Genomic DNA, 288,358 nt, shown 5'->3' with positions numbered 1-288,358 from the left:
GGGGAGGCAATCCTTCTCTAACTTAAGGTACCTTTTCAATATTATTTATACGCATTCAGTTACTCCTCTCCCTGAGGTGCTTATAACAATGGATGCAGAAAAGGCTTTTGATAGAGTGGAATGGGACTACCTTTTCTTCACGCTTCAAAAAATTTTGATTTGGACCCATTTTTATAAAAAGGATGAAACTATTGTATTCCTCACCAGTTACTTCAGCACATACAATTACCATCCACTCTAAACTCTTTGACCTCCATTGAGATATCAATCAGGGCTGTCCCCCACTGCTACTTTTTGCTATTGCTATTGAGCCCCTAGCAATTGTGAGGATTGAAGATCATCTGTGAAGATATACAGAGTGTTGTATAGGGTGGAGTCGAGCAGAAACTCTCCCTATATGTTGATAACCTGCTTCTTTATGTCTTGGATCCAGCCTCATCTCTCTCATTTTCTCAATTCTTGAGCGATTTGTTCATATTTCAGGTTTTAAAATAATTTGCAAAAGAGTAAAATTTTTCCTATCAACTCTATTGCAAAGAGTTGCCTTCTTTCTTCCCTCCCCTTTAAGGTCTCAGTAAACATTTTTAAATATTTAGGAGTTTTAGTTACTCAATCCCTTAGATCTTTTTAAGCTCAACTTTGACCCTTTGTTGGAATGTGCGAAGCAGGATTTAGCACGGTGGTCTAGCTTACCCTTTTATTTAGTTGGTGGTATAAATTCTGTAAAGATGAATATTTTTCCAAAATTTCTATACTTATTTCATGAATTCTATTGATTAGTCCCAACCATTTTTTTTGTTGCAATAGATCAACTAATTTCTTCCTTTATTTGGATTAAGAAAATCACCCAGAATTCGTAAAGTTTTTCTACAAATTCCCAAGCGTTTAGATAATTTGGCACTGCCAGATTTTCAGTTTTATTATTGGTCTGCTAATATCTGTAATATTTCTTTTTGGTTTCATTCAGAATCAGCTGGTTTAGAGTGGGTGCAACTGGAGGCAGCCTCCTGTCATTCCACATCTCATGTCTGCTCTGTTGTGCTCCCCTATTCCTTTCTTCAAACCATATCGTTAGACAGTCACTTAAGATCTAGAATCAACTCAAAACATACTTTTGTCTGCAATCTCTCTCTTTATACCAATGTAAACCATTTATTTCCACTTTCATTAGGAGATTCTGCCTTTCAAATCTGGAGTGCGAGAGGTACCAAAACCCTTACTAATTTATACATTGATGATATTTTTGTTTCTTTTGATTCTCTCTCTCTCTCAGAAATATGATCTGCCCCACACACACTTCTTTCGATATTTACAAATCAGAGATTTTCCATGCAAAAAAGTTGCTCAGTTTCCTTTTTTCCCCTAAATCACTGATAGATATTGTTAGAATTAAATCCTTTTGTTAGGGGGTTCATTTTCAAATTGTATTCTCTAATTTTTTCACTATACTGCCCTTTGCATTCTAACTTAACAACTCTTTGGGAGCAAGATTTTGACTTCAGAAGATAACTGGAAGTCTATTCCCTCTTGTGTAAATCCCCACTGTATGTGCAAGACATGGGTTGCTACAATTTAAAATCTTATATCTATCTATCCAAAGTGAAATTATCTAAGATTTATCCAAATTTTGATCTAACCTGTGACAAATGTCATATTGCCCCAGCCTCTCTAGTTCATATTTATTGGTCGTGTCCTAAATTGGCCTTGTTTTGTACAAAACTTTTACATCATTCTCACATATATTAAATGGCAACATTGAGCCTTCTCCTATTACAGCACTTTTTGGAGTGGAACCAAATGGCACCCTCTTACAAAAATTCAGACTGATGCACTTGCCTTTTCAACATTATTGGCTAGACGCATTATTTTATTAAATTGAAAACAGTCAGCTCTGCCTTCTTTTACTAATTGGATATATGATCTTCAGCAGAATCTTAAACTTGAGAAAATAAAGTCCAGTGTAAGAGCTCCACTGTAGCTTTTATGTGGCAACCTTTCCTAGATTATTTTGAACTACAGCTCTCTACTTTCATATAACTGACCCTAATTAAGTTGTATTAGGTTTTTTGGGGGATGCGGAGAGTTTTTTCTCTCTTTCTTCTTCCTCCTACTTCTCTTTTCCTTTCTTTTTCATTCTCTTCCAAATATGTGTATTGAATTATTGCTGTACTGTAAGCTTTTTTTGTACAGTTACTCACTATGACTGTTGTTGAAATTTTTATTTTAAAATAAAGAAATTTTAAAAAAGCAAACAAAGAAGTTACACATTAGTCGTCTTGAGTTGAGGATACTTTGCTTCTGGCACTTGCTTCCAGAACTCTCTTGTAGATTGGGATTCATGCATCATCTTTAATCCCTGGTCCTCCTCTAATTCCAACAGTTTCATTTCTAAGTAAATATTTCCATACCCAAGGGTTTGAGAATCAGGCAACCATTGTTGATCACATCAACCATGAATGGGTTTACAAGAAAAACAAGCAGGATCTCAATGTCTACAAGTCATCAATTCTCTAGCATTCAGCTTAGCTCTTGATGAGTGCATAATTATACATGTTAACCAGCTAATAATGGTTGTTTGTTATGTTTCCACGGATGTAACTGTGAAAGAAGGAATGTTGGACTTAATACGGCTAAGACAAACCACTTGTGGTATTGACATAAAGAACGCACTTGACAAAGCATTGACAGATGCCAGTGTACCAGTGAATAAACTTGTCTGTGTTAGAATGGATGGAGCACCAGCTATGGTGGAAACAAATGTCAGACTTACTGGACTCTTGTAAAGTGACTCCAAATTTCCAGAGTTTTTCTCTCTTCATTGCATTGTTCATCATAATCATTTAGAAGGCAGGTACTTCAAGTATGGACCAAAAGTCATCAAGTAGTACTTGCAGTTCATCTTTGTATTCCTCCAGTTTGTAATCTTTTACTTCAATTTCACTAAATGTGTTTAGTCTACCCTTGAAGTGGGGAAAGTACTCGAAGCTTCTTTCCATGGAGATCTCTTTGCAGCAGCTTTACCTTTATTCTTAAAGCTGAAAACTGTCTGAGTAAGGTCAGAAATAATCCTCTCCTTTTCCTGGAGAGCCAAGTTGAGAGTTTTCAGGTGTTGCATTACATCAGTAAAAAACATCCCATTCTTCATTTTCCAGTAGTGGATAGGATTTCCCTTTTTCTTTCATGAAAGCAATAATAGACTCCAATAGTTCAACAAACCTATTTAAGACATTGCTGCTTGATAACCACCTCACAATACATTAAAAACAAACATTGTTAGGTTTGTCTTCGCAATCCAGCTCTTCAATTAAATTTCTGAACTGTTGGTGCATTTTCCCAAATGAAAGGATGAAATTAACAATTTCTCGGACATTTTCATACTTGAAGTACCTGCCTTCTAAATGATTATGATGAACAATGCAATGAAGAGAGAAAAACTCTGGAAATTTGGAGTCACTTTACAAGAGTCCAGTAAGTCTGACATTTGTTTCCACCATAGCTGGTGCTCCATCCATTCTAACACAGACAAGTTTATTCACTGGTACATTGGCATCTGTCAATGCTTTGTCAAGTGCGTCCTTTAAGTCAATACCACAAGTGGTTTGCCTTAGCTGTATTAAGTTATTAAGTCCAACATTCCTTCTTTCACAGTTACATAGGTGGAAACATAACAAACAAACATTATTAGCTGGTTAACATGTATAATTATGCACTCATCAAGAGCTAAGCTGACGCTACAGAATTCTTCAGATCATTTTGCTTCTTGTTTGCAACATCAGCATGGATCTGGGAAATACATCTCTCTAGTGTGCCACAAAATTGGAATATTTGCTATTAGTCGCTGGAGTTTTGTGTTAGTTGGATCTAAATGTGCAATGACTTCAGCATTATTCTTCTTTAAAAATACCCCATCATAGAATATTGCTCATGCTAAGCATTCATACTATGATATAGCAGAACTAGCTTCAGTGTTGAGCCAGCCTCTTTACTGAAAGTTGAAAGTATAGTCTGCTGACTATTTAGGCAAGATTTTAACGTGGTTAGCTTATTTTTCTGTAATTTTAACTTGGGAGGATAGTCAGAAGAAAAGTTTTCATGATTCACTTCATGGTAACGTTTCAAGTTACTAGCTTTGTAGTGAGTGAGCCAAACATTGCAGATAAGGGACATGGGTTTTCAGCCTTTAACAGTGAAGGCAAAATCTTCCCCTCATTCTTGTTTAAAACTTCGGTTTTCTTCTTCATTCTTCCATTTCTTACAATTTGACATTGCCGTTTTCATATCCACAAAGTTTATGAAGGTTTTAAGTTCAAGTTACTCTTTGATCAAAAATCCCCCTTTCCATACACGCTTGGACTTTAAAGCTACCGGGAGCGGCTCCCACATCCGTACCACAGGCAGAAGCAGAGTTTTACTGCGATGGGGAGGAGTTGTGTCCTGGCCTGGCGTCCTGAGCATATTCAACCTATGTCTCACTGTCAGGGTCAAGGACCTGATACCAGGAGACTTCTAGTCAAAAATAGGTGAAGCTTATCACTAACCCACTTGGAGAGATCTTACCTCCTGCAAGTCGAAGCTGATCTTCTTGCGTCTCGCTGCTCATCTCCAGATCCCTCACTTACAGCAAGGGTTCAGGAGAAGGAAGTGGTGAGCAGGAGAGTCGGGGAATGGGATGTTCGGCAAGAGGTTGAGTCAGGGAGCTGCAGCAGCAAAGGGTGGATCGGGACCCAGAGAGGCCATTCCAAAATGGCGTTGCTCAGGTCACATGGCCCTACACCAGACCTTGTAAAGTCCATGTGAAGAACAGTGGCAAAAAAATAAAATTAAAAGCTCTTTATCTGAATGCAAAAAGCATTCATAACAAGATAGATGAACTAGCAACAGAAATAGAGATAAATGGGTTTGCTATAATTGAGATTAGAGAGACATGGTTGCAAGGTAAAAAGGTTGGGAAATAAATATTCCAGGATCCTTAATATTTCAAAAAGACAGGGAAAGGAGGAGGACTAACCCTGATAAAAAAAAAGGATGACATAAGGACAACAGGAAGAAAGATCAGGAAATAGAATCAGTATGGAAGGAAGTTAGTAATAACATGGATCAGAAAACACTGGTGGGAATAGTTTATAGGCCTAATAACAGTTGTCATACCATTGGACAGAGCATTAAGCAATAAATATTTGAGCTTGTAACATATGCAATATAATAATCACAGGGGACATCAATCTTCATACAGACTGGGGAAATCAAATTGTCCAAGGTAGTCTGGTGGATGAGTCTGTAGAATGCAATCGTGACAGCTTCCTAGAATGGTACATTGTGGAACCAACTTGGAATAAAGCTATTTTAGATCCACAATTGTGTAATGAGGCAGAGCTAATTAGAAGTCTCATAGTAAAAAAAGCTCTGAGAAAAAGTGATTAAAATACATATTATTCTATACTAAGCTTGAAAGCAACACAATCACATCCAAAGTAAGAATCTTAAACCTAAACAAAACAATTACATAGATATGAGCAGAGAGCTAACTGAGGATGATTGGATAAATAGACTAAAAGGTTAGGCAGTAAATATACAATGGGAAACATTTAAAGAAATGATTCAAAATTTTCAACAAAAATACGTTCTATTAAAAAACAAAAACTTGGCGTGAAAGATCCATTCACATCTTAGGGAAGTTAAGTATTGAATTAGATTAAAAGAATAGGCTTACAATATTGTGAAGAATAGCCTGAGTATTGGGCAAGTTTTAGAAACCAGTAAAGAGTGACCAAAAAGCTGATAACAAGAGAAAAATATAGAATATGAGAGTAAGTCACCAGGAGTATAAAAATGGATTGTAAAAGTTTTTACAGGTTATAGAAAAGGGGCGTGGCTAAAGTAAAGGATTCAAGGGTTATGGGTGACAGACAGGAAGGTGGAGCTAAGATCACAACCTGATCAGCCATAATCATGTTGAGTGGTGGAGCAAGCTCGAAGGGCCAAATGACCAACTTCTGCTCCTAAGTCCTATGTTCCTAAATATTGTACCCTTAGAAGCAGAGACAGGAGAACTTATAATGGGGAATGAGGAAAATGGCAGACATTGGACAAAAATTTTTTATTCGTCCTCACAGTAGAAGACACAAATTACATACCAGAAATAGATGGTAATCAATGGGCTAATAAGAGTTGGGAACTTAAAGTAATTAATATAAGCAGAGAAAAAGAATTAAAGAAATTTGAAAGAGTAAAAGACAGCAAATCCCCAGGACCTGATACCTACACTCTAAGATTCTAAGAGAGGTAGCTGCAGAGATAGCAGATGCACTGATTATGATTTTCCAAAACTACCTAGATTCTAGAATAGTCCCAGCAGATTGACAGTTAGCAAATGTAACTCCGTTATTCAAGAGAGGGAGGAGAGAGAGAAAACAGGAAACTACAAAACCAATTAGCCTGACTGGAGGAAATCTCAATGATGCACTTAGAAAATCATAGTATCATCAGACAGAGTCAGTACAGTTTTATGAAAAAGAAATTGTTTGATATTTTTACTAGAGTTTTTTGAGGATGTAACTGAAAAGGTAGATAAAGGGGAGCCAGTAGATATAGTACATAAGATTTACAAATTATATACAGCACAGAAACAGGCTTTTAGGCCCAACCAGTCCATATCAGCATTTAGGCTCCATTTGCGTCTCCTCTCATCTTTCCTCGTCTAAGTGTATCATCATAACTCTATTCGCTTCTCATTCATATGCTTGTCTAGCTTCCATTTAAATGCATTGACACCATTCACTTCAGCCACTCCCAGCATTGGTGACCTTGTCCTGCCGAGATACCGATGATACATCTGAGCCCATAAAGGTGGAAACATATGCCTAGCATATGTTGCCCAGGTCTCACTACTTTAGAGGGACGCACTAAGGACGCAGGCTTGGTAGACTTGCAGTTAGGTGTTCTCAGTCAGGTTGCTGTTGTTCCACACTCTCTTACTCAGCTTGGTCATAGCTGCAGCTTCTGCAATACACATGTTGATTTCAGCATCAAATTGTTAGAGATTTTGGAGCCCAGATATGTGAAGCTATCAACAACCTCCATCATCACATTATCAATGCTGATTGATAGTAACATGGCAACATCCTGGTCAATACACATCTCCCTGATGCTGATAGTCAAACCAAACTCTTTCCAGGTGTGGGAGAGTTGGTCCACTTACCATTGAAAGTGTTCCACGGTATGGAATGCAATTGCAACATCTTCAGCATGGAGTAACTCTTGGAGGACTTGGTGTACTTTGTCCTGGATCTTAGGCAGGTAAGACTGAACAGCTTTTTCATCAGTTCTGATATTTTAGGAGTAAGGCATTTACAAGTTGGCAAGCTGCGACTTTTTTTGTATATTCCTTCATGGGATGTGGAATTACCTGTTAATGTCTGTGCCAGCTACAAAACAGTGTGTGGTTTGCTTTGTATTTTACCAATAACGGTGTTGATGATTTTTATGTTTTTTCTCTAAACAACTTATATACCTTTGTTCTGCGGAACTTAATATCTAAGTACTCAGAGCATTAATAGCGCAATAGCAACAACAACATCAAAATATTGGCTCAGTCTGATAGATTAATAATCAACAAGCCACGTTTTAAGAAATAAACCATGCATCATGTCACAATCCCTGTACTTAAAGGAAAGGAATCCCCATGAAAAGCCAACAGAAAGAAAACCAATGAACAAGATCTTATGTTTTATGAATGTAACAAACCAACTAAATTCAACATAATTCAAACATTAAGAAGTGATGGATATTTCAAATGAAAAGGTAAATTTCACTCTAAATTGTTGAAACAAAGATATGCCTCACATAGTTAAAAGCACTTGCATTAATTCCCACACAAATGTGGTACCACTGGCAATCTCAGTCTTCATTTTGTAGGATCTCTCTCTTTCCATCAAATTGTTTCGACTGTTATGAAACAGCAGGTGTTTTTTGCCAGGCTGACCAAATCCACAAGGGAAACCTGGCCACTCTGCAATTTGTATTTATTAGGAGAAGATTTGTGCACTGAATTCAGAATTCATGAGTCCACTAACATCTTCAGAGATTTTAAAAATTAAATTAAAACATTTATTAACAAAAGAAAATAATAAAACATTTACACAAGATTACAATTACATGGTTATTTAATATTATAACAATTCCCAAAATTCCTAGTTAACCAGACTCCCAATTACTCATCCCCTTTAAGGCAACAGTCCAAAATAGATTTTAAATTTATAACGACAATCCAGCAAGGTTACCACAAGCACCCACTTGCCATTGGAATTCCAAATGCTTTTAATGCAGTAGACTTTTGCAAAGTGGCTGGAGGCTTTTCCCCAAGTCTGCTTCACACGGTGTACCTTTCAAATATTACACAGCCACCCCACATACAGCCTTTCATCCTTCTTCAAACATATTTCTTCCTCTTTAATCCGTAAATCTCATTGTTCCCACATGTCTTTGGAGTTTACTTTTCCCATAATATAAAAATCTGTTATATTGTAATTATGGCCAGTACCTGGGAACAATCAATGTAATAACCTGCCTTATTTATCTTGTTAGTTGTAAACATTCTACCATGTCTCTTTGAAAGCCAAACACCTCTCCACTTATCTTAAAATGCAAATTTAATTCACACCCTATCTGTTGACTTTACCCTAGCTCAATTATTAGCATTTCAAATGCCCTTTTTACACCTAACTCTTTTGATAATTTCAACCTTGCAGTTTATCTGTCTCTAATTTAATTGAATCAGCCACAGACAGAACCATCCACACACACACCTACTTTACAGTACCCCACAATAATATTATGAAAAGTATCATAGTTTTGTGACACGTCCATCCTTATGGAAAAATTAACCATCATAATTTTAAAAAGATGGCTTCATTTTCTCAACCAACCTTACATTACTTACTCTACTTATCTATATACTATTACATTACTAGGTGCATGCATTAACATAACAATCTATAAACATCCTTTGTATCAACAAAGATCATTTCAATCCAGTGTCCACATTTTAAATGTCCAATTTCCTTTGAACATTCAACTCCCGACAATGCATTGCAATTAGATTTTCTCATCCAGCCACATGTACAAACTGTAAATTAAACAGCTGCAGTAATAAACTCCATCTGAACAGTCTTGCATTTCAGTCTCAAAATTTGTCCAGAAATTTTAAAGGATTGCGGCCTGTGTAAACAATTGTTTCTAATGAATTACTTGCAACATAAACCTCAATGCTGCAATGGTAATCAGACCTACGGTCTCTTTTTCGATGGTTGAGCATCTTCTCTGATGTTTCGTGAAAAATATCCTATCAGTTTCTCAATTCCAGTTTCATCATCTTGTTACTTTTTAAGCATATTTACATGACATGCCCTCTGCTTCTTTCTTCTATCTGGAGTATTTATTAAATCATTTACTTCACTCAATTTCTTTTCAATCCTGTAAGGCCCACTAAACCTTGCCTTTAATGGTTCCCCAAACACTGGTAACAAAACTAATATTTCTTCCCCAGCAAAAGTATGAGCTTTGACCCTCTTACCTACTTTTGCCTTCATCCCCTGCTGTGATATCTTTAATGTTCCCCAGCCAACTCATATGCTCTGTTCAATCTTTCTCTGAAGTTTGTCACATAATCCAGCAGAATAGTTTCCAAATTCTGACTCTTTAGTTTCTCCTGAGTCAACTTAAGCTGTCCCCTTACTTCATGACCATAGAATAATTCAAAAGAACTAAGTCCTGTTGTTGCATTAGGAGCATCCCTAATAGTAAAAAACAAGAATGAAATTCCCCTATCCCAATCCTGTGGATAGCCTTGACTATAAGCCCTCATCATAGCTTTTAAAGTTTGATGCCATCCGCCAAAGCACCTTGTGATTCAGAATGATAAGCTGATGACTTAAACTGCTTTATTCCTAGGATGTTCATTACTGCCTTAATGACAGGCAGTTCATGACATGAAATTGGAACCCTGATCCGACTGTATGTCTTTTGGTCACCCATATCTTGCAAAGCATTTAGTCAACTCTTCCACAATTCTCTTTGCTGTAATATTCTGTAAAGGTATCGCTTCCAGAAACCTTGTAGACACATCCATAATTGTCAGCAAGTGCTGATTTCCACTTTTAATCTTAGAGAGGGGTCCTACACAATCAATCAGGACCCTGGTAAAAGGTTCCTCAAATGCTTGAATCAGAATTAAAGGTGCTGGTTTAATCACTGAGGTTTTCCTGTCCTCTGACATGTCTGAATTGATTTACAGAATTTGACTAGATCTTTATGCAATCCAGGCCAATAGAATTTGTATTGTATTTTTACCTGAGTTTTCCTAATTCCCAAATGTCCTGCTACTGAAATTCCATGATGTACTCTCAATGTCTCATTTCTGTACCCAGATGGTATAATATCTGATGCACTACCATCCATTTTTCATCTGCTGAAACATGAGAAAGCCTCCACTTCCTCATTAACACATTACCTTTAAGGTAATAACATTCTGGAATAAATTCTGCCTCTGCTTCTGAATAAGCTGTTTGATATAACTTGTTTATTTGTGAATCCCTCTGCTGTGACTCTCTACCAATTTAACTGTACCAAACACTTCCACCTCATTCTCTTCCTGCACAATCTTTTCAAAGACAGATCCAGCTAACTGAATGTCAGCACCTTTTCCCTGCCTTTTAGACTCCTCCACTTCCTGTTTCAACCTGTGAGTTTGTGATTTTGTTACTGCACAATCTGGAAACAATCCGGATGTTCTTTCTGCAATATATCTGATTGCTTCTCCACAGGCTATTCAACTACAGTAGGCATCACTAATAGCTATGACCCAGCTATATTATTACCTAAGGTAAACTGAACTCCTGAAATGGGCAATTTCTCCACTACTCCAACAATCACCTCAACTGTTTTCAACGTGCTTTTTAAATTTTCCACAATGGAATATGTTTAGCATCTCCATGAATTCTACTTATTACCACTCTTTCCAGCAATACACCCCTGGACAACAAATACCACTATTCCATAACATTAAGGATTGACTATCCCCTGTATCCCTTAAAATTTTAATATCTTTGCCTGCTCCACCTTGTACAAATGGAAAGACTTTCCTTTCACACACAATCTTTAACCTGCCTTTCAGCACTCCCTTGGGTAAATGTTGAACATATTCCCACCTCTTTATCTACCACTGATTATCTCTGCTTCACCTGTACTCAAACTATTGGTTTTTCGTGCTCCTGGACCCCTGAACTCATAATTCTTTTCTTATATTTCCAGAAATTTCTTGTGTCCAAACTACTGCAATAGGTTTCCCCTGTAACTTCCAACACATTGACTTTGTGTGCCCAACCTTATTACAATGAACACACCTAAGTTTTTGAGTGTCACTTCTACCCTCAGCACCTTCTGTTTTAGTCTGAAGTGAAATGTCCTGAAAATTTCCAACTGCTCCTTCTCTTCCCTGACTCCCTTCCTTCCTTTCACCTTCCAACTTTCTACCTTCCTCAGATTTAAAAGGGTGACTGAAAAAGCTTTAGACCTATGGACTAACTCATGATTATCAGCTATCTCTGCTGCTTGCCTAGCCGTTTAACCCTCTGTTTCTCCACATGAGTTATAAATACCAAAGGAATTGAATTTTTAAACTTTTCCAAAAGAATTACTTCTCTAAGATCTGCGTATGTTGCCTCTACCTTTAATGCCCATATCCACCTGTCAAAATTACATTGTTTTATCCTCTCAAATTCTGTGTCTGACCAGGTCATTTCCTTACGTTCATAATTGCTGCCTCTATGCCTCAGGAATTAACTCATATGCACTCAAAACAGCCTTTCATACTGCTTCATAATCCACCAGTACCTCTTCTGACAGCGGTATTCATAAGCTCTACCTAGCAACCTAGACTGTCGAAATAATGTCGAGATTTATTGTGGCCATTTCATCTGCTTAGCTATCTTCTCAAACAAAATAAAGAATGTCTCTACATCCCTTCCTCAAACTTTGGAAGAGCCTGCACAAACTTAAACATCTCCCTACTGGGTTTTAAGTTAAAAGTAGTCATTTCCACATCAGAACCTTTCTCAGGATCTGAAGTCTCTTTTTTAATTTACAGCTTTTTTAAGCTGATATTCTCTTTCCTTTTCTCTTTTCTTCGTTGCTAATTTCTCCATTTCCCTTTGAAATGCTTTCAATTCCAATTCTCCTTTTTATTTTGACCCTCATTCAAGCTTTTTCATTTGCAACTGAATCTTAGCCAATTCCACTGACTCACTAGCTTCAGGAGTCCTTTCTAATTTCGAATGTTGCACTATGACATCAATAACGTCCTCTTTCTTTGCCCCTGCAGTTAACCTAAACTGCAACTTATCCGCCAATTAAAACCATAATGTGTCGGAACAGAAGTAGGCCATTTGGCCCATTGAGTCTACTCCGCCATTCAATAAGATCATGGCTGATCTGATAATCCTCAACTCCGCTTTCCTGCCATTTACCCATAACCCTTCATTCCCTTACTGATTAAAAATCTGTCTCTCAGCTTTGAATATGCTTAACAACCCAGTCTCTACAGCCCACTGTGGTAAAGAATTCCACAGATTCAGTAACCTCAGAGAAGAAATTCCTCCTCATCTCTGAAATTATGGCCTCTGGTCCTAGACTCTCCCATAAGGGGAAACAACCTCTCAGCATCCACCCTGTCAAACCCCCTAAGAATCTTACATGTTTCAATAAGATCGCCTCTCATTCTTCTAAACTCCAATGAGTACACCCAACCTACTCAACCTATCCTCATAAGAAAATTGCTCCATACCCAGGAACAACTTAGTGAACCTTCTCTGGACTGCCTTCAATGTCAATATATCTTTCCTTAGATAAGGCAACCAAAACTGTTCACAGTATTCTAGGTGTGGTCTAACTAGTGCTTTGTATGGTTTTAGCATGACTTCCATATTTTTATACTCCATTCCCTTTGAAACAAAGGCCAACAATCCATTTACCTTCCCTATTACCTGGTGAACTTGTATGCTAGCTTTTTGTGGTTAATGCATGAGAACCCCCCCCAAATCCCTCTGTGCTGCAGCTTTCTGCAGTCTTTCTCCATTTAATTAATATTCAGCTCCTCTATTTTTCCTGCCAAAGTGCATAACCTCACTTTTTGCCCACATTATATTCCATTTGCCACTTAACCTATCTATATTCCTCTGTAGACTCTGTGTCATTCTCACTGCTTACCTTCCCACCTATTTTTGTGTCATCCGCAAACTTGGCAATAGTACATTCACTTCCCTCATCCAGGTCATTAATATACACTGTAAATAATTGTGGCACCAGCACTGACCCCCATGGCACTCCACTAATTCCAGGCTACCTGAAAATCCCTCCCTTATCCCAACTCTCTGTCTTCTATTAGTTAGCCAATCTTCTATCCAAGCTAATATACTACCCCCAACACCATGGGCTCTTATCTTATTAAGTAGCCTTATGTGCAGCACCTTTTGGAAAACCAAACATATAACATCTACTGGTTCCCCAGTAGATGGTCTCTCAGCTTTGAATATGCTGGTTCCCCATTATCTATCCTGCTTGTTACCTCCTCAAAGAATTCCAATAAATTTGTTAGGCATGATTTCCCCTTCATGAAGCCACACTGACTCCACTTGATCAGATTATGCATTTCTAAATGCTCTGCTATTACATCCTTTATAATAGCCTGTAACATTTTCCCAATGCCAGATGTTAAGCTAACTGGCCTATAGTCACCCATTTTTTGTCTCCCTCCCTTTTTGAATAAGGGTGTTACACTGGCAGTTTTCTAATCCTCTGGGACTTTTCTAGAATCTAAGAGTTCTTAGAAGATTACTACCAGTGCATCCACTTTCTCTGTAGCTACTTCCTTTAATATCCTAGGATGCAACCCATCAGGTCCAGGGAACTTATTGGCCTTTAGCCTTATTAGTCTCCCTAGTACTTTTTCTCTAGTGATAGTTATTGTATTTATTCCACCGCACCCCGCCCCCCCCCAACTTTTGCCCCTTGATTATTTAGTATTTTTGGAATGCTCTTAGTGTCTCCTATCATGAAGACTTTACTTAGTCAACTCCTCTGCCATTTCCTGGTTCCCCATTATTATTTCCCCAGCCTCATTCTCTAAGGGGCCTACGTTCAATTTGGCTTCTCTCTTCCTTTTCATTTTTTAAGAAGCTCTTACTGTCCATTTTTATATTGCTTGCTAGTTTACCCCCAAAGTTTATTTTCTACCTTTTTTTTGGTTATCTTTTGTTGGTTTTTAAAACTTTTCCAATCCTCTGGCTTACCACTAATCTTTGCCGCATTGTATGTTTTTTCTTTCAATTTGACTTTTTTGGTTAACCATGTTTGGTTTAATCCCTTCCTAGAATCCTTCTCCCTCACTGGGATATATCTTTGGTGTGAGTCATGAACTAATTTGTTAAACGTCTGCCATTATTCATCAACTGTCTTTTCTGCTAAACTCCTTTCCCAGTCCACTCCAGCCAACTCTGCCCTCATTGCTTTATAATTACCCTTATTAAAGTTTAGCACAGTTGTTTCTGACCCAAGTTTCTCATTCTCAAACTGAATGCTAAATTCTACCATGTTATGGTCACTGTTTCCTAGGGGATCTTTTACTCTGAGATCTTTTATTAAACCTGCCTCATTACACGTTACCAGATGCAAAATAGCCTGATCCCTGGTTGGATCCACAACATATTTTTGTGTTTGATTTTAAAAAAAAAAGGATTTAGACACGTTAGGAGAATGGGCAAAGAAGTGGCAGATGGAATACAACGTGGGGAAGTGTGAGGTCATGCACTTTGATAGGAAGAATAGAGGCATAGACTATTTTCTAAATCAGCCCTGGGATGAGTGCTGGGATAAATGACAGATCCAGAAACCCAATGCAAATTGAGCATACCTGCATATGACACCAAACTAGAATGTATAGTGGAATCACAGCAAGAAGCTGAAGTTACAAAATGAGTTGCACCAAACACGCATATGGAAACAATGACATGAAATCTAATGCAGACAGGTGTTAACACTGAAACCAGGAAGGAAACAGACAACACACATATTCCATGAATGGTATCAAAACAGCTAGTGATGAAATTGCAATATGCTCAATGATTTTGTAAGGGAATCTATATTTTTTTAAAAATTGAATTTGTATTTTGAGCCAGACCCTGCCTTGGAAAGGAGGCTAAACTGAAGATGGGGCTGAGCTGAAAGAACAAGGATAGGCAGGATGCCTGCATGGTGTGCAGCACGACCATGTGATCTGGTGCATGTCACAAATACGAGCCCACATGCTAAGATTCAGGTGGGCAGCAGTTATTGGCTCAGTGCAGCTGGGGAGCTGGGCACGGGAAAAAGCCAGTCAGCAACGAATGTTGACTCAGCGCAGCTAGGGAGTAAGGATCGTGCCAATGAATAGATGCTGGAGTGCAAGCTGGTCAACCCAGTGGGACGCAGCCTCGGTAGGAGTGATTGAGCAGCTGGGCAGCAAGCAGTCTCTGGGAAATTCAGAGTTTGAGCCTTGTTGCCTGACAGCTACTTGCAGGCAGAAGAAGTAAGAGGATCTCCAAGCTGAGTTAGAGCAACCATCGAATGGAAATTGGGGCAAAAACTTTGAAGTAGAGGAGCTGAAGTTCCTCATGAGGTAGATAGAGTTTGAAGGACTGTGTGATTCACTGTGACCAATAAAATCTGAGTGAACTGCTGAGCCAGTTCTGCTATTTAAGTGCAATTTATACTTTATATTTGTTCACTATTTGCTGTTAATTCATGTTTACCTCATGTTAATTCTACATGTTGGAGGACAGAATAGATAGTATTTAGTGTTTGCTTTTTTGACTCTTGAATAGTAAAAATTATTCTGCTTTAAGCTGTGGAATCGTCTGGCTTTATTCTTAAAGCAAATAGCTGGGATTTCACATTTTGTCTAGTATTTTTAAAAAAATACTGGTCTCTAACAAGATTGTAACAAAACTGGAGGCTCATTGCTGGATTTTGAATCCACAGATGGATGCAGGTACTGGGACTTGCTGAGGTTAAGGCGAGCAGGATCTCATGGTGAATTTCACAATACCAATTGAAAAGGATGATGGATTTATCAATTGTTACAATTTTTCTGGAGAGAGTAGATTATCCCTGAGTGATTTGCAACAATTAACCAAGGTTAGGTTAATAGCATGAGCAGAAAAGTTGAACTTAGAGTTAAAAGCAGGGCTAAAAAAGCAAAAGAAAATTAGAGGCAAGAGCACGGCATCTGAGATTGCAAGAAAAAAAGCCTAATCCACTGACACACACACAGTCACGCATTCAATCTCTCTCTCTCTCTCTCTCTCACTCACACACACACACACACACATGCACTCATTCAGTCACACACTCACACTCATTAACTGACATACTCACTCATGCAGTCACATACACACTCACATGCGCTCGCACACATACACTTACATGCATTTGCACACACACGCAATCATTCACTCTCTCGTGCGCATGCATTCACGTGCATGCACTCATTCACTCACGCGCACGCACTCATTCGCTCATGCACACACACTCATTCACTCGCACGAGCACACACTCATTCACGTGCCCACGCATGCACTCATTCACTCATGTGCGCGCACGCATTCATTCGCTCATGCACACGCACTCATTCACTCGCACGAGCACACTCTCATTCACAAGCATACGCGCACACAGTCATTCACGCAAGCGCACGCAGTCATTCACGCAAGCGCACGCAGTCATTCACGCAAGCGCACGCAGTCATTCACGCAAGCGCACGCAGTCATTCACGCAAGCGCACGCAGTCATTCACGCAAGCGCACGCAGTCATTCACGCACGCAGTCATTCACGCACGCAGTCATTCACGCACGCAGTCATTCACGCACGCACACACTCGTGTTCACGCACGCACACACTCGTGTTCACGCACGCACACACTCGTGTTCACGCACGCACACACTCGTGTTCACGCACGCACACACTCGTGTTCACGCACGCACACACTCGTGTTCACGCGGCCGCACTCATTCACGCGCACGCGGCCGCACTCATTCACGCGCACGCGGCCGCACTCATTCACGCGCACGCGGCCGCACTCATTCACGCGCACGCGGCCGCTCTCATTCACGCGCACGCGGCCGCTCTCATTCACGCGCACGCGGCCGCTCTCATTCACGCGCACGCGGCCGCTCTCATTCACGCGCACGCGGCCGCTCTCATTCACGCGCACGCGGCCGCTCTCATTCACGCGCAGGCGCACGCTCTCATTCACGCGCACGCGCACACTCTCATTCACGCGCACGCGCACACTCTCATTCACGCGCACGCGCACACTCTCATTCACGCGCACACTCATTCACACACACGCACACATGCACGCGCAGGCGCACGCACTTGTTGACGCACGCACTCATGCACGCGCAGACGCACGCACTTGTTCGCGCACGCACTCATGCACTCATTAACGTGCACGCACTCAGGCACGCGCACGCTCTCGTGCACGCACTCAGGCCCGCGCACGCTCTCATTCACGCGCCCGCGCACGCTCTCATTCACGCGCCCGCGCACGCTCTCATTCACGCGCCCGCGCACGCTCTCATTCACGCGCCCGCTCTCATTCACGCGCCCGCGCACGCTCTCATTCACGCGCCCGCGCACGCTCTCATTCACGCGCCCGCGCACGCTCTCATTCACGCGCCCGCGCACGCTCTCATTCACGCGCCCGCGCACGCTCTCATTCACGCGCCCGCGCACGCTCTCATTCACGCGCACGCTCTCATTCACGCGCCCGCTCTCATTCACGCGCCCGCGGCCGCTCTCATTCACGCGCCCGCTCTCATTCACGCGCCCGCGCCCGCTCTCATTCACGCGCCCGCGCCCGCTCTCATTCACGCGCCCGCGCCCGCTCTCATTCACGCGCCCGCGCCCGCTCTCATTCACGCGCCCGCGCACGCTCTCATTCACGCGCCCGCGCACGCTCTCATTCACGCGCCCGCGCACGCTCTCATTCACGCGCCCGCGCACGCTCTCATTCGCGCGCACGCTCTCATTCACGCGCCCGCGCACATTCTCATTCGCACGCACGCACTCATTCTCATTCGCACGCACGCACTCATTCACACGCACGCACTCATGCACGCGCAGGCGCACGCACTCGTTCACACGCACATGGACTCATTCACGCACACACGCACAAGCACTCATTCAAGCGCACTAATTCACTCATGCACACGCGCACACGCTCATTCACGCGCAGGCAGGCGCTCATTCACGTGCACGTGCACTCATTCACTAGCGCACGCGCTCTTAATGACCCTCAGGCGCACGCGCACTCATTGACTCTCAGGCGGACGCGCACTCATTGACCCGCGCGCGCTCGTTGACGCTCTCTCTCGCGCGCGCGCTCGTTGACGCTCTCTCTCGCGCGCGCGCTCGTTGACGCTCTCTCTCTCGCGCGCGCTCGTTGACGCTCTCTCTCTCGCGCGCGCTCGTTGACGCTCTCTCTCTCGCGCGCGCTCGTTGACGCTCTCTCTCTCGCGCGCGCTCGTTGACGCTCTCTCTCTCGCGCGCGCTCGTTGACGCTCTCTCTCGCGCGCGCGCTCGTTGACGCTCTCTCGCGCGCGCTCGTTGACGCTCTCTCGCGCGCGCTCGTTGACGCTCTCTCGCGCGCGCTCGTTGACGCTTTCTCGCGCGCGCTCGTTGACTCTCTCTCGCGCGCGCTCGTTGACTCTCTCGCGCGCGCTCGTTGACTCTCTCGCGCGCGCTCGTTGACTCTCTCGCGCGCGCTCGTTGACTCTCTCGCGCGCGCTCGTTGACTCTCTCGCGCGCGCTCGTTGACTCTCTCGCGCGCGCTCGTTGACTCTCTCGCGCGCGCTCTCATTCACGCGCCCGCGCGCGCTCTCATTCACGCGCCCGCGCACGCTCTCATTCACGCGCCCGCGCACGCTCTCATTCACGCGCCCGCTCTCATTCACGCGCCCGCTCTCATTCACGCGCCCGCTCTCATTCACGCGCCCGCTCTCATTCACGCGCCCGCGCACGCTCTCATTCACGCGCCCGCGCACGCTCTCATTCACGCGCCCGCGCACGCTCTCATTCACGCGCCCGCGCACGCTCTCAGTCACGCGCCCGCGCACGCTCTCATTCACGCGCCCGCGCACGCTCTCATTCACGCGCCCGCGCACGCTCTCATTCACGCGCCCGCGCACGCTCTCATTCACGCGCCCGCGCACGCTCTCATTCACGCGCCCGCGCACGCTCTCATTCACGCGCCCGCGCACGCTCTCATTCACGCGCCCGCGCACGCTCTCATTCACGCGCCCGCGCACGCTCTCATTCACATTCGCACGCACTCATTCACATTCGCACGCACGCACTCATTCACACGCACGCACTCATGCACGCGCAGGCGCACGCACTCGTTCACACGCACATGGACTCATTCACGCACACACGCACAAGCACTCATTCAAGCGCACTAATTCACTCATGCACACGCGCACACGCTCATTCACGCGCAGGCAGGCGCTCATTCACGTGCACGTGCACTCATTCACTAGCGCACGCGCTCTCAATGACCCTCAGGCGCACGCGCACTCATTGACTCTCAGGCGGACGCGCACTCATTGACCCGCGCGCGCTCGTTGACGCTCTCTCTCGCGCGCGCGCTCGTTGACGCTCTCTCTCGCGCGCGCGTTCGTTGACGCTCTCTCTCGCGCGCGCGTTCGTTGACGCTCTCTCTCGCGCGCGCGCTCGTTGACGCTCTCTCGCGCGCGCGCTCGTTGACGCTCTCTCGCGCGCGCGCTCGTTGACGCTCTCTCGCGCGCGCGCTCGTTGGCTCTCTCGCGCGCGCTCGTTGACTCTCTCTCGCGCGCTCGTTGACTCTCTCTCGCGCGCTCGTTGACTCTCTCTCGCGCGCTCGTTGACTCTCTCGCGCGCGATCGTTGGCGCTCGCGCGCGCGATCGTTGGCGCTCGCGCGCGCGATCGTTGGCGCTCGCGCGCGCGATCGTTGGCGCTCGCGCGCGCGATCGTTGACGCGCTCGCGCGCGCGCGCTCGTTGACGCGCTCGCGCGCGCGCGCTCGTTGACGCGCTCGCGCTCGTTGACGCTCTCTCTCGCGCGCGCGCGCTCGTTGACGCTCTCTCTCGCGCGCGCGCGCGCTCGTTGACGCTCTCTCTCGCGCGCGGCGCGTCGTTGACGCTCTCTCTCGCGCGCGCGCGCTCGTTGACGCTCTCTCTCTCGCGCGCGCGCTCGTTGACGCGCTCGCGCGCGCGCGCTCGTTGACGCTCTCTCTCGCGCGCGCGCGCTCGTTGACGCTCTCTCTCTCGCGCGCGCGCTCGTTGACGCTCTCTCTCGCGCGCGCGCGCTCGTTGACGCTCTCTCTCGCGCGCGCGCTCGTTGACGCTCTCTCTCGCGCGCGCGCTCGTTGACGCTCTCTCTCGCGCGCGCGCTCGTTGACGCTCTCTCTCGCGCGCGCGCTCGTTGACGCTCTCTCTCGCGCGCGCGCTCGTTGACGCTCTCTCTCGCGCGCGCGCTCGTTGACTCGCGCGCGCACTCATTGACTCGCCCGCTCATGCGCATTCATTGACTCGCGCGCGCACTCATTGACTCGCCCGCTCATGCGCACTCATTGACTCGCGCGCGCACTCATTGACTCGCCCGCTCATGCGCACTCATTGACTCGCGCGCGCACTCATTGACTCGCCCGCTCATGCGCACTCATTGACTCGCGCGCGCACTCATTGACTCGCCCGCTCATGCGCACTCATTGACTCGCGCGCGCACTCATTGACTCGCCCGCTCATGCGCACTCATGCATTTGCACTCATTCACGCATACACACACTCATTCACGGGCACACGCACAAGCACTCATTCAAGCGCACTCATTCACTCATGCAGGTGCACACGCACTCATTCACGCATGCATACTCATTCACACTCACTCATTCACTCATGCATACTCATTCACACTCACTCATTCATTCCCTCACGCACGCGCACTCATTCTTTCCCTCACGCACGCGCACTCATTCTTTCCCTCACGCACGCGCACTCATTCACTCCCTCACGCACGCGCACACATTCACTCCCTCACGCACGCGCACACATTCACTCCCTCACGCACGCGCACTCATTCACTCCCTCACGCACGCGCACTCATTCACTCCCTCACGCACGCGCACTCATTCACTCCCTCACGCACGCGCACTCATTCACTCCCTCACGCACGCGCACTCATTCACTCCCTCACGCACGCGCACTCATTCACTCCCTCACGCACGCGCACTCATTCACTCCCTCACGCACGCGCACTCATTCACTCCCTCACGCACGCGCACTCATTCACTCCCTCACGCACGCGCACTCATTCACTCCCTCACGCACGCGCACTCATTCACTCCCTCACGCACGCGCACTCATTCACTCCCTCACGCACGCGCACTCATTCACTCCCTCACGCACGCGCACTCATTCACTCCCTCACGCACGCGCACTCATTCACTCCCTCACGCACGCGCACTCATTCACTCCCTCACGCACGCGCACTCATTCACTCCCTCACGCACGCGCACTCATTCACTCCCTCACGCACGCGCACTCATTCACTCCCTCACGCACGCGCACTCATTCACTCCCTCACGCACGCGCACTCATTCACTCCCTCACGCACGCGCACTCATTCACTCCCTCACGCACGCGCACTCATTCACTCCCTCACGCACGCGCACTCATTCACTCCCTCACGCACGCGCACTCATTCACTCCCTCACGCACGCGCACTCATTCACTCCCTCACGCACGCGCACTCATTCACTCCCTCACGCACGCGCACTCATTCACTCCCTCACGCACGCGCACTCATTCACTCCCTCACGCACGCGCACTCATTCACTCCCTCACGCACGCGCACTCATTCACTCCCTCACGCACGCGCACTCATTCACTCCCTCACGCACGCGCACTCATTCACTCCCTCACGCACGCGCACTCATTCACTCCCTCACGCACGCGCACTCATTCACTCCCTCACGCACGCGCACTCATTCACTCCCTCACGCACGCGCACTCATTCACTCCCTCACGCACGCGCACTCATTCACTCCCTCACGCACGCGCACTCATTCACTCCCTCACGCACGCGCACTCATTCACTCCCTCACGCACGCGCACTCATTCACTCCCTCACGCACGCGCACTCATTCACTCCCTCACGCACGCGCACTCATTCACTCCTCACGCACGCGCACTCATTCACTCCCTCACGCACGCGCACTCATTCACTCCCTCACGCACGCGCACTCATTCACTCCTCACGCACGCGCACTCATTCACTCCCTCACGCACGCGCACTCATTCACTCCCTCACGCACGCGCACTCATTCACTCCCTCACGCACGCGCACTCATTCACTCCCTCACGCACGCGCACTCATTCACTCCCTCACGCACGCGCACTCATTCACTCCCTCACGCACGCGCACTCATTCACTCCCTCACGCACGCGCACTCATTCACTCCCTCACGCACGCGCACTCATTCACTCCCTCACGCACGCGCACTCATTCACTCCCTCACGCACGCGCACTCATTCACTCCCTCACGCACGCGCACTCATTCACTCCCTCACGCACGCGCACTCATTCACTCCCTCACGCACGCGCACTCATTCACTCCCTCACGCACGCGCACTCATTCACTCCCTCACGCACGCGCACTCATTCACTCCCTCACGCACGCGCACTCATTCACTCCCTCACGCACGCGCACTCATTCACTCCCTCACGCACGCGCACTCATTCACTCCCTCACGCACGCGCACTCATTCACTCCCTCACGCACGCGCACTCATTCACTCCCTCACGCACGCGCACTCATTCACTCCCTCACGCACGCGCACTCATTCACTCCCTCACGCACGCGCACTCATTCACTCCCTCACGCACGCGCACTCATTCACTCCCTCACGCACGCGCACTCATTCACTCCCTCACGCACGCGCACTCATTCACTCCCTCACGCACGCGCACTCATTCACTCCCTCACGCACGCGCACTCATTCACTCCCTCACGCACGCGCACTCATTCACTCCCTCACGCACGCGCACTCATTCACTCCCTCACGCACGCGCACTCATTCACTCCCTCACGCACGCGCACTCATTCACTCCCTCACGCACGCGCACTCATTCACTCCCTCACGCACGCGCACTCATTCACTCCCTCACGCACGCGCACTCATTCACTCCCTCACGCACGCGCACTCATTCACTCCCTCACGCACGCGCACTCATTCACTCCCTCACGCACGCGCACTCATTCACTCCCTCACGCACGCGCACTCATTCACTCCCTCACGCACGCGCACTCATTCACTCCCTCACGCACGCGCACTCATTCACTCCCTCACGCACGCGCACTCATTCACTCCCTCACGCACGCGCACTCATTCACTCCCTCACGCACGCGCACTCATTCACTCCCTCACGCACGCGCACTCATTCACTCCCTCACGCACGCGCACTCATTCACTCCCTCACGCACGCGCACTCATTCACTCCCTCACGCACGCGCACTCATTCACTCCCTCACGCACGCGCACTCATTCACTCCCTCACGCACGCGCACTCATTCACTCCCTCACGCACGCGCACTCATTCACTCCCTCACGCACGCGCACTCATTCACTCCCTCACGCACGCGCACTCATTCACTCCCTCACGCACGCGCACTCATTCACTCCCTCACGCACGCGCACTCATTCACTCCCTCACGCACGCGCACTCATTCACTCCCTCACGCACGCGCACTCATTCACTCCCTCACGCACGCGCACTCATTCACTCCCTCACGCACGCGCACTCATTCACTCCCTCACGCACGCGCACTCATTCACTCCCTCACGCACGCGCACTCATTCACTCCCTCACGCACGCGCACTCATTCACTCCCTCACGCACGCGCACTCATTCACTCATTCACGCACGCGCACTCATTCGCTCATTGACTCTCGCGCACACACGTTCATTCACTCTCACCTGCACGCGCACTCATTCACGCGCACTCATTCACGCGCACTCATTCACGCGCACTCATTCACGCGCACTCATTCACGCGCACTCATTCACGCGCACTCATTCACGCGCACTCATTCACGCGCACTCATTCACGCGCACTCATTCACGCGCACTCATTCACGCGCACTCATTCACGCGCACTCATTCACGCGCACTCATTCACGCGCACTCATTCACGCGCACTCACTCAATCACACGCGCACGCGCTCATTCACTCGCGCGCACACGCACTCACTCACGCGCACACGCACTCACTCACGCGCACTCACTCAATCACACGCGCACGCGCTCATTCACTCGCGCACACACGCACCCACTCACGCGCACCCACTCACGCGCACCCACTCACGCGCACCCACTCACGCGCACCCACTCACGCGCACCCACTCACGCGCACCCACTCACGCGCACCCACTCACGCGCACCCATTCACGCGCACCCATTCACGCGCACTCATTCACGCGCACGCACTCATTCACTCATTCACGCGCACGCACTCATTCACGCGTGCACGCACACGCGCTCATTCGCTCATTCACGCGCACTCATTCACTCACTCGCGCACTCATTCACTCACTCGCGCACTCATTCACTCACTCGCGCACTCATTCACTCACTCGCGCACTCATTCACTCACTCACGCGCACTCATTCACTCACTCACGCGCACTCATTCACTCACTCACGTGCACTCATTCACTCACTCACGCGCACTCATTCACTCACTCACGCGCACTCATCCACTCACTCACGCGCACTCATTCACGTGCACTCACTCATTCACGTGCACTCACTCATTCACGCGCACTCACTCATTCACGCGCACTCACTCATTCACGCGCACTCACTCATTCACTCACTTGCGCGCGCATTCACTCGCGCGCGCGCTCAATCTCGCGCGCGCGCGCTCAATCTCGCGCGCGCGCACTCACTCGCGCGCGCGCACTCACTCACTCACGCGCGCGCGCTCACTCACTCACTCGCGCGCGCGCGCACTCACTCACTCGCGCGCGCGCGCACTCACTCACTCGCGCGCGCGCGCACTCACTCACTCGCGCGCGCGCGCACTCACTCACTCGCGCGCGCGCGCACTCACTCACTCGCGCGCGCGCGCACTCACTCACGCGCGCGCGCACTCACTCACGCGCGCGCGCGCGCACTCACTCACGCGCGCGCGCACTCACTCACTCACGCGCGCGCGCACTCACTCACTCACGCGCGCGCGCACTCACTCACTCACGCGCGCGCGCACTCACTCACTCACGCGCGCGCGCACTCACTCACTCACGCGCGCGCGCACTCACTCACTCGCGCGCACTCACTCACTCACTCACGCGCGCGCGCACTCACTCACTCACGCGCGCGCGCACTCACTCACTCACGCGCGCGCGCACTCACTCACTCACGCGCGCGCGCACTCACTCACTCACGCGCGCGCGCACTCACTCACTCACGCGCGCGCGCACTCACTCAGTCACGCGCGCGCGCACTCACTCAGTCACGCGCGCGCGCACTCATTCACGCGCGCGCGCACTCATTCACGCGCGCGCGCACTCATTCACGCGCGCGCGCACTCATTCACGCGCGCGCGCATGCACGCCCTCACTCTCGCGCGCACGCACGCGCTCACTCTCGCGCGCACGCACGCGCTCACTCTCGCGCGCACGCACGCGCTCACTCTCGCGCACGCACGCGCTCACTCACTCACTCGCGCGCGCACGCGCTCACTCACTCACTCGCGCGCGCACGCGCTCACTCACTCACTCGAGCGCGCACGCGCTCACTCACTCACTCGCGCGCGCACGCGCTCACTCACTCGCGCGCGCACGCGCTCACTCACTCGCGCGCGCACGCGCTCACTCACTCACTCGCGCGCGCACGCGCTCACTCACGCGCACGCACGCGCTCACTCACGCGCACGCACGCGCTCATTCACTCGCTCACTGACGCGCGCGCGCACGCACTCATTCACTCACTCGCGCACGCACGCACGCACTCATTCACTCACTCACGCACGCACGCACTCATTCGCTCGCGCGCGCACGCACTCATTCGCTCGCGCGCGCACGCACTCATTCGCTCGCGCGCGCACGCATTCATTCGCTCGCGCGCGCACGCATTCATTCGCTCGCGCGCGCACGCATTCATTCGCTCGCGCGCGCACGCATTCATTCGCTCGCGCGCGCGCGCACTCATTCACTCGCGCGCACACACGCACTCATTCACTCGCTCACGCGCACGCACGCACTCATTCACTCACTCACTGACGCGCGCGTGCACGCCCTCATTCACTCACTCGCGCACGCACGCACGCACTCACGCACTCATTCACTCACTCACGCACGCACACCCTCATTCACTCACTCGCGCGCGCACGCACTCATTCGCTCGCGCGCGCACGCACTCATTCGCTCGCGCGCGCACGCATTCATTCGCTCGCGCGCGCACGCATTCATTCGCTCGCGCGCGCACGCATTCATTTGCTCGCGCGCGCACGCATTCATTCGCTCGCGCGCGCGCACGCACTCATTCATTCACTCACTCGCATGCGCACGCACTCATTCACTCACTCGCGTGCGCACGCACTCATTCACTCACTCGCGTGCGCACGCACTCATTCACTCACTCGCGTGCGCACGCACTCATTCACTCACTCGCGTGCGCACGCACTCATTCACTCGCGCGCGTGCGCACGCACTCATTCACTCGCGCGCGCGCGCACGCACTCATTCACTCGCTCGCGCGCGCGCGCACGCACTCATTCACTCGCTCGCGCGCGCGCGCACGCACTCATTCACTCGCTCGCGCGCGCGCGCACGCACTCATTCACTCGCTCGCGCGCGCACGCACGCACTCATTCACTCGCGCGCGCGCGCACGCACTCACACGCGCGCACGCACGCACTCATTCACTCACTCGCGCGCGCACGCACGCACTCATTCGCTCATTCACTCACTCACTCGCGCACGCACTCATTGACTCACTCGCGCACGCGCGCACGCACTCACTGACTCACTCGCGCACGCACTCACTGACTCACTCGCGCACGCGCGCGCGCACTCATTGACTCACTCGCGCGCGCGCACTCATTGACTCACTCGCGCGCGCGCACTCATTGACTCACTCGCGCGCGCGCACTCATTGACTCACTCACGCGCGCGCGCACTCATTGACTCACTCGCGCGCGCGCGCACTCATTGACTCACTCACGCGCGCGCGCACTCATTGACTCACTCACGCGCGCGCGCACTCATTGACTCACTCACGCGCGCGCGCACTCATTGACTCACTCACGCGCGCGCGCACTCATTGACTCACTCACGCGCGCGCGCACTCATTGACTCACTCACGCGCGCGCGCACTCATTGAGTCACTCACGCGCGCGCACTCATTGAGTCACTCACGCGCGCGCACTCATTGAGTCACTCACGCGCGCGCACTCATTGAGTCACTCACGCGCGCGCACTCATTGAGTCACTCACGCGCGCGCACTCATTGAGTCACTCACGCGCGCGCACTCATTGACTCATTCACGCGCGCGCGCACTCATTGACTCATTCACGCGCGCGCGCACTCATTGACTCATTCACGCGCGCGCGCACTCATTGACTCATTCACGCGCGCGCGCACTCATTGACTCATTCACGCGCGCGCGCACTCATTGACTCATTCACGCGCGCGCGCACTCATTGACTCATTCACGCGCGCGCGCACTCATTGACTCATTCACGCGCGCGCACACTCATTGACTCATTCACTCTCGCACTCAAATGCACATGCTCATACTCTCATTTACATGCACGCACACACGCACTCATTCATATGCACACACGCATGCACTCATTCACACGCACGCACACATACTCATTCACATGCACACGCACTCATTCGCTCATTCACGCACATGCACACATTCACGTGCACACGAACTCATTGACTCATTCATGCGCAAGCGCGCACACACTCATTCACGAGCATACACCCGCACGCACTCATTTACTCTCGCACTCTCACATACATGCACTCATTCACGTGCATGCACACACGCACTCATTCATGATTGGATTTAATCTATGAGGATGTTGCCTTATCGAAAATAAAACTGTTACAGAGACATCATGAATAGCTAAATCTGTCCTCCCCAACTTATTCCCACAAATAGGTTTGTGTGACTGCAATAGCTTTTCCAAATCACTTTGACACTTGTCTCGAAGGTAACTCAAAATTACATTTAAGTTTTCAAGTACCCACTCAATATCCAATTTAACTAGAGGAAAATCAATTTTAGAGTCCTGCATTTCTACATTTTTCTCATCATCCACCTTCACTAATGCCTACTTTTGATCCTCTGCCCTGTCAAAGTACTTTTTAAGCATATTTACATGACACACCCTTTGCTTCTTTCTTCTATCTGGAGTATTTACTAAATAATTTACTTCACTCAATTTCTTTTCAATCCTGTAAGGCCCACTAAACCTTGCATTTAATGAGTCATTCAGTACTGGTAATAGAACTAGAACTTCCTCTCCAGCAATAAAACTGTGAGCTTTCTTATCTGTCTTCTCTTCCATCACTTGTTGTGATATCTTTAAATGTTTCCTAGCCAGCTCACGTGCTCTGTCCAATCTTTCTCTGAGCTTTGGTACATAATCCAGGAGAGTAGTTTCTGGATTTTGACCCACCAATTTCTCATAAATCAATTTCAGTGGTCCCCTTCCCTCATGACCATAAACTAGTTCAAAATGACTAAAACCAGTCGATGCATTAGATGCGTCCCTAATAGCAAATATCAAGAATGGAATTCCCGTATCCCAATCGTGTGGATAATCCTGACAGTACTCTCTCATCATAGTTTTTAAAGTTTGATGCCATCTTTCCAAAGCTCCTTGACTCCAGATGATAAGCTGTTGACTTAAACTGTTTTATCCCCAAACAGTTCATTCTTTCCTTAAAAGGCTGTGACATAAAATTTGAATCCTGATTTGATTGTATTTCCTTAGGTAAGCCATATCTTGCAAAAAAAATTAGTTAACTCTTCCACAATTTTCTTAGTTGTAATATTTCTTTAAGGTATCGCTTAAGGAAACCTAGTAGACACATCCATTATTGTCAGTAAGTACTGATTTACACTTTTAGTCTTAGGAAGGGGTCCTACACAATCAGTCATGACCCTAGTAAAAGGTTCTTCAAATGCTGGTATTGTGATTAAAGGTGCTGGCTTAATCAATGCATATGGTTTCCCCATCACCTGACATGTGTAACATGTTCTACAAAATTTGACTACATCCCTAGGCAAACCTGGCCAATAAACGTGTTTCTGTAGTTTTACCTGTGTCTTTCTAATTCCTAGATATCCCCCCATTAAAATTTCATGTGCAATTCTCAGAATTTCATTTCTATACTCTAATGCAATAACAATCCGATGCACCGCTGTCCAGCTTTCATTTGTTGAGACATGATCCAGCCTCCGTTTTCTCAATAAAATATCACCCTTAAGGTAGTAACATTTTGGTATACATTTTGTTTGTTTCCAAGTAAGCTTTATGATATAACTGTTTTAATTGCAAACCCTTTTTCTGTAACTCAATTAATTGCCTTGCGTTAAACACTTCGGCTGAATTGTCCTCTTCTGTTTCTCTATGAACAATGTTATCAAACCCAGTGCCTGCTAATTGGATTTCAAAACCTTCATCCTGCCTTTGAACTGCCTGTCCTTCTTGTTTTTCTTGCTTCAACCTGTGTGCCTGTGATTTCACTATCTCACAATCTGGAAACAATCCAAGCTGCTCCTTCTGTAGCACCTCTGTTGTAAACACTTCTACAGGCTTCTCAACTACCATTGACATCACCTACATTTGTGATCCATCTATATCATTACCCAGAATAAATTGAACCTCTGCAATGGGCAACTTTTCCACTACTCCAACAATAACTTCACCTGTCTTCCATTTACTCCTTAAATTTATCTTCCACAAGAGAATAGATTTAACATCTCCATGAACCCCAATTATTGTCACCTGTTCCTGCAATACTCCCCCTGAACAACAGATATCACTAACCCCACAACATTAAGGATTGACTAGCCCCTGTGTCTCTTAATATTTTAACATCTTTACGTACTGCACTCTGTACACATGGAAAGACTTTCCCTTCACACACAAAGTATTTAAACATTTCTGTAATCTGCTCCTCAGAATTCTCTTGGGTAAACTGTGGACATATTCCCACTTCTTTACCTTTCACCGATTCTCCGTGTTTCACTTATGTGAAAATCATTTGCTTTTCCTGTGCCTGAACCTCAGAACCCACAGTACTTTTACTTCCAGAACTTTTCTGCACCCCAATAACTTCAACAGATTTTCCCTGCAATTTCCAATGCACTGACTTTCTGCGCACTACTTTATTACAATGAAAACACCCCAACTTTTGAATGTCACTCCTACCCTCAGCACTTTCCTTTTTATTCTGAGAAAAAACTTTCTGGGAATTTCCAGCTACTCCTTCTTTTCATTTGCTGCCTATCTTCCTTTCCCACATTCTATCTTTTTCCGATTTAAAAGGGTGATGCAAGAAAAGCTTAGCTCTATGAACTAACTCATAATCATCAGCTATCTCTGCTGCTTGTCTCCTCTGTTCCTCCACATGAGTTCTCACTACCGAAGGGATTGAATCTTTAAATTCTTTCAAAAGAATTAGTCCTCTAAGAGCTGCATATGTTGTCTCTATTTTCAATGCCCCTATCCACTGATCAAAATTATTTTATTTTACTCTTTCAAACTCAATATAAGTTGCCCAGGCTGTTTTCTCATATTCCTAAATTTCGGTCTATATCCTTCAGGAAGCAACTCATATGCACTCAAAATAGCCTTTTTTACCACATCATAATTCACTGATACTTCTTCTGAAAGCAGGTCTCAAGGATTTTTTTTATAAAACTAAATCAAACATTTATTAATAGAAGAAAAATTATAAACACATACATCTGTCTACAAAATTGCTACTATAATAACAACAAAAATCCCCTAATGAATCTGACTCTCAGTTACATACCCGTTAAGGCAACAGTAAATCTCATAGATTTGGAGAGACACCTGGCAGAGCACACCCTGGACGGTCACATTCAGAGTGAGTTTCGTTCAGTCCTTGGTCCTTGCAGACAGACTCAAGGTTTACAGTCTGGTTAGATCTTAAACATCTCTGCCTTACACACACAAACTCCTTTCTGTATATAACTAGCTTTTCCTTTAAATGTAATTTTCCTTTGTATCACTAGGATATTTTTGAACGGTTTATTCAACAACTGCGAATGTACACTTTACCTTTTAACTTCCTTACTGTTTCCCCAATTAACATCTCAAAACTACTATACATCAAAGCACCCAGACTAGCTGGCTTTAAATCACTTTCCAATGGCTGCAGAGCTATGGTTTGCTTGGGGAAGGGGAGAAGTGGCCTCAGGGGAAGGAAGAGGCTGCAGGAAGGGAGTATCCCAGGGTCTGTTGTGGGTGGGGGTGGGTGGGGGGGGTGGGGGGGGGTGCGGTGTGGATACATGCTGACCTGTGCAAGTGGCCTGAAGATGATGAGGGCTGAGGAGGCAGTCTCTAGAGGAGATGAGGTCAGATGTCCCTCGAGCTGGCAGTGAGTGAGATGCCGCTGAATGTTTGATGGGCTTGAGTGTGAGAGTTTAGAGTGATGAGATGGTTGCCTAACCCTGGAGGCTCAAATGAAATCATTCATTCATTTTCTGCACTGGATGGCTGACCTCTTGTGTGCAGCATCGACACTGACCACGACTGCCACTGTCTCCCAAGCTGGAGTGGTTGGACTAATGGGCCTCCTGGGGCAAAGCAGAGATAGAGAACATCATGGCAGGCTCCGACGGTATCCCAGAAGGTATCCAGGGAATGCATCATTAAATCCGGGGGGCTGCGGTGTTCCTGCCTTTCAGGGCCATGTCTTCTGTGCAGCAGTCTTAAGCTGGAAGCATTGAGAGGGGTGTGCGTGGCTACACTTTAGAAATGGCGCCCAGCACAAGGAAGCAGCAAGGTGATGGCATGGCGGGTGAATCAAAGGCTGCCCCAGCGAAATGGCAATTTCCTGGGAATGCATAATTAATGAGGTGGAATTGAGATGATAGGGCACAAAAACCTGCCATTTCTGCCAGCAGGTAAAACAATCCCTCACTCACACATGCACTCACTCACAGACATAGACACTCACTCACGCTCCCATACTCATTCACACACACTCTCTCACATGCATCCACACACACATGCATACACACACGCATTCACACATACATAGAAAGGTACATAGAAAATAGGAGCAGGAGTAGGCCATTCGACCCTTCGCACCTGCTCCCCATTCACTATGATCAGGGCTGATCATCCAACTCAATAGCCTGCTCCCACTTTCTTCCCATATCCTTTGACCCCTTTCGCCCCAACAGCGATATCCAACTCCTTCTTGAAAACATACAACATTTTGGCCTCAACTACTTTCTGTGGTAGCGAATTCCACAGGCTCACCACTCTCTGGGGGAAGAAATTTCTCCTCATCTCAACCTAAATGGTCTATTCCATATCCTCAGACTGTGACCCCTGGTTCTGGACTCCCCTACCATCAGGAACATCCTTCCTGCATCTACCCTGTCTAGTCCTGTTAGAATTTTGTAGGTTTCTATGAGATCCCCCTTCATTCTTCTGAACTCCAGCGAATATTATCCTAACCTATTCAATCTCTCCTCATATGTCAGTCCTGCCATCCCAGGAATCAGTCTGGTAAACCTTCACTGCATCCCCTCTATAGCAAGAACATCCAGCCTCAGATAAGGAGACCAAAACTGCACACAATATTCCAGGTGTGGTCTCACCAAGGCCCTGTATAATTGCAGCAAGACATCCCAGCTCCTATATTCAAATCCTCTGGCTATGAAGGCCAACATACATTTGTCTTCTTTACCGCCTGCTGCACCAGCGATTGGTGTACGAGGGCACCCATGTCTCGTTGCACATTCCCCTCTCTCAATTTATAGCCATTCAGATAATCTGATTTCCTGTTTTTGCTACCAAAGTGGATAAACTCACATTTACCCACATTACACTGCATCTACCATGAATTTGCCCACTCACTCAGCTTGTCCAAATCATACTGAAGCATCTCTGCATCCTCCTCACAGCTCACCCTCCCACCCAGCTTTGTGTCATCTGCAAATTTGGAGATATTAGATTTAGTTCCCTCATCCAAATCATTAATATATATTGTGAATAATTGGGGTCCCAGCACCGATCCCTGCAGTACCCCACTAGTCACTGCCTGCCATTTGGAAAAAGACCCGTCTATTCCTACTCTTTGTTTCCTGTCTGCCAACCAGTTTTCTATCCAGCTCAATACACTACCCCCAATCCCATGCACTTTAATTTTACACGCTAATCTCTTATGTGGGACTTTGTCAAAAACCTTCTGAAAGTCCAAATAAACCACATCCACTGGCTCCCCCTTATCAACTCTACTAGTTACATCCTCAAAAAATTCCAGCAGATTTGTCAAGCATGATTTCCCTTTCGTGAATCCATGCTGATTCTGTCTGATTCTGCCACTGTTTTCCAAGTGCTCAGCTATTAAATCTTTTATAATGCATTCTAGAATTTTCCCCACCACTGACATCAGGCTGATTGGTCTATAATTCCCTGTTTTTTCTCTACCTCCCTTTTTAAATAGTGGGGTTACATTAGCTACCCTCCAATCTGTAGGAACTGTTCCAGAGTATATAGAATCTCGGAAGATGACCACCAATGCATCCACTATTTCTAGGGCCACTTCCTTAAGCACTCTGGGATGTAGATTATCAGGCCCTGGGGATTTATCAGCCTTCAATTTCATCAATTTCCCCAACATTTCCCGACTAATGCTGATTTCTTTCAGTTCCTCCCTCTCACTAAACCCTGTGTTCCCCAACATTTCTCGTATGTTATTTGTGTCCTCCTTTGTGAACACAGAATCAAAGCATGTATTTAGTTGGTCAGCCATTTATTTGCTCCCATTATAAATTCCCCTGTTTCTGACTGTAAGGGACCTACATTTGTCTTCACTAATCTTTTTCTCTTAGAAACTTTTACAGTTTTTATGTTCCTTGCAAGCTTACTCTTGTACTCTATTTTCCTCTTCTTAATCAATCCCTTAGTCCTCCTTTGTGAATTTACACACACACACACTCTCTCACACACACATTCTTGCACACATACACACATTCACACACGCACACATTCACATGCACATGCACACTCACTCATTCACACTCACTCATTCACACACACTCTCATTCACACACACACTCATTCGCACGCACACTCATGCACATGCACACTCGTGCATGCGCACACGCATCTATATGCACACTCATTCACATGCACACATTCGCATACGCACACCCATTCGCACACGCACACTCGCTCATTCGCACACACACGCACTCATTCGCGTGCTCACATTCTCACACTCATTCTTATGCACACACACATTCTCACACATGCACACACTCATTCTTACACACGCACACAATCATTAACACAGGCACACACTCATTCACACAAACACTCATACGCGCACACACACGTGCACATACACGTGCACATACACGTGCACATACACTCATTCACAAACACTCATATACATTCTCACTCTCACACGCTCACTCCCACATGCTCACACGCACACACAAGCTCACCCCCACTTGTGCTCATGCTCACATGCTCACTCCCGCATGCGCCCACACGCTTACTCCCACAAGTGCGCACGCGCTCACACGCTCACTCCCACATGCGCTCACATGCTCATTCCCACACGCACGCACATGCTCGTTCCAACATGCGCTCATTCCCACACGTGCTCACATGCTCATTCCCATATGCACGCACACGCTCACACACCCATACACCCATACACACACACACGTTCACACATGGACACACACATTCACATGCGTTCACACACATTCACATGCACATGCGCTCACACTTGTTCACAGGCAGACACACAATCATTCATTCACACGCACACACACACTCATTCACACACGCGCACACACACACACATTCATTCGTTCACATGCCCGTGCGCGCACCCTCATTCGCGCGCGCGCTCATTTGTTCTCATGCGCGCGCGCACTCATTCACACTTGCGCGTGCGCACTCGTTCACATGTGCACTCGCTCTTGTTCAAGTGCGCACATGTGCGCATGCTCTCGTTCGTGCGCGCACACGCACTCGTTCATTAACGCACGCGCGCGCCCACACACTCGTTCATATGCATGCACATGCACTCGTGCGCACGCATGTGCGCCCAGACTCGTTCGTTCTCACACTCATTCGCATGTGCACATGCATACACACACGCTCAGCCCCACTTGCGCTCATGCTCACATGCTCACTCCCGCATGTGCTCATACGCTCACTCCCACACACGTGCATGTGCTCACGCGCTTACTCCCACGTGCACTCACACGCTCATTCCCTCATGCAAGCACATGCTCATTCCAACACTTGTGCACACACTCATGTGTTCATTCCCACACGCGCGAACGTGCTCACATGCTCATTCCCACATGTGCTCACATGCTCATTCCCATATGCACGCACACGCTCACACACCCATACACACACGTGCACACACACATCAGTACACCCATTCACACACACACACACACACACACACACACGTTCACATGCACCACACACACTCATTCGTCACATGCACATTCACACACGTTCACACTCATGCGCACCACACGCACACACTCATTCACATGCGCTCACGGACGCACACACTCATTCATTCACACGCACACACTCATTCATTCACACGCACGCACTCATTCATTCACACGCACACACTCATTCGTTCACATGCGCGCAAACTAATTCGTTCACACATGCGCACATACACACACAAACTCTCGTTCACGCGTATGCGCACACACACACTCATTCGCGTGCGTACACACACACTCATTCGTTCGCACGCGTGCACACACACACACACTCATTCGTTCACACATGTGCACACACCCATACGCTCGTTCATGTGCACACACTCCCATACACTCATTCACACGCGCACACACACACTCTTTCGTACGCACATGCACTCATTCACACACCCGTGCACGCACTCGTTCAAATGTGCGCACGCACTCATTCACACGTACGCACTCATCACACACACACATGCGCATACGCACACGCACACGTGTACACACATTAACATACATACACATTAACATACGCGCGTGCTCACACATTAACATACGCGCACGCGCACACATTAACATACGTGCACATACACACTCCCATTCATTGTATTTTCAAAGCTATTGTAAGGAAACCTTCAGTACGGTAAAGCTTTCATTTCTCCAATGTAGAAGTGTGAGGGAATATATATAAATATACACATTTAAAATTTAAGGTGTATTTTGGGGCAGACCCTGCCTTGGAACAGAGGCTGAACTGATGATGGGACTGAGCCCTGATTGAAGGGTGTGAAGGGACACAGATTGGCAGTGTGCCTGTGTGGTGTGCAGTGCAAAAAGGTGACCACAGGACCTGGCGTGCAGCATGAAAGCTAGCCCACATGCCAAGATTCAGGTGAGCAGCAGTTGTCAGCTCAATGCAGCTGAGGACCTGGGCCCAGGCCTGTGAATAGACGCTGCTTGGAAGAAGCAATTGAGCAGCTGGGGGACAAGCAGTCTCTGGGGAATTCTGAGGTTGAGCCTTGTTGCCTGACAACTACTTTGAGGCAGAAGCAAGAAAGCATCCAGGCTGGAGTTGAAGCTGCCATCAAATGTAAATCAGGAGCTAATTCTTTGAAGAAGTGGAGTTGACATTCCTCATGAGAAAGACAGATTTTGAAGGAATTTGTAACTCACTGTGATCACTAAAATCTGAGTGAACTGCTGAGCGAATTTGTGAGATGTATCTTGGTTATATCTGCCATTGAATGTGCAATTTACACTTCATATCCATCCACCATTTGCCTGTTAGTTCATGTTTACTTCATGTTAATTCTGCATGTCAGAGTATAGGATAGATGGTATTTAGCATTTGCTTTTTTGACGCTGGTATTGGAAAACATCTTCCATTTTAATCCATGGAATCTTGTGACTTTATTCTTTTAGCAAATAACTGGGATTTCTAATTTTGTATACTTCAAAAAAAAGGTTACTGGTCTCTACCGAGTTAGTAACAAACTGATCTTTGATCGAAGGGGTGATCATACAGAGTTATACAGTAAACAGTATTGGAAAGCTAAATATACAAGGGAAAAAAGATTAAACTGCTAGTCAAAAGGTGAGAGAAAATATCAATAGGACATTAGGCTGGGACAGTTAACCATTTAAGAGTTCTGTACACAAATGCACATAGTGTAAGAAACAAGTAAATGAGTAAAAAGGACAAATTCTGATTAAAGAAAATGATGTAGTAGCCATTATAGAGACCCAGCCACAATTTGAATATATTGGGAGCCAATACTTCAGGCTGTTTCCAGATTTTTAGACAGGGCATGGAAATTTGGAAAGGAATGGGAGTGGGAATTCTGATAAAAGTTACAATGACCACTGTGGAAAGAAAGGATTTCTGTCAGGATAAGCAGGAAACACCGTGGGTCAGTTAAGGTACAGTTAAAGGATGCAAAATTCTGCAGTTGTCTACAGACTTCTTGACAGTGTTGTTGTGATGGTTTTGGGGTGCAGGGGAACGAGTGGACATATAATTGCGGAGCTCAGGGGAAACATGTAGCAAAAATTATGCGGTTGTAATAGGAGATTTTAATTTTCACTGTTTAGAAGAAGTAGAATAGCTCCATAGCAAAGGCAATGAATTTCTTGAAGGTATTGGGACGGTTTGAGAACAACGTACAGTATTTTAGAACTGGCAAATAATTTTTTTTCATTCATGGGATGTGGGCTTCACTGGCTAGGCCAGCATTTATTGCCCATCCCTAATTGCCCTAAAGGAGTTGGTGCTGAGCCGCCTTCTTGAACCGCTGCAGCCCAAGTGGTGTAGGTACACCCACAGTGCTGTTAGGGAGGGAGTTCCAAGATTTTGACCCAGTGACAGTGAAGGAACAGTGATATATTTCCAAGTCAGGATGGTGAGTGACTTGGAGGGGACCTTCCAGGTGGTGGTGTTCCCATGTGTCTGCTGCCCTTATCCTTCTAGTTGGTAGTGATTGTTGGTTTGGAAGGTGCTGTCTAAGGAGCCTTGATGAATTCCTGCAGTACATCTTGCAGATGGTACACACTGCTGCTACCGTGCATTGGTGGTGGAGGGAGTGAATGTTTGTGGATGAGGTGCCAATCAATCTGCTTTGTCCTGGATGAAGGTCAAGCTCCTTGAGTGTTGCAGGAGCTGTGCTCTTCCAGGTAAGTGGGGAGTATTCCATCACATTCCTGATTTGTGCCTTGTAGACAGGCTGGACAGGCTGTGGGGAATCGGGGTGAGTTACTTGTCGCAGGATTCCTAGCCTCTGACCTGCTCTTGCAGCCACAGTATTTATATGGCTAGGCCAGTTCAGTTTCTGGTCAATGGTAACCCCCCAGGGTGTTGATAGTGGGAGATTCAGTGATGGTAATGTCATTGAACTTCAAGGGAGCGATAGTTAGATTCTCTCTTGTTGGAGATGGTCATTGCCTGGCACATGGGTGGCGCAAATGTTACTTGCCTCAATATTGTCCAGGCCTTGCTGCATTTGGACATGGACTGCTTCAGTATCTGAGGAGTCGCGAATGGTGCTGAACATTGTGCAATCTTCAGCGAACATCCCCACTTCTGACCTTATGATGGAAGGAAGGTCATTAATGAAGCAGCTGAAGATGGCCGGGCCGAGGACACCATCCTGAGGAACTCCTGTCATGATGTCCTAGAGCTGAGAGGACTGACCTCCAACAACCACAACCATCTTCCTTTGTGCTAGGTATGACTCCAACCAGCGGAGAGTTTTCCCCTGATTCCCACTGACACCAGTTTTGCTAGGGCTCCTTGATGCCACACTCGGTCAAATGCGACCTTGATGTCAAGGGCAGTCACTCTCACCTCATCTCGGGAGTTTAGCTCTTTTGTCTATGTTTGAACGAAGGCTGTAATGAGGTCAGGAGCTGAGTGGCCCTGGCGGAACCCAAACTGGACACTAGTGAGCAAGTTATTGCTAAGCAAGTGCCACTTGATAGCACTGTTGATGACTCCTTCCATTACTGATGATCGAGAGTAGACTGATGGGGTGGTAATTGGCCGGGTTGGATTTGTCCTGCTTGTTGTGTACAGGACATGCCTGGGCAATTTTCCATATAGCCGGGTAGATGTCAGTGTTTTAGATGTATTGGAACAGTATGGCTGAGGGTGCAGCAAGTTCTGGAGCACAAGTCTTCAGTACTATTGTCAGGGGCCCTCACCACCTGCCACAGACCTAGCCTAGCAATTATGTCCTTTAGGACTCAGCCATAGCCTTTATGGTATCCCATGCCTTCAACCATTTCTTGATATCACGTGGAGTGAATTAAATTGGCTGAAGACTGGCATCTCTGATGCTGGGGATCTCCGGAAGAGACAGAGATGGATCATCCACTGGGCACTTCTGGCTGAAGATTGTTGCAAATGCTTCAACCTTATCTTTTGCGCTGCTTTGCTGGGCTCCTTCATCATTGAGGATGGGAATATTTGTGGGGCCTCCTCCTCCAGTGAGTTGTTTAATTGTCCACTACCATTCATGGCTAGATGTGGCAGGACTGCAGATCTTTGATCCAATCCCTTAGTTGTGGGATCTCTTAGTTCTGCCTATCATTGCTGCTTGCGCTGTTTGGCATGCAAGTAGTCCTGTATTATAGCTTCACCAGGTTGACACCTGATTTTTAGGTATGCCTGCTGCTGCTCCTGGCATGCCCTCTTGCATTCTTCATTGAACCAGGGTTGATCCCCTGGCTTGATGGTAATGGTGGAGTGGGGGATATGCTGGACCATGAGGTTACAGATTGTGTTCGAGTACAATTCGTTGCTGCTGATGGCCCACAGCACCTCATGGATGCCCAGTCTTGAGTTGCTAGATCTGTTCGAAAACTATCCCATTTAGCACGGTGGTAGTTGCACACAACACGATGGAGGGTATCCTCAATGTGAAGGCAGGACTCCGTCTCCACAAGGACTGTGCAGTGGTCACTCCTACCGATAATGTCATGGACAGATGCATCTGCAGCAGGCAGGTTGGTGAGGATGAGGTCAAGTATGTTTTTCCCTCTTGTTGGTTCCCTCACCACCTGCCACAGACCTAGCCTAGCAATTATATCCTTTAGGACTCAGCCAGCTCAGTCAGTAGTGGTGCTACCGAGCCAGTCTTGGTGATGGACATTAAAGTTCCCCCACTCAGAGTACAAATCATGCCATACTGTATTTAGTGATGAGTAACAAACTATATTTGGTTAACAATCTGATGGTAAGTAAGCATCTTGCAAATAGTGACCATAATATCATTAAATTTGATCTTAGGTTTGAGAGAAAAGTCAGAAGCCAAGGTTTCAAGTTAAGACAAACTTCAAAGTCATAAATAATAAATTGACCACAATACTGGGCTGAACTATTAACAACTTGTACTTATGTCACACCATTAATAATGTGAAATGTTCCAAGGTGTTTAATTAGCAAACCTACAAACATTTTGAAATATTCAAACAAGTAATTTAAAAAAAAATGTCATTCTTGGGTATCACTGGCAATGCCAGAATTTATTGCATCCTGGAAATCTTTTTTAACAACCTTATTGAATTTTTTGAGCATGTAACAGATTGGACAATAGTAATGTAGCAGATGTAATTTATCTGGTTTTTCAAAAGGCCTTTCATAAAGTGTCCCATAATAGACTAATGAATAAGATCAGGACTATGTGGAGCACAAGTGGCAAAGTGGATTGCCAGCTAGCTTGAAGACTGAAAGTGCAGAGTGGGAATTCAGCTATTCAGAGTGGTAGAAGTTGTTCCATCAGAATAAATGCTCTGGACATTGCTATTCACAATTTACATTAGTCATTTGGACTTTGGAATCAAAAACACAGGATGGAATTTTACCCGGCGCCAGTGTCCCCACACCCACTCCGCTCTGTCAGCTTGCCGCACAAGCAGTCAGCAGGCTGTTGGATCAAGGTGAAACTTCCACTTCCATCTGGGAGGAAGTATCGCCTCCGAGAGCTGCCAGCTAATCAAATGGTCGGCAGCTCTCTGGTCCCAGCAGAGTCATCAGGAGTGGTGGTCACAGCTGGGACTGCAAACAGTCCCAGTGGTGATACTCACTGGAGCCAGCACCAAGGAGTAATGGGGGTAATTATCGAGGCCAGGGTGACAGAGCCCAGCAAGGGAGGTGGGGCATCAATTGGCCTATGTGTGGGCAGGCCACCTGACACCCTTCCCCCCAGTTGCACGTAAATTTGCAGCGGGACAGATGAGTGGGTACCAGGAATGGTGCCGTGGAATTTTGACCAATTTTATGCCCCTGTCCACCTGTTAACCTGCCCCCAGAAGCATAAAATTCAGCCCACAGTTTCTAAATTTGCAGATGACACAAAATTGGAGGGGTTGAGGGGTTAGTGAGGAGGCCTGCAATATACAACAGGAGGACATTAATGAACTTGCAGAACGAGCAAATAATTGTCGAATGAAGTTCAACACATAAAGGTAGTACATTTTGGTAGGAAGAATACGGAGATCACTTATTATTTTGAAGGTGTAACTCTAGGTGGGATAGAGGAAGAAAGGGATCTTGGAGCACAAATGCATCAATCACTAAGAGTTATGCCACAGTTTGGCAAGGCCATAATAAAAACAAATCAAGCACCAGGTTTTATTCCGAGAGGGATAGAAATGAAAAGTAGGGAAGTTATGCTAAACCTGTATCAAACCTTAGTTAGACCACACACAGCATTGCATGCAGTTTTGGTTGCCATATTATAGAAAGGAGATAGAGGCGCTGGGGAGGGTACAGAGAAGAGTTACAAGGATGATACCATAAGTATGTGGGTATACATATCAGGAAAGGATTGGCAAGCTTCATCTCTCTTTGAAAGAAAAGGCTGATGAATGATTTAATAGAGGTCTTTAAAATTTGAAAGGTTTTGACCGTGATTGCATAGAGGATGTTTCCTCTAGTGGGAAGGAGCATAACTAAAGACCAACAATAAAAAAAACTCACCAAGAAATCCAACAGGGAATTCAGAAGAAACTCTTTTCCTAAAGAGTGGAGAGAATGCAGAACTTGCTACCAGGGGAGTGGTTGAAGCAAGTAGTATACTATATAAGGGGAAGTTAGATAAGCATGTAAGGGAGAAGGAAATAGCTGGCTTCTTAGAAAAGAAAAGTTGAAAGGAGGTTCAAGTGAAAGGTAAACAATAGCATGGACTGGGTGAGCTAAATAGCCAATTTCTGTGCTGTATATCCTATGTAACACCTCATTGTTACCAGTACCTTGATGACCTATGTTTGAAAGAGTGCAAAATATTTTACTTTTTTTTTAATTCATTCACCGGATGTGGGCTTCACTGGCTGGGCCAGCATTTATTGTCCATTCCTAGTTGCCCTTGAGAAGGTGGTGGTGAGCTGCCTTCTTGAACTGCTGCAGTCCATGTGGTGTAGGTACAGCCAAGGTGCTGTTGGAGAGGGAGTTCCAGGATTTCGAACCAGCAACATTTATTTCCAAGTCAGGATGGTGAGTGACTTGGAGGGGAACCTTCAGGTGGTGGTGTTCCCATGTGTCTGCTGCCTTTGTCCTTCTAGATGGTAATGGTCATGGGTTTAGAATGTGCTGTCGAAGGAGCCTTGGTAAATTCCTGCAGTGCATCTTATAGATGGTACACACTGCTGCTACTGTGCATAGGTGGTGGAGGGAGTGAATGTTTGTGGATGTGGTGCCAATCAAGTGGGCTGCTTTGTCCTGGATGGTGTTGAGTGTTGTGGGAGCTGCACTCATCCAGGCAAGTCGGGAGTATTCCATCACACTCCTGACTTGTGCCTTGTAAATGGTGGACAGGCTTTGGGGAGTCAGGAGGTGAGTTACTTATCGCACGATTACTAGCCTTTGACCTGCCCTTGTAGCCACAGTATTTATATGGTTAGTCCAGTTCAGTTTCTGATCAATGGTACCTCCCAGGATGTTGATAGTGGGGAATTCAGTGATGGAAATCCTTGAATATTGGTGGGAACTGTGAATCCTTTCAAAATAAGTATGTGGAGGTAAAGAGGTACAGGACATAGGAATTGGAGTTGCTGTGATGTACATTATACAGGTTGGAATCTGAAATGGCTTTGAAGGTTGCTAAGGCATTTTTACAGATGGAAAATGTAACCTTGGCTGGTTTACAGAGATTAACCAAGAGTAAGCTAATGGAATTGGTGGATAAGCTGGAGTTAGAATTAGCTGATGGGGTGAAGAAAACAGACAAATAACAATCCTACTCATCGTACAAGGAAAGAATAATGCAGACAAGGACTGTAATGGAGTGAGATCAGCAACGTAAATGGTAGTTTATCTCTTTTGCTAACCCTCACTACTTTAATCATTCCTTTTGTGTCTTTTTGATATAATTGCTTTTTGCTGTCAAAAAATATTGATATGAAATGCTCTTCTCTCTACTATGACAGCCCTCACTTCATGATTTTGTCAACAGCTGTCTGTGTTATGTACCTTGTTGAAATTTATGAATATAAAAATATATTGAATGGCGGAGCAGGCTGAAGGGGCCAGATGGCGGCCTCCTGCTCCTATTTCTATGGTTGTATGTTCATATGAATGATTTTAGTAGGCCACTCATGTGAACTTCTTTCTAGTTAATTATTGTGTATAATTCAAGATTGTTTCTCTGATCAAAGCACTGCATATTCAGCTTTAACTTTTCTACTTTACCTACTGACATCTATTCCCAATGATGAATTGATGGAAAGTGATACCACTAAGAACTTACATGTTGGACAAGAGTTAAAAGCCCTCTATGATAACGACCAATCATTTTTAACAGGAAAATTACATACGGAGTGGCACAAATTGATTTCAATAAGTGAACATACAAAATTCCAAAATAACAAATAATGCTGTGAAAAATTCAAAGTCATGAAATGGAAATCCATTACCACCAACATAGTGCAGCTTTGGAGATTGGATTTTAATTTTGTACGCCTTGAACTAGCCAGCTTATTTAATTTGCATTAATCATGTTGTTATGATCCTCAGCTGAGGTTATCACTGGACAAGCCTGATCCCAGAGTGGAACCCAGCTTGATAGATCCTAACTTTGATTTGTTTGTTTGGATATCTGGAGAGGGGGTACTGAACAATGTCGCCGGAGTCAGCTAATGAACTTTTAACAAAAGCATAAAAACTTTAATAAACAAGAAAAGATGAGCTACATTGCAATACTCCTTCACCCACAACTACACCTGTACAAATATATACAGATTTGTAAGGATAACACAAGTTACAAAAGCTCTCTTATACTCTAACATACATAGGAGGTATGGTCTATGTAAGCCAATTGGTGACCGGTGGTCAGGCACACCACACACTGAACAAGTGCCAGATGTCACCCCAGACAGATGTTATGGATCTCTCCTCAACTCCCCCCAGATGCTTGTTACACAGTGAGCCAACCAGCCTCACTGAACTCCATCTTTCACACAAGGGTTTCCAATTTCAACATTCCAGGAACCCACCTTGGAATCTTCTCCCAAACCAACGCTTTCTCTCAGACCCCTTCCACAAGGGTTCACCTCCAGGGTCTCAAACTCTCCTTGTGATGGTCCTCTCCTCTGGGTCACCACATGCATTCATGTTTTCTTCCACACTCTCTCTCACCGATTAAGCTGTTCAACAGTACCCCACTACTTCATATGCCCATAGCAAAAAGTTACAGACCTTCAGTTGCCTCTTTGGACTCTTGTCTTCTCACAAGCCTTCATATTGCTTTGACTCTGCTTCCTGCAGCTTGGAGCTTTAAGCTTGAAGCTTGAACTTGGAGTCTTTCTCTGCCCCTTACTCTTAACTTCACTTAACAGGACCTTTTCCAGATTCCTGTCCTTTCTTCACTAGATCTCCTTGGGACTTTCACCTGTTCTGGATTTCTTCTTTAGCTTTGAACCTGTTATCTGTCCCTTTGCCCCAGTCTCTCTCTGGCAGCCACTTTCAACCAACTTTAGCTTGGACTGGCTATCTGCTCCTTCTAGGTTGCTTCTGCCTTGCAGCTGTCTTCAAAATCAATTGATTTCAACCAACTTCCAAGTCAAAATTGCTGTTTCTAGTTTCTCCTGTTTGTGTGCCTGTGGGAGGGACCTGCCTCTCTGGCTTCCTGTTGTTAAACAACAGCTCAGTTTTGTCTACTCTTGTTTGTTTAACATTAGCTTCAAAAGTCATAAAATTCTCTTTAGAAATGCAGGCACGTTTTAAGGTGAAACTAAAACTCAACTTGACCATTTTTTAACACACAGATACAGAAATGCAAATCAAACTTAAACATTAAAGCTAAAACTCATTCCTAACACCCACAAATACAAATATAACTTACTTACACTATTTCTATTTCCTAACCGCTTCCTTTGGGGGAAAGAAAGCTTCACAACAGTAAAGGTTTCTTTACAATGGCCTTACATCCACCTCACACAGCCTTTCATAAACCACTAACGATAGCTTATTACATACTATACAGATAAATTTACCCTTTCATTTCACAACTACACATATTGTACAATTACAAAAATGTACTTAAACAAAGTCAATAAATGTAATAAGGTTAGTGGAATTTTCACAGTAGTATTATCACATCTCAACTCCCATGTTTCTTTTTCCTCTTATCCCCATTCTTTACCTCAGCAAAGAATGTTTCATTTAAGCCTACAGTCATTTTCATTCGCTGTAGGTTTAATTCCATCCTCCAAATCATTTTCCAAACTCAAAGTGGTAAATTCTCATTTCATTTTAGCAAAGTAAAAATGGCATTTTTGTACCGTAACATATCATTTCTTCTCTGGTCAAAATCTCTTTTTGCCATTTCAAGGATGTTGGTGAGATGCTTTTTATGTTCATACAAAAGGGTTTTGTATTCCTGCTTGGTTTGATCTTTAAACTTTTTATGATATTGTTATTTCTCCAGATCCCATTTTGAACAGGTCTTCTCCACTTCTCTTTGAGCAACGTCAATTATGATCCCTCTGTGGAGTTTCATAGTGCATTCCAAACCTTCAACTAAATGACATAGCCCACAAAGTATATTATTCCTCCCCTTTACAGGTTTTGGATAGTCTTTTGCAAACTGTCCATTTGCCTGTATTCCAACTGCTGTTTTTTTGTAAATCACTTGTAAATCAGTATCTCTGGTCCTTGAACTGGAAGAGTCATTTTGCACTTTCAGTTCTTTTTGTTGGCAATTCTTGATTTCCAATTCTGCATGCAGTTTAATTGTTTTCACAATGTCCATTACTGAGGTTGATATATCAATAATTTTACTTGGATCAGTTCTTTGCTCAACTGGACCACAATTCAGCAGGGTTTTTATTCACAGGAACAACTTTGGAACTATGACACTCCATATCACACATCATCTTTTTCATCCTCTCCAGTTTGCATTGATGTTCAAAAATCTCATTACTCTTTTCCTGACCAAGTTCTAACAGTTCATCAGTTTTGGTTTTTAATTCTGCATTCAACCAATTATTCTGATTTACCAACAATTCCTTGTTTTGTTCAAGGCATTTTCCTCAATATTTCATAACTACTACTGATGCTTGAAATTCACTAAGTTTTAACTGACCTTTGTTAAATTTGCTTCTACAAGTTTATCATTCAAACATTTCAAGTTCTCAGTCAAATGTTCTACTTTCTGTGACTGATTGCTCTCACCAATTCTCTTCTTTCATTAGTAAACTTCTCCTTCATACATGAAAATACTTTCCTTCAATTCCTTGTTATCAGCAATAAGTGTTTCATCTTTGGCCATAGTAGTTTCCTGAAGTTGGGTAAGATCAACATGATCAACCGCCTGCTGTAATACAGCCATTGCCACATTACTGTTTCCGCCAGCCAAATCATTACCCGGGATAAAATCCGTCTCTTCAATAGGTGATTTAGTAATAATTCCCACCATAACAATTCCATTTACAAAGTGACTTTGTAAGTTAACTTTACACAAAGAAACAGGTTCATAAATTCCATTAATACCCCTTATCAATACTTTTTCTTTCATAAAACTACCTGGAACACAAATTGTATCATCACTCACCATCAATGATTGATCTCCCCGTTTATCTCTCAAAATTTTAATCCATTTAATCCATATTTTGTTGGAGGAGTAAGGGAACACTTCTCCCTTTGACACAAAACATCCAGATCTTCTGTTAGCCTGACTTCCTTCACCAGTAATCAAAGAATTCTCTGGACTACCTTGAACCATATCCCCCTTTCCTATATGTTCCAAGAGAACACTTTGCACCTGTACCATTGCTATAGTTTTAACAGCTATTTCCTTTTCTGACACAATTTTTCCTGAGGATTCCTTAAGTGTTCCTACTGCTGCAATAGGTCTTCTACCATTTAATTTCCAGCCATCTGCCCTAACATGTCCCACCTTGTTACAATGAAAACACTTGGGCTTTCAAATGTCACTTCCACCCTCAGCACCTTCCTTTCTGGTTCGAGGAGAAATTTCCTGAGAATTCCCAACTATTCCTTCTCTTGTCTGGCTACTTGCCTTCCTTTTACCTTTCCATCTTCTATCCTTCTCAGGTTTAGGAGGATGATGGAAAAAGGGTTAAGATTTATGGGCTAGTTCATAATCATCAGCCATCTCCGCTGCCTGTCTAGCTGATTTAACCTTCTGGTCTTCAACATGGGTTCTAACTACAAGAGGAAGTGAATCTTTAAATTCTTTCAAAACAATTATTTCCCTAAGAGCTTCATACGTCATCTCTGCCTTTAATGCTTGTATCCAATGGTCAAAGTTACTTTGCTTTAGCCTTTCAAACTCAATATAGGTCTGCCCAGGCTGCTTCCTTATATTCTGAAATTTCTGCCCATATGCCTTAGGGACTAACCCATATGTGCAAAGAATAGCCTTTTTTACTACATCATAATCTACCAATACCTCTTCAGAAAGTAAAGCATAAATCCCATGAGCCCTACCTACCAACCTATTCTATAAAAGTAATGTCCAGATTTCTATTGGAAATTTCATTTGCCTCGCTACCTTTTCAAATGAAATAAAGAATGCCTCTACATCCCTTCCTCAAATTTTGGGAGAGCTTGTACAAATTTAAACATCTTCCCACTAGGTTTTCGGTTAAATGTTCTTTAATCATCAGAACTTTCCTCAGCATCTGAAGCCTCTTTTTTTAACTTCCAGCCTTCTAAGCTGGTATTCCCTTTCTTGTTCCTTCTCTCTTTCCCGTTCCACTTTCTTTATCCTTCTCCCTCGCCTGAAATTCCAGTTCTAGCTTCCTTTCTCTCTCTTGCCTTTCCGCTTGCTCCCTTTGAAATGCCCTTCCTTTTTCTTTTGCCTCTAATTCAGATTTTTTCAGTTTGTTTGCCTGTTCAAGTTGTTTTGTTTGCAACTGAATCTTAGCTAACTCAAGTGACTCACTCCATGGAGAATGTGGTCTTTCTGTTATCCCTTCAAGTTTCAAATGCTGTGCTATCATCTCAACTATGTCTGCTTTCTTCACCCCATCAGCTAATTCTAACTCCAGCTTATCCACCAATTCCATTAGCTTACTCTGTGGTGGCCTAGGCAACTACAGGGAACCCATTTAATGCTAAAAGGGTTAATGGGGAAGTTGAATTATATGCCTAGGCCTAAGAGAAAAATACTGCAGCCTTGAGAACAATACCATCTTGTCTGACCACAGTTGTAGGATGAGCCCTGAGACATTCCATTTTGTTCTTTCTTAGGCCAATGTAATCAGGATTGTCTTAAGCATTTGTGTAAGCACAACATTTGTTGTGCTAGAATGAAAATTTACTGAAGTATGGATTGGTCAGTTAACTTATGCAAATAAGTGGATAGGTTTGTGCAAAATTTACTGATTGGCTGTAAAAATGCTTTTAACAGGTTTGTGTATATTCTGCTACAAGACTGTACAGTAGCTCTTTTGTGTGCTGTCTCCCTTGTGCACAAGTAATAAATGGGGTTTCTATGTATTAATGATGCCTTGGTGTGATTAATCTCCGACAGTTTCTTGGAGGTCCTGCCGAGATGACTAATCCCTAGGGTTGGGTCACGGAGCGCCAGCATTAGGACTTTGCGGTTCAAGGACTCCTCAATCCGTGGCAGCACGATTTGGGCTTCTGGGGTTCATTGACCCACGATTTGCCTTCGCTTGCCTGTGGCTGACTCTTAGGGTAAGTCATCTATTTAATTGTTTAGGAGATCAATTGTCGTGGTCCGGGACCGCTTTGGCCAGAATATATTCAGGGTTGGAGCCCTGGAGTTTAGTTTTAGTATATAATCGGGGTTGGAACCCCTGGAGTATAGGTTTAGTTTAGTGTATACCCGGTGTTGGAGCCCTTGGAGTTTAGGTTTAGTTTTAGTATATACTTGGGGTCGGAGCCCCTGGAGTTGGTAGTGTGGGTGCGTGTTTGCGGCTCGAGGTCCGGGACCCCTTGAGCGTGTGAGTGGACTGATTGGTGAAAGTACCTTAATAGTAGATTGGGGGTCGAGGACTCGCCAAGGACTTGCCTTTTTTAGTTATTAGGTAAAGAATGGGTAATATGGCATCAAAGAAACCCCATTTATTTGGTTCCCCCTCCAAAGGGAACCCCAAATGCTTATATGTCTGTCCATTATGGACCCAAAAGGTCCGCTACTGAATTTTCTGTAACTTAAAAAAATGAATTGATCTAAGTTACGAGAACTGTTTGTGCTGAAGAGAGAGAGAGGGTACCCCTAGGGGGTTAATGAGCAATTGACAAGCAGCAGCAGAGAAAATGTGATCTTTCGTCAGTTTGAAGGTCCCTATAGGTGGAGCCTTCAAGATCCCTTTATTCCCCCCATTGCTACTTGAAGCTTCGTTTAGAGTTAAGTTTAATATTATAGGAATATAAATACATACCCTTATATATTTGTTTGTCTGAGTGCAAGGAAGCATTTGTATGTGAGCCTTAATGTGTTTTCTTCCCTGAATTGTCTTTTGTTTGTGTAGTTGAACATTTTAGAGTCAAAAGCCCCATATTAGATTAAAGGGAAAGTTTATTCAAACATTCCAAAGTTTTTAGTATAAGGTTTGAGTTGAGATTTCTGGCAAAAATCGTAATTTGAAGGTAGTGTAAAGATAAAACAGGGCTTGCCTTTGTTTTAGATGAACCAACCCTTATACCACCCCCTTGCAGACTAGTAAAGAATAACCCTCATCATCAGCTTTCAAGCTGATTGGGATTAATACAAACGAGTTCGTATTCTAAAATTCTGAGAAAAAAAATTACTTGAAATTCAGAAGGATTCTAGGAAAACCAAAAGACATAAACACAAGGTCTAGGTGTTTCCAATGTATAAAAAGGGGTTTATTTTGAAGAGATTAATTAAATATTAAAGAAAATCTGCATCCCAACAGCACTGTAATTTGAATTTGGGACAATCTTGAGATGTAAAGTGCAGTGTAATTTAACAGGTTACTTTGAATAACGAGGATGATATCTAAGATAAAGAATGTGTCGATAAACATATGGAAATTATAACTTGGATACAAATCATTACACGTGAAAAAGAGGTTGTTTTAATTTTGATAGTGCAAATTACAGTTCTTACAAAGTTTAAAAATTTGAGGTTTGGTTCTTGATAAAGTTCTCAAAAGGGAATTTTCATTTTAAAAGGTCTGACAACAATTGGCACTAATTCAAATGCTGCAAGCTTTTGTGTTTGTAAAGTCTGTTCCCAAAATATGAAGTTAAGCTCAAGACCTTGACAAAGTGTGGCAGAAATCCAATTTTTGGCTGAGTTAATGAATCTGGGATAATTCTAAAAGAAAAGGGTCAGACACAATTTAGTGGGTTACTTTTGAGACAATAAAATGTTGTTTGAGAAGAAGATAAGGAACATGTCAATACCTGAATTCTGTTTTTAAAACTGTTATGAGAATATTTTATTTATTTTAAAGTCTTTCCAGGCAACCTTGGCAAGATAAGATGGTAGCTGTTGCATGTGTAAAATGGTATGAGGTAAGTAGGAGAATGAGTTAGGGAAAGAGGACATAATGTACAAACTGTTTTAAGGGAAATTAATTTGATAATCTGGCCATTAGCTGAGGCATTGGAACAGGGGGAAGATAAGCATAGATCTAGAGACGGAGATCCTCGTTGACAATAGAGAAACTGAACTCAAGAGAATCTTAGGATGATCATGGTCAGGGAAACAAAACACTTAGAGGTAAAACCATGTGGAACCTATAGTTCAGGAATTGAAATGCAAGGAGAAATAATACTTAACAACAATTTACCACAAGATGGGTACAGGTAAAGGGAAAGCTGGAAAAGGCTAAATAGATGTATTACTGATTATATGAATGTGCCTGTGAGCTACAAGAAATAAGACCACAGGATTAACACCGTGATGACAGGCAGAGTTAAGCGGTTTCCAGAGAGAACCATCACTGGAAGTGAAGATACTGAGCCATTGAAAGATAGGATAAGAATGTGCATTGTAGAGTTGTTTATGGAATTGAGGTCTGACATGAGACAGCAGCAGGAGAGAGTAAACTGGAAGGAGTGGGGGTGCCTACCCAGATGGATTCAGATCAGGGAACTCATTTCACAGGGAGTCATTAAAGAAGTGTGTAATCTTATGGAGATTAAACAGAAATTCCATATTCCTTACTAGCCCCCAGAGTCCAGGGATGGCGGAAAGGATGAACTGAACTTTAAAAACATCTATAGCCTAAGCAATTCAGGAGACAGGCAACAGCTGGGCCACGGTATTGCCCAGCATTCTGATGCGCCTTAGGGCTACACCAAATAGGACTACCAGGTTCACCGCATTGAATTGATAACAGGAAGGGCCATGCAATTACCTGAAGGTATTTTAGTGGGAGGAGGAGATGTAGGGCCACTGAAAGGAAAAATATGGACTATGTAAAGGAATTAAGTAAGCATTTGGATGAGTTAAGGAAGGAAGTCAGAGACCGACAGGTGATTAAAGGTATGGAAATAGGCAAATCCAAAGAGCAACAATGGATCAAGTGGGGAATAAGGTGATGGTCAAGGTGAGTTCGGAGCAAACAGGCATGGACCATACGAGGTAATTATGACAGGTGATACATGCGCACTTGTAGTTATGAGAATGGGAAGTAAATGGAGGCATTACACACAGTTAAAGATACATGACAATTGACCAAGCAGTAACCCAGAGAATGGGAGCCGATGTTAAAGTCTCCACAGATCTATGATCCTGGTCGTGGGCGTATCAGTACTGGCAACAAGGTCGGGGATCATCACTGCTCATCCCGCACCACAGGAGGAACTTTGGTACAGCATGGACAGTGCCGAATGCGACACGCAACAGGTAGTGATAAATGTAACAGTAGGAGAACAAGTGCATTCAAATTGTAGTGAGGGTTTGCTTCAGATCAGGCATGGGAGGTCCACCATTACCCAGCCACCTTCCACATCTACTTCCACAGGCCGAGTAGAGATAATTGAAGCCCCTCAAACCATACCGACTGACCCATCTTGTCTGACAATGCATCCAGGACCGACGAATGGTTTGGTACTGGTTAATCAGAAGTTTTGTATGATAATGTACACCATGAGCTGGTACCCATGGTCTTGAATGTATCCAGTGTCGTCCTGCCTCAGTGGTGCTCAACCAATACCCAAGCACTCTATACGGCTCTGACGCGCCAATTGATGACTGAAGCAGTTCAGTTCAATGGCGAGATGCGATCAGGCTTGAGAGGGAACAGCGTTAAGCACAGCCTGATAAATGATGCCACTACAATATTCAATATAGGGACATCAGTGGTTGATTCAGAGCCTGGCGGCTGTTGACCAGAAGGTCTGTGCCCTGAGCTTTAGGCTTGGGGAGATTCTGGAGTGGGGACGGGGAATCCAGGATACCCAATTAGATATGGACCAGGAGGTGACACGGTACAGCATGGACAGTGCCGAATGCGACTCGCAACAGGGAGTGATAAATGTAACGGTAGGAGAACAATCCAAAGCCTGGCTACCATGCTCAAAAGTCATGCGGGGACTATCAATAAATTAATTGAAATAGGGAAAGATATTTCAGATGAAGTGAGCAGAAATGATGTATGCAGCACCTATGGATCTTGGGCACTGGAACAAGCCCGAGAAAAATTTAAGACAGATTAGTGAAGGGGTAGTCCCTTTATAGGTAACTAATGAGCATTTATTGAATCTCTCATGACACAAGAATCATGACTTGACCAGTTGCCAGCTCAGAGGTTTGACACGCATATATAGAATGAATATTGAATGTATAGTGAATAATAATGTGCTAATAGGCATTGTATTAGTATTACCTGTCATAGCTATGTCAACATCCGGCAGGACGTTATATAGAGTAGAAAATATTGGAGCAAAGGGGGGATGAACAGAATAGCACAGCAGGTGTGGGTTGCACCTGGGTTTTTCGCCATGCCAGCTAAAATAGCTTCACAATGTCTGCTCTGTCAATGACATGATCCAGGCAAGATGCCCACAGTGACTGCTGGTACAGGTCCCCAGCCATTGGGCCCATTTGTACACCCACAAACGGACTTTATACAAATGCCTAAATGTATGGGATGTAATTATGTTTTAGTTATATTATGTTTGTTCTTGCAATGGGTGGAGGCATATCCCACCCGACGAAATGATGCTGTTATTGTTGCAAAATTGTTGTTACATGAATACATACCCAGATTTGGGACACCAGAGATTTTATCAAGTGATAACGGGCCTAATTTTACTGCTAAAGTGATAAAGGAACTGCTGAAGGCCTTACAATGCAACCATCCTTTCCTGCCCTACCACCCCCAGTCTATTAGGGCGGTGGAGAGAAAAAAGCTCAGCAAATGCCCACCATTGAAGACTGCCATCAATACCAGCCCGGGGACCTAGTCCAGGTAAAGACCTTCAGGAGAAAGAACTGTTTGGAACCTCGATGGGAGGGACCTTTCCAAGTCCTGCTCACCACCCATACGGCCGGGAAGGTTGAAGGACGACTCTTGTGGATTCATGCATCGCACGTCAAGTGGACGCTGACCTCAGGAACTTTAACTGAGCCATCAGAATGCTTACTCTGATTTGAATCCTGTCCTGCATGGTCCTTGCGGAGGCATGGACTACCAATTCTGCGGTTCAATGAATGCAGTCCGTAGCCTCGCAAGTTAATCGGACTAAATGTTGGATTTGTACTCATTTTCCTTAACCCTCCTCCTCAGAAATGCATTTTTTGGCTTTCCCCTCAGATTCCACATGGTCCCTAGGTAATACAGGGGCCCTCATTCATCAAACGAGCATTTGGAGATGGGAGCCCACCTTCGTGGTTGTTAAGGGGCCGGCCTGGCAATGCGTCAGGAGAAATTATACCAAGTGTAGTACTCGGGTGGACAAATTGCCATTGGGTTCCTGTGCCTACCTTGCTGATTATAACTACCAGGAGGGCCGATTTCGGTTCCACAACTAGTCTGGTCCTATGACCACCTTTTGGGAGTGCAAGGCCAATGAGATGGTGTGTCTTTCGCAGGTCCCGAGATCTGAGGATAGTCTCACATACTTTAACATGGGTGGGTGTGATTGCCAACGATCATACAATCTCACCTCAAAATATTCCACCTCCACTTGGACCTCTAATGGCTGCTACACTGAAGAACCTGGATCTAGCAATTACAAAAATCAGTCCGGTTGCCCCGACTTGCTGGCCCTGCGAGCATTGCAACTCAGTCAGACCTGCCGCATCTGCTCTGCCTGCCGACTACAGAACCTCCAAAGTCCTGGTGTCAAGCCAGCTATCTATTCCCTCCCTCTCCTCAGGAATCAGGACCCCACTGAGGATGAAGCCCGGCAACTAGCATACATAGAATTTGACTAAGGGTGGTGGATTGTCCTTTTAGGACAAAAGGGGGGAAGTGTGGTGGCCTAGGTAACTACAGGGAACCCATTTAGTGCTAAAAGGGTTAATGGGGAAGTTGAATTATATGCTTAGGCCTAAGAGAAAAATACTGCAGCCTTGAGAACAATACCATCTTGTCTGACCACAGTTGTAGGATGAGCCCTTAGACATTCCACTTTGTTCTTTCTCAGACCAATGTAATCAGGATTGTGATAAGCATTTGTGTAAGCACAACATCTGTTGTTCTGGGAATGAAAATTTACTGAAATATGGACTGGTCAGTTAACTTACACAAATAAGCGGATAGGTTTGTGCAAAATTTACTGATTGGCTGTAAAAATGCTTTTAACAGGTCTGCGTGTATTCTGCTACAAGACTGTACAGTAGCTCTTTTGTGTGCTGTCTCTCTTGTGCACAAGTAATAAATGGGGTTTCTACGTATTAATGATGCCTTGGTGTGATTAATCTCCAACAACTCTTGGTTAATCTCTGTAAACCAGCCAAGATTACATTTTCCATCTGTAAAAATGCCTTAGCAACCCCCAAAGCCATTTCAGATTCCAATCTGTATAATTTACATCACAGCAACTCCAATTCCTATGTCCAGTACCTATTTACCTCCGTGTATTTGTTTTAAAATGATACACAGATCCCACCAATGTTCAAGGATTTCCAATTCCACCTTATAATATTAATCCTGAACCAATTATTATTCCACTTCCAATCACCCACTCTCCGCATTTCAAATCCCACAAGAGCCCCCACTTTGTTAGGATCCCCAGCTGATGTTACGACTGGACAAGCCTGTTCCCTGAGTGGAACCCAGCTCGATAGATCTTAACTTATATTTGTCTGTTTAGATGTGTCGAGAGGGACTACTGAACAGAGTCGCCAGAGTCAGCCAATGAACTTTTAACAAAAGCATAAAACATTTATTAAACAAGAAATGATGAACTACATCACAATATTCCTTCACCCACAACTATACCTTTAAAGATATATGCAGATTTGTAAGGATAACACAAGTTACAAAAGCTATCTTATACTCTAACGTTCACAGTAAATACAGCCCATGTAAACCAATTAGCGACCAGTGGTCAGACACACCAAGTGTGAAACCAAGTGACAGATGTCATTCCAGACAGATGATCTGGATCTCTTCTCAACTCCACCCCAGGTGCTTGTTACACCATGAGTCAACCAGACTCACTGAACTCCATCTTTCACAGGGTTGACATTTCAAGTCCTCATGACCCTTCAACAGAACTATGGGTCATGAGGACTCGAAACTTCAACTCTTTTCTTCTCCACTGATGCTGCCAGACCTGCTGAGTTTTTCCAGGTAATTCTGTTTTTGTTTTGGATTTCCAGCATCCGCAGATTTTTGTTTTTATCTCCATCTTTCACACAAGGGTTTCCAATCTCCACTTTCCAAGAACGCGCCTTGGAATCTTCTTCCAAACCGACACTTGCTCTCAGATGCCTTCTGCAAGGGTTCACCCTCCAGGGTTTCAAACTCTCCTTCTGATGCTCCTCTCCCCTGGGTCCCCACATGCATTCAAGCTTTCTTCCCTGCAACCTCCCTCACCGACTAAGTTGTCAACAGTGCCCCACTGCTTCACATGCCCATAGCAAAGAGTTACAGACCTTCAGTTGCCACTTTGGACCTTCTGACTTCTCAAGCCTTTAAATTGCTTTAACTCTGCTTCCAGCAGCTTAGAGCTTTAAGCTTGGAGCCTTTCTCTGCCGCTCACTCTTAACTTCACTTAACAGGACATTTCCCAGGTTCCTGTCCTTCTCTTCACTTCTTGGCACTTTCTCCTGTTCCCCCTGGATTTGGGGACTTCCTCCTTTAGCTTGGATCAAACTTAAACATTAAAGATAAAACTCATTCCTAACACCCACAAATACCAATATAACTTACTTAAACAATCTCTATTTCCTAACAATATTAGTTCATTCAATTTCATGTTAAAAATATTGACGTAAACCTTCAAATTATACTTAGGATGATTAAAGAGAAAGAGTAGCAACACTTTTTTAAAAAAGAATCATTCACAGGATGTGTGCATCGCAGGCGAGGCCAGCATTTATTGTCCATTTCTGGTTGCCCTTGAGAAAGTGGTGAGCCATCTACTTGAATTGCTGCAGTCTGTGTGGTGTATATACTCCCACAGTGCTGTTAAGGAGGGAGTTTCAGGATTTTGGCCCAGCAGGCTGTTTGGTCCTGGATAGAATCAAACTTCTTGAATGCTGTTGGAGCTGCAGTCATCCAAGCAAATGAAGAGCATTCCTTCACACACCTAACTTGCACATTGTAGATGGTGGAATGGAAAGTCAGAGGGCAGAATCTTCCAGCCCCTCACACCGGCGGGATCTTCCAGTCCCATCGATATAATGGAGATTTCAATGGCTCGCCAGCCCCACTTTGGGGGATCCTGCCGCAGGGGTGCTGGAAAATTCTGGCCAAGAGGGGAGTTACTCATGACAGGATACCTAGCCTCTGACCTGCTTTTGTGGCCACAGTATATATGCGGTTCTTGCAGTTAAATTTCCAGTCAATAGTGACCCCGGGATATTGATCTCGGGGATTCAGCGATGGTAATTCAATTGAACGTCAAAGGAAGGAAGGTTCTGTCGAAGGGTCATGAGGACTCGAAATGTCAACTCTTTTCTCCTCCGCCGATGCTGCCAGACATGCTGAGTTTTTCCAGGTAATTCTGTTTTTGTCAAAGGAAGGGAGTTAGATATAGTGTCTTTTACAACCTCAGGACATTACTAAGTGCTTTACAGCTAATGAAGTACTTCCAAAGTGTAGTAACTCCTGTCATATGGGAAACACAGTGGCCAATTTGTGGACAGCCAATCGTTAGTCACTCACTACAAAATCAGGAGCATTGTGAATGGAAATTGCAACAACCTTATATTGCTGAGCTGGAGTTATATATTGATGCTCTCCATTGGTAATATATAACAAATACAATCAACCTGTCTAAGTACTATAGTAATACTTATCCAGACTGATAGTTCCTTCTACTGACCATGTTGACAAAACCTATTCTCCAAAAGTAAAGATTCTATGAGAATGCTTTTGATATTTTTCTTAAAGAAAGAGGCCTCAATGGTATGAATTCTTCAGCATTTATCTTCCTATTTTGGGACTCCCTATAAATTTTATGCTAAAAATTAAATAAGCACAAGGATCGCTAAAAATATAATAGAAACAGCAATTGCAACCAATCAATAGAAATAACTTTGCAAATAAGTGGAGTATAAAGTGAAAGGGCTTTATGCTGCAAAAGAATAAACGATTTCATTTGGGTGTGCTCAATGATGGGTGTCTGAAATGAGAAACTGTTCCATTTCAAAGCAATATAATTCAATTTGATAAGTACAAGAATTCCTAGAGCTGCATTTCTTGAGGAAATTAAAAGTTAATTACAGCGATAGTAAATCAGAGTTAAATTGATGTTCTATCTTTATGAATGAACAGATATCTTAAGAGAGAGAAAACTTCAGAGGTATTTAGAATGCAGTTCAGTTGCTTTGTGCAAGTTTTTTAAACCCATCTAGAAATTGGATCATAGCATTTTTTATAAAAAAAGATTGGTTTATACTCTTTCAATTGCAGTGGCCTTCCTTTACTTATCTCTTGTCATGGGTCATGAGATTCCTCCATCAAACAACATGGTCCCAAGCCTAGCTACTGGAAAATCCATTTGATTTTGCCCTCCCTGGAAGACTGGAATTTTGAGGTTGCATCCCATCTCCATGGGTTTGCATTCTTACTCACCTTTAAAAAAAGGGGGCAGCTTATATTTCATTAGAAAAGAAAAGAAAGCTTGTGCACCCTAGACTGACATCAAGCAGTTGTTTTGTTGTCATTGCAATAAAATATACCTTTATGCCATTAATAAAATTCAGTAATATTGCTAGGACTGAATTGATCACCAAAGATTCAGCATAAATGAGGCAACCTCACATTAGTTTCATTTCATACTTGCAAAAGCATACTGGTGGTGAAATTTCAATATGTAGAAAGTTCAACAGCATTGTAATGGCCAGAAAAATTGCACTCTAAGCATGCATCTAAGCATATAAACTGAGAGCTTCGTTGCAAGCTCAAAGGGTACATAGTTCTAATAGAGACATTGCAATAGAAGCAGAGTGCAATATGTCTGCTGCCAGTCTATGCCTCATGGCAAAGCTCACATGACTACAGCAAGCCAGGTACTTGATTGCATTTCAATCCCAAACATCCCCTTTTCATAACAAACAAGAGACTAATTTGCATGCACCATCATATGTAACTATGAGTTATGCAACTTACCCACTGGTCTCATGCATTAACAAACTGTTCATTATTTTTGCCTGTCTCTGCACATGCATTGCATACATAGTCGGTAAACTGTATAGGTCTCTTAATGATACATGTGTGTGTTATCATTGGATGTTCATCTGGGTGATGTTCCCTCTCAGGGGAGTGTCATTCCTGTGACACTTGTTTTTGCCTTGGTAACTGTTGTTGTTCCATTTCCATTGTTGGGGACCGGTGGACCTCTGGGAGTGATGGTCATTCTGTACTCTGTGCAGTTGGTGAAGTCCCATCTTCCTGATCAGCCACCTGCAGAGAAGGAATAGCTTTTCTAGTTTTCATATACGTCTGCAGTTGCACCATATATTTGGCCGTTCACTTCGACTGTGTACGATCAAGGTGACAACTGCCCCACACAAGTTTCCATGTGCGCTGATGCCTGATGAGAACGTTGAAAGTTTGTACCCTAACTGGCTCGCCATTGCTCAACTTTGGCAATAGTTTGGCAGTTTTCGCAAAATGAAATTTGGCTTTCTACCATTTCACCGTGATTTTTTTCACTCATGCCTGTTACTACTTCTGGCTTCAGTAGCTTTTCTGTTATCGGAAGACTAGTTTCGGTGTGGCATGACAATATTTGGACAGGACTACTTTCCATGCCTTCAGTCGGTGTGTTTCTCTACTTGAGGATTGCCTTATATACATCTGTGCTAGATTTGCTTGATTTTTTGATGATTCCTTTGGCAGTTTTCACTGCCGCCACAACCTTTCCATTCAACTGGGGATATTGTGGAGATGGTGTGTAGCACTGAATTTCCCAATCCTTTGTGAAATGGCTGAATTCTTCACTTGTGAACTGAGGGCCATTGTTGTTCATCACAATGTCTGGAATGCCATAATGACTTAAGTGTACTTTCAAGCATTCTACAACCTCACTGGTAGTTATTGAAGTCAGCTGGTCTAAATCCCAGTGGTCAGAATAGTAGTCTATGGTGATAAGATAATCAGTTCCTGCTGGAGTGAAGAGGTCTACTTCCAGCTTCATCCATGGCCTGCCTGGGATGTCATGCATTATCAGCAGCTCTCTATCTTGCTTAGCTTGGTATTCGTTATAGAGATCGCACTGGCTGATGTAGTTCTTAATTTTATTGCTCATTTTTGGCCAGCAGAGCATTTCTCTTGCCTTCCTCAGCCTTGACTAAATTCATTGAGAGTTTGCATGGATTTGCTTCAGTGTCACTTCTCCATCTCCTTAGAAATAATGACTCTATTTCCTTTGTACAAGATGCCCTCTGGAGCTACCAATTCATCTCAGTATGACTAATATGCTCTTGTGACCACAGGTGCATCCTTGATGCTCTCAGGCCACCTTTTCATTATTACTTTTTGCAGAACTTGGAGAGTTGCATCCTGTTGGGTAGTTTGCTGGATTTGAGCAAGGTGCTTGTCAGAGATTTAATGTCTCTCCTGGGTTGATACCTTCCAGAGCATGTCGAGCTGCTGCCTCATGTTGAATCTGGAAGATTTCACATTCTGTTGTAGCACCCTCAACTTTCTTCACTTGGAGTGCTGCTCTTGACAGATGTCAGCCATGTATGTCTGCTTCCCTTACGTGTGTGTCACATCCAGATTATTGCCAGAATTTTTCCGTCAGTGAGTTGGGGGCGAGGCCCGCTCACTGACATGGGATGACGTCAAGGGGAACCCCTGATGTCATCCAGCTCCATTTAAATATTCAGGAAGGCGGGGGCACAGCACGATCAACTGTCTGACCGCTGACCTGTCAATGGCCAATTGAGGCCATTGAAAGGATAATTAAGCCAATTAAAGGCCCTGCCCGTCCAACCTTAAGGCTGGCGGGCAGGCCAAGAGCCCCAGCGGGTTTCTGAGAAAACATGAAACCTCATCCACTGACGGGATGAGGTTTCATGTTTGTTTAAAAACTTTAATAAACTTTATGTGATATTTATTAACATGTCCCATCTTGTGTCACATGAGGGGGACGTGTTAATAATTTTTTTTATTTTTCTATTTTTTAAGTTTATAACACTTTCAGCGCTCTCCCTGAGCTAGCATTTAGTCTTAGGGTGATGTGCACTTTTTCGCACGCGTGCGCACTTTGACAGTTGGGGAATCCCTCCCCCCCTCACAGGAAGCACATAGTGTTTCCCGTCAGGTGGCCCACTGGTAAGGCCTTAATTGGCTTGCCCACTTAAAATGGTAGCGGGGCCCATTTCGGCAGCGGCGATCGGCTGCCCACCCGCCGTCGAGCTGATGGGGCCCGCCCGCCCTTCAAGGGCAAAATTCTGCCCTATATCTCTGTAACCAAGGTAAAATTATTTGTAAATGCTTTGGAGCAGATAGTAGTGGCTTGAGGAAAATGCTTTGAAGTGGCTTGTGGTCGGACTCCTCTATTACTTGTCTTTCCCAAGATATTGATGAAAATGCTCACAAGACAATAGGCAGGAATCTTTCTTGATCTGAGCATAGCGTAGTTCAGTTTGCATTAACATCCTGGATGCAAATATGGCTGCATTAGGTCCTTGCTGCATTAGGGTTGTACCTAAACCGGTCTCACTGGCATCACACAGCAAGGTGACTTCATCATTGACGTCATAGTCCTTCAGCACTGGTGTTGCCATCACTAGTTGTTTGATTTTTGTGAATGCTGCTTCTTGGTTCTGTTCCCCAATATCACTGCATATCCTTGGCAGTGAACTTGTGTAATGATTCAAACTCTGGTGATAAATTAGGCAAACATTTTGCTAAATGGTTCATGAATCCAACAAATCATTACACTGCTTTCACATCTGTCGGTCGCTGCATTGCTGCTACAACTCTCACCTTGTCAGGATCCAGATGAAGACTTTTTGCTGTCAGTACATGGCTTATGTGCTTGACTTCAGACATACTCAATTGCAATTGTTTCTTGTTCAGCTTCAGGTTCATCTGACGAGCTCTCTCTAGCAGTCATAGTAAATTCTGATGGTGGTCAGCAATGGCTTCTTCCATTGTGTTTCCACATCCATAGAGTGGTAGATCATCCACTATGGTTTCCACTCCAGGAAGATCACTGACTACCTCATGCTGTCTGTGTTGATACTCTTCTGGAGCCAAGGGAATGCTAAATGGCATGTGCAACTAATGAGCAGCATCTAGAATATGCTTAGAAACTGCTGCTTTAATCCAGCTTCACTTGCCAGTAACCATCCTTCACATCTAGGGTAGTAAAGATCTTTGCCTTGGCAAGTTGTGGCAAAATTCCTTCAATAGTGAAATCTCTTCAGTGCTTTATTTAGATCCTTTGGGTCTAAGCATATTCATAGCTTTCCAGATTGTTTCACTGCTACCAAGCTGCTAATTCAGTCTGCAGGAGTTGTCACTTTCTTGATTACTCCCTTCTTTTCCAGCTCTTCTATCTTGCTTTTTAGGCTGGACTTGAGGGCAACAGAACTCTTCTTGGAAGATGAATTGGTCTTACACTCCCATCCACTTCGAGATGATATTCACCAGGAAGACATCTAAACTTTGTAAACACATCTTGTACTTCTCCAGGATCTGTTCAGTGGTCAATGGTTTTGTGTGTGTGACATAATGTAAAACTCTTTTGGCATGTTTGGTGCTACCAGTCCAAGCTTTAGACTTGCTCTGGCTTAGATGAGTGGCTTTTGCTTACCGTCTCTGATCTGGAACTCTAGATCTTCAGCCTTGCTATTGCATTGGGCTCTCAGATTAATTTATCATCTTGATATGAGTATCATGCCATCATATAGCTTCAACCGTACTTTTGAGAGCTTCATTTTTGGTTTGCCTTGTTGAGCCACTTTGCACAAGTCTGTGAAGGTCAAACACTTCTTGTTCACTTGATGTTCTCCTTCTGCAATCATCATTCTAAAAGTCACATACCATTTATCACCTATAGACCTGATGGAGCCAATGTGTTTATGGGTATAGTGATTTATCAGAATAATCGGTTGTTAGCTCTCTAGTGGCCATCTTTTTTGGCTTGTTCTGCTTCTTTCTAGCCAAACGCTTGCGCGCAAAATGATTTGGCTTCTTGAAGTTAAACACTGCTTACCCTACTCTGAACGAGCCTTCTTTTTCTTTGTTTGACACCCATCACAATATTTGCAGCCTGCTCTTTGTCCGTGATCATTGTGCTCTTTCAGCCTGGAATGTCTTTTAGCATAAAGCTTGGTCTGTTCTGCCATACATATACTCGAGCTGACGTTTTACAACCTCTGTGCTTCTGTGCATGTCTATCGCTTTCTGGAGAATAAGTTTCTCCTCTTTCAGTTGGCTTGCTCTCACTGCAGGATCTCTTATGCCTAGGACAATCCTATCTTTAATGAGGTCACCTTTTAGTTTCCCAAATTCACATGGTTCTGTGTGCTGTGTTACTGCAGTCACACAATGATCAATAGACTCTTTTTCACCTTAAGTTCTAATGTTGAACACATAGTATTCATAAGTTACGTTCACTTGGGGTTCAAAGCATGCCTTGAAGGCTTTCAAAATTTCTGCAGTCTGTTTTGTCTGCTCTTCGGAGAGATTTAGGATGGAACACAATTTTGTAGCATTTTCTCACCAACAGTGTTAAAAGTGTTGCTACTCATATTGGCTTTGTTTTGTTCATTAAATCTGTTGCAATCTTATACTCGTATTGGCTCTGGTTTGTTCATTAAATCTGTTGCAATCTCATAGTTTTGCCATGGCAAGTGGGAAAACTACCAATTCTGCCGCATATCACATTTCATTTTGATAGAAGCTGGGAGAGGAAAATTAACAGCTATTTTGGCTCACCCAGTTTTTTGCTTTCCTTTTCAGTGTGTTTTTTATAGCAGCTTTCTGCGGCTCTGAACATTCCTGTGCTCCTCTTAATAGCTGTGACTTCTCTCCAGTTCTACAAAATTCAATCTCAGCTCCACTTCTGACACCACGTTACGGGCTCAAAGTGCGCATTGCTTCTAGCACTGTCTTTATTAAAACTGAATGCAACATGGATTCTCCCAGCCTGTGCCTCATGGCAGAGGTCACATGACTATGGCAAGTCAGGTAGGACCTTTAGTACATGATTGCATTTCAATCCTAAACAGTACCTGTATCCACAGATTGTGTAAAATATTACTAGAGCCAAGTGCTTTTAATAAGATAGCTGAACCTTAAGTGTGACTTCACAGAGTAAGCAGCTAGAAGTTTGGTGAGTTCATGGAAGAGGAGGTGGTGCTCCTTTCTCTTACATTTTTCTGCCTCCAGTATATGGTTCTTACTTCAGTACAAGAGAAAAAGCTGGTTGGTGAGTAACTGGTAAGTTATTCTCTTTATTCAACTTATAGCAAATAGTTTGTAAAGTAAAGACAATGGTTCCCAACCAGTGTGCTACAGCACACTGGTGTGCCATGAAGATTGCCCAAGTTTGTTGTGAAATCAGTTTCAGAATTAATAATACATACCTGTACACATACATAACACAGAAAACCAACTTGCCTTAGTCTTGAGCTTGGAGGTCAAAAGATCCAAGTCCCGATGATCCTCGGGCTTCCTGCGCAGGCGCTGGCCAGGAATGGGCTATACAGGCATGATTCGGATTCTTTACATTTGTCAGGCCCACGGCAAGGCCCAGGCACCTCACAGAGAGTAAAATGAAATAGGGCTCAAAAACCCAGATCAGGTGACCACGTATGGCACACCATCACCAGCAAATGTCCCAGAAAGAGGGAAAATGGAGAGGGACAGGGAGAGGTCCCAAAAGGAAATTTCAAATAAGGGAAGATGACAGGGGACAGGTTCCAGTGAAGTTAAGAAAAGGAGAAACAGGCTCCAATTAGAGAAAAGGCTGCTTGGGAGAAGCCCTAGTGATTGAAGAGGGCTCAAGAGGAGCCCTGAAGATCTGAAAAGGCAGCTGAAAGTTGTTAACTGTGCTGAGAGGTGTTGGAGCAAGGGTACCCCTTTGGAGTAGTAGTTTTCTGCTTGGCACATTTGAAGAACTGAAATTGTGCTTGTAAGTTGATGGTTGAGTGTACTTGGGAACCCAGGGGAACAGAATCTTGGAAGGCGAGATTGAAACCCTGCGAGGTTGGCCATCATTGTAGTCATCTGAGTTGGAACAGCGTTTGGAGATAATTCCAAGGCAAGATCTTCGAAGCTGGAGATTAGAAATGCTCGTGAGAAAGATGTTTCAATGAGATTTGTTGACTCAGAGTTACTGATGCAAAGATATACCGTACTTCAAGCACCCAAGAACGCAAAACGTAAAACAAAATCAATGCATGATTGTGTGTGTGCAGGAGTTACCTGGTGGCTGAGCTTGTAGCCAAATCAAAGAAGCCATACACCATTGTCGAAACCCTAATTCTGCTGGCATGCAAAAGTATTGCGAGAGTAATGTTGGGAGCTGATGCCGACAAAGAAATCAATAAAGTTCCTCTTTCGGATAATACGTTCAAACGGTGTACTGACAAAATGTCAGTTGATATTGGACAGGTGCTTCAAGAGAAAATAGAAATGAGTGGAAAATTTGCCCTACAGATAGATGATTCCACAGATATTAACTGACACTGCCAGCTCTTAGCCAATGTCAGGTATGTTGACAGGGATTCTATTAAAGAAAATTCCTTCTTTTGCAAAAAATTGCCCAGTCACACGACTAGAGGAAATCTTTTGTGTCACAACCACTTATCTGGAGGAAAACAATCTTAACTGGACCAAGGGCAATAACATCTGCACTGACAGAGCAGCTTCCATGATGGGAAAAGTCAAAGGATTTGCAAGTAAGGTGAAAGAACAGAATCCTGATATCAAGGTCAGCCACTGCATCCTGCACCATGAAGCCCCTGTTGCCAAAACAATGCCCTCTGAGTTAACTGCAGTATTAGACCAAAGAGTGAAAAATGAGTGTTATGTAAAATCACATCCTTTAAAATTGTGCTTATGATTTTTTGTGAAGAGATGGGAGCAGAGAGCCGAGGTTTACTTATGCACACAAATGCGATTGCTGTCTCCCACGTTTACGAGCTCTGTAGCATGCTGAGTTTTCGGCTCTGCATGAATTGCCACACAAAGATTTAATATATGATGATTCTTTATGTGGTAAGCTTGCATATCTTTCAGATACTTTTAGGCATCTGAATGAGCTGAATGTTAAAATGCATGGTAAAAATGAGAACATTCTAACTGTCACAGATAAACTTCAAGGCTTCAGATCAAAACTGGCCCTTTGGCTGGAAAAATGGCAAGTGGACAGATTGAGATGTTCATGCTGGCATCAGCAAATCCTGCTGGCAAAACCATACTCGACCTCATTGCCACACATCTTAAAACACTACAAGAGAAGTTTGAATGCTACTTCCCCTCCAGGAGTATGAAAGACTGACTGGGTAAGTGATCCATTTGGTTCATTTTCTTTTGAATCATCAAAGAAGTTGTCATTAAAAGAGCAAGAGGAATTTGCAAAGCTCAGGATAGATTGTACACTGAAACTGAAGTTTTCAGGGATGCCTCTGGACACATTTTAGTTGTTTGTGGGACAAGAATATCCATCTATTTCAGATCGTGATATAGCAGTGCTCTTACCATTTCCTACAACCTACCTGTGTGAGTTGGCATTCTCAACATTGGCTTATGTGAAAAATAAGATGGTCAGTGAAGCAAGACCTGCAGGTTGCCCCATCATCAGTTCCTCTTCAGATTAAGAGACTCTCGTCATAGAGGCAGGCCCAGGTGTCACACTAATGCTGTTGGTAAGACGCTGCTCGTGGTATTACCTTCATTTACGTGTTACTCTGATCATATAGTTTTAATTTCAATAAGTATTTTTAACGCAGAAGAAACAAATTTTGTTAATTGTGTTATGAATATGAACTTTCATATTGAGAAATGCAGGCTTAAAAAACTGAAAACAATTGAAATAGTTAATGGGGAACACTTTTAAATTGTGTACATTTTCTATAAAAAAAATTGTATGTGATGTAACTGGTGATAGGACTTTCAATGTAAACTGCTTAAATTAATGAAAATTGTATTAGATGGTGGCTTGACGTGTTTTTTGGAGGTTTTAGAGATAAAAGGTTTTTGTTAGAGGGCAGTTAAGTTGGAGAAAATAGGTGTGCTTTTGAGTCTTTTTTTAATTGAAATAAAGGTGTGCCATGACATACAAAAGGTTGGGAGCCACTGATTTAAGGTATGGCAGGACAGCTCGGTCGAGTGGCATGTGTATCCTGTGGCATGTGGGAAGTCACGGATGCAACATTTGCATGAACAAACACATCTGTAGGAAGTGTCACCAGTTGCAGAAACTTGAGCTCCGGGTTTTGGAACTTGAGCGGCGACTGCATCTGTGATGCTGAGGACTATGTGGAAAGCATCTTTAGAGAGGTGGTCACACCATAGGTTAGAAGCATGCAGGCAGAGGAGGAATGGGTGACAACCAAGCAGTCTAAGAGAAATGGTAGTGCAGGAGTCCCTTGTGTTGATCTCACTTGCTAACTGGTTTTCCATTTTGGATACTGGTAAGAATGATGATTCCTCAGAGGAGTGCAGCAAGGGCCAAGTCTGTGGCACCACGGGTATCTCAGCAACACAGCAAGGGAAAAAGAGTGGGAGAGTAATATTGATAGGGGATTCATTAGGTAGGGGAAACATACAGTTTCTGTAGCCATAGATGTGACTCCAGGGTAGTATGTGCCTCCCTGGTGCCAGGTTCAAGGATTTCATGGAGCGGCTGCAGGACATTCTTCTGGGGGGATGATGGACAGCCAGAGGTCATAGACCACATTGGTACCAACAACATAGGAAGAGGGAGGAGATCTTGAAAGCAAATTTAGGAGTATTGGAACCTGAGACCGACCTCAGATTAGAAGAAAGCAAAAGTAGTATCAATAAGTAAATTAATAAGAAAAATTAAAAGGCAGATGAAACAAATGCAAGCGTCAGATAGAATCACATGCAGAATAATGTTAGAAGACAAAGTTAAGGGCACTCTATCTGAAAACACACAACATATGCAACAAGGTAGATAATTTGAAGACATAATTAGAGGTAAATGGGTATGATTTAACTGCCATTATTGAAACGTGGGTACAGGGTGACCAAGACTGTGAACTGAATATTCAAGGATATTCGTCATTTAGGAAGGATAGGCGAAAAGAAAGTTAGCGCTGTTAATTAGGGATGAGATCAGTACATTGGGGACAGGGGATCTCAGATTGAAGGATCAAGATGTAGAATCAGTTCGTGTGCAGCAAAGAAACAGCAAGGGCAGGAAACATAGCTGGAAGTTATTTATAAGCCACCAAACTGTAGTAGTAACGATGGGCATAGTATAAATCAGGAAATTAGGGCTGCATGCAACATGGGTAATACAGTAATAATGGACAACTTCTATTTACATATAGATTAGGTAAACCTAATTAGCACTAATGCTGTGGAGGATGAATTCCTGGAGTGTGTGCAAGATGGGTTTCTAGAGCAGGACATTGAAGAACCAACTAGGGATTGGGCTATTTTAGATTTACTATCACATAATGAAAAGGGATAATTAATAATCTTGCTGTAAAGGAGCCTTTAGGAAATAGTGATCATAATATGATAGAATTTTACATTAAGTTTAAAAGTTGATATAGTTCATTTTGAAACTAGGGTCTTAAATCTGAACAAAGGAAACTATGAAGATATGAGGGAGGGGCAAGTTGGCTATGGTGGATTGGAAAAATACGCTAAAAAATTTGACGGTAGCCAGGCAATGACTTGTATTTAAAGTAGTATCACATGGTATACAACAAATATACATTTCTCTAAGATACACAAACCTAACAGGAAAGGCAAATCAACTGTGGCTAACAAAGTTAAAGATTGTATTAGATCAAAGGACATGGCTTACAAGGTTGCCAGAAAAAAATGGGAAGCCCAAGGATTGGGAACAATTTAGAATCCAGCAAAGGAGGACCAAGAAACTGATAAGGAAAGAGAAAAGTGAACATGAATGCAAGCTAGTGAGAAACAAAGATGGATTGTAAAAGCTTCTTTAGGTTATGTGAAGAGGAAAAGATTAGCAATAGCAAATGTGAGTCCATTACAGGTAGAGACAGGAAATTTTATAATGGGAAATGGCAAAGAAACTAAACAATTACTTTGCATCGGTCTTCACTGAGACAGAAAATCTTAAATACGTGGGAATCAGGGGGTTTGTGAAAAATCAGGAACTGAAAGAAATTGGTTTTAATAAAGGGATAGTACTGGAAAAATTAATTGGGTTGAAAGTTGATAAATCCCTTGGGCCTGATGAGCTATGTTGAAGGAAGTGGCTGGAGAGATAGTGGATGCATTAGCGGTTATCTTTCAAAATTTTATAAACTCTGGAATGGTTCCTGCAGACTGGAAAATAGCAAATGTAATCCCTGTATTCTCTTAGAGTTTCAAAGAATGAGAGATGACCTCATGGAAACTTACAAAAATTCTTACAGGGCGTGACAAGGTCAATGTAGATAGGATGTTTCACCTGGCTGGTGAATCTAGAACCAGAGGACACAGTCTCAGAACGAAGAGCAGGCCATTTAAGACTGAGATGAGTAATTTCTTCAGAGGGCGGTGCATCTTTGGAATTCTCTACCCCACGAGGGCTGAGAATGCTCAATCATTGAGCATGTCCAAGACAGAAATAGATAGATTTCTAGATGCTAATGACATCAAGGGATATGGGGATAGCACAGGAAAGCAGCATTGAGGTAGATCACCAGCCATTATCTAATTGAATGGCAGAGCAGGCTTAATGGGCCGAATGTTCCTATGCTCCTAATTTAAAAATATGGTTTACTGCTTTTTTACTTTTGTGCAAGGCGTTTTGCATTGAAAATCTATTTAAACAGTGATTTGATAATGTGACAGGAGCTACATGCTGGATCTAGTGATTTTAAGGACGCTTTTAATATACTTCATTGAATAAATGCTTTTGTTTTTAAAGGTTGGATTGGTACTGCATCATTTTTAAATTATAGCAAAAAACAAGGGCAATGTGTACAAATGGAAACCTCATCTTTTAGGGAACAATCTAGTTTAAAATAGCTCAAAAGAAAATAACTGCTAGAAATAATACAACAATAACAGTTAAATGTATAGGCTAATCATTACAGTCAATATGGATTTAAGATAGGTCATGCTTGTCTAATTGAATTCTTCGAGGAAACTGACAAGCATTTAAGCAAAGGAATGGAACAAATTTAATGAATATCACAAGTGCTTTTTACAAATCTAAAATGTTACGTAAAAGATTTGTTTCAAAGCATAAGGTCCATAATCTTCAAAGTATAGTGGTAGGATGAAGAGAGATGGCTGAAAGTTAGGAAGTAGAAATAGGATTAATTGGATGCTTCTTGAATTGGCAAGAATTTAGTGGCATGTCCTACATAACTGATTTGAATATTGGAACAGAAGGGAGATCATCCATCAAATTAAGTGGCATGGCAACCTCAGAAAAATGTTCGGGAAAATGCAGGACTTAGCAGTTAACGGAGTGGGTGGATGCATTATAAATGCAGTCGTTCAAGATTGATAAATGTGAAATTTTAAGTTGTGGGGAAAAAACAATCTTACAGCGTAAAATTGTCAGTGAAGCGAGAAACCAAAACATTTGTAGACACAGGCAGATCCCTGAAACAGGATTGTAGGTGAAAAACACCATACAGCCACACACCCTCACCGATTACATCAGTGCCACACATTAGTTGTCAATCTCCTTCCATCTATGATTCACATTTTGAGCTAACACAAGGAACTTCGTAGTGTAGTATATGGAACAGACTATTATTGACTAGTATGAGTGATCAGCTCAACCAGACAAAAGAGATTGGCTGACAGCTTCAAGTTCTATGTCTCTTGAACCCTTCTAAAAACTGTTGAAAAAAAAACATGCTTCTTTATCCACCATATTTTACCTACAAAGGTATGTCATGGATAAGGCTACACAACAAGTCTATTTCCAAATCCTTTGAAGAGTCTCCATGTAAACAACTGTGGCTGTTTACTCCGAAGTTTAGCTAAGGCTTCCTGCCTTAACTGTTCAATTTTTTTGAAGAATAGAATTTACCAACTATTATCTTTCCATACTATACCTGATGGATACCTCTACTTACGTTTATTACTTTTACCTTAGCCCTAAAATTATGCTTTAATAACTGATGGCTAATGTCATTAGCAGCATGCATTCCTTTACACAAGTATTTTTTGCATCAGAAGACAAGCTATGCATTCCTCTTATGACACTTCAAAACTAGCCTGTTCATTTTGGAAAATCTATTACTCTAAGATACAAAAAAGTTTGACTATTAGCCTTCAACTCCCCAACATACATTGGAATTCCACCACAACTCCATACTCGCTTCTCTCAATTTCACTCTCTGCCAAACCCCAGCATTGAGACTATCAAGTCAAACTCACTTGACATTCTTGACAATTGCAATCATGGTGCAATGTTTGTTCTTGCAGTTCCATACATTTCCAGCATTTCCCACTCTCTTTCCTGCTGACCTACTTCAGCAGGACTATCCCATGTTTGCTTGAGAGGCTTAGACTGGAACCATGGTTTCTCTTCCAATCCCACACAAGTCATCTCTATAGCACCTGAAAGTTCCATTCTTGGCCCATTTCTTTGCTATTTGTAGGCACAGGATTAGTTATCACATATAGTTAGAATGCTCAAGTTTCTCTCTCAAATAACTCCGGATTGCTAAATTGCACATCCATTATTAAACGTATGAACCAGTCTTTCTTCCAATTCCACTTCCATCAAAAGAAAACTCTGTACCCTTGCCCTTGAATCTATGCTGTTCAAATTTCGAATCCTAATGATCACCAAAGCTGCCTATTTCCATCTCTGCATCATCCACTTCAACTTTTTTACCTTACCCCACCCTTGTCTCTGAAACCAAATTCTTCCAACATACTACTCATTGGCCTCCAAAACTTCACTCCAACAATCTCTAACTTGTCCCAATTCCGCAACCGGTATCTATTTCTATTCAGCCATTGTTTGTAGCCTGGATGACATCAATTTGCCATCTTTCTCAACAAGGTTAAAAAAAAAGTATGAGAACAGACTGGCAGCTGGTATAAAAGGGAACCCAAAATTCTTCAATAACCATATAAATGAGTACTAAGAGGACAAGTGGGGCTAAATAGGGAGGAAAAAGGGTATCTATGCATGAGGTAAATAGCATGGCTGAGGTACTAAAGTGAGTACATTGCATGTCTTTACCAAGGAAGAGGATGCTGCCCAAGACCACGTGAAAGAGGAAGTAGCTGAGAAACTGGATTGGCTAAAAACTGATTTAAAAAAAAGAGGCATTAGAAAGGCTGGCTGTACTTAAAGGGGATAAGCCACCAGGACTGTATGGGATGCATCAGAGGGCATTAAGGGAAGTAGGGGATGAGATTGCAGAGGCGCTGGCCATCATTTTCCAATCTTCCTTAGACTTAATAGGTTACACCCTTGTTCAAAAAAGGGTGCAAGGATAACCCCAGTAACCACAGGCCAGTCAGTTTAATCGCAGTGGTGGTGGTAAAACTGAGACAATAATGCAAGGCAAAATTAGCAGTCACTTAGACAAGTGTGGATTAATTAAGGAAAGTCAAAATAAATTTATTAAAGGCAAATTGTTTTTAACTAGCTTTAAAAGTTAGAGTTTTTTGATGATATAACAGAGTGTTAATGTGGTGTGCATGGACTTCCAAAAGGCATTTGATCAGCAAAGTTGAAGCCCATGGAATAAAAAGGACAGGACTAGCATGGATGCAAAGTTGGCTGTGTGACAGGAAATAGAAGTGGTAATTGGTTGTTTTTCAGACTAGGGGAATATGTATAGCATGGTTCTCTAGCAGTTGGCACTAGCACCATCGTATCTTTTGACCCATGATTAAATTACTGCTTTCTTCAATGAAATGCTTTGGGATGTTTCATTACATTTAAGGTACTATATAAATGCTGGTTGAAGGCACTGTAGTTTTTAAACCTATCATGTCCTCCCTCAGCAAATGTTTCCTTTCCTTCAGATATTAACGTCATTTTCCTCATTCCCAAGATAGATTTTTGGCATAGCCACACATCAGAAAGGATTATCCCCACTGTTGAGTCTTAATAAACAATTCACCTTTTCAAAGTCTGATCATGGCCACAATATCTACATAAAACGCAGTCCAAGTCCTCTAGCACAGAATTGTTATTTAGCAACGAAAACTATATTACATGCTGAAAAGGATTTTAAAAAAAATCATCCCTGTACTTGCATCTCATTTATTTATAAGTCTCCTGCATGGATTTCATGTCTCGTGCTACTGTGATTCATATTGGCTTGTGTAGTGCCATGTTGGTGCCTCTTTCTCACACTTAAAAATTGTTAACAGGAGCTCGACAAGATGCGAGAGGGTAGTAGACTTCTTGTAGACACTTTTCAAATGCTAATTTTAATTTAGAAAAAGATTTCAGGGCTGTTAGTTTTTTTTAAACGTATATGGTTATACACCTTATTTTGAGCTGCATTAACTGACCTGAGTAAGGAAGGGAAACTAGAGGCCAAAAACAGTTTGAAAAAATTGTATTAACAATTTTGCTCCAGATTGTTGTTTTTGAAAACAAAAGCAAGTGATTTTGAGGTGTTTTGTCATTGCTGATTGGTAACTTAACAGTTCACTAAATGTAAGTGCTTTACATTTAGTCATAGGGATGCTTTTGCAAACCAACTAATTTAATAGACGATGATCATTTCAGCCAATTGTGATTTAGTTTCTCTATACCAGCATTTTTGAGGTGTGAATCACCTGGGTGTTGTGGCCATTGACACAATGCAGAAGTTCAATGAGCATCCACAAAAATTTACCATATAGGTTCTTCTTTTGTCACCAATGAATTATGCCAATTGGAAATAAATGCTAAGATAAAAGCAAAAAACTGCGGATGCTGGAAATCCAAAACAAAAATAAAATTAAAAATATTTTCCAGAGAAGCTCAACGCAAACTGGAGGAACAGCACCTCATCTTCCAACTAGGCACTTTACAGCCTTCCGACTGAATATTGAGTTCAACAATTTTAGATCATGAACTCTCTCCTCCATCCCCACCCCCTTTACGATCCCCCCCTTTTCCAATAATTTATATAGATTTTATATATCACCACCTTCAACATCTCTTTGTCTTTTTGTCGGTGACCTCATTTGGTTATCTCCACCTATCACTGGTCCTCTATCCAGCCCTACCCCCCACTCCCTTACACCAGCTTATATTTCACCTCTTTTCTATTTTTACTTAGTTCTGTTGAAGGGTCATTCGGACTCGAAACGTTAACTGCGCTCCTCTCCGCAGATGCTGCCAGACCTGCTGAGTTTTTCCACGTATTTTTGTTTTTGTTTTGGTAATAAATGCTGTTTGAGGTTAAGGCAAGGCAAAAGCTGTGACATCAAATAGATGACAGCACCATGTGAAATCCAAAACAGTTTTATTTTTGAAGAGGTGCTACATACATTTCTAGTCCAAATTGCAACTCCTCTCTCCAGTTTCCCTGCATCGTTAAACAAATTAATTGTTTACAATTACTTTAGAAAATTAAATTCTTACAATTCATTTACTTACATTTATTGTTTGCCATTAGCCTCCTCTCCATATTCTGTCTATACATGTTTAGCCTTAAATGAGCTGCAATACATATTATCTACTATAATATACTACCCTTAGTCTGAAGCCTGGCAACTAAATTAGGGCAAAGTAGGTAAGAGTACCTGCTTCTTCATATTATTAGACGTCTAATAGCACGTCATTAAAAATAGATTAGGATTTGTTCCGAATTATACTGTACACCAGATTCTGTTTTGGATCAACAAGATAGTGCCCGTGCCAGCATAACTGCATGCTTACATTAATCTACTACCATTTACCTACTGTCAACATTCTGCACCATGACATTTTGTTACTTATTAAAAGCTGATTTGTTTTATCCTAATGGATGGTCATTTTTGACACAGCTATTCCTACTACGACTCTATTTTTATCCAGTGATGTTGCCACCTTTGCATAAATCAGCAACAAGTGCAATTACAACATCCAAGCATATAACTCAAGCTATATTACTCCCCGACCAAATAACAGACTGAATATAAAATAAATAAATAACCTCGGAAACAGTTTATTGTGTTTTGAGATGATACATCAGGTGCTCATTATTTAGAGCTACAAAGGTTTAAATGAAATCTCTTCATTACAAATTGACAAAAAGGTAAAACGGATTCACAACAGCATGTACCACATGATCGGAAATGGAACTGGGTTTAATACGAATGCCAAAATTCTAATAATCTACAGCTATCATAGATTTCATACAGATAATGGATTAGGCTAAAATGCACCATAATATTTGGTTGACTTGAGGAACATTTTCCTTATTACATCACAAAATACATTTTGATATCCCAAAGAAGCAGACTTGCAAGTAGGCATTTAAACATAACTAATCTACTGCTACAAAGATCTACTTCAATAGCTTTTACCTTTTACAGGGCTTGTCCCAATCTTCAAAAGATAAAAGCAGAGATTAGAATCAGTATAACATATACACAGAAGTCCGTATTGTAAAGGCTATAAAGAATTGTTGCACATTGTAAATAATGCCTCCTGCTCCTTTTCACAACACAGGAAGTGATGCAATTTATGTAGCATATCTCTTGGTCCACTGTCTGGCTATCCTGTCATGTTCTGCTCTGTTGGTCAAATATTGGGTTGCTATGCTCCCAACTAGAGGATCCGCTGTGAAACAGAAAGAAATGAATGAATAAACCAAAGCTGAAAAAATTAAGGATATTTTATTTTTCACCAGTTTCCCCCACCCCTCCCCAACTTTCTTGCATTCCTTCATTTACCACATTTTCCCCACCTCTGCAATATATTAGCTTCCAACACTTTAACAGTAGTGTTACATAGGAAATAATGAAAAATGCTTTTTTTACCCAAAAGCAAGCCAAAGCAAAACTGTTACTAGAATTAAGACAACTCCAAAAATGCCAATTTTCAAATGGGATAATGGCATAAAAAATATTTTGTCAAACTTAAATTATGGCATTATTTTCAAATAAGCATGCCTAGGCAATTCACAATGGAAAATAGTTTTTGTTTTGCCTTCAAGGTTTTATGGTATCACCATCAACCCACAATTTTTACATGGGCTGGATTTTGTGAGCAGCAGTTAGGGATAGTGCTCACCACTGACCTTGAAAAAGCTGCCCACCATGATTTAACCGGCTCCAGAGCTTACCTCTATTTCAATGTCACTCTGGCTGGATGCCATACTAAATTCAATCACACTGAAGTCTTCTCAGAGCAGGAAGTAAAAAGCACGAAATATAATTCACATTTTAATCACTGTGCTGAAAGTCAAATAAAGATTGGAGCATACACGTGGGATTAAAGGAAGCAGAAATCTCAAATTTTAAAATAAAAACATCTTAGATTGATCATTCAATTTTTAAATGTTCTTCAAAGGAAGTGTTAACATTTGTAAAATTAGCTTTCCAGGGCCAGTGAGGTTGTTCAATAGTAATTATGACTTAATGTGTCATAAAAATCTGTTACTGCTGACTGACTAAGGCTCAATATTTTCATTTATTTTAATATCGCTAAAAGTGTACAAAAGGTTCATGCCAAATCAGTGATTCTGTGTAGATTGCACGGGTGATGGCTACAACAGCACATTTTGTGGAGGAGCAGGGTTTCACTGACAGCAATTTCTGGATTTCCTGTTTAACTGCGCATGCATAGATGCCAGAAGAAGTTGCCATTAGTTTTCCAGAGTGATGATGGTGAACACTGAAGATTTTTGTCGTCATTACAACTGCAAATTCTAGTCTGATAGTTTTTCCCTATATGGAAACATTACTAATGTTGCATAACAAATCTTATTTTTGCTGTACTAAGTTTTACGAGTTATCTGATGCATTCTTGAAAAATAATCTTCCTGTGCCTTGGTTTTTATTTTGTTCCGTTGTGTGTTTGTGTTGCTGAATAAAACAGACTGCTAAGGCCACTGATTGCATCAATTCAATGCCTAAAATTCATACTCGCCTTTCTTCCTTTCTCAAAAGTTTAATTTATGCTTGAGTACTAGCCTCTGCTTTAGGGAGCACAGAAAAGCTCTAGAAAGTATAACTGCAAGCTTCTAACAATCAATGGCCTGGCTGCCTGCTGGACAACTCATTCTTCCAATATGTCTTTAAAGCATGGCAGAATAATGCCTCTGACCCCTTGCACATAAACAAATTGAGCGTTATAATCTGTTCATTCACAGTCCCATCATGGTTTGACCACAGATTCTCATCAAGAGGAAGAGACAGACAGGCCAGTGTTTCTTGTCCTCTCAGCTGACCCGAAGCAACTCTTTCTGATTCGTATGTATATTTATAAAGAAAGTTCAATTAATGACAACAGCATAATGCAAATTTCAATTTCTTGCATGGTACTTAGACATCATACTGCATAAACTCAATCTGTCAGGTCATTCTCATGGCTTTGAACTCAAGTGCCACCATTAATTCTCACCAACAGGCTATTTCTCTTCCCAAGAATAGAGATTAATGCTTTGATTCTGCTACAAGTTTCTACAAATCTAGGAGTGTTTCAGTGTGCTCAGGATAGAAATTTTGCACTTTCATGCCATGTTCCATGCAAGTGTACAATGATATATAGATTTTGGGGCAAAAACATGAAAGCAAATGGAAAAAGGTAACTAACATTGCTAGTGGACATCATAGTGATGTATATGGGGTCCTTGAAGTTGAATGGCAATTTTGTCAAAGGTGCAGTTACACGTGACTAACATTTGAATTTAGGAAAGTATATATGATTACATAAGGCTATAAATCAAAGACGAAAGGATTATGAAGCATGGCTAATTAGCTAACTGGATCAAAAGATAATTCTATGAACACAAAACCTATAGCTGCAAACTAAAAATGTTTGACAAGGGAGTAGCCACAAGTGAAGATCTATAGGAACTCATTATGGGTTCCTTACTTATAATGCTGTTGAAAACCTTACTGCTTTGGTTCAAGACAAAACTTCTAACAGTCAGCATTGACGCCAAGCTTCTGGAAAATGGTATCTGCTAGATCGTTCTTTGAGCCTTTTATTTGAGACACAGATGTGTCTGTTGCAGCATTAACATACACACCACCTGTAAGGTTTTAAAAATTACTGATACACTAAGATATGAGTGCAGCTATAAATCTAAGCAAAATGCATAGCATTCAAAAAAATTTAGAACAAAAAAAGAGTACAATCTTATTGGAGACTCATTGACCAGCTACATTTTTGCTTTATATGCTGTCTATGCAGTTCATAATTTATGCCTATTGGCATGTCAGGAAGACTTGTGTGCAATCAGGTACACCAAAAATGGATCACACACCCCAGAACAAGTGATCCAATCTGCCCACAGGTAACTGCATGAAATAACCCACACAGTTTAGGTGATAAATCTGTGAACTGAGATTAATCAACCTTAAAGAGTCGAACAGTCAACATTATGATAGACATCCATGGAGTGCTGGCTGGTGACCCGTGTGATGCAAAAACTCCCCAGAGAATTGTCGAACAATTTTCCTGTGCTTGTTAGGGCCAGGGAAATAAGTATCTATTACCACAGCAGCTCAGGAAACAGCTTGCTTGCATACTTCTCACAAATAGTCAAACATTGAAGAGAACAAAGATGACAAACTCCATGTCCTTGGTTTGATAGTGACAATATTCTACTGAAATTTAGATAACTCATAAAAAGAACATAGCAGTCTGAAGGAATGCATATCAATAGGGGCAGGAAGACCTTAGTGATCCAAAGCAGGGTGTCTACAAACAGGACAACAAAAGCAAAAAGCTATGGATGCTGGAAAGATTTAATGCTTCCTTCAATAACCTTTCATTAGTTTTGGCAAAAGATCATTGAGCTTAAATATCAACTTTGTGTCTGTCTCCACAGATGCTACCTTATCTGCTGAGTCTTTTAAGCATTTTGTTTTCATTGCAAACCTCACTGCTTTGGTTAAAAACAAAACTTCCAACGGTCAGCATTGACGCGAAGCTTCTAGAATATGGTATCTGCTAGATTGTTCTTTGAGCAATTTTTTTGACATGTGTCTGTTGCAGCATTAAGATGCTTTAGCAGACATTTTCTGAAGGTTAAGTAGGCAATGTTCAAAATCTAGTGAAGAGCGGGGTCAGAAAAGTGTGAATTATAACCTAGTGATGCCATTGGACATGCATAATTCTATAATGCTTGTGTGGGTGAGAAGAATTTCATTTGAGAGAGTTTGGTGCTATTGGAGTTTTGGGCTTACACTAATCATATTCTTCATTAGTTGATTACAGAGCAGGGAACTGTGCACAGGAATAGTGCACAAGACGACAGAGTAGAAAAGCAACATATTTGCACCACTTGTCAGAACTTGATTTTCTGAAATGAAAAAACTAGATACTTCTGCAGCAATTGACAGCTACCTTGGGTAGAGGGGACAAGGGTGATTTGGATCAACTTCGCCAGAATGTGACCAATCAAGAGGCAATATGTAGAAGTTCAACCATGGTTTTAATGAATAGTGGAGCAGGGTCAAGGAACTATAGGGCTCCTGTTTCTTATGTGCTTGTGTTAATGCTAGACAGTTCCAAACTTCCCTTGATTCAGAGAAGGTTCCATTGGACTGGAAAATAGAAAACATAACTCCTTTATTCAAAAAGGGAGCAAGACAGAAAGCAGGAAACTGTAGGCCAGTTAGCCTAACATCTGTCATAGGGAAAATGTTAGAAGCTATTAAGATGTTATAGCAGGGCACTTAGAAAAATTCAAGGAAATCAGGCAGAGTCAACATGGTTTTGTAAAAGGGAAATCATGTTTAACCAATTTATTGGTGTTCTTTGAAGCAGTCACACATGCTGTGGATAATGGGGAACCAGTGGTTGTACTGTACTTAGATTTCCAGAAGACATTTGATGAAGTGTCACATCAAAGGTTTCTGCAGAAAGTAAAAGCTCAAGGTTTAGGGGGTAACATATTGGTATGGATAGAAGATTGGCTAGCTAACAGGAAGCAGAGAGTAGGCATAAATGGTTTTGTTTCTGGTTGGCAGGATGTGACGAGTAATGTGCCACAGGGATCAGTGCTGGGGCCTCAACTTCTTACAATTTATATAAATGACTTGGTTGCTAAATGTGATGACGCAAAGATAGGTAGGAAAGTAAATTGTGAAAAGGATGTAAGGAGGCTACAAAGTGACATTGATAGGTTAAACGAGTGGGCAAAGATCTAGCAAATGGAGTATAATGTGGGCAAATGTGAAATTGTTCATTTTGGCAGGAAGAATAAAAATTATCTAAATGGTGAGAGATTGCAGAACTCCGATTCAGAGAGATCTGTGTGTCCTTGTGCATGAATTACAAAAAGTTAATATGCAGGTAATTAGGAAAGCTAATAGAACGTTTTCCTTATTGTGAGGGGAATGGATTACGAAAGTAGGGAGGTTATGCTTCAGTTGTACAGGGCATTGTTGAGACCACATCTGGAGTAGTGTATACAGTACTGGTCTCCTTATTTAAAGGAAAATGTAAATGCGTTAGCAGTTCAGAGAAGGTTTACTTGACTAACACCAGGAATGGGCACGTTGCCTATGAGGAAAGGCTGGATAGGTTAGGCTTGTGTCTACTGGAATTTAAAAAGAGTAAGAGATGACTTAATTGAAACCTTTAAGATCCTGAGGGGTATTGACAGGGTGAATGCGGAGAGGATGTGGGAGGATTCTCTTGTGGGAGAATCTAGAACTAGGGGTCACTGTTTAAAAATAAGGGGTCGCTCATTTAAGACAGAAAGGAGGAGAAATTTTGAGGGTCTTGAGTCTTTGGAACTCTCTTCCTCCAAAGGCAGTGGGAAGCAGAGTCCTTGAATATTTTTAAGGCAGAGCTAGATAGATTCTTGATTAACAAGGGGGCGAACGGTTATCTGGGGTAGGCTGGAATGTGGGGTTGAGGGTACATTCACATCAGCCACGATCTTATTGAATGGCAGAGCAGGCTCAAAGGGCCGAGTGGCCTACTCCTGCTCCTAATTCATATGTTCCTGTATTAGATACAGGAATAATGCAGAAAGGAGGAAGTGGGTGACTACCCATCAGCACTGCAAAATGGAACAGAACTCTCAGGTGATGCGAACCTGAGTTATTGAAGATGTCGAACAGATATTTAGCATTGGAGAAATAGGAGATGGACAGGTAACAGGGTCTCAGAAGAGGATAGTGCGATGCAGCACTGTAGCATCATAGCACAAGGGACAAGCCAGGGAAGTGAGAGGCAATTAGATTACAAGAATTGGAGAGTGGATGTTCTGGGGAGTTCTATAATGAGGGATGTAGATCACCTCTTTTTTATGCTTTAATGAGCTCAGAAAATCCTGGTTGCCAGGGCAGGGGCAGGTGAGGGCAACACTGAAAGGGTGAAAAGTTTCTGGAAAGGGAGAGAGTGTAGTGAAAAGCTTGGGTCCAGTTCGAATCAATAGCAGAGATACAAATACACTTGAGGTCTTGCAGTGGAGATTTAAAATGTTTCACATTAGTTTGAAAACCATGACTACTAGGGTGGTAATTGCTAGATTGCCTCCTGCACTGTGTGCTGACTGAATTTAAGAGAAGCAGACTTTGTCAACTCATGGCTGGGTTTAAGGTGTTGGTGGCACACAGGATTCACATTCTTGAGGTAGTTGAGTGAATTCTGCAGGACAAGATGGCCTGCACCTTAACATCACAGGGTAAACAGAAGTGCAGGAGTATTAAAATTATTATGGTGGAGGAGCATGTTGTAGCTAAGTCAGGTTTGAAATTAGATAAGGAGAGCAGAATTATAAAGCTATCGGAATAGAAACAGCAGTCTTAGCTGAAACAAATTGTAAGAAAGTACCAAAGGATAAAGGGAGCAAAATAACACAGCATAGACAGAATGATCTTTTGTGATGTAAACTGCAACAGTAATTGCAACCATGAAAATTGAAAGTTGAATTCTGCAGCAACAGAAGACTCACTGATGCCAGGTGGCACTTGTTTGGAAGTCCTCCTTGTTTTGTACCATCCAGTACAGCACTCTAAAACAAGTCAATACATGGTGAGGCCCTGGTTATCATAAACCAGCAGCACCATTCTGGTAAATGGCCAACGCTTCCACAAATAACACCATCAGAGTGTTCAGCAGAGAGGGGAGGGCAGGTGGAAATGGAAGAGAAAAAAAGCAACTAGTGACAAATTGAGAAGAGAATTAGAGCATGAACAAAAACAGAAACTCTTAATTTCTCGCCTTTAATGTCCTCAAGCAGCCCAAACCACTTCACAACTAATCAACTACATTTGAAATTGTATAGAAAAATGCAACATTCAATTTTATTGCCAAGTAAGCATTAAACTATTAGGAGGAGTGGGGGAAAAAAAAATCAACATGCAAGAGAAGACCCTCAAGATATTGCAGCCAGCTAACCTTTTTAAGATCCACTGGCAGCTCGTTTCTGTACAAGATGTTCCACCACAAGTCACTGATAAAGCAGAGCCAATATTTGAATTTTAAACTTGCATTAATGGAACAAAAAAGTGTGGACAGAACATCAAATCAGAGACAATGATACTTTATACAAGGAAAAACAAAATTACCTTAAGATTGTTATGTTACCATATGTTGTTACCATTTTGTACCTTTTTATTAGTAAATATTATGGTTTAGAAACCTCGTCAACTTATATTATAATGTGGCACTGTCACATAAAAAGATAAGTTTTAAGAAAATAGTCACTTTTCTGTGACACAATAACACATTGCTGATATAGGAATGTATACAGAAGACTCATTGATGCCAGGTGGCACTTGTTTGGAAGTCCTCCTTGTTTTGTACCATCCAGTACAGCACTCTAAAACAAGTTAATACATGGTGAGGCCCTGGTTATCATAAACCAGCAGCACCATTCTGGTAAATGGCCAACGCTTCCACAAATAACACCATCAGAGTGTTCAGCAGAAAGAGAGGGAAGGGCAGGTGGAAATGGAAGAGAAAAAAAGTTGATTAGTTGTGAAGTGGTTTGGGCTGCTTGAGGACATTAAAGGCAAGAAATTAGAGTTTCTGTTTTGTTCATGCTCTAATTCTCTTCTCAATTTGTCACTGGTTGAATTTGGCCCAACGAGCCTGCTCCGCCATTCAATTGGATCATAGCTGATCATCTGTCTCAATGCTACTTTCCCACACTATCCCCTTATCCCTTGATGTCATTAGTACCCAGAAAAGTATCCATTTCTGTCTAATAACATGCTCAATTATCGAGTTTCCACAGCCCTTGTGGGGTAGAGAATTCCAAAGATTCACCACCCGAGTGAAGAAATTCCTCACCTCCATCTTAAGTGGCCTGCCCCCTAATTCTGAGGCCATGTTCCCGGGTTCTAGACTCACCAGCCAGGTAAAACATCCTATCTACATCAACCCTATCACACCCTGTAAGAATTTTCTAAGATTCAAGATTTCTCTTATTCTTTGAAACTCTAGATAGTACAGTCCCAGTTTCCTCAATCACTCCTCATAAGACAATCCCGCCATCCCAGAGATTAGTCTACTTAGCACTACTTCTATGGCAAGTATATCCTTCCTTAGGTAAGGAGACTAAAACTGTACATAATACTCCAGATGCGGTCTCAGCAAGGCTATATACAATTGCAGCATCTTTACTCCTGCAATCAAATCCCTTTGTGATAAAGGCCAACATACCATTTACCTCCTAACTGTTTGCTGCACCTGCATGCTTTTAGTGACTCATTAACAAGGACACCCAGGTTCCTTTGGACATCAACACATCCCAACCTCTCACCATTTAAGAAATACTCTTGCCTTTGTTTTTTTTCTATCTCTTTATTAACACTGATTTCATGCAGCTCCTAATTTTCATAAACCCCTTGATTCCCTAGAATTTCTGGGAGATTTTCTATATCTTTCTCTGTGAAGACAGGCAGAAAGTACTGGTTTAGTTTTTCCACCATTCCCTTCTTCTCCATTATAAATTCTCCTGTCTCTGCCTGTTATGGACCCACATTTGTCCTTGCTAATAATCTTTTCCTTTTCACACACCTAATGAAGATTTTACAGTCCACCTTTATGTTTCTTGCTAATTCAGTATCAAAACCTTGATGCCTAAAGAACAAAATGTAGTGCTTGTCACTGGTGCAGGCCAGTTCTTTGGAGAACAATCCAAAAATAATAGCCATAGCCTTGCTTTCTCCCCTCAGCCCCTTCTATTCCTCCGCTTCAAAGTTTATCCGATCCAATAAAAATGGAACGGTTTCTGCCTTAACTACTCCATGTGGCAAAGAATCCCCTATTCCAACATTAACAACTTGTATTCACATAGCACCTTTAACATCATAAAACGTCCCAAGGTGTTTAACAGGAGCTGTATCAAAAAAAACTGACATATAAGGAAAGAGGTGAGATGACTAAAATCTTAGCCAAAGAGGTAGGTTTTAAGGAGTGCCTTAAAGGAGGAGAGATGTTTAGGGATGGCATTCCAGAGTTTAGGACCTCAGCAGATGAAAGCATGGCCACCAATGGTGTAGTGTTTAAAAGTGGAGAGGCACAAGAGGGCAGAACTGGAGGACCCCAGATAACTTGAAGGTTGTAGGGCTAGGGGAGATTACAGAAATACGGAGGAGTGGGCCATGGAGGGATTTGAGAACAAAGATGACTTTTAAATGAAGCATTTCTTTTATTAATTATTTTAACAAAACCCTTATATCTGTCAAACACAATAGATTTCACAAGTCTCTACTAGCTAACTCAATTAACCTCAAAATGCATTGTCCATAAATGACATCAACTGAGTTGATCCAGTCTTAATCAGCAGTTTATCTGCTGTCCCTTCTTGTATCAGAGCATTATATCGGCTACTTCAGAATCTTTTTATAGAACAGAGAAGGTCATTCATGCCCCTCAAACCTGCTCTGTGGGAACAGAAGACTATTCAGCCCCTTGAACCCACTCTGTAGTAACATAAGTAGGCCTTTCAACAATTCGATTACATCATGGCTGTTTGTACCTCAACTCCATTTATCAGACTTTGCTCCATATACTTTGAGACACTTACCCAACAAAAATCTATCAATTTCAGTATTAAAAGTTCCAGTTCTCCATGCATCCACAGCCTTTTTGGGTGAGGGAAGAATTTCAAATTTCAACTACACTTTGCGTAAAATAAGTGCTGCACGCTTCAGTTTAGTTTCAATATATTTATTCTCTGAACTCTACTTTAACACAGTACTGTTAGGAAATTGTAGGTGTTAGGAATGAGCTTTAACTTTAAAGTTTAAGTTTGATTTGTGTCTCTATCTGTATGTTAACAAAAGGTTAAATTGAGTTTTAGTTTCACTTTAAAAGGTGCCTGCATTTCGAATGAGTGTTTTATGACTGTTGCAGCTAAGTTAAATAAACGAGTTGAGAAACTGGGCCACTAACTAGCAACAGGGGTCCAGAGAGGCAGGTCCCTCCCACAGACTCTCAGAAAAAAATAGATACAGCAGTTTGATTTGGAAGCTGTTTGAGTTCAGTTGGTTTTGAAGACAGCTGCCAGGCAGAAGCAACCCAGAAGGGGCAGATAGCTAGTTCCAAGCTAAAATTGGTTGAAAGTAGCAGCCAGAGAAAAACTAGAGCAAAGGAGACAGATAGCCAGTCCCAAGCTAAAAGAAGAGTCTCTAAATCCAGGGGAGTGGAACAGGAGAAAGTACCAAAAGACCTTCTAGTGAAAGGAAGGACAGGAACCTGAATAAGATCCTAAGTGGAATTAAGAATGGGCAGCAGAGAAAGGCTCCACGTTTCAGGAAGCAGATTTTAAAGCGAGACACCAGCAGGTCCAAAGAGGCAGCTGAAGGTCTGTAACTCTTTGCTATGGGCATGCGAAGCAGTGGTGTACTGCTGACAGCTGAGTCAGTGAGAGAGTGCATGGAGGAAAGCCTGAACGCATATAGTGACCCAGGGGAAAGGAACATCAGAAGGAGAGTTCAAAACCTTGGAGGTGAACCCTTGCAGAAGGCATTTGAGAGAAAGTGACAGTTTGGGAGAAGATTCCAAAGTGAGTTATTGGAGAGTGGAGATTGAAAGACGGAGTTCAGTGAGACTAGATGGCTCACAGTGTGACAGGTGTCTGGGGGGAACCGAAGGAGAGATCCATAGCATCTGTCTGGGATGGCATCTGTCACATGGCTCCAGTGTGTGGTGTGTCTGACCACAAGGTCGCCTTACTGTGTACTTACGGTGGACATTAGAGTACAAGATAGCTTTTGTTATCCTTACAAATCTGTAAAGGTATAGTTGTGGGTGAAGGAGTATTCTAATCTCGTTCATCTTTTGTTTAATAAATGTTTTATGCTTCGTTAAAAGTTCATTAGCTGACTCCAGTGACTGTTCAGTAGCCCCTCTCCACGTATCTAAACAAACAAATAAAAGTTAGGAGCTATAAAGCTGGGTTCCACCCTGGGATCGGGCTTGTCCAGGGTGATCTCAGCTGGGATCATAACAGTACCTTTAAGACTGAGCAGTCAGCCAGTCAGTTCCTCGAACCTGTTCCACCAATGAGATCATTGCTGAAAAACCCTCAATACATTTGGCTAACAAAAATTCTAACAATCAACCTCATCTAAAAAACATTAAACTGGCATCTGCAGTTTTTTGAAGGAGAGAATTCTACATTTCTCCAACTCTTTGCATGAATTTTTCCCAACTTCTCTCCTTAATGGCCTGGTGCTGATTTTAAGCTTTTGCCCCTTTGTCCTATGCACACCCACCAGCAGAAAATGCTTCTCTCTTATCTACCCTATCAATTTCTTTCAAAATCCTCAAAAGCCTCAAATCAAACCATCTATCATCTATATTCCAGGAAATACAAGCCTAGCTTGTCTCTCCTACTTTTTAACCTTTGGATCCCAGGTAACATTCTGGTGAATCTTTGCTGTACTCTGTCCAAGGCACAATGCCCAGGACTGTACAGTGATCCAGATTTCATCCAACTGGGTCTTTAAACAGCTGTAAATGAAACTTCCATCCTTTTATATTCTAACCTTCTAGTTATAAGGGCTAACATTCAATTAGAAACTTTTTTCACTCCTTGTCCATCATATTTGAACATGAATATTGCTGAGGAGAGCCATGCTGCCAAAGCTTTTCATCTTGCAGTCATCAGGACATAAGTAAAAACACCAAATGATAACAATTTATACTACAGTAAAGGGAGCTGACTGGTTGGCAAGTCAACTGATTGGCCGAGGCATTCCCATGGAGAAAGCAATGCGAAACTATAGACAGCTCAAGCTCCATGGTAATTCAAAAAAATGCACAAGGCTTGGACATATTCTTTTTGTTCGTAGAGAACGGGTTCCTGCGTTATGTCATTTCCAACAAGCATAAATGAGCCATGTTACGAGCTTGGCTGATTATTTTAAATTGGTCGTTAGTGTAGCCATTAGCACGCCCAGGATTGTCAGCAAGTACTGCCAAATTGTGGAATCACATTTAACAGTAAAATGTTTTGTTTTGGGTCTGCAAGTGCAGGCTGGTTGAATAAGGTCTGTACTCAGCCTATTACAACCAACCAAAGGAACATGCTGTTTGATTTGATCAGCCAATCGCTAGAACATATGGCCTACAAACCTGGCATCACACCAGAACAGAAATTCATACACAACATTGCTCAATTGTGTCCAGAAGGAAATCCTTCTGGACTGATGGCAGCATCCCGTTAGTGGAAAATACCATTTGTGTAGCCACTCCACAGTAGCAGCATGAAATGGCTTCCTTAATGTCTGGTGTTGCTGTGAGGCCTCAGAGCCAACCCTGACATACAAATCTGCAATGATATAAAAGCAAAATACTGCAGATGCTGGAAATCTGAAATAATAGAAAACGCTGGAAAAACTCAGATCTACCAGCGTCAGTGGAGAGAGAAAGAGTTAATGTTTCAAGTTCAATATGACTCTTCTTCAGAACACAAATACATCTACAAGTTTGCAAACCTGACAAGGGGATCGAAGTAGTAATTCTAAACAAGTGCGATTATGTTGACAAAACACACATCACTCTCAATGACAGTTCAAAATTTGTATCAGTGGATCTGCCATCAAGCATGATGCACAACCTTGCTCAAAAGCAAGCTACAAAAAGTTTGTTCGACTTGTGCAAGAGTAACAAACTGCCTTGCAATGTATATGATGGGATACATCCTCATGGTTTCGTGCATGATGGGCTGCTGAAGGCAAACAAAAGTTTGCCTATTTTACCTATGACCGGTTCTACACAGCATAAATTGGCCAAATACTAGACTGAGCTACCATAGCCAGTTCTTAGCGAGTTTTCTCACACATAGTGAAGGATTCCTAGTCTTCGGTGAAGACGATATGTGACCTATGTATTAATAGCAATGCCTCATCTACGTGCTTGTTTGACATTGCAAGCTTATTTACGAACATGTCACTGACATTCAACATTTGTACACATCACCATGTCACAGTAATATAGATGCATTACCATTTTCTGAATATCTATCCATTGAGCTTATGAACTCAGCAATTCGCACAGTTAAGTTCAGTTTTAATGCCCAAATGGATGGTGTAGCTATGAGAGCCCTTCTAGGTCCAACACTCAACATTTTCATTGGTTTATACAAGAAACACAATTTTGATTAAATGAGCCCTATCCTTCTAGCCCTTGCATATTTCTGATACGTAGATATGCTCGCAATTTTTGAATCTGCAGTTGCATGTAAGGATTTCCTTACACACCTTAAAACACTTTAACCTTTGCTCAAATTAACTTTTAAACAAGGGCGTGTTGGACTGAGAAGAGAGAGGCTTCAGCAAGGAGCGCACTGGACTGCAAAGAGCGGGGCTTCAGCGAGGAGTGCACTAGATTGCAAAAAGCGAGGCTTCAGCAAGAAGCAGCGGCAGAGACACGCACCTGCTTGAAATCTGTGGAAGGAAGCAGCTTAAGCTACCAGCGCACTGCTTAGGAACTAGAGATAGTTTAAGTACGTTATATTTGTATTTGTGGCTGTTAGAAACAAGTTTTAACTTTAATTTCAAGTTTGATTTGTGTTTCTGTATGTGTGTCAATAAAGGGGAAAAGATGCCTGCATTTCAATTCCGTTTTACGACTCTTGAAGGGGAGTTAAAACATAGATAGAATAAAAAACTGGGCTGTTGCCTAGCAACAGGAAGCCTATATAGGAACAGAGAAACCAAAAGCTGTTTGAGTTCAGTTGGCAATTATGCTTTTTGGTTGAAAGGAGTTGCCAGCAGAAGCAGAGGAGAGGGACAGATAGCAAGGCCCACACCATAGTTGGAAACATGAGCTAGAAAAAGCTGGACAGGAGGGAGCTGCAGGAAGTTTTCCCCAAAGAACAGAAGGAGGAGGCTCCTGAGAAGACTTTCTAGTCAAAGGAAAAGAACAGGAATCTGGAAAAGGTCCTGTTAAGTGAAGTTAAGAGTGAGGAGCAGAAAAGGCACCAAGCTTAAAAGGAGAAAGCTGCAGGATGCAGACTTAAAGCAAAATATGCTTGCAAGAAGCCAGGAGACAGCCAAATATCTGTAACTCTTCACTATAAACATGTGAAGCAGTGGGGTTCGATTGTCACGGCTGAGCATTTGAGAGTGTGCGCATGAAAGGCAAAGCTTCAATGCACATGGCAATCCAAGGGAGAGGAACATCGTAAGGAGAGTTCAAAACCCTCGACGTAGATCCTTGCAGAAGACGCCTGAGAGAAAGTGTCGGTTTGGGAAAAGATTCCAAAGTGAGTTCATAGAGAATGGAAACCCTTGTGAGTGATGGAGTTCCATGAGACCAGTTGGCTCAGTGTGATAAATGTCTGGGGGGAGTTGATAAGAGATCCATAGCATCTGTTTGGGGTGACATCTGTCACTTGGTTTCAGAGTGTGTACTTACTGTGAACTTTAGAGCATAAATAGCTTTTGAAACTCATGTTATCCTTACGAATCTGTATATATCTTCAAAAGGTATATTTGTGGGAGAAGGAGCCTCGTAATATAGTTCATTGTTTCTTGTGTAATAATTGTTTTATTCTTTTATGTGCTCATCAGCTGACTCCATGCCTCTGTTCAGCAGCTTCCTTCCACATCTCTAAACAAAAAATAAAAAGTTAGGTCCCACTCTGGGACCTGACTTGTCCAATAGCAACATCAGCTGGGATCATAACAGTGCACTGAGCTTGAGAGAAAAAAAATTCAAACAGTGGCCTCACGGGAAAGCCACAAGTTGATTAGTTAGTGAGTAACTGCTGTTGGGAACTGATCTGTAGAGGGCTGGAATTTAGAAAAATGTACACTTTTAAATAATGCCCATCTTATAATTAATTTAGAGACAGTGGCAGATGAGAAGAAAGAAACTAGTGAATCCATTATTTCTTTTATTCTTAACTGATAGCATTTATTGGATTACTAAGGTTTAAATTAGTACAGTAAGTGAGGTGAGAGGAGGCATTAACTTAATTCAAAATTAATCATGATAATTAATTAAGATACAGCAAGGATGGCAAGCTAGGTGCTGATGTGCTACAAGGCAGGATGTGGGAGATCCCGCATCCAGGGCAAAAGTCTGCAGTAAATGTCTGTGGCTCGAGGAACTTCAGCTCAGAGTTATGAGCTGGAGGCTGAGCTGTAGAAACTGCAACACATCAGGGAGGGGGAATGTTACCTGGACACTTTGTTCCAGGAGGCAGTCACACCCCTTAGGTTAAGGTCTTCTGTTTTAATCAGTGGTCAGAGACAGGAGGGTGTGACTGCAAGCAAGGCATGCAAGGGGGTTGTGAAGGTAGAAGTGGAAGAGCCTCAGCCCTTGCAATTGTCCAACAGGTTTGAGGTGCTTGCTTGTACAAATGAGAGTGGGAACTGTAGGGTGGATGAGCAAACTGACCATTGCACCATGGTACAGGAAGCCATTCAAGCACGGGGAGTTAACAGAACTTAATGGTATTCGGGAAAAGTATAGCGAGGGTGATAAGAGTTCTCTGCAGCTGATAGCGAGTGTCCAGCAGGTTGTGCTGCTTGCTCGATGCCAGGGTTCGGGACACTTGCTTGGAGAAGAACAGAGTGGGAGGGGGAGGGTCCAGTTTTCGTGGTCCATGTAGGTACCAATGACAGAGGTAGGACTTGGAAGGAGGTTCTGCTTAGAGAGTATGAACAGCTAAGGAATAAATTGAAAAGTAGAACCTCAAAGGTAACCTGAGCTACAAGAAAGTTGGTATAGGGTGAATAAGATTAGAGAATTAAATGCATGGCTCAAAGATTGGTGTGGGAGTTGTATCGTTGGGACAGTCTTCACCTCAACTGTGCTGGGACCAGTGCTAAGGCGAGTTGTATAACTAAGGCAGTAGGGAGGGATTTAAAGCTAAATAGTGGGAGTGAGGGAACATGTGATAAACTAAAGAGAAAGAAGAAGCTAAGAGGGCAGGATAGCAATAAGGGAAATGGTTATCAGACTGTGGCAGCAAGGGACAGAGCACATAGGGTATTTAGGAAGGATAGGCAAAAAGGAAAAGGCGGTACCATCACACTGTTAATAAAGGATGGGATCATTACATTAGGAGAGGGGATCTTAAATCATAAGATCAAGATGTAGAATCAGTTTGGGGAATGCAAAGAAACAGCAAGGGGCAGTAAACTTTGGCAAGAATTGTTTATAGGATACCAAATATTAGTGGCAATATAGAGCACAGTATAAAATGAGGAAATTAGAAGTGCATACATCAAGGGTAAAACAGTAATCATGGGGCCTTCAATCTACACATAGTGCTAATTAGGTTTACCCAGCCTAATGCAGAGGATGACAAAATCCTGGAACGGATACACAATGGTCTTCTAGAACAGTATGTTGAGGAACTAAGAGAATGGACCATTCTAGATCTCATATTGTGCAATGAGAAACAGCTAATTAATAATTCCATTGTAAAAGGAACCTTTAGGGAAGACTGGTCATCGTATAATAGAATTTTACATGAAGTTTGGAAGCGATGTAGTTCAATCTGAAACTAGGGTCTATAATCTAAAAGGAAACTACAAAGGAATGAGGGGAAAGCTGGCTGAGGTAGAGTGGGGAACTACATTAAAAAGGCATGACGGTAGATGGGCAATGGATGACATTTAAAGAATTAATACATGGTTTGCAACAAATTTACATTCCCTCAAGGCACAAAAAGCCAACAAGTAATCCAATCATGGCTAACGAGAGAAGTTAAAGATTCAACTAGATCAAAGTAAGAGGCATTTGAAGTTGCCAAAAAGAGTGTAAGCCTGAGAATTGGAATTATTTTAAAATTCAGTGAAGGGGAACCAAGAAATTGATCAAGAAAGAAAAAGGGACTGTAAAAGCTACTATAGGTATGTAAAAAGGAAAAGTTTAGTAAAAATAAATGTGGGCCCATTACAGGCAAAGAATGGAGAATTTATAATGGATACTAAGGAAATGACAGAGAAACTAAGCAAATTTTTTGTGTTTGTCTTCATGGGGGATGATAAAAAATTCTTCCCTGAAATACTGGGCAGCCAAGGGTAAGATTGAAAACCTGAAAGAAATTAGTATCAGTAAAAGAGTAGAGCTGGAAAAATTATTGGGATTAAAAGTCGATAAATCCCCTGGACCCGAGGATCTACATCTCAATATTGAAAGAGGTGGCTATAGAGTAGTGGATGCACTGGCGATCATTTCTCAAAATTCTGGGAACAGTGCCTACAGACTGTAAGGGGAAAAGAAGGTGAGAGAGAAAACAGGGAACTACAGATCTGTTAGCCTGACATCAGTAATAGGGAAAATGCTAGAACCTATTATGAAGGATATGATAACTGGGCACTTAGAAAATAATGATAGGATTGGGCAGAGTCAACATGGATTTACGAAGGGGGAAATCATTTTTGACAGAGAATGTTACTAGCAGGACCAATGGATGTGGTGTGTTGGATTTTCAGAAGGTTTTCAATAAGGTCCCATATGAGCTTAGTAAGCAAAGTTAGAGCACATGGGAGTGGGGGTAATATACTGGCATGTATTGAGGACTGGTTAACGGACAAACAACAATAGAAATAAACTGGTCATTCTCAGGTTGACAGGCTATGCGTGGGGTGCCGCAAGGATCAGTCCTTGGGCCCCAGCTATTCATAAGCTATATCAATGATTTGAGACATGGGGACCAAAATGTAATATTTCCAAGTATGCTATTGACAAAACTTAGTGGGAATGAGAGTTGTGAGGCAGATGCAAAGGGGCTTCAAGGGGATTTAGACATGCATAGTGAGTGGGCAAGAATGAAATATCATGTGGAAAAATGTGAAGTTATCCACTTTGGGAAGGGAAAACAGAGATTGAGGAGACTGGGCCTGTATTCTCCAATTTACAAGAATGAGAGGTGACCTTATTGAAGCGTACAAAATTCTTAGAGGGCTTGACAGATTAGATGCAGAAAGGATGTTTCCCTTGATTTGGGTGGCTAGAACCAGGGATCACTCTCAGAATAAGAGGTGGGCCATTTAGCAGCAAGATGAGGAGGAGTTCTTACAGTTAGAGGATGGTGAATCTTTGTAATTCTCTACCACAGAGGGCTGTGGAGGCTCAGTCATTGAGCATGTTCAAAGAAGAGGTCAACAGATTTCTAGATATCAATGACATCAAGGAATGCGGGGATAGTGCAGGAAGATGGCACTGAGGTAGAAGATCAGCCATGATCTAGTTGAATGGCAGAGTAGGCTCGAGGGTCCAAATGGCCTACTCCTGCTCCTATGTTCTCTTGACACGCGAGTTGAGAAGTCCACAAATAGGTTCACCATTTAGGTCTACTGCAAGTCTACCCTCACTAGTCAATATACATGTGATTTTTATTCAAAAACAGAATTACCTGGAAAAACTCAGCAGGTCTGGCAGCATCGGCGGAGAAGAAAAGAGTTGACGTTTCGAGTCCTCATGACCCTTCGACAGAACTTGAGTTCGAGTCCAAGAAAGAGTTGAAATATAAGCTGGTATATGCAGGAATATAGTACATCAAAGTTATCCTGATCAGTTCATTGTTGTGTATTGTGCAAACTCACAAACGGACCAAAGGCCACAACTTTCAGACCCGAAATATGCCTGGTCTACCTCAATTTCCCCTGGAAAAGCAAGTACCTCAACAATTTGAACAGGTAAGGAAGCCATTTCATACTGTTACTATGCAATGGCTACATGAGTGGTATTTTCCACTAACAGGGTGCAGCTGCTAGTCCAAAAAGACATTCTGCCTACCTCACAGTTGAGCAACAGCATGTGAATTTCAGTGCCTGTGTGATGCAGGTACCTAGGCCGTATGTCCCAGTAACTGGCTGACTGAATCAAATATCTTGTTCAAGTGTTTGTAATAGGCAGAGTACAGGTTATATTTAACAAGGCCACGCTTGTGAAATCAAATATCTGTTTAGTTCTGATTCTGCGATCAGGCATGATTTGAACAATCCTAAGCATGCTAATAACCAACCAGTCTAACTCATAGCGTGGCTCATTTACACTTTCTAGAAGTGACATACATTCATATGCAGGGACCGTTCTCCGCAAAAGGAATATGTTCAAGCCTTGCACCCTTTTCTGAATTACCAGGGAACCTGTAGTTCCCTACAGCTTTCTTCATGGCAACAATACGTGCAGACCAACAAATCAGCACCCTCTTCTCCTGTAGTATAAATTTTTGTGATCGGTTGAAATTTAGCATTCTTCGTTTAGTCCTGATGAGTGCAAGATGAAAAGGTTCAGCAACATGTCTCTCTTTTCAGCAACAGTCAAATTCTGTAGTACCAAATGACTGTTTATATTTGAACATCAAAAAATATTCAATGGACTATCCTAAAGCTGCTATAATAGTAAAAATATGCAAACACCTCTATTATGCCATAACTTTACATAGAATGTTGGCAATAGATTGCATACCCTTCACACCATGTTTCATAAGTTACAAGTTAATCTCCTGTGGTATCACAGAGTCAAGTTCAAGTGTACTTTCAGATGAAGGGTTAGATTAATACTTTGTAAATAAATGAAATTTGACTAGTGGGTCTATCTGACTGGGGCTTGTGCAACAGGATTAGCTGCACCCCCTAGCCATGCTGTTCCAGTACAGCTACAACACTGGTATCTAACCAGCAATGTCCAAAATTGCCTAGGTTATGTCCTGTCCACAAAAAGCAGGACAAATTCTCCCAGGCCAACTGCCACCCCATCAGCAAGAAATGGAGGGAGCCACAGAGTGTGCTATCAAGCTAGACTTGCACAGCAATAACCTGCTCACCAATGTTCAGTTTCGGTCCTGCCAAGGTCACTTAACTCCTGACCTCATTATAGCCTTGATCCAAACATGAACAAAAAAGAGTTGAACTCCAGAGTTGAGGCAAGAGTGACTGCCCTTGACATCAAGGCAGCATTTGACCAAGTGCAGCATCAAGGAGCTCTGGCAAAATTGAAGTCAATGGGAATCAGGGGAAAACTCTCAAATGATTGGAGTCATACCCAACACAATGGAAGATGGTTGTGGTTGTTGGAGGTCAATCATCTCAGTCCCAGGACACCGCTGCAGGAATTTCTCAGGGTGATGTCCTAGGCCCAACCATCTTCAGCTGCTTCATCAACAATGCTCCCTCCACCAAAAGTTCACAATCCGCTTTAAGGGACACTTTTGTTCAGTCCGCAAGCATGATGTTAAGCTTCCAGTGGCCTGTTATTTTAATTCTCCACCTTGCTCTCATGCTGACATTTCTGTCCTTGACCGACTACATTATTCCAGTGAGTCTCAAAGTAAACTTCAGGAACAGCACCTTATCTTTTAATTGGCAATTTGCAGCCTCCTGGACTCATTGAGTTCAACAATTTTGGACTGCAAACTTTGTCCCCCATTTGTCCCCCTCTGCTGCTTTTGTTTTCTTTTTCTTTCAGTTAGCAGCACACATGCTCTAGGCATAATTTTTCTTTCTTTGCTTGCCCCATCTCGATTCACTTTTGCCCTGGCAGGCTAACTCTGTCATTCAATCTCTCCTGTCTGCCACCCTATCATAGAGCTACATTTGGTCTTTGTCCCACCACCCTTTGCTTAAAACGTATTACATCTCTTACTTTTCCCTGTTCTGATGAAAGGTCATCAGCCCGAAATGTTAACTATTTTTTTCCCTACACAGATGCTGCCTAACCTGAGCTCTTTTCCAGCATTTTCTGCTTTTATTTCAGTTGGAGAAGTTTGGTGATGATTGCACAACATTCAGTGCCATCCACAACTCCTCAGATACTGAAGCAGTCTGTATCCATATGCAGCAATTGACAACAATTCAGCCTTGGGCTGATAAATGGCAAATAACATTTGTGTCACACAAGTGCCAGGGCAATAACCATCTCTAATAAGGGAGAATCTAACCATTTTCCCATGACTGTCAATGGCATTACCACTGCTGAATCCCCCACTAACATCCTGGGGGCTGCCAAAGACCAGAAATTGAACCGCCTTGGAGATTAACTCACTCCCCGACTCCCAAAGCCTGTCCACCATCTACAAGGCACAAGTCAGGAGTGTGATGGAATACTCTCCAGTTGCTTAGATAAGTGCAGCTCCAACAACACTCAAGAAGCTCAAGCAGCTCACTTAATTGGCACCCCATCCATACCTTAAACATTCACTCCCTCCATTACCAACGCAGTGGCAGCAGTGTGTACCATCTACAAGATGCAACGCAGTAACTCACCAAGGTTCCTTAGACAGCACCTTCCAAACCTGTGACCTCTATCATCTAGAAGGACAAGGGCAGCAAATGCATGTGAACACCACCACTTGCAAGCTCCCTTCAAAGCCACACGCCATCCTGACTTGGAACCATATTGCCATTCCCTCATTGTCACTGGATCAAAATTCTGGAACTCCCTCACACAGCACTGTGGCTGTACCTACAACCATAAGGACTGCAGTGGTTCAAGAAAGCAGCTCGCCGCCACCTTCTCAAGGGCAATTAGGGATGCGCATAAAACATCGGCCTAGCCAGAACTGCCCATATCCTGTGAAAGAATAAAAAATGAGTTCACAATAAATCAGAGAACTGATCAGGTGATTTAATATTAAGTTGCAGTGGATAATAGCAGTTGACTCACACCACGAGGACTGCCACAAAAGAGGTTCACAAACACTATCAAGTCTAATTGTTGTCAAGCCAACATTGGGTAAGTTCACACAAGACATCAATTAACTGTGCAGACACATTGATTTTGGTATTCTGTGTTCCTTTATCTTGCTTCAACCATCTTTGTTAGTTTATACCTTTCTTTGATAAATAGGAAATGCACATTACAGGTACCATTTTTAATGCACTTGAATATCTCTCCTGTGGCATTATTTTCATTTGCTGTTTATTGACTATAGTGTACAAAAAGTATCAGAATCACTGATGCACATGTGTTGAATTAAGTCATAAGAACTGTCATAAAAATGCAAATTACTACATTTTGAGAGAGTAAAATCTATATTTTAGTTGAATTTCATTTCTATATGCATTTGAATGGAAAATGCAATACATGGCCTTGATTATTAGTATATGTTATTTCAAGCATACAGTTAGTTTTATATAAAGAGCCCACAGACAGAAAGTAAAGACGATATTCCAGGATGCAGGTAGTGAACTTGCAAATACTTGTGAGAAGTGAGGGAGCACCAAATGATGACATAAAGTTGAGGGTGGTGTTGATGATCAAGAAAACCTGGAAGTGGATAGTGGAGCTTGACAGGAGAAGATAGGTGTTGGGGTTCTACAACTACTGGAAGGGAATGAGTGTCATGGGAATACTGGGAAGTGGTGGTTAGGAGGGTGGGTGGGGGAGGAAAAAAGTGATCCAAGGCATAGGAATAGTCTATTAGGCTGTGGCCATGGTGGGATAGGTATCTGGGGTGTGTTGGAGTTGGGATTACAGTGCTGGGGTGTAATCTGGAACCTCCACATAATTATCTTTACCTCACAAGACAACCAGATAAGTACATGGTAATTATAGATATGAGTTTAGATGCAACAGGTATAGAAATATAATTGAATATAGTAGTAATAGAAATTGAGTGAGGAGTAAATTGTTGAGTATGATTAAAACAAGATGTACACACATGGCAAACAGTCTTGCATTTATAGAACAACTTTCAGACTTCACAATGTCCTAAACAGCATCAAAGCCAATAATGAACTTGAAATGTAGTTACCGTTGCTATGCAAGGAACCGTGGCAGCCAATATACCACAAAAAAAATGAAATGAAGGAGCAGACACACACCATTTCATACATTTATAAGCTGGTGGGTGGCAAGTATCCAGCAGCACTGCTCAGTAAGTCAGTGGGCACATTGATCACGGAGACAGCAAAACACAAAATTTGCTCCTGTGCCAGATTTCATTTCACCACTGGGAGAAGATAAGTTAAGAAACTGAAAAACCTGTTTAAGATTACTGAGGTTAAACAGTCTTAGATTGCTAGCATATTTTTAAAGCGTTAATTGTATGTTTTATGCAGTGTAATTACCAAATGTTTAGAAAATACATACTGCTCCATACAGTGAGTGCAAAGAGGTGCTCAGAGAAGAGCTCCAAAATTGGGGGGCAGTGGGCAGCGTAAATAAAGTGTTGGAAGCGCAGCCTGAGGTTGTTGGCTCAGGGCTCAACCAATGCAAATTAAAATATAAATATGATTGGGATGGTGGTGGTGGGGGGGGGGGGGTGGGGGGTGGGAGGGAGTGGTGGTGGTGTGGGGGAGGGAAGAAGAAAGAGCACGGAAGGAGGAATAAATTTCCCCAAATGGAAATGCAGCAGCCAGAATCAGATCAGGGAAATAGGCCTATTCACCAGCTCAAGGTCAGTCCATTACTATTAAGGAAAGGAGATGAGGCATGGCTTTCTCCCAAATCCAAATCGAGATGCTCAAATGGGCGAGGGTCACCCTTATCTTAAAAATAGGAATTAAAAAAATTCACTTGAAAATGGATAAAACATCAAAAAGGCCAGGAGTTGGCGCGCGAACATGTATAAATGGAAAAACAAAATGACTAGCAAACCTAAGTGACTCTCACAACAATCTATTGGAAGGAACAATTGCAGAGTGACAAGTAAATGCTAACAGCAGCAGTTTTCCCATTATAAAGTATTAACATGGTTCTCCAAATATAAATGCTGACTTAAAAATCATAATTCAAAAATCACGACAGCAGTAGTAATATGGATGCAGGTGCACACAATACACAAGGCTTTAAGTATGCATAGCATAAAACTTCCAGTATGTTATACATGGACACACACAGATTTTTTTCTTGTTATCATTAAGTATTTCCCTTTTGCCCACTGGGAGAAGATAAGTTAAACTGAAAGGCAACACCAACTTTGAAAAGATTATAATCATAGCACAGGAATATAAAGGGGTCATGAAATAAATAGGTTCACAAAGAAATATATTCTATTGTAACACACTTTCAGGATATCTTTCCTGTGTCAGTTGATAATGCTGCAAATTATTGATTTACTGCAACATGACCTTCCACTGCAAGAACTCCAAAATACCCCAGATAACATCTTCATTATGAAGCTTTTCAAACTTAAATTGTCCTGAATGATGTGTCCAGAAAGCAAAATATATCAATTTATGTTGTTAACATTTGGCCACAATGACAACTTCACAGACGACAAAACTGGCCAACTGCTAGAGATACTGGCTGATCTAGTTTGGGATCCAAGATTCATTGCATATCATGTAGCATGCAATCGTGTTTGCTTTTAAAATCAATAAATACAGAAAAGCAATTCAAAAGGTACATTTTCATATTTATTGTGGAATGTATCACACTCACACCAGTTTGGAAACCAATTATAGAGGTCTCCATCTGTTTAAAAAAAAGTTATTCCTCTGGACCTCAAGCTAAAGCTCGAAGAAATTCTAAGTCCCTCATTAATACATTACATAGATCCAAGCTTGTGGATCAAAGTCTGCAACTGACAAAGAGACTATATAACCTAGAAGAGCAAAAGATACAAACTAGTATCGCATTCAGTGTTTATCGACTACAGTACATGAGCCAACTTCAGAATTTACAAGCTTCAGGCGAAGTCCTCAGCGGAATCCTGCTCCATCCAACATCTCTATGAAAGAATGCTATGTCCACCCTTAATTGTGCCAATAATACAAACTTTGCACTATGTTTTGTTGTTTGTTAGTGGCTGGCAAGAGCATGTTATAGAAGCAGGGCTTTGAGCTTCAGTTAAAGTTCATCAAATATATAAGGTTCGCAATTCTAACTAGAAACTTTCACTACCTCTATTGACTTATGCTAAACTTCACCTCCACAGTATATTTTTAATCTTATTGTTAAGTGGAAGAAAAGTAAAAGGAAATAGAGTGTGGAACTTGTACCTGTAGACGAATGGGCTGTGAAGTTAGTTAGAAAAGGAAGGAAAAGCAGGGAAGTAAAAAATTAAATAAAGGTGAAGGAGGAAATGTAAAAATGAATAAAAGCCAAAACTATGAGAGGCGGACAAATTGAAGGGGAAAGAAGAAAAAACAAGGATGAGAGAAAAGCTAAAATAATTAAACTTTGCATTTGTGTAGTGAAATTTGTACTATTGGCTGCACTACATGTTACTGCAATAGTAAGCCAAGTTTTCATTTTCTGTTCGCATGATTCTGAAGTTGCAGCCAAATGCAAGCTTAAAAATAGCTGATAAATATGAACTTAAATATGAACAACGAGACAACAGGTGCCTGTTCCTTATTTCAGAGCTCATTCCCATCTTTCCCAGTATGATACCACCTTGACCAAGCAATAAGCTTGTAATATCAGCGGAGAAGAGCAAAGTTGACATTTTGAATTCTCATGATCCTTCAACAGAACTATTTTTACTTAGTTCTGTTGAAGGGTCATGAGGATTCAAAACGTCAACTTTGTTCTTCTCTGCTGATGCTGCCAGATCTGCTGAGTTTTTCCATGTATTTCTGTTTTTGTTTTGGATTTCCAGCATCCGCAGTTTTTTTGTTTTTAATAAGCTTGTAGTATTGACCAGATGCAGCTGATGGTAACTGGAGAATGTCAGTAATTCAAAGCAGTTGAAAAAGAAAATAAAAGATTTAATTTAAAATATCCGAAGTTTTGAAAATGACTGACAATGCATAAATAAAACATTGCATTACTTTCAGTACAGCTTCACTAATGCTTCATCACATCAATTTTCCAGTGTCAAAATAGGGTCATAGTTTAGGAAACTAAACATAGGAAAAAGTTTAGGAAGCACTGGTCCAGGCTTAGGCTGCCCTCTACTGCCCGTAAGGATGACAGAGGGAGATTCAATTATGGCTTTCAAAAGGGAATTGGATAAGCACCTCAAGAGAAAAAAAAACATGCAGGGCTGCAGATAGAGGGGCGTGGGACTGGCTAAATTGCTCTTGAAGAGAGCTGGCACAGACTTGATGGGCAGAATAACCTCTGTGCTATACACATCCAATGACGCTGTGATACAAATAATAATAAAAGGATATGGTCGCTATTTATATAATATAGAGGCAAGCAACAATGGTTACTTTGTATACTGAAAGATTTACAAAGTTGAACATTTCTTTGGAAGAGACTTTGACATGACCAAGTTAAAATACACAAACGGTCTGACTACTAGGGCAGACAAGTTAAAATTAGGAACTTAGGAGCAAGAATGTTGGAGTGAACTTCTCATACAAACATTAAGAGTTGAGAGAAAAAAAAAATACGGAAGGCCATTGAAGCACAATATAAGGGAGCTAAAGAGGCAAATAAATTAGTTTCTGGAGACATGAGCATTGGAGGGATCAAGAACCAATTGAACAGTTAAAGGCAAATCCATGAGGTTAAAGGCAAAGCTGCCCATGCCAAAAATAACTGCCCAACATCATTCACAAATTTTAAATTTAATTTTAAAATGAGAGCTACAATATGATTGCTCTCCAAATACATGCCTTAAAGTATTTTCGAATAAGCTAGACATAAAATGTCATTCCTTGGATCCTAATTTGCTTACCTGGATTACAGTCTGTCAGAAGTGAACAAATAGAAAGTAGAACCTTTGAAATGGTCAGAGCTGGGCTCCAGTTGTCTTTCAAAATGTCCAGACAGATTACTCCCTGACTGTTGATATTGCAGTGATAGATCCTGGTCCGAAAAGTTACCTAAAAGATAACATACAAATACAAGGGATTGTTCTTTATAGCAAACAGAGCATACAATAATGCTGTCAGTGGTGACCCAAGTTATGTGAAAATTGTGTCATTAACTAGTTCTCATCTCCAAGGGCTGAAAAAGAACCAACAGGGGAGGGTAAACAACCTTCAGGAAAAGGAAAATGGTTGGAAGTGAAAGGAAAGAAGGGTCAAGAAATTTACTCAATAAAGAGAGGTGGTGGCAGCAATTGTCTTAAAATTTCAAGAATATTTAATCTCATAAACCATGTGAATTAAAGCAATTATGGAATGAACTTTGCATTCCATATATGGAAGATGTGAATTCAGCATACATAGCTGCTTGTAACATAACCACCACCTAGCAGAAATAAAAACAGAAACAAATAGAATACAGAGCACACCTATTAGCATCTGTGAAGAGAACAGACAGGTTATGATGTTCTGGACAAGTATCATCGAATTGATTGATGTGTTATGGCTGCATTTCCATGGAGCAGGTTGCTTCTTAGAATGGACAAGGGATCCCCACCTCAACAACAGTGAGAACTATCCTTCCTGTTGAAGCCTTTTGAAAAAACTGTTCATTTGTAATATCCCAGTTTTGAGGAAGAGTCTACACCTGAAACAAATGATCTGTGTTCTTCCAACAGATGATTTTTTTGCCTTTACTTCATAACTGGATGCAAACGGGTAAAAATTGGACAAGGATGGAAAAAGATAGAATCTAGTTAAGAGGTTGACTATATAAGGGAAAATCACAAGTACCTTTAACTTCAACGATTGCTGAAAAAGAGACATTTTGTTGAAGCTTTTTGTCTGGCACTCATCAGGACAATTCACAAGAATACAATACAAGGGAAAACAACAAATTTATGCTGTATGAGTGTGCTGACTGATCGGTACAAACAGTGCTCTGAAGAATGCACCGGTTGATGGTGACTGACAGTTAATTGTCAAGCATTGTTTGAAATTTAAACAAAACAGCTGGACTGATTGGTCAAGGCATTGCCCTGAAGAATGAACCTGCGAATGGCTGACGTTTATTTTGTTTAGCTGAAACAGGCGCAATGTGCAAATCCCACTGACAATCTTAAATTGGTTTTCAGCTAAATTCTTGGCACACCGAGGATTATTTAGCAAACGTTGTCCAATCGCAGAACCTAATGTTGGATGCTTGAGCTTTGCAAGCATGGGCTGGTTGGGTACAGTCTGTACCTTGCCCAGACTGTACCTTGCAAACAATGGAAGGGACATGCTGTTTGCTACAATCCGCCAGTCTTTGGGACTATGGCCTACATACTAAGTATCACAGTGGCACTGAAATTCATAAACCATGTTTCTCATTTGAGAGATGGGCAGAATGTCTTCTTGGCTTGACAGCTGCATCTGGTTTGTGGTGAATACCCCCTCGTGTTGCTATGAGGTTACAGATTGTGGTTGAGTACAGTGCTGATGGCCCACAGCGCCTCATGGATGCCCAGTCTTCAGTTATTAGATCTGTTCGAAAGCTACCCTATTTAGCACGGTGGTAGTGCTACACAACACGATGAAGGGTATCCTCAATGTGAAGATGGGACTTCAGCTCTACAAGGACTGTGCGGTAGTCATTCCCACTGATGCTGTCACGGACAGATGCATCTACGGTAGGCAGGCTGGTGAGGGCGAGGTCAAGTACGTTTTTCCCTCTTGGTTCCTTTGCCACCTACCACAAACCCAGTCTATCAGCTATATCCCTTAGGGTTTGGCCAGCTCTTATCATTTCTGTAAAGCCAGGGAATCAATCCTGGTTCAAAGGGTGCAGGGGGGCATGCCAGGAGCAGCACCAGGCGCAGCTAAAAAAAAAATAAAAATGACGTGTCAGCCTGGTGGAGCTGCAACACAGGACTATTTGTGTGTCTAACAGCATAAGCAGCAAGTGATAGACAGAGCTAAGCGATTGGCAACAACCAACTGGTCAGATTCAAGCTTTCAGTCCTGCCACATCTGGTTGTGAAATATAGTGTTGGACAACTAAACAACTTACTGGGGGTGGAGGCGCCACAAATATCCCCATCCTCAATAAAGGGGGAGTCCAGTACATCAGTGCAAAAGATAAGGCTGAAGCATTTGCAACAATCTTCAGCCAGAAGTGCCAAATGGATGACCTATCTCCTTTGGAGGCCTCCAACATCAGAGGTGCCAGTCCTCAAAAAATTCGATTCACTCCATGTGGTATCAAGAAGCAGCTGAAGGTACCAGATACTGCAAAGTCCATGGGCCTTGATAATATTCCAGCAATAGTATTGAAGACTTGTGCTCCAGAGCTTGCTGCACCCCTAGCTAAGCTGCTCCAGTACAGCAACAATATTGGCATCTACCCGGCAATGCCCAGGTTTGTCCTATACACAAAAAGCAGGATAAATCCAACCCGGCCAATTACCACCCCATCAGCCTACTCTCAATCATCAGTGAAGTAATGGAAGGGATCATCAACAATGCTATCAAGGGGCACTTGCTTAGCAATAATCTGCTCACTGTTGCTCGGTTTGGGTTGCGGCAGGATTATTCAGCTCCTCACCTCATTAAAGCCTTGGTTCAAACATGGACAAAAAAAGAGTTGAACTCCAGAGGTGAAGTGGGGGTGACTGTCCTTGACATCAAGGCAGAATTTGACTGAATGTGGCATCAAGCAGCCCTAGCAAAACTGGGGTCAATGGGAATCAGGGGAAAAACTCTCTGCTGGCCAAACCTAGCACAAAGCAAGATGATTGTGGTTGTTGGAGGTCAGTCATCTCAGTTCCAGGACATCACTACAGGACTTCCTCAGGGTAGTGTTCTGGGCCCAAGCATTTTCAGCTGCTTCATCAATGACCTTCTTTCTATCAAAAGGTCAGAAGTGGGAATTTTCGCTGATGATTGCACAATGTTCAGCACCATTCACGACTCCTCAGATACTGAAGCAGTCTATGTCTGAATACAGCAAGATCTGGTCAGTATCGAGGCTTGGGCTGACAAGTGGCAAGAAACATTCGTGCCACACATGTACCAAGCAATGACCATCTCCAAACAAGAGAGAAAATATAATCATCGCCACTTGACGTTCAATGGCATTACCATTGCTGAATCTCCCATTATCAACATCTGGGTGTTACCACTGACCAGAAACTGAACTGCAGTAGCCATATAAATACTGTGGCTACAAGAGCAGAGTCAGAAGCTAGAAATCGTGTGGCAAGTATTCATTTCCTGACTCCCCAAAGCCTGTCCACCAGCTACAAGGTGCAAGTCAGGAGTGTGATGGAATACTCTGCACTTGCCTGGATGAGTGCAGCTCCAACAACACTCAAGAAGCTTGACTGGCACTCCATCCACAAACATTCACTCCCTCTACCACTAATGCACAGTGACAGCAGTGTGTACCATCTGCAAGATGCATTGCAGGAACTCACCAAGCCTCCTTAGACAGCACCTTCTAAGCCCTAGAATGACAAGGGTAACAGACACAAGGGAAAACCACCACTGGAAGTTCCACTTCAAGCCCCTCACCATCCTGACATCGCCATGCCTTCACTGATGCTGGGTCAAAATCCTGGAACTCCCTCCCTAACCGTACTATGGGTGTACCTACACCACATGGCCTGCAGCACTTCAAGAAGGCAGCTCACCATCTTCTCAAGGGCAATTAAGGATGGGCAATAAATGCTTGTCTAGCCAGCAGTGCTCATGTTTATGGAATCCAACAAAGATGTTAGCTAGAACTGGGCTGAGAGGGGATTACATAGCAACACCATCTATTTCTATCCATATCAGATCTCTATCAACAAAATGCATGCCGTTCTTAATGACGAGTCCAAATTTATATCTACTGGATTTATGCTGCTCAACATGACCAGACAGCCTTGCTGGCTAAAAAACGCTTGCTGGACTTATGCAAGGGTGCAATATATATTACAGGGTTCATTCTCATGGCTCGCTGAATCAGTGTATGTCTGGGCTACCCAAGACATATAAAAGTGATGTCCCTTTATGCCTTACCTCATCTATGACTGGCTCTGCACAACATGGAATTGGCCAAAGGGTTGCGTGAATTGTTACAAACAGTTTTGAGCAAGTTTTCCATATACACAGTGAAAGATTCCTTCACCTTTGCAAAGGCCATTTAGGACTTGCATATCGATAGCAATGTTGTGTCCATGTGCTCATTTCACATTGCCAGCCTATTCACCAATGTTCCACTTAAGGAACCCATAGATATTTGTGCTGCAGCACTATATGATGATCTAGACCTACCACCAATGCACGAATCAGTATTTCCGGAACTCGAATTCAGCAGCTCATGCAGTTGTGTTCAGTTTTAATGACACCACGCATGCCCAAATAGATGGTGTTGCCATGCCCTCTCAGCCCAGTTCACGCTAACATCTTTGGGTTCCATGAGAAATGTGTTGGAATGACACGCAACCTCCTACCTCTTGCATATTTCTGATATGTGGATGATATGTTTGTTATATTTAAATCCACAGCGGCATGTAGTAATTTCCTTACATTTCTTAATGCTGTGTTCAAATTCACCTTCGAAATGGAGCACTGAAATGAACTTCCTTTCCTTGATGTACTAGTTGAGAAATCTGTCAGATGGTTTTTTACCACGGTCTACCACAAGCCTACCTTTACTGGTCAATATACGCGTTTGAGATTCTTAGAGTTCCACACGCTATAAAAGTGGCCTTATCAGCAACATTGTAAATAGGGCCCAAGCCATTTGCTCACCCTGCAAGCTTGATTCTGATATAGGCCTCATCCTGCAGGATGATGGCTACCCTGATCAGGTCATTTCATGCTGTATACCACATAAACTCATGAACTGGCCTAAGGCAATCACTTTCAGCCTTGAAAGTGCCCAGTCTACCCCAGATAACCCTGGAAGGGCAAGGTATCTCAAAAATCTGAGCAACTGGTGAAGCTAGCTGTTTTACGGTTCTACCGTACAGTCGCAACATGAGCAGTATTCGCCACCAAAAGGATGCTGCCATCAAGCCAAAAAGATGCTCTGCCTATCACACAAATGAGTAGCGTGGTATATGAATTTCAGAGCCAGTGAGATGCTTTGTTGACCGTATAGTCCAAAAACTGGCAGATCGTATCAAACAGCATGCCCCTTCCATTGTTCACAAAGGGTAAGGTACAGACAGCACCCAACCAGCCCATGCTTGCAAAACTCAAGTTTCTAACATTTGATGTGATTCTATAATTGGACAACATTAGCTAAATAACCCGCAGTGAGCCAAGAATTACACTGACAGCCAATTTAAGATTGTCAATTGGGCTTGCAGTGTGGCGCATTGGCATGTATTGGAAGCTACATATATTAATACACAGGACCCTGTTCTTTGCAGACAGAAAGACCATGTACACACATTGTATCTGTTTCAGCCAACAAAATAAGTGACAGCCATTTGCTGGTTCATTTTTCAGGGCAATGTCTTGACCAGAATCAAGCTGCCTTGTTTGAAGTTCGCTGCCAGCCACCATCCACAGGTACATTGTTCATAGCAACGCCTCTACCAGAGTCCACTTGTCAACCAATCAGCACTCTGTGCTCATCCAGCATAATTTTGATGTTTTCCCTGTTTTCTTGCTAATTGTCTTGAGTGCCAGGCGATAAGCTTCGACAGGATATCTCCTTTTTCAGCAATACTCAAGTTCTGTACTACCAAGCAACAACTTCAACTATGTAACCTTTTACCACAAAACTTCTTTCCTTCCATTTTCAGGGCAAAATTCAACAATTAAAGTATAATATTCTCGATTATATCAGTGACTTGCTTTCTGTGACAAAAACATTTGAGGGCAAGGTCAATGAATTCAGGAACGGCTGCTTAGGAGATTAAAAATATAAATAACTAGGAATAATTGTTTGCTGCCTATTAAAAACACAAGTGTAAAGGAGCATCATGCTCCATTATAGAATAGAGATGTTCTGTAAATAACATTTCACTGTTGAGGAAGTTATTGGTTCTTCAGGAGTAGAATCAGTTGAAGTGTATTTAGCACAACTCTTGGTCTTAATTTGTTTCATTGGTGTCCGGATGATAAGTGGGCAAGTTTTTTTTATACAAATATACACGTTTGAGATTCTTAAGAGTTCCACACGCTATAAAAGTGGCCTTATCAGCAACATTTTAAGTAGGGCTCAAGCCATTTGCTCACCATGCAAGCTTGATGCTGTTAATATGTTCAACTGTTTTAATTTAGTCACTGTTTCAGTGATTAAATGGACCATTTTATATGGTCTTCAGAACAAAACAAAATCTTGTTAAGCACTGATATAAGCAGGAAAGTTACCTGCATTATCATTTAATTCTTTATTGACTTTGTATCCGATCCATAGAGATCGGATAAAGTATGTATAATATTTTATTTTGCAAAGTGCGATTCCATTCAGGAAAGGCCAATTAGAATTGGGCAAATTGAATATCTCAGAGTCCGTAGTCACAATGAACCAAATGGTTTACTTCATTTTTGTAGGATTCAAATTTTACATGCTTGCTGGAACTTTTCTTAGCAAATGAATAAAACATCATAAATCACAAAATATCAATAAGAGCTAACACTTAAAGCTGCCAAAAAAAGTCAATATTGAAGGAAATTATTTGATTAAGTTTGTTCAGAACTACGATGCATGATGGGAGATGAAAATATAAAACAAATATATAAAATTATATAGCGGACTCTGATTGGTATAATTAAAAAAAAAGATGATTTTTGTCCAAGCTTAAATATAGCCCTTCCCTAACGAAACAATTGCTACCATATAGTCTTATTGCATACGATATGAAAGCATTCGGCAAAAAGGTCATCCACCTTTACAACGTTTTAAAATTTAGACTAAACATTCACACATCATTTAAATATTGTAAACAGCAAACTATACATGCACAGCAAACTATTTTAAAATGTACTTAGCTAAATATAATGCAGCAAGAATTACCTTTGGTGGTTTGAATGGATAGTCAGATGAGAAAGTGATGTCCAGAAAAAAAACACCTCCCTCATAAACTGAACCAGGAGGGCCTAGTATGGTAGATCGCCACTCATATATATTGTCGCCTTTTGGACCAGCACTGAAATAAATTCATTAAAAGTATGTTAAAGAAATTATTTGCAACATTTCACAAGAGTTAACCCCATGAACTTAGTCTTGCTCCAAGCAAGCTTAACAAAAATCAATATATGGTAAGTATCAAGGTATTACATTTTTTTTTGCATATGCTGTCTTACACAACTAGATATGACAGTAATATCTTGCACCATGAGCAGAAATTGTGATTAGTTCCAAATGGGTTTCTACAACGGATAGATAAAGTGGGCAAAAACATTGCAGAACTCTAAATTATCTATCCCAATGATATATAGGCATATTACATGACCCAAGTTGCAAAGCTCAAATCCTCACTATCAAAGTCCATTATTTTTATCTGTACAACATTGTCTATTCTCCCCAATTATCTCAATTCCTTCTCTGCTCAGATCTTATACATGCCTTTATCACCTACCCCAAAGTTCGCCTTCCTGGTCTACCACTTATGATCTTCCACTGTCCAAAATCTCTTTGTACATATCCCATTGTGTAGCAAATCTCACTGTCTTTATTCATGCTATCACTGACATAAATTAGTTCCGCATGCCCTAGTCCAGTAAATCTATGGCCAGCACCATAACACTGTAATCATTTCCAACTATTATTTTTTTCATTTTGGGGCAGGGATAAAAGTGTGACATTGCAAGGAAACAGATAAGTGGTTGGTGAATATTTTGCTTGTTCATCTTTCAAAACTCATGTAATTTATTAGTAAGGTTTCATTGATAGTGGTAAAAATTATTGGGAGTAGTAGGGTTTATTAATTATACATAAATTAATAAAAAATTAACATAATAAATATGGCAGGGCAGGCGATGCGTTGCAACTGCAGAACATTTGTGTTCCTGGAAACTAGCTTAATCCAGGACATTGCATCCGTGGTAAGTACCTGCTACTTGAGGGATTTTGTCTTAGAGTCATATTGGAGGCTGAGCTGCAGACATTGCAATGCATCAGGGAGCGGGAAAGATACCAGGAAACGTAATTCCAGAAGGCGGTCAAACCCCTTAGGATAGGGTCTTCTGATTTGGTCAATGGTAAGGGACAGTAGGGTGTGACTGCAAGCAAGGTAAGGGGATCAACAGGGTAGACTGGAGGAGCCTCAGCCCTTGCAATTATCCAACAAGTTTGAAGTGCTTGCATCCTGTATGGATAAAAGCAGGAGTTGCAGAGTGGATGAGTATACTGACCTTGAAAGCTATTCAAGCAGGGGGAGTTAATAGGAACATAGTGGTAGTAGGGGACAGTATAATCAGGGGGATTGACAGTTCTTTATAGCTGAGAGCAAGAGTCCAGAAGACTGTTGCCTGCTTGGTGCTAGGGTTTGGGACATCTGCTCTGGGCTGGAGAGAAGCTTGCCGTGGGGAGGAGCTGGTGTCCATGGTACATAATCAGTACCAACAACATAAATAGGGCTAGAAAAGAGGTTCTGCTTAGAGATCATCATCAGCTAGGGGCCAAGTTATAAAGCAGAACCTCAAAGGTAATCACCTCTGTATTATTACTTGAGCCACGAGCAAAATGGTGTGGGGTAAATAAGATTAAAGAATTAAATGCATGGCTCAAAGATTGGTGTGGAAGAAATGGGTTTCAAGTCATGGGGCACTGGCACCAGTACTGGGAAAAGCGGGAGCTGTAGCGTAAGGACTTCACTTGAACTGTGCTGGGACCAGAGTTCTGGCGAGTCATATAACTAGGGTGGTAGAGAGGGCTTTAAGCTAAATAATGGTGGCAAGTGATCAAGTATGGGAAGGTGTGACAAATGAGGGGGAGGGAGGGGGAGAGAGAAGGAGGGAGAAGGAGGACAAGGCAAAAGTGCAAGGCAGCAATAAGGGAAATGATAATCAGAGTGTGGCAGAAAGGACAAATTTAAGAGCGCACCAGCAGATAAGGCCAGAGGTTGCGAAAAAAGTGAAAGGACAGAACTAAAGGAACTGTATCTAAATGTCTATAGCATTCGTAACAAAATAGATGAATTCAGAGTGCAAATAGAAAGAAATATGTCTGACCTGACAGCCATTACAGAGGCAAGGCAGCAAGATGCTAATGGCTGGGACCTGAATATTCAAGAGTACATGACATTTCGTTAAGGACAGGTAGTTAAGACAAAGGCAGTGGAGTAGCTCTCTTCATTAAGGATAACATTAGTACAACAGACAGGGATGACCTTAGTTCAAAAGATCAAGATGTAGAATCAGTATGATTAGAGATAAGAAATAGTAAAAGGTAGGAAGTTACTTGTGCAAGTAGTTTATAGGCCCCCTAGCAGTAACCACAATGTACGACTGGGTATACAGCAAGAAATAATAGGGATAAAAACAAAAAAACCGCGGATGCTGGAAATCCAAAACAAAAACAGAATTACCTGGAAAAACTCAGCAGGTCTGGCAGCATCGGCGGCGAAGCAAAGAGTTGACGTTTCGAGTCCTCATGACCCTTCGACAGAACTTGAGTGAATCCAAGAAAGGGGTGAAATATAAGCTGGTTTAAGGTGTGTGTGGGGGGGGTGCGCGCGGTTTGGGTGGGGGGGGGAGAGAAGTGGAGGGGGTTGGTGTGGTTGTCTGTGACATCTTTTGATGATCTGCTTCTGTCACTGCTTGTTTGTCCCTACAACCACACCAACCCCCTCCACTTCTCCCCCCCCCCCGCCCCCACACACACACACACACACACACACACACACACACACACACACACCTCTTAAACCAGCTTATATTTCACCCCTTTCTTGGATTCACTCAAGTTCTGTCGAAGGGTCATGAGGACTCGGAACGTCAACTTTTTTTCTTCTCCGCCGATGCTGCCAGACCTGCTGAGTTTTTCCAGGTAATTCTGTTTTTGTTTAAGAAATAATAGGGGCTTGTGACCAAAGTGTGACAATAATCGTGGATTATTTTAATTTACATATAGATTGGACAAATCAGATTGAACTAACCTTCCAGGCCACACTTGCCATAGCGTTTTTAGGATGGTTTCTTAGAGCAACATGCTCAACAGTCAACCAGAGAGCAGGCTATTAGGGTATTCTAGATCTGGTCATGTGCAATGAGACAGGATTAATTAATAACCTAATAGTAAAGGAGCCTTAGGCAGCAGTAATCATAATATGTAAGAATTTTGCATTCAAATTGAGGGAGTGAAGGGTGTGTCTAAGGCTATTGCTTTTTACTTAAGTAAGGGCAATTATGAGGTTAAGACGACAGAATTGGCTAAAGTGAACTGGTAAATTACCTAAGGGATAATCAGAAGAAGTGCAGTGGCAGACATTTAAGGATATATTTCATAACACTCAGCAAAGATACATTCCAGTGAGAAAAAAAGATTCTAGGGGAACAACACACCATCTGTGGCTAACTAAGGAAGTTAAGGATTGTACAAAATTGAAAGAAAAAGCGTATAATTCCACAAAGATCAGTGGCAGGTCAGAAGATTGGACAGGATATAAAAAATAGCAAGAATGACCAGAAAAATAATGAGATAGAAGTTACGAGTATGAAAGAAAGCTAGCTAGAAATAATAAAAAAAATAATGAGAGTTTCTACAGGTATTTGAAAAGGAAACAAGAAAAAGTGAGCATTGGTCCTTGAGAAAGAGTCAGGGGAATTAACAATCAAAGATAAGGAAATGGCAGATGAATTGATCAGATGTTTTACATCGGTCTTCACTGTAGACGATAAAAATAACGTTCCAGAAATAATTGTGAATCATGAGGTGAAAGGGAGGGAGGAACTTAAAACAGTTACAATCGCCAGAGAAAGGGTACTTTAAAATTGATCAGAACTAAAAGCTGGTAAGTCCCCGATCCTGATGGACTTGATCCTAGGGTCCTGAAAGAAGTGACTGCTGAGATAGTAGATGCATTCATTCTAATTGTCCTAGATTCCCTCCATCCCGGAAAGGTCCCACCAGCTCGCAAATTAATGAATGTAGCTCTTCTCTTCAAGAAAGGAGGGAGACAGAAAGTAGGAAACTACAGGCCAGTTAGTTTAACATCCATCATAGGGAAAATGCTGCAATTATTAAGGCAGTTATAGCGTGGAAATGAGAAAATCTCAATGCAATCAGGCAGAGCCAACATGGTTTTGAGAAAGGGAAACTGGTTTGACCAATTTATTACAGTTCTTTAAGGAAGTAATTAGTAATGTATATAAAGGGGAACCTGTAAACATGATGTACCTTGATTTCCAGAAAACATTTGACAAGGTGCCACATCCAAGGTTGCTACACAAAATAAGAGCTCATGGTGTAGGGGGTAATATATAAACATGGTCATTTGGTGCTACATAACTTGAGTACGGCTGAAAAGAAAGACACTCGCTGTCTAAGCTCTTCGCCTTACACTCATTAGGACAGATCACAAGATTGTAAACAGTGAAGGGAACAAGTTATACTGCATAATCAGATTAGTAGAGGCGTTGGCATGGAGAATGCATCAGAGAATAGTTAACTGCCAAGCCATTGTTTAAATTCTAATCAGGCAGATCAACTCTGATTGATCAAGGCAGCCTGTGTTTGCAAAACTCAACAGTGTCCAACCTTCGACGTGTTTCCATGATTGGACAATGCTTACTAAACAATCCTGAATGTGCTAAGCATTACACTGAAAACCAGTTTAAGATTATCAGTCAAGCTCACAGCATGGCTCACTTACACATGCTATATATATTCACACACAGGGCCCTGTCCTTTGCAGTCAGAAGGAGCATGTACATGCATTGCATCCCTTTCAACTAAAAAGCTTGGGGGTGGGGGGAATGACAGCCATTCCCTGGTTCATTCACCATGGCAATGCCTTGACCAGAGTCAACCTGCCTGGTTTGAATTTGAATTTGAACAATAGCTCAGCCACTAACTATTCCCTGATGCATTCTCCATGGCAATGCCTCTATCAGAGTGCACCGGCTAACCAATCAGCACTCTTCTCATGCAGTATAAATTGCTGTTTGCTTTATTGCTTGTAATTTTGAAATCTGTCGAGTGCAAATTGAGAAGTTTAGTCAGTCTCTTTTTCAGCAATATTAAGATGGATAAAGGATTGTTTAGCTCATAGGAAAGAGAGCAAGCATAAATAGGTCATTTCCAGGTTGGCAAATTGTAACTAGTGGAGTGCCACAAAAGGTCAGTGCTGGGGTCTCAACTATTTACAATCTATATCAATGACTTGGATGAAGGGACCAAATGTATAGTTGCTAAATTGGCTGATGACATTAAGATAAGTAGGAGAATAAATTATGAGGACAAAAAGTCCACAAAGGTATACAGATAGGTTAAGTGAGTGGGCAAAAAATTTTGAGAGATGGAGTATAATGTGGGAAAATGTGAACTTGCCCACTTCAGCAGGAAGAATAGAAAAGCAGCATATTGTTTAAATGGAGAGAGATTGCAGAACTCAGTGGTACAGAGGGATCTGGTTGTCTTAGTACATGAATCTCAGAATATTAGTATGCAAGTACAGCAAGTGATTAGGAAGTGGAAATGGAATGTTGTTATTTATTGCAAGGGGGATGGAACATAAAAGTACAGATGTTTTGCTGCAGTTACGCAGGACATTGGTGAGACCACATCTGGAGTATTATGTATAGTTTTGGTCATCTTATTTAAGAATGGACATAATTACGTTAACAGTTCAGAGAAGGTTCACTCGACTGATACCTGGGATGGGGGTTTATCTTATGGAGCAAAGGTTGGACAGGCTGGGCCTATATCCATTGGCGTTTAGAAGAATGAAAGCTGATCTTATTGAATATCTTGAGGGGGCTTGACAGGGTGGATGCTGGAAAAAACGGTTCCCCTTGTGGCAGAGACCAGAACTAGAGAAACAGTTTAAAAATAAAGGAGACTCCAATTTAAGACGGAGATGAAGAGAAAATGTTTCTGAGGTTCATGAGTCTGTGGGACTCTTTCCCAGAGAGTGGTAAAGGCACGGTCATTAAATATTTGTAAAGCAAAAGGTAGATATATTTTTGACTAAAAAGGGAATTAAAGGATATCAGGGGTAGGCAGGGTAGTGGCACTGAAGCCACAAAAGAGGTCAGCCATGATCTTAGAGAATGGAGGAGCAGGCTCGAAGGGCCAAATGGCCCACTCCTACTCATAATTCATATGATCGCATAAAACACTCCATTCCTGATCCCAGCCATTTATGCATCCCCTTCCTTCCCTTTGGCCAGCCATTGATGGCAAAATTGTCAGCTACCCAAGTAGTACACTCCAATCTTCTCACTAAACCATGCTGCCTCTCTATATTTCTCTTTTTTAGCAGCTGCCTCAAACACCATCTCTTTTGATCAGATCTACGTCTTCCTTGCTCTGAAATATATTAAAGTTGTACATTAATGGCACTGAATTTTGTCACAATACATGCTGGATAAGGTTACTGATCCAATTATGTTCCAACATTGAAAAAGACAATTATGGCAACATTGAAAAGTACTGAATTCTAAAAATTACAGCTAGAAATTAACATCCCCTTCTATCCATTCACGGGCACCAAAATCTGAAGTGTGACGTTTTCTATCAAGCCCACAGGTAGTAAAAGTTGGCAGTTCTTTTTCAAATGTTCAGTTATAATGGCATGGTACAGAGCAAGAGACAGGGTGTGAGAGGGAGAGTGAGCCTGTCAAAAATTACTTATTTTTCCCTCAATATCCTCTACAGGCATTAATGGAAGCCTCAGAGCTGAGAATGACTGTGGGGTATTTATGAGGTTTGGTTAATAGAATGCCAGGGAAAGCTGTGTTGCCTGTTATAATGACACCAATGGCAAATATGTAGCAGAGGGCAGGCACACTCCCGGTCAGAAATGGTCAGCTGTGGACTAAAACTTGTCAGCACCTCATTCATTGCTGACCTATGGGGTTAGCGCCATCGAGTGCTACAGAAAGTAATCCTCCTAGGAAAAACTTCATGCAGTACAACCTGCATTTCATTGCATTAGCTTTCAACTGTCACCACCAGGCTGCATTTTATGAGTTGAGAGAACTGACTCTATCCTGTACTGCAACTTTCACAGTTAACCAATAGGTGGTGCTTTACTTCCTTCTCCATGGTTGAAATTGGGATCCTACCTGCACTGCATATATAATTAGATAGCCTAATGAGGTGCATTGACAGTAGCAGATAATCAAAATCCAGCCTTGGTGATGGTTGAAGAAATATTCTGTACCAGCAGAAAAACTGCAGGCTTCCCACAACTTAATGCAAACCTGACAACTTAGGCTCAGTAAGTGGTAGTTAGTTGCTTATTACAACAAAGGGACACAAATGACAGGTCCAGTGATCTATGCAGTCTATACAGATTGATAAGCCAATTTCAACATTGCTGAAATAGCTCATAATATAAAAATGGGATCTGTGATGCTCCTCTATTCATAAGTTATAGAAAACTCAGAACTTTATTAGAGGGGAGAGCACAGGAGGATGCCATCCTAAGCAAATCTAGTCGTCTTTGTGGCTTTGGATTACAGTGAATCCAGGAGGCAGAGATAAACCTTCTTCCAAAACCTCTCAAATCAGGCATCTCATGGCCATATAGATTTCACAGATGATTCAATTAGCCAATAACAGAAAGCCACACTTTTGAATATTTCCATTTTCTCCCAACATTTATATCCCCCCTCTTATGTCAATGTAGATGTTATATGATTCCCAAGTTAAGGAGCTGAGTTTATTACTTAAAGGATAGAAAGCATTTAAAAGTGCATGTGTATGATGTTCAAAAATAGTTTTTTAAAAATCGAGTGTCAGTTTGTCACACTGCAAGCAAAAAAAAGTGTTTGCAAGAGTGCAATAGGATGAAATTAAGAACAAAGTTAAAATGAAAAATATGTTATGCCAAAAAATAGCCGGCATTCTAGGGACACCTTGCCTACAAAATAAACTAACAAAATAATTAATTGGCCGTTATACACTAAGTTGCTGAGAACTCTCAGACACTATACAAACGCAAACCTGTTCTCTCTCACTGGTCCGGTATACAGTCTGCAAACTGCAGCTGAAACATTTAGCAATGAATGTGTGACCCTTAACATTAATTCAGATTCTTTGAAGTCCATTATTCTGCTGCAAGAATTACCAATTTGGTACAAGTATTTTCACAATTTCATGTTGACAGAGATGCCAGAATACTTAAAGAGTATTGATGTTATTCTACTAAATACTTAAGTGAAGGTAAAAAAATCTAATTTATAAGTGATTCAGAGATTTTGTTTTCAGCATACACTTTCCTCTTAAAGCAGCTAAGTTTGATGCACTTAAGTTGAACACAAAATTCTCCAACGATCTGCTGATAAAGCACTTACCCAGTAAATGACTATCCTTTCCTAAACACATAGGGACCAACAAGGGATAGGGGAAATAAAAGGTCTGTTACTACAGTGTGGTACAAGGTTTTTGATGTGAATTCCTTCCCACAGGGGAAAGATTCAGCATTAGTTTTCTAAGGCAAAGTGGTGACTATAGTTTAATGTTTTTTTTTAAAAGTAGTACTGGACTTCTATAGCAGAATTCAAAGTCAGTCCTCCGCATTCCAACATGGATATATTCAATTCTAAGATTATCCAATCAAGTCACAAAATTAAAATTTAACCAAACAATTAAGCGCTAAAGCTCTGGATGGAGGGAAAAAAAACAATTGATCCTGACTTGTCTGTCACATTGCAACTGCATGTTTATGTCAACATTCAGTCTTGAACACGAAAAACACTTAAGCCATTAAGCAATGCAATATGGAGTATTTTTCCAGCAAATTGATAAAAGGTTTTGAAGCCAAAATTAAGGACTGGGTTGGGTAAATTTCTTCTCAGTTCAGTAGAACAGGTATTTCAAACCTCACAGCTATTGGCCAGCAATTAAGTAACTCTATTTTCTGCAAACACTTCAGAACGCAGCACACAAGGAGGAAGAATTAATCCCTTCTGCTCATTCAACCTTCCCAACAATAACAAAAACAGAATTACCTGGAAAAACTCAGGTGTGGCAGCATCAGCGGAGAAGAGTTGACGTTTCGAGTCTTCATGACCTTTCCACAGAACTGCATGAAGACTCAAAACGTCAACTCTTTTCTTCTCCGCCGATGCTGCCAGACCTGCTGAGTTTTTCCAGGTAATTTTGTTTTTGTTTTGGATTTCCAGCATCCGCAGTTTTTTGTTTTTATCTCCCCAACAACAACCTGCTTTAAGTAGCATCTTTAGCATGGTGAAATCTCCAAAATGTTTCAAGGGTGTATCAAAGGCTGAGCCACATAACGTGATATTAGGACAAAAGGATGAAAAGCTTGGAGTATGTTAAAAGGAAAAAAAAGAGGTAAAAAGGTGGTGAGATTTAGGGAGAGAATTCCAGAGCTTAGGGCCTAGGCATTCGAAGACATAGTAGCTAATGATGGAACGATTAAAATAGGGGATGCACAAAAGCCAGAACTGGACGCGTGCAGATATTTTGGAGGGTTGTATGGCTGGTGGAGGTTACAGAGATAGGGAATGGCAAGCTGATTGAACAATTTGAAAACAAGAATGAGCATTTTAAAATTGAGCCTTAGATAGACCAGGAGCCAATGTACATCAGCAAGCAAGGGATGAAGGGTGAACAAAATTTGCTGAGAGTTAGGCGTGCTGTTGAAGGGTCATGAAGACTCGAAACGTCAACTCTTTTCTTCTCCGCCGATGCTGCCAGACCTGCTGAGTTTTTCCAGGTAATTCTGTTTTTGTTCAGGCCAAAACAATCCTGATCTAAAATGCACCCGTCCCCAAATAACAGAGCCGAGTGCAAAATTCAGTATGTGCTCACCTCAATGATTCAATTTGCATTTTTTGACGATCTCAGTGGAGGTGGCAACTTTAAAAATCAATGCAATGCTGGTAAGGAGCATAACTGAATATTCTTTTTTTAAAATTTGCCAGCTCCATTGAGGCTAGCACAGAATTGGCTGGCAATAGGATGCTGAAAGTGACCACTTACTCATTGTGCTCACTTAGTAGATAGGTCGCTGGGGTTGGTTTGGAGGGAACACTTGTAAGCTGCCCAGGGCAAGCAAGGCGGTTGGAATTGCAAGTAAGTGTCTGGAAGATCCTGTGAACATTGGCTTATGGCTGGGTAACAAAGTAATTTTAAAAGTGGGAAATGAGCCAGCACCTAAAAAAGGTCATAACCACTCAGCAAATGCCAAAATCCGTTAATTCCAGACTGCTGACTGAACCAATAGCTTGAACCAACTTGTAACAGGCAAAGTTTGGATGAACTAGTGCAGTTTATGGGAATGACCTTAGCAAATTGTTTCCACCACTCCTATATGACAAACTAGAGCTTAAGTTGGTTTTTCACTCTGAAGTAACCATCTTTTGACTGTCTTGCAATAAATTGACTAGTTCCATTGAGTCCTCATGTTAAGCCTCACTTAGAAGTATTATGCAGTAATGAAAGGCAACAGGGGCATCACCAGTAGTATAAACTGGGGAGAATCCGTAGCAGTCTCTACTAAATCCAGGAGATTGCAGCGTATCTGTGGAGGGTTCTCCACACCAGATGTCAGAGCAGAAAATGAGACAAAAATCTTGACAGGCTGAAATTACAAACAGGTTCCTCTGAAAGCAATTGCAGAAAAGGATTTTAACTGTCAACCAGAAAAGTAAACAATAGTAAAGATTTATGTTCCAAGAAACATTATGCATTTGTTACCAACAATAATCAGGGGGAAAAAAAACGGCAGGAACTCTTACCAGATGAAATCTGGCGAAATATCAGTTTCACTGGTTAATATATGAATTTATAACAAGGGATTGGATCCCAGATCATTTTTGTTGGTTCAATGACAGCAATATATGCTGTTGGGTGCTATCACAACTTAAATTCTTAGAATTTCTATCTGCCACTGTTCATTTGATAAGATGCCACATCAAAGGTTATTGCGGAAAATAAAAGCTTGGTGTGGGGGTAACATGTTGGCATGGGGGTAATATGTTGGCATGGATAGAAGATTGGCTTGCTAACAGAAAACAGTGGGCATAAATGGGACTTTTTCTGGTTGGCAGGATGTAACGTGTGGTGTGTCACAGGGATCAGTGCTGGGGCCTCAACTTTTTACAATCTTTATAAATGACTTGGATGAAGAGACAGATGGTATAGTTGCTAAATTTGCTGATGATACAAAGTTAGGTAGGAAATTAAGTTGTGAAGAGGACATAAGGAGGCTTCAAAGGGACATAGGTTAAGTGAGTGGGCAAAGATCTGGCAGAGTACAGTGTGGGCAAATGTGTATTTGCCTATTTTTTCAGGAAGAATAAAAAAGCATATTATCTAAATGGTGAGAGATTGCAGAGATCAGATTCAGTCGGAACTGGATGTCTTGGTGTATGAATCACAAAAGGCTATTGCACAGTTACAATAAGCAATTAGGGGAACTAATAGAATGTTATCCTTTATTGCACAGGAAATTGAATACAAAGGTCAGGAGGTTATGCTTCAGGTTGCACAGGACACTGGTGAGACCACATCCGAAGTACTGTGTACGTACTGGTCTCCTTATTTAACAAAGGATGTAAATGCATTACAAGCAGTGCAGAGAAGGTTTACAATACTAATACCTGGATTGGGCAGGTTGTCCTAAAAAGGAAAGGCTGAAAAGGTTAGGCTTGTATCCACTGGAATTTAGGAGAGTAAGAGGTGGCTTGACTGAAACCTTTAAGATCCTGAGGGGTCTTGACAGGGTGGATATGGGAAGGATATTTCCTCTTGTAGGAGAATCCAGAACTAGGGGTCACTGTTTAAAAATAAGGTGTTGCCCATTTAAGGCAGATGAGGAGAATTTTTTTTCTCAGGGTCATGAGTCTTTGGAACTCTGTTCCTCAAAAGACAGTGGAAATAGAGTCTTTGAATATTCGTAAGGCAGAGATAGACAGACTCTTGATAAACAAAAGGTGAAAGGTTTTTGGTGGTAAGAAACAATCAGATCAGCCATGATCTCATTGAATGGCGGAGCAGTCTTGAGGGACAAGTGGCCTACTCGTGCCCCTAATTCATATGTTCGTTCTTATGTTACGTAGCTGACCTAATGACACACACAACACGTGGCTACCATTAACGAGACAAGCTTTTAATTCCAGATTTATTATTCAAATTTAAATTCCACCAGCTGCCATGGTGGGATTTGAACCCAGTGTCCCCAGAGTATTATCCTGGGCTTCTGGATTACTAGTCCAGTGACATTACCAATATCCCACCATCTCCCTGAACCTGCCTCCACCACACTCCCAAAAATTGGACCCAACACTCTAGTCGAGGCCAAATCAGTATTTTATAAAGGATCATCATAACTTCCTTACTTTGCTCCATGGCTGTATTTAATTAAGGCCAGGATCCCAAAAGCCTTTTCACCCACTTTCTGCCAAACTGGCCTGCCACCTTGTATACTTATACCCCAGGTCTCAATTCCTGCATACCTTTAAGATAATATTACCTATCCTTGCTCTTCCCAGAAAATATATCATTTCACCCTTCTCTGCATCAAATTTCACCTGCAATTACCAGCCTGTCAATGTCCTCTTGAGGTCCATCACTATCTTCCTCGAAGTTCACAAAAAGCCAGGATTAGAGAAAGACAAGCATGACCACATGCTGCATTAACATTTTCATGTTGCCTGCTGTTTTAAATGATACTGCATTCAGCCATCATCTCACACTGTCAACTGGGTCCACGCATTACCAGATATTTAAAGGTAGCCTGCACCTCTTAAAGGCGAAGAGCACTGTGACTGCAAGAAGTAGAGAGCTTAACAATCTGAAATGAGGTGTCAAGAGGAATGAATTCAATCTTCAAATGGCATACCCCACCAACTGCACCATGAGCCACATCCACCACTCAACTCATGACATACCCATTACTCATCCACCAAAAAATCTCAATCAATATTCATACACAACCCTTACAATTCATGTGGTTTACTTCACTCACTTAGTAACACTGCAAATCCAGCACCCACAATTCACAATTCATGAACATTGTCAGCTATACAAACATGACAGCCACATTTCAGGGCACTCACTGACATGCTTCCCTTTTTCTTGCAGGGAAATAAGAATCATTACAGTGCAGGAGGCGGCCATTTGGCATATTGTATCCGCAGTGGCCTTCCGAATGAGCAATTCCCTTAGTGCCATTCTCTTGCCTTCTCCCTGTAACCTTGCACATTGTTCCTTCTCTGACAACAGTCTAATCCCCCTTTGAATGCCTTGATTGAACCCACCTCTACCACGTCCCCAGGCAGCACGCCACAGGCTGTTAACAGTATCACAGAATTGTCACAGCACATTAGTCTGCCATTCAGGCTTGCAGTGGTAAGATTTCAGTCACAACCTCTTTTGTGAAGTGAAGAGGTCTCATGCATTGGTCCTTGCTGAAGTGCAGGAAAGAGAATTGGTCCCTGAAGACACTTGGTGAATACAGTGTCCTGTCTCTTCCCCATCCCACCTCTTCCCTCTTCTTGCAGCTTGTCCTGCTCTTCGTAACCTCTATTCATTCCTCCAGTCAAGTTGAATTCCTCAGGCAGGTCAGCAAGCCTTTTACTTCAGGAAACCAGTCTCACCTCACACCTTTAAATGACCAAAAAACTTCAACATTAGCCAGGCCACTCCATGTAGATTATTCAAACTTTAGTGGAAAACTCCAGAAGCACAGCAGCGCATTAGCAACAGGAAATACGCCAGCAATTATCTGCAAATAGTTCATGATTCCTTTAAATAGAGCTGGTCATTAATTCCTATTGACATTAGTTCAGCAGGTTAAGACTGGCTGGAATGCGGAGCTCAAAATTTGCAGCACTGGAGCCAAATCAGTTAATATTTTGATTTATGACATAATCTTGCTGCAAAAGATCTCTGACAGGCACATGGACATAGCCACCCCGAAAAAAACCTACCTCTCAGACCATTCCAGTTGTCAAGTCCAGATTCCTGGGTTCCAACCAACTCCCTGCAAGCAGGGATAAGATGACACATGCTGACTGCTGATATGCTCCCAATAAGTGCTGCCCATCTTTCCCTACTTCCAACATTGCTCAAGCCTCATTTACAATCTACCTCAAAACTACCAGCCATAAACAGAAAAGCCAAAGCTACAATGTAGCCCGTGGCGGGGCAACTGGGATGCATACAGCAGATACATAAAAGCCACCACTAACCAGATCCCAAACCTCTATGAAAACTACAACTGCTTCACTCGACTTCTCAAACTAGCAGCCACCAAATTTGCTCCTTGAGGCTTCAGAGAAACCTTCAACTCCTGCTGGGCCCGGGAAAGTGATCAGTTCCTGGAAGAATACAGAGAAAATTTAGAGCTCGATGTAGCAACAGCACTCAGACCCAGGATAAAGTACCCTTCATAGGATGGCAGAAAACAACAGAACATCTTCACGCATGGTAACTCCTGCATCGCCTACGACCAGCCGAGCAACAAGCACACCAGTGGCCCAGAATCAATGCTAATGCCTTCGCTTCACGACTCCTCAAACTCAAAAGATACCCTCCAGAAGAATATGTAAGTAAAAACGTCTCTGATGCAGCCTCTCAAGAGTGTCTCAGAACAGACAAAGTTCTCAAGCCCTTAAACACAAGAGGAAGTGGACAGCATGCTGACAGTAACAAAACCAAACAAAGCAGCAGTAGCTGATAGGAGTTACCCAGAATTCTTGAAGAATATTGGATCACAGTGAAGGAAGTGGCTAACAACACTGTTTGCAACCTCCAGAACACAGGCACCATTCCAAACCAATCCAAGATAGCAGCTATTGCCAAGCAAGAGAAACCACTCAACACACGCAGCTACCGCTCCATCACCCTGATCTCTATAACACAAGGTCCTGGAACACTTTGTTGAACAGGCAGAGTCCCATCCTGAAAGCAGCAATGATGTGTCATCGCTTCCTTCGCCAATAATACTGTTCCAAAATCCCATGCAGTCAAGTGAGTAGCATGAGGTCTGCTACCAGTATCATTTTAGCCCAGTACTATCTGTCACAATGGTCAAGTTGTCAGTAACTAAACCAGCACCCACAGTGCAAAGCAGTGATGAACCACCCTGAAAACAGTCAACAAGCAGCTAAGGATGGCATCAGCACAACAGTGTAGATGGAAGCGCTCATCAAAAAAAGGATAAAGACCTCCTAGGTCACCATTCAGTGAAATCTTCAAATATACAAGCTCATCACTATCAAAATAGGAATGTGGAATATATGAACTATCAACAGGAAAGGAAAGTGAGACAATCCAGAGCAAGAAATGGAAAAGGAGAAATTAAACATCCTAGGGTTATGTGAAGTACAGTGGATAGGAGAAGGTGACTTCATGAGTGATGAAATAAGATAGATATACTCTGAAGAGAGGAACAGGTAGCAGCATCAGTGCTAGACAAAGAAACTGCGAGTGAAGTGAAATGCTAGTGAAACTTAAGGGGAAACCAGTGGACATGACCATCATTCCAGTATATATGCCAACAAGCAAACATCCAGATGAGGAGGTTGATGAAACGTATGATAAAATTGAAGAGCTAGTGGAACAGGAGATTGGAAAGAAATATATATGTGATTCCAATCTACATCAAAGTTAAAATTCCCCATTATAAACAAACTGCCTTTACTAAATAAAAACAAAAAAATTGCGGATGCTGGAAATCCAAAACAAACTTGGACTCGAACTCAAGTTCTGTCGAAGGGTCATGAGGACTCGAAACGTCAACTCTTTTCTTCTCCGCCGATGCTGCCAGACCTGCTGAGTTTTTCCAGGTAATTCTGTTTTTGTTTTGCCTTTACTAAATGCTTGTTTAATATTTACAATACAACTGTTACAGATGGGTGGGTGGGATAATTTTTCCTCTCGGCTGACTGCAACAAGATGCATTTTTAAGGAGTGTTTTAACCCCCTTTAATGCTGTGATGTTAAAAAACAGGCTTTGTAAGATTTTTTTTTAAAAATCAGGAGGATGGAAAAATGTTTATTGTCACAAGATCCTACAAGTACACAATAAACACCCACTCCCCACACAAGACACATACACACAAGAAAATATGAGTTCTAAAGATGCAACATACACTTCAATTAGTAAGAGTAACAAGAAAAAAAAAATCCCTTATTTTAAAGCAGTCCTTCAAGATGGGGGTTGAAAAGTGTTGCAGCCTTGAAGCTTCCCTCTCTTGGTTCTTTGAAGACAAATGGATGTTGGAAGTTTCTGGTTTTAGAACAAAATTGTAGTCAAGCTCCTGTACAGAAGAAATGTTACCTTGCAAGCAAAATGAATTAGCCCCTTTGCAATGCCCAGGTTAGGCAGGGTTGTGCTGGCTGGATGTGATCCCAGGCTGCCTTGCTGCACCCCTTTGTGAATTAATAAGTTGTCAAATCCTTTTCTTGCTAGTTTCAGTCTTGTGATGGCAGTATCAAAGTATCCCATTGTCCACACAATGGGTTGGAGCCGATGTAATTGGAACACAAAAGGATTGATATCCCAACAACACTCAGCTCCTGACCTCATTACAGCCTACTCCTTGTTCCTTTCTTCAGAGTACATCAATCTCATTTCATCACTCACGAAGTCACCTTCTCCTGTCCACCGTACTTCACATAACCCCAAGATAGTTAATTTCTCCTTTTCCATTTCTCGTTTTAGGTTCTCTAGATGTCCTTTCCTATTGATTGTCCATGTTTGAATAAGAATGTGGAATATATGAACTAAAGAACTGAACACCAGAGATGAGGTGAGAGTAACTGCCCTTAACATCAAGGCAGCATTTGACAGAGTGTGGCATCAAGGAGCCTTAGCAAAACCAGCATCAATGAGGATCAGGGGGAAAACTCTCCATTGGTTGTACCTAGCACAAAAGGAAGATGGTTGTGGTTGTTGGAGGTCAATCATCTCATTTCCAGGACAACACTGCAGGAGTTCCTCAGGGTAGTGTCCTAGGCCCAGCCATCTTCAACTGCTTCATCACTGACCTTCCTTCCATCATAAGGTCAGAAGTGGGGGTGTTTGCTGATGATAGCACAATGTTAGCAACTCATCAGGTACTGAAGCAATTAATATCCAAATGCAACAAGACCTGGACAACATCCAGGCTTGGGCTGACAAGTGGCAAGTAACATTCGTACCATACAAGTGCCAGGCAATGACCATCTCCAACAAGAGAGAATCTAACCATCTCCCTTTGACATTCAATGGCATTACCATCACTGAATCCCCCACCATCAACATCCTGGGGGTTACCATTGACCAAAATTGAACTGGAGTAGCTAAATAAATACTGTGGCTACAACAGCAGGTCAAAGGCTAGGAATCCTGTGGTGCGAGCTCAGGTCAAATAAGGGATCCAGACTTGGTGCAAGTTAAGACACAGGCAGAGTTTTGGATGACCTCCAGTTTACAGAGAGTTGATGCAGGAGACCAGTGAGGAGTGTGTGGAACTAGTCAAGTCTGGGGTAACGAAGAGTTTGAGCAACTGATCAGCTGAGACCGAGGCAAAGTCAGGTGATGTTGCGGAAATAGGCAGTCATAGTGATGCTGTAAATCTGAGATTGTAAACTCATCTCTGGGTCAAATGTTGCGAATAAACTGGCTATATCTCAGAATGTGGCCAGGAGAAGGATCAAGTCAGTGGCTGGGGAACAGAGACTTCACTTGCCAGTACTTAATTGTTTCCTAAACCCACCCCCATCTTATAAGGCTCCAAGGTCCTTCACCAGCTTCTAGTTGTCCTTCTAATAGTCTTCGTCCTTATTCTCACATTGCCAAATACATTGGATAGAGAACAAGGATTACAGAAACTGATCCTGCCTGATCTGGATTTTCCTTACTCTCTACACTAATGATCACACAAACCCTATTCTGATTCTGCGTCTATGAGGTGTGCCCAAAGTCTGGAGCAAGCTGTCCAGATACTTCTTGCTCCACTCATGTGTCAGATTGTCTCCAACTCACACTGAAATGGCTTTCAGCCAGAGAGAGAAGCCATGGAAACATCTGCTATGGGTCTGTTTGATCAGGACAGTTTTGCCATCCACAAACCTCAGCCACACAACCTGCTCTGCTATATTTTAATCTAGATTATTTCTATTTTTTAAAAACTGCTTTTTAGTTTGCTGCAAGTCACTCTTTTTTCCCTACACACTTGGCAAACATTTTTGCAAAGTGTTTGTGAGTTTAACGCTTGCTACCTGAAATGTACACAAACCATTTTGGAGGCAAAAAGCAGCACCTCTTTTAACTTCTGCAGCAAATTTCCACTTTGAACAAATTTTCAACATTTACACTCTTGCATATAATGTGCCCCACGTGCAACCACTCTGCATCAGATGTTGTTTACTTTCATATACCTTTTTGTGCCACATCCAAATTACAAGTGCTCACTCAGCTTCCTGCTCAAAGTAATTAGTACCTATTTAAGCAATCACTTAGTTGATTGACAGTTGACTGCTATTGTCCTGCTGTTTCTGTTAACAGAACTTAACTGTAATGTGAAGTGAACTTTAACATACAGTTTAACAATCTGAATTTAAGTTCAGCTCGAGCACTGCTCATCCACTACATACCAGAGAATTCCCACTCTCACCAAATCCCCAACTTTCATACTGTTTACAACAGAATTTTATAAGCATTCTCTCAAATTCAGGGTGCCCATATTTATTGAGGTGGACTATAAGGAAAATGTGTTTATGCAGTAAAGGTAGGGCTGGGAAATAGTGATAAAAACAAAAAACTGCGGATGCTGGAAATCCAAAACAAAAACAGAATTACCTGGAAAAACTCAGCAGGTCTGGCAGCATTGGCGGAGAAGAACTGTTCTGTTGAAGGGTCATGAGGACTCGAAACGTCAACTCTTTTCTTCTCCGCCGATGCTGCCAGACCTGCTGAGTTTTTCTAGGTAATTCTGGGAAATAGTGATTCTGTTTAATCCTACCTAAGCTTCAAATTTACTCCTGATGCATTGTCAATAGCTTTTAAACAGAAAACCCTTGTAAGTAAAAATGACTAAAAAATGTAAGGAATTAAAATAGAATACTAACAAAGTAGACTACATTCATAATATTAAAAAGTGCAGCAGGAATAGTGTTGCCAAACATGTCTAAGTGAAAATGCAGCACATGGAAAATTTACAACAACTTATGAAGTTAGGATTCTAGACAGATCTTGAGCGACATTTGCTCTTGCAATGCAAGATGTAATTAAAACGCATGTCAAAAATGTGGCAGATGAAATACAATATTTATGATTTAAGCTCAAAATGCAATTCAGCAACGCCAATTACAATTGCAACATTTAAAACATTATCAGGATAATTATCCTGCATTATGATTTAAGAACTCACACCTTAATTGTAGTAATATTGATTCAGTCCCAAGATATGTTTGTGCATTTGTTATCTTGTAACTTACTGACTTAATTTTTCAAGCCTGGTTCAACGAGAAGTGCATTAGAGCATGCCAGGAGCAGTATCAAGCATATCTGAATTGACCTGCCAACCTGGTGAAGCTACAACACAGGTCTACATCTACGTCAAACAGCAAGGAAAGCAGCATGCAACAGACAAGAACTCAGCAATCTCAACCAATGGATCAGTTTAAGCTCTGCAGTCCTGCAACATTTGGTTGTGAATAGTGATGGATAATTAAGCAACTGACTGGAGACTGCAGCTCCACAAATGTCACCATCCTCAATAATGGCAGAGCCCAACACATAGGAAGCCATTCAGCCCAACTCATCTGTGCCAGCTCCCTGCAAGGGCAATTCAGCTAGTCCCACTTCTTCATCCCTTTTCCCCGTAGCCCTGCAAATTATTTCAGTACAAAAGGTTGAAGCATTTGCAACCATCTTCAGACAGAATTGCTGAGTGGAAGGGGTCACCAGATGCTCATCTTCAGCCAATTCCATTCACTCTGTGATATCAAGAGACAGTTGAAGGCCCTGGATACAGCAAAGGCTATGGGCCCTAATAATATCCCAGCACCTGTGCTGAAAACTTGTGCTCCAGAACTAATTGTGCCCCTTGCTAAGTCGTTCCAACACACTTACAATACTAGCATTTACCCAAAGTGGAAAATTGCCCAGGCATATCCTGTCCACAAAAAGGTCAAATCCAATCTGGGCAATTACCACCCCATCAATTAACTCTCAATCATCAGCAAAGTGATGAGGAAACTGAAGTCAATGGGAATTAGGGGGAAAACTCTCCACTGGTTGGAATCATGCCTAGCACAAAGGATAATGGCTGTGGTTGTTGGAGGCCAATCATCTCAGCCTCAGGTGGTTCTCATGTTAGCATCCTGAGCCCAACCATCTTCAGCTCTTCATCAAAAGGAACAGCTAGGCATACCATAGACTTAATGGCACAGGTACAGAGGGAGCTGTGGCTGCATGTGCATCAATCTTTGAAGATGACAGGATATATAGGGTCTTGGGCTTCATAAATAGGGGTATTGAGTGCAAAGTCAGAAAAGTTATGCTGAACCTGTATAATGCTCTGGTGAGGCCCCAATTGGAGTATTGCATCCAGTTTTGGCCACAACATTTTAGGAAGGATAAGCGCGTCCTTGAAAGGATAAAAAGATCAACTAGAATGGTTTCAGGGATGAGGGAATTTCAGTTACAAGGTTAGTTTGGAAAAAAACTTTGGTTGTTCTCCTTGGAGCAAAAGGAAATTAAGGCATTTGATCATGTGTACAAAATTGTGACAGGTTTGAATAAGGTTCTCAAGGAAAAACTGCTCCCAATAGCTGATGGTATAAGGACTAGGGGACAAAGATTATTTTGGGCAAGAGGTGCTGGGGGGGGGGGGGGGGGGGGGGGGGGGGGTGGTGACGTGGGTAACAACTTTTTTCCCCTATACACACAATGACCTGGAGCTTGCAGCCCAAAAGAGTGGTGGGAGCAGAAACGATCAATTATTTCAAAATGAAATTGGATGGCCACTTGAAGAAAATAGCAAAAGCCTGCAGTGCTACAGGAATCAAGCAGTGAGTGGGACTGACTGGGCTGCCCTGAATTGAACTGGCATGGACTGGATGGGCCCAAAAGGCTTCCTTCTGTACCATAAATGTCTGTGAATTATCAATGGCCTCCCTCCATCATAAAAGTCAGAAGTGGGGTTATTTGCTGATGTTTGCAGTGTTTGCTACCATTCACAACTCAGATACTGAAACAGTCGATGTCCTATTGCAGCAAGAACTAGGCAACATTCAGGCTTGGACTAATAAGTGGCAAGTAACATTCACACCATGTAAGTGCCAGGCAATGACCATCTCCAATAAAGAGGGAACTCAACCATCTCCCCTTGACATTCAATGGCATTATCATCACTGAGCCTCCACAACATAAACATTCTGGGGTTACCTCTGACCAGAAACCAAATTGGAAAAGATGCACACACGCGCACACACACATCCAGGATAAAACAGCCTGCTTGTTTGGCAACCTATCCACTGCCTGAAACATTGAATCTGCCAATAGTACAGTAGCAGCAGTGTCTCCCATACTCAGGGTACACTGCAGCAACTAGCCAAACTTTCTTTAATAGCATCTTCCAAACCCACAACTTCCATCACTAAGGATGACAAGGGCAGCAGATGGAATAGGAACACCTTGCCATCTAACAGAAACTTGTATTTTCACAATTGCCCCAATATCTTCATTTGAGGCATATAGCTGTTTTTGCAGTCAAGGTAAATGAATGGAATTGGGAACAAAATAAAATTAAATAACTTTACTTAATAAGTGAAACTATTGGGACCAGGAATATTGTTTTAAGTGAAAGTGCTGCCGGGATACCATTATTATCAAATGCTTTACTTGATCATAGTTAGGGAATAGACATTTGCTAGTACTATCATTGCATCAGCTAAATAGTTTTGCCATTAGTAATTGTATTGATTCGGTCAAATACGACAACTGAACAAATATCTCTTCCTCATAAGTAGAATGGAAAATAATCATCAGATCTCACAACTTGGTTGACAGTTATGAAGACCAGGCTGTGACTGCTGGCTACCATCCAGATTTCCAAGAGAAAAGAAACCCACAATATTTTTAGTAAAGCTGACAGCAAATATCCCTCCAGGCAGCTGATGGCAAGTGTCCAATCATAACACCCAGCAACTTGAAGCACATTTTGACAATAAGGTTGCCACACACAAAATTAACTTTTCACCTTTAGAATGTTAAGTTCATCACATAAAACATCAGCAGAATTAAATGAAACTTATGAGATTAGAGCATAAAAGCAAAATGTTTTTTATGAGATGCAGTGTAAAATCTCAAACATTATGAAAATAATTACAATCTTACATTCCCTAATTTAAACATTGCATTTCCTTAACATCTCAATTACAAATTAGAGCAATTGTCTATTTAACCTGTTAATGTGTTTTTAAAACAAAAAAAAATCTAAGGCTGCTTTTAAGTATTTCTTGGCTGGGAAATACATGAACAGAAACAGCAGAAATTTATGGAGCAAGAGAGTAAATTGCATCTCTAGTAAAGTTAGGCCATATTTCACCAGCAGCTAAACAATTTTCTGAAAAATACCTACTATACCACACATCTAAGAATATAAAGAATTCTATTTTGCTAACAATGGGTCTTCAAAACATCTCCAAGCAGTTGGCACAGAAAGTTACTCTGGGAAAGCAACAATTTTGAGGCCAGCATTAACTGTATTTTTCCCCCCCAAAGTGTGCATTTTTGGCAGTGGTGGTGGTAATGGCATGGGGGAGTGGGGGGGAGTGGGGGGTGGAGGAACTGCTTTACTTTGAAGATTTAGGCCTAGATTTTGCAGTCGGCAGTGAAACAATGCCATGAACCATTCAGTGCACTTGCCCATAGTGTAAAAAGACCATACCAAGTCCAAGGTTCCTGTCAGCCAACAACCAAAAAGTACTGTGCCATCTACCTGGAATCAGAGACCTGTGTAAACAAAGCAAACTTGATCTCCTTATTGAATCATACTGTAAAAGCATGAAAAGCAGTACCAAGTCTGAACAGGAGGCATGTGAGAGAAAGAGAGATAAGTGTTTTAGACTTAGGTTGTGCACAAAAGCCAAAATACTGCATTAATATGTTTAAATTAACTGCAATCAGCGTCAGCAGAGTTGCTTCATTTTCACGAGTATATAGAGTATAGAGAAGGGGCTGTAACAGGATTAAATGGGTCAGATATTGCAGCAATAATAACCATGAGACTAATAACCACTCACTATTATTAAAGAATGGGACAGCAACCTCCAGTGTCCACATATGCAGTTAAATGCTGAAATCAGAAGTTGCTGCCTAAGTCGCATGTTCCTTCATAAGCTTTGCTGCACCAGGTTCTTGCCTAGAGGCCTGGCATTAAAACAAGTGAAGGGGGTGAATTTGTGACACTTAGCCACAAAATACCTACCAAACATGCTAGAAAAGGGTTGGGGCCTGTCCATCTAAGTGCAAAGTGATCTTTTATGCAATTTGACAAATCTTAATTACTACCAAATAACCTCTCTGGCACTCCATATCAATGTGGTGTCTCATTCCTCCGATTTTAATTATCAGAGATAAAAAAAAAATACATTTTCTTCTCCACTAGTTTTCCCATTTCTTAACGTTTTCAACCTCACCCTACTTGCCTGTTCCATTTTGTTTTCTGTACGATTTTACATAGAATTAAAAATTTCAACTTGAATTTTCTGGTTTCGACACTGCACTCTCACCAATCTGATTGAAAATAGACACTGTTATTTCCCCTGGTCACAGAACTCCCTAAGCCCTCAGGAGATTGTGCATTCTGAAATAGCTCTCATAAGTTGTGCGCAAAAGCCCACTAACGTCTGTGGGCAGTTTCAAGTACAATGAAAAACGGCAGAGATCTTTTGCCCATGACTGCAAAATCCAGGCTTAAGCTCTTAGTATTCTTAATGTTCGAATTACTCAGTTACCAATGCTCTACACCACTTAGCTTTAACAAGTGATTCTAGAAAAATATATATAGCCCCCTGCTCACTACCACACCAAAGAGACCATGCATAATGTATAGATGCAAAATATTTTAAAGTGGCTCGTAACTTCTGCAGACTGGCAGAGTTGGATTGCCACTCCGCTCCTACTTACTTAACTGGAAATGGAGCCACTTCTTTCTCCCCCAACCTGCTGACATAGGCAAGGTGACAGTGTAGTACAGCAGGTTCCTGATGCCTTGGGTCGAGGGGAGCTGAGTCGGAAGTGAGGAAGATGCACTCCATTTATTTTACGGCACTAGCTGGGGTCGTCATGACAGGGGTCGGTGTTGGTGGAGGAAACCGAGATGGCGGTGGTCAGTACAATGGTTACTCAGAAGTTACAAGTGGTTTTACTTCTAACTTTTTCTGGCTAATGATTACTGAAAGAAAGCCGGAACCATTCAAAGTTTGTGATTTATATCATTGTTGGATGGCTTCCATCGCAGGGCAAATGTTTAACAGAAGTTTGACCTTCCTAGGCAATTATCCCCTTACCTGGGGACTTCCCGGGGAGGTTCCTCAGCACATTATTGAGGTATCCCCTAGTTATGATGCTCTGGAGCTCATGGGCCAATGTATTCTTATGCCAGTGATTTCAGTTTTGCTTATAGGCATTTCTGGCACATGAGGAGGGTGAATGAATTTATTGGTCAGTGTCAGATTGGCCAAATAATAGTATTCATACTGAAGGCTATTGGCTCAAACTTCTCTCAGTCATAGCACCTAGACAAGAATCTTATTTTTAAAAAAAGGTTAAAAAAATCTATTTGGGGCCACAAGACTAAAGAAAATGGCATTTCTAAACCAAATACTAGGCAAATTACCAAATGTCTCTGGTAGAATGCATAAATTGCATATTTTTTTATTCGTTAATGGGATGTGGGTGTCGCTGGTTAGACCAGCATTTATTTCCCATCCCTAATTGCTCCTGAGAACCAATTGACTTGCTAAACCATTTCAGAGGGCATTTTAAGAATCAACCACATTGCTGTGGGTCTGGAGTCACGTGTAGGCCAGACCAGGTAAGCGTGGCAAATTTCCTTCCCTAAAGGGCATTAGTGAACCAGATAGGTTTTTACAACAATTGACAATGGTTTTATGGTCATTAGACTTTTTAATTCCAGAGTTTTAATTGAATTCAAATTCCACCATCTGCCATAGTGGGATTTGAACCTGAGTCCCCAGAGCATTACAGGTCTCTGGAATACCAGTTCAGTGACAATATCACCATGCCACCACCTCCCGATGATAAATATGTGTTTAATTTTTTTCTATTAATACATAAATTCAAATAGACCTAACTGAATTATTGCACTTCTAAAATTATTTTATCAGGTAAAAAAATATTTAGAATAAACTTCAACTTAATTTGTAGAATTAAGACAATTTTTTCAGCTGTTGATTCTGGTGAATGAGAAAAATAGCTTCAGAATAATATCTCTCAGCTATGTTAGAAGCAATAATGGTGGCAACCATAAAACCAGTCTCTCGATCCAAAGGCATTTCCTATAACCATGGTGTAGCTAGACCACTCTAACACGTTTATTTAGAGCATCATGCTTTTCTTGAAAATAAATATATCTGAATTCAGAACGCAACATAATGATTAGCTTTTACATCCCCACAATTTTTTTTAAAGCATTTTCCGTATTAATGCAATCCAACTGGCAAAGGTTGGGAGCTGCAAATGTGGTGTTGCAGAACCCTGATCTGGACTTACACTTCAGACTGCTATGTTATAAAAGGTGTCATCTTTCAGGTGAAAAGTTGAACAAAGACTTTTTATGCTGCCTATTCAGGTAGGCTCAAGAGATCTTAAGGTAATTCTTTGAAAAATAGCAAGTTTTATGTCATTGCTCAATAAAACCTGATTGAATGGTTATTGCTATTTGTGGGACTTTTCCCATGGACAAAACGATTGCTGCAACTGACGTAGTAATTTATTGGATATGTAGAATTTGACATCCCAAGTCTGTGAAAAACACTAAATAAATGCAATTTTTTTCTTCATTTATAGAAGTTCCTGGGAACACTCCAGAGATATTTCAGAATCAGAGAACCTAGCAGGTTTGTTGATAAGGAGAAATTATATTTTGGGGAAACTCTAGCTTCTTGTCGCAACTAGAGGATAATACTTTTAGTTACAAGCCCTGAAGTGAAGTAGGCAAAAGTTCAATACACAGGTACATTCTAGGCATGACTGTTTTAAATGACAATCAGACAGAATACATTTAATCGTAAAAATAGTTGTGTTTTCACATAAAGCTATCTATAACTGAAATTAGATGGAAGAAACCGAAAGCCACGTCTTAAGTGCTTTGTGCTTCAAACAGACTTTATCAATACATTTGAAAAAAACAATAGTGATAAGAGATGCACAATCTTCTTGAGGACTACAACGGAACACAACATAACAGGCTTCAACAGAGTTCTGAAGACTTAAAGATTCATCAAGCAGCAATTAATGAGACAATCAGCATCTGCTTTGTTGAAAGCAAACAATTAACAAAATCATGAAAACCTGAATTAACATTAATCTGGCAGGACTATTCTAAGAGGGTAGTTTTATCAATCATTTTGTGCACATGTTTTACAAAAACACAGATAACCCATACATTAATATTTTGCGATTTGAAATTGTACCTAAAGCCAACCAAATGTCAGGCAGATACTTTGATCCTCAGTGGTTAAATAAAATGCAGCATTTCAAATTTCACTGGCCCGTCTTACTTTCCATTCATTTTAGTTTAATTGCATGGATACAAACAACAGCAATATTTCAAAGAGTGGTGCGTAGTCAGCATTTCAATGCACCTTTCTCTTCTGCTTCTATAGTTATTGCTCAAGAAACTAGCCATGTCCCCGCCACCCACCTGTATTTAAAAATAATGGAGTTTTTCTTTTATTTAAATAACGATCTTTAATTGATTTCCTCAAGTTATGGAATCACATGCCAGTGGGATTGTTTTTCCTCATTCCCTGATCAAAATTGAGGCATGTTCAGTGTCTTAAACAGATCCCTTTCGTAATCCTCTGTTCCAATCAAAAACATGTGTGTTGGTCATTCCTCCTCCTAAATAAAGTTTTTCCCACCATCTACAAGGAGTGTGATGGAACACTCTCCGCCTGCCTGGATGAGTGCCGCTCCAGAAACATTCAAGAAGCTTGACACCATCCAGGCCAAAGCAGGTCCTTCAGAAATAGTGTAAATTGGGCCACTCTTCATTCTTCCTTAGGACAAAAGCAACGGCTTCTGTAGTGTTGACAACAAGCTTTTGTGGTGGAGCTCTGTTTCACTTGGATTTTTAGTTCTTGATGAATTTACCATACACACAAGTGACGGTCTCTGAACTGTCCCCTCAACTTGCTTGATCCCAGATTACTTGCTCTTTATTCTGCCTGTAACAGACTGGTGTAATCAAGGGTTTGTGTCGAGAGGTGAGAAGCTGTCTTCGGTTACCTTTTATAGTCAGATGTATACCTCCAACCAGATAAAAATTCTTACATGAGAATAGAGAGACAAGACACTTAATTCTGCTTCTGAATTACCTAAGCGTCAGAATGGCTCACCCATCCGTGTGCATTATCCTCTGACAGTATTAAAGCATCGATCTCCAGACAAGTTAGCTTCACTTTATCCTTTTTTTCCAAAGCTTCACTTTTAACCAAGGACCCTACAAAACCATGAGGTGTTATGATCAGAACCAGGTAGTGATTTTACAATTTTATTGCTTAAAAAATTGTATTTTTCCCCCAGTACTCAGTTTTGAGAGGTGTTCATTCGAGGGAAATGGGCATTACAGGCACTTTGCGCTTGAAAAGGTAGCTGAACCTTTGCAGTCTGTGCAACTCCAACTGTCTGAAACTCCAAAGGCACAAAATGTCAAATGCCACCACTACTATCACAGCACTCTGCTCCCACCAAACACGTTTCACAATCCAGTAGTATTAATAGCTGCAGACGAAAGTCTATGTCTACACAAAAAGCATGGATCCCAAAACAAACTGATGGTTTCACTGAGATATTCTGATGGCTTGTCTTCAAATATAAACAAAGGTGAATATCTTCACCATAGCCCCAGAGTACTACTGGGACACCAACCGAACTGTGAGGACCCATCATCTCCGCCCGCTTTAAAAAATATTATACCATTTATTGCAACATTAAAGTACTCGATGTTCCTGGTGTAACAGATTTTCATTCATCCTTTACAAGGCCATCAGGTGAAAGGTAGTAAAGACCTAATGCCTCTTCTAATCTGTTATACCTATTGAATCTGAAATCCTAAACAAAAACAGAATTACCTGGAAAAACTCAGCAGGTCTGGCAGCATCGGCGGAGAAGAAAAGAGTTGACGTTTCGAGTCCTCATGACCCTTCAACAGCATCTGCAGTTTTTTGTTTTTATTTATGTTTGAATCTGAAATCCTGGTGGATACATTCACTTACACATCGATTGTAGCTTTGTAGCATACAAACAATACAGACTTTCATCACAATGTTATTACACTTTGAAAATCCAGTTGGTAAGGACAGAACAGGGGCTGATCTTTAAACACTTTTAGAAGCTTTTATTTACAGAGATATAAATTACAAACATGCACTTAATCCATGGTTTGATTCTGTTTTTTCTTATAGAGTACAACTGAATTATCCCAGTTAAATATCCATCATCTGCATACAATTAAATAATTGATATACAATTAACAGAATCCTTCGCATTAAATATTAACTGCTTCCATTACCAGTGCACCTTGAATGCACTGTGTGCCATCTACAAGATGTACTGCAGCACCTTGTCATGGTTTCCATAATGGCATCTCCCAAACCAGTGACCTCCATTGCCCGGGAGCACAAAGACAGATGCAAAGGAACACTACCACCCTACAAGTCATACACCCTGTCTAATTTGGAACTGCATCATCATTTCATTATCACTGGGTTAAAATGCCAGAACTTAGTAAATAGCAGCACAGAGAGTACTTTCACCTCATGGACTGCAGCGGTTCAAGGTGGCGGCTCACACCACCATAAGCGCAAACAGTATGAGTGATAATGATGGCTTTGTTGCAACGGCCACATCCCCAGAATGAACACCTTTAATAAAACGAAGTAACAGTAAAAAAAAACAGGTTTATAAGCAACAAACGTGTAATGTCATTGTCCCTGCTTCATGTCCAGGGAGGAAAGCACATTGTGAGTTTATACTTTTGTGTGGGGTTTTCGGTTATAAATAGGCTCGTAATGTAAGGGAGGGTGTGAAGTCAACTTGTCTGGTGATCTGTACTTTAATAATCACTGCAGATGATGCACATGAAATTGGTAAAGCCTTTCAAACTTATGAGGCACTCTGAAGCAGAATTAACTCTTCTCTTGTCTCTGTTCTTCATGTATAACAAATATATCTGGCAGGTGATGTATGTCCCAGTAACTTGCCTCTAAAAGACAGGGCCGAGAGGCGAGAAGCTAATTCATGGCTACACCAGTCTTAGTGTTTACAAGCCTCTCAAGACCGATGAATGTTTAAAGAGAAGTCCAGCATCTAGCAACCAAAACCATGACACAAAATTTCACATTTCTCAACAAAAAAATTTATTTAATTAAATAAAGCACTATTAGTTTAAATAATTATAAACTATATAATGTTATGAACTCAATTCTATTTTTACTCCCCTCACCACCACCCCCCCAACCACTCCCCAAAGAATTCCCTTATATGTTACAACAAGCTTGAAAAGGTTCATTTCACTTCTTTAGGGATCAACCCAAAAGGTACTCCACAGCCTCCTGAATTCACTTTAATATTCCTCAGTATTTCAGCTATTCGCCAAGGTGACATTTTATGGGATCCTTCCCTTAGCTTTTTGGCTAAGTAATCCTCCAGCTTTTATTTAATACCTCAGCTCCTTGTTCTGGCTGTCGGCAGATACACAACTGCCTCTCAAAGCTTCCAAGCCAACTCTGTTGACTACTTTCTACCACAAGTCTCTGTTGGGATCCCTGTAGATGTATCCACTAGCTGCGAGCCAGAGCAAATCTTCCAGCTGCTTTTCCCTCACAAAATCCAAACAGATAGATCCCCTTGCCACACAGTGAACGATGAAGTTAGTATTTGCTTCAAGTGCAGGCCTAACTGTATCTCCTGTTGACTCACTCAATCCAGTGATGCAGTCTATACCAAAGCAAAGCTGTAGCTGCCTCTGTTCCCAAACTGAATTGCTTGCTTGTCAGCAAACACAGAAATTAAACAAAGAACCGTCTACATCCACAGTCCATCTCTTATGGCAATATGGCATGCTTTGGGATGGTCTCAAACAGAAATATAAAAAAATTATCTTGTCTTCAGCACAACTCTCCAATTGTGACCCATATGCATAGTTTGCATTGCTAATAGAATTCACAACCGTTTTCCAGATGGCCTGGGTCCAGAAAGAAATCCCATGTTTACAAAGCTGCTTTCATCTTCCTCTAATCTGGAAACTACATGCCAAATTTAAGTCTTCTATCAAAAGGAAGTGGAAGTGGTGACCCTCTGGCTCTACCACAAGCCTAACAATAGTGTTACGATCCCAGCTGATGTTAGTACCGGACAAGTCAGATCCCAAAGTGAAACATGGCTTGGTAGATCCTAACTTTGGATTTTTTTTTTTGAGAAATGGTGGCGGTCAGTTCACCTTCACAGAGTCTGCCAGAATACTGTTAATGCAAAGAATAAAACAACTTATTAAACAAGAAAAAATGAACTATATTACATCAGACAAAAAGAATGGAAAGATTTCAATACAGATACCAGAAAATGATTTAAACTCACATGATTCCTTTTGTACCAGAAACTCTTAACAGGCATAAAACCCCAGTGAAGATTTACCACTGTCACAACACTAAGATTTCTTGCTTGGGTTAGCTCAGTTTCAAACAGTCTTCTTCCAGCGCAACCCTGAGCGTTCACTAGGTGTTTCTCTTCAGCTGGTATTTCTCAGACACTCAAAAACCGCAACCTAAATTCACTATTACTTCAACTTCAGAGCAAACATGAGTTCCCTAAACTCAGTTCCCTAGCAGTCTTGCAGGATTTCTTCCTACAGAGCTTACAGCTTCTGCCTGCATTCTCTGGTATACATACACTAACCACTGTCACTCTGCCACTCTCTACACCTCTGTCGCTAGGCAACGGCATAGTTTTTCTACTTTAACTTCACTAAACTACTACCCCCTTGGTAACCCATCTCCTCACTTCAAGAGTTGTAAATCCTTATTAAAATGCATTTGTGCAAGCAGAGCTCCAGGCTTCCCAGCACCCAGCTCACAAAACCTCTAAATGAAACTAAAACCAGGTTTCAACTTTAACACCCAAATACAAAATACAAATTAAACCTAGAGTTATACATTGTTCCTAACAACAGGTTATCCATTATTCCAGCGTTTCCACTATTAATTTAGACCTTATTTGAATAAACCCAGGCTTGTTTGAATTGCATTTACATCAGAGTTGTGTTTACTAGTTTCTCAACTAGATGCCCACATATATTTACAGTTAAAAATTTTAATTCCTAAAAGTTATATTCTAAAACATATTAATTATGAACTGGACAGGCAGAATTAAAAGTGCCACAACTGCAACTCATCTGGGATCAAGAAAGTTAAGAGGAAAGCCAGCTCAGATACACAGTCACTTGTGTGCACAATAGATTCATCCGGAACCAAAGATTCAGGTAAAACAGATAGTGCTGCCAAAAGGTCATTGTAGACTCAACACTGCAGAAGCCAACACCTTTATTCTGAGGATGGACGGACAGTGGGCAAACTACACTGCTTCAGAGCAAGTAAATTGAGAAGGGAAATAATGTTTCTTTCCTCAAAAAGGCAATCTCAAGGTGGAGCATACTGACTACAGTAATGGTACAAAGCCATAGAGGAAGCAGGAATAGTTTTACATAGACCTATCATTTGGGACAGTACTTGTAAACATTTGTGGTGTTTGGAAACTCCAGCAGTAGAAACTCTTTGCTATCTATTTTTACGTTTCTAGCTAGTTTCCTCCCATACTCTTAATTTCTTTCTCCTGATTAACATTTTATTCATTCTCTGCTGTTCTTTATATTCTGACCAATCATTTGACCTGCCACTCATCTTTGCAGTTATATGCTTTTACCTTAAGTTTGATGCTTTCCTGAACAACTTTAGTTAGCCAAGGATGGCAGCCTTTCCTTTAGAATTTTTCTTTATAGTATGAATATTTTTATTCTCGAGTATTCTGAAATATCCCCTTAAATATCTACCACTGCTTCTCTATTGATCTATTCCCTAGTCTAGTTTGCCAGCTCATTTCAGATAGCTCAGCTTTCATGCCCACATAGTTGCCCCTGTTCAAGTTTAAAATACTAGTCTCAGACCCACTCTTTCTCCCTTTCAAACTGGATGTAAAATGCAATCATATTGAGGTCACTGCTACCTAGGGTGCCTTTACTCTGAGGTCATTAATTAATCCTGTCACATTACACAATACCAAGTCTAATATAACCTGCTCTCTGTATGGTTCCAAAACATGCTGCTCTAAGAAATTCTCTCAAAAACATGCTATGAACTCCTCATTCAGGCTACTACTACCAATCTGATTTTTCCGGATTATATGTGGATTAAAATCGCCCATGGTTATTGCCATCCCTTTATCACAAGCGCCCAATATTTCTTCTTGTATACTTTGTCCCAAATTGTGATTATTTTTTGGGTGCCTGTAGACCACTCCCACTAGTGGCTTCTTTCCCTTACTATTCCTCATCTCCATCCAAACCAATTCTACATCCTGATCTCATGAACTAAGGTCTCTAACTATTGCACAAATGCCATCCTTGATCAACAGTGCTACCCCTCCACTTTTACCTAGCTTCCTATTGCTCTCAAAAGTCATATGCCGCTCAATGTTCAGGACCCAATCCTGGTCATCTTGCAATGTCTCAGTAATGGCTATCAGATCATATTTATTTATTTCAATGTGCATTATCAATACATTTACTCTGTTATGAATGCTATGTGCATTCAAATGCAGAGCCTTTGTTTTTGCCTTTATTATCTATGTAGCATCTCAACTGTTGGTTAGGTTAGGTTTTATCTCTCTGCCTCTTCCTGCTATCCTCTGACCCTCATTTCCCACATTACTATTATGGTCTCCTGGCTTGAATCTACCCCTTGATTTGCCACACAGCCACCACCACCACCACTCCACTAACCCCCCCCCTCGTTTAAAGCTCTCTCCACTTCCCTAGTTATGCGATTCGCAAGAACACTCATCCCAACATGTTCAAGTGTAGACCTTCTCGATGGTACAGCCCCCACTTTCCCCAATACTGGTGCCAGTGCCCCACAAACCAGAACCCACTTCTCCCACACCAGTCTTTGAGCCACACATTCACCTCGCTAATCTTATTTGCCCTATGCCAATTTACACGCGGCTCACGTAATAATCCAAAGATTATTACTCGAGGTTCTCATACTGACTGCAGAACCTCCTTCCTTGTCCTGCCTTGGTTGTTGGTACCTACATGGACCATGACAACTTGATCCTCACCCCCCACTGCAAGTTCCTCTCCAGCCCGAGCAGAAGTCTCAAACCCTGAGCAGACAACACAGCCTTCTGGACTTTTGCTCTTTGCTGCAGAGAACAGCGTCAATCCCCCACACTGTTACTGTCCCCTAAAATCCTGTTGCTCCTCCTGCTTGAACGGCTTCCTGTACCACGGTGCCATGACCAGCCTGCTCTTTACCTTGCAGACCTCACTTTTGTCCACACAGGTTGTGAGCACTTCAAAACTGTTTGACAACCGCAAAATCTGAGGCTGCTAGGTCCCATTACTTGCCTCACTCACCGTCACATCCTCCTCCCTCACTGCTGACCAAAACAGACAGCCCTATTCAAAAAGGCGTGACCGTCCTGTAGAATAAAGTGTCCAGGTAGTTTTCCCTCTCCCTTACGTTATACTCAAATACTGACTGGCCTGGAAAAAGGGATCCACTGTAGTAGCCCATTGGTCATCACGATTTTCAGACTCAGATACTTTATGTACTTTGAATCGTATGTAGTGTGAAATAAGGCTGTTTCCCATGCCGTAAACTGAAAAATGGTGCTTTGAAGACCGTCCATAGTTTATAATTTGAGAACTCCTGTGGTTCCAGACTGCTGTTGGTATATTTTAAAATGCAAGTTATTTGGGTCTCTCAATATATGTCTATTTATATAGGTTTCCACTCTTGTTGTGTTAGATATGACTCCAATGAATATAGTATTTCTGCTAATCTCCCATTAACTTCAGTTTTTCTAAGATTCCTTGGTCCACACTTGGTCAAATTTTGCCTTGATGTCAACACCAGTCATTCTAATCTCGAGAATTAAACTCTTTTACTGTGGATTAGACAAAACTATAAACAGGGGCTGGGGCCGAATCCTCCTTGCAGAACCTCAACTGAGCTTCATTGTGAAATTTTTGGTAAAATAATTGCTTCTTGAAAGCATTACTAGAAAGCCTTGCATCACTTGGCTGATGATTTACGCTGATAGGATGATAATTTGCCAGGTTGGATTTTCCCTTTTTGAGCAGAAGACACAGCTAAGCAATTTTCCACATGGTAGCCATTGGAATATAAGTCTTAAGCATGACATCCTTGATCCAACAGGATCCTTAACCTTATCTGTAGCCAGTGCATTCAACCATCTCTTGATATCACATGGAGTTATCCAAATTGGCTGAGTGACAATTGTGATGATGGGGATTCTTAGCCTGTTGAATTCTCTTCCCCAGAAAGCAGTGAAGGCTGGGTCATTGAATTTACTCAAGGCTGAGTTGGGTAGGTTTTTGATAGACAAGGGAGTTGAAGGTTATGGTGGGCTGACAGGGAAGTGGAGCCGAGAACACAGCCAGATCAGCTATGATCTTATTGAATAGCAGAGCAGGCTTGGATGGGCCGAATGGGCTACCTCTGCTCCTAAATCCTATGTTCCTATATTCCCATTTCCTTGAGCTAAGGCTCAACCAGTCTTCATCCACCACCACTGAACTTGTTCTCATATTCAGCAACTTCACCTTTAACTCCACCGACTTCCTCTAAAGAAAAGGATTTACTCTGGGTGCCCACATGGATCCCAGCTATGTCTGTCTTTTTGTGGGATATATGGAACACGCCTTGTGTTACAAAGGTTAGACCTTAAAAGATGACTCTATTTTAAAAAGTCTCCTTTAACATTAAATGAAAAAGAAAGTTCTCAAAGGGGGGTGGTGAGGTCATGTTAAGCACCAATTGCAGAAAACCCCGTGTCATCTAGTTGCCATAGGAAAAGAAAAACGGAAACCTACTGAAATATCAAGCAACAGTTTCCACACCTTTCCACAGTAACTCTCAGTAAAGGGATAGCTGCTTTGTGAGACACAGGTGGTGGGGGTTGCAGGGAAGGGAAAAGAGAGAGAGAAGGACCATGTGGAAAAGCAAAGCAGTTCCTGCTGTTGCTAGAAAATAGAGACAGTTAAAGTAAGCTATATTGGTATTTGTGGGTGTTTGGAATGAGTTTTGGCTTTAAAGCTTAAGTTTGATTTGTATTTCTGTACTTGTGTGTTAAGAAAGGTCAAACTGAGTTTCAGTTTCACTTTAAAAGGTGCTTGCATTTCTAATGAGTTATATGACCATAAGCTATTAAGCAAACAAGAGTAGAAAAAAGTGCTGTTGCTTAGCAACAGGGGTCCAGAGGGGTAGGTCCCTTCCACAGATACACACACAGGCACATAAGTAAAACCACCACAGTTTTGATTTGGAAATTCAGTTCAGAAGGTTTTGAAGATAGCTGCCAGGCAGGAACAGCCTAGAAGGGACAGGTAGCCAATCCAAAGCTAAAGAAAAAGACACCAAAAATGCAGGGGAGTGGAACAGAAGAAAGTCCCAAGGAGGCCTTCTAGTCAAAGGAAGGACAGGAACCTGGAAATGGTCCTGTTAAGTGGAGATAAGAGTGAGGGGCAGAGAAATGTTCCAAGCTTTAAAGATTTAAACAGACAAAAGCTGCAGAAAGCAGATTTAAAGCAAGAATAGCTTACAAGAGGCAAGAAGGTCCAGAGAGACAACTGAGGGTCTGTAGCTCTTTGCTATGGGCATATGAAGCAGTGGTACTGTTGACGGTTGAGTCAGTGAGAGAGAATGCGTGGAAGAGAGCTTGACTACATGTGTTGACCTAGGAAGAGGAACATTGGAAGGAGAGTTCAAAACCCTGGAGGTGAACTCTTGCGGAAGGCGTCCGAGAGGAAGTGCAGTTTGGGAGAAGATTCCAAGGAGAGGTCATGGAGAGTGAAGATTGCAAACCTTCGTGTAAAAGACGGAGTCTAGTGAGACTGGTTGGCTCATAGTGTGAGAGGTCCATAGCATCTGGTTGAGTTTGCATCTGTTATTTGATTTCAGAGTGTGATGTTTCTGACCACAGGGTGTCAATTGGTACATGGACTGTGTACTTACTATGGATATTAGAATATAAGATAGCATTTGTAAGTTGTGCTATCCTTAAAAATCTGCATATATCTGTAAAAGGTATAGTTGTGCATGAAGGAGTATTGTAATATAGTTCACCTCTTCTTGTTTAATAAATGTTTTATCCTTTTGTTAGGAGTTCATCAGCTGACTCCTGTGACACTGTTCAGTAGCTACTCTCCACAGTTAGGTTAGGATCCATCAAGCTGTGTTCCACTCTGGGATCAGGTTTGTCCAGAGGTAACCTCAGCTGGGATCATAACACTGAAGAGCAGGAAAGGACTATTTTGGGTTAACGACCTCACAGGATGTTTGAAAGAGTTGCTTTTATGTTTGAACACAAGAGGGATAGAACTGACAAGATATTTGGAAATTTAAGGAATGAGGAGTTGCTAAGGTGGGCCTTGCTGGTGCAATTTGGATCTGGAAGACTCAAGCTAAGTATAATGACTTTTGAGCAAACTGGAAGTTTCGATCTAGTGAGGCACAGAGAAGCAAGCCTGCTGGAGAGCCAGGAGTAACTTTGGACTTGTTCTTGTAATGTTACACATCTGACAGAATGTGGTGCAGAGAGAAAGGGGTTATAAGATAAATCTCAATTGTGTTAGTTAGTTCATGTGGGAATATCTTTTCCTTAGTTTGGTGTATTAGTTGCCTGTTGTGTTTGATTTTTTTTGTTACAATAAAAATTTTAAAACGTGAGATCCTTCCATCATTTGCTGGGAAATTCATCCTTTTTTAAAAAAAAGACTTATTGTTCTCCACAGGGATCATAACAAATTGGAGTTTGTCTGCAATCAATTTCAGCCTGTAAAATGGGTACACTGGAATTTTCCAGAGTTTGAACAGAAGATTACATGTATTCTTTTGCTGCAGTGAAAATCAACATGACTGCTTCTGTTGTTCAAGCATTTGGAAAGATAAGATCGATTTGTTAGCACCTTACAACAGTTAACAGGTTAATTCAAGGCTGTGGCAGAGATATAGGGGGTGACTTGAAGATAGGAGCTAAATAGATTGAGATTGTTGGATTATTGGCTCAGTACCTGAGCGCTGAGGAAGAAAAAGGTGATCCTCATTGTACTCAAGTAGACTTATCTAGACTTCAAGTGCAAATGAAACAGTTTGAATTCAAGAAAGTAAAAGGAATGCAAAATTAGAATTCCAAACTGAAAGAGAAAACTTTGAATTTCAGAGAGAAAAGGAAGTCTGAAAATTTGAACAGGAAAGAGGAAAAACTTATTACATAAACAAAGGTGGAGGTTAAAAAAAACACAAGAAGATGACTTGCGATTAATTCCTGGGTTTGATTTGGCAAGAAGTATTCACTTCGTGCATGAATTCAGTGAGGAGGGAGTTGAAGTGTATTGTGTGTTATTTGAGAAAAGTGCCACAAAATTGCAGTTGCCGAGAGAAATTTGGACTAATTTATAGCAGAGTGTTCTCATAGGAGCTTTGGAGGTTTACTCAGCTCTTTCAGATGAACAATCTGGGGATTCTGGTACAATGAAAACTGTTGTTCCCAATGCCTATGAGTTAATGCCAGAGGGTTACAGACAAAAATTTAGAAATTTAAGGATGAAACAGTCAGACTTTTGTGCAAGAAATGGTGTTTGATAGGTGATCTAGATCGATTAAGTTTGAGCCAGGTTTTGAAAACCTTAGAGAGAGGTGATGCTGATGAAAGAATTGAAAAATCGTGTCCCTTTGGGAATAAGTCCCGCCTGGAAGATCATACAGCCTCCCTCATCTTAGAAGTTAAGTAATGGCAGGCAACAATGAGTTATCTCATAAGAGATAAAAAATCTGATCATAGTGAGGAAAATGAGCCAGGGAAAGAAACACACCCATCAAGAGCACCAAGAGAAAGTCCTGAGGTCAAGTTTGATTCAAGGATACCGACGTGTTATCATAAAAAAAGACATGTAAAAGTGAAATTGTGGAAATTAAAAAACAAGATTGCAGCATTGGTAAGACTGCACCATGATCCTCCAGAAAATACTGTTCTGGTGGGTAAAACTGATGACAAACATGTAGGTTATCCTCTATTTGCCACTAAAGCGGGTCAAGGCGTACAAAATTATGGAAATTTTCTGTTTAAAGGCAAAATGTCTTCATTCGTGTCTGGTGAGATGGGGAAGCAGGAACTGCACAGTCGCTCATGTTGGCAGGTGATGGAAATTTCCCTCCAGAAAATTTGCTAAATAAAAACGTATTGATTTGGGTATTGTTGGAAATTGTTTAGCATTCATTGTGCCATTAATTTAAATTGTGATTTAATTACAGTTCTGTAATTGTTGGGGTGGTTCATAATTTGCCTACTGACAGGGGACTTTTTTTAATGAGAAAAGTTACTTGGCTGGGGATAAGGTATTGCTGTCTTCGGTGGTTATGGGAAAGCCTGTTGGGACTGCTGAAACTGAAGGTGCACAAGAAAAACTGAGTGACTTATAACTTACTGTAACCCTGTGAGAATTGATGTTTTGACTAATGATATGTCCAAAAGAGTCAGGAACTCAGCCTACTAATTTTAAAAGGACATTGCAGCATCAGACTGAAAAGAAAAAGTCAATAGCAGTTGGACAGCAGTTAAAGTCATATGAATTACAAATACAAGAAAAATTTGAGCAAGGCGTGGCAAAGTAATAGCAATAGTATTCAAAGCCCATGAGGAAACAAAGGACAGGAAGGCTTTGAGGGAGAATGGAACAGCAGCACCCAATGCTGACATGACAGAGCTGTGAGGAAGCTACATTCCTAAATGCAATTTAAGCCTTCAAAATGAAGCCTCGATCGCCCTTGCTAAAAGGCAACTAAACAAAGCTCAAACAAAATGGGAAGATAAAAACAAAAAAAATTAAGAATGTTTGTGAACTGACTGAAAAGGGACATCAAACTTTCAAACATCAAATCAACATCAAAATAATCTTAATGAAGCCCTTAAAAGAAGCTGAACAAGATTTTACACAACAAAAATGAACTTGCACAAAAGGAGGCAGTGGTAAACCTGCATTTCCTAGAAAAGAACGCTGAAGGATTAAATCATCAGCACAGGAAAGCACTCTGCAGGCTGCACATGGGAACAGCAACTACTGGGGATGTGGTCTCTACATCTCCCAATCACAGCAAGCAAGTCAAACTGGTGGTGGATCAAAGAGAGAGGAACTGAGAGATGGAGGGCAGAGAAAAACGCGTGGGATTCCATGATCCAAAAGTTGGCTTTCCGCCAAACAGCAGAAATCTCCCATCCTTGGTATGAAGGCAAATCTGACACTTGACCTGAATGTTAAAGAACCTTATTGAAAACCCTATACAAGCACAGAACAGTTCATAGTTGCAAAGTTATGTTTAAGCGGGATTGTGTTTTTTTGATCGAAATGGGAGTCGAGCGTTATGTGGGGCAGGCAGGAAAATAAAGTTGAGACCACAATCAGATCAAATCAGCCATGATCTCATCAAATGGAGGAACAGGCTCAAAGGGCCAAATGGCTTACTCCCACTCAATGTTCTTGTGGTACCACATAGCTTAAGCAACTGAACAAAAGTGTTAAACAGCAGAATATATCTTGTGTTTATTTTCTTGCCCCATCACTATTCCCTTTGGCCCTTTCAGATTTAACTCTTCTCTTATTCAATCTCCACTGTCTTGGATCCTATCTCAGACTTTTTTGTCCTTGTTCCAGCCACCCCTTACTCAAAAAATATTGCATTTCTAACTTTTCCCAGTTCTAATGAAAGGTGCATTTTAAAAGCACTTGCTGATTACCATGTACCACACCCCCTCAGTCGATGAATCATGTTAAACACCACTTGGAGGAAGCACTGAAAGTGGCAAGGGTGCGGGATGTACTCTGGTGGGGGTCTTCAATGTCCATCACCAAGAGTCTCTCGGTAGCACCACTACTGACTGAGCCCTAACGGACATAGCTGCAAGACTGGGTCTGCGGCAGGTGATGAGAGAACTAACAAGAGGAACAAACATACTTGACCTCATCCTCACCAACCTGTCTGCCGCAGATGCATCTGCCCATGACAGTATCAGGAGTGACCACTGCACAGTTGTTGTGGAGACAGTCTCAGCTCCACATTGAGGATACCCTCCATCGTGTTGTATGGCACTATCACTGTGCTGAATAGGATTGAAACAAGTCTAGCAACTCAAGACTGGGCATTTACGAGGTGCTGAGGGCTATTAGCAGCAGTGCTCGAACACAATCTGTAACCACATAGCCCAGTAAATGCCCCATTCTACCACTACCATCAAGCCAGGGGATCAACCCTGGTTCAATGAAGAGAGCAGGTGGGCATACCAGGAGCAGCACCAGCCATACTTAAAAATGAGGTGTCAACCTGGCGAAGCTATAACACAGGGCTACTTGCATGCCAAACAGCATAAGCAACAACTGATAGATAGAGCTAAGATCAGGTCTAAGCTCCGCAGTCCTGTCACATCCAGTCGTGAATAGTGGTGGACAATTGAACAACTCACTGGAGGAGGAGGCAGCTCCACAAATATACCCATCCTCAATGATGGAGGAGCCAAGCACATCAGTGCAAAAAGTAAGGCTGAAGCATTTACTACAATCTTCAGCCAGAAGCGCTGAGTGGATGATCCATCCTGGCCTCCTCCTCCGGAGGTTTCCAATACCTCAGGTGCCAGTCTTTAGCCAATTTGATTCACTCCATGTGATATCAAGAAACAGCTGAAGGCAATGGATACTGCAAAGGCTATGGGCCCTGACAATATTCTGGCAACATTACTGAAGACTTATGCTCCAGGGGGGAGCTCCAGAACTTGCTGTGCCACTAGCCAAGCTGTTCCAGTACAGCTACAATACTGGCATCTACCCAGCTATGTGGAAAACTACCCAGCTATGTCCTGTACACAAAAAACAGGACAAATCCAAACCGGCCAATTACCATGCCAGCAGTCTATTGTCACTCATCAGTAATGGAAAGGGTCATCAACAGTGCTATCAAGCGGCACTTGCTTAGCAATAACCTGCTCACTGGTGCCCAGTTTGGGTTCCGCCAAAGCCACTCAGCTCCTGACCTCATTACAGCTTTGGTTCAAACATGGACAAAAAAGCTAAACTCCTAAGGTGAGGGGAGAATGACTGCCCTTGATATCAAGGCAGCATTTGACCGAGTATGGCATCTAGGAGCCTTGAAAAACTGGAGTCAATGGGAATCAGGAGGGGAAATTCTCTGCTGGTTGGAGTCGTACCTAACACAAAAAGATGGTTGTGGTTGTTGGAGGTAAGTCATCTCAGCTCCAGGACATCACTGCAGGAGTCTAGTGTCCTAGGTCCAACCATCTTCAGCTGCTTCGTCAATGACCTTCCTTCCATCATAAGTTCAGAAGTGGGGATATTCGCTGTGTGTTCAGCACCACTCGTGACTCCTCAGATACTGAAGCAGCCCATGTTCAAATGCAGCAAGATCTGGACAATATCCATGCTTGGGCTGCCAAGTGGCAAGTAACATTCACGCCACACAAGTGTCAGGCAATGACCATTTCCAACAAGGGAGAATCCAACCATCCCCTCATGATGTTCAATGGCATTACATCACTGCATCCCCCACCATCAACATCCTGGGGATTAACATTGACCAGAAACCAAACTGGACGAGCCATATAAATACTGTGGCTACAAGAGCAGGTCAGAGGCTAGGATCCTGCCAGGAGGAACTCACCTCCTGACTACCCAAAGCCTGTCCACCATCTTCAAGGCACAAGTCAGGAGCGTGATGGAATGCTCCTCAATTGCCTGGAGGAGTGCAGCTCCTACTAAACAAGGTCAAAACCATTTAGGTCAAAGCTGCCCACTTGGTTAGCACCACATCCACAACATTCACTCCCTCCACCACCAACACGCAGTAGCAGCAGTGTGTACCATCTACAAGATGCACTGCAGGAATTCAGCAAGGCTTCTTGAACCACACCTTCCAAACTCACGACCACTACCATCTAGAAGGACAAGGGCAGCAGATAGATGAAAACACCACCACCTGGAAGTTCTCCTCCAAGTCTCTCGCCATCCTGACTTATAACACTGTTCCTTCACTGTCACTGGGTCAAAATCCTGGAACTCCCTTCTTAACAGGTGTACCTGCACCACATGGACTGAAGCGGTTCAAGGAGGCAGCACACCATCACCTTCACAAAGGCAACTTGGGATTGGCTATATAAACTGACCCAGCCAGTGAAGCCCACATCCCGTGAATAATTTTTAAAAAATCTATTTGCATCCGTTTCTGTTAAGCAGTGCACAAATTCATCACCCAATTATCAGCAGAAGTCACCACTGGCACATACACCTTTAACCAAAATCATTGCCTAATTGATCTGGACAACATTAAAAAACTTCAGCTCTACAAGCAGCCATTTCAAAAACATACATAATGCAAAAATAGGTCCATGAGCACCAAACCTCCACATATGCATTTCCAGCAGATTCCACTAGACAGTGATCAAGGATAGAAATTCTTCCTGATGTTCTTTTCTTCCAAACTGAGATGTAAAAAGTCAAGTCAAATGTAGCACCCCTATTGTTATCACAACCAAATCATGAAATTCAGCAGACTGTGATCAACCATAGAACATTGCTGGTCTGTACATGTCAGGTGCTGTTTGAGCTTTTCCACAAAAGGCACTGGAGACTAGAAATGATACTTTTTTTTGTATCCAATTTGAAACAAAACAGATTAATGCCACACCTTTCCCAAAAGCAAAAATATATGCAAAGTAAACATAGTAAGCTTTGCCTTCCTCAAGCTTCTCATGTTTTGTCAATGCTCAGATTGGGGAAATATATGTTAAAAAAGCATAATCCTGGGTTAATTTCTCAGGCTGAATTCTTATTTGTGGAATGAGACATTTAAGTCAAACACAGGGCAAGACAAAAAGTTACTTAAATGGTATACTTTGAGTACATTTTCCTGTGATCAAATGATAAATTTCCACAATCCATAAATGTCAATGGAAATGTTTATTACTATTGTTTTTGTTTTGCCCACCAGAGGCAGCCATCCTCTCGCCTAGTTGGCTTAATGTTCTGGAATTATTCCTATAATCCCTTCCCCCTTGCCTCTCTGCTTCCCTCATTTCAGACCATTCTCCCTAAAATTCAATTATAATGCCAAGCTTTGTCTCCTTTTTGGTCATTGATTTTATTGCATCTCTGAAATTCCTCAAGTTGTTTTACTGTCTTGAAATTACAATATTAGTGCTTGTTGTTGCTGATGAGTGGATAAATCAATTCCAGTTCCTCAACCGGCTTGAATATTAAATTTCCTTAAAACCGTTTTTTTAAAATCACTTACGTTTTTGATTTCATTTTTGTACATTTTGTTTCTTTGTATGTTCTTATTTTTTTAATATGATAAATCTAAGTACCAAAACTGAAATACATTTTTAAAAAACTGAAGCTGAGAAGATGGAAGGCTTTACCATTTTTCAACAATACAACAGCAACTATACTTCTAGAGTACTTTGTCTAAAAAGCACTTTGGGGAGCCCAGAGGTTGTGAAAGGCACTATATAAATGCAAATCCTTTCTATTAAATGATCCACTGCTTTGCCATTTAAAATGAATGAACTGATGCAAGACAAACTCATTTCAAGTCACTTTCAACTACAGCCCCTCACCTCCTGTTGGGTTGGAGAAAACTTCACAGGCAACGGCTGTGACTGGGCCCATGTATGGTGACCATTTAAAGAATAAGCAGAACAAAACTTGAAATGAATAGGGTGTTGCAAATTGGTTCAGCTTTTGTAATCCACTGCTTATGTTTCTCAGTCTAATAAAAATAAAGAAGGTTTTTTGTCAGTATAATTTGAAGTGAGATACTTATAGCACACCAGAGTTACAGAATCATGCTGTTCTTTCAGTTTTCTACAGCAAGACTTTCTTTAAATTTCTGAAATCATTGCTGGATCTGCACCAAGAGATAATATTCAAACTAACAGGACATCTTTTGTATGACTGCTGATAAATCTTAGATTTATTTTCCGGTGGTTATATGCTCATGGGTACACCTAGGTTTGGAGCGTTGCATAAGCCAGTGATTCTCGACTGGCAGCCCATGAGAATATTGAGAGGGTGATCAATGTGTAGACAAAAACAATACTGTTTTTTGCCCTAACAAAAGAAACTTACAGCATCCATTCGCAAATCAGCACAACCCCAAAGTGTATATGTGGTATAATGCGATCACTGGAAAATGAGTGGCAACTGGATGCTATCAGCAGCACTGCCATGTTTGAACAAAGGGAGATCATCATAAAGCAGTGCACAAAGGTTAAAGATGCACTTGGAAACAAACAACAGTATATGGGGATAGTCCCAACAAGCCACATGGAGAGTGGCACCACAACTCATTGTCAAATTGCAATTCTCCTTGGAAGGTGATATTGGCAGTTAATGGAAGAGTTACACCCCTGCCCTCAGAAATGGGTAAGGCTGTAATTTTTCAATAAGTGGAAGAGCAGCAGGTATAATATTCCAATTCTCAAGACTGAGAAAAAGTGATGGCTTTAAAATATGTTTGATTGCCACAATTTTTATGTATACGTCCTAACTTTTTATTGGTGACTGTGTCTGTGCTTATATTTCTGATTTGTTTCTCTCCTCTTGCCAAACAGGTTTTTATATAGCTATCATAACAAATCACCACCCACCTAAAAGCTGTTATACATTATATCACCAGGTGTTATCTTCTCATCATTTTAAATGTACTGTATTTACGCTCAAAATGTGAGATCTTCAGTCATTCACTGCACTTGAAAACTTGTTCTAGATTTCTTTTAGTTCTTTTATTCTGTTGACAGCTGTCACCAACAAAGTTGAAATTTTTGCTGTCTTTGCTCTTACAGTTCTTAAGAATTTTGGATGGGAATGTCAATTTTTTTTAAAAAGTGACTTTTGTGGCAGTTTCATGTCCCTGCACTGTTCCCAGGGCATGGATTTGCAGTTCAATCTAGGTCAGTAATGAACATTGTTAGACATGGTTCCTTTGGTTCTTGTATTCAAGTCTGACTTGAGGGTCTTCTACTATTAGTACTGATTTCAGGAGCCACTCATTATGCCATAGACCTGGTACTGACTGTCACTAATGGTACTAGTTATCTAATGTTTAAAAATAACTTTGAAAAAAAAATTTCTACCTTACATGTCATCTTGGATCAGTTAGTAGTACTCTTCTGTCAGAGTTGCAAACCTGTGGATTCAGGCTTCACCACAGACTTGAGCATGTAATCAACACTAATAGTACTAAGGGAGCAGTGGATTTTTGGATGAGATATTAGGATATAAAATATCCTACGTCACTGTTTGAAGAACATATGTTAAATTAGCTGTCTTGGCATAATTCCTCCTTTAAAACGACAATAGATTATGTAGCCATTCATTTATTTTCCATTTGTAGGCTCTTGTTGCATACAAATTGATGGTTACACTTGTCTACACAGCAGTAATTATACTTAAAGGATTTCATCAGTGGCGAGCGTTTTGGGACCTTTTCTTCATTTGTATTGCATAAAAGCAAGTTTGTTGCATGAACATCTATCACATATCTTCAAATGTGGGAAGGATAAGGTCAACATTGTTTTCTAGCCTACCAGAGATCAGAAGTGTACTATGGCAATTTTCTGTGTTCAACCCCTGTGCTCAAAGGTCGATTCCTAATCAAGTCATCCTTAACCTGCACTAACGGCTCAACTTGTGTTTGTGTGGGCACTGGTTGAGACACGAAATACTCTGGTAACATAATTTTAGTTAATTTAAGTGTAACGAAGTGTAATTTCCACAGAAGGAATAGGGAGAGGCATTACATACTTAATGGCACAGTTCTAGAGAGTGAAATGAAAGTTGCCATAGTTCCAGAGCACCATAGGCAGCTCTCTTTTTAGAGAGAGATGACTGGTGGTCAGTTTACTGAGGGTCACCACACCTCAGGCAAGGGGCGCGGTCGAGAAGGTGGGGCCTTCAAGGATGATCTCAGCCAATACAAGAATTGAACCTGTGCTGCTGGTGTCACTCTATTACAAACCAGCCATCCTGCCAATTGACCTAACTGACCCCCATTAAGTGCAGGGGCAGGAAGACCTGGGGATTCATATGCATAGGCCTTTGAAGGTGGCAAGATATCGAAAGACCAGTCACTAAAACATATGGGCCCTTGTACTTCATAAAAAGAGATATATTGAGCACAAAAGCATGCGATGTGATGCTGACCCTGTCCGGAGCTCTGGTTAGGCCACAACTGCAGCATCACAACTATTTCTGGTCACCACACTGGGAAGAATGTGAAAGTCCTTGAGAGATTGCAGGAGGTGATTCCATGGAAAAGATTTTAGCCACAAGGTTAGGTTGGAGAAGCTGAGGGGCTGGTGTGTTCTCTTTGGAGCAAAAAGAGGTTGAGGGGAGATCTAATAGGTGGTGTAGAAGGTTATGGCAGATTTAGCTAAGGCAGACAAAAAGCTGATGATACTAGGGAATATGGATTTAAGAGATGCAAGGGATGTGAGGTATAACTTTTTAGCTTCTACATAGTAAGTGATAAAGACCTGGAGCTTGTTCCCTTTGAAGGTGATGCAAGCTCAAATGATTGAGGAAATTGGATAGGCACTTGAGGGAAATAGATTTGCAGGGCCACAGGGATTGGAACTGACTGGATTGTCCTTCAGAGAGCTGGTATGGACTCCATGGGACGAATGGCCTCAGTCTACGTGAACACCAACACAGCAGGCAGCCATTCACTTAAGGGAGTGGCAAAATAGCTCAAACTGCAATCATGAAGTCCAAGCAGTTAGTCAGTAATCAAGATAATTAGGCTATCTTAAATTTGCCCACAGTGCATTATCCAATTGTTTAAATGATTCCAGGGCTATTGCTTCCTTTATTTTGTAATGAATTAAGTTTCCAATTAAATGTAGATACTGTGGAGTAACTTTCTAAAAAGATCCTCTTACTAGTATGAAATGCTCTCTTTATTGCCCTCTGAGTTCATTTTAATGTTGCCCTCATTTCTCAGGAACTATATCTGGACATAGTATTCAAGTGCAGTCTAATCAGAACACAATCATCTTTACTGCTTCCCTGACTTGTATGTTGACTACTGTTTTGCAGTGATCGAAACTGGATAGGAAAACATCATTTAGACCTTAGACTTTGTGAAAAAGTTTCCAGTTTTTTCCTTCATCCGCTGCCCCTTTGGGTGGCTTCAAAAACACTTGCCTTTGAGCAAGTATTGTCCTGTGGAAATGTGGCTTTTATATGCCAAAGGAGTTAAAAAAAAGTTAAAAATTACTTTTTCAACTTCCATGGAGAGTCCATTCTACCGTCTGCATTACCCAATTGTCCTTCAAAGCCCCAAGCAACAGGCTCCCCTTTATCCTTGTACTTTTAAGTCTTATTTGCAAGAAAATTTTCCTGTACAAATCCATCAAGCAACAAAACTCGTTGCCCTTTATCTGGTACCTTAATAAACTCTAAACTTTGTCCAAATATCTAAATTCCTTCATTTTGCCTCTCATTAGTTTATGCTCAAATTTATTGATGCCACAAAATGTTCACTGTCATAAGGACTTGTGTTTCTAGTCCTATCTCGAGATGGTTCTGTGGTCTTCAATTCAGCATGTGAGCTATTCAAATTAGGTATCAACTTGCACACTTGTATCCATCGGTTATGATTGTAAAATAACCCTCTTGCATTATGAGGGTCTTCTCCAGTATGAGATTGTTTTCTAACACAAGAATCTAGACCCATTATCAGTACTTGCATTAAGTTGTCTTATTCTCCACTTGCTGACACCACCTTGGACCTCATCTCTTGGCCATCCTCCTGAACATTCAACCAATATTTACACTTTCCAGCAGCTTTCCTGCACATCCTACACCACTCTATTCACTGGACCCCTCTGGAATGTATGTAATCTGAGTAACCACTGTGGGTAATTTGATGTGATAACTCTGTCCTGTGTCTAATGATCATTCATTACCACTATGTAGTCCTTGATCTACCTCAGGATCTTCATTATGAAACACATGAGCACTTGAGGTGCAAAATGCCTGAGTTACTTCTATCAGCTGCTCGGATTCTGAGGTTTTATAACGAATTCCGATTAATCGGGGGGAATGTACCCGATCAGTTTGACTGGTATGTTCAGTAAGTACCGTCTTACCGTCACCACCTATTGCCTTACCATTCCCTATGGCCCTCTCTTTCATACACACATCTCCTGAATCAAATTCTCTCTCGGGTGTTCACGTATGATGTCTCAGTGCTTTCTGAATTTCCTTTGAGACCTTGGCCTTGATGAAAGTCCGTCTCACTGCATATAAAGCATTCAAATGTGCAGAAAAATTGGAATTAATTGTAGTACCTTATATAGCAGGACTATCACACAGCACAGAAGGCAGTTTGGGATTTCGACTGTGGGCTAACTAATAGGGAATATACCCTCCCACCCTCCAGCCATTTGGAGTGAATCTTTACAAGAAATCGCCTATGCCAGAGTGGTTGTCAACTTGCAGCTTGGTTGATCAGCTAAAATTTTATCCAACATTTCTCGACCATGATTCCTTCCAGAATGTCCATCTGAAAAGGAATTTTAATTATTGCACTCATGACAACATGGTTTATGTTTTCACGCATCCAAACTCATCACTGGAAAATTTCCTTCCATTATCAGATTCTTAATCTATTTTCTAGCCAACTTTTTATCCATTCAGCTATTCATGCCCCGATTCCAGGTGTCTTTGGCAGGGTACTATATGGTAGACTCAGCAGAAGTTAAGGGCTGTTGAAAATTCAAGCATTTGATGCCTATTACATTAACCTTGTCCACTCTTTCAATTCCTCTTCAAGAATTCTATCAGGCTAATTATGCATGACTTAAACCTTCCAGAACTCATGCCAATGATTTTTCACTATATTTTGTCAGTACAAGCATGATCAGATATTATGGACAGTAAGATCGTAATTTGTGAAAGTGGCCACAAATCCTATTAAGATGGCTACACCTTAACATGTGACTATGGACACAAAGTGCAGACAGTATTCAATTTTGGCAAATATTTAGTTAAACATGGACCCGAATAAGGGTACTTCACAACTACTGATGAAGTTCACATATCTCTTTAAGGATGAACCAGCATTAGAGGAATATGGGATCTCTAGACTGTTGGCGTCCAAGTGCCATATTGAACACAGGAGAATATATAAGCTCGAGTTGGGAGACTAGAGTGAATGACCATTGTCAACTGTCATTGTATCATGGTGGTTTGTACCCGAGAAGTGTTAACCTGCAATCTGAAACTAACTCTCAGGGACTGCAGTTAAAAATATCCCCAACAAAGCAAATTCGGCAGAGAAACAACTAACACAGCAAGAAACATCTGAATTACTATTACTGAACGTCTTCTAATGCTTTCAAGTCAACCTGAGAACAAATCTCCTAGTCATTCATCTACAAGAGGCTTTGCAGTTTTTTTGAGAATCCTTTGGTGTTTCTGAGACCTTCACTCCAACTAAAGGATGAACTCAACTAAGTCAACACCAGGCCCGTGCCGACACAGAGATTGGAGTTATAAATTCTATTTTTATAATTAGCTTCATCTATACCTAATCTTTGTGTATGTGATAGTGAGTGTGATGTGATAGTGAGTGTGAGATGAAAGATTAAGAAGTTGCACTTTAAACATTCAGGTCCAATGTGGGAAATTAATAATCTTTATTTTCAAGTTCATAAAATAACCTGCCACTGGAATTTATTTTATATTAGAGAAAAAAACACTAGAGGGAATAGAGATACACACCTCATGTACAAATATCCTGATAACAGACTAGAAGGGCACACACAAATTCTATCTGCAACAATTTTCTGTCTCTAGGTACCCTATCACTTCTACTATAGATTCCAGTATCTTTCCCATCATGGACATTAACTGACTGGTCTTTTGCTCCCAAATTTTGTTGCATCTCACATTTTATATATATCTGGCATTGCCCTCTCCAAACAGAATTTTTGTTTATACAAACTAATGTCTCTATTTTCTCCCCAGTTTGTCGATAATTTTCACCCTTTCTACCCCATTTGCATTCATTTTTTTTAAATGCATACTCCAGTGAAGTCTCTATTTCCTCACATTCTTCAGCAAAAACTGAAAGTTTTGCAAGTATTCCATACTTCAGCCATTTCTTGATCAAGATATGTGTGTTTATCTTGCTCTTCCTTTAGTGGCCCTGTTGCTACTTTAAGTTGGGAGAAAAATTAGAGGAAGTACAAACTTGCAGATGCAGCAACTGACTGCAATCACATTAAGAGATGGAAAGCATGGCACAAAGTCACATGAGCAGCACTCAAACTGGGGAATGGAAAGTATAAGCCTGGTCACTGGGGTTATCAGTTAAATTAGTCCCTCTGGCACGTAGCTATTCTACGCTCAACCCAGCCTCTATCTCATTCTCACTAATTCAAGTTCACAGAGTTCTTGGTTAGAAACTGGAACTCTGCCTAACTCTAAACATGAACTCATGCGAGAATATGCTGCTCATATTCCAATTTACACCAAATCTCATTCACCCATCAGCCCTGTGCCTGGGACCTACGTTGGCTCCCAGGCCAACAATGTCTCAATTTTAATAACACATTTTTGAATGTGTTCAAATCCCTCCACAATCTTGCACCATCTCTAACTCCTCTAGCTCTATAACTGCATCCTTCAACTTTTGCCTCTTATATATCCCTAATTTCTTTCATCCCACCTTTGACAGCCATGTCTTCAGCTGTCATAAGCCCCAAACTCTGGAATTCACTACCAAAACGTCTCCAAATTGCTCCTCTAAGGCAATCCTTAAAACCTACCTCTAGCTTTTGATCACTTGTCCTAATGGCACCATAAGTGATTCAGTATCAAATTTTGCCTGATAATGCCCCTGTGAAGTGCCTAGGGATGCTTTAAATGTTGTTCTTCTATGTTTTACAACTTCAACGATCCTGGCTCTCCAACGCTCGTAGTTCTTATTCACAGCCAACCTTGGTGGTGCTCTCAAATCTTTTACCTGTTCTGCTTTTTAAACTGTCGATCCATTTCCTCCTCTTGCTCTGCTGCCCTCCATTTTACCAGTCACTATCAGATGGTCTAGGTTCTCTCTCCCATGTATGTGCTCAAAGAATTGTAGTTGGCTACTGATGATCTGCGAAAGTTCTTGTATGCCTGCCTTCCTCAAAAGCTCCTGATTAGATGTGTTGTCCAACAAATCCTCATCATACAGCTCAGAAACCACATCTGTTACCTTTGATTTACCTTCCATTGTCTTATATTGTAACCTGCACACGCATATAGTAATGTTGACCAGATGTAGCATTTTCATAATCTCATTCTGCTTTCCATAGAGATGTACTTACTTATGAGGAGGTTTGACATTTTTGTCAGTTTGTTTTGCAAATACTATGCACTTCCTGATGTCTTGATCACTTCTCCCATCAGATGTCATTAGGCTACACAGATAAGAAAATTATTTCTTTTGATTCCACTGTTATTTGGCATCTAGGTGTCATCCTTTTTTAATATAACTATGCATGCTGTTTTCCTGCAGTTTAATGATAATCCATATGTGTTACTGATTGTTACAATTGTATTTAGGAGTCTTTGAAGATTTTCTTCTGCATCTGTAATAATTATTTTATCAACCACATTTCTCTATTTATATTCTGTCCACCTAAAATTCCTGCTAACTCCGATAGACGTCTTATAATGCTTTTACTGTAACAATTGATAAGATCTGGAGAGAACACACAACCTTGGCACACTTGTCTTTTTATAGTTATCCATTTACTGTATTCTTTATCTATTCTGACTGCTGCTATTTGGTCCCAGTCTAAGTTTTGAAGCAGCCTTAAATCTACATGTTAAAGGCACTATACAAGTGCAAATTGTCATTGTCCAGAAGAAACTGGAATTTAAATCACGTGGCAGAACTTTATCTCCAGCTAAGGGTCTCAAAGGTGAAAACAGTGAGTGCAGGTAGAGGCTCAAATCAAGACCAAGAGCAGAGTATTAGAGATAGCAAAATTTAAGGATTAAACTCAAGCCAATTGCACAGACCATGCTGGGAGATGAAGTTAAGTGGAGCAAGAATGACATATTAAAAAATGCCCCAATAATCAAACTTCAGATATATTTCCCGCCATTGTGTTTGTTCAATCCACACGCACTTCTATTATTTTCTTACTCCACCTAAGTGCTGAATGTACAAGTCAGATGTGGCCTTCAGATCCAGGCATGGGTCCTAAGCCAGCCTGAATGACATGACTGATTTAGCTTGAAGAGCAAACTGTGGGTTTTAAAACCAGCAATGCCAAGATGTCTGTTTTGGCATCTTTGTTTCAGAAAGGAATAGAGGTGCTCTGGCTAACTGTGCAAGGATAAATAAGGTGATGACTAAGTACTGGTGAAGAGAATAAAAATAGATTGCGAGGTGAGGAGAATTATGTGTCATATTAAAATTTCACTGGAATGGTCTCATCAAAAAAATAACTTACAGGATATCAAAATGCATGTACCTGAATAGGATTCCAAAGATCATTCTATTTCATAACAACAAAAAAAAAACTAGATTTTCTGCACACACATTTCAAACAGCCCACTGAGAGAAGAAAATAAACAGTGTATAAGATTAAGAAGTAAGCCCGATACTAACCATAAAAAAGTCAGCCAATTACTCCACCACTCCAAGCAAGCTTTGGGGCTATTTTAATTAAAAAACACAATTATATAACTGCAACAAATACTCATCTATTGCAGACAACTGGAGTAAGATTTTTTTAAATCTCAACCTAGCACTTGGAAGTCAGAGGAACTTGACAAAACTCAACATGAAAGTCCAGTATCATCAATCTACTGGAAGCTACCTATCTAATGCAATTGAATCCTTCTAGGAACCAAGCCAAAAATAATCAGGGACTGGAAATATTAGTAAAAAGTCAAGAGGAGGGAAAATGCATTGCATCTAAACTGCAAAGTAATTTAAGATGGCATTTCCAGTTTGAGAGAAAATATAAATTTAATTACCAATTTCCTCTCCCCCTGCTGCAAAAAAAAAATGGGAGAAGCATTTCTCACTCTGGAGCCATTTGGTGATTGTTTTACAGGTCAGTGGGCATCCCAAGTTGCACTGTAGCCTCAGAATCAGAGGCACCAAGCCAGAAAATGTCAGTTCAAGATTGAAAAATATGTTCACCTCTAGTCAATCTTGCTGTCAAGATTCCAAAAAATTTGCAAATTGTGCAGTTGAGATTTACAATGCTTGCACACCGTTCCACATGGGTTTGTGCAATTTTAGGGGCTTTGGAAAGCCCACAACTTATGCAAAACCAGTTGGAGAAACAATTACACTTGTTGTTCAACTCCATTCTGCCTTTACAATAGGACCAAAGAGCAGGATTAACCAATGCAGTCTGTAGTTTCTACAATTAGCTTTTAGCAACAGGTTCTCAGGGTGACAATAGGAAGACCAAGTGGTAAAAAGGACAAAACATAAACATGGAATTAACAGGAAGTTTATTTGATTCTTGATGTGTTTGACTTTTGAGAAAGAAATCCAATTAGAAAAGTCTCAACTAGATTTACATTAAATAGTATTTGCACATTCCATCAAAAAACAAGTTTTTTAAAGAAACTTACACCTTAAGGATTAATATACTGAGCTCATTTCCAGTTTTGACAAATGAAGCATCATAGCCACCAAGCCCAAAGCTGAAAATATATACTATACTGCTCAAGAACAATACATTTGAGCCAACATCATGATCCCTCAAAGCAAAGCTGGCTCTAAGCTATAGAATGAGCACCCAAAAAGGGTCCAAGTTAATCCAATAATTTTCGATATTCGAAATATAACCACTTTTAAAATTACAAATTAAGTAATAAATTTCAAATAAAATATCTCTGAACAAGATGATACCTATTGTTCTTCACACTATCGTTCAGAAACTAAGTTAAAATTACAGTTGCTGGGGGAATGGGGTAAGAAGAAAGAGTCAAAACTTTGGCCTCAAAACCTAACGGTAGAGCTCAGTGCTAAGCTGCAAAAACAACAGAATGATACCAGTGACAGAAAAGCAACTCTTTCAAATGTATCAAGTAAATTCAAGGACTCTTCTAAAGAATGGTCATTTTCCACCACAAGCTTCAGCACTATGGGGATTTTTTTTTGTCATACGTAGCAAAATCAAAAGATGTTTAAAACCGGCTTTACTTCAAATAGCACAAAAGCTTCCCTTCCTCATAGGCCAGCAAAATGGTCTCACTAGTTTTTTTTTCCCCAAATCAACCAAATTAACATGAGAAGTCTGTTGAATATGAGTAAAGAATCAAAATTGGAGATTTCCCCTCCTTGCCCTGGGTTCACATCAGTTGGACTATCATTGATCAGCTGAAATCAGCTAACTCTACATGGACAAAGGATTGAATCCAAGAACTTGCTAACTTTTGTGGCCAAGTTCCACACTTGCAACCTAATTTTTTAACAATATGCTCGTGAGGAATTTTGTTTCTAAAGGAATGAACCTGAATATTTGAACATATACTTTTGTTTCTGCAGAATACTATGTAAAAGTCCAGAATATGATTTAAGCTGAAAAAATTCTAAATCTCTAAATGTCAAAAGTTAGACCAGAAATTATTCTCCTTTAGGAAAGTAATCATTTGTTGTGAAATCAAAGAACGGTACAGCACAGGAGGTGGCTATTTAGCTCATTGTCCATATCAATTAATCCCATTCCCCTGCTCTCTCTCCTTGGCCCTGCAATTTTTTCCTTTCAAGTATTTATTGAATTCCCCTGTGAAAATGATTTTAACTGCTTCCATCATCCTTTCAGATTGCGTATTCCAAATCATAACTTGCTTTGTAATTTTTCTTTTGTCACCTTTAGTTCTTTTCCCCTTTAGCTTACATCGGTCTGCTGATTTTGAACACCCCTAACAAATCTCCCCTTAACCTTAGGCAATCCTCCAGTCCTCTGGCACCACTTCAAAGGAGAATTAGAAATGTGACCAGAGCCTCAGAAATTTCCACCCATACTTCTCTCATCAAGCTGGGGTGCATCCCATCCAGATCAGGTGGTTTGTCTACCTGTGAGCATTGACAACCTTTTACGTACCTCCTCTAGTTTAATCCTACCTCATTTCTCAACTACCTCTTCCTGTACAGTGGCATTGTATCTGTCTTCACCAAAGAGGAGATGCTGCCAAAGTACTCATCAAGTATCTCAACCATGCCCTCTGCCTTCACAGAAATAAACCTCCCGTTTGGTCTCATTTAAACCCACCCTTTCTTTGATTAGCCTTTAGCTATTTGTTTTTAGACACTTTTGGGTTCTCTTTTTCATTACCAACTATTCTATTTGCATATATTTTATTTATCCCTTCGTTCCTTTTTCAGTTCTCCTCTGTACTTTTTGCATTCAGCTTGGTTCTCAAATCAAGTATGAACCTGACATTTATCATAAACCCCTCCTACATATTCAGTCAATCAGGGAGGTGGATTCCCTTTTTGCCCCCCTCATGACAATGTGTATCAATTAGGCTGTACCTGAACTATCTCCTCTCTGAAGAGTTTCCAGCTTGGCCTAAATAGCCAAGTGGTTATGGTACTGGGTTTGTAACCCCAAAATCAAGAGTTCAAATCTCATAATGGCAAACTATTGAACAATGTAACTTCATCTGAAGAGTTTCCATTGATCATTTGCTGTTTTATCTGCCAATCCAATTCACCTGGGCCAATCCTTTTACAATTCACTGAAGTGAGCCCTGCATGAAGGTGATGTGTTTCATTCCATAAAAATCATTCTCATTAGCATTTCCCATATAGTCCATTGCATTGCCCTTGAGTAACAGAACCCACAGTTTTATCAAGTCTAACAAAATCTCATTCCTAACCATGCAGTCAGAAATCACAACCACTACTGTGTTGCAGAACAATTGCCTGAAGTTGAAGATTCTTCCCTACTGCACACAACTTTCCTAAAACTGAAATCTACTTTGAACAAGGATTTTGAAGAGTTACACACAATGCCTTGCCCAACACAAAAGAATAATTCAAGGAATTAACCCCCCTATGCATTGTGTAACATCAGTTTAAGGGAATAAGCAGGTTCACAGCTTTAAAGATAGCAATTTTATTGTGATGTTAACTCAATGAATCTCATGTTAATATATACACAAGGTGAAAATGATCATTATGTTGTATTTAAAAATCATTCCTATCGCAAATTCCATTTCTATTCAAAAACTGGTGGCTGAGTATGGCAACCTACATTTTTCTAGCAGTTTTCTTTTTTCTCCACGAGCAGTAGCTTTGAATTAGGAGCGAAGTCCTCAATTCCAGAAGAACTCTGTTTCCAATGGTCATGGTGTCCGGGTGTGCACGTTGTGTGGGGCATGCGCACACGCTCATGTTTCTAGCATTTTCTGCTTGCTTTTCAGATTGTGTCACTTTTCTTTTTGTTCATGAAGTCAGGTTGTTTCTTCTACAGGTTTCATTGGCTTTTTGTTTTTTTTAAGCAAATTTGGAAACATTTCCACATTTATGTACTTGTATTTACTTTGTCATTTAATATACTAGGCATTTTCACTAGTGTAGAATCTCACTTGAAAAGTACAGTAATCCAAATTTTGACTGAATTCCAGCTGTTGGAATAAGTTATGACACCTTCAAACACCAGCGTTAAACATGGAGAATCACTGTAAAGTTCACTTTGGATTTGAAGTAGAGTAGCAGTGGCACCCTGCAAACGACAATCCAAATTAGATGGAATTTTTGGGTGGTAATGTTCTGATGACATAATGCAGACAAAAAGTTTGGTTAATTTTGGAGTCAGCAATATTTTAATCAGTCATCTTCGGGGGTGGGGGGGGCACCCATTTGGCAATAATTTGAGACATGACAGGCCTGTTCAACCTTGCCATTTGTGACTCAATCACTAAAGACTATAATTACACTGTGATTGATTATCCAGGCTCAAAAACATTAGTTACACGTGGTTCAAATTTTGAATCTGGAGGGTTGATATACACATGGTCATGCATCAGGTTTGTTTTGATCATTTTTCTACTGACATTTGTTAAAGCCAAGTGTGCACTCAAGTGTCTTGGCAAAAGGTAGTTGATGCGCTAAAATAATTTAGCTCCAGGCCCCCAGACTAAACACGCAATTAATGAGCTTGTGTAAGGAGGAGATGTCGACGTTATGGGGGATGAGAAGAAAGTGACAGGGGCTCTCAAAAAGGGCAAGAAAAAGTCACTATAAAAATGTCCCAGCGAATGGCAGCAAGCATCGGAGGAGGGCGAGGAAGTGGAGTTACTCTATCTATATCAACAAGTGATGAAGCAGGTTCACCTGGATGCCGGTATCTCCTCCAAGACATGAGCATCATGAACTCTTTTGTCAAAGACATTTTCGATTGCATAGCAGGCAAGGCTTCCCACCTGGCCCATTACAACAAGTACAGCACCATCAGCTCCCAGGAGATCCAGACTGCAGTGTGCCTGCTGCTGCCCGGGGAACTGGCCAAGCACACCGTGTCGGAGGGCACAAAGGTGGTGACCAAGAACACCAGCTCAAAGTAAAACACTGCATTTCACTGAAATAAAAAACACCATATATTGGAAAGCCTTTTTAGTATGCCTGCGTGTGAAGAAGGGAATAAGGGTAGACCATAATGCAAATCATTCACCACTTTTAGCATTGTAGCAACCTGTTTACTGTTTTGGTGTAATACAGAAGATAATGAAAGATTTTCGAAAGTATTCTCCCTTCTTGATTCTCCATAATTAACGCCCCCTCCCTATTCACTACAGATTTTTCATATCATGTAAACTGTTTGACAAAATTTATACAATTCCTCAGTTCTGTCAAAATGGTATACATTTTCCAAAAGGCTATACTTGCCACATAAAACAAGGCTAGGTTTCTGTACAAGTCTGGTATTTGATTAGGCCTCAGGACTATTCCTCTCCCTCTGCTTTCATGTGATGTGATGTTCAAATACGGACCATCTTAGCTGAGACCCAACTGCAAATTCCTTTTTGTCTACAAGCCAATTGTGGTAACATCCATATTTCAGAGTGCAGCAATTTAGTACATGGCTACAGTATCTAGCAAACAGATTACTCAAATAGAGCAACTGTTAATCCTTTAGGTATAAATCTCAACAAAATACTTCAGAATATATCTAAATATCAATCACCTTCTGGATCATAGCAAACAAAATCCACCAAAGTCAACTACAGTTGAAAGAAAAATTTTAAAATTCCACCATAGATGATGAAAAACATCCTCCAGAAAAAAATTCCTTTAAATGCAATTATTTAATCTGTATGACCAATAAAGTCATTTCAGATTTGAAAAAATTAAACCTCTTTCTTTCCAGAAAAACTAATCATCATGTTCATTAGCTCAGTCCCAAAACATCTCTTCAGCAATCAAAAGAGGGGTGCATAAACATTCACTACTAAATGCCAATTAAGAGACATCTCGATATTGTAACACACTGTAAATTTCACTTCTTCAAACTCTGCTGTTTCTATCCAGTCCTGCACAAAGATCTTGCTCCCATCCTCGCCAAGGTGCTTGGACTCCCAGTCTATCAATGCCTCAAATATTAACATTTCCTGTCTTGTGCTTAAACAGTCCACGGTTTCATATTTACTTATTTGTGCAGCCTTCTTCAGCTCTAAACACCTATTCTAAAAACTCCCAGCCTCTTGGAAAATCTGTTCCTTTCACCCCATTACTGGGGACTATACCTTTAGTATCTCGGTACTGCATTTTACAATTCCATCCAACACCCAACTCCAGGAACATCCAGAAAACAGAAACTGTTCATTCTCGTTTCCACTACCAACCACCTGCTTACATTTTTATTTCATGGTCTTCACTGTCACTTTACAAAAGCGAAGGTCTCACAGATCTTGTTATAATGATCAATTCAATTATCTGCTCGTATTGCTGCCTTCGCTTCCCCACTAACCAAAATCTCCTCCTAGTTTCTCAATTTGCCCTATCAGAGAAAGAACCCTTTTATTTCTCTCCCATCATCCCCCTGACTCTCCATCCATGGGTCCGTATGTCTGTCTGAGCAGTGGCCACTGGCAAAGCCTAAGAAGAGAATGGACAGACCCTGCACCTCTAGCCCATGAACTAAATGTAATATCTCCAAATTTGCAGATGAGACAAAGCTGGGTGGGAGGGTGAGCTGTGAGGAGGATACAGAGATGCTTCAGTGTGATTTGGACAAGCTGATTGAGTGGGCAAATGCATGACAGATGCAGTATAATGAGGATAAATGTGAGGTTATACACTTTAGTAGCAAAAACAGGAAGGCAGATTATTATCTGAATGGCTATAAACTGAGAGACGGGAACGTGCAACGAGACCTGGGTGTCCTCATACACCAGTCATTGAAGGTAAGCATGCAGGTGCAGTAGGCAGTAAAGAAGGCAAATGTTGGCCTTCATAGCCAGAGGATTCGAGTACAGAAGCAGGGATGTCTTGCTGCAATTATACAGGGCCTTGGTGAGACCACACCAGGAATATCATGTGCAGTTTGGTCACCTAATCAGAGGAAGGATGTTCTTGCTATCGAGGGAATGCAGTGAAAGTTTACCAGACTGATTCCTGGGACGGCAGGATTGACACGTAAATCGAAATTGAGTCAGTTAGGATTATATTCGCTGGAGTTCAGAAGAATGAGGGGGGGCGGTGGGGAGAAGATCTCATAAAAACCTATAAAATTCTAACAGAACTAGACAGGGCAGATGCAGGAAGGATATTCCCGATAGTGGAGGGAGTCCACAACCAGGGGTCAAAGTCTCAGGATACAGGGTAGACTCAGATGAGGAGAAATTTCATCACCCAGAGAGTGGTGAGCCTGTGAAATTCATTACCACGGGGAGTAGTTGAGGCCAAAACATTGTATGTTTTCAAGGCATTAGATATAGCTCCTAGGGCGAAAGGGATCAAAGGATATGAGGAGAAATCGGGAGCAGGCTATTGAGTTGGATGATCAGCCAGGATCATAATGAATGGCAGAGCAGGCTCGAAGGGCCGAATGGCCTACTCCTGCTCCTATTTTCTATTTTTGTTTCCAAGTAACCCCCATGCATATGCATACACACAATGTGCCTGTTCCTTGTGTGGGAGCTGTATTTTGCCAGGCTACCTGGGCAATGAAGGCAATTAGCCCCCAGGTTAGATCAGTAGATGAGCATCAAGACATGCATACATATATGGAGATATTAATCAACCAGGTATGTCAAAGTCATAGAGGTCTACAGCACAGAAAAAGGCCCTTCGACCCATCAAGTCTGCGCCAGTCAAACAAGTACCTAACGATTCTAATCCCATTTTCCAGCACTAGGCCCATAGCCTTGTATGCCATGGCATCGCAAGTGCACATCCAAATACTTCTTAAATGTTATGAGGGCTTCTGCCTCTACCACCCTTTCAGGCAGAGAGTTCCAGATTCCCACCACCCGCTGGGTGAAAAAATTCTTCCTCACATCCCCTCTAAACCTCCTGCCCCTTACTTTAAATCAATGCCCCCTGGTTATTGATCCCACCACCAAGGGGAAAAGTTCTTTCCTGTCTACCCTATCTATGCCCCTCATTATTTTATACACCTCAATCATGTCCCCCCTCAATCTCCTCTGCTCCAGGGAAAATAACCCCAGTCTATCCTATCTCTGCTCATAACTAAAACTCTCCAGCCCAGGTAAATCTCCTGGTAAATCTCCTCTACACACTCTCTAGTACAATCACATCCTTCCTATAATGCAGATTCCAGAACTGCACGCTGTGGCCTAACCAGTGTTTTATACAGTTCCAGCATAACCACCCTGCTCTTATATTCTATGCCTCACCTAATAAAGGCAAGTATCCCATATGCCTTCTTAGCCACCTTATCTACCTATCTTGCTACCTTAAGGGACCGGTGGACATGCACACCAAGGTCCCTCTGATTCTCGGTACTTCCCAGGGTCCTACCATTCATCATGTATTCCCATGCTTTATTTGTCCTGCCCAAGTGCTCACCTCACACTTATCCGGATTAAATTACATTTACCACTGATCAGCCCATCTGACCAGCCCATACATATCCTCCTGTAATCTAAAGCTATCCTCCTCACTATTTACCACTCCACCAATTTTCTTGTCATCCGCGAACTTACTGATCAACCCTCCTACATTCAAGTCTAAATCATTTATATATACCGCAAACAGCAAGGGACCCAACACCGATCCCTGTGGAACCCTACTGGACACACGCATCCAGTCACAAAAACACCTCTCGACCATCACCCTCTGCTTCCTGCCACTCAGCCAATCCTGGGTCCAATTTGCCAAATTGCCTTGGATCTCATGGGCTCTTACCTTCATTATCAGTCTCCCAAGCCAGACCTTATCAAAAGCCGTGTTGAAGTCCAAGTAGACTATGTCAAATGTATTGCCCTCATCTACACACCTGGTCACCTTTTCGAAAAATTCAATCAATTTGGTCAGACATGACCTCCCTTTAATAAAACCATGCTGACTGTCCTTGATTAATCCCTGCCTCTCCAAGTGTAGATTAATTCTGTCCCTTAGAATTGCTTCTAATTGTTTCCCCACCTTTGAGGTTAGACTGACTGGCCTGTAGTTCCCTGGTTTATTCCTTCCTCACTCCTTGAATAGCAGTACCACATTGGCTATCCTCCAGTGCTCTGACACCTCTCCTGTAGCCAGAGAGGTAGCCAGCGCCCCCTATCTCCACCCTTGCCTCACTCAACAGCCTGGTATACATTTCATCTGGGCCTGGAGATTTATCTACTTTTAAGCCTGCCAGACCACTTATAATTTCCTCCCTTTCTATGTTAATTTATTTAATTATATCATAGTCCTTCTACCTGATTTCCATACCCATGTCGCTCCCACCCCCCCCACCCCTTCACTTGTGAACACCAACACAAAGTATTCATTTCGAGCCCTATCTACATCTCCCGGCTCCACACACAAATTACTAGTATGGTCCTTAATGGGCCCTACTCTTTCCTTAGTTATCCTCTTATTCTCAATGTACTTGTAAAATAACTTTGGCAGGTAAAATAAAGGAAAACACAATGTTTTTTCATGCCACCTTTTTGCTCTCCCAATTTCATTTTTAAGTTCCCCCCTACACATTCTATACTCCTCTAGGGCTTTCGCTGTTTTGAGCTCTCAGTACTTGCCATAAGCCACCCTTTTTCCCTTTATCCAATCTTGTAGATCCCCTTGACATCCAGGGTTCCCTGGATTTGTTGGTCCCACCCTTTGTCTTTACCGGAACATGTTGGCCCTGTACTCTCCCTATTTCCTTCTCGAATGAGTTTCACAGCTCTGACGCAGATTTACCTAAAAGGAGCTGCTCCCAGTCCACTCTGGCCAAATCATATCTGATCTTATTAAGATCAGCCTTCCCCCACTTTAGAACTCTGGTTTCTGGCCCTTCCTTATCCTTTTCCATAACAACCTTGAATCTAATGGAGTTAGGATCACTATCTGCAATATGCTCCCCCACTGATACCTCTACCACTTGCCCAGCTTCATTCCCTAAGATTAAGGCCAGGACCACCCCCTCTCTTGTAGGACCTTCTACGTACTGGCTTAAAAAGCTCTCCTGGATGCATTTTAAGAACTCCGCTCCCTCTAAACCTATCAAACTATGACTAACCCAGTTAATGTTGGGAAGTTGAAATCCCCCACTATTACTATCCTATTATTTTTACACTTCTCTGAAATTTGCCTACATATCTGCCCTTCTATTTCCGTCTGAGGTCCATGGATCCAGTCTGGATACTTGATTATCCAGTGCCCAATTGATATAATGCAGACAGTACAGAAACTTTGTTTTTGATTTACTCATTTCCACGATTTATCATTCCATTCAGCATTCAATGTGCTGAATGTGCTACTGTCTTGGTTGCATACCTCAATAGGGGGCAGGAGCGATATTCGTATGGCGAGCGCCACCTAAAGCTAGCCTGCGCTTATTAAAAAGATATGGTGCATTCTGGCTGCAGCAGAGACTGAAACTGCATGGCAACATTTGAAGACTTTCAGGAAGCACCTGAAATGGCATAGCAGACAAGAGGGCTGCTCCTTCATTTGCAGATGCCACACTGGACACAAGTCATTAATGCAGGTAGACCACCAGAGGAAAGGCATTCTCTTCCCCCTGGTGTTCAGGAAACCATCCAGGCAAGTCCTCAGAAGGCAGTGGGAACAGGTGGCTGTGGCAGTCAACACCAGCAGTTTGGCACCAAGGGCCTGGATGCAGTACCACAATAAATTTAATGACCTCACACCAATGGTCAAGGTCAGTGAATGTATCCTTACATGCCACATATCACCAACTGTACTACTAACCTCACACACTGCTCCATTCACTACACCCATTTCAGTTACATAGCAACAGTCCACATCAACCACAATTCAAACCTTATGTTCATATGCTTCACTGCACCCTCACACATGCAGCACTGCTGGAAGATGCACATTCATCTCACATTGTGCACACACTTACAGCTTTTCAATTACGTCAGGCACATCACCCAAACTCATTGTATCACTCACCAGCAGACTTTCCTCTATTTTGCAGGGCAAGATGGCCTGTAACATAGCAGCAGCAACAAACCAGCAGGGGGCAGGCATGGCACCTCCCTGGAGGAGACAATGCAGAGGATAGTTGGAGCAGCAGTCACCGAGACAGTGACCATCTGCGTCACTGAAGCCACCCAAGATGACAATATGTTCGTGCCTTATGCACCTTCCCAAATCCCACTTCATCTTCATCCCGTAATTTGGCATGAAGCACAAACTGCAGATGGTGTAACCATGCACCTGCTGCTTTTCATGCCCCCAATATTCCCTTTCTAAACCTCCCTTGTGGATTTATACTTTGTTATCCAAGAACTGTCACATGGTTAGTCAATGGTGCCTGAGGCTGAAGGCCAGGAGGGAGAATCAATCGCTGGGAAACAATTTGTCCTGACACCTACAGGCATCAGTAGATACTACCACTGCAGAAGGAAATATAGGGGCAGGATCTGAATGTCGTGAGTCATGGGCACAAATGAGCTGCAGGCAGGGCAGGGGCATAAGATCTCACAAGTTCCAGAGAGAGATAAAGAGAGAACACACACCAGTTGGTGTGGAAGACTGAGATGAGGATACCAGTGGTACACTCAACATTGCTCATGACAACATGGCTCACATTCTGCAAGTGCTATCCATATGTGGTGCGTTATTTGTACAGTGCATTTAATTGTATACAGGTGGCGGACATTAATTGGATGCAATGTGAGCAATGCCAGCATTTATTGCCCTTGAAAAGGTGATGATGAGTTCTTGAACCAATGCGTATGTAAAAATCTCCACAATGCCCTATGGATACCCAGTTTTGAGCTATTGGATCTGTTCCAAAACCATGCCATTTGATATCATGTTGCGTGGCACCGCCACCATGGAACATGTGAAGACCAATGCCCATTGTTACACTGAGGCCAAGGACTTTGCAGTGGTCACTTCAGCCAATACTATCATGGACAGATGTATCTGCGATAGGTAGATTGGGGAGTATGAGATCAAGTTGGTTTTTCACTCTTGTTGGTTCTCTGACCACCTGCCACATGTCAAGTTTGGCAAATATGTCCTTTATGACTCTGCCAACTCGGTCAGTCATGGTGCTGGACATTCACGCCCCCCACTCAGCGTACATTCTGCACCCTTGCTACCCTCATCGCTTCTTCCAAGTGATGGTTAACATGGAGGAGAACTGATTCATCAGCTGGGGGAGTGTGATAGATGGTAATCAGCAGGAGGTTTCCTTGCCTATGTTTGACTTGATGCAGTCCAGAGTCAATGTTGAGGGCTCCCAGGGCAACTCATTCCCAACTGTATACCACTGTGCTGCCACCTCTTGTGGGCCTGTCCTACCGGTGAGAGAGGACGTGCCCAGAGATAGCAATGGAGGAGTCTGGAATATTGCCTTGAAAGTACAATTTGCTGATAATGACTTTGAGGTTATGTATATCCCATTGAGATATGACACCCACAAAGTGACTTGTGCAGTCGATGGTTCCCCGCACCATTGGGAAACCCACTGAAGTGGCAAAGCCATGCACGTGTTCCTTCTGCTACTCTCTGTGTGGAGCAAAGACAATGAAGTACCCTTGTAGTGACCCTACCAGATGCAACAGCGGACAGCGAATTGCAAAATGTTAACAAGACCACCCATTCCAGCCTGGAAGCCCCCGCTTGATGGCCACTGGCAGTATTGTCCTTATCCTACTCCGAGGCTGTAAGTCCAGTACCAAGAGGTGACACAGCTGAGAGACTACCTCTTTGGTGAAGTGCAGCCACTGAACACATACCTTGAGTAGGTGCAGGTAGAAGAAATGTTCCTTGAAGACCCTAGATTGGTGAGGTCTCCTATTGAGAGCCCCTCTCTTCTCTCTGCAAGCAGCTCACCATCTCTGCCCCGTCTCACTGCTGCTGCAGCCCAAGGGAAACTGTAACTTTGGTTACAGAGCATTACTCAGAGCATTTGGTACACTCATATGCCTTTCAGAGGGGCACAACGATTTTCCAGTGTCCGACGCCCTAACCTACTGACTTAACTAACTTATCATAATTCTCCAACCCAATACTTCCACCAATTCTGCAATAACCAGCAGATAGTAAAAAACACCACCAACCTGCAAGTTGGATGGTGATGCCTTTAAGTATTTTATTTCTGCAAATTCCTATCATGCTGCTGAACACATGTTCAGCTATACATGTTTTTGGCGGGGGGGAGGGAGAAGGGAGGGTGTTGTGTTGACGGGGGGGGGGGGGGGGGGGGGGGTCAAAATGGAAAGTTATGTATCAAATCAGTGTTAGGAACCAACTGGCATCACACACATACTTCCAACACACACGCTGAAGCCTCAACATGGTATCTGCTTCAGATCATGCAGGTACCACCATTTTTTGCATCAACCAGCACCAATAGTGCCAAACAGCCTATTGCTATAGAGCCAAGTTGCACAGCAATAGTTTTTGAATTTATTTTATTTAACCTTTTACTTGAACATTTGATCCTTCAGTTATTGTGAAAAGAGAGAGGATATGAAAATATTTAATACGAGTTTTATTTGTAAGAACCCTCTCAAAAAGTATAAAAATCAGAAACAGCAAGTCAAATTATATGGACAGGAAGTGTGTGTAATATGTTAGAGATGATTTGGAAGAAGATAATTACTAAGGGAGAAGGTAGAGTCACTTAAATGAGTAGAGTATAATAATTATGCATAAGTTGCACAGTAAATACTTCACTTGAATATTTACGAGATAAAGTAAAAATATGCAAAGGAGTTGATTAGTGATTTCAACTTGGAGTCTAGTGAATAAAGCAGATAAGCTGAAGGCACAGACAAACCCTTGGATGTATGATACCAGCTATTATTGAAACATAGCTGAAATGATCAGAATAGGAGGTAGGCATTTCTGGTTATAGGATTTTGAGGAGAAAGAAAAGGGACAAAAGAAAAAAAGAGGAAGGGGTAGCAATCACATCTGTGAGTAAGGATAGTATGTAATGCAGAAAAAAAGGGCCATCATACAAGAGGATATCAACCACTAGGACATTAACTGAGACAAAAATCAATGTCAAAGTTACGGAGGGTGCAGTTTTTTCAAGATGCATGCAGGGTTTTTTTTAAGCCAATTATATAGCTAATCCAGGGAAGGGTGAGTCCTGGACTTAAGTTTGTACTACCAGCTTCATTCCTTTAAAACTGAGTATTGCAGGACAATAAAAAAATGAGACATGCTATTGAAACTTTTCATTTTGCACTCATCAGGACAGCTTGTAAGAAATACCAACAGTAAAGGGATCAACAATTTATACTGCATGAGAAGAGAGTGCTGATTGATAGAGGCATCACCATGGACAATGCAGCAGGGAGCAGCCAACTGCCAAGCTTTTGTTTAAATTCAAGCCAGGCAGGTCAATTGAATTGCAGAGGGAACGGTTGGCCCCCAAGCTTATGTTTAGTTGTAAAAGGTGCAACATGTGGACATGCTCCTCCTGCCTAAGGACAGGGCTGTGTGTGTGGCTCCTAGCATGCGTAAGTGAGTCACATTGCAAGTGCTTCTGATAATCTTAAATTGGTTTTCTGTAATTCTTAGCAGAATCAGGATTGTTTAACAAGTGCTGCCCAATCACCTTACACTGAAAGCCAATTAAGATTCAGTCAGGTTCACAATGTGGTTCACTTACGCACGCTAGAAGCCACAAATTCACTCACACCCGGTCCTTGGCAGGCAGAAGGAGCATTACCACACACTGTACCTTTTCAACTGAACAATAGCTTGGGAGATAGCCATTCCCTGGTTCATTCTCTATGGCAATGCCTTGACCAGCGTCAACCTGCCTGGTTTGAATTTGAACAAAAGCTTGGCAGTTGACTGCTCACTGCTGCATTCTCTATGGCAATGCCTCTACCAATCAAGAGTTCACTTCCCAACCAATCAGCACTCTCTTCACATGCAATATAAGTTGTTGTTTGCATTTCTTGCCAGCTGTCCTGATGAGTGCAAGATGAAAAGCTTCGATAGCATGTCTCTTTTTTTCAGCAATATTGAAGCTGGGCAGGTGGAAGGGGTATCAGTGGGACAGCATTTCGGTGGTAAAAGTCATCACCCAGACAGATGAACATAGTTATGGAAAAGGACAAAGATAGGTGAAGGGTAGAAACTTTAAACTGGAGATAGGGCAGTTCTACTAAGCAGTGATGTTATTTGTCAAAGCGGACTAGAAACAGATACTTGAAGGTAAATCAGTGTCAGAGGAGTGGGAGATATTAGATGAGAAACAAACTTCAAAACAAATACTTTCCCACAAAGAAAGAGGGTGAGACTCCTAAATCTAGATTCTCGCCCCCACCCCAGATGTCAAAGCATATTAGGGGTCAGGATATGGCAAAAAAGGAAACTGATGTCAGCCACCGAGAGCTCAATAATGCAGAAAGCCGAGGAGAAGAGTACTGAAAGCGCTTCTGAAATTAAATGGACAATTAGGAAATCAAAGACAGGGCACGCAATAATATTGGCAAGTAAAACTCATAGGTGTTTTGCAATACATAAAGAGTAAGAGGCTACCTAAGAGAAAAGTAGGGCCTATTAGAGGCCATGAAGGTAAATTGTGAATAGAGGTGGAAGACAAAGGTAGGGTTTCCAATAAATGCTGGGTTTGTCTTTACAAAAGGGATGATGCAGACATCATTATTAAAGGTAGAAGAGCTTGAAACATTAGATACAACAAACAGAGTAAAATGTAAGGGGTTCAGGATTAAAGAAGTGGACAAATTGCCAGGGCAGATGAAATGCTTTTCTTAGCAGCCTGGGATGCAAAGGAGGGAATAGAATAGACTCTGACCATCATTTTTCAATTCTCTCTGGCAACAAGCATGATGCCAGAAGACTGGAGGACTGCTAACACTATCATTGTTTACAAAGTGAGAAAGGGATAAGCTGAGTAATTAGTCATTACTGTCAGTCTAATCTCAGTGATGGGCAAATAGGGGAAAAAACATGATAAACTGTCATTTAGAAAATGATTAATCAAGGGCAGTCAAGCATGGGTTTGTTACGGGAAGGTCATTTCTGACTAGAAACTTGGAAAGGACAGGGAGGATCAATGAGGGCAACACGTTTGATGAGAACAATAGCATAGTCATAATGTTATTGGACTGGTAATCCAGAGGCCTGGACTATTATGGAACCACAAATTCAAATCCCACCATGGTAGTAAGTAAAATCCAAATTCATTTAATTACCTCTGCCACTGAAGGTGGGCGGAGGCTTTGCCTGTTCGTTAGTCTGTTTGTTCCAAAACAATAGATATCAAAAACTAATGGTCAGATTTCAACGAAAATAGAGGATGTGGCCCAAGGAAGAACTGATTAGGTTTTGATGGATCTGGATTCAGATCCCGGATTTAAAAAAAAACAATAAATCTGTTGACATGGACAGTAGGACGAATTGGCCTTAATATAAAAAAAGTTGAGAGCTGTTTTATTTAGAATGTAGTGGATTTACTCAGTTGCTGTGGTGCAATTTGTCACAGCTGTCTAAAATGAGCAGAGCTTTCAGAGCAGGTTGTTGGATGTGGAATGTCATGAATCCTCGAGTGAAATGGAGGTTATTAATTTTTTTAAAATGTCTTTTTTCAGCTTAGTTACAGAGCATGAACCAGGGAGGGATAAGCCTCAAGGAAGAGCTACTAATTGTTATAACATCCAGTTAACACAGCATGGAAGAACATATGCATTCTTCTGAGTGCCCTCTTCACAAATCTGGAATAAAAAAAGTTTTCGTAATGGTGACCATGAAACCACTGGATTGTCATAAAAATTCATCTAGTTCACTCATGTCCTCATTAATATCCTTCAGGGAAGATAATTTGCCATCCTTGCCTGGTCTGGCCTACAAGTGACTCCAGACCTGCAGCAATGTGGTTATCTTTGAATTACCCTCAAATAGCCTAGCAAGTCAAAGAATCATAAAACCAGACAGACCAGCATCATAAAACCAGCATCAAATGAGGCACCAGAAAAACAAAGGCTCATCTGGGGACTTGTGCCAAAACTGGGATAGCTGTCTCAGGCAGCCGTTAAGCAACAGTGTGGCATCAAGGAGCCCTAGCAAAACTGGAGTCAATGGGAATCAGGGCTAAAACTCTCCAGTTGCTGGAGTCATACCTAGCTCAAAGGAAGGTTGCTGTGGTTGTTGGAGGTCAATCATCTCAGTTCCAGGACATCACTGCAAGAGTTCCCCAGGGTAGTGTCCTAGGCCCAACCATCTTCAGCTGCTTCATCAATGACCTTCCTTTCATCATAAATTCAGAAGTGGGGATGTTTGCTATGACTGCGCAATGTTCAGCACCATTCATGACTCCTCAAATACTGAAGCAGTCCATGTCCAAATGCAGAAAGACCTGGACAATATCCAGGTTTGGGCTGACAAGTGGCAAGTAACATTCGCGCCACACAAGTGTCAGGCAATGATCATCTCCAACAAGGGAGAATCTAACCATCACCCTTGATGTTCAATGGCATTACCATCACTGAATCCCCCACTAGCAACATCCTGGGGGTTACCATTGAGCAGAACTGAACTGGACTAGCCATATAAATACTGTGGCTACAAGAGCAGGTCAGAGGCTAGGAATCGTGTGATGAGTAACGCCTCCTGACTCCTCAAAGCCTGTCCACCATCTACAAGGCACAAGTCAGGAATGTGATGGAATACACACCAATTGCTTGGATGAGTGCAGCTCCTACAACACTAAAGAAGCTGGACACTGTCCAGGACAAAGCGGTCCGCCTGATTGGCATCACATCCACAAACATTCACTCCCTCCAACACTGACACACAGTAGCAGCGTGTACAATCTACAAGATGCACTACAGGAAGTCACCATGGTTCCTTAGACAGCACCTTCCAAATCCACGACCACTACCAACCAGAAGGACAAGGGGAGCAAATTGGTGAAACACCACCTCCTGGAAGTTCCCCTCCAAATCACTCACTATCCGGACTTGGAAATATATCGCCGTTCCTTCACTGACACTAGGTCAAAATCCTGAACTCCCTTCCCAACAGCACTGTGGGTGTACCTACACCACATGGGCTGCAGCGGTTTAAGGCAGCAGCTCACCACCACCTTCTCAAGGGCAGCTAGGGGGGGCAATAAATGCTGGCCCAGCCAGCGAAGTTCACATCCCGTGAATGAATAAAAAACACAGCTGGTATGGTCACTCACTGAATCATACCTTCCCTTCACCACCAGCACCGTGGCAATGGTGTGTATCATCTACAAGTCACACTACAGCAACTCACCAAGGTTCCTTCAAAAGCACCTTCCGAACTCATGACCTCTACCACCTAGAAAGACAAGGGCAGCAGACACATGGGAACACCACCATCTGCAAGCTCCCTTCCAAGTCACACACCATCTTGACTTGGAACAATACCATCATTCCTTCAGAGGCTGGGTTAAATACTTGGAACTTCATTCCTAATCGCACTGTGGACTGTAGCAGTTCAAGGTGGCATCTCACTATCACCTTCAAGGGCTGTTAAGGTTGGGCAGAAAGTGTTGGCCTTGCCAACATCACTGACACCCCAGGAATAAATTTTTAAAAATCTAAAGGGATTTTTGCAAGGCTTTTTAAAAAGGTCCCACATGGCAGACTGATCAGAAATCTAAAAGTACACAGGACACAAAACGTGGCAAGTTGGGTCTATAACTCAGCTCAGTAGCAGGAAGCAAATGGTAATGCTCAATGATGGATGTTTGCATGACTCAAAGGCTGCTTCCAGCGGAGTTCCACAGGCCCTTTTTTTTGCGTGGTATACCCCCTATATTTAAGAGGTTCGCAGATGATGCAAAAATGGGCCTTTTGTTTTGTTGGAGGAAGGAAGCTGTAGACTGCATAAAGGTATCAATGCAGTGACAGAAAAGTTGCAAGTCTAGAGGAACAGAGGTATGTTGGAGTGGTTATACACAGATCCTTGAAGAGAGGGAGAGAGGGGGTCAGGTGGACCAGGCGGAAAAAAGGCATACCTGATATAACCCGTGCCTCAGCCAATGAAGGAAAGTAAGAGCAGGGAGGTCATGCTACAACTGTGTAAAGTTGTTAAGCCACAACTAAAGTACAGCATGCAATTCTGGTCACTGCATTCTAGGAAGGATGCAATTGCCCGAGGGATGATTGAAAACGAGATTTACAAGGATGGTTGCTAGGAATGTTTTTTTTTAAATGTTGAGGAAAGATTGGATAGATGAAGTCATTTTCTTCTGAGCAGAGGAGGCAGAGGAGAAATTTAATTGAGAAAGATAAAATTATGAGAGGCCTGGTAAAGCGAATACAGGAAAGGCAATTAGTCAGTCTGTCAACAAGAGTACCAAAGGCATCTCTCTTAGAAAATTAGTTATATAGCTTGAGGGGCACCAATCCACATCAAGCATGGGCAAGATGGGGAGGCATCCCTCCATAAAATCAATCAGTACGGGGATTGAAACCTTGCTGTTGTCATTATTTTACACCACACCAGCTATTTGGACAACTAAGCTAACCAACCCCAATAGATCAAGTAGATTGGAAGGACCTACTTTCCTCAGCAGAGAGGTCAATAACCAAGGGGACATAGAGTTTGGCAGTACTAAAGAGTTGAGAAGAAATATCCATCAAAGATGGGGTTCTGAAACCAGGTGGTAGAAGCAGAAACCCTCACATTTAAAAAAAAAACTCAGATATGCATGTGGGCTTCGGACCAAGAGCTGGAAGATGGGATTAGACTGGGTCACTTTTTCAATTGGTACAAGACGCAATTGCACAAAAAGGAAGCCATTCAGCTCATCATGTTTCTTGAGGACACTACAAATTCATTCAGCAAGAATATCAGAGGATACACTTCAGTCTTTTTTTAAAAACAGTCACAGGATGTGGGCTTCGCTGGCTGAGCCAGCATTAATTGACCATCCCTAATTGCCCTCGAGAAAGTGGTGGTGAGCTGCTTTCTTGAACTGCTGCAGTCCGTGTGGTATAGGTCCACCCATAGTGCTGTTAGGAAGGGAGTTCCAGGATTTTGACCCAGTGACAGTTAAGAAATAGCAATATATTTCCAAGTCAGGTTGGTGAGTGGCTTAGAGGGGAACTTCCAGGTGGTGGTGTTCCCATCTATCTGCTGCCCTTGCCCTTCCAGATGGTAGTGGTTGTGGGTTTGGAAGATGCTGTCTAAGAAGCCTTGCTGAATTCCTGCAGTGCATTTTGTAGATGGTACACACTGCTGCTATTGTGAGTCGGTGGGAGGGAGTAAATGTTTATGGATGTGTTGCCAATCAATCATGCAGGCTGCTTTGTCCTGGACTGGAGTACTAGAGGAAGTTGGTGGACACGCTAGAGATACGATTCATGATGTTAAAAAGTACTGTAGTACAGTAGTCGTGCCAAAGGATTGGAGGGAAGCATGATATCTTTCCATCTCTGAATAGAAATGTAACTTATCAGCAAGTCTAACATTTGTAGCAAGATGATTTTGAGAGAAAAAAATTAATGTAATGGGTAAAAATTTAACTGCACTCCGGCACACATTAAAAGGTGCACATCATGACACCGCAGAACCCTAATCTATAATTTTATACCCATTTTAACTGGAAAAAAACGAGATTGGAGCATGAAGCTTTGTGATATGTTCCAAGAAACCAAATTTTGTCCCAAAATGAATACTTCAAAAGGATATGGATTAATCATCGAGTCAAACAGGTCAGTTAAAAGTTGATCATGTTTGAGCAATCTGATGGCGTTTTTCAAGAAAATTACCAAGTATTGATTGGGAGGGAAATGCAGCTGATGTAATTTATATGGACTCTGATGAAGCATTTGACAAAAGCATTTGATAAACTACCACAAAGTGTCAACTGAGCAACATAGGCCCACTGCATAAAAGGGAAATTACCAGTACGGATGAGATGGCTGCCAGACAGGAAAATATTGCTATAAATGAAAGTTTGTTACAGTGCAGACAGTGACTAGTTATGTATCAAATATCTTTTGATTTTGCACATTTGGAGTTTCACATCTTACTTCCAATTCAACAGTTTTAGTCACAGCACTTGATGACACCTGAAGCCAAACCTGGTTATATTATATTTAATGAGTAAGCTATTTACACATGCTAAAATTACTATTCTAGCTGCTCATTATTGCCCCCAACTCTTTGCAGGTGGTGATGCACCTCTCCTGATTTCAACTTAACTAGCTTTCTTGCCCTTATGTATGAAGCATTTTATATTTTAGCTTTTGGGGCTGCATGCAAGTCGATTAAATGTGGCCTCAATTCAAATAAATGTGGTTCAACTTACAAAATGAAACATTTTGGCAGAGCCTGACAGCAACCAATTGATGAAATTAATTAGCTTTCAGACATTACCATAATTTAAACAACTTCAAATCTTAGTATCCAGATTCTGGGACATAAGGCAACCAGGATTTGCTTAAACAAAAGTGTCCCATGAATATATACAAGGAAAATTCAAAACAAAAAATCTACTCAGTGCACCACTTACTTCATCAGTTCTTCAACACAATTCTCATTTTTTTTCTGTGCCAGCTACCTATTCATTGCTCCAGATTACTAATAACCCTGTATTATAGCTCACTTCCCAATTTCTTAAACAAGTCAATGCCACGCAAATCATGTAATGATCTTCCCTTCCCAAACAATACACCCTCATATTTGCCATCACCAAAACCATATCAAATCCACTTTTTACAAATGACTTCCCATAAACAGAACAGGAGATCCACTCATAATACGTTAAATTCTTTATTATTTTGAGTTTGGCATAACTGGTACACGGAAATTAATTGGTCATGCGATGTTACTTCTAAAACACACTGGTTATCCTCAGTTGCGCCAGAGTCATAATGGAGCAATAAACACAGCTAATTACTGCACGAGCAATGACATGGGCGGGCACACGCACGGTCTCAGGAAGTATCTCCACATTTGATTGAAAAAGCGTTAGCTGTGTTTACCAAAAGCCAAAGATTCTAAATGTTTTCTACTAATATATTTCCCCCACTGAAAGCAGATTGCATGTGACCTTCGCATCAAAAGCTCATTTGAAGTCTGCATTATCACAATCACACCTTTTAGCCTCTTTCAGAAATCTAATTTCTTTCCAGCTTCTCCATATTGCATTGTCAAACGGTGTGAATTCTATTTCAGTCATCTTCTCGCATCCTTTGGATCCTTTGTATCCCATCCCTTGTCTTATCCTGTTTTACCAAATATTTTTACTACAGAACAATGTTACGATTGTAGTCTGATCGGACACGATAGTCTAACTGCTCCCATTATTTTGAGTTTCTGATGGCCTCAAAAACTGGATACCAATTCAGTTATGCTTTGCACCATCTGAACTCCTTGAACAGGCTGCATGGAGAACAAGTTCAGACATTAAATTTCAAGAGATAAATCAATATTCCAAACTGTATTAACACTAATACAATAGCTGTATTTTTAAATCACAAGTGGCATTATGGTGCAGTTTTATACAAATTTCATCCTCTGCTTTACTAGTGCCATCTGGATTCTGACAGTATGCTCCCACAATTGAATCCATGATTTCAGCTGCAAGGATATGGCATATACCCATCCCTAAACCAAAAATGCACAAGACTCTTTCAAACATTTCATATCAAGCACTTCTGGATGAGACGTTTGTATTAGACAATTTTGGAAACTGTAAATTCTCATGTTGTTCAAATAATTTCCAACTGAAAGATAATTTGTAATGAGTGACAATGATTATTGTCCTTCCCCACACACATCTTCAAAGTTTACTTGCAGGATTTAGAGACAGGTGTTCCTTAGGTTCCTACACAATCAATAAGTGTTTTTTCAAGCAGCCTGTTGGATATATACTAGCACCAGAAATCAACATAGCTTGCTAATATTTTCCTCCTCATCAGAAAACACATTTGGAGACAGCGAAGCTAAAATAGGAACTCACTGTAACAAGCTCAGACAAATACATCAGAAATCAGGTTACCCCCGAAGAACTTTTACAACTTAACGTTAACGAAACACTCCCAAACCCACAGGGATGATGAGTGAAGCACAGAATACTTTCAAGTTTTCAATATATTCTTCTTAATGAAATTGTTTGAAGAATTTTGACAAAAGTAGAGTGCCATGAACAATGAGAATCACTCTTGTTTCAGTATTATCTGGTTACATTTAGAGAAAAGGCTACAATCCCTTATATACAGGACAAATTGGTTCCTGACCTTGTTTGTGCCCTTCTTGATAAGAACTTTTAATAGGAGGTATTGGGATGCATGGGACTCTCTGACCGATAATTGGATAGGTTTTTTTTTTAAAATCACTGTGATAGAGTAATTTTCTTTTATTGCTGTTTTTTAAAAAAATATATAAAATAAACAATAAACATTGCCGCCCAAAATGAATTTCCATATGGATAACAAAGTTGAACGGAATGTTCAGAGCCACAGAAAATCCAAGATGATACCATGAGCAAGAACTCTCCATACTGTTCTAATTTCTATCCATAGAAACTTGAAAAGTCACATGCTAACATTTACAATCTCTATTTTCAACCAGTTATTTAAAGGATGAAATTCCAGCACAATTTACATAAGGTCCCTTTTATTTGCTAAACGATCAAACACTAGCTAATAAAAGTGGATAGATTTAACGTAGGCTTGCTTTTTGAAATCTTGACAAAGGGGGATGAAAATATTTAAATTAACAAGGAACATTTTGGTTGGTTTGAATACAGCATAATCAGATAATCAGATTTAACTAGCATGTACAGCACAGAATAAAACTTCCTTACAGCTAATTCTTGCCATCAAGATATTTTCAAGCACAAACCTTCACATGACTTCCACCATCATATTGCGATCAGTTAACATGTCAAAAACAAGCTTAATATTACTTGTCCCTAAAGTCTTTACAAATAAAACAATATGAGATATTAATAGGCATTATGTATCATTCTGCATTTAGAAAAAAGTAATACTTGATCACAATCGACACATTTTTGTCAATGCTTACATTCAGAAAAAAAAACAGGTCTCGAGTTCCTCAAATACAAAGAGGTGTTGTTCATTACTTTCAACCTGAAGAGGAACATAATTTGCAGAACTTGATTTTATAGAAAATGAAACTCTTATCCCAAAATATCATACTTCACAGTGCAACTTTACATGCACGAGAAAAGTACCACTCTCCACTTTTTGCCAGAAAGGCACAAAAATTAGGGTCTACTTCTGCGCAAGATTACAATGAGTCTGCAACGAGTTTTATTGTTTTTCTTGTACAGCGCACCATACCTGGCTTTTCTTAACTGTTTTATTACTGAAAGGAATCAAAGCAAGCCCAGTGAAATTAAAATAGTGGTACACCAGTATATCAACCAACCTTTATGCGAGTGTATTCACACTTATGCACGTGTATTCTTTGATGCATACATTAACATTTTTAAAATATCAAGTCACAGAGATTGTCCATTTATTTAGAGAAAAATAAGTTTGTGACAAGATGCAAGGTGCCACAAATGGCAAAGAGATGCTCTGTTTAAATGATTTTAGAATAAATATTGACTAGGCTAGCTGGATTGCTCTTGCAGCGGGCATGGCATGTTGAATGGCCTCCTTCTGTGCTGTGACTGTGATTCTATGAACTGCTCATCCAAAAGTTACTTCTGATAGGGCAGCACTCTCCTTAGTAATGCACTGAAATGTTAGCCTGGATTATGTTCTCAAGTCTCCAGAATAGCACTTGAAGCCATGACCTTTTCACTCAAGATGCGAGAGTGCTACCAGCAACTGCTCACACAAGTATCAAATACGTGAAATTATCTATTGTTGCAAAAACCACCCTGTGCAGATTTAATAGAATGGACTAGCCCTTTTCCTCTCAAAGAGGGTGTCTCACCCAATCCTCAAAATAACCACTTTCAACACCTGTTCTTTCAAAGAGCAAAGCATACTATCTGCAGCTTCACTTTCCCTCGCATTTGTTCAGATCCATACCAGACTTCTGTAATTCCTTGATGGAATTCCTGTAATCATATTTCTGCTCCTCCCACAACACTAAAAGTGTGCTAGCCAAAGTTGCAAGCAATACTCGTGGCTGAAGCTGACCCTCCTCACTTTCTCTGTAGTCTTTGGTATATTGGAGGTAGTGATAGATTACATCTACAACCTGCTGTAATAACAGCATGAATGCAAGTTGATCTTGATCGAGGTATTGACAAGTTAAGCCCAATTTATGCTGAAACTTTTATTAATCTTCAAAACAAGGGATAATTTCTAACGGCAACATGTGAACAATGATTGCACTTATGTATATAAATAAAAAAGACCATTATCAACGTCACAAATTAAATTGAAGATGGCAGACTTTCTTCCTCTCAATGTTTGATCCCTCTGTGCAAATGATGATAATTTTTCTTTTTATAGGGGAGGTTGGAAATGACAGCAGTTCTTAATTGGCAGGAGTTTGAATTCATATATTCATGGCTTTAGCACTGAAGTAATTAGTTTCAATAGTATATTTCCTAAAATAATTAAGTGCTCAGCTCTCAATTCTTTTGATCTCTTAATACAAACCTTTCATTCTACTTATATAAGCAAAACAAAGAGATGGAGAATTTTACATAGCATGTAAAAAATATCTAGTAATAGTTCAAATGTAAAGTGCCATAAGTTCTCACTGGCTTTCATAACCTTGAAGTTGAGTGTATTGATTGATTCTTGGAAACGTTAATATACAAGTTTGAGCATTCCAATCAAAAATACAATCACAAAGTCATATGCCATACAATTTCAAATACTAAGTGTCAGCGCTTACCTGCACTACCCATTAAATCTGGAGCTATTTCAGTGACAGATTTCAATGTTAAATGTCACAACTCTAGATGTTAAAACAGCCATATAGGAAATTGATTCAGCACAAAACTAGGGAGAAGTTGCATGCTCTGGCTATCAACTTGACACTGGAGCAGTCACATTTTGTTAGAGCTAGCATGACAACTGGCTGAAGTCAGTCATCCAGCAAGATTTTAAAAGTAAAATGTAATATTTTTAAATGCAAGAAATCTATATATGTGAAGCCAATGTAGGGCAGTGAGCAGAGGGGTAATGACAGAGCAGGAAAGGATTTTTTTTCTTCGTTTTTTCACTCATGGGATGTGGGCATCACTAGCTAGGCCAGCATTTATTACCCATCCCTAATTGCCCTCGAGATGGTGGTGATGAGCTGCCTTTTTGAACCACTGTGGTGCAGGTACATCCACAGTGCTGTTAGGGAAGAAGTTCCAGGATTTCGACCCAGCAACCGTGAGCAAACGATGATACAGTTCCAGGTCAGAATGACATGTGGGAACTTGCAGGTGGTGATGCTTCCACGCAACTGCTGCCTTTGCCCTTCTCAATGGTGGACGTCATGGGTTCGGAAGGTGCTGTCGAAACAGCCTTGGTGAGTTGCTGCAGTGCACCTTGCAGATGGTGCACACTTGCCGCCATTGTGCATTGGTGGAGGGAGTGAATGTTTAAGGTGGTGGATGGGGTGCCAATTAAACAAGCTTCAAGTACTGTTGGAGCTGCACTCATCCAGGCAAATGGAGGGTATTCCATCACACTCTTGACTTATGCCTTGTAGGTAGTGGGCAGGCTTCGGGGAGTCGGGAGACAGGTTAGCCTCCACAGAATTTCCAGTCTCTGACCTGCACTTGTTGCCACAGTATTTATATGGCTGGTCCAGTTCAGTTTCTGGTCAATGGTAACCCCCAGGATGTTGATAGTGGGGGGATTCAGTAATGGTAATGCCATTGAATGTCAAGGGGTGAGTGTTAGATTCTCTCTTGTTGGAGATGATCATTGCCTGGCACTTGTGTGGTACAAATGTTACTTGCCACTTGTCAGCAAAGGCTGGATATTGTCCAGGTTTTGCTACATTTGGACATGGACTGCTTCAGTGTTTGAGGAGTTGCGAATGGTGCTGAACATTGATCATTAGCAAACATCCCCACTTCTGAACTTATGATGGATGGAAGGTCATTGATGAAGCAACTGAAGATGGTTGGGCCTAAAACACTACCCTAAGGAACTCCTGCAACAACGTCCCATGACTGAAATGATTGACCTCCAACAACCACAACCATCTTCCTTGGTGCTAGGTATGACTCCAACCAGTGGAGCTTTTCCCGATTCCCAAAGACTTCAGTTTTGTTAATGCTCCTTCCAAAGATGATGACAGAAGATGGAAGGCCATGTAAGAGAGCATTTGATCTTGATCGGCCGTTGAGACGGTGAAGGCATGGACAACAATTTTATCAGGTCAGCTGAGGATGGGGCATAGCTAGATAATATAGGCAGTCTTGGTGATATAGAGGGGATCTGGTTAGATGCTCAGCTGAGGGTCAAATAAGACATGAAGGTTGTGAGTAGTCACAGTAACAAATGACCGTTGGTCCACTGTCATCACAGGCCTGAGGTGTACCACTGCCTATTGTCTGTCTCTCTCTATAGATTGGTGTGCGTGCTTTAACCTGCACAGTTCAAACAGGATATTTTACATCTCTGTTGTCGTTGATACAGGCCCTCTCCCAGCATGAGAGCCTACCTAATGTTGCTGAGAAAATTAAAATGTCATGGATTCTCTTCTCATTGTCGCCCCACCCACCATCACAGGATTACAGTGAAATTAAAATGAGACGGATCTTCTCTCCCCTGGCCGCTCTCGAAAACATGCTCAGTGCAAGCCGCTCCTAAGCCTGCCATCAACCACGTTGCTGGGTTTCAGGCTATCTCCACCATCCTCTCTTTCTTCTGCTAGGTCTCCCGGAGGATGAAGTTCTACAGTCAAGCAGATCGATTCATTGTTCAGGATAATTGCTTCAGCTCCTCCAATCATAGGTTCCCTCTCTCTCGCCCTGGTTGCTCCTCCAATCACAGGTTCTACCCTTGCTCCTTCAGAGATGGTAGGCAGAGAACCTGTGATCAGAGGAGCTGAAACAGCGAGCACAGGAGAGGGAGAGAGAGACACACACACACAATCATGTGATTGGGAGAGGAGATACACTCAAATTCAGTGTCTCTCATACTCCCTGTTCTTCCAATCAACTCTGGATTATTTTCCCACTTCCAACAGGACAGCTGCGCCTGCAATTGTTCAATCCCATTTGAACCATGGAGGAGCCATAATGTAATTGTATGGGAGTGACCGCTCTTGAATTTTTCACCCAGTCTTTGCTTTACACCAGGCTATTTGTGGCACTGAGGGCAAATTCACTCGTATTTTGCTCCTGTCACACTGCAGTCTGTGTTCTTGGGAGAGTAATTTAACTATGCCTCATTTTGCATTAAATGGTAGATAGTGCAGCTGGTCTTCATGTATAATTACTGCACTGTGGGGTTTGTTCATTTGCATGTGGACATAATGGCCAATACAGTTGACCAATGTGCAAGTACATTGATGGGACTCAACGGTTGTTTAAACATATGCAATTTTGTCATGATCAGTAAACATGTTACTATTTTAACAGCATCTTTAATATGGCCAGGAAGATTAACAGCAGCAAGGAAGACAGTATTTTTTCAAAAAAAGGTCACCCAGGCCAGATGATCTCCAGAAACCTGGTATGTTTATTTTCATATCTGCACCAACTGCTCAAATGCACGACATGGGAACAAAACTGTGGCTGAACAATATACAAACAGCTCGACAGAGACAAGTACAGGCAGTTAACAGTAAAAAAATTGTCCATCAACAGCACCACACAAAAATGAACCAATCAATTGTAAAGGCTCAGCTAAACCATGCTGTTGTAATCTTGCAAAACCTCTTACCACTCGCCAAAAATAAACTGCATCTCCAAGAGCCAAGCCCCAAGAGGAACAGCAAGTACCTAAACAACTCAGAAGGAACAGGGTTTGCTTCCTCCACCACAACTAATACAAGACATACTGATGCACAAAACATTCATTCTGGTTTCACGATTTTTATCACAACTAGAAAAATGACATATTGGACTAATTTGGGGGAGAAAGTACCTCAGTAAATTGTTATAATTATACAAAGAATTGCAATTCTAAGCAACAGATTCAATCCGTATTAAAAAGAAACGTACCAGTATCCTATCCCTACTTAAGAGCTTAAAAGGCACAATATCACAAATTATCTTAATCCAAATCTGGATGCATTTATAATCAATGCTCTAGAAATTACAATCCACATTTTTCCAACTGGCCACAAACTGCCATTCCTTCCACGACATCTTGGTCCACTCCTCCATCACATCCAACATCTCATCCCTTTCCTACAACACCTTTCCATGCAACCGTAGGAGGTGTAAAACCTGCCTCTTTACCTGCTCTCTCCTCACTGTCCAAGGTCCCAAACACTCCTTCCAGGTGAAGCAGTGATTTACTTGTACTTCTTTCAATTTAGTATACTGTATTCGCTACTCACAATCCGGTCTCCTATACATTGGGAAGACCAAACTGGCTGACCACTTTGCCGAACACATTTGCTCAGTCCACAAGCATGACCCTAACCTTCTGGTCACTTGCCATTTCAATTCACCATATTTCTTTAATTTCTGTCTTCAGCCTGCTGCAATGTTCCAACGCAAACTGAAGGAACAGCACCTTATCTTCCGATTAGACACTTTACAGCCTTCTGGACTCAATGTTGAGTTCAACAACTTTGGACTATGAACTCTGTCCTCCATTTTTATTCTCCCCCTCCCTCCCCCACAAACCACCTCCTTAAGTGTCTGTCTGTATCTTTTCATGTTTTTGCTTTCAGACAGAGTTGACCTTTATTCTGCAATGAACACCTACTATGCACCAACGCTTGTTTATTTACTTCTGCCACTACCACTCCCTTTACTTTTTATTCCATGACATCTTTGTCATGCACTCCCTGCCCTCACTCTCTAACTTATCTCTTACCTTCCCTATTCTTCCACTTGGTCCTCCCCCACACTTTTTTAAAAAAAAGTTACAAACTCAAATTTCTAACTCTCTTCAGTTCCAAAGAGGAATTATATTGGACTCAAAACATTAACTCTTGTTTCTCTCTCCACAGATGCTGTCAGTCCTGCTGAGTTTTTCCAGCACTTTGTTTGTATTAGATCTCCAGCATCTGCAGTATTTTGTTTTTAGTTTTGGCCACAATGCTGCACAATTTTCGCTTTCCTACCACTTCTTGACCACTCTCCTGTCAACAGTTCTGCTGTGATAGGTCATAATGAAAATACAGGACTGCACGTACAGATGTGATGTCTTGACATCTATAAACGCAGATTTTCTTGTCAAATAGTACAAGTACCTACTGGAATAATCAACCAACACATATCTGGTCAGCACCATTACACACCAGTACTGACCCAATTGCTGCATCAGGTTCCAAAAGAAACGAAGCATTAAAAATATGCAAATAGTTAATTTTTCTCCTAATTCAGGACTATCCAATTTTTTGCACTGGGGAAGGGCATAATTTTGATTACATAAAAAGGGGACCTTCCTATGCCACAATTTTATTACATAAAATGAAATCCCTCCCTGCAAAACACACACACAACTTCAGAACAACCTCACCCACTTGCCAAAATACACAAGATCCTCCAGCAAAAGCTAGTTGATTCACGACATCTCACTTACCTTTTATGTACAGTCTTCACTTGCCAGTTTGGTCTAGTCTAATCTAATCCATTCCAATGCCACCTATGTTTCTCTATTACTGCCTTCTCCCATCTACACAAATGGCATTTGCTGCTTTTCCCCTTCAGCACCTGTTTGTTCCATGTCAGATATCGTTGCAATATTGTGAAGTTTGAGAACTTAACCTCAGGTCTTCAAATGCCTAATTGAGGTTTGACGAAGTCTTTCTTCCCCCCCACCCCCTCCTAATCAACAGCATCTTTCTCCAGTTCCACAGGCCCAGGAAATTTAAAGAGGCCAAACTGAAATGGAAGTCAGCACTGCTAACAACTGCGCAAGAGGAATTGGCAGGGGCTTCTTTGGCTGAATAGATGGAACTTGTGATCCAAATCTGACTGGCAAACCATATCTTGAACAACCTATGCTGAAATTAAATGGCATTTTCCAGAGGAAGGAATTTCAGATAGACAAATTTCATCCATCAGCTCACCAAAGTGCTCAAAAAAGCCAAACATTTTAGTAATTATTCCTCTAACACAGCAGCAATTTCTACGAAGAATAATGACAACTCTCAGCAATTTAAACTCTTGTACTTTAAGTTTGTCTGTTAACTTATTATTGCAGGACAAGAGTTAATAGGACAACTGCAAACAATTCCTCATGCAATAATAAAAGGGAACTGAACAGTCAGCCATCTTGTTTACTACCAAAATGTTGAAAGAAAAATTGCTTGGAAACTCACCAAAAGTCACGTTTCCTTGAGCCAAATGCACCAGACACGGCTTCAGACTTGAATGTTCTGTTAATCAACAGAGCAGAAGCAAATGCAAGGTCACTGGTGATCAGTTATTGCTGCCACCAGCCTAACTTCCAAGACCAGCTGCTCCTTTGTTCTGACAGTGCAGCTTTACTAACACTTAGCAGCAATGGATTCTTTATTAATTAACTCAAGAGACAGTGAAGTGAAAAAGGCACAGCTTTGCCCTCCTGCTGGCAAAAACTTATATACTGCAAAACAACAAAATATAAAGCAAGGCAGCATTTGTGGAGAGAGATGCAGAGTTTACTTTTCAGGTTTATGATCTTGGATCAAAACTAATCAAAAGTCACTGATCTGAAACATGAACTATTTCTCTCACCACAGATCCTGTCTGACCTTACAAGTATTTCCAGCATTTTCTGCTTTCATTTCAGATTTCAAGCATTGGCAGTATTTTGCATTTGAAAATATAGAGCGACTCAAGTGAAAACTAAAGTTGGGTGTAACTCAGCTGCTTGATATGCCAAAGGAGACTGCTGCATTCTATGTCCATGTATTCCTCTGCATCTGCACAGAAATGCAACAGTGCAGAAACATAGCTTAAAAGATGGTGGCATAAATGAGTTGCATGTGTAACAACAATATGCCCAAGCTTCTCTGATATGTCTATCAAACCCTCCTTACGAATGAATCATGGCTTACAAATTGACCATAACCCAATGCTCAAAATACAATTATCTTCCAATTGTACTTGTTCAATTTGTTTCTCAGCAATGAATGCAGATTTTCAAGCAGAGTAGGAAAAAAATCATTTTTCTGGTCTACTAAATGCAATTAGAGTTCTCCCCCCATTCCATGCACCCCCCCACCCCCGACATTTATCTTAACTGAGATTTACTCTGTATTTTGTTTCCTTTAATGTATTTTCTTGGCACAAGTTACATTAAAACTTCTGTTTGCAGGTTCTTAAATATGCCTTGCCTGGCTTGTATAAGAGATGGTTAAGTCAATTGAAACTTTAAGATTCAAAAGAAAGTTTTTTTTTTAAACTATTCTGATGTGAATTTGCTTCCCAATTTATTTGATTTATTACAAGACTTCAGCATCATTCGAGTGCTCTATGATCTAATTTTTTAAAAATCTGCCCAATAGTGAAACAAAGGATCAGATAACTAACTCATGCCACAACATGCATTCTAGCAAACTAGCATAATCTAGTGCAAGACAATTTTTCTCACCTTCAGCTGCTAGTCTTAAAACTGGTCTATTGGAATAAGACTCAAGATGGAAGTCAATACTTTATTTTAATTGAGCAGGTAAATAAACTTTCCTTTGTGGAAAACAGTACATTCTAAACTCAAGAAATAGAAGCAGGGATAGATCTCTCAGCCCCTCAAGCCTGCAATAAATTACCAACTTAATGGTATTTTCCCCCAAACTAACTCCAAACTGAACTGTGGAACTGGATATCACGATGAAACAGAGTAATCAGGTCCAGCTGACACAACTCCTCCACAGGTTGTAAATTGTAATTGTCTGATCTAACCACAGATAGCCCAACTAAACTTGCAATTGAAGAATCTCTGTCCAGAGAGAGAGAGAGAGAGATGATGGAGTTACTTAAAAATATGACAATTTTAAATTTGAAGCGCTGACTGATCAGGAGGTTCGGGAGAACTAGGGTGATGGGCCAAGTGAGGCAGTGTGGAATAGGATGTGGACTGCAGAGTTCAGGGAATACGTGGTTCGGATCAAATAGCACCCCAAAAAGGTGCAAACAGTCTGGTTCAGCCTCCTCAGGTGTCCAAGAAAGAGGAACGGGAGTCAGTGACAAAGGTAGAATGTTCATGCCAGGACCATATTGGAAGGCTTTGTTCTTCCTAATGTTGAGCTGGAAGAAACTGCAGCTCAAAGGCTGGATTTTGCAGTTTGACAACACAGGGAGTGGAGGGGTTGAGAGAACCGGTGGAGTGCCATCAGTTGAGCAGATTGATAATGTTATGGTTCAGCAGATGAAAGACCCCAAAGAGGTCAAAGGAGAAAAATGCACCACAGTCACAGAAATTGTTAACAGTTACCTTTGGTACTGTGGGGAAGTGTATACCTGAATGAAACGATTCAAAATGGAATTCAGAGAGAACTAAGCACTAAGCTCTGGGTTGGGAACATATTCAAGAGCTTGAGAACAGGTTGGAGATTGGGAAATAGTTTGTAAGAGAGAGATTGAGGATAGAATCTTACAAGGATGTGAGTGATGTTGCTTTTGACAAGCATATAATGGCATTTTATGGTGTTATAATATAATAGTGGAAGGCACCAAACATGAGCCTACAATAAGTGTCACTTGCTTTCTGGCAATAGGCCATTTAGCCTCTCAAGCCCCATTCAACGAGATAGTGTCTAGGACCATGGAGCAGGAGTAGGCCATTCAGCCCCTCGAGCATACTCTCCATTCAACTAGGTCATGGCTGATCATCTACCTCAATGCTGTTTTCCCACACTATCGCCATATCCCTTGGATGTCATTACTTTCTAAAAATCCATCGATCCCTGTCTTGAACATAATCAGAGCTTCCACAGCCCTCTGGTGTAGGGAATTCCAAAGATTCCCCACCCTCAGTGAAGAAATTCCTCCTCATCTCAGTTCTAAATAGATTGCCCCTTATTCCGAGACTGTGTCCCTTAATTCTGGACCTCCCAGACAGGGTAAACATTCTTTCTGCATCTACTCTGCCCACCCTCAAGAATTTTGTAAATTTCATCGAGATCATCTCTCATTCTTCTAAACTTAGAGAATACAAACCCAGTCTCCTCAATCTCTCCTCATAGAACAGTCCCGCCAGCCCAGGAATTAGTCTGGTGAACCTCCGCTGCGCCCCCTCTATGGCTAGTATGTCATTCCTTAGGTAAAGGAACCAAAACTGTACACAATATTCCAGGTGCAGTCCAACCAAGGTTCTATACAATTGAAGCAAGACATCTTTACTGCTATACTGAAATCCTCTTGTGATAAAGGCTAACATACTAATTACACACACAAACACACACACACCACACCACACACACACCACACCACACACACACCACACACACACCACACACCACACACACAACACAACACACACACAACACAACACACACACAACACAACACACACACAACACAACACACACACAACACACACACACACAACACAACACACACACAACACAACACACACACAACACAACACACCACACAACACACCACACCACACAACACACCACACCACACACCACACCACACAACACACCACACAACACACCACACAACACACCACACAACACACCACACAACACACCACACAACACACCACACAACACACCACACAACACACACACACAAAATGCTGGAAAAACTCAGCAGGTCTGACAGTATCTGTAGAGAGAAAGGCAGGAGTTGACGTTTCGAGTCCGTATGACTCCGAAGAAGAGTCATACAGACTTGAAATGTTAACTCTTGCCTTTCTCTCCACAGATGCTGTCAGACCTGCTGAGTTTTTCCAGCATTTTTTGATTTTGTTTTCGATTGCCAGCATCCGCAGTATTTTGCCTTTATACCAATTTCCTAATTGCTTTTTGCATCTGCATGTTAGCTTTCAGCGACTTATGAACAAGGACACCCAAGTCCCTTTAGACATCAACGCTTGATTGACACCAATCTCTCCCCATTTAAGAAATACTCTGCACCTCCATCCTTCCTACCAAAGTGGATAGCCTCACACTTATCCACGTTATATTCCATCTGCCATGTTCTTGCCCATTCACTCAGCTTCTCCAAATCCCCTTGAAGCCTCTTGGCATCATCCCCAACACATTCCCACCTAGTTTTGTGTCTTCCATAAACTTGGAAATATTACATTTGGTCCCTGCATCCAAATCATTGACATAGATTGTAAACAGCTGGGGCCCCAAGTACTGATCTCGTTGCAGTATCCCACGATTGATATTCTACCAACCTGAGCTGTTTATTCCTACTGTTTTCTGTCCATTAACCAACCTCAATTCATGCCAAGAAATTACCCCGCCCCATTCCACATGTTCTAATTTTGTTTACTAACCTCCTGTATGGGACCTTATGGAAAGTCTGTTGAAAAACCAAATACACCACATCCACTGGTTCCCCCCCATCTATCCTGCCACATCCTCAAAAAACACCATCAGGTTTGTCAAACATGATTCCCCTTTCATAAATTCATGTTGACTCTGCCCAATCCTACTATTATTTTTAAGTACCCAGTTATCACATCCTTTATAATTAATTCTAGCATTTTCCCTACCACTGATGACAGTTGATGTGTGATCTGTGAACCAAGTCCATGTACCCACCTTTGTCCCATATTCCTCAACACCTTAAGCTCTCAATTTCAAGATTTGGACTTCAACTATTGATCAACTGCTGTTTGCAGGACAGAGTCCCAAATTTCTACCATTCATTACATGTGGAAATGTTTTTCCATTTCATTCCTGAATATTTGCCTCTAATTTTTAGACCATCTCCTGAGCCCAAGACTCCCCCCCTATCATCAGGAATAAGGCAAATAGAAAGAAACTCTCTGTATCCCCTTACTATCTTAAATTTTGATCAAAATCACTCCATAACATTCTAAATTCCTAATTTATGTAATCCCTACTTGTACTTTAACTCTTGGAATCCAGGTATTATACTGCTAAGTGTATGCTGCGCTACCTCTAAAAGCAATTCATGCTTCCCAAGGTGTGATTAACAAGAACTCCCGAGTACTCCAGGTGTTAGCTAACTAGGGCTTTGTACAGCTCTAGGATAACCTCTACCTCCTTGTTTTTTTTTTAAAAAGTCTTTTAGATATTAAGGCCAGCATTCCATTAGCCTTTTTGACTCTGTTCGTGACATTTTGACAATCTATGTACCTGGAACTCGAAATTCTGCCAAAGTTCCCTCTAAGTTTTCCCATCCATGTGCATAATGAACTATGTTACGTGCAACAGTATATATATATATACACCATAGGTATAGAAGTGTAAAGAATACCAACCCCAGCTGCTGACTCAGTAACATGCTGGTCCATAAATTAGCAGACTTACTGAATTCAATTTTAAATTTACTATGGAAGCATTGGAACTCTCAACTTCTAGATTTTAAGTTTAATCCCATAAACAAGGCAGGAACTTTTTTTATATTGCAGCTTGCATTTTAGTTATTTAATAAAAAAAAAGTTGAATTGGTAGAGATGTCTCAAGACCATGATCTTATGTTTCAATTTGACAAACTCAAAATAGAAAGAGCTAAGGAGGCTTGCCTTTTGAATTCATAGAAAATGTGGAAAAGGCAACTTTTATCTTATCAGTTGATTTGAGTGTTTCCTTTACATAAAACTGCTACAAATATTGAGGAAAATAACCCCGTAATTTCTTCACATCAACAAACATAATCATGCAGAGGTAATGTCTCTGAATTTGGAGAGTTTGGCTCTTGTGAACTGGAGGGTGAAGGTCAGAGACACAGTGTCCCTATAAATGAAGCGAACACTGAAGGAGAAAGCTACATATGGGAACAGGACAAGAGAAATTGCTGCAGTGAAAAGAGAATGGAATCCCAGGAGGAAGAATGACTGCTGGGGCATGTTTTTGGGAAGTAATGGTATTTATTCCACTTAAGTCTTTTTCTAGATTAAAAATCTTTGCATTATGAAGTAATAAACCAGCTCACCACTCTTAAAGCAAGCCATCTCTCAATATGTACAAAAGTAAATCGGAAAGGTGTGGTACTTGGAAGTATGCGCAGCTTAAATGTCCCATGAGATAATCTCACAAGGATTTTGGATATTATTTGGAGATCTGCTCTGGGAATCCAAAACTTTTCACAAATTGCCTAGAAATGCCTTTGTGTTTTTAAATGCGTTGAATGTCTTTGGGGTCAATCTTCCTTTAATAATTCCACAAAGCCAACTACAGCAGAATGACTAGATCAGTGGTATTAACTGGCCCAAAAATTCTCTTACTAACTCCTGATAACTGACTCCTAATTTAATAACTCTTTCAACACCTCCCCTGGCTTGCTACCTTTCCCAACTCACTACTTTTCCCCCCCACCCACCAACACTCCCACTCACCACCTCCCTCTTGCTGCTTCCCACCCCAACCATTCCACTTGTTGCCTCCCTTTAGCTCGATACTTCTAGCCTGCTTCCCCTCACCCTCACTCTGAGCAAGGGCTCAGTAGAGGGGCGGGAGAAGGAGGAAGAGAGCGATGGAGCAGGAGGAACTGAGAGCAGGAGGGTCAGGAAGGGAAGAAGTAAGCAGGAGGGAAATAGCGAACGGCCCACATGAAAGACATAGCTTTGGGCTCCAGGAACTGGCACAAGTGAATTTCACCTGATAAATCATGTCAGGCTTGACTCTCATCCATTAATTTATTGTCGTGGAGAAGTCTACCAGTTCTTTGCTCGTGGGCTAGACTGGTATTAAACCTCATTTATCCATCAAGATGTACGCTGTAAAAATTAAGTATACTGCACGATTAACCTCCACTGTTTCCAGTTTTTCACCATTTAGAAAGTACACTGTTGTATATCTTTTTAGATTCCAAGTGGATGATGTCACATTTGCCTACTCTGAAATCCCTTTACCACAGTTTTGCTCATTCTATGATCGATCTGATTTCATGGTTTCATCTACATTGCTTGAAATGTTACTCATCAGTGTGTCATTAGCAATCTTGGATATGTGGCTTTCTACTCCATCAACTAAGTTGTTAGTGAATATAGTGAATAGTCGGGGCCTCGCACAGATTCTTGCAGGACACCACTTATAACATCCTGCCCTTTAGAGTACCTCCTGTAAAGCCCCATTCTCATCTCCTGCTGCTCAGCCAATTTCCTAGCCAGGTCAATATTTATCTTGGTCAATGTTTATCTTGGTCAATGTTTATCTTGGTCAATGTTTATCTTGGTCAATGTTTATCTTCAATTCCATGAGTTTCAACTTTAACAAAATCTCTTCAAAAGGGATGTCATTAAATGTCTTCAAGGTCCAGATAGACAACATTCTTTTCTCTGCTACTTCAACCATCTCAACTTCAAATCAGACTCCTCCAGCATGACCTACCCTTCCCAAAGCCATGTTGGCTCTCTGATCAGCTAAAAATGTTTTACAATGTTCTGGCACTGCCAATTTCCAAACAATAGATGTTAAGGTAACTGGTCTTTAATTCCATGGTTTCCCTCCATCACCTTTCTTAAACAGCCAAGTGACATGTACAATTTTCCAACTTAAAGGAATGATTCTTGTATTGAAGACTCTGCAATGTTCCCAGAATTTTAAAAGGATTTAACTGAGAAGGAAACCATCTGGTCCTGGAGATTTGTCATGCTTTAGTGAATTATTTTATTAATTACTGTTTTTTCTCACATTAATTTGATTCAATATTATAAAAGCAAAATACTGCGGATGCTGGAAATCTGAAATAAAAACAGAAAACACTGGAAAAACTCAGCAGGTCCGGCAGCATCTGTGCAGAGAGACAAACGAATTAAGTCTGTATGATTTGATGACATTTCTCTCTCCATAGATGCTGCCAGACCTTTTGATTCAATATTAGTTTCCTTGGGATGTCTGGCATACTGACCCTTTCCCTCTATTGTAAATTTGGAACCAAAGTAATTAACTACCATTTCCTTATTTTCACGGACAATATCACTATCAGTTTAAGGGGGCCACATTACTCCCATTCACCCACTTTTACTTCAACTTGTAGAATTTAAATGCTTGTTTTAAAAAAACACCCATGAGTAGTCTGCGAGCAATGAAATTGTTAGCTTATATTGGGGAGAAAAATAATCTAGCTGGTTTCAAATAAAACCTCAGCCAATTTGTTTGGCATCTTAGTCTCAATAAGCAAACAGACATATAACATGAACACCTTATAATAAAAAACTTCATCTCGGAATCCTCATATCCACAATAAGGAATGTGACTCTTGTGCTTGACATTCAATTCAAGCTGCATTTAAAAAATTGGTGCTTTGGATAATAAGCTGCATTCAAAAATATAATACATATCCTATTTCCAAACTATCAAATACACAAGTGTGTGACAGTTGATACAAAATCTCACTCACTTCCAATTTTACTACATTAGATTATGCTGAACACAATTTAAAAATGCCAAACACATAAGAGCCTATTAACAGAGATATTCAGTTTTCAATGCCAGCAGGCAGTCAGTAGTTCAAAACTAAGGAATGTCCGTCAGTTGAACCTTCTTAGTCACAGTCCACAGATCCCAGAAAGGGAGCATAACAGGTAGATAGGGAGCACAACAAGTCGATGAAGTGGTTAAGAAGGCACATACGATACTTTCCTTTATTAGCTGGGGCATGAAATACAAGAGCAGGGTGGTAAACACCAGTTAAGCCACAGATAGAATACCGCAGACAGTTCTGGTCATCTCATTTCAGGGAGGATGTGATCAAACTAGAGTGGGTACAGAAAAGTGCTATGAAATTGTTGCCAGGAATGGGGAATTTCAGTTATGAGGAACAATTTGGATCGGCTGTGATTGTTTTCTTAGGAACAGGAGGCGGCTGAGGGAAAATTTAACTAAGGTACCTAAAATTATAAGGGAGCTAGATAGAGTAGATAGGGAGGAACCATTTCCCTTAGTAGGGAAGTCAAAAACTAGGGGACATAGGTTTAAGTAACTTGTAGTAGGATTAGAGGGCAATTGAGAATAAATTCTTCACCAAATGTGTTGGGTATCTGAAACAGCCTGAAAAGGGTGGCAGAAGCAGAAACCCTCATTGCATTTAAAAGAAAAATGTGGATATAAAGCTATGGACCAAGGGTTGGAAAGTGAGATTCGGCTAGATGGCTCTCTTTTGGCCAGCACAGATAGCATGGGTCGAATGAACGACTTCTGTGCTTTAAGCTTTTTTTGTTTCTACTCCACAAATCAGCAGTAATATTTATATAGTTGCTAAACCATATAAGCAGGTATATACCACTTCTAAATGAAGTTGGTCAAAATCTGGAAATGACCAATCAAGCATCTAATCAGACATTACCTTGACATAACAGACCAATTAAGCCAAAAAGGACATATTTTAATAAACATACTCACTCTTCCATTAAAAGCACAGCACCATTCAATAGTGTAAAAAAAAGGCAGAAAGCTAGATTTTACCAACTATCACTGTTAAATTATCTACAAGCCTCCCATTGCCAGGATCTCATCTTGGGCTGTACTCGCTGACTCGCAGCAGTATGCAACCCAAGTGGCCAATCTTTAAGTTTAGCCCAAGACAGCAATTATTGACCGTAATAACAACTCAAAACTTTCTAGGGCCTTAATGTAGGAAACAACAAGATAGCAACTGGAAGCAAATTCCAAACAAGAAAGCAAGAGTAGAAATTGGGTGGGAACATGGCAGGTTGTGTACATTTTAAAAACACAAATAATCAAAAAAAAGTATAGAGAGCTCCAAAGAGGGGGCACACAAGTGAATCAATTTAAGTGTATACCATCAATTGTGCTCTTTGTAAAACTTTCAACAGGTACTGCAGAAGATACAAAAATTAATACAAACTTTTAAATTCTCAAAGATATCACTACTGGAAAATGGTTGCAACCTCAACAATCCCAGGCCTAGTGCACAAAGGTCAGGTGCAAGTAACTTTATTCATCTACTTTAGCAGAGCACCACTTGTATTTCACATAAATGCAATTTCTTTTCCATTTATTGCAACACAAATCTTCATGGCTGTGCAAGATTGCTGTTTTATGCAGAATTAAAAACAAGTTTTTACTCTGGATTTAGATCCATCCAAGTCTCAAACAGTTCTAGTTTAGCAAGTATGACACAAACTGTCGGAGAGACAATTTCATTCCTTTAATGTTTTAATGCAACTTCAGGTCTCATGGGGTTAAACAGTTCAGTGGCACACTTCTTTGTTAAGTCCTTCTGAGCAGTCGTTCAATTTTATTGATCAATAAGAACAATAGCCCAAATCTTCCGGTCTCTGGATCATCGGAAACCGGTTGTCTGGAGATGTGCATCAGGACCTTGTGGAATGCCCAATGTGCTGACCTCTACCAAAATTGCCCAGGAACGGGCAACTCCCCTGCTCCCCGGGACACTCCGTGAATGTCTCAGACTCCAAGTTACAAGTCGGAGACCTTGGGCAGTTCCAATGTACTTACTTGAATAGCTGCCCAGGAAATGTTAGACAGAAAAAAACAAGTCTAACTCCTGGATAACTCCAGAACAGAAACCTCAAATCACTCACAATGACCCCCGAACATTCACACTGGACCTTTAAACTTATCATATGGCAGCTAGTACTGCAATAAAAGAAAAATGGGAAAAGGAAAATAGTTTAACAACCCAGTTGGAGATATTTGAGGATATAACTAGCAGAAAAGATAAGGGGGAACCAATGGATGTAGTATATTTAGATTTTCAGAAAGCTTTTGATAAGGTCCCACACAAGGGGTTAGTGAACAAAATTAGAGCACATGGGGTTGGAGGAAATATACCTGCGTGGATTGAGAACTGGTTAACGGACAAAAAACAAGTAGGAATGGGTCATTTTCGGGTTGGCAGGCCAAGTCCAGTGGGGTACTGTAAGGATCAGTCCTTGGGTTTCAGCTACTCACAATCCATATCAATGATATGATTTAGGATTAAATATAATATTTCTCAAGTGTGCAGATGACAAAACTAGGTGGAAATGTGAGCTGTGAGGATGCAAAAACACTTCAAGGGATTTGGAAAGGCCAAGTGAAAAAAATCGGTAGATGGAATACATTGTGGAGAAATGAGGTTGTCCAGTTTGGGAGGGAAAACAGAAATAGAGTATTTCTTAAATGGACAGAGGCCAGGAAGTGTCACATTTCAAAGGGTGTCCTTGTTCATGAATCACTAAAAGCTGATGTGCAGGTACAGCAAGCAATTAAGACAGCAAATTGTATGCTGGCTTTTATTACAAGAGGATTTGCGTATAGGAGTAAAGATTTCATACTGCAATTATATAGATAAAGGCAAAATATGCGGATGCTGGAAATCTGAAATAAAAACAGAAAATGCTGGTAAAACTCAGCAGGTCTGGCAGCACCTGTGGAGAGAGAAACAGACTTAATGTTTTGAGCCCATATGACTCTTCTACTTCTCTTTAGCTCTATAATGTGATGTGATGATTTTATACTGTTTAAGAGGTGGAGCAAGATCGAAGGTCAGGGAAAGGTGACAGCTCAGGAGAGATTGACAAGTAGTCATGGACACAAGCAATTATATAGAGCCTTGCTGAGACTGCGCCTGGAATAGTGTGCAGAGTTTTGGTCTCCGCATCTCCTTACCCAAGAAAGATATACTTGCCAGAGAGTGAACAAAGGTTCACCAAACTAATTCTTGGGATGGTAGGATTCTCCCTTGAGGAAAGATTAAGTAGACTAGGTCTTTATTCTCTGGAGTTTAGAAGAATGAAAGGTGACCTCAATTCAAACATAGAAAATTCTTACAGGGCTTGACAGGATAGATGCAAGAAGGATGTTTCCCTTGGCTTGGGGTGGGGTGTGATGGTCTAGAACCAAGGGTCACAGTTCAGAATAAGGGGCAAAGCATTTAGGGCTGAGTGGAGGAGGAATTTCTTCACTCAGGAGGGTGGCGAATCTTTGGAATTCTCTATCCCAGAGGACTGTGGAAGCTCAGTCATTGGCTATGTTCGAGGCTGAGATCTATAGGTTTCTACCTATTAAAAGCATCATGGGATATGGAGATAGTGCAGGAAAATGGTGAAGATGATCAGCCATGATCTCAGTGAATAGCAGAGCAGGCTCCAACGGCTGAATGGCTTACTCCAATTGTTATGTTATTAAAAAGGGACATGTCCCATCTTCCCATCCCCCAACTCCCCTGTGCTGTGACGGAGCTCTTCGAGGGATGCTGCGCTGCACATTTCTAGGAAAGCTGGGCTCAGAGGCCTAGCAAGAAATGTGAAGCAGTGTCAAGCAATCCAACGAAGGTTGCTGCTCCTCAGAAGATCCTGGCTAATGTCTGTACACAGAAAGGCATACCATGTATACCATATGAGTGCATAAAACATACACTGATATATACACACATACATAATGGGCTCTAAACAAGTCACTGATCAGGTGAGATTGCAGCTTTCAGGTCCCGTCCCATAGTCTGAGCTATATGAAAATATGAAAATTACAAAAACCCGAACAAATGCAACCACGTTTTTAAGTATGTGGATTAGTTAAATAACTTACAAATAGAATACAGCAGTGGTTCTCAGAGTGGGGTATGTGTAGCCCTGGGAGTACAGACGTCTCTCGGGCAGTGGTTCCCAAAGTGGGGTACCGGCACCCCTGGGGCTATGACATATGTCTCTGCTGGTACTTGAGAAAGTGTGTAATGACAAGTACCCAGTGTTTAAAATGTGCCTATGCTCCCTGAATAGCACAGCCTGATCTTTATTTTAGAACAATTAATGTATGTGCCTAGTCTCTTAAAAAACAAATCAGCACTTTGCTCACCACTTCCCTCCCCCAACCCTCCCTACTCGCTGCTTCCCTCCTCCACTCACCACCCCTTTCCCAAAACCTTCCTCACAGCAAGGGGAACGGAGGGAGCAGGATGAGTGGTGGGAAGTGGCAAGCCCAACAAACAAGCTCATCCATTACATTAATGCTAAGTTAAAATTATAGACAAATATTTACCTGTAATGTCCAATTATAATGGTTATGGGGGGAAAAAAACAGGTGCAGTTAAAGAAAAAAAAACACCTTTATGCGTATGTAAAAAGTTGATAAATCTGAATAAGGGTACATGTCCAAAAAAAGTGTGTGAACCACTGGTATTTTACAAATTATTTGTGTAAAACAATTTTTTTCCTGACAAAGCCACAGAACAACTCACGTCCATTTGGAAGGAAGTGGCTGATAAGGAAAGCATTTTATGAAACTTAAAATTAAACAGTATATTTTTTGCTGATGTTCAAAAGTTCATCAACAGTTCTTTGGGAGTAACTAGCAATATTTAAAGTTATATCACAAAAGGAAGGACAGTAAAAGGAAACAGATTATACACTCATCATATATAGGAGAGAAAAAGGTACAATATTTGATCGTTCTTAAGATGAGCTATATGAATCACTACCGGGGAGATGAAATAGCTAATACATGTTCTGACAAAAGCAAAGGACATCTCTAGGAACAGGAGTTTAGACACTAGCCTTTCAATATTAGTTTAAATCCATCCCTGACGAATGGAATCAAAGTCTCTTCTGTCTGCTGTCTGCAAAGGATTCTTTGTGTATTGAGTTTTAGTGAGTATAGGCATAAAAGGGTAAAACTACCCTGATTTAGCATAATTTGTCAGTGTCACTCAGACATGCCACAGGGTAGCTGGTATGGAGATTTTAAAAACTACAACACTGATGCTGTTTACTTCACTTCACATCTCGTAGCAGTATAAACAGCTGATTAAAGTTGTATGCTAACATCGGGTGACTAAAATAATTTGTTTTTCTCAGTATCATCCTTTATTTATATACCTATAAAAAAAATCTACAAGTGTGCAGGGTGGATATTTCAATCAAAGGCCATTATAAGCACCTCGACACTACCTGCGACTCATGTAGGTGACACTACAATGGGCCTCTTCAAATGTTAACTTGTGTCATGCTGCATGATACCACAATGCTTGCTACTTTACAGTGAGTTTATTGCATTGATTACCCAATGGGTCCCACAGATCACAAAATGTTTCTGAAAACTTCCGAAAATATTTTTTTGGTTTTGTTTAAACAATACTGCGATGCTTAGAGTTTACATCAAATTGTCTTTTGTATCTTTTAATTTGTGCTCTGCGCTGCTGATACTAGCTCTTACCTCTCTTGACACCTTCAGTGTCTTTGGGTCATCAAGGCTGTCTGTCCAATGTCCAGTTGCAGATGAAGTACAATTTTCTACAGTGAACACTAAAGACTAAATTCACTGTCTTTGGCCTCTCCTACAAATTCTGTCCATCACCAGCCCTTTCCGCTAATGTGTCAAGTCTGATCATCAGCAATCTCTGTATCCTATTCAACTCTAAACTGAGTTTCCAACCCCATATCCTCACCAAAGACTGCATACTTTCATGTAATATCATCTGCTTCTGTCCCAATCCATTTGTGGCTAAAATCCTCATTCATGCATCTGTTGCCTCCAGAACCACCTACTCCAATGCTCTTCCAGACAGCTCCCCCATCTTCCATGTTGTTTGAATTTCACCAGGAGCGCTTAGCTTCAGACTTGATTAAAAAGACTTGGTTCAGACACAGAAAGAGAGAGCTGAGTTCCAGGGTTCGGGCATGGAGGCAGCAATATGGAGCTCTAGTAAAAGTAAAGTCATTTGGAATCAAGGGGAAACTCTCCTCTGGCTGGAGTCATGCCTAGCACAAAGGAAAATGGTTGTACTTGTTCATGCCGATCACCTCATCATGCAGCAGATTCTCAGGGCAGTGATCTGGAGCCAACTAGCCTCAGCTGCTTGATCAGTAATGTTCCCCCAAACATCCCATCATAAAGTCAAAGTAGGGATGTTCCCTATGACTGCACAGCATTTAAATGTACTTGCAATAGAAAATAAAGAAGTCCATGCCCACACACAAGACTCAGACAATGTTCAGACTCGGACTGATAAGTGGCAAATTGAGTGCACTCCATACAAGTGTTGGGCAATGACCATCTCCAACAAATGTGAACCTAACTACCTTCCCTTGACATTCAATGGCATTATCATCACTGAATCCCCCACTATCAACATCCTGGGAGTTACCACTGACCAGAAACTGAACTGGACCAGCCATATAAATACTGTGGCTACAAGAGCAGGTCAGAAGCTGGAAATCCTATGGTGAGTAACTCACCTCCTTACAAGGCTCAAGTCAGCAGTGTGATGGAATACTCTCCACCTACCTAGATGAGAGCAGCTCCGACACCACTCAAGAATCTCGACACCATCCAGGACAAAGCAGACTGCTTAATTGGTGTCCAAGGTTATGAAAAGGGCAGACTATATTGAAAAGTGCACAGAATTCATATCTTTCATCTTTACAGTTATTTTTAACCATCTTCCTTAATTCATTTAGCAAAATCAGGCTGAGCACTGATGAAATTCATTAAGTTTCAACAGAAGATTCTGGGGTTATGACCCTCTTTATGACTATGGCTATATCACAACTGGTCAAGAGAAGAGGAACTAATCAATTTAGAATATTTCTCTGGACAGCTTACAACATATCTCTCAATCAAGCTACTGAAACTTTAATTTCAACATTATTTTGTGAACACAAGTAACATACATTATTTAAGCCACAAATACTATTGTAAATAGTATAAATAGGAAATAAAATCATAACAGAAAGCCAAGAAAGGACTCTTTTGCTTGCAGTGTTGGTTTCACCTATTTACATCCTGTCAAGTCGATGCTTGTTCAAATAGTTGATTTTAACACAATTGAACTTTCTTTTTGAACCCAAAACTGTTTACATTTTTAGTCAGTAAACATAAGGTTAAAAAGTGTATTGCTAATTATATAAACTGATTGCTGTAATGAGCATTTCAGTCACCAAACTTGGTAAATTTGCATCCCAATAATTTATTTTGCAGCAGAATGAGTATACATTTAACCATTTTGATACAGTAACCCATAGAACTTGGAGTCAAAGTTTATGTTCTACTCCAGTTGTTTAAGCAGATAATCAACATTACTGGTGCATGTGCTGTCTTTCAGACACCCTCTCAAGTGGGCAGAAAATATCCCATGGCAACATCTGAAGGGCAGAGGAATTTTCCTGGTGTCTTAATATTTAGGCCTTAATCACAGCTAGCCAAATGGAAGACAGTTTGGCTTGTTTCAGGCTAATGACTTCAGCCCCAAGACATAGCTGGAGTTCCTCAGGATAGATATCCTCAGTCCAACCATCTTTAATGACCTTCACGCCAAAGTCAGAAGTGGGAATATTCACTGATGATTGCAGAGTGTTCATTTTCTTTCACAATTCCTCAGATAATGAAGCAAGGCCTGCTTGGGTTGATAGGTATCGAGCAACATTCGTGCCAAACAAGTGCCAAGACAGTATAAACACCTCCCCACATCATTTAATAGCATCAGAATCTCCATCATTAACACCTTGGGGATTACCATTGACCAGAGATTGAACTGGGCCAGCCATACAAATACTGGCTACAAGAGCAGGTTGATCCAGGTATTCTGCAGCAAGTGACTCACTTCTTTACTCCCCACAGCCTTTGCACCACCCATTAAGGTTCAAGGCCAGAGTATGATGGAATGCTTTCCACTTGCCTGAATGCAGCTTCAATACCACATCCACCACCTTAAAATTCACTTCCAATAACACAACATTCTGACTTGGAAATTGCATGAATAGTTACTTTTGGACGTTTTCTAGAATTGCGCTCGAATATTCGAGAGTCACAACAGAACAGCAACTGAATTCTCTACGTATACCCATTCAATTACAATTTGCCACATTATATGAAGTGTAATGTCCAGTGTCTCAAACCATGAAATATATTTGTTGCTGCAAATTAGTGGTGGGATGGAATTGATATGCTATCTAAACAAACACTGCTCACAACTGAAAGGAAGTTGCATTTATATTGTGCCTTTTACAACCTCAGGACATCACAAATTGACTGCACCACATTGTCTGAGAAGCAACGTTACAACTGTAGTTAATTTCACACAGCAAGGTTCCAAAACAGTTGTGCTTATAAATATGATCTGTTCTAATTTTAATTTATTAATTCACAAAATGCAGGCACTAACATTTAATGCTCACCCTAGCTGCTGTTGTGAAGGTGGTGGTGAGCCACTTTTTTGAAATACAGCAACCTGTCTGCAGAAGGTACTTCCAGAGTGTTACTGGGAAATTTCAGGATTTTGACCAAGACATGAGAGAACTTTGAAACCGGCAACTGAGCAGTCACGCTCCAGACCCGAAACAACTGTGAATAATGTCATAGTAAAACTGCATTGGCAAATATATATGCTCCCATTAACTATTTTTGCTCTAATTGAACTCTTGGCTTGTTTATACCTGAAGAACTTGCCTGGAGAATAATGTCAACTGTAGCCTGAATGGTGCAGGCTGGTTAGCAGATGAACATAACAATCATGTTCCAGTTTAGCTCTAAGAACACACCATGGGAGCATACTTTTTGCCTTTGCAGTTTTATGAAAGTGCTCACAGTTGCATCAGGTCTGGAGCATGACGAAGCTGGTCTGTGCTCTTAAGAGCGCTGCTATAAGTTAGCAAATCCAGGTAACTACAGCTGCTTATTATTGGACCAAGCATTCAGATATGGATCAGTCACCATTTTAAAGTCATACATTCTTCTTCTTACCTTTATATTACAGTCATAAATCTCTATGCTCACACAGGGATTTTATTACACTACATCAACTTGTTACACTGCAATTCACCCTCCTGAAGGTGCTGGCCGCATTGACACATAGCCACTGTCAGGAAAGTGTAAATTAGATTCTGGCAAGTACAAGCAAATACAACAAGGTTTCATCTTCAACTATTAGATCTCCTATGGCATTGCTCATTGTCAGTCAGACAATTTCTTGTTTACTCAACATGGGTATTATGCACCCTGAGGACAACATGTTGGCCAGTGAATCACAGTATAAACAAAATTCAACTCAACTTGAAAAAGCATATAAATGTAGAAAGACAATGCACATCTTGGTGTCCAATAGTGGTTAGCTGTTGGTATATTCACATGTTTAAATTAACATATGATATGCAGATAGGAGCTGTTTACTTCAAAATACATTAAGTAATTGACTTTTCTGACAGAAAAAAACTAAATTGTAACAAGGAAAGATAATGAGCTATGTTTATAATTTAGAGGATGCAAAGTAAGCTCTAACAGTTGAGTAATCAGTGTTCCCTCACCACCCCACCCTACCATAACCTGGAATACTGAGCACATGCAGTGCAACTAAACTGAAGTCAGCACAGAGACAAATTCAGGTAAAAATATTAAGTCCAAGCCAAGATTCGTATTTCACTTAAATACTTAATGAACGCATCAAAAGACCTAAAAGAAATTTCAATGGATAAATCTGTACAATTTTGAAAAAAAAGTTGCTTAAACCCTTGTTTTGAACATTGGAAGTTTCAGATACTTCCTGACCTTTTTCGAAAGTGTTATTTTTAATTTTTGAGAGAGGAATTTGCACAAGCTGTGGGAATTCACTGGCCAGGTTGCACAGTGACAAGTCTACAGTTAAAACTCAAGTGTGGGCACTAGGGCAAAAAGTTGAGTGTTACAAAGATTTGTCAACAGGAAATTAAATTGTGCAAATAGGAAATGCATGCAGGCCAAGATGATATAGTTACAATTATCAATATTTGTCTTCATTTTTGGATTTATTTCCCATCTTTACCAACTCTGAAGCAAGGAATACACTACAAATAATTAAGAAGTGGACGAGTTAAGAGATAGCTATCCAGGTATTTAGTCACACTGGGGGAAGTTCTGGGATTTGATTGAACTGGAGATACACAGCTTGACAGCACTATAAGACCATAAGGTGTAGGAGCAGAAGGCAGCCATTCGGCCCATTGAACCTGCTCCACCATTCAATGAGATCATGGCTGATCTGATAATCCTCAACTCCACTTTCCTGCCTTTTACCCATAACCCTTGATTCCCTTACTGATTACAAATCTGTTTACCTCAGCCTTGAATATACATAATGACCCAGCCTCTACAGCCCTCTGCGGTAAAGAATTCCACAGATTCACTACCCTCTGAGAAGAAAAAATTCGTCATCTCTGTCTTAAATGGGTGACCCTTTACTCTGAGATTATGCCCTTTGGTCCTTGGCTCTCCCATAAGGAGAAACAACCTCTCAGCACCTACCCTGTCAAACCCCCTAAGAATCTTGTGTGTTTCAATAAGGTCACCTCTCATTCTTCTAAACTCCAATGAGTACAGGCCCAACCTACTCAACCTCTCCTCATAAAAAAATCCTTACCTGGGATCAGCCTAGTGAACCTTCTCTGGACTGCCTCCAATGCCAGCATATCCTTCCTTAAATAAGGGGACCAAAACTGTTCACAGTATTCTAGGTGTGGTCAAACTAGTGCCTTGAATTGTTTTACAAGACATCCCCATTTTTATACTCCATTCCCTTTGAAATAAAGGCCAACATTCCAGTTTCCTTCCCCGTTACCTGCTGAGCTCGTATGCTAGCTTTTTGCGATTCATGCATGAGGGCCCCCAAATCCCTCTGCGCTGCAGCTTTCTGCAGTCTTGCTCCATTTAAATAATATTCAGCTTCTCTATTCTTTCTGCCAATGTACATAACTTCACATTTTCTCACATTATTTTCCATCTGCCAAGTTTTTGCCCACTCACTTAACCTATGTCCCTCTGTAGACTCTGAGTCTTCCTCACCACTTGCCTTCTCACCTATTTTTATGCCATCTGCAAACCTGGCGATAATACATTCACTTCCCTCATCCAAGTCATTAATATATATTGTAAATAATTATGGCCCCAGCACTGATCCCTGTGGCACTCCACTTGTTACAGGTTGCCATCCTTAAAATGCCACCCTAATCCCAACTGTCTTCTATTAGTTAGCCAATCCTCTATCCATGTTAATATACTACCCCCAACACCATAGACTCTTATCTTATTAAGTAGCCTTATGTGCAGTACCTTATCGAACACCTTTTGGGCATCCAAATTTATTACATCTGCTGGTTTCTCTCTGTCTATCCTGCTTGTTAGCTCCTCAAAGAATTCTAATAAATTTGTCAGGCATGATTTCCCTTCATGAAGCCATGTTGACTCTGCTTGATTATATTATGCATTTCTAAATGCTCTATTACATCCTTTATAAAAGCCTCTAACATTTTCCCAATGACGGATGTTAAGCTAACTGGCCTATAGTTACCCGTTTTTGTCTCCCTCTCTTTTTGAATAAGGGTATTACATTGGAAGTTTTCCAATCCTCTGGGACTTTTCCAGATTCGAAGGATTCTTGGAAGATTACTACCAGAGCATCCACTATCTCTGTAGCTACTTCCTTTAATATCCTAGGATGCAACCCATCAGGTTCAGGCGACTTATCAGTCTTTGGCCCCATTAGTTTTTCTGTGCTTTTTCTCTAGTGATAGTTATTGTATTTATTTCCTCCACTCCTTTTGCCCCATGATTATTTAGTATTTTTTGAAATGCTATTAGTGTCTACCATCACGAAGACTGATGGCAGTTTTTATTCAACTCCTCTGCCATGTCCTGGTTCCCCATTATTATTTTCCCAGCCTCATTCTCTAAGGAACCTATGTTCACTTCGGCCTCTCTCTTCCTTTTTATATATTTAAATAAGCTCTTAGACTGTCCATTTTTATATTACTTGCTAGTTTACCCTCAAACCTTATTTTCTCCCTCATTATTTTCTTGGTTATCTTTTGTTGGTTTTTACAATTTGTCCAATGTTCTGGCTTACCACTAATCTTTGCCACATTGTATGTTTTTTTCTTTCAATTTGATACTATCCTTAACTTCCTTGGTTAACCATGGCAGGTTTATCCCCTTCCTAGAATCCTTCTTCCTCACCGGGATATAATTACGTTGCGAATCATCAACTATTTTCTTAAATGTCTGCCATTGCTCATCAACCATCTTTTCTGCTAAAATCCTACCCCAGTCCACTCCAGCCAACTCTGCCTTCATTCTTTTGTAATTACCCTTATTTAAGTTTAGCATAGTTGTTTCCAATCCAAGTTTCTCACACTCAAACTGAATGCTAAATTCTACCATGTTATGGTCACTGTTTCCTAGGGGATCTTTTACCTTGAAGTCATTTATTAAACTTTCCTCATCACACATTACCAGATCCAAAATAGCCTGATACCTGGTTGGATCCACAGCATATTATTCTAGGAAACTGTCCCGGATACACTATGAAATCTTGCTCGTGGTTACCTCTGCCAATCTGATTTTCCCAATCTACATGAAAATTAATGTGCTGCCTTTTTTTAAAAATGCTCTTATTATCTCCTGATTTATTCTCTTTCCTACAGCATAGCTACTGCTACGGGGCCTATAGACTACTCCCACCAGTGTTGTCTTCCCCTTGATGGAGCTGCTGGGAGTTTTACAGCATGGGGAGGATACTTCAGTATTATGGTATAAGAAATCAGGGGTTTGACATAACGGGGTGGGGCAAGATAAAAGAAGGAGAAACATGTTTGTGGCTGCAAATTTGAGTTGAAATACTTGGGCAGCAAAAAAACCTAGGATGCATGCTATTTCCAAATGATCAAATGTTAGAGAGTTTTGAATTGAATGGTCATTTTGTATATTCTATTTTATATTTGTCAGATTCAGCTACTTTATAGGTGAACCACCTAAGTCAGAGAAACATTCCCTTCAGTGAAAACAACAGAGCAAGGAAGGTAAAAAGAAACTTGTATTGATAAAGCTGAAGTATGAATTGCATGAGATGTCAGAACCTGTTACTCTTTGTCAACTTGAAACTGATCAGACACAGGCAAAGGAGAAGTAATTTGGAGCTTTAGGTCTCAACTAACATGAAAAGAAATTATAAACAACTATAAAAGCTTTCTAAGCGTTTAAATAACAAAATCTAAATTATATAGAAACCCAGGGTAAAAATAATTAATTGTAGGAGAGCCAATTGTATGGGAGTGAAAATGGATCTGGCCCAGGTAAAATGAGCTTTGTAATGAGGCAAGACTGGAATGAAACAGTGGCTGTCTTTAGAGGAGGTAGGTCAGGTGCAGTCAGGGTACGACAAACAAAACCAGAGCTCCCTGGATATAAGAGATAGAGGATAAGGTGATGCAGAAAAAAAAGGGTGCTTATGAGAGATGTCAGATCTCAGGTGAGAATCAGGTTAAATATAGAAAGTTCAAAGGGAAAGTGAAAAAGGAAAGAAGATAAAAGGAGTATGAGAAGGGACTGCAACTAATATAAAAGGGAATCCAAAATTTTCATATAAGCATATAAATAGTAAAAAAGTAGTAAGAGGAGAAATGGGGCTGATTAGGGACCAAAAAGGGGATTTACCTATGGAGGCAGAGGGCATGGATGGTGACTAAATGAATACTTTGAATCCTTAATTAGGAAGAGAAAGGAAGATACTGCCAAAGTCTTTATGAAAGAGAGGCAGTTGAGACATTGATGGGCTAAAAGTTGATAAAGAGCAGTTATTAGAAATACAAGCTGCAAAGTTGATAAGTCACCAGGGCCAATCAGATGCATCTGGGAATACTGAGGGAAGTAAGGGTGGAACTTGTGGAGGTACTGGCTATAATCTTCAATGCATCTTAGATATAGGTGTGGTAATGAGAGAATGGAGAATTTCAAATGCTGCACCCTTGTTCAAAAAAAGTGTACGGATAAGTCCAGCAACTACAGGCTCGTCAGTTTAACCTTGATGATGAAAAAAAAACTTTAGAAACGATAATCCACGACAAAACTAACAGTCACTTGGACAAATGTGGATTAATTAAGGAAAGCCAGTATGCGTTTGTTAAAGGCAAACTGTGTTCAACTAAATTTGTTTGAGGTTTTTTGAAAAGGCAAGAAAGAAGGTTGATGAGGGCAATGCTGTTTTAATGAGGTACATGGACTTTCAAATGGCATTTCATAAGGTGCCATGTTTTAGGCTTGCCAGCAAAGTTAAACCCATAGAATAAATGGGACTGTGGCTACATGAATACGCAGTTTGCCAAGTGACAAGGAACATAGTACTAGTAATGATGACTGTTTTTAGGCTGGTGAAATGGACGAACATATTTCAGAGGGAAGATAATGCAGAGGTGTGAAGTGACACGTTTTGGTTGGAAGAACAGGGACAGACAATATAAAAAACATGTAATTGCTAAAGGGGGTACAGGAGCAGAGAGACCTGGGGCCATATGGGCACAAATTGTTGAAGGTTGAAAAAGCAGTTAATAAAACAAAGGGGATCCTAGACTTTTTAAAAATAGAGGCATAGATTATAAATGCAAGCAAGTTATGGTGAACCTTCAATAAAACACTGGTTTCACCAAATGGACATTACACTTTGGGATGGATGGGAAAACATTAGAGAGAGGATGCAGATTAGATTCATAAGAATAGCTCCAGGGGTGAGGAACTTCAGTTATGTGTATAGTTTGGAGAAGCTGGGACAGTTCTTCTTGAACAGAAGGTTGAGAGAAGGTTTGATAAAGATGTCCAAAATCATGAGGGGTCTGGACAAGATAGGTAGGGAGAATCTTTTCCCATTGGGAGAAGGATGGAGAAACAGAGGACACCAATTTAAGGTGAATGGCAAAAGAACCAGAGGCAACATGAGGAGAGAAAAAAACTTATTCATGCAGCAAGTGGTTAGGATCTGGAATGCACTGGCTGGAGAGTGGCGGAAGCAGATTCAAACACGGTTTTTGAATGAGAATTGGACAGTGGCAAAAATTTGCAGGGGTCAAGGAAAAAGCTGAGCAAGTGGGGTTAGCTGATTTGGTCACAGAGACCTATCACAGACATGACAGGCCAAGAGCCACCTTCTGTGTTGTAACCACTTTTTGGTACATGGGCAGAATTGTTTATAAGGGTTCTTGGCACATAGACTCATACAGCACTTATTAAATTCTCTGCCAAAATGCACAAGATGGACTAGTTTTGCTTGGTTATTTGTCATTTTGGATGACGAAAGAAAAGCTATAGGAATATATTTTCATACAGAATATTAAGGAATTTATCAAAATTCCAGTTACATACACCATTCTAACAGGTATGCTACAATTCATAAAGGCAGAAAATATTAACTGGTCTTGTTTCTTAAAAAAAATCCAAAATTGCAGAGTATCTCATTATTATTCAACTTGCAGTATTTTTAATAATAGCAAACAAAGTCAAATGACTATTAGAATGGAGCTGTGCTTTTTAATTTAAGTTTTTTTTAAGTATTAAGGTAACTGTAAATCTTGTGCTTGACCAGAGTTAGTTAAGAACAAGCAGCACAAACTTGTTTTCGTAATATAACTTAAAAAGGCATTTTGATAGTTTTGATATTTTCTATAAGAGCTTAAAACCTAAGCATCATTAAGTACTAGAACAGTTCATTGACACTGACCCAATGCATTACTAGCAACCACAAGTACAGCAACAGCACAAGGTTTTGTAAGCAATAGCAATTCATGTAAGATATTTGTAGAGCATATTTCTTAAAACTCATTTCATATAAACACTGGTCTTTCAGCTGAAAAGATACAAACAGATATTTCATACTTCAAAATGGCCTATTACACTGAAGATTATTTTAGCAATTATACAATATAACCTGAATATCTGTCTGTAATGCTTAACAGGTGTAAGTAGTGTCTTGATAAATGCAAACCAGAAGAAAATTATCTTTACTTATGCCTCAAAATAAACTTCACCAAAAAAAGTCTCGTCTCTTGGAAAAAAACATGAATTTTCTTATGAGACTCCCAAGCCTAGGACATTTAGGTAGTTCCACCCATTCTAAGGTAGAGAATGCAAACTGGCCCAAAGGCCACTGACACACACCAGGTCCCTACACTACAATAAAAGGAATGAAGTTTCCCAACTTTTGGCATGGTTAACTTAGGTTGAGGAGAAATTGATCACTTGCTGCTTTGAAATCACAATCCATGCAACTGCTTTGGGGTTGCTCTTGATAATCAACATCACCAGAACAACCCAAACAGGGAAACAGACCTTGCTTGTGAATTTCTATAGAGACAAGGTGTCTTTTTTTTAAAAAAAAAGTAGTTTTCAGGTGACAATTTTCATTATTCCAGAGAGTTCTTCACATGTCCAGGCCAATACAACAAGCAAAAAAAAAAACAGATCCACTGTTCATTTATTTCACCTGATATGTGCTACCGGACTGCAATTTAGCTATTGTGTTTGCTGACAGGGACTTAACTTCAAAAATTGTTGGTTGTGAATCACTGAACAAGGTTCAGAGGATGTAAAAAAACACTGCATAACTCCAAGTCTTTGCTTCTCCCTGTAACAGGCCTAAGTGGAAGAAAAAGATTTCCGATAGACTTTTTCCTCTTTAGATGGCAAGAAGGCAAGAAAGACAAGGTATCTATCCTAAATCAGGTTTTAAACATATTGAGGACCCAGACACAATGTAAGGATCAAACAAATTATTTTTTTTTTTTAAATTGATGCTAGATGCAATCCTCTCAAAAAAATCTTCAATTGATCTCTCAGATGTGATCAACCTTCTCTTTCAGAAACCTACCCATTTCCCTTGCAAACTACCATCATATCTACAACCTTCCTAAGAAGTCCTCGACTGGGCTGTCACATCCCAAACCATGCCTAAATTTCCCGTAACTCAATGTCTGAGCTGTTCCAATCTGGTTTTCATCCCTGGCACAGTAATGAAACCACTCTAAACAACGCAACAAATCATATTCCAAGTGACTGAGACCATGGAGCACTTGCCCTCTTCATCCTGTCTGCAGCCTTTGACAAGGTTGACCAGACTTTCTATCCAACTCCTGTCATCCAACTGAGTGGGACTGCCCTCTGTTTTTAACCACTCCTCTATGTCCAGCCGTAGCTGGAGAATCGCCTGTAATGGCTTTCATTCCATGACTGCAGTTTCCTCAAGTGCAGTCTGTCCTCTTTTATGACCCTTTCTTCCTTTGCTGCAGCATCGGCAGCCATGACTTCTCTATGGAAACCCCTTCCTGCCTCATGCCTCTCTCTCCTCAAAGATATACTTAAAAATTATCTCCTAAACCAAGTTTTTGGTTATTTTCTTCAACCTGGTGTTAATTTCTATCTGAATACATACATATGAAGCATCTTGGGCCATGTTATATAGTGTGCTTTTTAAATGAAAGTTCTTGTAAAAATTGCCTGAAACAAACTTTAAATCAGTTCAGTACATTGAATCATAGAATGGTTACATCACAGTAGGCCATTTGGCCCATGCCATTGTTGGGCCCCTGTTGGTTACAGCACAGTAGGCATTTGGCCCATGCCATTGTTGGGCCCCTGTTGGAACAATCAATCAGCTATTGCCACTCCATGCCTATCTCCCATAGCCATGCACCATTTATCCTTTTTAGATCATGATCCAAATACTTTTCAACTGTCTTGATCAAACCTGCCCCCACCACACTTCTCAGGCAATGCATTCCAGATATTATTCACTCGCCGCGTGAAAAATGTGCCCTCCAGTTCTCGGTCCTTCCACTAATGGGAACAGTTTCTCCCTATCTACTGGAAAGAACTGTCCATTTTTTCCCTCCAAAACCCCAGTCAATATTAAAATGGATGAATTGTCCATATAATCAAAAAGTACAGATAAAAGGGGTCTATCAGCCTGTCACAGCTTGTCCAGCTCATCCTGCCGCTGGAAATTATTTTTTTAAAAGCACAAATGCACAAGTTAGCCTGTATTTAATATCAAATCAAGTACACAAATGTAATTTTGGCTCCACCTTGATTAAGGTCTCATAATTTAAGTGCATTATTATTTTGTTCACAAGTGGGTCATAAACCCACATTAGAATTAGAATTTCACCATAAACACTCATATTGAATGGTTTGAAAAGGGTGTCCTTTGTTTAAACACAAGTAGTGAGTTGAATATGTCATTGTTTTTAAGCTTATGGCCCCCTATTTTGTATTATGCCAATTTCATGTGAAATTCACATGCACATTCACACTGAAGCCCAGCTTCAAATTCGAAGGTGTTTTAAAGTTTGACACTGAGGCCACAGATTTGTAATTGGAACTCATTTAATTTTAAGTTTTAATTTTACTTCAAAGACTGAAGTGATCTAATTATTAAATATTATTCATGTTAATAAAAAGCCAACATTCAAGCATGAACTTTGGACATCCCCAGCAAACCTTAGCATCCCATTCCATTCCCTCCCAAAGCATAGAATAGCAGAAAGCCAATAGTGCAACACAGTATTGCCAGTTTACACTGCTCCAAAGCATATAGCAGCACCAAATCAAGTATTTGATGAAAACCTTGAAGTCAAAGCATTTTTTGATTGACAACTAAAGTACAACTCAGATGTCTTTCCATAAGACCAATGGGTGAAAATCAACCTGGAACATTCTGCTTCATTATATTTTTCACACGTACTGCAAAAGGTCATAAGGAAAACACACAACTGTGACAATTATTTTTATTTTCTAAATCCAGACATTTATAAAAGTGGACTTAATTTTTTTTGATAAAAGTTACCAAAATTTAATTTACGTTAAGGAATTCCATTTAAACCCAATTTCCACGCTCCTTACAAAATCAATATTTGAACACTCTACACCATGAAAGACTGGTATCATTATCTTTCAAAACAAAGTTAAAAAACTCAAATATATCCAAATGTTATTAAACTTGACAACACAAAACTATTCATGACATTTATGGACAAAATTAAGTGTTCTTGAAATCTAAAAAAAAGTATCACTAGCACACAAGTAGCACACACAAAAAGCACTGCTGCTTGTGAAACTAATTTGGTCTCTTGTAAAATGTTAACAGTTCATCATTCCATTTGGTAGAATGAAGACAGATCACCTTATTTCAATCCTCTCAGGCAGACCAAATGTACATTACTATATTGACTGTTGACAGCAAATAAGTGTCAAAAGTTGGGTAATTAATTTGGAGTAAATTTTTAAATCTTAACAGTTCAGTTTAGAAGCTGCACCTCACCAACAGTCATTTTCCTCAGAAACAAGAAAAAAATAACTCTACTCCAACAACACAAATTGCAATCCAACAGTGAAATAGGTTATTCGCTCTCCCCCCCCCAGGTAAACTCAAAGCTAAACTTACTCTTGCAATGGAAAAAGGGCATGTGTACTGTAACAACCAATTTTAACAGAGTAACACCTGTGAGAACATTAAAAACCTTTATATATCTCAAGATGTCACCATGCTTTCAAGCATTCACAGATGTCCATCAGTTACTGGTACAGAAGTCTATTATTTACAAAGAGCAGTTTATCACTCCCCATAATTTATGCCTTATCTCATGCCCTACTTAAGATATTAATTATCTATCAAATGCCTGTGTGTGTCCAGGAAACTACAATAGACATGCATTCACTGGCATGACACATTTATTAAATTGCATCACTTATGGTACTTAATCACATTTTGCAACCTGCTAATTGATCCACCTCACTTACCTGCAGTTCGGGGGCGGATCCAGTGTGATTTCTGCTAGTTCCTTTTGAATTCTGAAGAAAATTTAAAAAGAGATTTTTAGTACAAAACACTGTGCTGCATTTAGATGTAAAAGAACGATTATAGTGCCCTCTATCACCATCCTTTTTTCAGCAGCTCACCCAACCAGAGTGGAAAACATGGCTGCTTCCTCTTTGTTCTCAACAGCGTTAAACCCAAATCCCATAACAGGACAAGTTTTCACAAATTTTCACTACATGTCGCTTTTCAATTTATATAATTTAGCATAAAACGGGTAAAAAGGTATACCGAAGATGCAAACAAAGGTAATTTGTTCCACTTAAGATCGGTTTTCCCCAAATTGTTCTCTTTTCAAGCTTATATGCAAATGAAGAGAGGAGTGTTTATATTGACATATTTGATAAGGACTTTAAAGGAGTGCAACCGAGATTGGCAAAATGCCGGTGCTCGAGTGCAGAAACAGACATATTTACCTTTTAGCACTGGTGGAGAGTTTGGCTGTGGTTTTGCTGGATACCTTGGGGTCTTTCTTTTTCGGTTGTTGCTGAGAGGATGGCTCTTTCCTCTCCTCTTGCGGGTTGTCACGCTGGTCGGCATCCGAGCTCCCACTGCTTGTGCTCGGACTCTCGTCGTCAGACCTCTGCCTGTCGCTGGACATCTTCCCTTAAGCGTCAAAAGAAGCCACACAAATTACCACATTCACCAAAGAGAGGGGAAAAGCCGAAATACTATTTAAAACTAACGACTCGCATGGACACCAAGAAGCAATGCTTGTGGTCACAGAGCGGACAGACAGCAGCTCTCTCTCTTTCCCTCCCCCTCCTCTCTCCAAAGATTTAAAAACACACTTTGCATTGGATTTACATACCGTCGACGGATATTAGAAACATAATTTAAGGATTGCAAAGTCTATAGTTTAAATAAATCAAGTTGTCTTTGTGTTTGTGCGGGGAGGGAATTGGCGAGGGAGGTCATGGAGTGTCTGCTGTAAAACGAGGTTTTGTTGTGTAAGGTGGCACTGCTCGGGATTTTAACATTACACGATCTTGACGGACATTTAAAGGGGGGGGGGGAAATTGGACTGAACCAGGAGGCCGTCAACTCTGAAGGAGGTCAGGGTTGGAAATATGTGGCAGGCTTGGGTGACTGTTTTTTTGATATTTATTTTAAATTGTCCTTTTAAAAAGCGGGGCTCTCCAATCAGCGTGGCACAGCAACCGATGCGTAAACTCGGCTCTCTCGACAACCGCTGAACAATGAGGAGGAATTTGTCAAGTTTCCCGACCAAATTCTCTACCTTTTAAAAAAAAACTGACGGCCAACTTCCTCCTTACCTTAGGGTGATCCGAGCCCGAGGCCTGTGGCCGAAATGGACGGGGTGGGCAGCCGATGTTTGGGCGAGAATGTTTTTTTTAAAGAAATAGCAAATTTGTAGGGGGGGGGGATCGAAGGGGAGGGGGTGGGGAGGAAGGAAATTAAAAAGTGTCAGAAGCCCACGGTCTGAATCATTGAGTCGGAAAGCGAGTGCTATTTCTCCTCAAAGAGACACTCGCTCGCTCGGCTGTTTAATTCGCCTCCCGCCGCCAGCGCACGGATCGCGCCGAGTCAGCAACGGCGGCGGCGGTCCCCGAGCGCGCATGCGCGAATGGCGGCCCGGCCGGGGTGGGGGGGTGGGAAACACGATGACCGGCGCGCGTTGAGCGCTAACGGCTTCGCGTTCTTCACCTGCATTTTGAACAGTGGCTGCCTCCCAACTGAACCACCTCATAGATCACATTGCATTACAGCCTCCTCAAAACAAATAAACTTATCCCTCTCAGTCTTCGAAAGGCGACGTCCGCTTAGAACCCGCATCTCCTCCTTTCAAGAACATCCGTTTTGAAAAGCAGGTTGGGAGGGGTGATGGTGGTGCGGGGTATACTGAGGGTACTGCCAATACTCCACACGTTTAGACAACTATTTATGTCTATTCACTTCACCGGGTCGATACATCCTGTCAAAACAAAGACTCCAAGCGAATCCTGCCGAAGTTAATGTTTTCAGTGGAGATCCGTTGCGTATTCAGGCATCCCAAGAGGTGAGCGTATTTTTTGCCTTTAATCGCATGTGTAGATATAATGTGTGGTTTATAGGTTAAAATAATGTTTTTACATGGGGCCATTGCTTGACTTATATTTTTCAAAACGATATCTTCGGGCTTGACTTCACCTGTGCGAAACTTATTCTTCTTCATCAAACTTGCTGGATGCTGGCGTATATACCCTCGGCTGAGGGAGCTCTTAATCTGTTGCAGAGTTTCAATCCTTTAAGATTTTATGAAATTCTGATTCCACCCCCTTCCTCCAAAAGGTTTTGTTGGCTGTTTGAGTAGGATACTTTTTATTTATTCATCATGGGTTGTTGGCGTCACTGGCTAGGCCAGCATTTTTGCCCACTCCTAATTGCCCTTGAGAAGGTGGTGGTGAGCTGCCTTCTTGAACCGCTGCAGCCCATGTGGTGTAGGTATGCCCTCAGTGCTGTTAGGAAGGGAGTTCCAGGATTTTGACCCAGCGACAGTGAAGGAACAGTGACATATTTCCAAGTCAGGATTGTGAGTGACTTGGAGGGGAACTTCCAGGTGGTGGTGTTCCCATTTATCTGCTGTCCTTGTCCTTCTAGAAGGCAGTGGTTGTGGTTTTGGAAGGTGCTGCCTAAGGAGCCTTGGTGAATTCCTACAGTGCATCTTGTAGATGATACACACTGCTACCACTGTGCGTTGGTGGTGGAGGGAGTAAATGTTTGTGGAAGGGGTGCAAATCAAGTGGGCTGCTTCGTCCTGGATGGTGTCAAGCTCCTTGAGTGTTGGAGCTGTGCTCATCCAGGCAAGTGGAGAGTATTCCACCACACTCCTGACTTGTGCTTTGTAGATGGTGGACAGGCTTTGGGGAGTCAGGAGGTGAGTTACGCACCACAAGGTTCCTGGCCGCTGACCTGCTCTTGTACCCATGGTAATTATATGGCTAGCTCAGTTCAGTTTCTGGTCAATATAAGCCCGCAGGATGCTGATGATGGGAGATTCAGTGATGGTAATGCCATAGGGTGATGGTTAGATTCACTCTTGTTGGAGATGGTCATTGCCTGGCACTTTTGTGGCACAAATGTTACTTGCCGCTTCTCAGACCAAGCCTAGATATTGTCTAGGTCTTGCTGCATTTGAACACAGACCACTTCAGTATCTGAGGAGTCACAAATGGTGCTGAACATTGGACAATCGTCAGCGAACATCCCCAGTTCTGACCTTGTGATGGAAGGCAGGTCATTGATGAAGCAGCTGAAGATGGTTGGGCCGAGGGCACTATCCTGAGGAATTCCTGCAGTGATGTCCTGGAACTGAAATGATTAACCTCCAACAACCACAACCTTCTTCCTTTGTGCTAGGTATGACTCCAACCAATGGAGAGTTTTCCCCGATTCCCACTGACTCCAGTTCTGCTCAGGCTCCTTGATGCCACGCTCAGTCAAATGCGGCTTTGATATCAAGAGCAGTCACGCTCACCTCACCTCTGGAGTTCAGCTCTTTTGTCCATGTTTTAACCAAGGCAGTAATGAGGTCAGGGGCTGAGTGGCCCTGGCAGAACCCAAACTGAACATCATTGAGTAGGTTATTGCTGAGCAAGTGGCTCTTGAGAGCACTGTTGATCTCTCCTTGCATCACTTCACTGATGATCAAGAGTAGCCTGATGGGGCGGTAATTGGTCGGGTTGGATTTGCTCTGCATTTTTTTTTGTATAAAGGACATACCTGGGCACATTGCTGGGTAGATGCCGATGTTGTAGCTGCACTGGAATAGCTTGGCTAGAGGCGCAGCAAGTTCTGGAGTACGTCTTCAGTGCTATTGCCGCAATATTGTCAGGGCCCATAGCCTTTGCAGTGACCAGTGCCCTCAGCCATTTCCTGATGTCACGTGGAGTGAATTGAATTGGCTGCAGACTGGCATCGGTGATGCTGGGGAGGCCGAGCTGGATTATCCATCCACGCTTGATTGTTGCAAATACTTTTGCACTGATGCGTTGGGCTCCCCAATCTTTGAGGATGGGGATACTTGTGGAGCCTCCTCTTCCTCCAGTGATTTATTGAATTGTCCATCACCTTTCACAACTGGATGTGGCAGGACTGCAGAGCTTAGATCTGATCCGTTGGTTGTGGGATTATTTAGCTCAGTCTATTGCTGTTTGACACGCAAGTAGTTCTATGTTGTAGCTTCACCAGGTTGACACTTTTTTTAGGTATGCCTGGTGTTGCTCCTGGCATGTCCTCCTGTACTCTTCATTGAACCAGGGTTGATCAGGCTTGATGATAATGGTAGAATGGGGGAGAATATGCCAGGCCATGAGGTTACAGATTGTGGTTAAGTACAATTCTGCTGCTCCTGCTGGCCCACAGCGCCTTATGGATGGCCCAGTCTTGAGTTGCTAGATTGGTTCAAAATCTGTCCCACTTAGCACAGGGTGGTAGTGCCACACAACATGATGGAGGGTATCCTCAATGTGAAGACAGGATTTTGTCTCCACAAGGACTGTGAAATGATCACTGATACTGTCATGGACAGAATGCTGAAAAAATACATGAATTGCCACCTCCCCCACTGAAGTGTTAACTTCAATAATTGCATATAAGGGAAGAACAAGTTTGAAACTAGTTTTTTTTAACCTCAAGCAGGTTTATTCTTCAGCCAGTTCAACAGAGTGCAAGACTCCTAGTTCCTTTCCCCCTGGAGTGTTAAAGCTGTGCCCAATTATGGGTAAGCCAATGCCCATCACTTGTTTTAACAATGCAATTGTCTTACATTGTATGGCAATTACATTGTTAATTGCCAGTTAACAAGATGATTGTTATTGAACCTTGACAATGCAATTTCTGATACAGTGACATGAAGGAGAGCGTGAGAGTGAATGAGATGGAAAAATTGAAAGAAACAAGTTGTATTGCCTACTGCTGTTTAAAACCCAAGGGTTCCCAATCATATGCTTTTCGAGTGTTGTCACTGTTATAATGTAGGGGATGCTCAAACGAGTGTAATATGAGGGACTATAGTACAGATAGATCCAGGCCAGTTGGAAGGAATTTGGCGCCAGGTTCATTATCTTTGTTTAGTTGTCCATGATTTCAGTATCTGCTCGGTGCCCTGATACACCCATAACCACTTTTACCCCTCTTGTTAGCAGCTATCATATTTATAAAATTTTAAAAACATTCACAGGAACAGTTACACTTCTATATACATGATTACCTGTTTTTCAGTTATATAATATATTTTATCTACTTCATTGTATCCACTTGCCACCAGAAAATAAGTCTGTTCATCAGTAGCATCTATATTTGTTAGTAAGTTTATTGATCTTACATAACCACTCTCACTTTTAATGTTTACGTTGCTTTTTGGATTCCAAATACAGAATTCAGTGTATAAAAAAACAATTTATGACATTGACAGTCATATAGATGATATCTATAGATGTCTCCCTTTCGTCATATTCTCATTGCTTGTTACATGAGCCAACAATAAGAGCATTAACAGAAACATTTCCAAATTATGGTGGTTTAATTTAATAGAGATAGCTTAATATAAAAAGGATCTTCACAACCAAAAATAACTTATGATAGGGTGTAGACTTTGCAATTTGTTTGGGAACAGAAAGTAGCCCAGGTAAACTGAAGAATAAAATTCATGCTGACAATTTTTGCTGAGGAGGTAAAAAAGGAGTTTGACACTGAGAAAAAGTAGGTTTGAACCTGCAAAACCAGGCAGTGACATTTCCCTTGTGCTGTTTCATCTCTGTGTATCAGGTAACTGCCAAAAATTAATTCTACTTAAGACTACAGCATCATAGAATTTAAGTATACAGTAATACTGTAGTAAGATCAGGTCCTAGGCTAATCAAGTTTATGTACAGATATTCTGGATCTGAAAATTATCCAAATGAATGTGTGCTCCTGAAATGATAAAAAATTGTGTTGCTCAAGTGGAGGAAGATTGAGCTTGAGGACTAGCTAGCTCATTTCTCAAAATACTTGGGGAGGGAAAATTTCTGGAAGACAATGCAACAGACGATAACGCCATACATACAAATAAATAGTGAAGGAGAGCAAGGGAAATAATGGTCACCCAAAGAGGGAGGAGGAAGAGAAACCAGTACACACATGCTCTGAGTTCAAAGAAGTGTTTAGTCATTGACGCTTGAGTTAAGGACAAGGACAGAAGCAGAAAGGAGGGTAAACGAGAGAAACACCACATTATCAAGAGATGGGGAAAACCATACAGATATAGAAAGAGGAAAATAAAGAATGATGGAGATAGAAGATAGTTCACCTACAAACACTGATCCTCCGGCAAGTAAGAGTAAGGAGATTAAAGATATGGTCACACAGGGAATTAATGTCAAAAGTACAGGAAGAATAAGCAGTATGAAAATGAATTCCTTGAAGCTCTGTATAGGAATTAAATGGGTGACGACCTACAGAATATTTATGGAGAGGGATGCCATGATGGTTTCTGTAGTGACATAGGCCAAGGGAATGTATGGAGTTAGAAACAAATTCTCAATGCTAGAAAAGACCATGATCCCAAAGGGAAGCAGGAACCAGTCAGAATGAGTGGCTGTTGGATGGAAAGCCTACGATCAGTAAGTTCGCAGATGACACGAAAATTGATGGGGTAGTAAATAGTGAGGAGGATAGCCTTAGATTACAGAAGACTATAGACGGGCTGGTTAGATGGGCTGATCAGTGGCAAATGGAATTTAATCCGGATAAGTGTGAGGAGATGCACTTGGGCAGGACAAAGAAGTTACGGGAATACACGATGAATGGTAGGACCCTGGGAAGTACCAAGGATTAGAGGGATCTTGGTGTGCATGTCCACCAGTCCCTTAAGGTAGCGGGACAGGTAGATAAGGTGGTTAAGAAAGCATATGGGATACTTGCTTTTATTAGGTAAGGCATAGAATATAAGGGCAGGGAGGTTATGCTGGGACTGTATAAAACACTGGTTAGGCCACAGCTATAGAATTGCATGCAGTTCTAGAATCCGCATTATAAGAAGGATGTAATTGCACTAGAAAGAGTGTAGAGGAGATTTACCAGGAGATTTCCCTGGGCTGGAGAGTTTTAGTTATGAGGAGAGATAGGATAGACTGGGGTTATTTTCCCTGGAGCAGAGGAGATTGAGGGGGGACATGATTGAGGGATATTAAATTATGAGGGGCATAGATAGGGTAGACAGGAAGGAACTTTTCCCCTTGGTGGAGGGATCAATAACCAAGGGGCATTGATTTAAAGTAAGGGGCAGGAGGTTTAGAGGCGATGTGAGGAAGAATTTTTTCATTCAGAGGGTGGTGGGAATCTGGAACTCGCTGCCAGAAAGGGTGGTAGAGGCAGAAGCCCTCATAACATTTAAGAAGTATTTGGATGTGCACTTGCAATGCCATGGCATACAAGGCTTTGGGCCTAGTGCTGGAAAATCAGGAATATCCTAGAAACACTGTAACCTGATACTACAATGGCTTTCTATGGGCTTTTCCCTTCCCAAAGCTCATCTCCATGGCAATGTGAATCATATGAGCCTTGTATCGAGGTAGAAATGTTAATTAGCTATCCTCTCAACCCCCAACTCTATTCTATCTTGGAATTAAACAGATAGCCTAAAGCATTACCGTTTACAAAACTTGACATTCCTAACATCTCCTTGTGAGACTTAGATACTAACAGCCTACCCATAGTCAGCAGAATTGCTCTTGCTGTTGTCTACAGGTGTGAACATCTAGCACCTTCTACCCAGTAAGACAGCCTGGGGCCCCTTTAACCTTTAACAACAAAGCTACCCAGGTTTGTTGGTTGGCAGAATTCAGAGTAGGTCACACAACTCCCTTCATTCCTCCATTTTATCTTAAATTAAAGAGACAGTCTGAAAACATAACAATCTTATAAACTTTATATTTGTAACATGAGTTATAACTTCTAAGACAAGGCCAAGACAAGATAAATAGTCCCATAGGGGATATTTTTCAGGATGGAAAGGATGGAGTATAGTTGCTTGACCGGTGCAGACTTGATGGGTCGAAGAGCCTTTTTCTGTGCTGTAGACCTCTATAACTATGACTCTATGATAAGGCAGTAGCTATGGACAGCCCTCAGCAATTAAAGATTGGGAGGGGTGGTGGGCGTGGTTTGGAATGCAGTAAAGGGAAGGGAGCAAAAGATCCCAGATTTTTGGGTAGGGAGCGTGAAAGATTGTGGGCTGGATAGATTTTGAAGATCTCAGGGAGGGAGGCAGATCATGACAGGTATGCTTAAGGATTTCAAATGGATTAGTAATCACGCCAAACCCCATGATCAGTGTATAAATAATGCTTTTAAGAATACAGATATTTACTTACAGATATCAGTGAGATGAGTGTGCTTACTTAAATATTTTAAAAAACAACTCTCTCTTGAACAAGACCACTGTTTGAGAACCACTGACTGAAGAGGGTCAGGGGAATTGCTCTTGCTCCTGGCCCACATGCATTGCTGGAAAAACACGCTGCTGCAGTGAGCAGCTCTTACCTTCCTTCAGCTGCCTAGCTTCACAAGCCCTGGGAAACTTGGCCTGCAGTTGTTAAATTGAAATTGATGCTAAATTCTGAGGCATGTGGCTTCATTGAAATATTATAAGGAGTGACCTGCCTCTCAAATGGGTTGCTCATCCCCCAACCCCAAAGCTGCTTCGGTTAAACCAAAAGTAGGCCAATTCTTGACAGGTTGCAGTAGGCATTTCTCATTTTAACAATTTAATGTTAATGCCCCCAACTATACTCCATCCTCTCCATCCTGAAAAATATCCCCTATGGGACTATTTATCTTGTCTTGGCCTTGTCTTAGAAGTTATAACTCATGTTACAAATATAAAGTTTATAAGATTGTTATGTTTTCAGACTGTCTCTTTAATTTAAGATAAAATGGAGGAATGAAGGGAGTTGTGTGACCTACTCTGAATTCTGCCAACCAACAAACCTGGGTAGCTTTGTTGTTAAAGGTTAAAGGGGCCCCAGGCTGTCTTACTGGGTAGAAGGTGCTAGATGTTCACACCTGTAGACAACAGCAAGAGCGGTTCTGCTGACTATGGGTAGGCTGTTAGTATCTAAGTCTCACAAGGAGATGTTAGGAATGTCAAGTTTTGTAAACGGTAATGCTTTAGGCTATCTGTTTAATTCCAAGATAGAATAGAGTTGGGGGTTGAGAGGATAGCTAATTAACATTTCTACCTCGATACAAGGCTCATATGATTCACATTGCCATGGAGATGAGCTTTGGGAAGGGAAAAGCCCATAGAAAGCCATTGTAGATCAGGTTACAGTGTTTCTAGGATATTCCTGAAACACTCAGACACAAGTCAGTCTGCAACCATTTGAGAGGCAGAGAACAGGAGGTAGAGGCAGCTAATCCTGCACCTGAAGCAGAGAAAATGCTGACCCCGTTGATCACCATGCAGAACGTGGACGGGAGCTTGCGCTCATGTTGAAGAGACCGAGTTTGTTAGGATTTAAAGAAAGCTGCAAGTTTTGCCTAGCTTGGGCTAGAGGGAAGAAATCTCCATTGTAACCTTGTGAAAGTCAATTTGGCAATTAGAAGTTACTAGGCTAGGAAAGGAAGAAAGAAGCAGGCCCTCAGGAGCAGAATGGAGCTTTGGACTGGTTCTGGGAGAATAAAGTGCCCAATTAAGGGACATTGTAAAGTATAACCATGGAGCGGGATTTTCGGACTTTTGAAAAATTAGTTGGGGAAATTTTTCTGTAGTTTAGAGAATGGATGTCTAACCTTTTTACGTGAGGGGCCACATTTCAATTTTTTTTTCACTCCGGGGCCAATGAGCAAATTTTGGAAAGATAACTTTTAGCACAACTTTAAGTATGAATTTTTTTAAAAAATCAATTAATAAGAATGACCATTATTAAAAAGTGCCAAGCAACAGAGCTAACCAATAAAATCTTTTTTTGCCTTTTCACTTAAAAAGCAGAGCTAGAGATAGACAGACTAGGCACCAAGTACAGACCACCAGGGAAAGTAGTGGGGACTGGAGCCAAGCTAAGGAGCTGCGTTTAAGTAACATTGACCTTGCATTTTCCTCTTGCGCACATGTTGAGTTGGCCTTAGTTGAATTCATATGAAAGTGGGGGTTGGAAGCGGATTGCCTGGGTTTTCCTCCTCTTTGGACCTGCATTGCGGATAGATTTTGAGGGAGGGGGGATGAGTGTGCGTGTGTTTGTGTGTGTGTGTTTGGCTCACTCCCAGTCTCAGGGCTCTCGCTCCAACACAACACAACACAATACACACACACGCACAACACACACACACACCAAACAAACACACAACACACACACTGGGATTTTCTCATCCGCACTCTTAAGCGTGTTTTTCCTGCTGGCTGCAGTGCCTGATTTTAACGCTGTATCATCCACTACCTGCCTCATTAACTCTGTGTGCATGGGAAAAACGTTGAATTGTGGGCAGGCAGCCTCTGATTTGCCCGCCCCACCGTGAGCTTACCAGTACCTCACTCTAGGCGCCATATTTGAAGAGCAGCTGCACACAGCAGTTCCACTGTATGCAGCGCAGGACTGGTGCTCCGAAGATATGGCCCCAAAAGGCAAGAAGATGGCATCCCCCAAGGTTCGTGATGCCTTCCTGGGCCACCTACTTGACGCAGTGGAGGACTGTCACAATGTCTTCCTCCCCCGCTCTAGCCAGAGGAGGTCCACAAATATCACCTCTCCGGCTTGGCAGACTGTGGCAGAAGTGGTCAGTGCCAACGCTGCACAGAAGAGGCCAGCTATCCAATGCAGAAAGAGGATGAATGATCTCAATCAGTTCCACCAGGGTAAGTCAAACAGGTTATCATTCAACTCTCACATTCACAAGCCCATAACCCATTCGCAAGATCACACTCCGCAGGGATCTCACACACTGCCAGTTCAAGGCACCTCACCACTCACTCTTTCACACACACCTTCACATTTCCATCTGGCCTCATGTTCTCTGGAACTCATGACTTTATCCTGTCCATGGCTGCACTCAGCACCCACGCAAGGCAAGCATCTTTATCATCTGCCCTGGCATGTGTCTTGCTCGTACTCTCGCCATCTGTCTTTCTGCAGGACAAGCTTGCGCACATTCAGAGGGAGAGGTCCCAGACCGGGGGTGGTGCCCGACATCAAGGTCCTCACAGAGTACAAGAACTGAGCAATCACACTTGCCGGAGAGGACGTGGACCATTCCTGTGGCGGCAATCGCCCAAGTGAGCATCCTGCACCAGCTCATCACTCAGGCTACCATGACTGTGACTCAATTGAGCATTTTTCGAGTTGCCTGCAATGCAACAATCATCTCCACTTTCTTTCAGAGGCACCTCTGCCAAGTGCCCAAGGCCCTCACTCAGCCAAGCCCTCAGCTCGACCCCGGATGACACCTCAGAGGAGGAAGCTGAGGACAGCACTTTTGACGACCCATCACAGCGCTCATCCATACCCTCCATCAGTACAAGGACACACACCTCAGTGGGATCTAGTTCTAGAGCAGGCTCTGGGTCACAATCTAGTGAGCACAGCACACAATCTGGTTTACAGCAGGCAGAGGCAGGGACATCCAAGGTAGCCAGCACGTGGAGAACTGTTGAAGGCCAGTATTCTGCAGAGTCTAAGTCAGATGACGAGTCTCCAGACTCAGTCCTATCTCAGTTGGTGAAGCTGCAGAGATAATCACACTAACATCAGGAAGGGATGTCAGGTGCATTCCTCAGAAATCAACGCACAATGGAGGAGCCGGTCCGCTTTCTGTCTGAGTTAATAGCGCTGGTATGCCAATGCACCGATGTCAACATTGCTGGATGGCAGCCGCCATGGAGACCTTGGTCCAGGACATAGATCCTGCACTATGGCAGGAGCTGCAGTTCATCGGTGTAGGCATTGGTGGCATCCAGCAATGGCTATGCAAGAGGTGGGTGGGGCAGCTCAATCTCACTGCAGCTTAACCTTCTTCTCAGGGTGTCAGCCAGGGGCACTTAATGACCCACAGGGATGAGGATCAGCAGCTGGACACCCCGGGGCCATCCACCGAGATGACTCCGGAATTGTCCAGCCAATCCCAAACCTCTCTCCCTGTGACCTCCCATTAGATTCAGCTAATTAAGGTCACTGTCTGAAAGGGTGCATCTGCCCCACTGCAGGAGAACCAAAGTAGTGCTGGACGGTCCAAGTCCCGGCCTATCAGAGGACGTACCAGTCAGCAGGCTGCCTCCACCTCCACTGTGGATATTGGGGAGATACCAAGATGTAATGGTAGGGACAGGAAGACAAAACAATATTAGGATCTTATCGGTGGCAGTGATGTTAAACACTTGTATATAGTTTTCACAAATATAAGTAGAATCGCACTCATTTCATATATCCTCTTGTGTATGCCTCTTTATAATCAGCTGTGTTATGCTCAATCATTTGTGACACCATGGTCCCTCCCTCAACATCCTCCTCATGGAATCTGGTGGCTATGAGGGCCTCACATGTGCGCCTGCTTTGTCTGGCCCATGCAATAGCTTCTTCCCCTGCAGTCCTGGCTTCCTCAACCTTATTGCCCTCATCCCTTTCAATGTCCTCCTCACCAGAGGAGACATGCAGCTCCTCCATGTCATCATTCAGCAACTCCTCTCCCTTTGCTGTGTCAGGTTGTGCAGCGTGCAGCAAACCACTATTATCCGTCCAGGCATAGGGATTGCATCTTTAACATGCTAATGGTCTGTTCCATCAATGTTCGGGTAGGGGTAGGGTCTTCTTTCTACTGCATTTTGTGGCCCCTGCACGGGCATCATAGTCATGTCCTTTGAGGGTACCCTTTGTCACCCAGCAGCCAACCCTGGATACATAAGTGAGCACGAGCCTCCAAATGTCCTATTTCTGTCAATGAATAATGTGATCATAGGTTCAAATTGTTGGGTCCAGTATCGGCGCCTAATCGCCACTGAGATCTTGGCCAGTGCACTTTACTTTTCATGGTGGTTCCCTGCACACCCCCACCCCGCCCGTCCTGATTCTCTGCATTACTATTGAAAGGTGCCTAATATGTCTCACATGTGCATCTTCCTTCAGTTGGGTGCCCCTGTGCAGAGGACTGGTCCTCTAATTGGCCCTCAGAACCCTCATCCTTAGAGTGCCACCTCTTTTAAATTTTGTGCTGCGCCATTGCTTCAGGTTGGAAGATGGTGGCGCTGATCATCTCCCTAGCTGAACCATCCCTGTATGACTGCAAAAATCCTTTGCATCGGCTTGGAGGAGCTCAATTTCCAGGTTTCCCTGCATCCAACATCCTCAGCCTCGAATCCTTGAACCCTTTTTGCTTGCGCTGTAAATCCCTGTGTTACCCCCTGAATCATTGGAAATGGATGTGCCTATTCCACATGTGGACCTCACCCCTCCCCATCTTGAGGCTTCCTGCCCAGTTACACATATAGCACACATCTCCCCAGAACCCTCCAATGCCCTTACACTACCTTTTTCCCATCTATAGACTGCAGATGCTTCCCCTAATTATGAGTGTGCCATCTGCAGTACAGTATAAGGCCAGAAACCCCCACAGACCCATGTGCGTGGTGTTATGAAGACTACCTGTGCACAACATTCTGGGCACTGCTGATCCTAGACTGACATGCCCTCACCCTCCCTGGACTGGGACAAGGAGAGACTTTGTGACATCAGCCATGTAAAATGAGGTGCTTCTTCACACCGCTTTCCTCCCATTCTGCCCCCAACTCAGTTACATTAGTCCCTTTGTAACAAACTGTTCCCCATTGTGACCTTCGCACCCCCTTCCCCACACCCTGAACCCCCCCATATCATGTTTGAGTCAAACTCTGTCCCCTACTGCACCTCCCCCCCCCCCCCCCAACCCGGTGGAGGCCTTGCCCTGTGGCCCCTTCCACAAACCCTGTCTACTATTGCTCTTTCCCGGTGGAGGCCTTATCCTGCAGCCCCTTCCACACCATCCCCACCTTACCACTGGTCTGGTAGGTAGACCCTTGCCTGTGATACCCCCCTGAGAACAATGTGGTGCTGCCGGTGTCCAAAGCCTGACGCTGCACTGAGGTGCCACGAGCACTGCGTAATGAAAGGTAGGCAAACAAACCTTGAAGCCAAGTGCTGGTTGCCAGGTGCATGCCACTTATACCTGGTTATGAAACGCATTGGTCTAATTAGATGCCGACATTGTCTATTGATCCAGTGTGGGGGGTTGATGCTGGCAAGTAGACTCTTAATGAGTACTCATGACTTTTAAACATATTCAGATAGCGTTCTGAACATTGCACATCAGGAAATGTGATTCACCATTGAAGTCCCAAGCAGACCCAGTTTTCCTGCCAATGTGAAGCTGAATTTTTTCATCTCGTGATATTTTCCACTCCCGCCTGCCATGACACCTGCTGTGTGTGGGAGCAGAAAATCCCAGCCACACACATACACTGGATGGAATTTTCCATTCTGGAGACTAAGTCAGATGGCGAGTGGGAAAGCTGCCGTGATTGCGGCAAAGTGGGTGGACACGCACAATTTTTCGCTTTTACAGCTCATTAATTATGCATCAGCGAGGAATTCGGCAAATTACGTGGCGGCGCAGGCAGGAATTTGCCTGCCCCACATTTACCTCATGGGGTCAAAGATATTGATGCCATTTTTAAAGGACACCCAGACAGACATGCACTCATTGCAAGCCTGGAGCTCCGCACCACTCCTCGTTAGTCCTTGCAGTTGCAACTCGTATTGTAGAAGATCGCAGTTTTGAGCAACCACATCCTGGGACATATGAGGGTACCTCCGGCGTTGCCTTTCACTCATTTCAAGATGAGACAGCAGGCAAGTGCTAATCCTTCACCTGGTCTCTGTCCAGACGTGGCATCCCCGCCCCTTCCAGATAAAGAACATCCTGGAGATCCAGAGATGGGTGTCACTCCCGTTCATACATGAATGGGTATGGAGACATTGCTCTCTGATCAGGGTGATGGGTGCCATGTGCAAGAAGCTTCATGCGGACACTTTTCTGCTTGTCTCCACTACCCTTGAAATCCTACAGAGAGACCATTGTCTTGGCAGCATAGAAAGACTAAGCGCATGATCTTTTGTCAGCCATGACCGTTCACTTGGAGTCATGAGTTGGCTGTCCTCAACCAGCCATGCCCCTTGGAGGCATTCCACCTCCCTCCCCTTTCTTCACCCCTGCCTCTGATTGTAGCTGATGGCAAATGGCACAGAATGAACAGCAGCTCCATACGTTCCTAGAATCTCAATGATATGAGACCCGAACCTGCTGCAATGTGGGCTTCACCATAGAGAGGAGAAGTGAGCATCTTTGACATCCATTATTATAGAATCAGTTCAGTTGGCTGCTTGTACTGACCTTGAACTCCACACACCCGAAAAGACCCTCCCCCACCTCAAGGGATCTCACTGACTAACTCACTGCGTAGTCAAGATAAGTTTGGAAAAATAGTGTGCATGACCTTTCAAACTTGCTCCACCACCTTCCACCCTCCCCTGTCTTCTCCCACTTCACCATAGACCCACCTACTGTCACCATTCCTCTCCCCTTTGTCACCCTTCAACTTCCTCATTACCCTGAACCCTATCACGATCTATCTCCACATGCCTTTCTGCCCCTCAGACCTGACACCCATTACTGTCCCCATGCCAACCCTAACCTTGCCCCTCCTCCCATTATCTGAGTCACCTGCCTTGTCCCCCTCAGTGACCCACCCGATGTGACTTTCCCCTGCCAGACTCTCAGCCTGGACCCGCCACCCTACTGCATCCCACTCCCTCTTCTCACTGTGACTTTTCCCTCCTATCACCAGTACCCTGAGTTCTCCTTCTAGGACCCCACTGTCGACACCCTCTCCCCCCGCCCAGCTTCCCTGGGCACAGTTTCCCCACTAAGATAAAAACAAAATTTGCGGATACTCGAAATCTGAAATAAAAATAGAAAGTGCTGGAAAAACTCAGCAGGTCTTACAGCATCTGTGGAGAGAGAAACAGAGTTAACGATTTAAGTCTGTATGACTTCTTCAGAGAAGAGGAAGAGTGGTTGGTGTGTGTGTGCTCTCTCACACTCACACACACCTCTCTCTCACACACATATATACACACACACACACACACACACACACACACACCACTCTCACACAAACACCCCACTCTCTCAAAAACAGAAACCACTCTCATACACACACACAACACTCTCTCTCTCACACATAGACTAGACACACACACAACACACTCACACACCCACAACACTCTCTCTCTTTCACACACACAGACACACACACACTCACTCACTCACTTTCTCACACATTCACTCACTCACTTTCTCTCACATTCACTCACTCACTTTCTCTCACATTCACTCACTCACTTTCTCTCACACATGCACATTCACTCACTCACTTTCTCTCACACCTGCACACTCACTCACTTTCTCTTACATATGCACACTCACTCATTCACTTTCTCTTACATATGCACACTCACTCACTTTCTCTCAAACACACACTCATTCACTTTCTCACACACGCACACTCACTCACACTTTCTCTCACACACGCACATTCACTCACTTTCTCATGCACACTCACTCACTTTCTCTCACACGCACACTCACTCACTTTCCCTCACACACAGACACTCTCGCTCACTTTCTCTTACACACACGCACACATTCACTCTCACTTTCTCTCACGCACACTCTCATTCACTTTTACACGCCACTCTCACTCACTTTCTCTCTCACACACGCACACTCACTTTCTCTCACACATTCACTCACTTTCTCTCACAGACACACACTTACTCATTCACTTTCTTTCACACATTCACTCACTCTCTTGCACACACACATATACCACCACACACGTGCACCACTCACACACACGCACCACTCTCACATATGCACACCACTCACAGTACACCCTCACGCGCACACACATATACCACGCACGCACACCACTCTCACGCATGTGCACACCACTCACACATGCACACACACCACTCTCACACACACACATTCTCTCACACACACACACATTCTCTCTCTCGCTCTCTCACACACATAGATACACACAACACTCTCACCCACACACACTCATACACACCATTCTCTCACACACACCACTCTCTCACACAGACACACCACTCTCACAAGCACGTGCACACCACTTTCACATGCGCGCGCACACCACTCCTTCTCTTGCGCACACACACCATTCATACACACATACTCTCTTGCTCTCTCACACACATACACATACACACCACTCTCTCACCCACACACACGTACCTCTCACTCACACAATCTCTCTCTCTTTCGCACACACAGTCTTTCGCACACACAGTCTCTCACACACACAGTCTCTCTCTTTCTCAGACACACACACAGTCTTTCTTACACACACACCCTCTCCCTCACACAGTCTCTCTCATATGCACACACACAGTCACTCTCTAATACACACATGCAGTCACTCTCTCATAGGGAGGCCTAGTTGTACTATTAGTAACAGAATTGAACTGCAGGCACTTCTTGGGTGGAAACATTAAGTTTATTTACAATATACTCAGCAGCAACTACAATGTGCTTTCAACTCCAACTCTATTTCTAGTGTGTAAGAGAAAATGAATGAGTGCGGTGTAGCCTGTGCTATTCTCCTATTGGTTACTACAGATCATATGATCTTTCCTAACATCTATTATTCTTAAAGGTACATTAAACACTAAGTAAAACCATAATTACTACATTCCTCCCACTTTATCTTGGCTGTACACATATTTACAACGACATGTTTTTCAAGACAACATAATATTTACACTGGGTAAGGAATTTACAAGTTCTGTCTTTCAGGTGGTTTCCTGGTATGTGTGGAATGTCGCAACTCCACAATTTCAGATTCTTTGTCAGGGACCTCCTTTTCTGGAGTTGCCTGAACATCAGGTACTTCGGTGGACACTTGCAGTTCTGTATCCTCAACTTCTACAGGAACATCACACATGTCAGTCCTGGGTGGAGTATCTTCAATAGGAAATGCAGACCCGGTCATGGTCACTGGTGGAACCATATCTTGATGATTTGTCTCTCTCTTCCTTAAATGGTCCACATGTTTATGGATGGTCCAGCCTTCCACCTCTACATGATAAGTTAGAGGTCCAGTTAACCCATTTATTTCACCCGGTGACCACTTTGGTCCTTCCCCAAAGTTTTTCACATATACCAACTCTCCTATGATAAATTTCCTCTCACAACTATGCCAGTTGTATCTAGTTTTCTGGCTTCCCTGACTCTTTTCCATCTTCCCCTCTAAATTCAGCATTATTAAGCTCAATCTCATCGTGAGAAGGCATTTCAACAATAACTCTGCAGGTGTGACACCTGTTGTTGTGTGAGGGGTAGTCCTGTAATGATAAAGAAAGCGTGCTAGCTTGGTTGCCAAGGAATCATCAGTTAGCTTTTGCTTGCCTGTCTTGAATGTTTGAACTGCCTTTACGGCCAGTCCGTTTTGAGGAAGAGAGGTACCATTGAGGCTGATAAACCGTTGAAACTTAACACTCGTAATTGCCGTGTCGCTATTGGAAACGACGACTACTGGTAGTCTGTGAATGGCAAAACTCTGATGTAGTTTCTCAATTATAGCGCCCAACGTTGGTGACCTCACCTCATATTTGTCCAAACGTTTTGAATGGGCATCAACAATGAGCAGAAATATTGTTCACAGGAATGGTCCAATGTAATCAATGCGTAACCGCACCCAGGGTCTACCTGGTCACTCCCATGGGTGTAATGGAGCTGTCACTGGAAACTTTTGCAGTTGTTGACATTGCCCACATGCTTTACCATACTCTCTATTTTGCCATTCATCCCTGGCCACCATAAATAGCTGCATCCTGTGGTCTTCATTTAGGAAATTCCTGGATGGGCGCCGTGGCTCTCTTCCCTTTGGAGGAACTATCTCACATGTACCCCACAATAACATGCCATTCTGATTGGTTGAAGTATGGTTTTGTTTCATCAGATACAGGCTCCAGTGACCAACCATGTAGCACTTGTTCTCGTACTTGAGATAGGACTGGGTCCAGACTTGTCCAGTCTCTGATCTGTTGAGCACATACCGGCGAGGAATCTAAGAAATTTAATAGTAAAACAAGTGTGTGTGGAACTGGGACGTACTCATCATTTTCTTGTAAAGACAAACAACTAAGGGCATCGGCGTTTGCGATTTGATTGCCAGGCCTATGTACAAGAGTATTTGTATGCTGCCAGAATTAAGACAATATTAGTATTTCTCTATCTTCTTTCTACGTACTGCCTTCTTTCTAGCACAGACTTTAATCTTGGCCTTCTTTTTGGCTTCACTATTGGCCAGACTTCTCTCAGAGGCAAGCTCAACTTGTCTGAGCTCAGTGGCTGAGTCTCTCAAAATTTCATTATCTGTCTGCTTCTTGGAAAACTCTGTGACTTTTGCTTCCTAAGCCTCTTTGGCATCATTTAGCTGCTTCTTCAGCTCTTCCGACTCTTTTTTGTATTTGTTTGCTGCCTCCTGGAAAATTGAACTTTGCTGTGCCTTTTCTGCCAACTCATTCTTCAGTTTGTTCAGAGAAGTGCTGAATTCTTTCTGTTTCTCTTCATACTTTTCCAGAGGTACAAACTTTGACTTGAGGGAATCTTGTAGTGTGCAAAGGTTTCAACAGGTTTTCTTTTTCCCTTCAAAGGTTGCTCACCTTGTCTTGAACTCTGTCATCAAGCAGAGTCTTTTCTAGTTTCTTCTGCTGTCCTTCTAGAATTTGGCTTAAGACAGCTTGCATTTCTTCAGGTTGTTGAGTCCTTACACGCTCCTTTTTCAAAACAGGAACGCTTCCAGCTTCCTTTTGGAATCTCAGTGGCCAATCAAGGTTGATTTCCTTTAGCCAATTTCGCCCTGAAGGCTTGATCCTCTGCCTCTCAATACCAACACTGGTAACTTTGACGATTGGCTTCCATAATGGACAGTTACTCTGCCAATGCCTTTTACTTGAATGTCTTCACCTGTATATGTTTTTAGCCTGGCATCTGTTCATTCCAAACTTAATTAATGTTCATCATAATTCAAATATCTGTAAGTATGTTCCCCAGTTGCAGTAGTGGAAGCTCTCATGTCTACTTCTATTTTAACAGGTTTGCAATTTAATTTCATTGACAAATATTGGTTCTGTTTTTCCAACTTTCAAATTAAACAAGCAGTAAATGTCAAAATTTGTTGTTTCAGGCTCTTCTACATTGTAGATTTCATTCGGCTTCTTCTTTTGTTTACAAGCCTGCTTTAATCTTTCCTTGCACTGCCTCATTATATGTCCGTTTCTGTGACAATAGTAGCATTTGATTTTTTTAAACTACCAATTGCTTAAAGACTGATTGTTTCCACCACTATTAAAATTATTCTTCGATCTGGCTACTAAGTTATTTTTCTTTACTCTTCAGTTAGCTTGGGCTGTTTCCCGCTTCTTAGCAGTCTCGCTTTTTCGTGCCACTTTCGCTTGAGGTTTCCTGCCTGATGTGGAAGACGGCACTATTTTGCACACCCTGTATTGCTTGTGAATCTTACATCATTTTCCATGACCAGCGCTATCGCTATCGAAATCCAGATTCACTTCGGACAATTGTCATTTCTGAATAGTGTTCTCTTTCACCCCACGCACTAAACGATCTCTGAGCATGTTGTTCAGAGTTGTAGCAAACTCACAGTGTTCTGTTAGCTGCTTCAAATTTGCCATGTAGTATGCAATTGTCTCACCTGGGGCTCTATTTTGTGAACTAAACCTCTGCATCGTGACTGAGGGCTTGGGTTGAAAGTGACCCTTCACAAGGTCCACCAATTCATCGAAATTCTTCGAATCTGGGGCACAGGCTGCTGTCAAACTTCGAATCAAACCATACGTTTTGCTTCCACAAGTACTCATGGGGATTGCTTGCCTCTTCTGTTCCCCCGTAATCTCATTCGCTTGAAAAAAGAACATGAGGCGTTCTATTTGTTGAGACCAATTGTCTGTGGCTGGTTCAAAAGGATCAATTCTCCCAAATTGTGGCATTTTGAGAGACGATAACTGCTTCAATTCTAACGGAGCTTGCTACTTACAATCAACTGGGCAAGATACAGTGCCAATTTCTTTCTAACTTGATTTCTTCTGTTGAATCCTATTTTATCCCCGTTGTCAGTTCATTGTAGGATGGCCAAGTTGTACTATTAGTAATAGAGTTGATCTGCAGACACTTCTTGGGCGGAAACATTAAGATTATTTACAATATATTCAGCAGCAACTACACATGTGCTTTCAATTCCAACTCTATCTCTACACTGGCTGCTGAGGTAGCTCGCGCTACTCACCTATTGGTTACTACAGATCCTGTGATCTTTCCTAACAAGTATTATTCTGAAAGATACATTACACTTTAAATAAAACCATAATTACTACAGTAACTTAGCAACCATGTGCATTTATAGACTGCCTTTAACATAGTAAAACATCCTAAGATGCTTCACTGGATCATAATTAGAAGAAAATTGGCATTGAGACAATGAAGGAAACACTAAGACAGGTGACCAAATGCTTGGCCGAAGAAATAGGTTTTGAACAGCGTCTTAAACAATGAGCGAAAGTTGGAGTAGCAAAGTTTTGGGAGGGAAATTGAGAGCTTAGAGCCTAGAAGATTGAAGCTACTGTCGCCAGTGGCTGAGCAAACAAGGTTGCAGATATACAAGACATCAGATTTGAAGTAATGCAGAGTTCTGATTGGATGTATTCTGGAGGTCTGCATTTGGTCACATGACATCTATTCACATGACGACCTGAAACATTAACATCTTCCTGTCTTTGCAGATGTGACCTGACTATTTGACTGCATACCGCATTTTTGTTTGATATTTCCAAAATTTGCAACACATTCAGTTTTTTTTCTTGATAAATTCATTTGACTAAACGAAATCTAGAATAAAAATCAGCCATACTTAAAATAAAAATATTAGTAGGATATAGTCAAACCTCATTCTCAAATACAGCTGTGAGAGATTGTAACTCACTTTTAAAACACAATGCAATAAAAATACTGTAGAATCTATTTGAAGTATTCCCCATTTGTAGTGAAGAAGTGGATACATTGTGAAACATAAAAATACATTTGATTGAATGCCATATTTGTATACTTGCTTGTGCTACTCAATACAAGCCAGCTGTACTACAACTCAAAGCTCAGTAGGAAAAACATTCCCAGGGTACTTATTGGGTGGACTCTGAGAAGGATTTTTATTAATCCTGCCAATCTGGGCGTTAAGAAAATTACATTTTTATTGTTTGATTGAAGTGCACTCTGCTCCTACATCCACTAGTCCTGACACCAATCAGTGAAACAAAAATGAGGTTTGGATCACGGAGCTCTTCAGAGGATACAAATTGTCTTTGCCTACATTGTGAAGGTCAAGTTGTGGTCACACAGTGGATTGTTGAAGATAACAGCTTTTCAGGAACCATTTAATGCTTAGAAAATTTATTTCCTTTTTATGCATAGCAGAATATGAATAATTGGTCAGATCAAAATGTCAAACTTCTACTTGAGTCTTTTGTTTTCACTTCTCAGGTGCCAAAACCAATTCCGTGACCAAACACTATTTACCATTTCATGAATTATTTTTAAATTGCTGTTATTTGACTGACAGCACTACTCACAAAGTGTGCAACAGTCACTTTTTTGGGGGAACCAGTCTACCATTGCTCACAGGAACATTGACTTGGTAAATTGCTATGTTCACACTCCAAAGTCCAGTACAGATTTTTTTGGAAATAAATAATTTACAACTTTAATAACATTTATTTTACCAATTTCAGGCTGTGCCTTGAAAGTTGAAATTCTTACTGAGGCTGTGAATTTCCTTGTAGGTCGGTTGCTGTAACCTCTCTGGAGGTGCAATTTCACCACTTCGATTGAAGTTTCTGACCAGTTACAAGGAAATCCCAGACCAACGCGGATTCTCAAACTTTCTCACTAGCAGCTGATCTGTGAGTCTGTCTGTGCCGACAAAGAAGGTACTGGTGCAAACTGTAAATTCAGCCTTTTTTTGCAGATTGCTAACCCGAGACCATTGTCTTCCATCCCTGGACAATCGGAAGGCTTTGCAATCAACTTTGGAAGGATATATCTGAGCTGGTATATAGAAGCAATGGAGTGAGTATTGGGTGGTACCTGCTTCCATTTTGTTTTGCACGCCAAAAGAAAGATGCCACAGATTGTAAGATAATGATCAATCATCACATTTAGCTTCCAGCACAAGTTACTTGGTAAAGTTCTTCATTATATGATTTGTTATCAGTGAGAAAATCAGAGAGTAAGGTGAAAACTAAGAGCAAGAGGAAGTGGTCATTGTGAACCCTGCACAACCCTGTTTTTCTTCCCCATCTTCAGTCCTCATCTTTCACTGCCAAGTTTGCAGAGGTTCCCTTGCATTTGGGATTATTATATAAATGTTAGTGGTCCATTTCTTGTGTGTTCTCTTTCTTTTTACTGTTACTGCAAATTGCAAGAGCATTGACAAAATTTGACACTGAGCCACAAAAGATATTATGACAAGTGACCAAAAACTTGATCAAATAGTTAGGTTTTATGGAGTGTGTGGCACACAGCCCCCCACACCATTACACCCAGATTCACATAAGGATCTCCTCCTGGCCCCTCATATTTCTCATTTTTATGCTTACCTTTGGAGACCTCATCCAAAATCACATCAAATTCCACACATACGCTGACAACACCCAGTTCCACCTCACCACAACCTCTCTTTCGACCCATCTACTGCTTCTGATATGTCATAATTGCCCAACTTGCTTGCCCAACATCCAGTCATGGATGAAGTAATTTGCTCTGACCAAATATTGAGAAGACGAATGCCGTTGTTGTTGGTCCTCACCACAAAACTTTGTTCCCTAGCTACTGACTCTCCCTTTCCCTGACCACTGTCTGAGGCTGAACCACCTTGGGATGCTACTTGAACCCAAGATGAGCTCCCATACACGCTCCATCACCAAGACCACCTTTTCACCTTTGTCACCCCCAGTTCAGCTTTTCTGCTGCTGAAACCCTCATCCATGCCTTTCTTATCTCTACACTTTATTATTTCAGTGCTTTCCTGGCTGGCCTCCTGTCTTCCACCATTGATAAACTTGAGCTCATCAAAACTCTGCTGTCCATAACCTGCTGTTCTCCCCAATACATGCTGGCCTACATGGGCTTCTGGTCCAACAACACCATAATTTTAAAATTTTGATCCTTGTTTTCAACTTGCTTCATGACCTCACCACACGCTATTTCTGTAATCTCATCCAACCCATGCAACATCTCTGCACCCCTCCAATTCTGACTTCTTGCACATCCATCACTCCACCATTGGAGGCCATGTCTTCAGCTGCCTAAACCCTAAGCTCTGGAATTCCCTTCCTAAACTTCTTCACCTCCATAGGTTTCTCTTCTCCTTTAAGATGCTCCTTAAAGCCTGTCTCTTTTACCAAGCCCTTGGTAACCTGTCTTAATATCTCTTCATCTGGTTCAATGTCATAATTTGTGAAGCACCTTTGGACATTTGGGACAATATAAATGCAAATTATTGTTATTGGGGCATCTTTAACATGGAAAAAGTACAGAAGTAACAGATACTGCAGGTACTTATAAGGAGTATTTAATGAAATGCATAATCCAGATATCAAATTTAATATGCAACTAGTCAATCTACTTTGGTGCTGCACACATGTCAAAGAATATAATTTCTGTCTTGACTACAGTTTCTTTGTAATACGGTTTCTCTTCCTGATTTTTCTGCTTATCTCCATTTAACTCCTTTGCTTCTATCTGTCTTTCTCTTTTTTTCTCCTCAGGTAGGATGTGGTGAATGGTACTGCATAGTGTGGCAGGAAACCAGTGGCTGCAGACTCTATTAGAGTGGAGTAAGTTGTGGGGAAAGTATGGTTCCCGATGCCTCCCTTATCATTCCCTCCCACAATTACCTGTTCTTCTCCACTCTTTTGTTCTCATCATGTTCCCTGCCCCATGCAATTAGATTTTCTTCCATGCCTCACTCCCATTACTCTATCTACCCCTTCCCTTTTGAATTACCTTCTCAAAACCTATATCCTCTCCACTCCATTCCTTTGCTGTCACTTACCTGATCCTAAGGCCTCAATCCACTTCCACACAATCTCCACACGAATGGCGAGTGAGAGGCCTTTTGTCCCCTTGCCCTTAGTCATCAAATTCCCATCCAATTCTCCCTTCTTATCTGATTCCCTCAGAGAGACTTTTGGTGGGATCATCCCAGATTTTTACTAAGTGCGGTAGTGGGCGGGTAAAATGCCGTTTTACCTACCGGCCATGATGGCTGGTTTTCATGCCGTGTTGTACCAAACCCTCCACATTATTTATGCAGTCCCAGGAAACACACCATTTCCATGGCGGGCAGGCTCTCATTTGCCTGCAGGTCATCACCCTGCCGCTGCATCACGGCCTGCCTCTATATTTAAAGGCCAGCCACAGGCACATATGTCAGTGCTTCCACTGATGCATGGAATTCGTGGCCCTGAAACCTGAAACTGAAGAAGACTGCAGTGCCCAGGTTCAGCAATGCATATCCCTCGAACATTTTTTGATGCCGTGGAGGCTCGCTGGATGTCCTCCACTCTGTTCTGGCTGCAGGATGAGTAGCAACAGCACTAACCTGACTTGAGAGTTGGTGGCAGCGGTGGTCAGCGCCAACGCCCTTCAAAAGAGGGCAGCCACCCATTGCCACAAGAGGATGAATGATCTCCTCCATTCCACTAGGGTAAGTCACTCTTCTCATCGCTCTCAACTCACACACTCACAAACCCATCACACACCCACATGGCCCTCACTCAAAGCCAGTTCAAGGGCCATCACCATTCACTCTTTCACACTCACTGTTATTGTCCTCATCCGGTCCATGGGACTACTCACCATCCACACAGGCCAGGCATACTTATAATCAAGCCTGGCAGGCGTCCTGCTTACACTTTCTCTATCTCTATTCATGCAGGACAAGCTGGCATACAACAAGAAGGAGAGGTCGTAGACCGGTGGCGGAATCCCTGAAATCAAGGTCCTCACAGACGTTGAAAACAGCAATCAGCTGGCCAGCGAGGATCCGGACCAGTCGTGTACTAACAGTGAGGTCTGCGGTGCTCTACCAAGTGAGGGTACAGCAGTGCAACATCCATCAGACAACCATTCTGTGAGTGATGTGTCCTCTTTCACAGGCCACTGCCATGCACTAATTATCACTCCTTGCTTTCGCAGGCACATCTGCCAAACAGCCGACAGAGTCCATGACCAAGGCCCTCCAGTCAAGCACTGAAGAAAGCTCTGAAGAGGAATCTGGAGGCACCCTCCCTGAAATCCCATCACAGCACTTACCCACACCCTCCACCAGCACAGAGACACACACCTTGCTGGGATTTAGCTTTGGAACAGCCCTGTGATCACAATCTGGTGAGCACGTTGCACCATCCAACCCACAGTAGAGTCTTCCCAGGTTTCTGGCACCCAGAGGACTGCTGGAGGCCAGATCTTTGCTGAGTCTGAGTCAGATGACAATCTCTGGACTTGGTCGTGTCACAGTTGCTTGAGCTGCAAAGGCAGGCTTGGGAACATCAGGAAGGGATGTCCGCTGCACTCCTCAGATTGCAAGGCACGATGGAGGAGTCCATCCGCCTTCACTCTGAACTGATAGCGCCGGCATTGCGATGAATGAAGGTCAACACTGGTAGAATGGCTGCCACCATGGAGACCTTGGTCCAGGACTTCGCTCATACACCTGCTGCACAGGCTCAACTCCATCACTGATGCCACAGTTGGCTTCCAACAGCGTTCACACAAGAGGGGTGCCGGACAGCACAATTCACACCAGCTACCCCCTCTCCCCAAGGGGTCAGTCTTGGGCCCCCAGGCACCCATAGGGAGGAGGATCAGTAGGTGTAATCTCCAGGCCCATCCATCCAGGTGACTCCGAGAGTGTCTGGCCCATCTGATTCCCCTCTTCCTGTGACCTCAGCAGCTCCAGCTCCACAGGCCAAGGAGGGTGCCACTGCCACACAGCAGGACCCCAAATGTAGGCCGGGGCCCTCCAAATCTCAGCCCTCCAGAGGACACCTGCCGAGGTCATCACAGGCAGGGTGTTGCAGTCAGCAGGCTGCCTCCATCTCCATTATGGATGTCCAGGGAGCACCAAGATGTAGTGGCAGGGTTTGGAAAGTTAAGGAGAATTAGTTGCACAGCCTCTGCATGGGTGTTAATCACTTGTATATACAGTTCACTATTGCCAATAAACTCCTAAGAATGTCTCCCTGCCTTTGGCTCCTCGCTCTGATGAGCAGTGTTCTTGTCACTCAGATGTGAAACCTTTCTGCACAAGATAAAGGCAGGTGTCTCAGTCCAGGGCCTCTTCCCTGTGCTCTATGCAGCCTTCAGACTAAATTGATAGTCCAGCCTCACACTCCCTGGACACGTTACTGATGCCTGCACCTCAGCGGTGTTTGTCATTGCTGCCAGAATGTAGTGGGCAAGCCCCACAGAGTTCTTATTCTCTCGGCGTGCTCTCAGCACCTTTAAGGAGGGGCTGACTCCCATCTCTTCAGCATCTATGACCGCTGATGCTGTGCTCCTGAAGGGCTCGGGTGCTGAAGGTAGACAAAGGATCAATTGCTTCTAAAGATTCATGGCTGCATCTCTATGATATGACCCTGATCGCAGAGCGCAAGCAATCTGCCCTCAGCCAGACAGGAGTCAGACATTCTCAGAGGTGATGTGAAGATCTATGGAGCATCATCGCTGCATGTTGTCATTATCCTCCTGCAATCGAGTGACTATTAGAGCCTCCACTAAGTCCATGACAGGAGCATCCTCACAGAGGATATTCACGCTTCTATAACCCAGACTGTAGTCAAACGTTCACAGATGCAATGTGAGGATCTATGTGGTCACCTCGCTGTATGTTGTCATCATCCTTCACAAACCTAGCAGCTATGAGGGTCTCCCAAGCGCACCTGCCTTGTCTAGCCAGTGCGAGGATCTCATCCCCATCATCATCACCTCCAAGGACCTCTTCACCCTCATCCCCATCAGCATCCGCCTCATCGGAGGAGAGGTGCAGCTCCTCCATCTCCTCCTCAGCCAGCTTGTCTCCCCGTTGGAGCACCAGTTTGTAAAGGATGCAGCAGACGACGACAATGCATGACACCCTCTGCAGGCTGTATTGCAGGGCACCGCCAGACTGGTCCAGGCACCAAAACCTCATCTTCAGCACCCCAATGGTTTGCTCCACCAAGTTGCGAGCTGCAGCATGAGCCTCATTATACCAGTGCTCTGCTGCAGTCCGAGGCCGCCGCATGGGTGTCATCAGCCACGTCCTCTGCGGGTAGCCCTTGTCCCCGAGGAGCCATCCCTGCAGCTTCTGTGGACCCTGGAAGACTCCAGGGATCTGTGACCAACTAAGGATGCAGGCATCGTGAAAACTCCCTGGAAACTGTGCTCACACCTGCAAGATGCGTTTCTGGTGGTCGCGCATCAGCTTCACGATCAGCGAATAGAACCCTTTGTGGTTGATGTAGTCCATCGTGTGTTGTAATGGAGATCTGAGCACCACATGAGTGCAGTCAGTCGCACCCTGCACCTGTGGGAAACCCGAGATCTGGGCAAGTCCAATTCTCTTGCGTCCTGGTCCAGGGCTAAATGCACAAAGTTGTGTATCATCACAAAGATGGCATCCATGACCTCATGGATGCATTTGTGGGCAGAGGCTTGTGAGATTCCATAGGGGTCACCTGTGGAGTCCTGAATGGAGCTATTGGCATAGAAATTGAACGTTGCAGAGACTTTCACGGCCACTGGCAGCAGATGTCCTCCATGTCCCCATGGTGCCAAATCCTGCAGGAGCTGGCAGCCGTGACTGACCTGTTCCTGAGACATGCACAGTCTTCAGCGACACTGGTTCTCGGTCATCTGCAGGAATGAAAGGTGGTGTCTAAAGACCTTGGGTGGTTGCTAGGTGCCGGCCTGCGATGGCTCGCTGTGACTCTTGGGCAGTGTGTGCGGGAGTCCCAGCTGCGCCTTCTTCCTGAAGTTGCTGCTCCTGAAGTTTTGCACAGCCAGGTGCCTCAGTCGCTCTCTCCTCCATCATCTTCGCGCTGCGTAGGCCATCAGGCATACAGCTAGTTCACCAGGCTCCATGATTCTGATGTTGTACTCCTGCAGGATGAAAGAGAGACACGTGGTTAGTATGGGTTTACTAAGAACCTGTCCCGGTTAAGCGTGACAGCCCCTTAACATTTCCCAGAGGGTACTAACCACCTCTTGGAAGGCCAGAAATTAGTGCGCTGCGTGGCTGCCCTGTTAGCTTGAACCATGGGGGAGATTGGTCCAAACCTGGATGCTGACATTGCAAGGGGCTCCAGACTGCTCCATGGCCAGCTTTAGCGAGGAGATTGTACAACGTGTGCAGTTGTCCAACTGTTCTGCAGTCTACTAAAATGCTCATGAATTTGCAGTGGGTGGGGTGGAGGGGAAATCTCTGGAGCATTTGGTGGCACTTTGATGCCTCTGCATTGCTTGAGTGGGCAGATAAGCTAGGAGCCCGATCCCAATCATATCAATTTGGCTGCGCCTGAACTGTCTCAGTTGCAGAGGAATGACCACTTTATACAGTTCTCCCTAATGCATGGCCACTTCCCTCTCCCATCCTGCCACCTGCCCCAAATGCTTGTGCGCCATATTCATTGGCAGGGTCGCCCTTGCCCACCCCCCCCAGTCGCCTCAATGGCAGGGCTGCCCTTAATCCCCTGCTGACACGAGTCACCTCAACGGCAAGGCCCCTGAAGCTTGAAGTGCAACAGGTGACCCTGGTGATCACTGCACAACATGACTATGTACTCACCTCTGAGTTCCCCTCAAAGTGCAGACTGCCTAGTGCATGCCTTTTATGTGCTGTTGTGAAACATGTTGGCGGGAAAGCACGCCGACATGGACAGACGATCCAGCCGGCGGTGGGACGATTCCGATGAGCTGGTCTGATAATGATATGCTGATGTATTACAATAAGGTTCTCAACATCCGATGGTGGGAAATATGGCCCGCCATTGGCAGGCTGAGCGGACGATTGCGAACTGGTTTCCTGCCTTCATAAGACCGATCGCGCATTTTGTCCGCTCACACCACTGATCACGCCCAATGCCAGCGGGCATGGAAAATTCCGTCCTTTGTTCGCTTTCAAAGGAATATGAGGCAAAGGCCCAGTTTAGTCTGTAAGTAAGAGGGAAAGTGAAGAGGAAAATAAGACTGACAAAGAGAAAATATGAGAATAGAATTGCAGTTAACATAAAAGGTAACCCAGGTATCTTCAGTAAGTGGGTAAGACACGGTAGGGCCCATTTAGGACTAAGATATATACTTAGAAGCACAAGACAAGGATACTTGTTGAGAACTTGTTATCGGTGTGTATGAAAGAAGTGGATGCTGACAAGTTATCAGTAGAAGTGGAGATGGTGGAGGTAATTGTTGGGGAGAAATTTGAAAGGAAATTTGTACTAGAAAGCCTGTCTCTGTTTACAGTGGATAAATCACTTGGTCTGGGTGGCTTGCACCCCAGTTTGCTAAAGGGAGTTGGGTGGTATGGTAGAAGAGCTTGCCATAATTATTCAATCTTCTCTAGATACAGGAAAGGCCGGAGGATTGAAAAATGGCAAATGTGACACCCCCATTCAAGAAAGGGGTTAAGGACCAGGATGGTCAGTTTAACATCAGTGGTGGGTAAAGTTTTAGCAGCAATGATCAGGGAAAAAAAATTAACAGGCACTTGGAGAGGTTTAAGTTAATTAAGGAGAGCCAGCGTGGATCTGTAAAAGGCAGGTCATGCTTGATTAATCTAATTGAACTTCTGATAAAGTAATGGAGAAGGTTGATGAAGAGAATGCAGGGGATGTTGTCTGTATGGATCTTAAGAAAGCGTTTGGCAAAGTACCACATAATCGGCTGGCTAACAAATTTGAGGCTCATGGAGTAGGAGGGAGGGTCAGTGTCAGCTTGGATAAAAATTGGTTTAAGGACTGAAAACAATGTGTCACGGTAAATTGCTGCTTTTCAAACTGGAGAATATTTTTCAATTCATTCATGGGGTGTGGGCTTCACTGGCTGGGCCAGCATTTATTGCCCATCCCTAGTTTCCCTTGAGAAGGTGGTAGTGAGCTGCCTTCTTGAACCACTACAGTCCATGTGGTGTAGGTACACCCACAGTGCTGTTAGGAAGGGAGTTCCATGATTTCGACCAGCAACAGTGAAGGAACAGCGATATATTTCCAAGTCAGAATGGTGAGTGACTTGGAGGGGGACTTCCAGGTGGTGGTGTTCCCATTTATCTGCTGCCCTTGTCCTTCTAGATGGTAGTGATCTTGGGTTTGGAAGGTGCTGTCAAAGCCTTGGTGAATTCCTGCAGTTCATCTTGTAGATGGCACACACTGCTACTACTGTGCGACAGTGGTGGAGAGAGTGAATGTTTGTGGATGTGGTAGACAGTGCATTCCCTGAGGGTCAGTGCTAGGATCACTGCTTTTTTTTGATACATATAAATGACCTGGACATTGGAATAGAGTAAAATTTCAAAATTTGCTGAAGGTACCAAACTTGGAGGTATGGCAAGCAGTGAGGATGATACCAGTCAACTGCAAACGGACATAAATAGGTTAGCAGAATGGGCAGACAAGTGGCAGATGGAATTTAATACAGAGAAGTGTGAGGTGATGGAATTTGGAAGAAGAGATAGGGAGAGGCAATACAAGCTTAATGGCCCTGTTCCAAAGAGGGTACAGGGACACAGGACCTGGGGATTCATGTGCATAGGTCTTTGAAGATAGCTGGACATATTGAGAGCATTGTTAGAAAAACATATGGGATCTTGGACTTCATATATCGAGGTATTGGGTATATATCAGGGAAGTTATGCTGAATTTGATAAAGCTATGATAGAATCACAACTGGAGTATTGTATCCAATTCTGGGCACCACACTTTAGGAAGAACATGCAGGTCCTTGAGAGGGTGCAGAGGAGATTGACCTGAATGATTCCAGAGATAAGGGAAATTTAACTGCAGTGCTAGGTTGATGAAGCTGAGTTTGTTCTTCTTGAGGCAAAGGAGGTTGAGGGGAGATTTGAGATGAACAAGATTATGACTGGTTAAGGTAAAGTGGACAAAGAAAAGTTGTTCCCATTAGCTGATGATACAAGGACTAAGGGGCATAGAGTTAAGATTTTGGGCAAGAGATACAATGGGGATATGAGGAACAACTTTTTATGCAGGCAAGTGGTAATGACCTAGAACTAGCTGCCTATGAGGGGTTGGATGCAGAGATGATCAAAGATTTCAAAAGGAAATTGGATAGGCACTTGAGCAAAATAATTTTGCAGGGCTACAGAATGGAGCCAATTGTATTACACTACAGAGAGCTTGCATTGACGTGATGAACCAAATAGCCTCTTTCTTTGCTACAACGGCTTTGACTCAATCACTCTCAGTTGCAGATCGGCCACGATCTCATTGAATGGTGAAACAGGCTCAAAAGACTAAATTGCTTACTCTTATTCTAATGTTCAACTTGTTACTTTTCGAAGAAATAAAGTAAGAATAAGGAAAGCAACTGCCTGGCTCCAATTCTCTTAAGTTGTTCCTTTCTGTCCTTCTTCCTCCTAATCATATGTGTTAGAAATTAGAATCTCAGTGTTTTATGTTGTATTTGGAGAACCAACTGATAACATTCTTTCCTTGAAGTGATGCCACATGTTGCCCTATAAAATGAGAAGTTTAATGATTTTCAGGCGTTTAAAGTGCAAAACGTTCTGTAACCCAAGGGTATAATCAGGCTGGCACAAATAAATCAACTGTTTGTTGTAAAAGGTCATTTGACTGATATATTAAGTGAATCGTACAATTCAGTATCAAAGAATATTTAATTATTTGAATAGAAATATACCAAACCAAACAAAAGCATTAAAATACATAACCTACAGAATGTCTACAAGATTAATGATTTTTCTGAGAAAGATGCTATTTATTTAAAAATTCAGAAGAGACATGTGGCATCTTGTGTTAATCTTGTTCACCTCAAATCTCCCCTCAACCTCCTTTGCCTCAAGAAGAACGAACTCAGCTTCACCAACCTAGCCTTGCAGCTAAATTTCCCTTACCTCTGGAATCATTCAGGTCAATCTCCTCTGCTACCTTTCAAGGACATTCACGTTCTTCCTAAAGTGTGGTGTCCAGAACTGGATACAATACTCCAGTTGTGGGTTTATCACAGCTTTACCAAATTCAGCATAACTTCCCTGATATATACCCAATACCTCTATATATGAAGACAAATATTGACTTTTTCTATCAAAATAACACAGATGGGGACAAGCAGGTTGCTTCAGGTTTCAACTGTCTCTGACACAATTCAGAATTAGAAACAGCAGAAGAGACATGTGGCATCTTGATTTTTTTTTCTTAACAGACAAGGCATTTCAGATTGTTTTTACAACAATTGAGTAACTTTATTATTTTTCCTGGTGCTAACTCACAAATGACCAAATTTAGTGAATTCAACTTCACAATTTGGTGAGGTGTGATTATGAACTCTTAATCTCTTGTTTACTACTCCAGGACTATAAGAATGATATTTCCATACCCTGGCATTCAAGATTTGATGTTCAAAGATTCATTTTAAACTACATGTTGAATTAAAGCAATAAACACTTCTGAGCAGAGTTCAGCAATGACTCAGATGAAATCACAAAAGTGAAGAAATCTTCATTAATTCAAAGTAGAGATGATTGAAGTTGAAACCTGGGATGAAAAAGAAATTGGTTTAAGGATAGGAAGTAGTGGGAACTTGTTGGGAAGTAACGTGGAGAGGGGAAGAAAGCATTGAAAGGAACACCACAGGATCACTGTTAAGCTCTGCTGTTTCTAATTCTGAATTGTGTCAGAGACAGTTGAAACCTGAAGCAACCTGCTTGTCCCCATCCGTGTTATTTTGATAGAAAAAGTCAATATTTGTCTTCATATATAGAGTTATTGGGTATATATCAGGGAAGTTATGCTGAATTTGGTAAAGCTGTGATAAACCCACAACTAGAGTATTGTATCCAGTTCTGGACACCACACTTTAGGAAGAATGTGAAGGTTCTTGAGAGGGTGCAGAGGAGATTGACCTGAATGATTCCAGAGGTAAGGGAAATTTAGCTGCAATGCTAGGTTGGTGAAGCTGAGTTCATTCTTCTTGAGGCAAAGGAGGTTGAGGGGAGATTTGAGATGAACAAGATTAAGACAAGATGCCACATATCTCTTCTGAATTTTTAAATAAATAGCATCTTTCCCAGAAAAATTATTAATCTTATAGACATTCTGTAGGTTATGTATTTTAATGCTTTTGTTTGGTTTGGTATATTTCTATTCAAATAATTAAACATTCTTTGATACTGAATTGTATGATTCACTGAATATATCAGTCAAATTACCTTTTACAACAAACAGTTGATTTATTTGTACCAGCCTGATTATACCCTTGAGTTACAGAACATTTTGCACTTTAAACACCTGAAAATCATTAAACTTCTCATTTTATAGGGCAACATGTGGCATCACTTCAAGGAAAGAATGTTATCAGTTGGTTCTCCAATTTTATATCCATTATTAAGACCAGTCAATCATTCTTCTTCAAACAAAGTATTCTCCACATCACATATTTCCTGCTTTACTGCCTTTTGGACTATATTCTGACTGACTATTTCTATAATTTAACATTTTTGGAGTTGTATGTACATAATTTGTGTACAAGATTTATATACTTCAGTCAAATTATGTTTTTAAAAATACTTTCATGGGTTGTGGATATTGCTGGCAAAGCCAACATTTGTTGCCCATTCCTAACTGTCTTAGAAAAGGTGGTTGTGAGCTGCCTTCTTAAATGGCTGCAGTCCATCTGCTGCAGGTACACTTACAGTGCTGTTAGGAAGGGAACTCCAGGATTTTGATCCAGCAACAGTGAAGAAGTGGCAATGTAGTTTGAAGTCAGAAATGGCTTAGAGGAGAACTTGCAGATCGTGGTGCATCTTCTGCCCTTGTCCTAGGTGGTAGAGGTCATGGGTTTGGAAGGTACTGTCAAAGGAGCCTTGGTGAGTTACTGCAGTGCATTTTGTATGTAGTACACACTGCTGCCTTTGTGCATTGGTGGTGGAGGGAGTGAATTTTTAAGTTGGTGAAAGGGGTGCCAATCAAGCGGACTGCTTTGTCTTGGGTGGTGCTGAACTTCTAGAGTGTTGTCGAAGCACAACGCATCCAGGCATGTGGAGAGTATTCCAACACACTCCTGACCTGTGCCTTGTAAATGGTGGACAGGCTGTGGAGAGTCAGGAGGTGTTAGCCTCTGTCCTGCTCCTGTAGCTACAGTATTTATCTGGTTTGTCTAGTTTCTGGTCAATGGTAACCCTCAGGACATTGACAGTAGGGAATTCAGTGATGGTAATGTCATGGGGAGATGGTTATATTCTCTCTTGTTGGAGATGGGCATTGCCTGGCACTTGTGTGGCGTGAATGTTACTTGCCACTTATCAGCCCAATCCTGAATGTTGTCCAGATCTTACTGCACACACACATGGACTGTTTCAGTATTTGAGGAGTTGCACCGTTCATTGTGCAACCTTCCGTAAACATTCTGATTTCTGGCCTAATAATGGAGGGAAGGTCATTGAGGAAGTAGCTGAAAGTCATTGAGCCTAGGACATTACCCTGAGGAATGCCTGCGGCGATGTCCTGGGACTGAAATTATTGGTTTCCAACAACCACAATCACCTTTCTTTGTGCAAGATATGACTCCAACCAGTTGAGAGTTTTCCCCCTGGTTCCCATTGACTTCAATTTCACCAGGGCACTTTGCTGCCACATTTTGTCAAATGCTGCCTTGATGTCCAGGGCAGTTACTCTCATCTACCCTCTTAAGTTCAGTTCTTTTGTCCAAGTTTGGACCAAGGCTATATTGAGGTTAAGAGCTGAGTGGCCCTGGCAGAACACAAAGTGAGCGTCAGTGAGCACGTTATTGCTGCGTAAATGCTATTTGATGGCACTGCTGACGCCATCTTTATCACTTTGCTGATGAGGCGATAATTGGCCACATTAAATTTGTCCTGTTTTTTGTGGACAGGACATACCTGGACAATTTTCCACATTGCCGGGTAGGTGCCAGTGATATAGCTGGCAATTTAATTTCTACTGTTCAAGTTTTAAGTTAATTGAACTTTTAGGAAGGTTATTCTCAAGTATGATGAGTTATGTTATTACAGCAAGAACATTTTTTTAATTGAGATTTGGGGCTTCTAGATCTTTTAGTTGGCACTTTAATAACTCCAGCATCTTAAGCAATTTCTTTGGCTGTAAAAAAGACTATTGACTGCTTTGTGAACGGGCTTGATTTAATTATTGATAAATATATCTTTCTTCGTTATTCTTCATTATTCACTTGTATAGAGTCATAGATTAATACAGCACAGAAGGAGGCCATTTGACCCATCGTGATTGTGCCAACTTTTTGAAAAATCTGTTCAATTAGTCTCATTCCCCTGACCTTTCCCAAATAGCCTTGCAATTTTTTTTCCCAAACTTTTGCCCAGGTTTTCTGAAATATTATGTTTAAGAAGATGAATAGGGGCCTGTTTCCCTGAAATTTAATAATCCTACATGAATTTACAGTGCTGCAACCAATGGCACCCTCAAATTTAGATGCAGCACAATGAGTTTTATGAGATTTCAGTGCTGAATTTGGAGGTCTTATAACCAGCTAACGAACTGTTGATTCTAGAGGTAGTATTCCAGGAAGTGCAGCCTGAAAAGGCAAAAGTAGCCATCATTTTTACTCAGCAAGTAGAAGATGAAGCCATTACTGTAATATAACTGCAGCATTAGACTTTGATCTGAGGTCCTTGCTACATATAGACTGTCTTCTCACTCAATATTCCAACAGCAGTTTCCATAAGCACACCTTATTGGCTATCAGTAATTTGTTTTCATGGAGGTTTATACTACAAAGATTAATAATAACCTTTTCTTGTTTGTTCTTCTCTTGTTTGTTTTTCAAGGCAAAGATGATAATGTTTGGTAAGGTTCCTGTGGGTATGTAGGTGACTGCTAAGGCCAATCTGCACCCAGAAGATCCTGCTGCAAATAGGACAAGATACTTCAGACAATGTGTTTTCGAAGAGTTGCTGGCTTGGGATTCCCTCTCTTTGCTTTTTCTCTCTGCCTCTTATACGTGTTTGCTTCTGTTTTTTATTTGGTTACGCCAGGTGCAGCAGTCCTGGGTGAGCTTCTCCCAAGACTTGGGGCTGAATTTTGCCTTCAGCAAGCAGGGGGCGGGGCCTGCTCGCCGACGCGCAAAATGATACGGGATGACGTCTGTGGGAGCCCCCGACATCATCCCGCCCCATTTAAATCTTCAGGAAGGCAGGCCCGCAGCAAAATCAGCTGCGGGCCCGCTGACCTGTCAATGGACAATTGAGGCCATTGACAGGATCATTAAAACAATTAAAGGACTTGCCCGTCCAACCTTAAGGTTGGCGGGCAGGCCAGGAGCACGGGTGGGGAATAGAAAAAACATGAAACCTCATCCACTGATGGAATGAGGTTTCATGTAGGGATTTAAAAAGTTCAATAAAGTTTCAGTGAAACTTATGAACATGTCCCATCTCATGTGACATTGTCACATGAGGGGGACATGTTAAGGATTTTTTTTCTCTATTTTTCACTGTTTTTACAACTGTTAGCGATCTCCCTGAGGCAGCACTTTGCCTCAGGGAGATGTGCGCTCTTTCATGTGCAAAAGAGCGCACTCACGCATTTGAGGAATCCCCCACCCGCACCGGAAGTGCATAGCACTTCCCGCCGGGTGTCACGCTGGGTGGGCCTAAAATCCCCGCCCGCCCGGAAGGCAGAAAATTCTGCCCTTGAAGTCAAGTTCAGAATTCCAAAGTAAAGCCTTCAGAATGTCCTACTGTGCTTCCTTTGGCTGCAATGAAAGCATACGCCAGACTCAAACTCTCCATCGAAGATTCGCTTTGGTAAGCAGCTGTCAGACCTCCTGGCTACATGACCAGTCCAACTGTTGTGACTGTCTCAATATGGTGTTTATACTTGACATGCCTGTTTGGGTGAGCACCTCAGTTTCTGGTATTTTGTCCTGCCATCTGATCTTCAGAGGTTTCTGAAGGCAGCTCAAATGAGAGAGGTTGAGCTTCTTGGCATGATGTTGGTAGACAGTCCAAATCTCTCATGCATAGAGTAGAGTGGGCAGGATTGTTGCTCTATAGATTTCAGTTTGTTAGGTATACTCACTCCTCTTTGCTCCTGGACTGATGTTCGAAGTCTGCTGAAGGCTACACTTGCTTTGGCAATTTTTACATGTGGCTGATCATCAACATTGACAACTTGAGAGAGTGCTGCCAATTTAAGTGAGCTTACCCACTGCTGACAGGTTCTGGTCATGATCCGAAACCGTTGGCTGAAGATGGAGCTTTCCTGGTGCAGGCTGGTACAATACTTCAATTTTCCTTAAGCTGATCGCAAGGCTGAAGTTGTTGCATGCATTGGAGAACAAGTCCATGTTACAGTGCATGTCCAGCTCTGAACCAGTAGCTAGTGCACAGTCATCGACAAACAGGAAATCTCCTTTGACACCATAGTCTCTGCCTAGAGTTGTCTCAGAATGAGCAGCTTCCCACCTATGCAATATCTGATTTCAGAGCCAGGATCACCATTCTGGAAGGCAGTAGAGAACATGGTGGAGAAAAACATGCTGAAGAGAGCTGGCACTCATACACAGCCCTGTTTAACTCCATTAGTGACTGGGAATTGGTTAAACGACTTAATATCATCTAGGAAATGCACAGATCATTGTGATGAATTTCTCAGGGCAGCCACAGTTCTCCATTTCTTTCTAAAGGCCCTCATGGCTGACTGTGTCAAAGGCTTTGGTCAGGTCAACAAACATTGTACAGAGGTCAATGTTCTATTCTTGGCATTTCTCCTGGAGTTGTCTAACTGCAAACACCATATCAGTGGTTCCACAACCTTTTCTGAAACCACACAGACTCAGGCAGCAGATCCTGGTCAAGATGTTGCACTAAGCAGTTCACAAGTATTCTGGTAAAGATTTTGCAAACGATGGAGGGGAGTGAGGTTCCTCTATGATTGTCACCAAGATCGGTGAGTTCCTTTCCACTTATACAGGTGGACCTGGAGGCATCTTTGTATTCTTATGGGATGGTTGCTTGTTCCCACATAGACTGAAAAAGTTCAGTGAACTTCTTGATCAGACATTAACCTCCAGCCTTGTAGACCTCAGCCAGGCGAGCATCAGCTGTTGGAGCTTTGTTCCTAGATAGGAGTTTAATTATGTTCATCATTTCTAACAGGGTCATCAAAAGAAAAGTTGATGGCAACCTGTGACAGCCTGTTGATTGTTTCTTAATTGATGGATGAAGGCCGACTGAGGATGTGGTTAAAGCACTCTGCACATCTTTCTTGAATTTGGGCTTCTTTTATGACCAGTGTGGACCTGTCGGCACTGGGGATTGGTGGTGAACCAATAGACCGTAGCCCTTAGACAGATTTCAGAGCATCGTGGAATCTCTTCCAGTCTTTGTGGTCTGCATATGACTGAAATTAATCTGCTTTCTGATTCAACCAAGTGTCTGGAATCTCTCTGAGCTTGCATTGGACAATCCTGCAGAAGTCTCAGTAGGAATTGTGCTTGGATAGTGATGACTTTTCATTGAGGTAAACCCTGTTGAGGCGACGTTTCTCCTCCAGTGGTTTCTGAGTTACCTCATTGTTTTCATTGAACTAACCTTGATGCTTACAAGAAATAGGGCCAAGGGCCTCTATAATCCCTAGAGGTCACCCAGTCATCCTTAGTGCAGTGAGTGTCAATTTTCACTGTACACAGGTGACTCTCAAGTTTCTCCGAGCAAGATTCCATCATGACTGCCTGTTTGAGCCTTGAGACATTAAGATGCTTTTGCACCTTCATATTCTGGGGGCATCTAGGGGGATAGATCCTGAAGTTTAACTTTGAAATGATAAGACAGTGGTCAGTCCAGCAGTCAGTGCCACACATGGTTTTCATTACATGCACATCCTATCCCTCTGCCTGGTAATGACATTGTTGCTTAGATGGCGATGCATAGGATGGGGGTGCATCCAAGGCGTTTTGTTGTGATTAAGAAGATGGAAAACTGTGTTCATGATTAAGAGCTCATGCTCAGCGTACATCTTCAGCAAGAGGAGGCCACTGCCATAACAACTGTGGACCCTGTATTTTCTAATGACCCCTTCCCACACCTGGTGATCTACACCAATTCTTGCATTGAAATCACCAAGAATTAGCTTGACTTACTTCAGCACAGTAGCAATCAAGGAGTGGAGGTTGTAGAGTTTATTCTTGACTTCACCAGGATTTGTCACAGTAGGGGCATACACAATGATGAGAGTTGCTTGCTTGTAGTTGTGCAAGGGGAGTTTAAGCACCATCAGACGATTATTAACATCCTTGTGCTGCCCCTTCTCAGATAGGCGAGTCCAGCTGAGGGTAACAATATGGATGTTGTACCTAGCCAGTTCTGTATCGACAAGAGTAGTTCTTCATTCAGGTCTCTTGGCTGTGGCGTTGTCCATGAGGGTGTGCATGTTCCCTGCATGGTGATCTGTGTCAGCGTTACTTTCTTTTTTGAGATTGATTTACAACTGCCATGTTGGGATCCCTGCCAGCTATGGCCTGCTGGCCAGGGAGGTGAAGCAGACAATGGTTAGGGCACCTTTGGTTGGTTAGGGCATCCCTTCCTCATACTAGGGAGTGGGCAGTGTGGCCCTGAAAAGGGCTGCTCATTTGCTCAGGGGGGTGCCAAATTCCACTTATGTTTCCTTCCAGTGAAAAATGACCCTATTGTCTTGAGCCACCTCTGTTCATGTTTGCGGTTTCAGCTCCCAGTGAACCCACACCTGCTACGTCGCTCGCCCATTGCCACATTACTTGTGAGAGATAGATAACGGATGAAAGATGATGAACATGACTTGCACATGAATTGGATTATAGTGAGGGAGAATTGCGAATCTTCAGCCTCACTCTCATACTCAACTTTCAAGTTGAAATAAATGTGCCCAACATTCAGATACTTTTGTGTATCAATGGATTGAAGGGTAGAAAGTTCCAGTGAAGCTCAGATATGAACCTTAACCTGTCCATACTAGATGCTGGGATGCGGTTCTTGATCATTTATTAATGTCCAGTGGCAAGATGAGGCTGGACGGGAGGAGATAGATCCAGAGGTGGGTAACCAGGATGTCTTCAGTGTCTTGTCGAGCTCTATGCATTCCACAACATGATGCTGACCTGCCTTCAAGATTGATGGACCTTGGATTGCTCTCTTACGGCCAGTCCACCAGAATCAGTTTGCATGCAAGGGTAGACAAACCCCTAAGTCGTCAAGGGTAGGAGACTCGATGGCTACCCTCACCTGGTTTGGCCCTCATGTCAAAGCGGTTTACCAGGGTGCTCTGAAGGTCACGGTGGTCGTCAACTTCTATGCTTCTGGCTCTTTCCAGGGGTCAGTGAGGGATCTTTGTGGAGCGTCCCAATCAGCTGTCCACATTTGCTTCAAGCTGACGATTGATGCTCTGCTCAGGGGGGTAATGACATTTATTCATTTCCATATGGCGTTGGAGGCAGCCTGCTGACCTGTTGGTCTTGATGACCTTGGCGGTCGTCCTCTGGCCAGTAAAGCCTGTGCTGGCTGAGCCTGGGAGGAAGTGACCAGTGCCGCGGCTGGCCTCTCTCCAGTCATCCAGCCTCATCAGATGCCACTGTCACTAGCAGAGGGGCTGAGGAGCTGCTGCAGTCATCCAGAGCGCCCTGAGAGGAGGCCACAGAGACGACAAGCAGCTCACGCACCGACATGAGGTTGCTCTAGACCTTCCTGCTCACCATTGATGGATGGCACCTAGCTGGGATACTAGGTGCCTCATCTATCTCCCACACTGGTACTGACCTCCTGTGGTCATTGCCTGTGTGAGGGCTTGCAGGTCCGACGCAACCCCAGGGGAACCCCTGATTCAGCCCCTGGAGTTGCCTCTCAATGAGAGTCACCACTTAATAGAGGAGGCAGTGCGCTCGGCGATGAAGGTCATTGCAGTGTTCATGCTCTGCATGGATTCCTGAGGCCACAACAGAGACCACAGCAAGCATACCCTCATGGATCTCCTCCAGATCCTCCCGCACATCCCGCTGGACATCCAGCATCTGCTGCCTAATGGACAACTCCAGAAGCTCATCACCTGCCTTCATTTCAGCATCGTCCTGGTGTCCAGCAATCCTCCAACTGCCGGCACCCTGGGCACTCTCTGCCTCCGCCTACTCCTCACGCGAGTGTGAATTGCCCTCACCGCTATGCACCATCATTCTAGCCAATGATCTAATGCCCACTGAGGTGCTGATATCTGCGCTGGTGCTTGGTGACGCAGGTGCATCTAAAGCTCAGTAGTCCTCTGACATCAAGGGTGGCTCTTCGGGATCCTTCGATCATGGGCAAGCTGGCAATTCTAGGGGAGGACAACAACTTGTCATTAGTTTAAGTCATCACACTGCCACTGTGCATGCCAGGCATCCTGGTGAGACAATGAAGATCTGCAACACTGTGCCATCGTCTTTCAATGATCAACGGGGACTCCAGGTTTGAGGCTCCCATTAATGATGAGACTACACAAGAACGTTTGCACAATTCAGCGCTTTCACCTCTGCACACTGCATTCTCACCTTGACCAGAGACCCCTGCCTCTCCATGACTGGCTAACCGAGGGTGGGTGGTGGCACTCCAAGGCATCCATCTCATACCTTGTCAGACTGAGGAGGTTTTGGGGGCCTACGTCTGTCTTAGTTTTTTTGTTGGTGTTAAGGTTCCTGTTCTCCTGAAATGACAGAGGAGCATTGATTTGTCCATCCTCTGCTTGCTGCGCCTGGCAACCCTCCCCCACCCCCACTAGGCCAGGACTCCTGGCAGGACACATCTGAGTTGCGGCCCTTGACCCACAAGGTACTCAGGCCAAGCAGCCACGGCTCACCCCCTTGGTCAGCTCCAGTATCAGTGGCATTTGGAACTCAGACTCTAACACCCCTGAGCTCCACGGGGGGGACAGCCAACCCTTCACACTTCTCCACGCTGATCCATGCCAACTTCGTACTCACCCTTGCTGAGTGCAGTAGATCGTTGAACTTTTTGCGGCACTGCACCCATGTGCGCCGCAAAACATCATGGCCACTGACCTCGGCTGCCACCTCCTCTCAGGCTTTTTTGGTCAGGTGCAGTGGCCTCCTCCTGCCATCCTGCATATTAAAGTCCTGCCTGATACCGACCTCCTCCACAAGAGCCGCAACACGGGGCCGAGTGTCTCCCGACTTGTCCTCCCGCCTGACATCTCCAGCCGCTGGTGAGGCTGTCGTTTGAATTAAATGGTTTTCTGGCAGACTCCAAAGATTCCTCCTCACACCCTTCAGGGAACTGCCTCTCTCATTTTTAAAGCGCCTGCCAGGTCGCCATTGGACCTGACATCCACTCGGCTCCCACCCCTGCCCGCCCAGCCCTTCCCAACCTTTGAGAAGATGCATTTCATGCTGGGCAGACCTTAATTGGCCATCCAGTTTGAAATCCTGATTGCAACGCGACCACAGCCGGGAGCGGATTCCACATCCGATTCCACTCCCGCTAACATGGTGTGCATGCCAAGCATGAAATTCAGGCCTAACTGTCTGTAAGAGGTCAATTATCTTTCAATACAACCTCAGAAGAAAAATGAAAATGTTTGAAACTGTAAGAAAGATCCTTTTCAGAACAAACATTTCAGTTATTCTTGTCTTCACTAAGTGCATACTGTAACAATATAACAAGCTGTCAAGGAGCAAATCATCTGATGTTGAAATTGGGTTTACTGACTCAAGTATTTGACCAATTAAAGGTCAAAATCAGAGATTCCGAGAAATTTGAACCAATGCCTTTCCCTTGCCACATCCAAACAATAATTTATGGTACCAATGAGCATGATTGCTTGTAGATGATTTGTCCATGATACTGCTGAATGACCCCAGCATTCCCAGCCTTCACTTGAAATGTTCCTTAGTTCATATTGTTAAATGTATTAAATCCAAGAGGACCCTTTTATCTAATGTTAAATGTACAAGTCATCACATCCATTGTAAGCTGACATGTGAGTTAGTACATGACAGAATTTTTTAATGGGAATCTTTTTGGATGGCAGCTGATTTCTCGTAGAGTCATAGAATGGTTACAGCACAAAAAGAGGCTGTCCGGCCCATCATGTCTGTGCTGGACCTCTGAAGGACAAATTCACCCAGTGGTACTCCTCTACCAATTTTTCCTTTTCAGTTAGTGATCCAATTCCCTTTTCAAAGCCTCAACTGACTCTGCCTTCACCACACTCTCAGGCAATGTATTCCAGATCCAAACCACTCACTGCATTAAGAAGTTTTTTTCTCATGACGCCATTGCTTCTTTTGCCAGTTACCTTAAACCTGTGCCCTATGGATCTCGATTCTTCCACCAATGGGAACAGTTCCTCTCCATCTACTTCGTCCAGACCCCTCATGATTTTGAATACCTCTATCAAATCTCTTCTCAACCTTCTCCCAGGAGAACAGTCCCAAATTCTCCAGTTTTCTTAAAGTGTGATGCCCAGAACTGATGCAGTTCTCGCCTTTCACTATGACTTGGGCAAGCATCTTTTTCCTTGGAAAAGACAGATGCAAAATATTCATTTAATACCTCTGTCCTGCCTCCATGCCTAATTCCCATTTTTGGTCCCAAATGACTCTCCTCCTCCTCTTACCACCTTTTTATTATTTATGTACCTATAGAAGACTTTTAGATTCCCTTTTATGTTAGCTGCCATTCCCTTCTCATACTCTCTTGCTTCTGTTATTTGCTTTTTTCAATTCCCATCTGAACCTTCTATATTTGGCCTGGTTCTCAATTGTGTCATGCTCGGTAATAAGCATGTCATATTCATAACTTTAAACATGCACTGTGTTTATATGGAATCTTCTAGAATTGTCCATATTTACTCTTAAAGTGGACAGTGATGAACTGTTAGAATGGCTGCCGCGCTGGGGGGGGCAGTCAGGTAACCTTTGCAACATCAGCCCATACTATCAAGCTGCCAGAAAGTTCCAAATTGAATTTACTGTATGGGGATCTTCCCCCTTGAACGGACATGCCAGTACAACACTCCTTTGTGGAATTCACACCTGCTATTGTTTGAAACTTACTTTAAAACACAGAGACAATAAACTCCTAGACTATGTCTCTCAATTTGCATTGTAACAAAGGAAGGCTGACAAGACTAGTTATTAACAAACGTGAAAGTCCTTCTATTGTATGTCAATGGCATTTGACCACGTGACTGAAACTGGTTCTGTGATACTGGAATCTTTTTATTCCAAAGCTCAGAAGAAACCTGGGGAAGACTGCAGAATAACACCGACAAGGCAACAGCTGCAGAGAAAGGCTGTGCCAACTTTGCCTTTTAAGAACCACAAGGCTTAAAAGTCTTTTAGAAAGCCTCTCAGCCTGTTTCCAAAGTTCCAAATTCGCCTGTAAAGAAATTGGACCCCCGAACTACAGCCATGAGTGCATGACTTTATGACCTGCTGAACATGCATCTCTTCGAAGTAATCCAACACTCAAGAAGCTTGACTCCATCCAGGACAAAGTTGCCTGCTTGATTGGCACCCTATCCACAAACATTCACTTCCTCTACCACCGATGTACAGTGGCAGCATTGTGTACCATCCACAAGATGCACTGCAGGAACTTACCAAGGCTCCTTAGAGAGCACCTTCCAGACCAGTGACTGCTACCATCTCGAAGGACAAGGGCAGCAAACACATGGGAACACCACCACCACCTGGAAGTTCCCCTCCAAGCCACTCACCAACCTGACAAACATATTGCCGTTCCTTCACTGTCACTGGGTCAAAATCCTGAAACTCCGTAACAGCATTGTGGGTGTAACTACACCACGTGGACTGCAGCAGTTCAAGCAGGCAGTTCACCACCATCTTCTCAAGGCTAATTAGGGATGGGCAATAAATGCTGGCCTAGCCAGCGATGCCCAGATCCCATGGACAAATATTTTAAAAATTTTGATATCCAACCCCTAGCCATTTGAACTTACCTGCACTACAATTCCAAGAGTGGAAAAACTTCCTTCTTCACTGTACTCATAAACACATGAACTGTTAACTGTTCTTTTGGTTTATACTTGTAGAGTACACTATCTTCTTTAATTGTATCTTGCTTGTTTGTGTGGTGCATGACTGATGTAGCATAAATCTTACGGAATGAGTGTGTGAATAAATAGCCCTCTTTGTTTAAACCCATGAAAGTCTGCTGCTGGTACCTTTAAATTAATGGTACACTATTGGGGTTTATAAACACACATTTACCTTTCCAAAAATAAACCAGACTGTTTTGGACAAAAGGGAAGAGAATTAGGGGTTTCAGTTTATCCCGCTTCTCCTGTTGTAACACAAATTAGGTGCTGCATCCAGGATTTGAACCAGTTGGACTAAAATGAGCTGAATCTGACATTAAAAGAATAAATTGGAAGCCAAAAAGGGAAAGTTCAATAGTTGAAATTGTTTCTTTTAAACACCAGCAGGTCCCATTTATTAACACTAGGAAATAACATAGCTAGTTTTGAGGCCAAAATGTCCATAGAACAGGAGGACTTAACTTGGCAAAAATTAGCCACCACCACTCTTTTCCTCCTGGCTCAACTTGTTCTCTCACTGAACAATTTCTCCTTAAACTTGTCTCACTTCCTCCAAATAGAAGGTGTGGCTATGGGTACCCACATAGGTCCCAGTTATGCCTGTCTCTTTGTGGGGTATGTGGAACATTCCTTGTACCAGTTCTACTCAGGCCCCCTCCCACAACTATTTTTTTCAGTTCATCAACGGTTGTTTCGGTGTCACTTCATGCTCACGTCTGGACCTGGAAAAATGTATCAATTTTGCTTCCAATTTCCATCCCTCTATCACCTTCAAATGGCCCATCTCCGACACTTCCTTTCTCTTCCTTGACCTCTCTGACTCCATTTCTGGTGATAGACTGTGCACCAATATTCTTTACAAGCCCACCGACTCCCACAGCTACCTCAACTACAGCTCCTCACACCCTGCTTACTGTAAGGACTCCATCCCATTCTCTTAGTTCCTTTGCCTCTATTGTATCTGTTGCCACTTTCGTGATTGTTGCATGATGCCACTTTCCAAAATGGCGCTTCCGAAATATCTTCCTTCTTCCTTAACTAGGCCCTCAACTGTGTCCAAGCCATCTTTCGGGCTTCTGCCCTCACACCTTCCCCTCCCTCCCAGAACAATGTTAGGGTCCCCCTTGTCCTCACTTTTCACCCAACCAGCCTCTGCATTCACCTCCACCATTTCTGCCAACTCCAGCATGATGACACCACCAAACACATCTTCCCCTCACCCCCCTCCCCCCCCATCAGCATTCCGTAGGGACTGTTCCCTTCGGGAAATCAAAAGGACTCCCAATTTGTCCCCACATTTGAAGAGGAGTATGTGGAAACTTTCTTTACAGTCTTTGAAAACTGACAGTTCAATTACAATGGCTACCAGAGTTTTGGACTTTCACGATACAAGGACAGCTCGTCAGAAAAGCCTGAGAGGTTTATTTCATGCTGCCTGCCAAAATTTCTCCCAGTTACTATCAGACAAAGGCTGCTATTCTCAGTGCCAATGAACTCCTGCTGGAGGCATACCGCTAACAATTCTAGAATTCCCATAAAAAATCCACACAGTCCTTTCTTGAATTGGAAATAATTAAATAGGTAGACTTTGAATGTTGGGTTCAAGCACTAAAGATTGACTGCACCGATGAAGGCTTAAAAGAAATAATTTTGTTGTTTAAAAATTGTCTCTCATACAGCCACAAAACTCACATAGAGGAACAAAAGGTTTCCAGATTCAGAAATGTTCCCCTGCTGACAATTGATCCACTTGACCCATCTCATTTCGAAGAACCAGGTTCAGTCCTTTCTCATTGCATTGGAAACATACTACTGTAAAAAATTATCCTGAACACACTGTAGAATTTTTTCCTCTCTCTGGTCTTTACACTATTACTATCCCAGTCATATTCAGATAATTAAAGTCCCCCATTTTAACTACTCTTGCACTTCTCTGTAATTTCTCTGCAAATTTTGTTCCTCATCTTTCCCACTATCTGATGCCCTATAGACTACATCGAACAATATAATTTCACCTTTTTTGTTCCTTAGCTCTAGCCAAACAGATTATTTCCATTCCAGGGCATTTATCTCCAGCACAGCAATGTTCTCCTTAATAAATACTGCCATCCCTCCTCTTTGCCTTCCTTTCCTATCTTTCCTGCACACCTTGTATCCAGGAATATTTAATATCAACTCCTGCCTTTCTTTGAGCCAATTATCACCTCAACATCATATCTCCACGTGGCTATCTATGTCTGCAACTCACCAATTTTATTTACCAGACTCCACACTGTAAGCATAATTTAAACTTTATTACTTTCCCTCTAATGCTGAACCCACCTAATACTTTATTTCCTACTGTAGTACCATCTGTCTCTCCCAATATTCTTTGCACTTTAGTATCCCTCTCTTGCATTACCCCCAGTTCCCACACCCCTACCAAGTTTGTTTAAACCCTCCCCAATAGCACTAGCAAATCACCCAGCAGAAATTAAATCTGGAGAAATGTGAAGCACTGCATTTGAGGAAGGAAAACAAGGCAAAGTGAAAAGACTTTACATGGTGAGATACTGAGAAGTGTCGAGGAACAGTGGGGCCTCGGAGTACATGTCTACAGGTAATTAGGGTGGTTACGAAGGAATCTGGGATTCTTTCCTTTATTCGCTAAGGCATAGAATATAAGAGCAGGGAGGTTATGCTCGAACTAAATCACTAAACAAGGCCTGAAACCACCCAATGCATCAACCTACAGGATTGGGATATGATTGGCTTTCTTTTGGAGACTCCTAATTAATTCAATCTACCCTCCCTCCTTGTAACCTACTTCTGTGTGTGTTTGAGTTGGAGTGGTTTTATTAGTTTTTATTTACCAGTAGTTAAGAACAATAAACATAACTTCCTTTTTTAAAACTTACAAGAAAACCTGTCTGTGCTTGTCTTTTACAGTCAAAGCACTTAAGCAGTTAAACACTACTAAATTGTTAAGCAAATTCTTTTAAAAACACTTTTGCAGTCAATCAAGAGGTGAAAAGAAAGGGGTAGTCATTCTACTACTTCTCACCTGGCCATAATAGCAGGGATTTCACCCTGATTTCATTTACCACTTTTAGGCCCATCTAACCAGCCCTTTGATATCTTCCTGCAGTCTACAGCTTTCATCCTCACTATTAATCACACAGCCAATTTTTGTATCATCCCCAAACTTCCTAATCATGCTCCTACATTTAAGTCTAAGTCATTGGTAAGTACCATGAAATGCAAGGGATCTAGTATTACACTCTAGGACCACATTGGAAATAACCTTCCAGTCACGAAAACACCTGTTGCTATTTGCTTCCTTCCACTGAGCCAATTTTGGGTACAACTTTTCATTTGCATTGTATGGGCTCTGACTTTTCTGACCAATCTGCCATCTGGGACCTTGTCAAAGCCTTGCAGAAATCCATGCAGACTAAATCAAACAAGCCACCCTTATTGACCTTCCTTGTTAACTCCTCAAAAAATTCAACTGAATCAGACACAATCTTTCTTGAACAAACCCATGGGGCAGAATTTTTTGGTCGGTGTTCAGATGCACGCCCGACACGATCGGCTGCAAAATCCCGCAGGATATTTTGGTCGGTGGGTGTGCCTCCAATATTTGCACATGCCCATCGACAATTAAGAGGCCAATAAGGGAATTAAAGTTGTAATTGCCTCCGATTTTTTGTGGCCTGTCCAATCTTACAGTTGGCGGACAGGCGAATCGGCCAAACAGCCTTTGCATTTTTCATGAAATCTCATTCAAGAGTGGGATGAGGTTTCTGTTATTAAATTAAAAAACGATGTATGAAAAGAATTTTATCATGTATATGTTCAGGTGACTAATTGTGATGTGTGGACAGTTTTTTCCGGATTCTCAAAGCTTTATTTATTGTTTTAAAGTCTTCAGCTCCCTGAAGCAGCTCTTTGCCTTCAGGGAGCTTTCATTCAGCGCTCACCATACCCGTGCTTACATCAGTGTCCGCCCTCCTCTCGCCCCCACCCTGGCAGCGCTGACCATTTCAGCACGCGCTTCATGCTTGCTGGCCGTTAATTGGCCAGCCAGTGTGAAATTGCGGTCTGCTCCCTGATTGCTCCCAGGCCTGCCAATCGCACCTGCCTGCCGACCTGAAAATTCAGGCCATACTGATTGTCCCCAATTAATCCGTGTGTTTTTAAATACTGTTTTATATTGTGTAAGGGAACCTATGTTTTTAAATTTAATTTGTTTTTGAGGCAAACCCATCTCAAAACAGAAGCTGAACCAAAAATGAAACTGCAAGGGAAACAGAAAAGGTAAATCTAGAAATGAAACTGAACTTCCTAGTTTCTAAGGAAACCAAAAATGAGGTTGGGAAATTGAAACTAAAGCCTATCGAAAGATATAAAAGGGCACAGATCAATCCAAGCTGAGCAGGAGCAATTTTTGAATCCACTGATGTAGTACAAGCAAGCCGAAGGGAACTGAAGAAGATGGTCCAGATCCAGAAGCTGAGAATAAGTTGCTGCTGCTGTTTCTGTTATTGATAGGTTTACCTCATCCAGACTGAGTTCTCCATTAGGTGTGCCATTTGTGGTGAAGACCATGCCTATGGAACTTTGCTTCATTGTGCGCAGCTGTTGGCTGGAGATCAGACCAACTCCTCGATGGAGAGGAGCTGAAATTCCTCATGAGGAAGACAGAGTTTATAGTACTTTGTGACTCACTGTGATCACTCTGAGTGGCCTGCTGAGCCAATTCGTAAGATCTGTCTTCATTGTTTCTGCCATTTAATACTCAACTTAGAGTTCATATTCAAACACAATATGCCTGTTAATTCATGTTTAACTCTTGTTAATTCTGGATGCTAGAATATAAGATAGATAATATTTAGTTCTTGCTTTGTTGACTCTTGTATCTTAAAAATTCTTCTGTTCTTGTGGCTTAATTCTCTGACTGAATAACTGGGATTTCAAATTTTGTCAACTTTTTTAAAATAAAGTATTGGCCTCTGTGAAGATCATAACAATTGTTCTCATAATTTTTTCCAATAATTTGCTCAGTACTGAGGTTAGGCTGATTGGCCAGTAATTACTCAGTTTGTCCCATCATCGCCTTTTTAAACAACGGTAGAATGTTAGCAGTTCTCCAGTCTTCTGGCACCAAACCTGTAGCCAGAGAGGATTGGAAAATGATGGCCAGAGCTTCCATTATTTCTTTCCTTTCTGCTCTTAACAGCCTGAAATGCATTTTATCCAAGCCACGTTTAAAGATGCAAGGCACAGTGTTACGAACCCTCTCTCCCCTAGGTCACAACAATCCTGATGGTGCAGCTTTCCAGAGTTCCCTTTCAGGCAACCAACCAACAACACATTAGTTCATGGTTTGGCCACTTCTGCGAAAACACGTAGCCCTTTAGCATCTCCAAGCTATTCAACTTTCCAGGTATTAGTCCTCCTTAGCCAACTCACACAGCACCTCCAAAAGCCCCTGTCTCCTTTTCTGCCAATCAGAAAAACTGACTTGTTGCTGAGATTGTTTCTTGTCCTCACAAGAATTCTCTGTGTACCTCTTTCTGTCTCTGTCTGCTTTGTCTTTGTGTTTGCATCTGTGCACTGATTGCCTTCACCCGCCAGCTCTTCTAGTTGTAACTCCTCTTTGTGTCTGCAGCTCTCCTTTGTGTCTGCCAGCCACACTGTTGACAATGCTCCCAGGTAAAGGGTCACCAGGTCACATGGACCAGTATTTCTTATTATCCAAGAAACTTACAATTTATCCCTTTACAATTGATACATAGGCTGCTCCCTATGTGCAAAGTGCACCCCTGCTGAAGACAGTACCCTCCTTCCTTCCCACCCTTTTAAAACGTTTTGAGAGAATGGGTTCCCACACCTCCACCTACTAATTGCTACTTGCATCCTCTATAGTGAAGGCCGATGCAAAACACCTATTTAATTCATTTGCAATCTCCTTATTTTCCATTCTTAATTCCCCAGACTTGCTTTCTATAGGACCAACGCTCACTTTGTTAACTTTTTAAAAAATGTCTTACTATCTGTCTTTATATTTATAGCTGGCTTTCTCTCATCCTCTCATTTTTCCCTCCTTATTAATCTTTTGGTCATTCTTTGCTTTTTTTTATGTTCTGTCCAATCTTCTGACCTGCTACCTATCTTTGTACAATTATATGCTTTTTCTTTAAGTTTGGAATTATCCTTAATTTTTTTAGTTAATCACGTATGGTGGATCCTCCCCTTGTAATTTTTCTTTCTTGTTGGAATGTGTCTATCCTGTGTATTCTGAAATATCCCCTTAAATATCTGCAACTGGATCTCTGTTGATTTATCCCTTAACCTAAATTGCCAGTTCACTTTCACTCACTCTGCTTTCATCCCTCGTAATTGCCCTTATTTAAGTTTAAAATACTAATGTTAGACCCAGTCTTCTCTCTCTCTCAAACTGAATACAAAATTCAATCATATTATGATTGTTGCTACCTAGGGGCGCCTTCACCATGAGGTCATTCATTAATCATATCTCATTGCACAATACCAGGTGCAGTGTAGCCTGCTCCCTGGTTGGCTCCAGAATGGGCTGATCTAAGAAATTATCGCAGAAATATTCTTTGAATTAATCAGCTATGCTACCTTTGCCCATTTAGTTGTTCCAGTCTATATGTAGATTAAAATCCCTCATGATAATCACCATGTGATTATTCTTAGGGTGCCTATATACACCACTCCCACAAGAGACTTCTTGCCTTTATCATACCTCATCTCTACCCAAACCGCATCTATATCCTGGTTTCCTGAACTTAGGCCATCTCTCTCTACTGTGTTATTGTTGTCTTTAATTAACAGAGCCACCCATCTACCTTTTCCTAACTTCCTATCCTTCCAAAAAGTAACATACCCTTCAATGTTCAAATCCCAATCTATCCCATCCTGTAGCCATGTCTCTGTAATAGCTATTAGATCATACTTATTTATCTCTATTTGCACTATTGGTTCATCTGTTTTGTTTTGAATGCTATGTGCATTTAGATAGCGAGCCTTCCATTTTGTCCTCTTATTATTTTTGTAACCTCTAGCGTTATCTATTGGTTTACTCTTAGACTTGTACTCTCTGTTCCTTCCTGTCATGGTCTGTTTATCATTTCCCAAATTAATAACTTCCTCTCTTACCATGTCTCTACTCTTTAATGTACCACATTGTCCCACATTTGATCCCTTGTGCCAACAATTTAGTTTAAAACCCTTTCTACTTCCCTAGTTATGTGATTCGCATAAACAGTCATCCCAGCATGGTTCAGGTATAGACCATCCCAATGGTACAGCCCCCACTTTCTCCAGCGCCCCACAAACCCCCAGAACCCACTTCTCCCACACCAGTCTTTGAGCCACACATTCATCTCTCTAATCTTATTTGCCCTGTGCGAGTTTGCGCGTGGCTCAGTAATAATCCAGAGCTTATTACCTTCAAGGTTCTGCTTCTTAATTTGGTATATAGCTCCTCATACTGAGTATGCAGAACCTCTTTCTTTGTCCTATCTATGTCATTGATACCTAAATGGACCATGACAACTGGATCTTCACCCTCCCACTGCAAGTTTCTCTCCAGCCCTGAGCAAATGTCCCAAGCCCTGGCACCGGGCAGGCAACACAGCCTTCTGGACTCTTGCTCTTTACTGCAGAGAATAGTGTCAATCCCCCTCACTATACTGTCCCCTACTACCACTACATTCCTCTTTGCTCCCTCCACTGGAACGGTACCATGGCCAGCCTGCTCATCCACCTTGTAGACCTCGTTTTTGTCCACACAGGTTGTGAGCACTTCAAACCTATTTGACAACTGCAAATTCTGAGGCTCCTCCACTACTGTCTGCTGGGTCCCTTTACCTGCCTCACTCACGGTCACATCCTCCTGTCCCTCACTGCTAACCAAAACAGACAACCATATTCTAAGAGGTGTGACTGTCTTCAGGAACATAGTGTCCAGGTATTTCTCCCCCTCCTTTATGTTGCACAGTGACTGCAGTTCAGCTTCCAGATCAATAATCCTGATCCGAAATTCCTCTAACTGCTTACACTTTCTGCAGATGTGTTTGTCCTGGATCACCTTGGCATCCAAAAGCTACCACTTTCCAAAGCTGCAACATAACACCTGTCCTGCCATTGTTACTTATGTTATTTAGTTAATTGATTTCATTACTTTCTTAATTAACTTAGATTAACTCCGATGTATGCTGTAACTTATTGTGAGAACCTCCACACTTACCTGGTCCTGGACCCTGGGACTTTGAATCTGGGGGTTGCTTGTAGTAGCAGAGTTGGCCACTGCTGCCATTGGCGCTGTGGGCATGACAGCTGCTGGCCAATTAAATCTGCTGGCAACTCTGTGTGTGACTTTTGCCCGGGTGAGGGACAGAAGCCCTTTCTCCAGCCAATTAACACTGCTCAGAGCGTTTAATGGCTATGGGGCTGCTGTGACTAGCGGCGTTGCATTCCCAGAAAACTCTTCAGTGGCAGGGCAGGAAACCCTGCCACTCATAGCTGATTCCTGAGTATAATCTTTGCAACAGGCAACTTGCATTATTCAGCTGTTATTGTTTTAATGCCTCCACATAGTGGCAGAAGAAAATGATTTCATCTTGGCCTTAGCTCATCACACTTCTCTTTAAGTACTTACTTACCTTTGGTGCTTTTAAAAGTTACAAGGTGGTGGAAAGCTGCTGATTCTCAGATGAGGGTTCTTGAGATCATAGTGGTCAGTGATCCCAAGCAATTCAGGCTCATGGAGGTTTGCTGATGACTGGAACATCTCAGCTAGTGTGGGGGCTGTCAGCCTAGCTGCCTTTCATGCACCACAGCAAGTGTTTATTCAGTGATTGGCATGGGAGGAGAGGGCATTGAGCTATTGCTTCTGGCATGGGCCTGCAGGAACTCGGGACTAGTGAACTGCAGGACATTACAAGATCAGTGACACTTGGGAAGCTCACATCCATGTGCCCCACCAGCATCATATGCACAAATCAGTGAAGGTGGCAAGGCAGGTTGTGAAGGTGGTTAAAAAGGCACATAAGATCCTTGGCTTTATACATACATACGAACAAGGAACTGGAGTAGGCTATTCAGCCCCTCAAGCCTGCTCTGCCATTTAATAAGATCATGGCTGATCTAATAGTAACCTGAAATCTGCATCCTACCTACCCCCCTAATAGCCTATCACCCCTTTGCTTACCAAGAATCTATCCACCTCTGCCTTAAAAATATTCAAAGACTCTGCTTCCACCACCTTTTCAGGAAGAGAGTTCCAAAGACTCAGAACCCTCTAAGTCAAAAAAATTCACCTCATCTTTGTTTTAAATGGGTGACCCCTTATTTTTAAACAGTGACCCCTTGTTCTAGGTTTTTCCATGAGAGGAAACATCCTCTCCACATCCACCCTTTCAAGACCCCTCAGGGTTGTATATGTCTCATTCAAGTCGTCTCTTACTCTTCTAAACTCCAGCGGATGCAAGCCTAGCCTTTCCAATCTTTTCTCAAAGACAACCCATTCCAGGTGTTAGTCTGGTAAACCTTCTCTGAACTGCTTCCAACACACTTACATCCTTCCTTAAATAATAAGAGTACAAAGAGTGTGGGGCACAGAGTGTCATAAAAAGGAGTGCTTTGTAAAAAGTGCTAAAGTTGGAAATTTATTTCAAGTGGGATCTTGCTGGTAAGCATTTCTGAAGCTGAAATTTACTTCAACATTTAGAATTTGACTTAGAACTTTAAAACTAAAACAAACAGCAAAGGTATCTGGTTAACTACCAGGTACAGGCAATTTCTGTTAATTCAATCAGCTGAAAGTGGTTGCCTTAGGTGTCAATTACTATAGCAGGAAGTTGACTTAGAAGTTGTTACTTGAGTGCGAGTCATAAGCTTTCAATATAAGTAGACAATATTTGCTGCTGCACAATGGGTGGAGCACAGATTGTCATTAAAGGAGTGCTTCGTAAATGGAGCACTTAAATTTAGGATTTGGTGCAACTGGGAAGTCAGTGCAGAGTGGAAAGGAGGAACTCTTTTTCATGCAATTTACTTTTCCTCCAGCAGCTAGTGAGTGTTTTGCCTTTGTCTCATAGCTGGGAAATTGTAATGTGCTATTACTTTATGAAATTAGTAACAAATTACCTAATCAAATAAGTAAATAAACAAGGTTAGAAAAATATAAAAACAAAAAACTGCAGATGCTGGAAATCCAAAACAAAAACAGAATTACCTGGAAAAACTCAGCAGGTCTGGCAGCATCGGCGGAGAAGAAAAGAGTTGACGTTTCGATTCCTCATGACCCTTCAACAGAACTGGGTGAATCCGAGGAGAGGGGTGAAATATAAGCTGGTTTAAGTTGGGGGGAGGTTAGGTGGGGGGAGAGAAGTGGAGGGGGGTGGTGTGGTTGTAGGGACAAGCAAGCAGTGATAGGAGCAGATAATCAAAAGATGTCACAGACAAAAGAACACAGAGGTGTTGAAGTTGGTGATATTATCTAAATGAATGTGCTAATTAAGAATGGATGGTAGGGCACTCAAGGTACAGCTGTAGTGGGGGTGGGGGGGGCATAAAAGATTTAAAAATAATGGAAATAGGTGGGAAGAGAAAAATCTATATAAATTATTGGAAAAAACAAAAGGAAGGGGGAAGAAACAGAAAGGGGGTGGGGATGGAGGAGGGAGTTCAAGATCTAAAGTTGTTGAATTCAATATTCAGTCCGGAAGGCTGTAAAATGCCAATTGGAAGATGAGGTGCTGTTCCTCCAGTTTGCATTGGGCTTCACTGGAACAGTACAGCAAGCCAAGGACAGACATGTGGGTGGAGGGTGGAGTGTTAAAATGGCAAGCAACAGGGAGGTTTGGGTCATTCTTGCGGACAGACTGCAGGTGTTCTGCAAAGCGGTCGCCCAGTTTACGTTTGGTCTCTCCAATGTAGAGGAGACCACATTGGGAGCAACGAATGCAGTAGACTAAGTTGGGGGAAATGCAAGTGAAATGCTGCTTCACTTGAAAAGAGTGTTTGGGCCCTTGGACGGTGAGGAGAGAGGAAGTGAAGGGGCAGGTGTTGCATCTTTTGCGTGGGCATGGGGAGGTGCCATAGGTGGGGATTGAGGAGTAGGGGGTGATGGAGGAGTGGACCAGGGTTTCCCGGAGGGAATGATCCCTACGGAATGCCGCCAGGGGGGTGAAGGGAAGATGTGTTTGGTGGTGGCATCATCCTGGAGTTGGCGGAAATGGCGGAGGATGATCCTTTGAATGCGGAGGCTAGTGGGATGATAAGTGAGGACAAGGGGGACCCTATCATGTTTTTGGGAGGGAGGAGAAGGCGTGAGGGCGGATGCGCGGGAGATGGGCCAGACACAATTGAGGGCCCTGTCAACGACCAATCCGGAAGGCTGTAAAGTGCCTAGTCGGAAGATGTGGACAAGCATGACCCAAACCTCCCTGTTGCTTGCCATTTCAACACTCCACCCTGCTCTCATGCCCACATGTCCATCCTTGGCCTGCTGCATTGTTCCAGTGAAGCTCAACGCAAACTGGAGGAACAGCACCTCATCTTCCAACTAGGCACTTTACAGCCTTCCGGACTGAATATTGAGTTCAACAATTTTAGCTCATGAACTCTCTCCTCCATCCCCACCCCCTTTCCAATCCCCCTTTTTTCCAATAATTTATATAGATTTTTCTTTTCCCACCTATTATTTTTGAATGTATTTCCATCCATTGTTTTATCACTGCTTTTTAGCCTATTTCGATCCCGTCCCTCCACCCTATCAGTACCTTTATTATCACATTCCTTAGATAATATCACCAGCTTCAACACCTCTTTGTCCTTTTGTCTATGACATCTTTTGGTTACTCCACCTATCACTGGCCCTCTATCCAGCTCTACCAGTCCCACACCCACTTAAACCCACTTATATTTAACCTCTTTTCTATTTTTCCTTAGTTCTGTTGAAGAGTCATATGGACTCGAAACGTTAACTGTGTTCCTCTCCGCAGATGCTGTCAGACCTGCTGAGTTTTTCCAGATTTGACATACTCGCTACTTGTGTGAATGAGAACAAGGGCTACAAGGTGGATGAGCAACCTCACCATAGCACCATGGTGCAGGAAGCCACTCAGGTGGGGGCTGGGAGTGAAAAGGAGTGTGGTAATGATAGGGGACAGTACGGATACTGCTCATTTGTAGCTACAACTGGGAGTTCCAAAGGTTGTGTTGCCTGCCAGAGTTAACATTTTCTCGCAGCTGGGGATGAACTAGAATGAGAGGTGGTGGATCTTGTGTTCCAGATAGTTCTAATTATGTAATTGGTTCCGAAGAATGACATTCTGCTAAGAGAGCTTGAAGAGTTAAGGTCTAAGTTAAAATGCAGAACATCAAAGTTAATAATCCTTGGATTGTTACCTCAGCCATGTGCCAACTGGCATTGGTTCAAGCAGATTAGAGAATTTGATGCGTGATTCATAGTGTGATGTGGAAAGAAGGGCTTTTGATTCATAGGTCACTGGCCCCAGTATTGGGGAAAGAGGGGTCTATTCCATTGGAATGGACTCCACTTAAAACTGGGCTAGAATCAGCATCCTAGCAAATCCTATAACTTGGACTGTGGGTATGGCTTTCAACTAAAAGGCAGAGATGTGGGGGGAGGAAGGGAGATTTAGAAATCTAAAAAGTTGAGGCAGTAGAACCATGAAATGATTTAGCTAATGATGAACAAAGTAGCGCAGGAAGTTTAATACTAATAGTAACAACAAACAATGTCCAAGCGAAAAAGGTCCATGCAAGCATACAAATTAGAAGCAGAAGTAGGCCATTCAAGCCTGCTCCACCGTTTCATAAGATCATGGTTAAATTGTATTTTTTATTCATGGGATGTGGGCATCACTGGCTAGGCCAGCATTTATTGCCCATCCCTAATTTCCCTTGTTCAGAGGGCATTTAATAGTTCACCACATTGCTGTGGGTCTGGAGTCGCATGTAGACCAGACAAAGACAGCACCAGATTTTTACAACATCAATAATGATTTCACAGTCATCATTAGACTTTTAATTCCAGATTTTTATTGAATTCAAATTCCACCATCTGCCATGGCAGGATTTGAACCCAGAACATTACCCTGGGTCTCTGGATTACTGTCAACAACAATACCAGTACACCATCACCTCAACTCTACATTCTGCCTTCTTGTGATAACCTTTGTGAGTCAAGAACCTATCTACCCCTGCCTCAGATATTCAATGACCTTGCCTCCACTGCTTTCTGGGTAAAAGCTCATGACCCTCAGAGGGGGAAAAAAAGTTCTTATTTTTTAAATTGGGTGCCTTTTTTTTTAAAACTCCCCTAGTTCTAGTCTCCCTCACAAAGGGAAACATCCTTTCAGCATGCATCCTGTCAAGTCCACTCGGGCTCTTATATGTTTCAATAAGATCACCTTTCATTCTTCTAAATTCCAATGGATACAGGCCCAGCCTGTCTAACCTTTCCTCATAAGATAAACCCCCATCCCAGGTAACAGTCAAGTGACTCTTCTCTGAACTGCTTCGAGCGCATTTATATCCATTCTTAAGTAAGGAGACCAAAACTGTATACAGCACTCCAGATGTGGTCTCACCAACACCATATACAACTGCAGCAAAAAATCCCTACTTTTATATTCCATTCTCCTTGCAGTAAATGTCTCCTCTCTTCACACCTTCAGCCTCATTGTTCATAATATTCCCTTCTGCATTAAGAAATGAAAAAAACATTTTCAAATTCAAAGTTGGTGCTAGGATTCTGAATCTACTGTCATGCCCACATCTATCTAGGTAATTCTGTTGGCACTCTGACCTCACAGTACACAAAAATGACATTGCAAGTGCAATTGTTCCTACCAACTCAGAAGACCGCCAACTGTACCCCATGGGGTCATGGACTTGCCTAGCTCCTGGTCTGCATAATCATCACATTCACTTGGAAGCACAGATAGTAGCTGTAGTATGAGTCCAAACCTTAATACCAACAGAGGAAAAAAAACAAATTCTCTACCAATCTATCAATCGTCATAATCTTCAGATGCTGATACAGTACTTAATTTAAAATATGACATAGGCTGTGTAATGTGTTTGAAGTTGTAAATGGGCTTCATGCATTGAAGGCCGTCCATATTTCATAATTTGAATCTGCCCATGGTTCCACTTTTTCCACTTTTATATCTTACAAAATAAATTATTTTGGCTCTCAACTAGTGTCCGTTCATGCAGGTTTGGCTCTATCACTTAAAATTATAGTAATTTTGTTTGCACTTGAGCTGAATGTGTTAATTATTTGCTTAAGTATGATGAATATACAATAAAGCTTCTGGCTGACTAGAAGTTGATCTCGCTGCAGGACAAAGAATAGCCATGGTTAGTCCAATACTTTCAATAAATAATGGATGACACATCCAAAAAGTTACTTTACATGTGTCCATTCTTCCTTCCCCACACCTTTGCAAAGTCTTTCATTGTAAAGACTTCTATTAAGTTCCTTCATAAGATAGCAAGTCTGCATTTCCCTTGCCAGCTTCAGAGTCCTCGAAGTTTGAAAACATGTAGAAATGAACTCAAAATTCTAGGTGTACAGGCTGTATTTACTTCACAAAACAGTGTTGGTTATAAAGTGCAACAAGGTGTACAAATATTTCTTAACATATCTACATTTTGTGCCAGCTCACTCAATTCCTTGTGCCCCCAAGCAACTGCCCCCATGTGGTACTCTCAGTGAGATGAGATTGAAAGGTGGCTGGGATGGGCCTCCTGGAGTATGAGGGGTCCAAGGTGATTCTTGTCTCAATGAAGCAGCTGTTCAAAGACCCAGCTTCTGATATTCTTTCTATATCAGTGACAAGGAGTCCCATGCATATGTCTGAAAATACTCATCTGTAGGCATTATGGGTAACTTTAAGGCAGTAGACACAATGCTGGTCTCCAGTTTAATTCCTGGTCCTGTAATTGTGGGGCAGTTTCTAATTTGCCTATTGAGAGTGTAGGTTTTTTATTAGGAAATAACTTAGCTGGTAATTGCTATCTCCAGTGCTTTCAGAAAAGCCCTTTGAGGCTATGGAAGCTGAAGTTGCACAAGAAAAACTGAGTGACTTTAAAGAATCCATAACTTTCTGTAACCCTGTTGCGAGAATTGATGTTTTGCCTAAAGGTATATCCAAAGAGTCAGGAACTCACCGCCCTCTGAATAACCCTAACCTGTAATTGGCCCAACAACTCCTTTTACTATTTATATGCCTATAGGAGACTTTGGGATTCCCTTTTGTGTTAGCTGCCAGTCTCTGTTCATACTTCCTCTTTGCTTCTCATTTACTTTTTCACTTCCCTTCTGAACTTTCTGTCTTCATCCTGGTTGTTCATTGTATTATCTGCCTGACATCTGACATAAGCATACTTTATCTTCTTCATCTTAACCTCTATGTCTTCTGTGTTATGATCCCAGCTGATGTTACCACTGGACAAGCCTGATGCCAGAGTGGAACCCAGCTTGATAGATCCTAACTTTTATTTGTTTGTTTAGATAAGTGGAGAGTGGCTACTGAACAGAGTCACAGGAGTCAGCTAATAAACTTTTAATAAAAGAATAAAACATTTATTTAACAAGAAAAGATGAACCATAATGCAATACTCCTTCATGCACAACTATATCTTTACATATATATACAGATTTGTAAGGGTAACACAAGTTACAAAAGCTATCTTATACTCTAATGTCCACAGTAAGTACACAGTCCATGTAAACCAATAGGTGACCTGTGGTCAGGCGTACCACACTCTTAAACCAAGTGACAGGTGCCACCCCAAATGGATGGTATCGATCTCGCCCCAATTCCCCCCAGATGCTTGTTACACCGTGACTCTACCAGTCTCACTGAACTCCATCTTTCACATGAGGGTTTTCTGTCTCCACTCTCCAAAGACTCACTTTAGGATCTCTTCCCAAACCAATGCTTTCTCTCAAGCCTTCCGCAAGAGTCCACCTCCAGAGTTTTGAACTCTCCTTCTGATGTCCGTCTCCCCTGAGTCACCACATGCATTCAAGCTGTCTTCCACACACTCCCTCTCACTGACTCAGCCTTCAATGGCACACCACTGCTTCACATGCCCATAGCAACAAGTTACAGACCTTTAGCCATATTTTTGGACCTTCTGGCCTCTCGCTTTAAATCTGCTTCCTTTAAGCTTGAAGCCTTCCTCGCTGCTCCTTACTCTCACTTCCACAGAACAGGACTTTTTCCAGTTCCTGTCCTTTCTTTGACTATGGGACTTTCTCCTGTTCCACTCCCAAGGATTCAGAGACTTTTCCTTTAGCTTGGTACTGGCTATCTGTTCCCTTTGCACCAGTCTCTCCCTGGCAGCTACTTTCAACCAACTTTACCTTGGAACTGGCTATCTGCCCCTTCTAGGTTGCTTCTGCCAGTCAGCTGTCCTCAAATCCAACTGAACTCAAACAGCTTCCAAATCAAACTGCTGTCTCTAGTTTCTTCTGTGGGTGGGACCTGCCTTTCTGGACCCCTGTTGCTAAGCAACAGCCCAGTTTTTCTACTCTTGTGTTTGCTTAACTTCTCTTACAGTGGTAAACTCTCATTAGAAATGGGCTTTTAAAGTGAAACTAAAACTCAACTTGACCTTTTCTTAACACAGATACAGAAATACAAATCAAACTGAAACATTAAAACTAAAACCCATTCCTAACACCCACAAATGCCAATATAACCTGAACTATCTCCTTTTCCTAACATTTGTCATCCAGGAAGCTCTGGATTTGTTTACCCTACCTTTCACTTTCGAGGGAGTATACCTTGACCGTGCCCAAACTATCTCTTTGAAAGTAGCCCGTTGTTCAACTACCATTTTTTCCTGCCAACATTTGATTCCAATTTATATAGCCCAGATGCATTCTTACCCCATTGAGGTTGACTTCCCCCAGTTAATTATTCTTACTCTAGATTATTCTTTGCCCTTTTGCATAGCCAACCTAAATCTTATGATACAATGATCATTGTCGCCTAAATGTTCTCCTACTGATACTGGTCCACTTGGCTCACCTCGTTCCTAAGAACAAGGTCCGGCAGTGCCTTCCCTCTCATTGGACTTGATGCACTGAAGGGTTACATCATGGAAAATAATTTAAAGTTAAAATAATCCTGAATTTACAGAGGATGAGAAGAATTCAATTGTTTTTCATGACAATTTGTATGTTTGGCTGGTTGAAACTTTCTTCACAGAATTGGACATTGAAAGACATGCAGACATGGAAGAAAATGGAGATCAGGGCCTGGATTTTCACTCAAGTTGGGTGGTGGGAGTCAGGAGCTAGCGCGTCTCGCCATACCTGCCTACAGAAAAAGTGCTCCGAATGGCGGGATCTTTATTCCAGGGACGGGTGGGGGATGGAATCAGGCCCCGTCTCCCCAGACACAGATCGGAGGTGGCTACGAGGGCTGCCAAGTGCCAAGGCGGGCTGTTTAAAAGGCCTGTTTCAGTTCTCTCGTCCCAGTTGTTGTCTTAAACATTAGACCCTTCAGCCTTCACCCCTCACAGTTTGCCAGCAGTCAACAATGTTGTTCTTAACAAAGTTAACCAGACCAAACAAATTATAAAACATTTGGGCCCATATCAAATACTATCCCAGGGTCCAGAATGTGCCCTGTCAAATACAGATTTTATAAAGCAACATGAGGAATGCAGGACCACAGTACATTCTTTTAGCCAAAGACATAGAAAAGCCATAAAGACTACACAATATTAAAAAGAAGATCTTCTAGATTGAAAGAAAGTGAATTGACCCATAGTAAAAGAAACTTGTTCACAAGAGAGTTGTGACTCTTAAGAACCCATGCAAGCGGGACTTTAAATCTTATTTGTTACATTTGGGTGGTTGTAATGAGTTAAACTTTATAATACTGCCAAGACAGAATGTCTGAAGGTGAAATGTGACAAAAAGGTAGAGAATGTTACCTGTACTGTGTATAATTAATTCAGCTGTTAAAATGTTGTTATTTGTTGTATTTTGATAGTGTTATGGAAAAAAAAAATTACTGCAGGAATGTTGTTTTCATTTTTAGGTGGGAAATGTTACAAACACTGAAACTTTACAAGACAGTTCTGTTTCAAATTGATTCCTTCAACTTGGAAGGTAAAATTTTGAATTCAAAGTACGCAAGCTCGGAGACAGACTATGTAGCCTAGTTGCCAATGGGGTGAAACTCGAATAAACTTATGAAATCACAGTGACTAACTGTAAAGGGACAATGCTTTTATGAGATACAGGCAGAGAGAGACAAGACAGATACTGCTGTGGAGAAGCAGGATGCTTGTGATAATTTGTTTTCTGTGCAAAAGGAAGAGAACAGAACAGACATGACTTTTGAAGTTTTAAGGACAAGGAGTCGCTGAGGTGGGCCTTGCTGTTGGAAGTCGGATCTGGTAAAAGCAGGCTGAGTGGAAAGACTTTCGAACGCCTCTCAAAGTTGTAACCTTTGCACCGGAAGGAGAAGTAACATCAGGCTTGTTCTTGTAATGCTACTCATACACCCGCTTTCACTGTGCACCATACATCTTATACCAGAAGTTTCTCTTGCGTTTGTTAGTTAACACAAAAGAACCTTTTCTTTAGTTTGGTGTATTCGTTGTCTGTTAAATAATGTTTGACCCCTGTTGACTTTAGTTTGTTTGTTTCAAAGTCTTAAAACATGAAATTTTGTCCTTCGGTTATTTCCTTTGGTTGTTTGGAAATTCATTTAATTGAAAATCCCCAGTCTGCATGGGGATTATAATAACATGCACACCAGAAAGTCACCATGAAATCTACTATTTTGTTTCAACTATCTAGTCATTCATCACAATACTTCTGTAACTGTCAATTTATTCAGCCACCCTCATGTCCATTTTTGATGCCCTCTTCCA

The 288,358-nt window shown here is 42.3% G+C and overlaps 1 protein-coding gene and 1 long non-coding RNA gene across 3 annotated transcripts; one reads left to right on the top strand and one right to left on the bottom strand.

Annotated features, from left to right (window-relative positions):
• Window positions 1–75,719: 75,719 nt before the first annotated feature.
• On the bottom strand, window positions 75,720–224,724 carry ube2e3 (ubiquitin-conjugating enzyme E2E 3 (UBC4/5 homolog, yeast)). Of its 2 annotated transcripts, none has more exons than XM_041200956.1 (6): window positions 224,595–224,724; window positions 223,343–223,532; window positions 222,851–222,901; window positions 109,833–109,965; window positions 102,703–102,850; window positions 75,720–76,352 (listed from the first exon to the last, which is right to left on the bottom strand). In XM_041200956.1, the coding sequence occupies exons 1-6, from the start codon at window positions 224,635–224,637 to the stop codon at window positions 76,255–76,257; spliced, it is 663 nt and encodes a 220-aa protein (XP_041056890.1). In that variant the 5' UTR covers window positions 224,638–224,724; the 3' UTR covers window positions 75,720–76,254. The 2 variants fall into 2 exon arrangements, with proteins under 2 accessions (XP_041056890.1, XP_041056891.1); XM_041200957.1 differs by lacking the exon at window positions 224,595–224,724 and adding an exon at window positions 224,204–224,488.
• Window positions 224,725–224,811: 87 nt separating this feature from the next.
• On the top strand, window positions 224,812–268,886 carry LOC121284963. Its single transcript, XR_005944583.1, has 3 exons — window positions 224,812–224,946; window positions 246,058–246,158; window positions 268,574–268,886. It is a non-coding gene; the product is annotated as an uncharacterized LOC121284963 (long non-coding RNA).
• Window positions 268,887–288,358: the final 19,472 nt, after the last annotated feature.

The sequence above is a fragment of the Carcharodon carcharias genome, chromosome 12, assembly GCF_017639515.1.
Source record: "Carcharodon carcharias isolate sCarCar2 chromosome 12, sCarCar2.pri, whole genome shotgun sequence".
In the NCBI taxonomy this organism is placed as follows: Eukaryota; Metazoa; Chordata; class Chondrichthyes; order Lamniformes; family Lamnidae; genus Carcharodon; species Carcharodon carcharias.
Note: the sequence above shows the minus strand (reverse complement) of the source record. Positions and strands in the feature narration are given on the sequence as shown.

Bases quoted from the DNA above. Each gene is read 5' to 3' on its own strand.
- ube2e3 (XM_041200956.1), bottom strand. From the start codon at position 224,637: ATGAGGTGGTTCAGTTGGGAGGCAGCCACTGTTCAAAATGCAG. The intron at 223,533-224,594 runs GTGAAGAACGCG...TTGACGCTTAAG, and splicing joins AGCCACTGTTCAAAATGCAG to GGAAGATGTCCAGCGACAGG. The intron at 102,851-109,832 runs GTAATTCTTGCT...GTTATCTTTTAG, and splicing joins ATCCATTCAAACCACCAAAG to GTAACTTTTCGGACCAGGAT.